Below are 288,358 nucleotides of genomic sequence, written 5' to 3' on the forward strand. Positions count from 1 at the left end.
GGTAAGCAACTGGTCTAAGCTGCTCAAGACCAAGGAGCCAGCACAGCAGGAACTGAGGAGGCACATAAGGTAAATCCAGTACTCTTGTCTAATCTTCTATAGTACCAAATAGGTTCCTTCAGGGCCTGGATGATGCCGTATTCACGTTTTAATCACCTGCTAAGGCCAAGAGAGTATATATAGCAGGTATTTAGTAATTATTTATTAAATAAATGAATATAAGACAGAACAAACAAATAAATGAACCAACAAGAATGGACCATCTAAATTAAAATAGCCACCTTTATTCTTAACATTATTCCTTCTTTGGCTGCCACAGAAGCAAACTAGTTGATATAAGACAAATCAAGCTGGTGATTTAATCAATTCCAATCTAAGTCATACCAGTATTAGTAAACAACATCATCAAGCACTCATCATGAAAGTTAAAGCAACAACTCAGAGAAAGTTTCTAAGTGACCCTAATGTGAAACAATCAGATTGCATATAAAGGGATATAAACAAATATTCATAGTATATATAAACATACATAGATGTGGTTACAGCATTTATACAGTATTCTCTCCAATACCTAGTCACCTTATGCAATATGTACAATAATGGCAGGTACAATATTTAGACAATTACGAAATCAAGGCAATAACCTAAAAAATAGTTAATGATTTTACTAACTTAAGCATGGATAATCTGACTGTTAAGACTGATTGATAAATTTGAATGCAGCCCAATTTATATCAGATCAAATTGATTCTGTTAAGGTATTAATTTGGTGTTTCGTGGAGGACGGTTTTAAATAAATCTATTTATCTAGTGTTTGAATGCTCATCAGTGTGTGATTGAAAAGAAAACAAATGTTTTTGAGAAATATATTAGTTTCTTAAAACAACAAATTTTAACTGGATCAAGTTCTTTTTTTAGTATTTTTCTTCTTTTTCATTTTGCATCTGTTGACATGTAATAGTTTTTAGAAAATCTCTTCATTAGAGTTATTTGAACAGTATCATAAGTGAATTTTAAATATAAAATTAAGTTTCAAACGTCCTTCTTCACTTAAGAAAAATGTTGTGGAAACCAGGCCATCTGCTGAGATACTACAGTTACATTTGGCCCTCAGAAAGTGTTTGCTCGCTTTAGCACTCTGTTGGATTATAAGCCCACAAAACGAGTTCACCTTGATCTTTCACTTTAAATATAAAGTATCTCAGGGACAAAATTTGACATAAATATAAACCCGTGACGTTTCTCTTCGAAGAAGGCTGAAATAAAACAGGACTTTGAGTGCAATTACAATGAAAACATCAGAAGTGCCCGAAACACAAGTTTTGAAGCTATATCAGCCGTGAAGGATGGCAAACAGTGCCTCTGCTGAACAGAATCAAAATCACTGCTCAGCAATCAACAGCAGCATCCCGCTGACACAGGGCAACCTCCCCACACTGACCTTATCTGGAAAGATTCGAGTGACAGTTACTTTCTTCCTTTTTCTACTCTCCACAACTTTCAATGCTTCTTTCTTGTTGAAACTTCAGAAGTGGACTCAAAGGAAAGAGAAAGGGAAAAAACTCTCAAGAATGAAAGTGCTTTTAAAACATTTGACCTTAGCCAACCTGTTGGAGACTCTGATTGTCATGCCACTGGACGGAATGTGGAACATTACTGTGCAATGGTATGCTGGAGAACTCCTCTGCAAAGTCCTCAGCTATCTGAAGCTTTTCTCCATGTACGCCCCCGCCTTCGTGATGGTGGTGATCAGCCTGGACCGCTCCCTGGCCATCACAAGGCCCCTAGCTGTGAAAAGCAACAACAAGCTCGGACAGCTCCTGATTGGCTTGGCCTGGCTCCTCAGTAGCATCTTTGCTGGACCACAGGTAAACCAGTATCATAAACTTTTTAGGACATGGAGATCACAGATTTCCTATATAAATTTGAATGAAGGTCTTGTCAAAGGCAGTGCTGTATTATCTCTAAGAGCTTGGGTTCTAGAAGTCAGAGTGTGGAATTTAATCCTGGCTCTGCTCTGTTACCTTGGGCAAATGTCTTGACCCCTCTGGGTTTCAGTTCCTTCATTTATAAAGTGGAGGTAATGCCTATTTTATGCACCTTTTGTGATGATTAAATGAATAGTGTGTTAAAGTGTCTAGCATAATCTCCAGTACCTAGTGAATGCTCCCTGAAAATGTAGCTATTCTCAAATTTGACCTCATCCCCATTCTATTCTTCCATCTACTTTTCCTTTCACTCAGGTTGACATGGTAAATTGAGAGAATCTTTAGGAACAATGAAATTTGCATAGGTAGAAAGTACGTATAACTTGTTTTATTTGGGGCTTCTTGAGTCTTCTGTCATTGCAGCTTAGAGAGAACTATCCTTGATTAGTATGTTGTTCTGCAGTTTGCAGCTATGTGGGATTGAATAAAGAGGAAATGTGGGAAATCTCAGACTTTTGGAAATTTGAACATTTCCCTGAGGTTGACTTGAGCTTTTCTGGAGGTAGGCTAGACTGTAAGAGGCTGTTAGCAAAACTATAAGACTGTTGGTTCAGGCAAGGCCCTCTCCTATAGAAAGCAGATATCTGTCCAGACTGTCTTCATCAGAGGCAACCTGGTTGATTGACCTGCAGAATCTGCCTCTTCAACAGTCAGATCTCTGAAGAAAAGGACACATTCTTGAAAATGGCAAAGATCCTTTAATAACAGATGAACAAGTTGTCTCTATGCTTGTAAATGTACTCTATGGTGAACCCAGGGTACAAGGATGTGTCAAGAAGTAAAGTCAGAGTTTACTGTGATTCTCCAAAAACTTGTCACTACAAATGGAAATTTATCTAGACATTCTAAACTGGCCAGGTGGCATAAAAACAAAAAACAAACAAACAAAAACTGTCACACAGGACTCACTAAATAGTGCAAGACATTAAAACCCTCTGGCAATTGTTTGAGCTGGATGGATCATTTTGATGAGGGGCTGCATAATTACTGAGTATTGTAGGGCATCAGGGATTGTGCTACGGAAAGGCAGAGAGGGAGAGGTGGTCTAACCTAGTTCTTCCCCTTTCCATCTCCTCCTTGCATCCCAGATTTGACTTACCAGTGTTTTGACCTGGCATCCTCCTAAGCTTCCACTCTGTTCCTCCTCTCAGGCCTCTTTTATAACAGGAAGCGTGGCTCTTTCTTGCCAAGTGTTCACATCAGTGTTTCCTAGCTAGTTCCTCTTGTTAAGTGGCCACATCCTAACAGATGTTTTGGTCAAGGTTGAAGGAAAAGGACTGAAGATAGACTGTTAAGGTAGTTTTCCATCTAGCCTATGGGTCAGGTTCACGCCAGTAAGTCTTAGGCCACAGTGAAATTCTGAGGGTTCGTTGTTGTTGTTGTTGTTTCTTTTCTCCTTTTCCATCTGTGTGGTATATTTTTAAACAGAATTTTATTTTTATTTTATTTTTTTTAACATTTTTATTGGAGTATAATTGCTTTACAATGGTGTGTTAGTTTCTGCTTTATAACAAAGTGAATCAGTTATACATATACATATATCCCCATATCTCTTCCCTCTTGCATCTCCCTCCCTCCCACCCTCCCTATCCCACCCCTCTAGGTGGTCACAAAGCACCAAGCTGATCTCCCTGTGCTATGTGGCTGCTTCCCACTAGCTATCTATTTTACATTTGGTAGTGTATATATGTCCATATATACTAGAGAAATGGAAATAAAAACAAAAATAAACAAATGGGACCTAATGAAACTTAAAAGCTTTTGCACAGCAAAGGAAACCATAAAGAAGATGACAAGACAACCCTCAGAATGGGAGAAAATATTTGCAAATAAAGCAACTGACAAAGGATTAATCTCCAAACTTTATGAGCAGCTCATGCAGCTCAATATCAATAAAACAAACAACCCAATCCAAAAAATGGGCAGAAGACCTAAATAGACATTTCTTCAAAGAAGGTATACAGATTGCCAACAAACACATGAAAGAATGCTCACCATCACTAATCATTAGAGAAATGCAAATCAAAACTACAATGAGATATCACCTCACACCGGTCAGAATGGCCATCATCAAAAATCTACAAACAATAAATGCTGGAGAGGGTGTGGAGAAAAGGGAACCCTCTTGCACTGTTGGTGGGAATGTAAATTGATACAGCCACTATGGAGAACAGTATGGAGGTTCCTTAAAAAACTAAAAATAGAACTACCATATGACCCAGCAATCCCACTACTGAGCATATACCCTGAGAAAGCCACAATTCAAAAAGCGTCATGTACCACAATGTTCATTGCAGCTCTATTTACAATAGCCAGGACACATAAGCAGAATTTTATATTTAAAATAAGTTATTTATAAGATGATACCTTAATTACACTCCTGCAATATAGCCATTATTTTATTCTATAGTTCTAGTTATCTGTATTTTATTAATAAAATTGACAAGGTGGCTGCGGCAGAATGCTGGGTGTCACAGGGAACATACATAGCTATTCCCTGAAATTTTCCCTTTTAATTCCAACTGTGGCCCTTTTCCATGTGCCTTCACTTTAGCTGTTTGCCTTAAAATCTACAGTCTTGCTCTCCAGTGTAGTAGTAAATAAAATGCAACATTTGACATTTTTTTATGTTTAAAAAAGATAGTATTTTATTTATAATAAAATCTGAATATTTGTAACCCTTAAAAATTTTTTTTTCTTTCTTTCTAGTGCATTTTCTTGCACTAGAAAGCTAGATATCTAAATTCTCCCACCAATTCCTGACTTAACATTTTTTGTATATCAGTGTGTGTTTTATTGAAGAAGAAATGGGAAAAACCAAAATGCTTTCATTTCCCTGGAAAAAAGCATATTACAATTATTCTCACAGTGACTGCATATACAAGAATTAGTTTAGCAAATATGTCACTTAAAATTAGGTTGCTTAGCAAAGGCTTATGCTCTGAAATTTTCCATTTTACTTCTTTAAAGTAGGAGTGCTGTGTATTGTCCAGTTTTCTTAGAAAAGATAAACACAAGTTAGGCTCCTAACACTGAGCCGGGTACTGATGAAACAAAGAAACAGCCCTCAAAGAAAGTGTCATTCAGTTGTAGAGACAAAACTTACATAAAATGAATATAACTATGTACCAAAAACTTTTTAAACGTACTAGAAGTGTAAGAAGAGAGAGAGAGATGAACAAGAGTTGAAATGGTGAAGGAAGGTTTTAGGGTAAAAGAAGGATGAACAGAGTTTTTAAAGATGAATGATGTTTGGATGGAAAAAGTAAGCCAAGGATCACATATATTTCTCAGCAAAGGTTGAAAAGTGATTAATTTTCATAGGAGACTTGTTTGGCTGAAGTGAAAGACTGAGAGTTGAGAGTAGCAGGAAATTAGATTTGGTGGTTGCTGTCTTTCCTTTGACCTCATGGCATGTTATTTCTTTGTCAGGAAACATTATGATTATGTATTTGTTTGTCTTTGCCATTATGGTATTTGCTCTTACAACAGTGAAGACTGTTATGTTCAACTTAATATTCACAGTACACAATGAGATACCCAACAAAAATAGAAATTTTAAATGTTTGGATACTCCCGTTTCTCTCCAGATCAAGTAGACCTTTCACTTTTACAAAAAAAAAAAAACAAAGAAAGAAAGAAAGAAAAAAAAAAAGTTTGGATAAATGAATCAATCATTGGGGGTGGAATGGATGTATATAACAGAAGACACCAATATCCAGGGGAAATTCTGAAAATAATGCAGAAGCCATATAGCCTTCATGAGTCCTGTGCAAGTAGTAAAATATTTCTTTTGTTTTTTTTTCTTATTTCCAATTTTATTGAGAAATAATTGATATACATCACTGTATAAGTTTAAGGGGTACAGCATGATAGTTTGATTTACGTATATTGTGAAATGATTACCACAATAGGTTCCGCTAACATCCATCATCTCATATTGATACAGTAAAAAGAAAAGAAAAAAAATTTTTTTCTCCTTGGGATGAGAATGCATAGGATTTACTCTCAACAACTTTTCTATACATCATACATCAGTGTTAACTGTAGCCATCATGTTGTACATTATTAAAATGATTTTTAACAAAAATGTTTTCAGAAAATTACATAAACCAAATAGAGTGGAGAGAGGCAAAGAAGCCTTTTCAGGTCATCTGGTGATGAGATGATTAGGCTGGAGGCTAGGATGGTGTTAGAGGAGGTTGGTAGTATTTATGAGGGATGTTTCAACCAAAAAAACAAAGCTTGGCAACAAATTGGATTTAGGGGGGTTAGTAATAGACCAAAGTAAAATAAAGTTCCAATATTTTTAGCCGAGGAGTTTTAAAACCATTGGAATAGACAGGTAGGTTGGGAACAGAAGGGTTTGTTTGTTTGTCTGCCTGTCCATTTGTTTGAAGGGGGAGAGAAGGCAGGCTAGTAAAAGAGCTATTTGGAAAGCATTTGGTAATTTGGGATATTGATGCAGATGGAAGTCTAGACAGAAGTCTAAATAAGTCAATTTGTGATAATGACAAACACAAACCCACAATTTCACTTTCTTTTAAAGGACTCTCCCAGAGACTATGAATAAAATATTGTTGTATTAATTCAATTATTTTCATCTAAGTCTATCACAGCAATAACAGAAAGAAAATGCAAAATACTGATCTGTCCTGATGTAATGAAAAGAAAATCTGAAATTAATTTCGAATTGTTTAGGAATTTCATGTAATAGCCACAGAAAATGGTAGTACTCTTTCATTTTGTAAAACAAATGACCCATTTTTGATTTCAGCAACACTTTAAATTTATAAAGCACTTTGCTGAAGTTTCCTGAAAAACCGCACAGTCATAATCTTATTTGGTATTTACACTGACTCTGTGAGGTACATAAAACTGTGTTATTGTCCCAATTTCACATATAAGAGAACAAAGAGAACCTTTGAAAGCAATGTCCTTCAAACTTTTTTGACAGTAACAGAAAGATATACATACTACTTAAAGACTTTGTCTCTCTCACACACTTATAACTGAGAAAAGTTTTTATAAAATAAATATTCTACTCTGTTCCATTTCATTTTTTTTAATGTTGATTACAACCAACTGATGGGTACAACCCGCAGTTTGAAAAGCACTGGTTTAAAGGGATTCATTGTTTGCCCAATGCCACTTGGCCTGTTGGACTCCTGTCTTTTTACTAAGTCCAGTTTATCTTTTTATTATAGCTCTCTGCTATCTCTCTGAATAAAAGAGGTTTCAACCCTGTGACTAATGTTATGTGTATCTGATGGGGAAGATAAGAGGTAGGGAGGGCTTTTTATTTCCAGACCATGTGATACACAGTGAGTACACATCACGCTTCACCACGCTCCACGGAGAAGCCCATTGACAAAGGCGTATCCTGTCATGGCTAATTTACATTGAAAGGATGACTTTTATCTTCATCTTTTGGTGCATATATCGATATTCTATCACTTGAGTAATTCATACCTAAGTTGAGAAAAGAAATAAACTAACGAGCTAGTTGTCACATTGCCAGGAATCTAAGAATTTATGACTTTTGCTAGAGCTCAGAATGACCAAATTTCAAACTGACCACCTGGCTTTTCCACCTTCCTAGTAACCTCAGAGTTCTGTGACGATTTGGGGATATATTTTCAGAAGTTTTAGCATAGTGTGGCCAAAATGTCATACTTTTTGCTAGTAATGGAATTTTCTCTTAAAACGGAATTCTATGTGAAGCTTCAGTAAATGAAACAGATACAAGTGGACTTGCTCTGGTCAAATAGGGATAAAGGAGCCCCAGTCCTCTGCTTGGTCATAGTCTCTGAAGACCTGAGATCCCATTGCAAGTCTGAAAGGCAATGGGATAGTCAAAATAGCATGGATACTGGATTTAAACAAAGCTGGTTTCAGATCTCAATGCTGTCTCTTACCAGCTATCTGAGTAAATTAGTTAACTAAGTTTAAAAGGATAACTTTAAAGAATTACAGTTCTTTTGTAATTTTCAATTGTAACGAGTAAGATATATAAAATCATCCAGTACAAGACTTTACACTAACACTCAATGTTCATTCCTTCCTCTTTTCCTGTCTTCATTACTTCCTTCATAACAGAGTTTTTGAAGTCAGGAGAAAAAAATAATAGGGAAATATGAGTATGAAAGTTAAATAATTATTTAAGAAACAGCAAAGAAAATTGCTTATATAAAGATTACTTCATATTTCTCAAATTATGACATTTATTCTGACTGATAAGTAAATTTGGCCAATGTACTCCCTAGTCACCAAGCTGTCCTACTCAAATGTAAGTGTAATACAATGTAAGTGTTATGTAAATAGTTGCTGGAGCTTGGCAAATTCAAGTTTTGCTTTTTGGAACTTTCTGAAATTTTTTTTCCAAATATTTTTCCATCTGCAGTTGGTTGAATCTGCAGATATGGAACCCACAGATTTGGAGGGTCTGTTGTATATGAGCAATCCTTTATTCTTTGGTGTGAAGATATGTGGTCTGAATAAATGTGGAGCCTTTCCTGTTACACACAGAATTTACAGGGCTAGAATGCACTTCTGAACTTGACAAGCAGTTTAAATTCAATAAATACTCGTTACACGTGTACAATATGCCCAAAACAGTACTGGAACATAGTAATAGCATGCTAGTAGCAAAAATAACAATAATGATGATGATTTTGATAAATAATAGTTATTCAGTACATAAATATGTGCCAGGAATTGTGCTAAATGCTTCTGTGGGGGGTTTTAAATGTTTATTTATTTATTTATTTATTTATTTAGCTGCGCCAGGTCTTAGTTGAGGCACGAGGGATCTTCTTTGCCGCCTGTGGGATCTTTAGTTGCAGCATGCGGGATGAGGGATCTTTTAGTTGCAGCATGCGGAATCTAGTTCGAATGTGGCCTCTCTGCATTGGGAGTGCAGAGTCTTAACCACTGGACCACCAGGAAAGTCCCTCTTCTGTATTGTGTTTTTGTTTTGTCTTGTTTTTTTCAACCATGCTGCACGGATTGAGGGGTCTTAGCTCCCCGAGCAGGGATTGAACCCAGGCTGCAGCAGTGAAAGCCCAGAATCCTAACCACTAGGCCACCAGGGAACTCCCTTCTGTGTTCATTACTTCATGTAAGGCTCCCAATAACTGTATAAATTAGATACAATTATTATTTTTATTTTATTCATGAATAACCTAAGATCATGAATGCTATGTAACATGCCCAAGATTACCATCTAGTAAGTGGAGGTGTCAGTACATCCAGTTAACTCCATACCCAGAGTTTTTAATGACTACAATATATCACACTATACAATATTGTCTATTTTCTTTCTTCCTGTAGGAGGCTGAAGAAGAAAAAGACAGGAAAATCTTAAAGTGAGAATAGATAGTTAAGAGATATCAGAGGGATGGACTTCCCTGGTGGCGCAGTGGTTAAGAATCTGCCTGTTGATGCAGGGGACAAGGTTCGATCCCTGGTCCAGGAAGATCTTACATGCCGCGGAGCAACTAAGCCCGTGCGCCACAACTACTGAAGCCAGTGCACCTAGAGCGCATGCTCTGCAACAAGAGAAGCCACTGCAATGAGAAGCCCACGCACCACAACAAAGAGAGTAGCCCCCGCTTGCCACAGCTAGAGAAAAGCCTGTGCACAGCAACAAAAACCCAAAGCAGACAAAAATTAATTAATTAATTAATTAATTTTTTAAAAAGACTCTTACAAATTATAAAAAAAAGAAGAGAGAGAGAGATATCAGAGGGATTTCCCTGGCAGTCCAGTAGTTAAGACTCTGTGCTCCCAATGCAGGGGGCACAGGTTCAATCCCTGGTCAGGGAACTAAGATCTCGCATGCCCCATGGCACAGCCAAAAAACACAGACATACACACACACACATATATATATCATATATATATGATATATATTTATAAGTTGTGTGCCTCTAAATTTTTATTTTAATAATGATGATAATTTACATAGTGTTGTGTGCCAGGCACTACTCTAAGTGCAAGTATTCACTTGTTAATTGTCATGACAGCTCCTAGAAGCAGATACTATTAATATATCCCTTTTATAGATGAGAGGAACCTGAAGCACATCATCTAAAGTTAATCACCTTTGGAAAAGATAAGGTCATGTTGTCACTAGAGTGGGTAAGGTGAAGGTTAAAAATAATATGCTATGAGGAATAGCATCTGCAAGGACTGTAAATATGGAAAACAGATTGCTATTGTTGAGGGCAAAGTAAAGCAAACACTGATGAGAACTGGGGCCAGGCATGAGAGTAAAGAAACATAAAGAAATTTTAAAAATATGATCCAAGGACAAAAGAACCACAGGAAGTAAAGTGGATCCTTATATTAATCATGTAAATGAACATGGCCTTGGAGCTGAAAATGAACAGAACCAAGCCTAAAACAAATTAATTTATGGGCAAGTAAGATTCTGAATTTTCATAACACTATACCTCTCCTTTGGAACTTATCACTGTCTATCTTGTATTACAGGTGTCACATACATGCTATATCTCCCCTACCAAAAATTTAATTCCCTGATGGCAGGACATATGTAGTTCATCTTTTACAACAGAGTGTGCCTAGTATAGTTTTTTGACCAATGAGTTGCTTTAAAAACTAGCATTTGTTACATAAATAAAGATGACAACCAAATTCAAATCATAGTACTATAAAGTCAATTTTATTGAAAGTTTCATCGTTATAACTTAAAAACATAAAATATTAAAGTGAAAATGTGACCCAGTGCAGAGCAGAAAATCAAATTCAGGTCATCTGGTTCCAAGGCTGATTGGGGAGGTAGAGAGAAAAATATTTTTAAGAAATACAGGACTCTCGGATTCTATGCGAAGGAACCCTTCCAGGGATTTCAACTCACAACACCTGTTGAGTCAAATTCAAACAACTTTAAATAAGGTCAGTTTGCAAAGAAGTATGGAAAAACTGAAAGGGTCACTTTGTAATGTGGGAAAAGTTGGTCTGGATCATAAAATAGAATTAGCTGAATGTATGTTTTTTCGACTTTATGATAGATAATATGATCATTGGCGCCCTCTAGTGGATTTATTTCAATTCTTTTTTGCCCTTGACGCTGAAAAGATCTGAAACTGAAAATCAACATTTTAATTACAAATAAAAGAAATAGGTTTATATTTTGTATTACACTTACTTACATTTTATTACATTTGTATATATTTTATTATATTTATATTTTACATTTAGTAAAATTTTTCTACTCTACAAGTAAAGAGGAAAAACAGTATTTTTTTTAAGGCATAATCTACTCCTACTCCACCCCTCCCAAAGAGGAAAGAAATTCTGGGCCTATTAAGTTAATTAAATGTAATTTAAATTTACTAATTTGATCAACAACTAAAGAAAATGTATACTCTGCCTCATTTGCTTAAAATAAAAGAAAAAACCTTGTAACATTTTTGCTTGAATTAACTTGCTATCAGTTTTAAAGTGCTTGGGCACTCTTTTCATTTTAATAATTTTTCATGGTAAAATGAAGTTTTTCAATAGAAAATCTTGGAAATGCCGAAGTAAGAAATGTGCTTGACGGATGGGGAAAGGATGAATAAATGTCCACTAGAACTTGTTTTTGAAAACCACTTGCAACGTTTCCTTAATAGTTAACTCAACTTGTTCTTTTTTTAACATAAGTTCACACTTAGAGAAAGGTTGCAAGAATCATACAAAGATTTCTAGGATATCTTTCCCTTGGATTCCCCAAATATTAACATTTTACTACATTTGCTTATTTGCCTTATTCTCTCTCTTGTATACATTTTTTTCTGGATTGTTTAAAAGTAAGTTCAGACATGATGTCCCTTTCAATACTTCATTGTGTTTTTTCTAGCACATAACCACAATACAAATTATCAAAATCAGGAAATTATCACTAATACAGTGCTATTTTTTATCTATATACCTTATCCATATCTCACTCACTGTCTCAATAATATCCCTTTTAGCAAAAGAAAATCCAAGACTATGCAAGGGATTCGGTTCCCATGTCTTTTTAGTCTCCTTTAAACTGGAACCATTCCTTGGTCTTCCTTTGAATTTCATGATGCTGACATTTTTGAAGAGTGCAGGCCAATTATTTTGTAGAATGCCCCTCAATTTGAGTTTGTCTGATGTTTGCTCGTGGGTAGATTCAGGTTATGCACTTGTCGACTGAAGAAAAATGTACAACCTAAAAGTTGAGAAGTTTTATTCAGTAGATTTTCTGAGGACGTAAGCCCGGAAGACAGCCTCTCAGATAACTCTAAGGGACTGTTCCCAAGAAGCAAGGGAGGAGCCAGGATGTATGGGTTTTTTCGCAACAAAAACGAGGTAGTCAGAACATCAAAAGATTATTGTTAATTAAAGAAAAATGATACATCTCAAGTTAATGAACTTAGCGCTTTTCTAAGTATGGGAAGGTACAAGAGTCCAGACTTATTGAAATCATCCCTTTGAAAAGTACCTTAACTATCTAGAGCCAGTATCCTGCCTTTTTCCATCCTGAGTCCCCTCAGTGTGCACAGTCGGGGGTGGCTGCAGTGGCTATGGCTTGATGGCCACAACATCCTTTGTTTACTGATATGGTAGGTGACATTCTTCATCTACACACTTTTAGCAAAGAATACCTAAGAGGTGACACTTTCTTCACAGCACATTCTAGAAGGAAGCAGAAGCTGTCGATTGGTCCCATTATTGGCAATGTTAATTATTTGGTTATTTCTCGACTAGTAAAGTTCTTTTATAATAACGTTATAATGATATGTATCCTGCAGGTAGATACTTTGAGATGATATAAATAAACTACTCTCCTCAAACTTACACCCATATTTTTACCATCCATTGGTGATTCTTGCCTGAATCAATTATTATTATAGTGATTACAAAATGGTACTCACTACTTCCACTATACCTTTTACATTTATTAATTGACTTTCTACAGTAAAGATCTTTTTCCTCTCCCCATTTTTTTGTCATTGTTGATTTGTAATTTATATCAGCATGGAGTCATGGTTTCTTTCTTTATTCGATAGTTTATCATTCTTTTCTATCAGTGTTTGTTTTCATGCTTAAACTATTCCAGATCCGGCCAACTGAAGCTCTTTCTAGCTGGTGCCTGAACATTTTTCACATGCTCCATCATGCTCTGGGCATTTCCTGACTTTTCAGCAAAAGAGCTGTTCCAAGGACATATTGTACTTTGCTTTCCCCAGCCTTGGGATCACCCATTTCTCCAGTTAGGTCTGGTTCCTTTTGGTAGAGAATGATACTTAGAAAACAAGATCTGGGTGCTGTAGTGCTGGGTGTGCTCATTGCTACTTGGATGTCATTATTCCTAGGCTCTCTCCACAGGCAGAGCTGGAATAAATGTATTTATGTGTACACATGCACACACACACAGACAAATTACCCTTACTCTTTTTTTACAATTGTACAGCACCCCATTGTGTGGCCAACTGTAGTTTATTCAGTTACTATTCAATGATTTGTTATTTAGATTATTTTCAATGTTTTTCAATTATAAGCAATGCATCAATGGATAATCTTGTGCATATGTATTTTCATATAATGGAAGTAGGGGTGTATCTTCAGGGTAAATTCCTGAACGTCAGATTGCTGAGTCAAAGGTAAATGCGTATGTAGTTATGCTAGTTATTGCCAAATTCCCCTCCTTAATGGTTGTACCAATTTGCATGCCCATTAGCAATGTATGAGAGTCCCTGTTTCCCTACAGCCTTGCCATGAAAGTGTGCTATTTTTTTTCTAATTTTGCCAATCTTGATAGTAGAAGATGGCATATCATTGTAGCCTTAATTGGTTGGCACTGCTCTCATAAGTGAGATTGAACGTCTTTTCATATGCTTAAGGGCCACTGTTATATCTTTTCTGTGAACTGTCTGTTCATGTTTTATGACCATTTTAATGATATTTTGTGTCTCAAAAATAAAATTTAAATTTGTATTTTGGGGGTATATTCTAAATACCAGACACAGTTTTATGTGCTGAGGATATAACAATAAAATCACTTGCAAAATCACTTGCAAAAAGTTTACTCAGCATAATAGCATCTGAAATTGAAATACAAACAAGGTTTAAATCTTTGGTTGATGATTGTGCTGCAAGGTTGAAATAACTGCAAAAGAAATCCAAAATCCTACAGATCCATTCACATTACCCAAACATATTTTAAGTAAAATCCATTTATAACTTTTTATAGAAATGCCAAAAGAATATCAAGATGCTTAGCAGTTGCTTTGGGCACCAACATGTTAGAAGGTTAGCAGAATACAGAAGAGAAAACTTTCAAGAAAACTTGCAAATACTGTTTGAAAATAAGCAACATCACTTTTTAAAAACTTTTCTCATACAGTTATACATCTTCAGGATGATCCATTTAGCAGATGACTCTGGACAGACAGAAGGTTTCTCTCAATGTGTAACACACTGCAGTTTTCCACAATGGTGGCATCAAGCCTTTTATAACTTCTTCACCTTCACCTGCCTCTTCATCATCCCTCTTCTCATCATGTTGATCTGCAATGCAAAAATTATCTTCACCCTGACAAGCGTCCTTCATCAGGATCCCCACAGTATGTATTCCTTAGATTTGGTGTTAATTGGGGGTAGACAGCTTTTAACAGCAATACTCAAAGTACAGAAGCAGAGTGGCACTTACTATGCGTTAGATACTGTTCTAAGCAGTTTATATATATTAATTAACTCTTTTAATATTCAGAATCAACCCATGAGGCAATACTTTTATTATCCCCAATTTAGAGACGAGGTAATTTAATACTCCCAATATTATAAATTTACAGCATGAAATTAAAAATGAAAGGACAGTTACTCCAATTACCCGATAGAAGCATTGGCAACTTGTTCCTGCTGGTCCATCACAAAGCTCTATCAAACACCTAATGTCTAGAATAGCAAAGTACAACTCGTTAAATGGTAGCCAATAGACTTGTTAAAGTTAAGTATTTCTGTATCACATTCAAATCTCCTGTACCCACAAAATGTATCCACACACTATGCACATTTGTGTGTTGTGTGTGTGTTGAGTATGCGAACGTGAACGTGTAATTGACTATTTTATCTTTAACTTCACATATGCAGTTGTGCCTTTTTGCTTTAAGGATCTGGTGCATTCTCAAATACTAAAATTTATGAATTTTTTAAATTTTATATTGTAGTATAGTTGATTAACAATGCTGTGTTAGTTTCAGATGTACAGCAAAGTGATTCAGTTATACAGATACATGTATCTATTCTTTTTCAAATTCTTTTCCCATTTAGGTTATTACAGAGTATGGAGCACAGTTCCCTGTGCTATATAGCAGGTCCTTGTTGGTTATCTTTTTTTTTTTTTAATTGGGGTATAGTTGCTTTACAATGTTGTGTTAATTTCTGCTGTACAGTGAAGTGAATCAGCAATATGTATACATATATCCTCTCTTTTTTGGATTTCCTTCCCATTTAGGATACCACAGAGCATTGAGTAGAATTCCCTGTGCTACACAGCAGGTTCTCATTAGTTATCTATTTTATACATATTAGTGTATATATGTCAATCCCAGTCTCCCAACTCATTTCACCTTGGTGTCCATACATTTCTTCTGTACAGCTGGGTCTCTATTTCTGCTTTGCAAATAGGTTCATCTGCACCATCTTTCTAGATTCCACATATATGCATTAATATACAATAATTGTTTTTCTTTTTCTGACTTACTTCACTCTGTATGACAGTCTCTAGGTCCATCCACGTCTCTGCAAATGACCCAATTTCATTCCCTTTTATGGCTGAGTAATATTCCATTGTATATATATACTACATCTTCTTTATCCATTCATCTATTGATGGACATTTAGGTTGCTCTCATGTCCTGGCTATTATAAATAGTGCTGCAATAAACATTGGGGTGCTTGTGTCTTTTTAAATTATGGCTTTCTCAGGGTATATGCCCAGTAGTGGGATTGCTGGGTCACATGGTAGTTCTATTTTTAGTTTTTAAGGAACCTCCATACTGTTCTCCATAGTGGGTGTATCAATTGACATTCCCACCAACAATGCAAGAGGTTTCCCTTTTCTCCACACCCTCTCCAGCATTTATTGTTTGTAGATTTTTTGATGATGGCCATTCTGACTGCTGTGAGGTGATACCTCACAGTTTTGTGAGGTGATCACAAAACTACCTCATTGTAGTTTTGATTTGCATTTCTCTAATGAATGGTGATGTTGAGCATCTTTTCATGTGTTTGTTGGCAATCTGTATATCTTCTTTGAGGAAATGTCTATTTAGGTCTTCTGCCCATTTTTGGATTGGGTTGTTTGTTTCATTGATATTGAGCTGCATGAGCTGCTTGTAAATTTTGGAGATTAATCCTTTGTCAGTTGCTTCATTTGTAAATATTTTCTACCATTCTGAGGGTTGTCTTTTCATATTGTTTATGGTTTCCTTTGCTGGGCAAAAGCTTTTAAGATTCATTAGGTCCCATTTGTTTATTTTTGTTTTTATTTCCATTTCTCTAGGAGGTGGATCCAAAAAGATCTTGCTGTGATTTATGTCAAAGAGTGTTCTTCCTATGTTTTCCTCTAAGAGTTTTATAGTGTCCGGTCTTACATTTAGGTCTCTAATCCATTTTGAGTTTATTTTTGTGTATGATGTTAGGGAGTGTTCTAATGTCATTCTTTTACATGTAGCTGTCCAGTTCTCTCAGCACCACTTATTGAAGAGACTGTCTTTTCTCCATTGTATATCCTTGCCTCCTTTGTCATAGATTAGTTGACCATAGGTGCATGGGTTTATCTCTGGGCTTTCTATCCTGTTCCATTGATCTATATTTCTGTTTTTGTGCCAGTACCATACTGTCTTGATTACTGTAGCTTTGTAGTAAAGTCTGAACTCAGGGAGTCTGATTCCTCCACCTCCGCTTTTTTCCCTCAAGACTGCTTTGGCTATTCGGGGTCTTCTCTGTCTCCATACAAATTGTGAAATTTTTTTGTTCTCATTCTGTGAAAAATGCCAGTGGTAGTTTCATAGGGATGGCACTGAATCCGTAGATTGCTTTGGGTGTTATAGTCATTTTCACAATATTGATTCTTCCAATCCAAGAACATGGTATATCTCTCCATCTGTTGGTATCATCTTTAATTTCTTTCATCAGTGTCTTACAGTTTTCTGCATTCAGGTCTTCTGTCTCCTTAGGTAGGTTTATTCCTAGGTATTTTATTATTTTTGTTGCAATGGTAAAGAGAAGTGTTTCCTTAATTTCTCTTTCAGATTTTTCATCATTAAAGTATAGGAATGCAAGATACTTCTGTGCATTAATTTTGTATCCTGCTACTTTACCAAGTTCATTGATTAGCTCTAGTAGTTTTCTGGTAGCATCTTTAGGATTCTCTATGTAAAGTATCATGTCATCTGCAAACAGTTACACCTTTACTTCTTTTCCGATTTGGATTCCTTTTATTTCTTTCTCTTCTCTGATTGCTGTGGCTAAAACTTCCAAAACTATGTTGAATAATAGTGGTGAGAGTGGACCATCTTGTTTTGTTCCTGATCTTAGAGGAAACGGTTTCAGCTTTTCGCCATTGAGAATGATGTTGGCTGTGGGTTTTTCATATATGGCCTTTATTATGTTGAGGTAAGTACCCTCGATGCCTACTTTCTGGAGGGTTTTTATCATAAATGGGTGTTGAGAATTTTGTCGAAAGCTTTTTCTGCATCTACTGAGATGATCATATGGTTTTTCTCTTTCAATTTGTTAATATGGTGTATCACATTGATTGATTTGCATATATTGAAGAATCCTTGCATTCCTGGGATAAACCCCACTTGATCATGTTGTATGATCCTTATAATGTGCTGTTGGATTCTGTTTGCTAGTATTTTGTTAAAGATTTTTGCTCTATGTTCATCAGGGATATTGGCCTATACTTTTCTTTCTTTGTGACATCTTTGTCTGGTTTTCGTATCAGGGTGATGGTGGCCTTGTAAAATGAGTTTGGGAGTGTTCCTCCCTCTGCTATATTTTGGAAGAGTTTGAGAAGGATAGGTGTTAGCTCTTCTCTAAATGTTTATAGAATTCTCCTGTGAAGCCATCTGGTCGTGGGCCTTTGTTTGGTACAAGATTTTTAATCACAGTCTCAATTTCCGGGCTTGTGATTGGTCTGTTTATATTTTCTATTTCTTCCTGTAGCAGTCTTGGAAGGTTGTGCTCTTCTAAGCATTTGTCCATTTCTTCCAGGTTGTCCATTTTATTGGCATAGAGTTGCTTGTAGTAATCTCTCATGATCCTTTGTATTTCTGTAGTGTCAGTTGTTACTTCTCCTTTTTCATTTCTAATTCTATTGATTTGAGTCTTCTCCATTTTTTTCTTGATGAGTCTGGCTAATGGTTTATCAATTTTGTTTATCTTCTCAAAGAACCAGCTTTTAGTTTTATTGATCTTTGCTATCGTTTCCTTCATTTCTTTTTCATTTATTTCTGATCTGATCCTTATGATTTCTTTCCTTCTGCTAACTTTGGGGTTTTTTTGTTCTTCGTTCTCTAATTGCTTTAGGTGTAAGCTTAGGTTGTTTATTTGAGATGTTTCCTGTTTCTTGAGGTAGGATTGTATTGCTATAAACTTTCCTCTTAGAACTGCTTTTGCTGCATCCCAGCGGTATTGGATCATCGTGTTTTCGTTGTCATTTGTCTGTAGGTAATTTTTGATTTTCTCTTTGATTTCTTCAGTGACCTCTTGGTTATTTAGTAATGTATTATTTAGCCTCCACGTGTTTGTAGTTTTTACAGATTTCTTCCTGTAATTGATATCTAGTTTCATAGCATTGTGGTTGGAAAAGATACTTGATACAATTTCAGTTTTCTTAAACTTACCAAGGCTTTGTGACCCAAGATATGATCTATCCTGGAGAATATTCCATGAGCACTTGATAAGAAAGTGTATTCTGTTGTTTTGGATGGAATGTCCTATAAATATCAATTAAGTCCATCTTGTTTAATGTATCATTTAAAGCTTGTGCTTCCTTATTTATTTTCATTTTGGATGATCTGTCCATTGGTGAAAGTGGGGTGTAAATGTCCCCTACTATGATTCTGTTACTGTCGATTTCCCCTTTTACGGCTGTTAGCATTTGGCTTATGTATTGAGGTGCTCCTATGTTGGGTGCATAAATATTTACAATTGTTATATCTTCTTCTTGGATTGATCCCTTGATCATTATGTAGTATCTTTCTTTGTCTTTTGTAATAGTCTTTATTTTCAAGTCTATTTTGTGGATATGAGAATTGCTACTCTAGCTTTCTTTTGATTTCCATTTGCATGGAATACCTTTTTCCATCCCCTCACTTTCAGTCTGTATGTGTCCCTAGGTCTGAAGTGGGTCTCTTGTAGTCAGTATATATATGGCTAATGTTTTTGTATCCATTCAGCCAGCCTATATCTTTTGGTTGGAGCATTTCATCCGTTTACATTTAAGGTAGTTATTGATATGTATGTTCCTATTGCCATTTTCTTAATTGTTTTGTGTTTGCTATTTTAGGTCTTTTCCTCCTCTTGTGTTTCCTGCCTAGAGAAGTTCCTTTAGCATTTGTTGTAAAGCTGGTTTGGTGGTGCTGTATTCGCTTAGCTTTTGCTTCTCTGTAAAGGTTTTAATTTCTCCATCGAATCTGAATGAGATCCTTGCTGGGTAGAGTAATCTTGGTTGTAGGTTTTTCCCTTTCATCACTTTAAATATGTCCTGCCACTCCCTTCTGGCTTGCAGAGTTTCTGCTGAAAGATCAGCTGTTAACCTTATGGGGATTCCCTTGTATGTTATTTTTTTTCCTTGCTGCTTTTCATATTTTTTCTTTGTATTTAATTTTTGATAGTCTGATTAATATGTGTCTTGCATGTTTCTCCTTGGATTTATCCTGTATGGGACTCTCTGCGCTTCCTGGACTTGATTGACTATTTCCTTTCCCATATTAGGGAAGTTTTCAACTATAATCTCTTCCAATATTTTCTCAGTCCTTTTCTCTTTCTCCTCTTCTAATGCGACCCCTATAATTCAAATGTTGGTGCGTTTAATGTTGTCCCAGAGGGCTCTGAGACTGTCCTCAATTCTTTTCATTCTTGTTTCTTTATTCTGCTCTGCAGTAGTTATTTCCACTATTTTATCTTCCAGGTCAATTATCCGTTCTTCTGCCTCAGTTATTCTGCTATTGATTCCTTCTAGATAATTTTTTAAAATTTTATTTATTTATTTATTTATGGCTGTGTTGGGTCTTCGTTTCTGTGTGAGGGCTTTCTCCAATTGCGGCAAGTGGGGGCCACTCTTCGCGGTGCATGGGCCTCTCACTATCGTGACCTCTCTTGCTGCGGAGCACAGGCTCCAGACGTGCAGGCTCAGTAATTGTGGCTCACAGGCCTAGTTGCTCCACGGCATGTGGGATCCTCCCAGACCAGGGCTCGAACCTGGGTCCCCTGCATTGGCAGGCAGATTCTCAACCACTGCACCATCAGAGAAGCCCCTAGAGAATTTTTAATTTCATTTATTATGTTGCTCATCATTGTTTGTTTGCTCTTTAGTTCTTCTAGGTCCTTGTTAAAAATTTCTTGTATTTTTTCCATTCTATTTCCAAGATTTTGGATCATCTTTACTATTATTACTCTGAACTCTTTTTCAGGTAGACTGCCTATTTCCTCTTCATTTCTTTGGTCTGGTGGGTTTTTACCTTTCTACTTCATCTGCTGCATATTTCTGTCTTCTCATTTTGCTTACCTTACTGTGTTTGGGGTATCCTTTTCGTGGGCTGCAGGTTCGTAGGTCCTGTTGTTTTTGGTGTCTGCCCCCAGTGGCTAAGGTTGGTTCAGTGGGTTGTGTAGGCTTCCTGGTGGAGGGGACTAGTGCCTGTGTTCTGGTGGATGAGGCTGGATCTTGTCTTTCTGGTGGGCAGAACCACATCTGGTGGTGTGTTTTGGGGTGTCTGTGACCTTATTATGATTTTAGGCAGCCTCTCTGCTTATGGGTGGAGTTGTGTTCCTTTCCTGCTAGTTGTTTGGCATGGGGTGTCCAGCACTGTAGCTTGCTGGTTGTTGAGTGGAGCTGGGTCTTAGCATTGAGAAGGAGGTCTCTGGCAGAGCTTTCACTATTTGATATTACATGGAGCCAGGAAGTCTCTGGAGGACCCATGTCCTGAACTCGGCTCTCCCACCTCAGAGGCACAGGCCTGATACCTGGCCAGAGCATCAAGACCCTGTCAGCCACACGCCTCATAAGAAATGGGAGAAAAGGAAGGAAGGAAGGAAGGAAAGATAAATAAAATAAAATAAAATTTTTTAAATTTAAAAAAATTATTAAAAATTTAAAAAAAGGCAGAAAGAAAGAAGAGAGCAACCAAACCAGAAAACAAATCCACCAATGATTACAAGCACTAAAAACTATACAAAAAAATAATAATAATAACGGACAGACAGAACTGTAGGACAAATCGTAAAAGCAAAGCTATACAGACAAAATCACAAAGAAGCATACACATACACGCCCACAAAAAGAGAAAAAGGAAAAAAAAATATATCTATATATATTTAAAAAAGGAAGAGAGCAACCAAATCAAATCTATCAATGATGATAAACTAAATACTAAACTAAGATAAACTTAAGACCAGAAACCAATTAGATGCAGAATGCAAACCCCAAGTCTGCAGTTGCTCCCGAAGTCCACCACCTCAATTTTGGGATGATTCGTTGTCTATTCAGGTATTCCAGAGATGCAGGGTACATCAAGTTGATTGTGGAGTTTTAATCTGCTGCTCCTGTGGCTGCTGGGAGAGATTTCCCTTTCTCTTCTTTGTTCGCACAGCTCCTGAGGTTCAGCTTTGGATTTGGCCCCGCCTCTGCACGTAGGTTGCCTGAGGGCGTCTGTTCTTTGCTCAGACAGGAGGGGGTTAGAGAAGCAGCTGATTAGGGGGCTCTGGCTCACTCAGGCCGGGGGGAGGGAGGGGTATATAATGCGGGGCGAGCCTGCTGCGGCAGAGGCCGGCGTGATGGGCTTGACGTTGCACCAGCCTGAGGCACGCCATGCATTCTCCCAGGGAAGTTGTTCCTGGATCATGGGAACCTTGCAGTGGCAGGCTGCATAGGCTCCTGGGAGGGGAGGTGTGGATAGTGACCTGTGCTTGCACACAGGCTTCTTGGTGGCTGCAGCAGCAGCCTTAGTGTTTCATGCCTGTCTCTGGTATCTGTGCTGATAGCCGTGGCTTGTGCCCGTCTCTGGAGCTCGTTTAGGCGGTGCTCTGAATCCCCTCTCCTCACGCAGCTGGAAACAATTGTGTCTTGCCTCTTAGGCAGCTCCAGACTTTTTCCCAGACTCTGTCCCGGCTAGCTGTGGCGCACTAGCCCCCTTCAGGCTGTGTTCACGCAGCCAACCCCAGTCCTACTCCTTGGGATCTGACCTCGGAAGCCGGAGCCTCAGCTCCCAGCCCCCACCTGCCCTGGCGGGTGAGCAGACAAGCCTCTCAGGCTGGTGAGTGTTGGTCAGCACTGATCCTCTGTGTGGGAATCTCTCTGCTTTGCCCTCCGCACCCTGTTGCTGCGCTCTCCTCCGTGGCTCCGAAGCTTTCCCCCCTCCACCCCCTGTCTCCACCAGTGAAGTGGCTTCCTAGTGTGTGGAAACTTTTCCTCCTTCACAGCTCCCTCCCAGAGGTGCAGGTCCTGTCCCTATTCTTTTTTCTCTGTTTTTTCGTTTTTCTTCTGCCCTACCCAGGTACGTGTGGAGTTTCTTGCCTTTTGGGAAGTCTGAGGTCTTCTGCCTGCATTCAGTAGGTGTTCTGCAGGAGTTGATCCACATGTAGATATATTTCTGATGTATTTGTGATCTCCACGTCTTACTCCTCCACCATCTTGAAGGTCTCTGTGCATTAATTTTGTACCCTGCAACTTTACCAAATTAATTGACGAGTTCTCATAGTTTTTTTTTTTTAAGAAAGATACTTTATTTTATTTTTTATTTTTTTGTACTTGTCAGAGTCTTTTCCATGAATTTCTTAAAGATGAAACCCTTTTATAGGAACATATTTGCAATAGCATCAGAGTACACACAGAACTGTCTGTAAATGACAAAAGACTTAAAAATGACCACAGTTAAAAATTTGATGAAAGTTCATAATAATGCAGTTGACAAGAAAATTAGTTATTTCTGAGATATACATTTTAAGGTAATAACTAGGATTATGACTTATAACATTATACCAGAACATATAAGATTTTTAGAAATTTCATGTAATGTCTGAAACATTTATATTAACATATTTCCATACAAATAACCCAATGAAAGTTTAGTATTAGTTGTTTGTTTTGTTTGTTTGTTTTTTTATACTGCAGGTTCTTATTAGGCATCAATTTTATACACATCAGTGTATACATGTCAATCCCAATAGCCCAATTCAGCACAACACCATCCCCACCCCACAGCAGTTTTCCCCCCTTGGTGTCCATATGTCCGTTCTCTACATCTGTGTCTCAACCTCTGCCCTGCAAACTGGCTCATCTGTACCATTTTTCTAGGTTCCACATACATGCGTTAATATTCGATATTTGTTTTTCTCTTTCTGACTTACTTCACTCTGAATGACAGTCTCTAGATCCATCCACATCTCAACAAATGACTCAATTTCGTTCCTTTTTATGGCTGAGTAATATTCCATTGTATATATGTACCACCACTTCTTTATCCATTCGTCTGTTGATGGGCATTTAGGTTGCTTCCATGACCTGGCTATTGTAAATAGTGCTGCAATGAACATTGGGGTGCATGTGTCTTTTTGAATTACGGTTTTCTCTGGGTATATGCCCAGTAGTGGGATTGCTGGGTCATATGGTAATTCTATTTTCAGTTTTTTAAGGAACCTCCATATTGTTCTCCATAGTGGCTGTATCAATTTACATTCCCACCAACAGTGCAAGAGGGTTCCCTTTTCTCCACACCCTCTCCAGCATTTGTTGTTTGTAGATTTTCTGATGATGCCCATTCTAACTGGTGTGAGGTGATACCTCATCGTAGTTTTGATTTGCATTTCTCTAATAATTAGTGATGTTGAGCATCTTTTCATGTGCTTCGTGGCCGTCTGTATGTCTTCTTTGGAGAAATGTCTATTTAGGTCTTCTGCCCATTTTTGGATTGGGGTGTTTGTTTCTTTAATATTGAGCTGAATGAGCTGTTTATATATTTTGGAGATTAATCCTTTGTCCGTTGATTCGTTTGCAAATATTTTCTCCCATTCTGAGGGTTGTCTTTTCATCTTGTTTATGGTTTCCTTTGCTATGCAAAAGCTTTGAAGTTTCATTAGGTCCCATTTGTTTATTTTTGTTTTTATTTCCATTACTCTAGGAGGTGGATCAAAAAAGATCTTGCTGTGATTTATGTCAAAGAGTGTTCTTCCTATGTTTTCCTCTAAGAGTTTTATAGTGTCCAGTCTTACATTTAGGTCTCTAATCCATTTTGAGTTTATTTTTGTGTATGGTGTTAGGGAGTATTCTAATGTCATTCTTTTACATGTAGCTGTCCAGTTTTCCCAGCACCACTTATTGAAGAGACTGTCTTTTCTCCATTGTATATCTTTGCCTCCTTTGTCATAGATTAGTTGACCATAGGTGAGTGGGTTTATCTCTGGGCTTTCTATCTTGTTCCATTGATCTATGTTTCTGCTTTTGTGCCAGTACCATATTGTCTTGATTAATGTAGCTTTGTAGTATAGTCTGAAGTCAGGGAGTCTGATTCCTCCAGCTCCGTTTTTTTCCCTCAAGACTGCTTTGGCTATTCGGGGTCTTTTGTGTCTCCATACAAATTTTAAGATGATGTGTTCTAGTTCCGTAAAAAATGCCATTGGTAGTTTGATAGTGATTGCATTTAATCTGTAGATTGCTTTGGGTAGTATAGTCATTTTCACAATGTTGATTCTTCCAATCCAAGAACATGGTATGTCTCTCCATCTGTTGGTATCATCTTTAATTTCTTTCATCAGTGTCTTATAGTTTTCTGCATACAGGTCTTTTTTCTCCCTAGGTAGGTTTATTCCTAGGTATTTTATTCTTTTTGTTGCAATGGTAAATGGGAGTGTTTCCATAATTTCTCTTTCAGATTTTTCATCATTAGTGTATAGGAATGCAAGAGATTTCTGTGCATTAATTTTGTATCCTGCAACTTTACCATGTTCATTAATTAGCTCTAGCAGTTTTCTGGTGGCAGTTTTAGGATTCTCTATGTATAGTATCATGTCATCCGCAAACAGTGACAGTTTTACTTCTTCTTTTCCAATTTGTATTCCTTTTATTTCTTTTTCTTCTCTGATTGCCGTGGCTAAGACTTCCAGAACTATGTTGAATAATAGTGGTGAGAGTGGACATCCTTGTCTCGTTCCTGATCTTAGAGGAAATGCTTTCAGTTTTTCACCATTGAGAATGATGTTTGCTGTGGGCTTGTCATATATGGCCTTTATTATGTTGAGGTAGGTTCCCTCTATGCCCACTTTCTGGAGAGTTTTTATCATAAATGGGTGTTGAATTTTGTCAAAAGCTTTTTCTGCATCTATTGAGATGATCATATGGTTTTTCTTCTTCAATTTGTTAATATGGTGTATCACATTGATTGATTTGCATATATTGAAGAATCCTTGCATCCCTGGGATAAATCCCACTTGATCGTGGTGTATGATCCTTTTAACGTGTTGTTGGATTCTGTTTGCTAGTATTTTGTTGAGGATTTTTGCATCTATATTCATCAGTGATATCGGTCTGTAATTTTCTTTCTTTGTAGTGTCTTTGTCTGGTTTTGGTATCTCTCATAGTTTTCTGTTAGCATCTTTAGGCTTTTCTATGTATAGTATCATGTCATCTGCAAACAGTGACAGTTTTACTTCCTTTTTTCCAATGTGGATTCCCTTTATTTCTTTTTCTTCTCTGATTGCCATGGCTAGGACTTCCAAAAATATGTTGAAAAAAGTGGCGAGAGTGGACATCTTTGTTTTTTCTTGATCTTAGAGGAAATGTTTTCAGCTTTTCACCATTAAGCATGATGTTAGTTGTAGGTTTGTCATATATGGCCTTTATTATGTTGAGGTATGTTCCCTCTATGCTGACTTTCTGGAGAGATTTTATCATAAAAGGGTGTTGAATTTTGTCAAAAGCTTTTTCTGCATGTATTGAGATGATCATATGGATTTTATTCTTCAATTCTTCAATTTGTTGATATGATGTATCACACAGATTGATTTGCAGGTATTGAAAAATCCTTGCATCCCTGGGATAAATCACACTTGATCATCATGTGTGATCCTTTTAGTGTGTTATTGGATTCTGTTTGCTAGTATTTTGTTAAGGATTTTTGCGTCTATGCTCATCAGTGATATTGGCCTGTAATTTTCCTTTTTTGTGTGGTATCTTTGTCTGGTTTTGGTATCAGGGTGATGCTGGCCTCATAGAATGAGTTTGGGAGTGTTTCTCCCTCTGAAATTTTTTGGAAGAGTTTCAGAAGGATGGGTGTTAGCTCTTCTCTAAATGTTTGATAGAAGTTGCCTGTGAAGCCATCCAGTCCCAGACTTTTGTTTGTTGGGAGTTTTTTAATTACAGTTTCAATTTCAATACTTGTGATTGGTCTATTCATATTTTCTATTTCTTCCTGGTTCAGTCTTGGGAGATTGTACCTTTCTAAGAATTTGTCCATTTCTTCTAGGTGTTTATTTTATTGGCATATAGTTGCTTGTAGTAGTCTCTTAAGATCCTCTGTATTTCTGTGCTGTCAATTGTATAATAGCTTTCTCCTCTTCCATTTCTAATTTTATTGATTTGAGCCCTCTACCTCTTTTTCCTGATGAGTCTAGCTAAAGGTTTTTTGTTTATCTTTTCAAAGAACCAGTTTTTAGTGTCATTGACCTTTTCTACTGTTTTCTTCATCTTTATTTCATTTATTTCTGTTCTGATCTTTATGATTTGTTTCCTTATACTAATTTTGGGTTTTGTTTGTTCTCCTTTCCCTAGTTGTTTAAGGTGTAAGGTTAGGTTGTTTATTTGAGATTTTTCTTATTTCCCGAGGTAAGATTGCATTGCTATAAACTTCCCTCTTAGAACTGCTTTTGCTGCCTCCCATAGGTTTTGGATCATCATGCTTTCATTTTCATTTGTCTCTAGGAATTTTTTAATTTACTCTTTGATTTCTGCAGTGATCCATTGGTTGTTTAATAACATGTTGGTTAACCTCCAAGTGCTTGTGTTTTTTACAGTTTTTTTTTCCTTGTAGTCGATTTCTAATCTCATAGCATTGTGGTCGGAAAAGATACTTGATATGATTTCAATTTTCTTTAATTTACCGAGGCTCATTTTGTGGCCCAGCATGTGATAAATTCTGGAGAATGTTCCATGTGCACTTGAGAAGAATATGTATTCTGCTGCTTTTGGATGGAAAGCCCTATAAATATCAATTAAGTGTATCTGGTCTAATGTGTCACTTAAGGCCTGTGTTTCCTTATTGATTTTCTGTCTGGATGATCTGTCTATTGATGAAAATGGGGTGTTATAGTCCTCCATTATTATTGTGTTACTGTCAGTTTCCCCTTTTATGGCTGTTAGTATTTGCCTTATATATTGAGGTGCTCCTACGTTGGGTGCATATATATTTACAATTGTTATATTTTCTTCTTGGATTGATCCCTTGATCATTACGTAGTGTTCTTCTTTGTCTCTTGTAACAGTCTTTATTTTAAAGTCTATTTTGTCTGATATGAGTATTGCTACTCCAGCTTTCTTTTGATTTCCATTTGCATGGAATACCTTTTTCCATCCCCTCACTTTCAGTCTGTATGCGTCCCTAGATCTGAAGTGGGTCTCCTGTAGACAGCATATATATGGGTCTTGTTTTTGTATCCCTTCAGCCACTCTGTCTTTTTTGTTGGAGCATTTAATCCATTCATGTTTAAGGTAACTTTCGATATGTATGTTCTTATTGCCATTTTGTTAATTGTTTTGGATTTATTTTTGTAGGTCTTTTCTTCCCTTCCTCTTTTGTTCACTTCTCTTGTGATTTGATGACTAACTTTAGTGTTGTATTTGGATTCCTTTTTCTTTTTTGTGTGTGTATCTACTGCAGATTTTCAATTTGCAGTTTCCATGAGCTTTTGATATAGCTGTCTATATATAAACAAGATTGTTTTAAGTTCCTGGTCTTTTAATTTCAAATGCATTTCCAATATCCTGCATTTGTGCTCTCCTCACGATTGCTGGGTTTGATATCATATTTGTGTGCAGATGATTTCCTACCTTTACTGTATGTATGCCTTTACTGGTGAGCTTTTCCATTCATAATTTTCTTTATTCTACTTGTGGCCTTTTCTTTTCTGCCGAGAGAAGTTCCTTTAGCGTTGTTGCAAATCCAGTCTGGTGGTGCTGAAATCTCTTAGCTTTTGCTTGTCTGTGAAGCTTTGATTTCTCTGGTGAATCTGAATGAGAGCCTTGCTGGGTAGAGTATTCTTGGTTGTAGGTTCTTCCCTTTCATCACTTTAAATATATCATGCCACTCTCCTCTGGCCTGCAGAGTTTCTGCTGAAAAACCAGCTGATAACCTTATGTGGATTCCCTTGTATGTTATTTGTTGCTTTTCCCTTGTTGCTTTTAATATTTACTCTTTGTCTTTAATTTTTTGTCAATTTGATTACTATGTGTATCAGCTTATTCCTTCTTGGGCTTATCCTGCAACTCTGTGCTTCCTGGACTTGGGTGACTGTTTCCTTTCCCATGTTAGGGAAGTTTTCAGCTATTACCTCTTCAAATCTTTCTCAAGTCCTTTCTCTCTCTCTCTCTCCTCTCCTAATTTGAATGTTGGTGCATTGAATGTTGTCCCAGAGGTCTCTTAGACTGTCCTCATTTCTTTTCATTCTTTTTTCTTTATTCTGATCTGTGGCAGTGATTTCCACCATTCTGTCCTCCAGCTCACTTATCCATTCTTCTGCCTTAGTTATTCTGTTATTGATTCCTTCTAGAGTATCTTTCTTTTTAGTTACTGTATTGTTCATCTCTGTTTCACTGTTCTTTAGTTCTTTAGGTCTTTGTTAAACGTTTTTTGTATCGTCTTGATCTGTGCCTCTATTCTTTTTCCAAGATCTTGGATCATCTTTACTACCATTACTCTGAATTCTTTTTCAGGTAGATTGCCTATCTTCACTTCACTTAATTGTTATTCTGAGGTTCCATCTTGATCCTTCATCTGGGACATATTCCTCTGCCATCTCATTTTGTCTAACTTTCTGTGATTGCAGTTTCTGTTCCACAGGCTGCAGGGTTGTAGTTCTTCTTGCTTCTGCTGTCTGTCCCCTGGTGGACGAAGCTGTCTAAGAGGCTTGTGCAGGCTTCCTGGTGGGAGGGACTGGTACCTGTCTGCTGGTGGGTGGAGCTGGGTCTTGTCCTTCTGGTGGGCAGGGCTGTGTCACGGGATGTGTTTAGCAGGCAGCAGTGTGCTTGGGAAGACTTTAAGCAGCCTGTCTGTTGATGGGTGGGACTGTGTCCCTGCCCTACTGGTTGTTTGGCCTGAGGCATCCCAGCACTGGAGCCTACAGGTTATTGGGTGGGGCCAGGTCTTGGTGAGAAAATGGCAGCCTCCAAGAGGGCTCATGCCAATGAGTACTCCCCAGAACTACCACCGCCAGTGTCCTTGCTCCCACAGTGAGCCACAGCTACCACGCATCTCCACAAGAGACCCTCCCCTACTAGCAGGTAATTCTGGCTCAGTCTCTTATGAGGTCATTGTTTTTTCCCCTGAGTCCTGGTGTGCACAAGACCCTGTGTGCACCCTCCAACAGTGGAGTTTCTGTTTCCCCCCGGCCTTTGGAATTCCTGTGATCAAACCCCTGTCTTTCAAAGCCAGACCCTCTGGGAGATCCTCTTTCCACTGCCTGACCCCCAGGCTGGGGAGCCATACATGGGGCTCAAAACTTTCACTCCTATGGGAGAACTTCTGTGGTATAATTATTTTCCAATTTGTGGGCTGCCAACCCAGCACGTATGGGATTTGTTTTTATCACGACTGAGCCCCTCCTACCGTCTCATTGAGTCTTCTTCTTTGTCTTTGGATGTAGGGTATCTTTTGGGGTAGCTTCCAGCATGTTTTGTTCAGCAGTTAGTTGTGATTTTGGTGTTTCTGTAAGAAGAGGTGAGCTCACATTCTTCTACTCCACCATCTTGTCCTCGTCCTTCAATGTCCTTAATGCCAACTAGGATTCTGACACCAGTTCCAATGCATGTGTTTCTTCCATGTGCCAAGCTTACATTGCCTCCCACAATGGCGATGGCACCTCCTGCGTGGCCAGTCGGGAAAGAGGGGGAATTTATAAATTTATAAAGTACACATGGTTATGTTGGCATGACAACCAAAAGGCAGGGAATTCAACTCAGCTCAACCTCAGTCTGCTCTCTTAAATTTATATTTTAAGAATTTGAGTAGCCTCTTATTTCAAATCCATATTAGTTGGATGGAAAATTTATTTTAAGAGTACTACTATCTTTAATATTTTCTATTCATTATGTAACATAGTGGAAAACTTGAAATATAAACAAGCTTTTCAAACAAATTGTCATTATTAAAAATATTAGAAATTTGCTTCCATTATATTCATCAGGTTGAATTATGATTCTCTCTTCCTTTTTGTCTACTTTGGTTTTGTAATAAAACTGGTTGTTAAATGCCTTCTCTTTTCTCTACCTAAAAGAACTACAACTGAATCAATCCAAGAATAATATACCACAAGCTCGACTGAGGACCCTAAAGATGACGGTTGCATTTGCCACTTCATTTACTGTCTGCTGGACTCCCTACTATGTCCTTGGAATTTGGTATTGGTTTGATCCTGAAATGGTAAACAGGGTGTCAGATCCAGTAAATCACTTCTTCTTTCTCTTTGCTTTTTTAAATCCATGCTTTGATCCACTTATATATGGATATTTCTCTCTGTAATTGTTAGACTACATAGGAAGTCACATAAACATACACGTAAACTATGTAGGACAAGGTAATGAATTTCCCCTTTTGGGAATGATAAACACAAAGCATATTCCAGCACATTTACATACAAACAAAGCAGAGTTTCAGATTATGGTATTATATTTATTCGTTTGGAAATCACATTGTCAGAAACTCAATTACTAGGAAAATTTTTTTCAGGAAAAATAATTAAATATTTCCTCTTAACCATTAGCTTCTAAATTAATCTCTTCACTTACTGAGCTCCTATAACACATTATATGGGTTTTTAAATCACTTTCTTCTTGTATAATATATAAATATTTAAAATAGCCATGGCCTAAGGCAAACAGATGCCAAAAAGTAACGCTGAGAAACACAGTCCTAACCTCAGCATGCCTTGGAGAGTTTTTCTCCAAAGGGGCTTAGCAGCAATTACAATCTTATGCTAAAACAATAAATACATAGAGCACAGAGATAGTATTTCCCCTGCCCATGTGATCAGTTTTCCCTTCTATGGTTTAAAAAAACAAAATGCAATGAATCAAATTTTTTCCTTGGCTTCAAAAGCATTCTGATGTTTGGAGTATTCAGCAACCAACCCACCGTCCACTGCTCCAACCTGACAAGACTTATAAATAGTTCTCTTTCATCCCATTCTTCACTTGGTACAGGTTGTGAAGTGCCTTCATATAAAAGGGAGTTTCAGAGGGGCTCAGATTTGGACAGGGGGTTAGAACATTCCTCTTGGGCTGTGTAGTCTATGGAGTTTGTGGTAATTAAGTGTAGTAATAATAACACTGTTTTAAAATGCAATCATGAAAAGATATATACTGATTATGTTTTATAAATAACATACCTTCTCTTCTAATATCAGGGATTTTTTTCTATCTTCTGATCTTTCTAAATCCATAATCCACAAATCACTAAAAAAAAAAAATAAGAAATCAAGCAAATGCACAAGCAAAGAGTTATTTGATATGTAAAATTAACTCTGAAAACCTCAGTTTCACTATATATAGGTCAAAGGAGACAGAAGGGTATTAGAAAAGGGAAAAGAAAAACTCTCTGTAAATGTATAACTAATACCTGCTGATGTTCACATTGAGTGGTATGGTTTCCAAAATATGTCAGCACAATACCTCTTTTAATTCAGGCCTATTTCCACCCATTCCATGAAAAAGGGATAGGATGAAAGGGTTCTATAATATCCATTAAATAAGAAAACCGTATAAGGGAATTAAAAGAAATTCAACCACTCTTTAACTTATTTTTTAAAAGAAATAGGTAAAATATTATTATATTCACATGAGGTATGTAGTGCCACACAAAAGATGAAATGTCATTTCCACACATTCCAGACCCTGTGGAACTGTGATAAGTAAACTACTAATTAAACTAATGGTAGGTCTTTCCTTTCCTTATTTTTCTCTTCTCATATTTTGTCTTTTAGTGTTGTAGTGTGTAGTAGTTATTTTTCCACATTCTAGGTTATTTTCCAATTCTGTCTCCATTGGTCCTATTTCTGTCACTATTGAACTCCTTCCTTCTACTCTTTCATTCATATCTTTTTACTAAACTCATACCTTTAATTAGCCAATCAATGCCCCAACTCTACAGTTGAATTGGGCTGAACTCAAATTTGTAATGTGCTAAAATGCTCAAAGTTAACTTTAAAGGTGTGTATACTAATACCAAGAATTTAAAGTTCCACTAGATGACACAGGAATATAGATAAGTCACAACAAAACCATTCTTCTCTACCGTCTCTTTGTCATACGTATTCTTATTCCCAAACTGATAACAATTCTTACATATGGATTTAAAGGCAAAAATATACAAGATACAATCTAAGGGCTTTGTTAGATATGTGTTTATTGAACATATGTCAGTTTGGCTTTTACACATTCAAGAAACTGCTCTACTTAGATACGCTCTCAGGCATTTTTTAATACATTAACTAAAGGGCTATTCAAAATCTTGATGCAGGTGTTTTTAAACTGTGGGCCATTCACAAAACTGTATTACAATGCAACTGCTTTACTTTTATTCCTATTTGTATTATTTTATGCATTTAAAAACATTATCCTGAGAAGGGTTTTTGGCCATCCCACACTGCCAAAGGAGCCAATGTCACAAAAAAGGTTAGGAATTCCCAACTGATTCTGTACATTCATAAAGAAGTTTATTACAATAAAAATGTATCAGAATGTATTCACCTGATACATATATATATATATATATATATATATTCATAATAATGTTAATATTGAAACTGTACTGGATTGTTTCAATTTGATTACTCACCATTTTCAACCTTAAAAACTCTCTTAAGGCTCAACATGTAATGAAAAACTTGGCAGAAATAAGTATATTATATAAATGTTGCGGTCTGTAAATTATAATGTGGATATGGATTTATACCAAAATTAATAGTGCAAAAGGTAAATGTGGCTTTTAAGTTAAAGATACATCACTCAATATAGAGTATTTCATATTTGGTATTACAGTCATTTACTCTATTTTCAGTCATAATAAAAGATGAGGGTTCCTTGTAAAAAAGGATACATTCTGCAGAGTTAATCCAATATATCAGATAATTAAGATTCTATCTTGGATATCTCCTCTTCTATTTGGCATATAAAACTGGTTAAAAAATGGATTTCCTCTTGCTAAATTCAATTTAGTAATACATGACATGAACAAACAACAATGAATTAAAAGATTGTGCAAATTCAATTTCAGCCTACAAAACAGAGATATCATAGCTTAAAACAAACAAACCAAAAATGTTGGAGTACTACAAACATAATCTTCCCAGCAGCATAAATCAGTGTAAATGAGTTAGAAAAAAATTTTAAGTGCCCTGATCTCAGAACTTACTTGGTAGTCACAAAGAGATAATATTTATGAGCAGTTAAAATACATTTGAATTTCATCTATTTTACCTTTAGCCTAGTTTCAAATGTCGAACCAATTCTTGTTGTCTAATTGCTATAAATTGTGTCCATAGGAGACTAAATAGAATAAGATTCAATTTAATTTCTAAGATTAATTGATTTAAATCTTCAATTTAATTCTTTTGGTTATTAAGTTTAAAAATTAGGTATAAAACAATAAGTCTAATTTTTAAAATTATATAATATACAAAGTGCATGAATAGGAAAAATAGAATATGTGCAAAAAGTGTTGATATAGTTATCTCTGAATGATTTTTTAAATTTCTTGTGAATACCTGTATCCCAAATTTCCAGAATGAACATATATTGCTTTTCTAAGAGAAAAAGGTACAATAAATATTATATGTGTGTTTGTATGACTTTTGTGCTGTTTCTGTTAGAGTTCTTTCTGCTGTAAGCAATAGAAATGTCAGACTAGACGTGGCATGTTTCCATTTCACGTTACAGGAAGTCCAGAAGAAAGCATGCAGAGTTGGTTAGTTCAGAGCTTTGAGTCATTTTCTCTGCTTCCTCTAGGCTTTCGTGATCAGAAACTACTTGTCACCAACTAGAAGTCTCAAAGGCATAAAGAAAGGGTGGCTTCTCACCATACATCTCTCTTTCCCAGAACCCTCAGCACTTCCTCTTAGATTGGCTAGAACTGGAGCACATGACCACCTCTAAACTATCACTAGCAAAGGAGAAAGGGATTACCCTAAACACCTTAAGGGTATGTTTTATCTTATGGAGAGCAGCACTCAATTTCCCTGAACATTTAGTCACCTGATAACTTTAAAAAAATATTTAGTTCTTTTTTTCTTCTCTCTTTTTTTTTCTTTTTTTGTGAGAGCAAGAGGGGAATGTTTTGGGGATCAGAAGGCAGAAGTACCTGCTACAATCACCAATTACCTTCTCAAAATAAAATCAGGACTACGTATATCACAAAATTTAAATAGCACACAATTTAAACACAAAGAATAAAGGCTAAATATAGTCTTGGTACATTGTAATTATACAATAAATGTAGCCCTAAGGGAAAAGAACAAACTTTATTGTTTTTCACAATCTAAATCCAAACATTTAAACTCCTGTGGTTGGAATCTTCAACTGATGCATAGAGGGTAACTTCCACCCAATTATTGACTTTCTTTTATAACTAGTCCATTGGATAAGAGATTTGCATAAGTTTTAAAAATTCTAACTATCACTTCAGATCAAGACAATAATTGTCAAATAAATTAATAATTTTAAAATGTGATCAAAACTAAAAAAATAAAAAAAAAATGTGGCAACCTGAAGTGGATTTCCCATGAAGCTAATGAAACTTAATTTCAAAGCTCCTCATTTAGCCCCCTCATGAGCCCTGGAAAAGAAGTCTTCCCGTGGGTACATGTTTTTATAAAATTCATAAAAATAAGATATTATAATTGCAATAATTAAGACTCTTTTCACTTTTACTTCCCCTCTGTCACACTCATCCCTCAGATGAGGTGGTGTTGGAATGGCCATGGATAGCTTTGGGATCCAGCCAAGGGGAACTTGAATTAGGTATATATTTACATTGAATCTAGAGGGATATTTTGTGGTTCTTGGTCACTTTCATGTGTAGTTAAGTCACTGCTAACCATCACAGTAAGCATCTAGGCATAATACTAGATAAAATATTGTTACCCCCATACTGACTTACCTGGCATAGTGACAGGAAAGTGTAGGGCCAGAGGTCATATCATGATATGGAGGTGTCTAGAGTATGGCACCAGAACTATTTGAGTAGTGGAGGAAAAGTAGGGTATAAAACGTACAGAAACTGGTCTACAGAAATTATTTCATTCCTTAGCATGTCCACCCTAAAGTGATTCCCAATAAATCACACCCCTGTATAAGCTACTCTCGCATCCAACCATGCTTTACCTATGGAAAAGGTAATGGGATATCATTTCTTTGATTAAGCTATAAGGTAAAGGTGATAGGATGTTCCTCCCATGACTATTGTTACATTATATATGATTATCTTAGCTGAGCCCGAAATTCTCCTGCTGCCCTTGAAGAAGCAAACAGCCACGCTGTGAACTACTTTTGCAGAGAGTACGTGGCAGGGAATTGTGGGCAGCCTCTAGGACCTGAGGGTAGCCTCTGGTGGACAGCTAATGAGAAGCTGGGACCCTCAGTCATACAGTTGCAAGGAAATGAATTCTGCCAACAACCTGATAGCCTGCAAGTGGATTTGTTCTTAGTCAAGCCTACAGAGAAGAGCACAGCCTGGCCAACATCTTGATTACAGCCTGCTGACACCCGAAACAGAAGACCCAGTCTCATGCCTGGACTCCACACCCACAGAAACTGTGAGATAAATGTGTGTCGTTTCAAATCACTATGCTTGTGGTAATTTATTATGCAACAATGGAAAACTAATATACTTAGCATGTAAAATTGTAAGAAAAAGATCGGGTCCTCATCAAATCCTAGTTAAAATAGAAATTCTCTCCTTTCAGAAATATACTCAACAATGCAGCATATACAATTATAAATGCCTACATTATTTTTTCTTTTTGACTGGAAATGTAAAATTTATCAGAATTCCTGTGTTTGTATGGTACAAAACTGTAGCAGTACTAAAGCCAGTGAGTACATCTGTTTCATGCATCTCAATGTATGCGATTAAATGTTAGGATGTCATTACTTACAAAGAATTTTGAAATTGAAAGAAAAAATTTAAAACTATCAATATATAAAACATTATATTATAAAACATTGTTATACTAAGACATAATTAGGGAGTATGCAGCCAAAATAATTTAGTGGAAAAAGTACTTTAGAGTTATGTCAAGCAGTTAATGCTTAAAATTATTACTTTTTTTTTTTTTTTTTTTTTAGATTTTGTGATGTTTGTAAAAACTTCAGGCCCCAGAAAACATGAATCCTTCTGATAGGAACTAAGCCCCTGCATTATTTCTAAGACCACTTTCCACTTTCCAAACTTATACACTAGTTCTGGTAAAAGGATTCAAATCTTATTTTCTTGCCAAATTCACTATCCCAGTGATCTCTTCAGAAAGCTAGACTTGCTAGAATGGGGTCCTGCCTTATTCTTACCATTCTAATGCCTCCTCTCCATTAGAATGGGACTGAAGTCTGCTCCTAAACCAACTTTAACTAAGGAGAACATGCTATTTTATTTCAGGCATCTCTGCTGCAAACTATACTGGTCTGTGTACCAAAATCTCTAATGCTCCCTACTTTTATAGATTTTTAATTACTATGCTCCACCCACCTGATAGGATGTATCTTGCTGCACTCTCATCCACTGCTTTCTCTATTACTAGTTGATCTCTGGAACTAGTAATTATCTATCACTAAACATGCTGGATGTGTTCTACTTTCTAGGATGCACTTACCATATTCACTGATAGCTGGTTCCTCTACAACAATTGCTTGCCCCAATAGATGTAGTTCCCAGGAATACCTTCACAAGGTCTCCAAGTCCATTGCAGATAACAATCCCATGACAAGCTATTTGACAAAATGCAACCACTATCAGAATAGCACTGTCAAATTCAATAGAAAACAGATCCCAAAGAAATAGAAATGCAGAAGCTGACAAAGATTTATCAGAGGAGCGCTCTCTCAACTTCCCACTATTAAACCTTCCTAAACTATATCCTGTTCTCTGTGTTCTCCTATTACAATGGAAGACTTGTCCCTGCTCCTCTTAAAAGCCAATTCCTCCCCTTGTGTTGTGGATACCATTCTCTCTCACCTTTCAAGGACATCACTTCAGATATCCCCTTGTCCTCCTACACCATCAATCTCCCCCTTTCTACTAAACCATTCCCATTGCTGTATGAAAATGCTTTTTATCTTGCATCTTAAAGAAAAATCCTCCTCAGCTATATATTCAATTTCAGCTTCACCTCCCACAATCCATTTCTCTACTCTCCCTCCCAGAAAACTTCTCGAGTTGTCCACACCTGATAACTCCTCTTCCTGACTTCCCTTTTAATCCTCAACACCTGTCACCTTGTAGTCTGTCCTTACTACTCCAGTGAAACTCCAGTAAAGGTCACCAAAGATCACCCTACTATGAAAGCTAATGGTGATTTCTCTGTTCTTGACTTACTGTAATTTTCATCAACATTCAAACAATTGTTCATTCTCTCTGTAAGGAGCTCAGGTGAAGGAGGACTGGGCCATATCTTGGAGAATACTGGAGTGGCAGGAGTTGAAAGAGAAAGCTTGACTTGGGAGAGACCACAAGACAAAGAGGTGGGTTGGGAAATTGTCAAGCACCAGGGAGCTACATGGAAGCTTAATTGATGTCTGAGGGCCATCCCTCCCTCTTCAAGTGAGTAAATAATATTGCCGTCACAGAGGAGCCCCATTGCTGTTTTTCTTATCACTATCTGGTGAATGGCCTTCCATTTTCAGATATCAGCACAATATCCCTTGGCCATTCATGAAAATAGTCATCATCCTAAAACAAGGCTGAGCCCCCATCTGAATAACTATTCTGGGTAGAAATCCAACTTTCAGCAGTCTAGTATATTTTTAATTCCACTGAAAAGAGGGGGTGGTAATTCCTTAACAGATTAAGAACAAAGCCCAGCATCAATACTTGAGTGGAACTGGACAGTGATGAATTCCTATACCAATTCGCTTCCCACTTGAGACACTCCTCTTAGCTCTGTGAAACCATCCCCTCCCAGTTTTTCTCCTATCTCACTAGGAGTTCTTTCTCAGTTTCATTTTTTTCTCCTTCTATTCTACCTAATATTTATATGGGCTCAGATCTAGGGATTCTTGGTTTACCTGTCTACCCTCTCCCCCTTGGGGATATCACCCAGTCCTGTGTGTGTGTATATATATATATGTGTGTATATATGTATATATATATACACATATACAAACACATGCACATGTACACACACATATTTATATACTATATATTTTTTTTTTTTTTAATTTATTTATGGCTGTGTTGGGTCTTCTGTTTCTGTGCGAGGACTTTCTCTAGTTGCGGCAAGCGGGGGCCACTCTTCATCGCGGTGCGCGGGCCTCTCACTATCGCGGCCTCTCTTGTTGCGGAGCACAGGCTCCAGACGCGCAGGCTCAGTAACTGTGGCTCACGGGCCTAGTTGCTCCGCGGCATGTGGGATCTTCCCAGACCAGGGCTCGAACCTGTGTCCCCTGCATTGGCAGGCAGATTCTCAACCACTGTGCCACCAGGGAAGCCCTATACTATATATTTTTAAATTTATATATTTAGCTCAGACTTCTCTAAGCTACAAGTTCATAGATCCAAATTTATACTTGACTCCTCTACATGCACATCTTAAACTCAATATATCTTTATTATGTTATAATGAACTCTTTATTTCTTCCCTAAATCACTTTCTCATTTATTCTTTCCATCTCAATGCTGGCACCAAAGTATGCCTAACTTGTTCAAGCCAAAATCCAGGATTTATTCTTGATTTATCTCTCCATAGTATCTTATATCTAATCCATCAATAAGTTCAGTCTTCAAAATATTTTCCAAATCTGTCTATTTCTCTATTCCTATTGTCATTGACCTAGTCTAACCCAGCATCATCTCTCTCAACCTGATTAGAGCCACAAACTTCTCACCAAATTCCTCTTGCTCTGCTATAATCCATTCTCCACAAAGCAGCCAGAATGCTCGTTTTAAATATAATTAAAATGTCACTCCTCTGCTTACTCTCTAATGACTCCACATTCCACTTAAAACAAAATCCAAATTTCTTATTTTGGTGTTCTTGAGCAACTCTGAATGATCAATTCTGACTTCAGGCTGAGAGGCTGTGGGACATTGCCAATGTTAACTTTTTTCCTTCTTCAGTAAAAGGATGGAATTAGTATAATATCATCATTGTCCCTAAAGAGTGACACAGCAAGACCCACACTGCGGTTCAAGGAAATATATATGTGTGTGTGTGTGTGTGTGTGTGTGTGTGTGTGTGTGTGTGTGTGTGTCTGTGTATAATATATATTTTATATATTTATAATTTTGTATATATATTTACATGTATATGCTAAGAGAAATGAAATATGTAAAACTCTAAAATTCTTTGTGATATTTCAGAGTGCAGATGTAATACAAGTTTGCTGCCTTAATGTTTCTATTCAGTAATGGAGAGAAATACTACCTTTATCAATTAGGATGCTTTAAGCTAGAAGAATGAGAAACCCAATTAAAAATGGCTTAAACAAAAAGAAACTATTTCACATAACAAGCATTCCAGAGCTTAGCTGACTCAGAGTTCCAGGAAATTTAGGATTTTGGCATATGCACTGTATCAGTTTTTTTGATCTCAGGCTTGTCCATTTTGGCCAGGAAAAACTTGAAACGGCTGCAGGAGTCATCTCCTCACAGAGTAAGTCCGAAGACAAAAAAGGGAATATTTCCATGATGTGTCTATTCTTATCAACAGGGAGAATCTTCTTCAGAAACCCATCCATAGGACTACCTCTCACTTATTATCCTGAATCGCCTAACATGCCAATGCCTAAACCAGTCAACTCTAAGGAGATTGGGATTTTGACTATTTTAGACCAATCATAACTCAGTATCTAGGGTTAGGGAGAAATCTAGCCTCCCGTGAAGCTCATGGCAGCCTTGTCTGAACAAAATTGATATTCTGTTAACAAGAAAGAAGAGAGATCTCTTACCAAGAAAGAAGGAGTATGATGTCTGTCAACCCGTCTTTCAGCAATTTGAATGAATAAAGAGAAGCTGTGATTAGATGTCATCAATGACCATCATTTCTGTTCAGTAGAAGTATTAAAAGTGATGGGAGCATCTCCCATTTTGAAGCAATCACCAGATCTATCCACGAAACTTGGTGGTAGGCAAATCTATTTCTTGCCTATTCCTTTCATCCAGAATTGCCCAACATTTGGCACTAAACAAATCTCACCAGCAGAGGGCTGAGGATTCATGCAGGTAATTTGTTGTTGCCATTGTTACTTAATATTATCTTAATTGATAATAAAGAATCTTTAGAGTATGTTTATTCTAAACTTGTCATTTTACTAATTATTAAATCAGATATCTCTCTTCCTACCTTATTGGAGATGATAACCTGGACTCAGTATATATTCCCTCACCGCTGCTTCCTGTTTCTACCACCCTGCATTAAAGCATCCCTAATCACATTGGTGAGGTTAGTGTCCAGAATAGAAATAGCTGCTGGGAGCTCTATTTCCTGGAATATAAAATCCAGCATCCCACCCAAAGCCCAGTGATAAGAGGATTGTGAGAGATGACTCTTTCAATACCTTCTTCAGTGAGAATAGTGTTGTCTAGTATGTCCCCACAAGAATGTTTATAGACCTACAATGAATTGTAAGTGATGAAGGTCTCTCTAGAATGCCATCACTGGCAAAGAAGATGTTGCAAGTAGCTGAGCCTCTAGGCACTACACCATTGAAGAGGAAATCAGTGACCTAGCGTTGGACAGGATTCAGAAGCTAGCTGACCTGAGTGTAGGTTCAGGCTTTCTTGGATTTCTGCTGGTTGGTTGTAAAGCCAGTTTCTATTTCTCATTCCTGCTGATAGTTGATTATAGGAACAGTTCTCCATTTACCCAGCTTCTTAGTTTTTCTTAGCTGTATCTGAAGTCTTCAACTTCATCTACTCTGGAGTATTATGATTGTGCTTTTATATGAGATAATGGGGCTACCTATATTTGTGTAAAAACCTTAATTACAGGCACTCAGTATACAATAACCTTAACCACATTATCAACAGGATTGTATTCTCCATCACTGCTTCCCTCAGATTTTATGATGCCTTGCACATTTATGTGACAGAATTCCATACTAACTTTTTCTCTATCGCCATACCTACCTCCCTCTGTCCACATATATCCCAGTTATCTTTGCTAGAAAAACCAATCACAAACATTTTCTGTAGCAGAAATTACTAATTCTTTTTCTATTACCTTGTAATGGTAAATATAAGGCATGTCTAAAGGCAGGATCCAGAGTATAAAATGACATCAGAGCCAAGAGGAATGGGACCGCAAATAAACTAAGCAACAGAAACAAAAGACTAACACAAAGATCGGTGCAGTCCAGAACGCAATAAGGAAAGCCGTACTGAAAGGAGGTTTAGAGGTAGCCCGAAGAATGAGTTAGAGGAAGCGAGTTAGAGCAGCGCAAAATTTGGTCCTAGGTCTAGCAGCGCACAGATCACCAGGGAACTTGTCAGAAATGCAAATTCCCAGCCCCTACCCAAGCATACCGAAGCATAAATGCTAGTGGGGGTCCAACAATCTGCTTTAATAGGCAGGCCAGGAGATTCTGGTGTGTGCTGAAGTTTGATGCCTCCAGGCTAGAGGTGCTGGCTGCCAAACTAAAGATGAGAAAACAAGCCGAAGATGAGAAGGGAGATGATCTGAACATTGTTTCAGTCAAGAAAAAAGATGTGAAATTGGATAGCATAGTTTGAGTCTATGGTGAACAGTGACTGTGGCTGAATTCGGATCTTTGGAGTAGGGCTCTGAGCATCCTCTTTCATAAAGGGGTTGAGGTGCCTTTATCACCCAATTAGGGCACATCCAGATGCATTTACAGCATAGTGCCTAGAAAGACACAAAAACATGAAGTCCCACTTAGGGATTTTCAGGTTTGTCATCTGTTTTCTACCAATATTAGAAGAAGGTTAAACTTAGGAGCATGATTTATTATATTTTATCTCTAGTCACTGTTGCACAAGCAGTTAAATCAAACAATAAAGTGTCTTGAAAAATATATTTCAATCGTTAATCTACAGTGACTTGTCTTTTTATTGCTCTATGGGCAATTTTTAAAAAATATTTCAGGAAAATGTGATATGCATATATCCTAATTCATAGACCACTTAAGATGATAATTATTCACATTTTGAAAAGGTTTATTTCCTTCGCAAAGGAATTCCCTCTAGGTTCTTCTAAATAGTCTCTAATAATCAGCTTCAAGCCAGTTCAAGTGTTACCGCAACATCTTTGGACAAAGACGCCTGCTTCAAAACTCAGGAGGTTGGCTGCTTTCCAACCATGTTCATGAAGGCCTGACCTCAGGACGTAGTACTCCCTATTCTTTATGATAGTCACGGAACAGGTATTCCAATTGTTGGGATCTGGGTGTAATATACTAGAGAAATACTCAACAAGGGATGAAGCTAGTTGTGGCTCTGTACCTGTAATGATGTGAATTTATCCGAGACATTTAAACTCTTTACCTCTTTGATTCATCCTCTGTAAAGCAATAGGGTTGTATACTGAGGTGACTGCTAAATATCCTTTCTGTGCTAATAGTCAATAACTTAGGAGAATGAAGTAAAAAATGCATGTAAATAGCCTCTGTAATTATAAAACACAATATAGATGTTATTTATTATCTTTATAATTTATGACGTGAACTATTTAATTTGCAGAAATCCAATTTGTACATAAAATTTCAGGAAGATATTCATTACAATGTACACTTACATGATGATCAAGATGGGGCAATTCTAAATGTATTGTGGTATCCTGGATTGGATCCATACAGAAAAAAGGACATTAGTGAAAAACTGGTGAAATCCAGATAAAGTATGTAGCTAGTTAATAGTATTGTACCAGTATTAATTTCTTAGTTTTGACAAATGGACCACGGTTATGTAAGATGTTATCATTAGAGGAAGCTGAGTGAAGTATATACAGAAATTGTTTTACCTTTGCAAATTTTCTGTAAATCTAAAATTACCCAAAATAAAGATTTTAAAATAAAATTATTGTACTATGCCTTGAGAATGTAACTATGCATTCATACATACATACACACATATAAACACATGCAGCACAGGGACAAGAGAAATGAAGGAAATCACAGAAATCAAGCCACCATATTTTTCAGCACTACACCAAAGCATCAAAAAAGGAGCTCTCTGGTGTTAGAAAAGTTTTCCTGAAACCTGTGAGGAAGGAAAAATGAGCTTGGACTAAGAAAGTAAAAATCTGCTTTGCCATTCATCAGGTATAGATAATAAACACAGATAAAGCCAGCTGTAAAGTTAACAGAAAATAATATTTCTCCCAAGAACATGCTGTAGTGTCACCAAAAAAACCCACTATGAGTAACTGCTGCTTTTTTTACTCACAGAGAACTCTTTTCTCTAAAATCATAGATTGTCCAAAAACTTGCTCTTTGAAATCTTTCATTAAGATTGAAATATCCCATTCTTGGCTAGATGATCTGAGTTATGTGATAGAGACACAGCCTCTACTTCAGAACTTCAGAAAAGGGGTTTGTGGACACATTCCTCACCTACTTTGACTTTGTAGCTTCCAAAAAAACAGGGTCCACGTTACAGTCCAGACCTAAGGTAGACCCCTTTACATACATCCTTCCTTTCTTTTGAGTCCATCAAAATACTACTTCGTTTTAATTTCTCCTAAATTCTACACTTCCCCAAATTCCTGTAATAAACCTACCTTTTCCTTTGTTTGATGAGGCATCCCATGGTGGGCTCCATGGAATGTGGCCTCCCTCCTTGCAATGAGCCAGAAACCTGCATTCTTGGAATACAGTTTTGTTTCTGATGGATGTAGTCTTATTGGACTAGAAAGCCTGCCTCATACTAAAAGTTAAAGAACAGTAATTTCACATAAAACTGAGCTGCCAAAAACTATCAAGTTCAAATACTATACAAAATTATTATCAAAAAAGAGAATAAGGAGTATAACATCATGATTACAGATAATGAAAGCATGCCTCAAACATGTGTCACAAAATAGATCAAAACTGAAAGTTACTATTTTTAAACTAGCTAAATGACATTAAGAAAATGATACAAGGTATGAAAGAACAACATGATTCAGAATTAGAAAAACACAATTAATTCTATGGAGGGAATCCTTTCACACTGTATACGTATATCAGATCATCACATTGCACACTTTAAATATCTTACAATTTTATTTGTCAATTACATCTTGATAAAGCTGGGAAGAAAATAGAAAAACTCAGAAGTTAAGGTGACAGAACTCAGGAGAATTAGTAATAAAGAATTAATTACACACAACAGATTATGATTTTCCGTTAAGAACCTGAACCAATCCTTAGGTCAATGTTTTTCTCATCATTTTCGTTGTCTGACGCTCATTCTCTAGTAATTCTCCAGTAAGGGCTCATGAAAATGAAAGTCTCATCAAATACTGATATCATATCAAGTGTTGATAATAGTTTATACCCTTTGTATGTGACAGTTAGTTTTGCTGGATATAAAATCCTTAGTGCATGCTTTGTCCCTTGAGTACCCAAAATATGTTGTTCCACTTTCTTCTGGCAAAAGTTTCACTGTGAAAAGTCCAGTGATATTCCAATTTTCTTCCCCATTTTGCAAATGTAAGAATACACTAAAATCTGTTAAATCTGGGTATCTGTTACATTGTTTGTTTGAAATAATTCACACTGTACTTCACCAAATCTATCATGACCTCAATTTTAAGAACACCATTATTTTCTGTCCTGATAAAAAAGAAAAAAATACATTGCAATTCCAAGGAAGTTAAAATGTAGAAAAATGTGGGTCTTAGATAATATTCAGTATATTCATTTTCTATTGCTGTATAACAACTTACCGTAAACATAGTGGCTTAAAACAACACAAATTTATTAGCTCACAGTTCTAAGGTCATAATTGTGGGCCCATCACAGCTGGGTTCTCTGCCCAGGGCCTCACAAAGTTGAAATCAAGGTACTAGCAGACCTGTTGTGATCTGGAACTTGGGGTTTTCTTCCGAGATCATGTAGGTGTTGACCAAATTTAGTTCCTTGCAGCTATAGGCCAAGGTCCCCTTCTCCTTATTGGCTGGAAGCTGGAGGCCACTGTAAGCCCCTAGAGGTCATTCCCATTCCTTTCTATGTGCCCCCTTCCCTTTTCGAAGCCAGCAATGGAGATTTTCCCTCCCAACAAATTCCTCCTCACACTCTGAATCTCTTTCTCCACGAAAAGACCAGTCTCTTTTAAAGGTAGAGAGGCAATTTACAAATAACAAACATACACCAGAAGGTGACAAATCTCAAAAAATAAAAATTTTAAAGTGTACACTTGATTTTCCCTCAGTCTAGAATGCTCTTCTGCTAGATATTCACAGGACTCACACACTTAGGTTTTTAGCTCAAATGTCACTTCTTCAAAGAGGCCACCTTTGACTACTATGTCTAAAATTGTCTCTCTCCTCCTCCCCAAGTCTCTTTCTTCACGTTATAAAGTTTTCTTCATCGTATTTACTTTCTTATGTTATTTTTCATTTATTTTCCATTTTTTTGCCTTCCCACAATGAGACTGATGAAATCAGGGATCACTGTATCTCTATCACCCAATCATTGTCTAGTCATTAGGCCCTAATGTTTAACAGGCATTCAATAAATATTTAAGAAAGAAAGAAACAGGGAAAAGAAATTAGGAGAGAAACTGGTGTTATTTGCGGAGCGAACCTTTCAAAGATATTTATATCTATTAATTTTAGAATAAAGAGAGAAGACAGGGGATAAGTCCAGTCCTAGAGCACACCCTTGAAAGAATGGGACACAGACCAAGTTCATTTTCATGATTATGTAGAAAAGGTACACAACTTGACTGAGAAATCTGAATGACGGCATAGGTGAGCAATAAGAAGTTTCCAGGTATTTGGAGATGTGCAAGTTGAAAAGAGAACAGAGGCACGAAGGATAATGCCCTTTTGCCTGGACCCTCTCTCCACACCAGAATGGGAAGAAATTCTAAGTAAAAATATCATACATTACAGGTGATATAAATATAGAGTCAAAGTATTTGTCAGTTTTTAAAATCCTACAGACATTTCTCCAAACATACACTTATTTAGAATGAAAGATAAATCGTAATATTATTGAGTCACACTAATTCTTGTTGTTTTCCAAGAAAAGTGAAAGGGGAGTCAATGGAAAGGGAATTAGATGAGAGGTCCTTACACATATGTTCAGGTACTTAATCTGGCAAGTCACACAAACCGTAAATTTCTGTCCCTCACAAAGTTAAGGGGGCAACCTGGATGCCATATGCCATTCATGGCTCATAAAATCACGATTCTATCAAATTTTTGACAGTGCTTGACACGTAGACGTCCAAAATTATTTGTTAAACGTGTAACGTCTTAAAATGGAATCTCAGACTGGAAATCCGGAGCTACTTATTACTAGCCTTCGGGTTTTTTAAAAGTATAAAATGGAAGGGGTTTCTTCTTCCTGCTATAAAACTCTTAAGGATTTTGCTACGCAATCCCATCACTTCGCTGGCCACTGGAATCCTCTGTGTTTGGTAGGTGACTCGTACCTTCAGTGATTTGGTTCGGTTTACATCTGCCAGACCCCAGTCGCAACAGTCCACTCCCTGCAATCACCTGCAGCAAAGCCCACTCCACGACCACACCCAAACCGGAAGCCAGGACGCCTCTGGGCTTGACGGGAAGGCGCCGCCGGGCTGCGCGCTCCCCCAGGCCCGCCCCCTCCGGTGACGTCACCGCCCGCCCCTTGACCTCGCGGTCCTGCCCCCTTCCCTGCCTCCCAGTATCCAGCGGCGGCTGCGTCTCGGGAGGCGATGGAGGGCTCCCAGCCGGTGGCCGCACGGCAGGGAGAAGAGGCGTCCTGCTCCTCCTGGGGGGCCGGCAGGTGAGAGGACGTGTGTGGGCGCGAAGAAGCAAGGCGTGGCGGGCAGGACCCAGGGGCCGGCTTTCTGCTTCTCCCCCTAAGGCGGGCAGGGAGCACGCGAGAGGCCGCGGGGCTGGCCAGAGCCGGCCCTGGGCGGCTAGGGGAGCGCGCGGTGTGGGTGTGGCGGCATGGACTCCGGCCTCTGCGACTGCCGGCTTCGCTGAGGAAAAAGCCCACTTATCAACCCCTTTCAGCGCTTTCTCAGTTCTGGTTGGGGTCTGCCATCCTCCTTCCCCCCAGTCACCGGACGTGGAGGGGAGGAAGGGGCTCCGGCGGAGAGTTCTGGTCCGAGTCGCTCGGTGTGAGCTTCCCAGACCTGGTGCCGGACACCTTCCCTCCTTTCGATAAAGTGAAAGCTAAGCTCTGCTGTGCGCTGTCCTCCGCTGAGATCCTCCTTTGAAAACTATTACCAGAGGGAACTTGGTAATAATGAATCAGTGGTAGTCAGGACAGTCTGAGGCCTCCGTTGAGTGCACTTTAAAAAGAAAGAAAGAGAGAAAAAGAAATCCAGGAAAAAAACACGAGTTACCCATTCTTATTTCCCAGTTGGTGTTGAGGTTCATGTCTTTTCCATTCCGGCAAAAATAGAGGGGAAATGTACGTGTAGTTCCTGTTTCAATCATTTCGTAATTAATAAAGCGGATAGTTATATTCTGCCCACTACCAGAATACAATATGCCAAAGATAAAAGTGGCGCATATTTGATTTTGAGCTAATGTGAATGTTCACAAACCTGTAGCATTTTCACCAGCTTCACACTGAAGGGATGCTTTTGGTACCATGGTATTACCTGCCATTGCCAGCATTGCCAAATTTACTTGGGAGATATTATGTAATACAAACAAAACCTCTCCTTATTTAAAGCATTTTTGATTGCCATGTAGACCTTATCATAAGAATGATTTTTGAAATATTCCAGTAAGGCAGAACTTTCTGAAAAGTAGGTGCCAGTGGTATCATTAAGTGACAGAGCGGGTTAGAATGTAGCTCTTCTCATGTTTACTTAAGAGCTTTACCCACTAGACTATTGCCCTCCATGCAAGGAAGATAGCTAGTGAAAGTATACCAGGGATAAGAAAGCTGTAATAAAAATTTTTGTTACAGTGCCAGGGTATATTGTGTATTTGTGTGTTTTTATTAGCTAGAAGCTGATATCACTTGATCATCTAATCAATATTTGATAACAGAAATAGTCACATTTTGATATTATATTTTCAAATCCTTTGGCTTGTATAGCAACACCAGGCCTAGAAAATAAGATTCCAAAACTGAATTTTGTGCTATCACGTTGTTTTTAGAATACTGTAATTGATAATTAGAGCTTCCCAAAACCTAGAATGGATCCCACTTTTGCCAAGATGATATTGATCTTAGCTGTCACCGTGGCTCAGGCCCAAATGTCCCAGCTGGTTCCCTCTGCCCAGGAACTATTTCTGTTTCCCAGTGTTTACCTATTATCATTTTTCTTTCTGTGCCATGCTGTGAAAAAATTGGAATGAACTGCAGTAAATGATACATCACTTTGTGTCTTGTTACACTAGTATGTTTAACCTTTTTTTAATTTTTAAAATTCATTTAACAGATTTTTTTTTTTTAGTGCTTTCTTCATGCCTACTGTGAGAGGCAGTAGGCAGTATAATGTGGTTGTCAGGAGCTAGACTGATTAGATTCAGGGCTCAGCCATTTACCTGCTCTGTGACCATGGGCATATTATTTAAGTTAATCTCTGTCAGTCTCAGGTTTTTTCCTCTGTTCAATGGAGATAGTAATAGTGTCTATCTCATAAAGTTGTTGAAAGGGTTAACCGAGTCAGTACATCTAAAGCAGTTAAAGCAGTGTGTGGCACATGTTTGCTCTTGTTATTAAATGCCAGGTACTGTTTTAGGGATTTGGAATACAGTAGTGAATTCCTAATGGATCATGTATTCTATAGGGGAAGGCAGATGATAGTTAATGATAATGAAAAAAATACATAGTTAATGATTTGAAGAAAATACAGCAGGTTAACAAGTTAGGGAGCTACTTCGTTGATTGTGTTACCAAACCAAACTTGGTCTGCTTACCCAATGCACACCAAAGCCAATCTCCTGACACCAGGTAATGGTGAAGAAAAGTACAGTTTATTGCAGGGCCAAACAAAGAGAATGGGCAGCTCATGCTCAAAAGACAGAAACTCCCCATTGGCTTTCAGGGAAGGGTTTTTAAAGACAGTCTGAGGAAGAGGGTCGTGGGGTGTGTGATCCATGCTCAGTTCTGATTGCTTGACGGTGAGGTAACAGGGTAATGTTTTTGGAACCTCAGTCATCAACCTTGTGGTTCCAACTGATCAGCAGTTCAGCACACAGTTAACTTCGTACACCTGGTGGGAGTTTTAGCATCTGCAAGACAACGAAAGGTCCTTGACTTTGTTTTATGGCTAAACTATTATTACTTTGCTGTGCTTGACTGCTTTCCTTTGTTTCTACGTTTTCTCACCTCTCTGATTAAATTTGCTCTTTGGAACTTGGGGAAAGCCTAGGAGGCTAAAACTTTTGTACAAACAAGCGGGGAGGGGAAGTCTGTCCCAGGGAAGGCCCCACAGGGTCCTGCTCAGTTTCAATAGGGTGATCCCAAATGGTCTATGTGATATTTGTGAAGCAATATTTTAATAGAGGCTTAAATGATAAGAGTCAGTTATTCAGAGATCTGAAGGAAGAACATTTGAAGCAAAGGGAATAGCAAGTATAAAAACACTGAAGTGATAGCAAGCCTGGCTTTTTGAGGACCATCAAGTAGGCCAGTGTAGCTGAAGATAGTGAGCAAGAGGGAGAGGTGTGGGCGTTGAGGTTGGACAGGTAACTGGGAGACATACATAAAGGCCCTATTATGTATGTTAAAGTGTTTGAATTTTGTTCTAAGGGTAAAGAAAACTTACTGAAGGATAATTCTAAGTTAGGGAGTAATGTCTGACTACATTCTAAAAGTTTTAGGCTGTTAGATGGAAAATAAAGGGAAGGGCAATAGAAATAGAATAGTTAAGAGGCCTTTGAAGTAGTTCACATGAGATATGATGATGGTTTGGCCTGAGATTGTATTGACTGAAATAGTGAGAAGTGATCAGATTTGAGATCCCTTTTGAAGGTAGAACTAACAGCACTCACAGATAGAGAAACTAAGGGAAAAGTTAAGAAGATCCTTAGATTTTTGGCCTGAGCGTGTGAGTAAATGGTGGCATCATTTGCTTGGTGGTCCCAAGTGAGTTGGGAAACACTGGGGAAGAATAGATTAAGCAAGGGAAATTGAATTCTATTTGAGGCTTGTTATGTTTGTGATACCAGTTAGACATCAGAATAGAGATATTGTTCTGGCAGATGCATAAAATCTGGAGGGCAGAGGAGAGGTCAAACATGTAGAAATAAGCTTAGATATCATTATATGGCAAATTCCGAGTGTGTATATTATAGAAGGTTTATGGGGCATGCAAATAAAATTGCTAAAATACAGATCCATCAGAAAATATGTAGCAATGATAAACAACACCTGAGAATAAAACAACCATGGGCTCTTAATTTTATAATACACACAGGGTAGGCAGTCAGTGAATTTAATCTTGACCTATTTTTAAAATCTAAATAAAGTGGTAAATAATAAAATATATATCTGGTTTGTAAAACCTGTTTTAGTAACTAGTGAATCTGATCCCATGTATAATTGAATTTTACGTTACAGAATATGAATATTGAATAGCCATACTGGCCCTTATAAGTTATGTTTTCTTTTTTCAGTGTGAATACAAATTTGCCCAATATGCCAACAGAATCTGTGGAGATTGATGATGCATTATACAGGTAAGAACCTTATGGAAACTGAAACATTTTCCCCATTCATTGTTCTCCAGTAACGGAGTAGTTTTATTCAAAGACATAATTAGGCCTATGCAGAATTTTGTAATATATATTCTAAGAGTTCCACTCAAGTTAAAAATTTGGGTTTCTTTTTTTGTTTTTTTTTACTGTAGGCTGAAAGCTTGAATAATATTTAAATCTTGGTTGCATTAGGTTTAGGTGATATGACTAAGAATGATTTTGCTATCCACTACAAAATATACCTCTTGTTTCTGGACAGGAGTACATATTTATGTCCTTGATAGTGCAGGAGTCTCATGAAAGACAATTCATTTCACTTTAGTTAGTTATACAGTAGCATCTAGAGACCATGTTAACTTCAGTGTAATCTCATTAACAACATTGCATGTTTGCACCGTATAGACAGTGGAGAAGTATTTTGTAATTGAAGAGCTGTGATTTGAATGGAATTTAGTGGGACTTTTTTTACCATATTTTTTCATGAAATAAAAATACTTTTTTCAAAATTAAAGAAAAATTAAAAACACATAAATTGCTGTCATTTCTAGTAGATACTTTGAGATGTTTGCATGGAAGATAGTATACTCTCAGTTTACAAGTTTTTAGATTTCCTCTATAAGTAATCATGAAAAAATAAATTTTATGTAGGTAGAATTTGGAACAATAGGCTCATCATGTATTTTGGATTTCTTTCTATATTTTTTTATGTGGGATGCAGAGTCAATTTTGAGCAGTTTAGGAGGAGCTGATATATACCACCTGGTATGTTGATTTCAAGTCACATTTTGTGCTATACCTTGGAAGAAGAAATAAAGACTAACTTGATTTTGCTTACGTGAAAACTGTTTTACCATGTGGTCTCCTGACTCTGATTATACTTCAGAAGTCATCTTAAATTTGGACTCTATCTGTAGTTACGATGTTCTTAATGTCCTTCTGATCATATTCTTGGGATAACAAATGGCAGCTCCTTGAGATAGCATTGGCTAATTTTTTTCATTATTTGTTGCAGTCCTTGTGAAACATTTTTATATCCCTCCAATCCTATAATGGCTGATTAATGAACATAATTTTCAGTAAACCAGAGATTAAATTTTCCATTTGCAAAGTTAGGTAAGTAGGCTTACAGTTCACTTGTAGTCAGTTTGCTGGACTGAAAGTTATAGAATATAGCAATTTAGGTATCATATATAGCAGTTCATATATGATCAGGTATTGCTGGATTATAAGATAGTTCTGTTTTTAATTTTTTAAGGAACCTCCATACTGTTTTCCATTGTAGCTGGACCATTTTACATTCCCACCAACAGTGCACAAGAATTCCAGTTTCTCCACATTCTCACCAACACTTATTTTCTCGGGTTTTATTTTTGTTTTATTATAGCCATCCTTACAGGTGTGAGGTGCTATCTCGTTGTGTTTTTGCGTTTCCCTGATGATTTGTGATGTTGAGCACCTTTTCATATTCCTGTTCACCATTTGTGTGTTGTTGTTGGAGAAATGTCTAGTCTAGTCCTTGCCCATTTTTTAATCAGGTTATAGGCAGGGTCGGGGGGGGGTTGCTATTGAGTTGTAGTTTCTTATATATTTTAGACATTAAACCCCTTATCAGATACCTGGTTTGCAAATATTTTCTCCCATTCCATAGTTTGAGTTTTCATTTTGCTGATTGTTTGCTTCGCTATGCAGAAGCTTTTGAGTCTGAGGTAGTCTCACTTGTCTGTTTTTGCTTTTATTGCTGTGCTTTTGGTGTCATATCCAGGAAATCCTTGCCAAAACCAATGCTGAGAAGTTTCCCTCCTATGTTTTCTTCTAGAAGTTTTATAGTTTCAGGTCTTTTGTCTAAGTTTTTAAACCATTTTGAGTTGATTTTGTGGATGGTGTAAGGTAGAGGTCTAAATTCTAATCTTTTCATCTTTTGTTTTGGAAATCCAATTTTCCCAATGCTCTTTGTTAGTCCAAACCTACATTTTCCTCTGAGTACACTGGCCATACTAGACTACTTCTTACCATAGTTTATGCATTTACACCTGTTGTCTTTTCTTTTTTCTTTTTAGTTTATTTTTGGCTGGGTTGGGTCTTCATTGCTGCGCGATGGCTTTCTCTAGTTGCGGTGAGCAGGGGCTACTCTTCATTGCAGTGCACGGGCTTCTTATTGTGGTGGCTTCTCTTGTTGTGGAGCACGGGCTCTAGGCGCGCAGGCTTCAGTAGTTGTGGGGCATGGGCCCAGTTGTTCCGCAGCATGTGGGATCTTCCCAGACCAGGGCTCGAACCCGTGCCCCTACATTGGCAGGCAGATTCCCAACCACTGCACCACCAGGGAAGTCCCCAAGGTCAATACTTTAAATACTATTTATTTATTCCTAAATACTGTCATTGAAATGTGTTTAATATTTACTAGGTATAAAAGTTTTTCCCAGATATGAATAACTGAATCTCAGGTTATAATTATTTGTAAACATTTAGGCTTTCCTACGAAACTGAAACTCTATAAAATCTACAAATCTTGAATTTGTACATATTTGTCTGATATTTGTACATATATTTAGGTAGGAAATATTTTTAGGGCAGTTTCAATACCTACTTTAACAAAGTGGCTTGCTAAATATATTTCACTTTTTTCTTATTACTCAATCTTAAATTACCTCATAGTTACTGATCAACTAAACCTGAAATTATTCTCAGAATCTAAAGATTTCTTTTTTGGGGTGGCGGAGCACTTCTAACAGCATTCTGGGCCCCATCTCTCTTTAATTTTGCATCTTTATGGCCAGTAAATTGTTGGGTGAGTTAGACAGCTAGTTAGACTTGAGCCAGTTCTGTAGATCTGCCCATTTCTTTTCCTCTGAAGATATGCCTGAGCCTGCTAATCCCAAGATTTATCTAAAGAAATGAATGAGTCCCAATTTAGGACTCAAGCCTTGGTTTTCTAACTCTCCTTTTACCAAAGAACTCTCTGTTGGAGGTAATTAAAACTAATTCAGATAGTGATAAAATGATACTTTGCTGTCTCTTTTTTTATGCTCCTTGCATATAGGTTCCTGTGTAGAGATCACTATATGAACAAGGCGTGAATATCAGAGCAGCATCAGGGCATTCTTAGCTTTCTGGATTAATACAGTCATAATAGTATCAAAACTGTGTGTATTCTCGTGTAATACTAGAGGAAACTTCTCTGGCTTTTGAGATAACAGTTTTTCTGGATTTGCTTCTACTCCTCTTGACTTCTTTCTCAGACTTTTCTTAGTCTGCTCTTGCTTTGCCTGCACCATAAATGCCAGGTTCCAATTTGAGGATTTTTCTCTCAGTTCATACTCTAGTTCACATACATTTCCATGATTTTAGCTTTCTGTCTATATTTGAGTCCCTTTCTTCAGCTTTCTTCTTCCAAGCTCAAGACCTTTGTTTTTAAATGCACACAAGGTGCTGTTTTTTTGTTTGTTTGTTTTGGCTGTGTCGGGTCTTAGTTGAGGCATGCGGGATCTTTTCATGACGGCACGCAGTCTGCTCAGGTTTCTCTCTAGTTGTGATGTGCAGGTTTTCTCTCTCTAGTTGTGGCACACAGGCTCCAGGGCACATGGGCTCTGTAGGTTGCAGCACATGGCCTCTCTCGTCGAGGTGAGCAAGCTCAACAGTTGTGGCACGTGGGCTTAGTTGCCCCATGGCATGTGGGACCTTAGTTCCCCGACCAGGGATTGAACCCGCATCCCCTGCATTGGAAGGCGGATTCTTTACCACTGGACCACCAGGGAAGTCCCACAAGGTGCTTTAAAGGTAAACCAGGCAGATGTTCAGCAAATAACTACTTTTTTTTCTTAATTGACATATAGTTGATTTACAATGTTGTGTTAGAATATCTACTTCTTAGAGAAACACTATGGTACAGTGAAATGAACATGGTCTCTGGATTTAGAGGAGAAAGTTCACATCCAATCCTGACATTTATATGAACCGAAACTAGTTATTTAATCTTTCTGCTTCTCATACTTCTCATGTGTAAATAAGAATAATAACATCTCTTAAGAATAATATCTAAGTCTTAAAGTGTTCACCCAAAAACTTAATATAAAATTTTCAGCATTAAGTAGCACTCAACACCATTGGAATCCTTTTCCTTCCCTCTTCCCATTCCCAAGCTTAATTAAATGGTACCACACCCACTCAGTAACCTAAGCTAGAAACCTTGGTGTCATCTTAGGTTATTCCCTATTTGTCATCTTCCAAATTAAATTTTTTAAATCCTTTCAGTTCTTTTTAAACAACTCTTAATTCCAGTTCTTTCATTTTCTCTCCCTGCATTTGGAATTTCTCAATTGAACTATTATAGTATTCTCTTATGTGTTCTCTTTAGAACTATTCTTGTCTCTAATCCATCTTTCATAAGTTATTCAAAGTTGTATTTTTGGCACTTACCTTGGAGTCCATGGCTTCTTGGCTTAAAATCCTTAAATGATTCCCTATAATCTACATTGATGAGGCCAAACTGTACAATATACATTTAAGCCCTTTTATGGATACAGCATAACAGTGGCTGACAGTTTGAACTTAGGTATTAGATCTGAATTTGAATCATTCTCCATTTATTAGTGTATGATCTTAGGTTACTTAACCTTTAAGTCCAATCATTTCTTTCATTTATTCATTAAATATTTAATGAGAAAATGTGCACAAATTGCAAATAAATTATGAAGACTAGTACTGTACCTCTGAATTCAGTAGCTTCTAATTTACCATGAATTATGGCCATATCTTTCCTTTTAGCCTCCATGTCACTTCTCACCACTTTACACTCTGACATCCTATTCTTTAGCCTTGTTCAGAATTTATGTATATATTGTCAAGGTCTAGGATTTGATCTTGCCCTATTTACAAGCTAAAAGCTAGCCTATTATTGTTTAGTGGATGATAACGTAAGGTGTGAAACATCTGGGTCAGAGAGAGGATTTCATTACTTATAGCAAACAGCATGGGCATCAGCCTGGTATTGGTTCTCCTTGCTCTCACGTCCCATGGGAGTGATGCCATGGGCCCAGATGGATGCTTGGTACATATATCACTGCTGAGGAACACTGAATTTGGGGGACCCACCCAAAGCAGTAATCAAGCCTGCTCTTTGTCTTGGAGAGAGATTCACCTTATACCTCAAAGTTAAATACAACCCTGAGAAAAGGCCAAGTGAAGAGTAGTCAGGACATTGCCCACTAGGCATACCTAGAGAGACATCTAGGAGTTGAAAGACCCATGAAGGAGTATCTCCCAACATAAATACGTATTTTTCCACAGTTTTATTGAGGTATAAATTAATATAAAGTAAACTGTACATATTTAAAGTGTACAATTTGATGTGTTTTGACATGTGTATATACTCATGAAATCATCACCACAACCTAGATAACATCGATCAAAGCTAAACATTTTCTTTGTGCTCCATTGTAATCCCTTCCTCTCTTCTCTCTCCAGCTACCATTTGCCCCAGGCAACCACTCATCTGCTTTTTGTAGTGTAGAATAGTTTTCATTTTCTAGAATTTTATATAAATGGAATAATACAGTATGTACACCTTTGGGAGGTCTGGCTTCTTTCACTTAGCCTAATGATTTTGAGACTCATATATGATGTCGTATCAGTAATCTGTTCCTTTTTATTGCTGAGTTATATTCTATTGCATGGATATACTGCAATTTATTTAACCGCTTAATAATTTTTGATGGGCATTTGGGTTGTTTCCAGGTTTTGGCTATTACAGATAAGGCTGCCATGAGAATTTATATACAAGTTTTACAGTAGACATATGCTTTCATGTATTCTTAGATAAATACCTAGAAATGAATGCTGAGTTGTATGGTAGGTGTATTTCTTAACTTTTTAAGAAATACGGGATTTAAGAAGTTTGCCTAGGAGGAGACCTTCAAGGTGGCGGAGGAGTGAGACGTGGAGATCACCTTCCTCCCCACAAATACATCAAAAATACATCTGCATGTGGAACATCTCCTACAGAACACCTGCTGAACACTGGCAAAAGACCTCAGACTTCCAAACAGCCATGTGGCTGATAGGGTCTTGGTGCTCCGCCGGCGTGTCAGGCCTGAGCCTCTGAGGTGGGAGAGCCAAGTTCAGGACATTGGACCACCAGAGTCGTCCCAGCCCCACGTAATATCAATCAGCGAGAGCTCTCCCAGAGATCTCTGTCTCATGCTAAGACCCAGCTCCACTCAATGATGAGCAAGCTCCAGTGCTGGACACCCCATGCCAAACAACTAGCAAGACAGGAACACAACCCCACACATTTAAAAGAGAGGCTGCCTAAAATCATAAAAAGGTCACAGACACCCCAAAACACACCACTGGACATGGTCCTGCCCACCAGAAAGACAGGAGGCAGCCTCATCCACCAGAACACAGACACCAGTCCCCTCCACCAGGAAGCCTACACAATCCACTGAACCAACCTTAGCCACTGAGGACAGACACCAAAAACAACAGGAACTACAAAAAGGAGTAAAAGCCTGCGAAAAGGAGACCCTAAACACAGTAAGTTAAGCAAAATGAGAAGACAGAGAAATATGCAGCAGATGAAGGAGCAAGGTAAAAACCCACCAGACCAAACAAGAATTCAGAGTAATGATAATAAAGATGATCTAAAATCTTGGAAATAGAACGGAGAAAATACAAGAAACGTTTAACAAGGACCTAGAAGAACTAAAGAGCAAACAAAAAATTATGAACACCACAATAAATGAAATTAAAAATTCTCTAGAAGGAATCAATAGCAGAATAACTGATGAAGAAGAACAAATAAGTGACCTGGAAGATAAAAGAGTGGAAATAACTACCGCAGAGCAGAATAAAGAAAAAAGAATGAAAAGAATTGAAGACAGTCTCAGGGACCTCTGGGACAACATTAAACGTACCAACATGCCAATTATAGGGGTCCCAGAAGAAGAAGAGAAAAAGAAAGGGACTGAGAAAATATTTGAAGAGATTATAGTTGAAACTTCCCTAATATGGGGAAGGAAATAGTCATGTCCAGGAAGCGCACAGAGTCCCATACAGGACGAATCCAAGGAGAAACATGCCAAGACACATATTAATCAAAGTATCAAAAATTAAATACAAAGAAAAAATATTAAAAGCAACAACAGAAAAGCAACAATTAACATACAAGGGAATCCCTATAAGGTTAACAGCTGATCTTTCAGCAGAAACTCTGCAAGCCAGAAGGGAGTGGCAGGACATATTTAAAGTGATGAAAGGAAAAAACCTACAACCAAGATTACTCTACCCAGCCAGGATCTTATTCAGATCCGACGGAGAAATTAAAACCTTTACAGAGAAGCAAAAGCTAAGAGAATTCAGCACCACCAACCAGCTTTACAGCAAATGCTAAAAGAACTTCTCTAGGCAGGAAACACAAGAGGAGGAAAAGACCTACAGTAGCAAACCCAAAACAATTAAGAAAATGGTAATAGGAACATGAATATCAATAATTACCTTAAATGTAAATGGATTAAATGCTCCAATCAAAAGACATAGACTGGCTAAATGGATACAAAAACAAGACCCATATATATGCTGTCTACAAGAGACCCACTTCAGACCTAGCGACACATACAGACTGAAACTGAGGGGATGGAAAAAGATATTCCATGCAGATGGAATCAAAAGAGAGCTGGAGTAGAAATTCTCATATCAGACAAAATAGACTTTAAAATAAAGACTACTACAAGGGACAAAGAAGGACACTACATAATGCTCAAGGGATCAATCCAAGAAGAAGATACAACCGTTGTAAATATTTATGCACCCAACATGGGAGTACCTCAATATATAAGCCAAATGCTAACAACCATAAAAGGGGAAATCGACAGTAACACAATAATACCAGAGTACTTTAACACTCCACTTTCACAATGGACAGATCAACCAAAATGAAACTAAATAAGAAAACACAAGCTTTAAATGATACATTAAACAAGATGGACTTAATTGATATTTATAGGACATTCCATCCAAAAACAACAGAATACACTTTCTTCGCAAGTGCTCACGGAACATTCTCCAGGATAGATCATATCTTGGGTCACAAATCAAGCCTTGGTAAATTTAAGTAAATTGAAATCCTGTCAAGTGTCTTTTCGGACCACAGCGATATGAGACTATATATCAATTACAGGAAAAAAACTGTAAAAAATACAAACACATGAAGGCTAAACATTATGCTCCTTAGTAACCAAGAGATCACTGAAGAAATGAAAGAGGAAATCAAAAAATAACTAGAAACAAATGATGATGAAAACATGATGGCCCAAAACCTATGGGATGCAGCAAAAGCAGTTCTAATAGGGAAGTTTATAGCAATACAATCCTACCTGAAAAAACAAGAAAAATCTCAAATAAACAACCTAACCTTACATCTGAAGCAATAGAGAAAAAAGAACAAAAAACCCCCAAAGTTAGCAGAAGGAAAGAAATCATAAAAATCAGATCAGAAATAAGTGAAAAAGAAATGAAGGAAACAATAGCAAATATCAGTAAAACTAAAAGCTGGTTCTTTGAGAAGATGAAATTGATAAACCATTAGCCAGACTCATCAAGAAAACAAGGGAGAAGACTCAAATGAACAGAATTAGGAATGAAAAAGGAGAAGTAACGACTGATACTGTGGAAATACAAAGGATCATGAAAGATTACTACAAGCAACTCTATGCCAATAAAATGGACAACCTGGAAGAAATGGACAAATTCCTAGAAATGCACAACCTTCCGAGACTGAACCAAGAAGAAATAGAAAATATGAACAGACAGATCACAAGCACTGAAATTGAAACTGTGATTAAAAATCTTCCAACAAACAAAAGCCCAGGACCAGATGGCTTCACAGGCAAATTCTATCAAACATTTAGAGAAGAGCTAACACCTGTCCTTCTCAAACTCTTCCAAAATATAGCAGAGGGAGGAACACTCCCAAACTCACTCTACGTGGCCACCATCACCCTGATACCAAAACCAGAGGAAGATGTCACAAAGAAAGAAAACTACAGGCCAATATCACTGATGAACATAGATGCAAAAATCCTTAACAATATACTAGCAAACAGAATCCAATAGCACATTATAAGGATCATACACCATGATTAAGTGGGGTTTATCCCAGGAATGCAAGGATTCTTCAATATTCACAAATCAATCAATGTGATACACCATATTAACAAATTGAAGAATAAAAACCATATGATCATCTCAATAGATGCAGAAAAAGCTTTCAACAAAATGCAACACCCATTTATGATAAAAACCCTCCAGAAAGTAGGCATAGAGGGAACTTATCTCAACACAATAAAGGCCATATATGACAAACCCACAGCCACCATCGTCCTCAATGGTGAAAAACTGAAACCATTTCCGCTAAGATCAGGAACAAGACAAGGTTGCCCACTCTCACCACTGTTATTCAACAATGTTTTGGAAGTGTTAGCCACAGCAATCAGAGAAGAGAAAGAAATAAAAGGAAACCAAATCGGAAAAGAAGAAGTAAAGCTGTCACTGTTTGCAGGTGACATGATACTATACATAGAGCATCCTAAAGATGCTACCTGAAAACTACTAGAGCTAATCAATGAATTTGGTAAAGTAGTAGGATAAAAATTAATGCACAGAAATCTCTTGTATTCCTATACACTAATGATGAAAAATCTGAAAGAGAAATTAAGCAAGCACTCCCATTTACCATTGCAACAAAGAGAATAAAATACCTAGGAATAAACCTACCTAGGGAGACAAAAGACCTGAATGCAGAAAACTGTAAGACACTGATGAAAGAAATTAAAGATGATACAGACAGATGGAGAGATATACCATGTTCTTGGACTGGAAGATTCAACATTGTGAAAATGACTATACTACCCAAAGCAATCTACAGATTCAATGCAATCCCTATCAAACTACCAATGGCATTTTTCACAGAATGCGAACAAAAAATTTCACAATTTGTCTGGAAACACAAAAGACCTGAATAGCCAAAGCAATCTTGAGAAGGAAAAACGGAGCTGGAGGAATCAGGCTCCCTGAGTTCAGACTACACTACAAAGCTACGGTAATTAGGACAGTATCGTACTGGCACGAAAACAGAAATATAGATCAATGGAACAGGATAGAAAGCCCAGAGAGAAACCCACGCACATATGGTCACCTTATCTTTGATAAAGGAGGCAAGAATATACAGTGGAGAAAAGATAGCCTTTTCAATAAGTGGTGCTTGGGAAACTGGACTACATGTAAAAGAATGAAATTAAAACACTCCCTAACACCATACACAAAAATAAACTCAAAATAGATTAAAGACCTAAATGTAAGGCCAGAGACTGTAAAACTCTTAGAGGAAAACATAGGCAGAACACTCTATGACATAAATCACAGCAAGATCCTTTTTGTCCCACCTTCTAGAGAAATGGAAATAAAAACAAAAATAAACAAATGGGACCTAATGAAACTTAAAAGCTTTTGCACAGGAAAGGAAACCATAAAGAAGTCAAAAAGACAACCCTCAGAATGGGAGAAAATATTTGCAAGTGAAGCAACTGACAAGGAATTAATCTCCAAAATTTACAAGCAGCTCAATATTAAAAAAACAAACAACCCAATCCAGAAATAGGCAGAAGAACTAAATAGACATTTCTTCAAAGAAGATATACAGATTGCCAACAAATGCGTGAAAGTATGCTCAACATCGCTAATCATTAGTGAAATGCAGATCAAAACTACAGTGAAGTATCACCTCACACCAGTCAGAATGGCCATCCTCAAGAAATCTACGAACAATACATGCTGGAGAGGGTGTGGAGAAAAGGGAACCCTCTTGCACTGTTGGTGGGAATGTAAATTGATACAGCCACTATGGAGAACAGTATGGAGGTTCCTTAAAAAACTAAAAATAGAACTGCCTTACAACCCAGTAATCCCACTACTGGGCATATACCCTGAGAAAACCATAATTCAAAAAGAGTCATGTACCACAATGTTCATTGCAGCTCTATTTACAATAGTCAGGACATGGAAGCAACCTACGTGTCCATTGACAGCTGAATGGATAAAGAAGATGTGGCACATATATACAATGGAATATTCCTCAGCCATAAAAAGAAACGAAATGGAGTTATTTGTAGTGAGGTGGATGGACCTAGAGTCTGTCATACAGAGTGAAGTAAGTCAGAAAGAGAAAAACAAATACCGTATGCTAACACATATATATGGAATATATAAAATGGTTATGAAGAATCTAGGGGCAGGACGGGAATAAAGATGCAGACCTACTAGAGAATGGACTTGAGGACATGGGGAGGGGGAAGGGTAAGCTGAGACGAAATGAGAGTGTGGCACTGACATATATACACTACCAAATGTAAAATAGATAGCTAGTGGGAAGAAGCCACATAGCACAGGGAGATCTGCTCGGTGCTTTGTGTCCACCTAGAGAGGTGGGATAGGGAGGGTCGGAGGGAGACTGAAGAGGGAGGGGATATGGGGATATATGTATACATATAGCTGGTTCACTTTGTTATACAGCATCAACTAACACAACAATGTAAAGTAATTATACTACAATAAAGATGTTAAAAAACAAAAGGAAGAAATGCCAAATGTTTTCCAAATGCTTGTACCACTTTACATTCTTACCAGTAGCGTATGAGGGTTGGAATTGCCCCACATGTTCACTGAGCACCTGCTATGGTCAGTGTTTTTAATTTTGGCATTCTAGGGTGTATATAATAGTATTATGTTGTGGTTTAATTTGCATTAATGACTAACGATCTTGAGCATCTTTTCATGAGCCTATTTGCCATCTATCTACTTTGGTGAAATGTCTCTCTAAATCTTTTGCCTCTCTTTTTTTTGTTAGGTTGTTTGTCTTAGTGAGTTCTTTATGGTGTATGTTCTCTATGAGGACATCTATGAGAGTGTCCTTTGTTATCTATATGATTGCAGATATTTTCTCCTAGTTTGTGACTTGTCTTTTTTTTTTATAACAGTGTCTTACAGAGCAACATTTTTAATTCTAGTGAGATACAACTTTTTAGTATATACTGCCTGCTTTTTGTTGTCCTACTTAAAATATGTTTGTGGGCGTTTCCTGGTGGCCTAGTGGTTAGGATTCCAGGCTTCCAGTGCTTTGGCCCGGGTTCAGTCCCTGGTCAGGGAACTGAAATCCTGCACGCTGTGCAGCTCAGCCAAAATAAATAAATAAATTAATTAATTAAATTAAAAAATAAAAGGTGTTTGCAAAACTCAAGGACACTAAGACTTTCTCCAGTGTTATCTTCTTGAAGTTTCATGGAATTAACTCTTAAATTTAGGTGTATGATCCATTTCAAGTTAATTTTTGTATATGGTGTGAAGTGGGGGGTCAAGGTTTATTTTTTTCCATATTGCTCTCCGATGTCTCAGCACCATATGTTGAAGATTTTTCCATTCCCATTGAATTCCCTGCATATCTTTGGCAGAATTCAATAAATTAAATATCTTTGGCTTTATTTCTGGAATCTTCTATTTCAGTGATATGTGTGTCTCTCTCTCTTCATGCCAGTACCACACTGTCTTGATTACTGTGGGTTTATCATAAATTGTGGAATCTGGGAGTAAAATTTCTCCAACTTTGATTTCTTTTGCAAAGTTTGTTGGGCTCTGTTAGGTTCTCTGAATTTCTACAGCTTGTCAATTCTTTAAAAAAAAAAAAATCCTGGAATTTTGTTTGAGATTGTGTTGAGTCTGTAGTTCAGTTCTGAGAACATTGATGTTTTAACTGTTGAACTTTAAGAATTTTTTTTTTTTTTACCGCTAAATACTTCAGTGTGTATTTCCTAAAAACAAGAACATTATCTTATATAAACACAGCATAATGATGAAAATCAGTAAATTAACATCAATACAGGACTATTAGCTAATTTTCCAGGCTTATTCACATTTCATCAGTTGTCCTAAAAATATCTTTTACAGAAATGAAAATCCCAGATCACACATTACATTCACTTGTCAAGCCTGTTTAGTCTCCTTCAATTGGGAGCATGATTTAAGAATCTTTAATATGGTATGTCTGTCAGTTTATTTCTGTACTGTCTTTAGTAGAGTTATATAGTTACCAGTGCAAAGATCTTGCATAATTTTTATCAAATTAATCCCTAAGTATTTGTATTTTTTATACTATTGTAAAGTAAATGGTAATTTTTGAATTTCAATTTCTAGTTATTCATTATTCTTAAATTGGAGCACAATTGATTTTTGCATATTTACTTCTTATCTTGCAATCTTGCTAATCTCACTTATTAGTTCTAGTAAAATTTTCTGCAAATTCCATAGCATTTTCTAGACAGTTGTGTTGTTTGAAAATAAAGAAATTTTACTTCCTTTTTTTCAGTTTGGGTGCCTTTTGTTTCTATGTCTTGCTTTATTACAGTGGCTAGAACCTTCAATACAGTGTTGAATGGAAGAGGTAAAGGCAGGCAACCTCTCTTTCTTCCTGATCTTTGGTGGAAAACATTCATTCCTCCATAAGGAGTATGATGTTAGCTACAGGTTTTTCATAGATACCCTATTAGGTTGAGGAAGTGCCCTTCTATTACTGGTTTGCTTAGAGTTTTGTTGTTTTTTAAAATCAGAAATCGGTATTGTTTGTCAAACACTTTTTCTGCATTCATGGAAGTGATTATATGGTTTTTCTTCTTTAGTCATTTTAATGTTGTGAATTACAATTGTGTATTTTAGAGTATTATAGTACCCTTGCATTCTGTTTCTAGGATAAAGCTCACTTGATCATGATGTATTTTTACATGTATATATAAAAAAATCTGTTAAGAAGTTTTGCAACTATGTACGTGAGGGATACTGGTGTAGAGTATTTTTAACTTGAATGATTTTGTCTGGTTTTGGTATCAGGGTGATGCTGACCTCACAGAATAATCTGAGAGGTATTTCTTCTTCAAATTTCTAGAAAGTTTGTGTAGAATTGGTATTTTTTTCTTAAATTTTTGGTAGAATTCACAACGAAGCTGTCTTTGGAGTTTTCTTTGTGGGAAAGTTTTTAACTACATATTAAACAGCTAATAGATAAAGGGATATTCAGGTAATATATTTTTTCTTGAGTGAACTTTAATAGTTTGTGTCTTTCAAAGAATGTGTTCATTTATCTTAGTGGTTGAAATTAGTGGCATAAAGTTGTTTGTAATATTCCCAGAATATCCTTTTCAGTGTCTGTAAGATCTGAATGATGTTCCCTTGCTCATTCCTGATAATGGTAATTTTTCTGTCTTCTCTTTTTTCCTGATCATTCTGGCTAGAGATTTATCAATTTTATTGTCTTTTCAGAGAACCAGCTTTTAGTTTAATTAATTTTTTTTTCTTTTTTTTTTTTAATTTTATAGCTACTTTATTTATTTATTTATTTATTTATTTTTGGCTGCGTTGGGTCTTCGGTTTGTGCGAGGGCTTTCTCCAGTTGCGGCAAGCGGGGACCACTCTTCATCGCGGTGCGGGGACCGCTCTTCATCGCGGTGCACGGGCCTCTCACTATCGCGGCCCCTCCCGCCACGGGGCACAGGCTCCAGACGCGCAGGCTCAGCAGCTGTGGCTCAGGGGCCCAGCCGCTCCGCGGCATGTGGGATCTCCCCAGACCAGGGCTCGAACCCGTGTCCCCTGCATTAGCAGGCAGACTCTCAACCACTGCGCCACCAGGGAAGCCCAAGTTTAATTAATTTTTTAATACTTCTTCTGTTTTGTATTTCAGTGATTTCTGTTCTTTTGAGGTTTTTTTCCTGCTTATTTTTAGTTTAATTTGCTCTTTTTCTAATTTCTTAAGGTAGAAGTTGAGATCATTGATTTTTGAGACCCTTCTTTTTTAATATATCCATTTCATGCTAAAATTTTTCTTTTGAGCACTGCTTTGTATGTATTTGACAGGTATGTGTTCATTTTCATTCAGTTCGGAAAACTTGTAATTTTCTTTTGATTTCTTTGACCCATGCTTCATTTAGAAGTGTCTTACTTGTTTTCCAAATATTGAGGAATTTTTCCAGAGATCTTTCTATGCTTGATCTCTAATAACTCCACTGTTATCAGTGGGCATAATTTGTGTGACTTAAATTTTTTTTTAAAGTTTTTTAGTGCAGAATATGGTCTATCTTGGTCAATGTTCTGTGTGTATTTGGAAAGAATGTGTATTCTGTTATTTATTGGATTGTCCTATCAATGTCAATTAGGTCAAATGATTAATAGTGTTGTTCAGCTCTTCTGTATCATTACTGATTTTCTGTCATTCTTTATATCAGTTACTGAGAGAGTGGTGTTGTCCATAATTTCCTGTTTGTATATTTCTTATTTCAGTTCTACCAGTTTTTGCTTCACGTAGGTTGAAGCTCTGTTATTAGTGCATAAACATTTAGAATTGTTATGTCCTCTTGATGTATTGACCATTTTATCATTATGAAATGGCCCTCTGTATCCTGGTGATTTTCTTTGCTCTGAAATCTGTTTATCTGATATTAAAAGTCTGCTTTTCTCTTGATTATTGGTAGCATGATATCTTTTTCCACCCTTTGACTTTCATTTGTATATTTAAATTGGGCTCCTTATAGATAGAATATAGTCGGATTTTTCTTTTTATTCAATCTGACAGTCTTTTTTTTTTAAATTAATTAATTAGGCCGCATTGGGTCTTAGTCGTGGCACGCAGGCTCTTCATTGCAGCGTGGGGGCTTCTTTAGTTGTGGCGCACAGGCTTCTCTCTAGTTGTGGCATGCGGGCTCCAGAGCGTGAAGGCTCAGTAGTTGTGGCACAAGGGTTTAGTTGTCCCACAGCTTGTAGGATCTTAGTTCCCTGATGAGGGATCAAACCCACGTCCCCTGCATTGAAAGGCATTTTCTTCACCACTGGACCACCAGGGAAGTCCCTGACAGTTTGTCTTTTAATGGAGTGTTTACACCATTTATATTTAATGTGGAATGTTGATACTGTTTTTGCTGTTTGTTTTCTAATTGCCTATTCTGTTACTGGTGTTCCTTTTTTTCTCTCCTTTTTTTTGTTGAATAATTGAGTATTTTAATTATATTTTATCTCCTTTAATTGGCATGTTACTCTACAGGTGTCCCTCACTATCCGGGGAGGATTGGTTCCAGGAACCTCCATGTACACCAAAATCCATGGATGCTCAAGCCTCTTACGTCAAGTGATATAGTACAATGAATACAGTTGGCCCTCCATATCCTCAGATGTGAATATGGAGGGCTGACTGTATATTTATTGAAAAAAATCAACATATAAGTGGACCCACACAGTTCAAACCTGTGTTGTTCGAGAGTCAACTGTACTTTTTTCTTTTGCCTTTTTTAGTGATTACTTTGTGGTTTATAGTGTACATCTTTAATGTGTCACAGTGTATGTTCAAATCTTATTCTGTCACTTCCTGTATGACATAAGAATGTTACAACAGTGTACTTCTGTTTTTCCTGTTCCAGGATTTGAGTTATTGTTGTCTTAACATTTTACTTCTACTTATGTTATAAACTCACAGTACATTATTGTTTTTGGCTTAAGCAGTCAATTATCGTTAAAAGAGATTTAAAAAATAGAGAAAAGGGGGTTTTGTATTTATCCATAGATTTGTCATTTCTGATATTCTCTATTCCTTTGTGTAAATTAAGATTTCCATCTGGTATCATTTTCCTTCTGCCTGAGGATTTGCTATAACATTTCTTATGGTGAAGGTCTGCCAGCAATGAATTCTTTCACCTTTTGTGTGTCAAATGAAGTCTTTACTTCCTTTTTTTGAAATTGAGTATAGAATTTTAGGTTGACAGTGTCTTCCTTTCAGTGTTCTAAAAATGTTGTGCCGCTGCCATCTGATTTGTACTGCTTTCCTGGGAGAAAGTTGTCATTTGTACCTTTCCTCTGCATGATCTGTTTTCTCTGATTTTTTAAATATTTCCTCATCATCCCCAGTTTTAAACAATTATGATATGCCTTGGTATAGTTTTCTTTATACATCTTGTTCTTTGTTTGCATCATGGTCTGTGAGTTTATTGTGTTCCTGGAAAATTTTTAGCTGTTTAGTTCTTCAGTTATGTTTTTCTCTCCCCCTTTCTCTAGTCTCTTTCAGGGACCTCAGTTTCACATATATTAGACCAAGTGAAGTTGTGCCGCAGCTCATTTAAGCTCTGGGTTTTGGGGTTTGTTTGGGTTTTTTTTCCAGTCTTTTTTGTTTTCATCTCTGTGTTTCATTTTGTAAAGTCTATTGCCATGTCTTCAGGTTCACTTCTGCAGTGTCGAATCTGTTGTTAATTCCATTTAGAGTATTTTTCATCTTAGATTTTATAGTTTTCATCTCTAAAAGTTTTGCTGCTTCTTGAGCATATGAATTATATTTTTAATTATTTTAATGTCTGTTTACACATTCTATCATCTGTCATTTCTAAATGTGTTCTATTGTTGATTTTTCTGTTCACTGTAAGTTGTATTTTCTTGCTCTTTTGCATATCTGTAATTTTTTAGTGTATGTCAGACATTATGAATTTTACTTTTTTGGTTGCTGGATAATCTTGAATTCCTTTAAATATTCTTGAGCTTTTTCAGGGACACAGTTAAATTACTTGAAAACAATTTTATTTTCTCAAGGCTTACTTACTTTTAAGCTTTGTTAGGTGAGATGAGAGGAGACTCAATTCTGAGGCTACTTTTCCCCCAGTATTGATGTAATATTTTTCGGAGTATTCTATCCAGTGCCCTCTGTATTATAAGGTTTTCCATTTGGCTGGAGAGGAACACAAACTGTTTCTGACCCTGTTTAAAAACAGTGATTGTTTCACTTGCACTTGTCACCTGGTTCTTTCCCCAGCTTGAGGTTGTTTCCTCATCTTAACTTAGCTGAAGACTCAAGGAGAACCCTCTACAGATGTCTGGTGTTCTCTCTGTGCATCTTTCTGCTCACAAATTCTAGCCTTGAATTCACAGCTCTGTCTCTTCAATTCAACAAGGAGACCACCAGGCTCTTCTTGGGTTTCCCTTCCTGCTCTGTCTCCTGGAAACTCTCCAGGCAGTGGCTAGGCAATCATAAAACTCACCTCATTTATTTTTCTTCTCTGAGATTACTGTCCTCAGTTACCTATTTTCCAGTGTCTCAAATCTGTTGTTTCATTTATATTGTCCAGTTTTCAGTTGTTTAAGGCAGAAAAGAGGATAAATCTGGTCCCTGTTACTTAACCAAGGCCAGAAGTGGAAGTCTTAGGTACATACTATGTATCTCTTACCTGCCATTCTTTTTCATGCTTTTCTTTTTCCTAGCATAGAATGCTTTTCCTTCTTTGATTAATTTAACTCCTCTTAAGTCTTCAGATTTCAACCTGAACCTCATTTGTGAAGCTTACCGTGACCTCCACTGATAGAGATAATCACTTTCTCTTCTGTATTTCAGGTTCCCGTAGTTTCTGGTACTTCTGTATATAGTACTTAATAATGGATTATTTGATTATTTATCCCCCCCCCCCCACCAATAACATGTCACAGGCATCCTCCTAGGTATTTTATATATTTTATTTTAAATAATTTAATTCTCACAGTACCTCATGAGGTTGTTGCTATCTTGATCCCCACACAGTGCCAGTGCCTGCCTTGAAATAGATATTTTAATAAATTTATGAATGCCTGAAGATAATTGAAGTACATCCAGAAGGTAGTGATTAGAGTGTTGAGGGGGACTCAGAATGATGCCATGTTTGGAATTGTTTAAGGAACTGGAGATGTTTAGCCTGGAGGAACCTGGAGGAACCTGAATACCATCTTCCAATGTTTGGAGGGCTGTCACATCAAAGAGGGATTAGACAAGTTCCCTATGGCCACAAGGAGGTAAAATTAGGACTAGTGGTGAAAACTACAGGGGGATATTGTACCTTCATTAAAGGGAGAATCTTTAATAAATAGGGCTCTTTAAAAGTAGAGTAGTTAGCCTTGGAAATTTCTTTTTTACTGGGTACATTCACTGATATGTTGCATGTCCATTTAATACAGTCAGCTGTAATGTATCAATGCTGGACTTGAAGTTACACTCTCAGTTCTTTAAATCCCATCCGATAGGATTTAAGGGTCAATTGCAGAGTACCCGCCATTGCCTAGCACAAAGTAGGCAGTTACTTAGTACCCTTCCCCTTGGTGGCCAACATTGAAAAGGCAGGTAATTTAATCAACTGTTGAGAATTTGTCTGAGATTATATGATTCTTTGAAAACCTTGGCTCATATATCTTAATTTTATTCTTTTATCTGGATGTTCTTTGTCATCTATAACCACGTTTGTGTCACGGCTATTCATTATTTACCTAAGTAATCTTAAAAATAATTGATGAAGACAAGTGTGAGATGAAAAACATATTTTTCTAATGTAGTTTTTGTGACTGTGAATGTAGAAAAAAGAATTCAAGCCCTCTGCTTAGTAGAGCATAAAAGTGTTGTTCTTGTGTGCCAATTCATTTCTTTCATTAATTTAGCAAATTGGTTTTGTGTGTCTGTTATGTGCCAGGCCCTGTTAGTCAATGGGGATACAGTAGTAAATAAGGCAGGCCCTGTCTTAAGGAATCTACATCTCCTAGGAAAAATAGACAAATAGTGAAAATACACTGTGTTAATTGTTATAATAGATTGAATGTAGGGTGTTATGGATGCACACAAAAGATGATCTAACACTGTTTTAAGAAAGTTTAGGGGTATCAGGGGAAGTATCATGGGGGAAAATAATATATAATTTGAGACCTGAGGACAAGTAGGAGTTATTCAGGCATAAAATAGTGGGGGAGAGGAATATTCCAGAAAAACGTCTAACAGCCAAAGAGAAAATACGTTTGGAGAACTGGAAATCTTTAGTACACCTGGAACATGGAGTTTGATGGTAGAGTGACAAAAATGAGACTGGAGAGCCAAGCAGGGACTAGATTATGAACAGCTTTGTGACTAATATTAGAGTCTAGACTTTATCTTAAGGGAAATAGGAAACCACTGGAGTTTTTAAAGCAGGAAAATGATTTGACCAGATTTGTATTCAGAAAAGTCATTCTGTCTTTCTTAGTTGGAAGTTAATAGGTAATATGTAAAACTGAAAAATCAAGAAATAAAAGTACAAACATGTTATTGAGAAAGAAGGGGGTTAATATTAGAAGAAATAGCTAAAAGAACTGAGGGTGGTTGTTCTTAGGACTTGGGAATCAGGGTAGGGAAGAGTTAGGTCAGGAACTGATTTTTTTTTCTTCCTGTAAGCCTTGTAGAATGATTTAACTTTCTTAATCTATGTGCAGTGTAGTATAGTGGTTAAGAATATGGATGCTAAGACCAGACTGCCTGGATTGAATCTTGCCTCCACTATTTATAAGTTGCTTAATTTCTCTATGATTAAGTTTTCCTCTCTGTAAAAATGGGAATAATAATAGAACTTATAGAATTTTTGTGAGGATTAAATGAGTTAATACAAATAAAACACTAAAACAGTGCATGGCGTGTAATAAACACTGAGTTTTAGCTGTTATTCTTACATGTCAGCACTGTTCAGGTACTGATATATAAGGAGGATAGACAAATTTACAATCATAGTGGGGCATTTTTAAAATGTTGCTTTTAGTAATCAAGAGAACAAGCGAACAAAAAAGTCAGAACAGGTATAGATTTCATCAACATGATTATTAAGATTAATCTAATGCACACATAAGGAATGTTGTATCTAACAACTGTAGAGTACACATTCTTTTCAAGAACACATGGAACATTTGTAAAATTGACCAAAGAAATTCTCAAATATTAAAGAGTGAAAATTATATAGATGGTGATGTCTATTAACAATACATTTAAGCTAAAAGTCAACACAAAAGATAATTGTAAAATTCCTCATAAAATTATAAATTTAAAAATACACTTCAGATGAACCCATAAGTCAAAAAAAGAATCATGATTAAAATTGGAGAATAGTAATTTAAAGTACTATGGATCAAAATTTGGGATGCTGTTTAAGATCAGTTAAAGTTCTACATGTGTATTTTAGAATAGAAAACCTAAAAATTAAGGAGTTTTTATTTCAGGAAACTCAGGGAAGAAAATTAGAAAAGTAGAATTATTAGCGTAGGAAACATTTCAAAAGCCAAGTTCACAGGCAGTGGCCAAAGGCTAGCCCCCATAAGCAGGCTAAAGATCAGACCTGCTATGTTAACTTTTTCCAGCACGTTAAGGATTTGAAACTATGGGGGCTTTGATACACTGCCAGGAGGAGAGTAAATTGGTACATCCACTTTGGAAAACAGTCTGGCGTTATCTAATAGTTAACCCTGCATTTCCTCTCCTAGATATATGTGCTATAGAAACTACTACACTTGTACCATGACACATATATAAGAATACTCATAGTCTCATTATTGGTAACTGTCCAAAACTGTAGAATAGCTAAATTATGGTATATTATCACAGTAGAATAGTACAGTGTAATAGAATACAACATGAAATGAAAATTAATGAACAGCTACATGGATATGAATAACTCATAAAAGTATTCAAATGATCCTGTTTATATAAAGTTCCAAAACAGACAAAACTTAAATATATTGTTTAGGAATGCACAAATAAGGGTTGTAAGACTATATAATACACTGTTCCATACATACCATAGTAGATGTTCAATAAATATTTCATAAATAAATCGATTTTATGTGTGAAGCAGAAATGGTGAATACCAATTTAAAAAGAAAAGTCTAACAGAGAACAGACTTGTGGTTGCCGTGGGGAAGGGATGGATTGGAAGTTTCGGATTAGCAGACGCAAACTTACATATATAGAATGGTTAAACAACAAGGTCCTACTGTATAGGACAGGGAACTATATTCAATATCCTATAATAAGCCATGATAGAAAAGAATATAAAAAAGAATATATATGTATGTATAACTGAATCACTTTGCTGTGTAGCAGAAACTAACAACATGTAAATTAACTATACTTCAATAAAATAAATTTTAAAAGAACAAGAAAAGTCTAGCTTTTATTATATATTGTAGGGAATAAGGATGGAAATAGTAAAGATAGCTTGTGTTTATAAAGTTTCTTCTTACTAAACAAGAGACCCATTTTCAGGCTTTTATATTGAATATCAATAGATGAAATATGGAAATTAAATAAACATCTATATATTAAACAAACATACATTAAACCAGCATCTGTAAATGTGTGTGTGTGTCAATTCCAGAAGAAATACTTGCAACCCAAGGGGCTCTGGAATTATTTATTTATACTGAACTCATGTTTCAAAATAATTCTGGTGAGAAGCCATTGGAATGCCCTTATCTTCAAAAACTAGTATAGCATCAAGTTAATCAATGTTCTTTCAAATAAACTCTTACTATTGACTTTATTACTATATCTAACTTTTTTTAATTGCCAATGTGTATTTTTTGAAATTCCCATCCTGATACTGCCTTGTGACTGTTAGGACGGATGACTTAACAAGGTCCTTTATATAATTTATCAGCTTTTATATTTAAAATAATGTTTGAAAACTACTTAACTTTAAGTCATCTAAACTCCAAGAAGGAAACCAGTTTTTTGCCTAAGAAATCCTTTTCACGGTGAAAGGCTTTAAGTGGAAGTGGCGAACTCAGATGCCTGTGGTGGCCACCGAGGTAGTAAATGAGAGGAGAAGGATGGGAACTGTGGCAAATCTAGATCACATAGTCCTCCCTCTCTGAACAGGGCAACTCCTACTCAACTCTGTAGCCATGAGGGAATGTGGACTGTGGTGCCAAATCTTCTAATTTTTCAAAATATGTCATATATTTGGCATTAATTCAGAACTTTTAAGCACTGTGCAAGTGATCCAAAACAAGTCTGTGGGCAGGATCTAGCTGCCAGGTTATTAGTTTGCAAATGATTTTAAAAGGATATACAATTCTGGTAAAATAATTTTTCATTGTGTTTTACATGTAGTCGACAGAGGTACGTTCTTGGAGACACAGCAATGCAGAAGATGGCCAAGTCCCATGTTTTCTTAAGTGGTATGGGTGGTCTTGGTTTGGAAATTGGTAAGCAGTATTTTTATTCATAATTATATATGATGCCTTTGAGCAACATAATTTAAAGAATTTAATTCCTTTCCCTTGTATTATTTTCTATAAAGGAAATTAGATCCAAAACCTTGATGAGATTCAGTTTTGATTTTGGGTGGGGGGACAGCTGGGGCAAGAGTATTTTATACTGTTACATTCTTCCACAAGGAACCAGTAATGACTCTCCTGCTTTTCTTTTTGTGATGTTGATAGGTATTAATGATCTTTCTCTGTATCCATTAATTCATTATGGTAGAGCACACCTACACACATTCATAACAGCATGTCTGGAAGCATACACTGAAATTTTAAGAATGATTATCTCAGTGTGGCTTGATTATGGAAAATTTTATTTTTTTCTTTTTGTTCATCCATATTTTCTAAGGAACCTATATTTCTTAGGTAGTAAAAAGTTAAAATTATTCAGTCAGAGATTTAACCAAACTCCATGAAGACATATCTAATATACAATTCCTAATATTAAGCTATTCCTTTTTTTTTCTTCCCCCTTTATAGCAAAGAATCTTGTTCTTGCAGGGATTAAGGTGAGTAAATGTCCTTGGTAAGAAGAATTGTTTGTTTGTTATGAACTCTTTTTTTTTTCCCCTCATCTGTAGTGGTAATATTAGTTACCCTTTGGCCTAATTATTGCTTCTTCATTTAGTAGCAAAATTGTCATAATTCTCTATTTTCCTCCTTTTAAAAAACTTTTTATTACAGAAAATTTGAAAATTATCCAAAAAAAGAGAATAGTGTTAGCAAAACCCCATGTATCCATCATGCACCTGCAGTTATTAGCTCATAGACAAATTTGTTTCATGTATCTTCTTCCCATTCCCCACTGCCTCCAACTGCCAAATTATTTTAATATCAATCTCAGACATCCTATTATATCATTCTTAAATATTTTACTATATAGCTCTAAAAGATAAGGGTGCCTTTTGAAAACATAACCACAGTATCACTTCCACACCAGAAAACGTTAACAGTTTTTTTAAGATCATTGTTATCTTTAAACAAAACTTAGCAACTTAAACAACAGCACTTACCTCAGTTTTCTTTGGGGCAGGAATCAGGTGCAACTTAGCAGATTCCTCTGAGGATCTCTCACAAAGCTCCAGTCACCGATATTGGCAGGGCCTGCAGTCATCTTGAGGCTAGGGAAAGGATCTGCTTCCCAAACCTGCCCATGTAGTTATTGATAGGATTCAGTGGCAAGGTTGTGTCGTTCCCACCTCAGTCCCTTGCTGGCTATTAGTCGGAGGTCACCCTCAGTTCCTTGCCATGTAGCCCTCTTCATAGGGCAGCTCACAATATGGCAGCTTGTTTCATCGGAGTAAGCAAGCAAAAGACAAGAAAGGGAATGTGCTAGCAAGATAAATCGCAGTCTTTTGTAACCTAATTTCAGAAGTGACATTCCATCACCTATGCTGTAGTCCTTAAAAGCAAGTTACTAGGAGGAGACGGGATTGCACAATGGCTTGAATATCAGGAAGTGGGAATCATTGGGGTATCTTTGAAGCCTGCCTACCACAATCGTCAAGTATCTAGTTAGAGTCCGTATTTTCCCAATCGTCTAAAAGAATTTTTCTTTAATTTGTTTTGTTCTAATCAGGATCCAAGTAAAGTCCATATACTGAACTTGGTTTCTTTGAATCAATAGATTTCCCTTCTCTGATTTTTTTTCTTCTTTTCAATTTACTTGTTAAAGAAATCAGGTCATTTGTCACGTGTACCTCCATCTCTGTATTTCTTATAAACTGGTCGTTATATCCAGAGAATCAGATTCAGATTTGATTCTTTTGGCACTGCTGCTTCACAAGTGATATTGTGTTCTCCCATTAGGAGGAAATAATATTCTGTTATCTTTTTTTTGTGATTATTACTACCTATTAATGATCATTGCCTAGATCATTATTTTATTGGGGCTGTGATATTCTATTTCTGTCATTTCTATTTCATTTATTAATGGGAATAATATTTTAGAAAGAAAAGTTTCCATTCATCACTTGTTTGGTTTCGCTACATATAGTTAGTGCATGTGTAAAAGGCAAGATAAATACTTGATTTCCCCCCTTTATTTACTACTTTTCAAAATCACTGGTTTTCTATGATCCCTTAACAGTGACAGGTGAAACTTGGGTGGTATGTGTGTATGTGAACATCATGATGGATTTAAACGTATTTGATGTGTTTTGAGCCATTGTGCTTGTTATTTTCATTGATGCTCAGATTGTTTCATCTTTGCTTTGGGGGATCTTCTTGAAGTCCTTGAGTCCTTTTGACACTACCCCAGTAGTCTTTGGTTGTCACTGCCTGTAAAGTCTTACCAGTGGACAGAGCTAGAACATTCATTGTGAATGAACACTGAAATTTCTGAGTTTCAAGTTTAGGATTACAGGGTATTTATTTATTTACTTCTTAGATTTTATATTTCTATCTCTTCTCTTACTATAAGGTTTTGGGTCTTAATGACCTGAACCTGACTACTTATTTGCTTTATCCTATATTATATCCTATTATATCTATGACTTAGTTTTGGAATAACAGTTCCAGCATTATTAATAACAATATGATTATTGAAAACAGTTTAAGATAAGTTTTTTTATCCTTAGTATCCCATCTGGATTTGGCAGACAAATTAACTGCTTTCTTAAGTCACTTTAAATAATTCCTGTGTGTAATTATGCAACAAATTCAAGTAGATAGTTTTGTCCATTTATTCATTTTACTTTGGATTTTTAGGGATTGCTTTTTTAATTTGATTTAGTTTTATTATTATATGAGACATATAATTCAAAGTCAAATTTATAAAGCGAAGTATATTCAGGTAAGTTTAGCATCTCTCTACCCTATTTCCTCCTTCCCTTATTAGATTGCCTTCTTTTTTTAATCTGTTTTTAAATATAAGCAAATACATACCTATAGACATGCAAATCTGTACGTGTGTGTGTACATATTTATCCCCACCTGCCTTTCTTAGGTAAAGTGCCATACTTCTTTGCTTTTTATCACATACCAGCATATCCTGGTATTACTCCATAGTGGTAAATATATTTTTTCACTTATTTTTTTCATAGCTGCATGGATATATGTTGTGTTGATGTATCATATGTAATTATACCCAGTTCCTCATTGGTGGACATTTTGATTATTTCCAGTCTGTTGCTATTACACATAGTGCTGCAGCTAAGAGTCTTGTACATATGTATTTTTGTATTATTTCCAGTGTGTCTTTGTAATAGATTCTTAAAAGTGGAATTGCTGTGTCAAAGGAGAAAAGTACTTGTCATTTTGCTAAAGAATGCCAGTTTTTTTTCTTTTGAGGTTTTGTGCTACTTCATATTCCCACCAGTAATATATGAGAATACCTGATTTACTTCACTCTCACCAATTTGGATTTATGCCATTCTGATGAATGAAAAAAGGTGTTTCATTCTTGAGCAAGGTTGAACATGCTTAAATATTTTAAAGGGCCCTATGTATTTCTTTTTCAGTGTACTCTGCGTTCATATACCTTGCCCCTTTTTCTATAAGATTTGTGGCTTGAAATATAAGTTAAAAATATATTTTCCAGTTAGTCAGTTTTCTTTCTTACTTAGAACATGACCATTTGGAAATGTTAGTTTATGTGAATTTTTAAAATCTTTGTATATATGTTGATCTGTATAATGTGCTACTTTTCTAAACTTAAATTCTCTTACTGTTTTTTAAAGTAGTTTTTCACATAGCATAAAGGCACCCTGGTGATGTAAGTGCATGGTAATATGCCTAATTTATTCATTTTTTAAAGTCAACTAGGTTTCAGTACTATCTGAAAAATAAAGTACATATACACACACCTACAGCAAGCATATAGTATATTTATTTGGAATTACAATATGACCATCATGTTAATTATTTTTTACTTAATTAATTGAGAATTGTTATTGATAAATGTCGTAAGTGGAAAATATTATTAATTCTTATTGTCATCAGTATACAGCTATTAGTAGCTTAAAAATATCGTTACATGAGTGTCTCTGTAACTTGGAATTACAATTTTACTGTGTTAAGTAATCAAAACCCTGCTTTTAACATTTGTCTTATCTCACTTCACAGTTGAATAATGAAGCTATATTCAAGTTAATGTAACAGTAATCTCTGCCAAAAAAATCATATACTAGCATTAAAAAATTATTTTGCATTATAAAAAAAAATAATAAAGTAGTTTTTCCATGAACTTTTCTGGGTTTCCAGTTGTATATAGTCATATCATCTGTGAATGGATCTAACTTTATAACCTTTCCAATTACTAGGACTTTAATTACTTTCTATTGTCTAATTACATAATTCTTCCAAGTCAGTGTAAATAGTATTGGAAATAGTGAGCATCCTTGTCTTACTCCTGACTTTAACAGATATTTTTCTCTTTTTTGAAGGCACTTACAATTCATGATACAGAAGAATGCCAAGCATGGGATCTAGGAACCAACTTCTTTCTCTGTGAAGATGATGTTGTTAGTATGAGAAACAGGTGAAGATAAGATATTTTGATGTATTATCATAGGATTTTTTATTTTTTAATGTTGTAGTTACTTAGAATATTTTCTATATCCAGAACACCAGTTCAGTCATAGTTGTTTAACTCATCACCATAAATTCACTCTACTGTAGATAAGTAAGTGTTGACATTTAATTATTTATATTTGTCAAAAATTTAATACATTCACATTGCTACCTAGAAATGCATTTCTTTAAGATTGTTTAAGTAGGTCTTTATTATTGCTGAATCATTGAGCCTTAAGGAGCATTGACCTATAAGGGTACACTTTGAGATTATGTGACTTAACTATGGAATATGACAGTATGCTACATCTCAAGATTGTATAGTAAAAATAAGTTTTAACTTCTTTTATTCCTCTCCAGTTTAAATTCCCATGAAATTTTGTAACATTCAGGTTCTTCTGATGTCATCAAAGTGTACAAGTTTGAAAGATTGAGTATATTTATTGAACAAAAGAGTAGTAAAAGTCTTTTTTCTTTTCTTTTCTTTTTTTAGGGCTGAAGCTGTACTTCAACATATTGCAGAATTAAATCCATATGTTCATGTCACATCATCTTCTATTCCTTTAAATGAAACTACCGATCTTTCCTTCTTAGATAAATACCAGGTTGGTACTCCATTTTATATTAGATGTTATTGACAGACTCCAAGGCAAATCATTATGTATTAATATAGTATAACTAATTTAACGTAGTCTGTTGAGCAGATCAAAAAATTTCAGGTTAAAAGACTTAGACTAATACATTTCAAGTGCTTCATTTTAGGGAAAGGGCCTAAGAACTACTCACAAAGTAAATATATTGGTTAGCTACTTTCACAGTAATGTACATGAAAAACTACCCAAATTTAGTGGTTTATAGCAACATGTGTTTCTTTCTCATGCATCTGCATGTCAGTTTGAGTTCTGCTGTTCTAGGCTAAACTTGAACTCCACAGTCTGGGTTCTGGTCCGTGTACCTCTCTTCTGGGACCAGGAGGCTACCTGAGACATGGTCTCATAGCAATAGCAGAAATGCAAAGGAGCGAGTGCAACCATTCAAGCACATTTTAAGCCTCTGTTTGTGTTGCTTCCATTAATAGTCTGTTGGCCAAAGCAGGTCACATGGTCAAGCCCAAAGTGAAGGAGCAGGAAAGCACACTATACTCTTCCTAAGGCCATGGGCAGAGAGTAATATGTAACCCAGGAACAAGGAAGTAAATAATGTGGACCAACAATTCAGTGTAAGTCAGGTAACGAATAAAAACAAAATTTCTCAGCACCTTGGAAGTTCTAAAAGTGACTAGATTGACCCTGATTTTCCCTGTGATTAAATTACGATGTTCCCCCATCGTCTAGGGAAAAGCACTCCTGTGTTTCTTTAAGATCTCAATACTTCTGGCACTTGTGTGACTATATGCATATGGGTGTTCCCCCCAACACCAAACAATTCTCCAACTCTCTGGACACCTAGCTTGGTGTCCTACAGTTTAATCCAGTTCTGATACTGTCTGCCCGGAGAAATAGTGTTAGATTCCACAGGTTAAGGGCTCAGTCCCACAAGAACCCACACTCCCCAACCCCTTTCTGACGCCAATTTCAAGTCCAGGTTGTTACTTGTGCTTCTGAGGACTGGCTATAAATCAGAGGTTTCCACATCCCCTTCCCCAGGTTCAGTTAATTTGCCAGAGCAGCGCACAGACTTAGGAAAAGAGTTTACTTACTAGATCACCAGTTTTTTGTAAAAGGCTATAACTCAGGAACAGCCAGATAGAAGAGATGCATAGGTCAAGGTATAGGGTAAGGGTTGTCGAGTTCCCATGCCCTCTCCAGGTATGCCATGTTCACAAACTTGGAAGCTCTCTTAAGCTCCTGGTTCAGGGATTTTTATGGAGGCTTTGTTATGTAAACATGAATGAGTAACACATTGGCCGTTGGTGATTAAGTCAGTCTCCAGCCCCAGAGGTCTGGGAGATAGGGCTGAAAGTTCTGAACCTCACATCTTAAGGTTGGTTCCTCTAACAATCAGCCCCCATCTTTAGGGGCTTTCCAAAAGTCTCCTCATTAACATAAACTCAGGTGTGGATGAAAGGGCTTGTTATGAATAACAAGACGTTCACTTCATCTTTATCACTCTGAAGCTATTTCAGGAAATAGGACAAAACTAAATATTATAACAAAAGATGCATCTATAGCTCTTATATAGGAAATTACAAGTGTGGTAGGAGCTATGTGGCAGGAACCTTGGATGAAGACCAAAATATATATTTCTTACTATAATCACAATATCACACCCACTTAAAAATCAGTGTAGACTTCCATTCTTGACTGGATAGCTTGAAATCCATCCTGCTACAAAGATGCTTCATAGACTGTCTACAATAGAATTGCTTAATAGACTTCCTTTTCAATGATTACATGAGGTCAAAATATGTAAGAGAGGTGCTCAGAGACCAAAAATGAATAGGTAGCTAACAGAAGACCAGTTAACTGTTGGCTGTGGTCATTTTCAGGGACCGGGTTTGCCTGTCTCAGTAACCACATTTCCTGTGAATTAATGGTCACACAAAAATGATAAAAATTTGTTTATATGTGATAGAAAAGTGTAATTGAGACATACCACCTTTTGTAGCTCTCTGGAACCTCAGAAAGCTACACCCTTAATGAAAGGGTATAGGAGAACAGTCTTTGCCCATCAGAACAAGACACTTGTCTGTTTTCTCTTGAGCTCTGAATAAAAAAAAAGATCTTCTCTGGGAGTTCATAACAATAGGCCTGCCCTCACATAAGTCACAGCAAGATCCTTTTTGACCCCACGTCTTTGAGAAATGGAAATAAAAAAAAATAAACAAATGGGACCTAATGGAACTTAAAAGCTTTTGCACTGGAAAGGAAAACATAAGACGAAAAGACAACTCTCAGAATGGGAGAAAATATTTGCAAATGAAGCAACTGACAAAGGATTAATCTCTAAAATATACAAGCAGCTCATGCAGCTCAGTATCAAAAAAACAACCCTATCCCAAAATGGGCAGAAGACCTAAATAGACATTTCTCCAAAGAAGATATACAGATTGCCAACAAACACATGAAAGGATGCTCAACATTACTAATCATTAGAGAAATGCAAATCAAAACTACAATGAGGTATCACATCACAGCAGTCAGAATGGCCATCATCAAAAAAATCTACAGACATTAAATGCTAGAGAGGGTGTGGAGAAAAGGGAACCCTCTTGCACTGTTGGTGGGAATGTACATTGATACAGCCACTATGGAGAACAGTATGGAGGTTCCTTAAAAACTAAAAATAGAACTACCATATGACCCATCAATCCCACTACTGGGCGTATACCCTGAGAAAACCATAGTTCAAAAAGAGTCATGTACCACAATGTTCATTGCAGCTCTATTTACACTAGCCAGGACCTGGAAGCACCCTAAGTGTCCCTCAACAGATGAATGGATATAGAAGATGTGGCACATATATACAATGGAATATTACTCAGCCATAAAAAGAAACGAAATTGAGTTATTTGTAGTGAGGTGGATGGACCTAGAATGTGTCATACTGAGTGAACTCTAATGTGTGACTGTAAGTCTAGTGCATCATTAACCTAAGGACCTCACCATTTGGATGTTACAGTTTTCTCCATCAGCTTGCCTTATTGTTTTTGGTCTGGTTCTTTTCCTCAAACTGTGGAAACATCTTTCTTTCAAGTTGCTTTTGTTGCAGAGTTAAGCAAATGTCTGATAGCAGCTGTGGTAAAAAATCCACAGAATGCCCCAACTGTTCATCTGCTTCTCAGAAAAATGTACTTTGTGTATTTTTTTGTAAAACAAAGCTTTTTCCAGTGTCAGTGGTGGAAATGTCACAGAAATTGAGCATTGGTAGTTCAGAATTTATAGTTTCACCAGAGAGAAAAAAAGAAAGACAAGCCAACAAAGGTATTACCTCTGGAAAAGATTTGGTAAATATTGAAGATTCTACATCTCAACACAAGTTGATGTCCCATTCCCTAATCCCATCTCTATATTCATCCATAGACCGTGGGCCCTTGTCAGCCAATTCATTGCCTTCTTAACTGTTAAAGTAACATTTCTTTCTTACATAAGAGGTGAGAAAAGTTGGTTGATAATTTCTTTTATGCTGTTTCAAACCACTGCCCAAATTAATGATTTCCCAGGATTATGAATAATTCAGAATGTTATTCCAGCTTCTTTTTTAAAAAATGGTTTATATGGAAATGAATTGGTTTTCAAATTGAATTAAATCTGAATTTGGGGGCATTTTCTTCAACTGATTCAGAATGAGATTTATGGTTGTGGTTAAATATAGGGTGGTTATTATTTAAGACAGTTCCTGGTTATGTAGATGGAATATCAAATATACCTTACAAAACTGACTTGCATTAGTTACAATCTGTGACTACCCAGTTGGACTGGTTTTTGGTACATTCGCCTTTATAGAGAAGAGGCACTGTGGAAAACTGTTATTGATACAGCACAACTTTGGAGACAGAGAGCAGTAAGTTTAAGAAAAGTTAGGTTATCAGCCCTTAAATTTGTACCTTTTTCAAATTTTCATCCTAAACTCTTATTTCTGATTTGTATTATGGTATAGTTTTTGCCATATAGGTGTCTCTGAGTGAATTGTTGCTATGTTATTTTCATTCAAAGCATATTTTGTGAATGTCTGATCGGTAATTTTTTGTGTATAACCTATTTGAGATGATTGTTATGTCTTGAAACAAGGGTGATTGAGAAAGCTGTGAAGTTGCCTTGTGATTTTAAAGATTTTAAGTCTTGATTTAACTTCTATGCACATTATCATGTAGACTTGCCTGGATTCAGGAGATTATATTGAATAACTTCTTAAGGCCTCTTTTAGCCTAATGAGTGAATGAATTATACAGGGCTTAGAATTTGAAAAAGACAGTAAACTATCTTGTACACAATAAATATCTTGACACACACACACACACACACACACACACACACACAAAGCATAGTACTAAGCTGGTGATATGCTGGAATGCCAGACAGAAACAAAAGATCTAGAGGAATATACCCTCAACCAGGCCACAGTATATTCTAATATATAAAGCTCCTATGAGGTTGTGTTCATAATATAAAATAGTAAGACAGGAAAAAGCAGTTCAGCATGATCAAGAGTCAGTGGATATAACAAACAATAGAATTAAACCTCCAAGAATTTCAGATAATAGAATTATTGGATAGGGACTATAAAATATAGATGTTCAAACAGACTAAATCTTACAAGAAGGGATTAAATATACAACAGGAAAATAAGACACTATTGAAAACAATCAGGCAGATATAACCAAATAGAACTTTTTTTTTCAAATATAACTTTTAGAAATGAAAAATATAGTCCTAAAAATTAAAACAATGAATAGATTAAACAGTGGATATATACAACTGGAATAAGAATTAATAAATCGAAAGATAGAGCTGAGGAGATTAGTGAAACTACAGGGACTTCCCTGGTGGTGCAGTGGATAAGAATCCGCCTGCCAGTGCAGGGGACAGGGGTTCGAGCCCTGGTCCGGGAAGATCCCACATGCTGCAGAGCAGCTAAGCCCGTGCACCACAATTACCAAGCCTGTGCTCTAGAGCCCATGTGCCACAACTGCTGAGCCCACGTGCTGCAACTACTGAAGCCCCCACGCCTAGAGCCCGTGCTCTGCAAGAAGAGAAGCCACCGCAATGAGAAGCCTGCGCACAGCAACGAAGAGTGACCTCTGCTTGCCACAGCTGGAGAAAGCCCACACGCAGCAACAAAGACCAAACGCAGCCAAAATAAATAAATAAATAAATAGAATTAAATCTAAAAATAAAAACTATAGCACACAGTAATAAGAGAATATACTAAAGAGAAATTAAAAGAAATGAGAGCTTGAATAAAAAGGTCTAATTCATGAGATTGGACTTCTAGAAAAAGGCATATTCAAATAAATTATGGTTGAGAATTTTCTAGCACTGATGAAACACAAATTAGACTCAATACGTACTGGGTCTAATAGGATTTCATTTTACCCTAATTGCAAGCTAATAAGTTAGCCTGGTACAGTTTCATGGATGCTGGCAGAAAACATGAGATTCCTGGATCAGAGACTAAGGACTTTACTACTCAGAGCATGGTAAATGTGTGAGCATGGTATTTGCCTTGTTTCCTCCTGCATTCCTCCAAATCCCACCTATGCAGTGCAGAGGGCTCAGTGGATGCCTGCGCATGTAGTGGGTTCCTTTAGAGGAAAGGAACATTGAGCTTGGGGAGTTTGCTGTTTTATAGCAAGCAGTGAACAAGCTTGCTCTTTGTCCCAGAGGGAGACATTACCTCATTTCTCAAGTTTGCACAAGGCAAATACAATCCTGAGAAACAGCCCACGTAAAGAATGGTCAGAGCCTTGCAGTGAGAGATATATAAACATTAAGAGATCCATGGAGGATTACCGCTCTGTAGGAATCACACCCTATTCTAAGCTAGATAAAACTAAATCCACACCTGGTTATTTGTAGTGAAACTGAGTTATCCATTTCATGGAAACCAGCAGCAAGGAAAGCTCTGGACTGAGTGTGTCAACCTGCTTTTGCCACTTGATAGATGAATGACCCTAAGAAAATATTTGACCTTTATGAGTTTGTTAGCTATGATAAAACCTTCTCTACTTATCTCACAGGGTGATGATAAAAAATTAAAGTAAGCATTGAAAATTATAATTTGCTATCTTAAATAACAGAACTTGGTGGCACTATCATAAATAAAAGTTGTAATGTTTTGAATCTGTTGAATCTCTGAAGTAAAAGTAAAAGAAAGCTCAGCCAACTAATGTATCTCTTTGAAAATGTAATTGTTTTAAGCTAGCATTTAATTAATATTTTGATGACTGAGCATTTCCATGGCAGTAACAGGTAAAATAAAATCTCCAACCATTTGGGTTGTGTAAATGCCACATAGGATATTAAGGTTTGCTTCTAATTGTGATGATAATTGAATTTAGTGTGGGCAGGTTTTGTCCTGTATATACTATGCCATTTTATGTAAGGGACTTGAGTATCTGCAGATTTTGGTATCCACAGGGAGTTCTAGAACCAGTCCCCTGCGGATACCTAGAGATGGCTGTATATGTTACTTTTACTTTTGCTATTTGGTACCTCTGAAGGTATTAACCTTAAAATGGAGTACAATGCGATAGTATTTTTTACAAAGAAAAGTATTTTTAACATAGTGCAAACTGAAATGCTTCTGATTTAGAAGTTGTACATTATCAAAATAATTGTTTATTTTTTAATCTTGTATTCTTCTCAACAGTGTGTAGTATTGACTGAGATCAAACTATCATTGCAGAAGAAGATCAATGACTTTTGCCGTTCTCAGTGCCCTCCAATAAAGGTAATAGTATCACTTAATAATGACATATAGTTTACCAGAGGAAAAGCACTTTCAGTATTAGAATTCATAGCTTTTCAGTGAGTTATATAAGAAACTTTTTATATGAGGACAATCACAATAATACTTTTTAATTTTGGTTTTCGAAGTGTGGTCCAAGGACACTGAGGGTCCCAGAGACCCTTTCATAGGGTCTGCAAAGTCAAACTATTATAATATTACTGAAATGTTATTTGCTTTTTCCCTCTGATTCTCTTACAGGGTGCAGTAGAGTTTACAAAGTCTACTTGATATGTGGTGATATCATTGCTCTGACAGCTAATTGAATGTGTGTGTGTGTTCTTGTGTTTTAAGTGTTTCTTGGTTTTACTTGCGAACACAGTAAATATCAGTAGGTATAACCCACATAAACAAAAGCTAATTGGGTCATCAATAATTTTTAAGAATGTGAAGGGATCGTGAAACCAAAAAGAAAGAGAACTGTTGAATTGTAACAGTAGAGTAGAGGTGGCTAGACCAGTTAGGGGCTAATGCAGTAAGTAGTCCAAGTGAGAGATACTTGTGCCTTGATGGGAATAGAGAGTGTGAGAAGTCATTGAATTTGAGGTATCTTTTGTAAAAACAGACTAATGGGATTGAGAATGGATGAATAAGAGTTGTGAAGGAAAGAATGATAAAGAATGACTCCTAGATTTTTGTCCAGAGTAATTAAGTATTGTTAAGTAGTGATGACATTGAGAAGACTGGAAAGAGGTCTAGATGGGAAAAATCATCCCCTGCAACTGCATACATATTACTGACTCCACCTCCTTCATGGGGTCCTTTGTTCTTTTGGCAAAAGGAAAATGCTATTTGTTCCTTTGAGATAGGCACTAAACTATCATCATACTGTATAAAATAGATGTGCTGAAAATCTTTGGATTGTGGTACTTACATAGCATATTTATACTCTGTAGAACATGTGTGTTCTGTTTCACAAATTAAGTAGATGAATAAGACAGAGTAGTCAGTAAACTTAGAACAGAACACAAAAGTTTTACAAAATGATTACACAAGGTTGTAAACTAAAATCTTTATGTGATTGATGCATATATTCATACTTTAAAGTTGTTTTGCAGAGAAAGAAATTGTCCTTGAGTTTGCAGCTTTTAAACTTAAAAAAAAGGTTATAAATTTCTTCTCAGTTTTATGTCTCATAAAAAATGCTGTAGGTACCTATTTTGATAGTAAATGCAGTGCATGATCAAGTAGGAGGTAGTCTTCTGTTAGCTATTTCACTACCTCATATAATAGGTGGTATAAATTATTTTAATGGGCTACATTCTTATGCCCAAATATGAATAGACTTTAGTTTTTGTTAGAAAAATATCACCTTATACAGGGTCATATGTGTTACAGATTAAGACTTTTTCTTTATTATCAGTATGTCTAAAAATAACTGAGCACAAAAATAATTTCTTTACATTTTCTTAGACTGGAGAATGTATATATGTTATAAAAATCACTTTCAATAAAACATTTATGATTGTGTTTAAGAATCTGATTCTTACCTTTCACAATTTCAACGTGCACTGTTAGTTCCTCAGCCCCTTTCCTGTTGACGCCACTCTCAGTTTTTAGCTGTTTTATTTTCCTTCAACTCTACCACTTTTGGTGAATGGACACTCCATTCTTCTTTTCTAAAATGAAAGGTAAGAATTCACTGCTAGACCGTCAAACCAAGATATCTTTCTTATATTCTGTGCTTGATTTTTAGGGCAAGGCACGAATTTTTGTTATTTAAAAATTATAGAATGTACAATGATGGTGTGCTGATGTTGCTTCTGATTTTGTTAACACCAGATATCCAGTCTGAAATACCAAAATCCTTTATTCCAAAACCAATTTACAAACAAATTATCATATTTGTGGTCACTTTATACCTCAAATAATATGCTTAATTGTAAATAAAATTGTCACCAAAAGGCCTAAGATAGTTGAGGGGTTTTTTTTCTTTATATAAATGTATAAGCTTGAACTTGTTTCTTCATTTCACAGTTCATCAGTGCAGATATACATGGAATTTGGTCACGGTTGTTTTGTGATTTCGGTGATGAATTTGAAGTTTTAGATACAACAGGAGAAGAACCAAAAGAGATTTTCATTTCAAATATAACGCAAGTATGATTATATATGTATATTATTGTATATGTATATGATTGATTTTCTTAAGTTGATGTGAAAACTATTTTTTGAAAGGTGATAGTAGCAAAATATTATAATATGCAGTATTTTTTATTTGTTTAAAATTGAAGTTAGAATATTAAGAGAGAGTATTCTGGATTCCATCTAACATTTTTTAACAATTGATGAACATTTGCTTATGTCATTAATTTTAATTTTGTTCACTGTCATGTTCCTATGGGACATGAATTGTGAGTCAGTGTTTACTGAACTGTTGATTGTGTCAGATCATAGATGTACTAAGTATGTCTTAAGTCACTTGGCCCAACACTCTGACTCCAGGAAGATGGACACTTAAATCATCATAAACAAAAGCTTTTCTAATTTGTTATATTTCTAAAACATTATTTGGAGGATGATAAAAGTTTAAGAATTAATTAACCTTCAAATCAAAAACTCTGAATTTTCTAACCATGTTCTCTTAATATCATGCAAGCTTAATTTTTTATTCCCTGAAAGAATTGGAGAAATTATGATCCATTTTTACTACTCTTTCTGTAGTTTAGCCTAAATCATTAACTTTATTTGCACTCTTAATAATCAATTTACACTAAAGCTCAAAAGAAACCAAACATAAGGAAATGATAATATACTTTGACCGAATAGTACTTGTGCTTCTATCTTTATGCTTTCTTTTTAAACCCAGTGTAATGTTGCCTTTCTCACCCCTTTTTAAGAAAAAATTCATTGAAAAATCATTTTTTGTATCTCTTTGCTTACAGAATGGTTATTGTTCAGCCTTTTACCTTCTCTAGTTATTGTTAGTTTGTCCCTAAGAATATTATAGAGTTAGAATAAACTCCAAGGGATCTTGTATTGCACTGATACTGTCTTTTATTGAATAGTGCAGGAAATACGGAGGTTATCCATAAAAAATTAGAAAAATATCATAAACGTTCCCATTTAACTTATCTGTAAATTATTTCTCCTTCTTAAAGCCCTTATGAATTCTATTCTTGTTGAGATATTATTAGTAAACCCACATTACATTAATTTTATCTACATGTTTGTGATCATAATTGTATTTCTCAAGCCCTTAAACAGCAAGAGAATTTTTAGAATCTACATATTTATGAAAGAGAGAATTATAATTCCGTTAGGTTTTATGTAAATTAAATTATTATCACATTATTCACGCAATGTGATGGATTATATGCAGTTAGGAAATTTCCTGGTGTCTGACCTATCTCATCCACCTTTTAGATGAGATAAACCAATTCCTTCCTGTTTTTATCTTGATAAGCAGGGGTACATAATATTTCTTTGCTTTAAAGTGTTGGATAAGCTTTAAACTACCACTTTCCTGGCTTTAAATTTCCATCCTCCGTTCTTACATTTCTTTGATCTTCAAAGTTAGAGTCATCTTTTGTGTACACAGAGTCTGTCATGAATGACTTTGAAACTTACCATTCAGTCACTTCGAATGTTTTTTATAAATCACAAGAATCTTTGCATCTGTGAAATATTTGAACTCCCTTGTGGAATCTATTTCCCCCAAACATAGAAATTATATTTTAAACATTCATAATAAAATAAGTTTCAAAATCACATAATAAAATGATAAGTTACTATTTTGTGACAATTCTTTAAAGCATTGCTTTTAATATGGAAGGAGAAGAATGGCTTGGAATTTTGGTTATTTTGAGAATTTTATGATAACATGTTCCTTTTTGTGTGAGAGTTGGAATTTGTACAAAAAAGGAATACATGGACTTGTTTTTTAGTATATTACTCTTATTTCTAGGCTAATCCTGGCATTGTCACTTGCCTTGAAAATCGTCCTCACAAACTTGAAACAGGACAATTCCTAACATTTCGAGAAATTAATGGAATGACAGGCTTAAATGGATGTACACAACAAATAACTGGTAAGTTTAATTAATTCATTTATACTTATCCATTATTTAGCATGTTTACAGTTCAGACACTATACTCAGTGTCGAGAACACACCATCAGCTCAGATAGACATGATCCAATTCTTGGCCTCAAGACATTTAATCCAAGTGAGGGGATACTAACATTCAGCAATGATGGTATAAAGAGAGAAAAGGCATTCTGGGATCTCTAACCTTAGCAAGGAAACCTACTCACTTTTGGTACAGCAGCAGTGGGGACAGGGTGTCTTGATTAAAATTGATTGCATCGGCTTACGAAGATGATGAAAAGAATATTCTGTGCAGAGACAAACAGTAAGAAGCAAGATAGAATTCAAGGAACTTAAAGATATAATATAGCAGGGGTGACAGTGGGAGTTGAGATAGCAAGAGTCTTAAGACATTTAAGAGGAGACTTTATGGTAGGTGAGCGAAGATTCTGGCACCTTATTTGTTTACACATTAGGGAGTGCAAGAAGAGGAGTAGGTTTTGGAGAGAGATAATGAGTACAGTCTAGGCTTGTTGGGTGAGGTGACAGTGAAGTATTCAAGTGAAGATATATGTTTTTGTTCAGTGGCTTGGATAAAGGGATGAATGGATGTTACTGCAGGCAGATTTGTGGATTTATTGGCAAGAAGCTGCAGGAATCTGTTTTGTCAGTGGACTGAGATGAAATCATGACCCAAAGGAGAGGTAAGGTGGTAAGGCCAGAGGTGTGAGGAGAGTAAACATTTTAAAAAATCAAAAAATCATCAGGCTTCATTTAGGGCCAATTTGAAGTTGAAAATAATGAATTTATAGCAGCATTAGTCTGCGTAGTTTGTGATTTTCCTCCAGCCACGTTTAAAAGAGTTAAAGACATTGCTAGATGTCTTGTAACTCAGAGACAGCATGTTTACACCTGTTCAGCTGAGAGTGATTCAGTTTTATCTTTAGGGCATCTAAAAGTATAATTATGTGATTAGTGTATAGACTAGTAAATGGATTACTTTTATTTTTCTTTTAATGACTACAAGATGAATCCTTAGGAGAGAAAAAAAAAAATCAGTCCCTGTTACGAGCTCTTTATACCAAAACAACTTTGGATCTATATTTAAGAGTCTTTGGGGACTTCCCTGGTGGCACAATGGTTGAGACTCTGCTCCCAGTGCAGGGGGCCAGGGTTCGATCCCTGGTCAGGGAACTAGATCCCACATGCATGCCGCAACTAAAAGTTTGCATGCCACAACTAGGGAGCCCACGAGCCACAACTAAGGAGCCCACCTGCTGCAACTAAGACCCGGTGCAACCAAATAAATAAATAAATAAATAAACATTTTTTAAAAAAAAATCTTTGGTAACAAAACTCTTGGATTATGTTTCCCAGACTATATCTAAATAAGTAAAATACAGATTCAGATCACTGATATTAAAGAATTTTTATCTGTTTTTGCATAAATTGACTCAACTAACTATTTAGGATTATCCTTTGTTGTGTTGGGGGCCATGCAATGATAGATTGTGGTGCTGGATCCGAATCTTGAGGCTATATGTATATATTAACATGAGAAGCCACTGGATATCAAGGAATGAAAATAAAGAAAACCCACATTTTGTACCAAAAATTCTTTGGGCAGAGAGAGAATATTTGAATAGAGTAGCAGTTTATGAAACTTTTTTTTTCTTAACATTTATTAGTTGGTACTTACTGCTCTAAAGTAATTTTCTGTTATTTGAAAAACATTTTTAAATAGCTAAAACAATATATGCTTATTCTAGATATATATATGTATATATGTTTAGGTAGAGTTAAAAATGAGTACTAGTTCAGACCTCCCCTCTACTCCAGAAGTAACAGCAGCTAAGTTTGATGTTTACTCTGCTGACCTTTTCTGTCTACTTAATATATAAACCTTGTTTATTTAATTTAATTTTGTGAATAAGCAAATCGTTCAAAAACAATAGAAGGGAGACTTCCCTGATGGCACAGTGGTTAAGGATCCACCTGCCAATGCAGGGGACACGGGTTCGATCCCTTATCCGGGAGGATACCACATGCCACGGAGCAACTAAGCCCGTGCACCACAACTGCTGAGCCTGTGCTCTAGATCCCGTGAGCCACAACTACTGAGCCTGCATGCCACAACTAGTGAAGCCTGCACACCTGGAGCCTGTGCTCCACAACAAGACAAGCCACCGCAATGAGAAGCCCATGCACCGCAATGAAGAGTAGACCTGCTCACCGCAACTAGAGAAAGCCCGTGCACAACGAAGACCCAATGCAGCCAAAAATAAATAAATAAATAAATTAAAAAAAAAAATAGAAGGCAAATGTTTATAGTGAAAACTTTATTGCCCACCTATGGCTCCCACTCATTCTTACCTGTCCACTATTCTTAGTTTATCGTGTGCCCTTCCAGATTTCCTTATGCATTTTTACATGCAAGGTAACATATTATGACTAGAGCTACCCTTTGCCTTTTCATTAAACTAAACATCTAGATGGTCTTTTCACATCAGTAATTGTAGAATAGTCTCCTGTATGATTGAAAATGGTATAGTATAATTTTGATTTGCATTTTACATTTTATGAATGAGATTAAGTATCTTTTCTTAAGTTTTAGAGCTATTTCTTTTTCCTTTAATGTGAATCATCTGTCCTTTGCCCACTTTCTCATTGAGTTGTTGATTATTTTTCCCCAGAACTCCTAATATATAGGGCATATTTGCTGAGTTTTTTTTTTTAATATGAGTCGCAAAAATTTTTTTGTAGTTTGGCATTTGACTTTGCTTGTGATGGCTCTATGTGTATATGATGTCAAAGCTTTCAGTTTTTTCTTTTGAGTCATAATTAGAAAAGCCTTCCTTACTGCAAAGTTTTAAAGAAATTTTTCTCCTATGCTCTTATCTAATAATTTTTTTGTCATCTTTTTTGATACTTAAAACTCTTATCCATTTGGAATACTTCCCAGATGGCTTTTTTTCCAAAAGATTTATTGAGTATCTTTTCTTTGCTGGTTTGAGGTACCACCTTAATTGTGTCCCTTGTGGGTCTGTTACTGAATAATCTATTCTGTTTGTCTGCCTGTCTATTCATGAGCCAGTATCATACTATTTTAATTATTATGAACTATATATATAAAAAGTATCAGTATATTAATTATTGAGTCTTTATAAAGTATTTTAATATCTAATAATAAGCACCTCTCATTCCCTTTTATTCCTTCCAAGTTTTCGTGGCCATTTTTGCTTAAGTCCTTACATTTGTATGGGAAAAATAATCTGTCTAGCTCCCCACACTTCCACCCACCACCAAATAAAATGATTTATACTGAGATCTTCTTAATTTTGTAAACTGTGAAAAATTAACATCTTTATGATGATAAACCTTCAAATTTAAATACTTATATCCGTATATAATGGTTTTCTTTTTTCCTCCTTTTAGTGGTATCACCATTTTCTTTTAGCATTGGTGATACTAGAGAACTGGAACCTTATTTACATGGAGGGATAGCTGTTCAAGTTAAGACTCCTAAAACATTCTGCTTTGTAAGTATTTTTTTTTCTGATTAAAAATGTTTCTTTACAGAAGAATGGCAGGGAGAAAAAAGCAATAAAAGTAACTCAAAGGCTGAATAGATTTTGTTTTTTAATTTGTACCCACTTTCAGGAAAATGGAATCAATCTATGGAAATAAACTGATAGCAGCAAAAAAATTTACAGCTACAATACCCATCCATATAGTTAAGGTATATAAGTTACCTCAAAGGAACTACTCCTTTGTGAATCATCAAAGAGTTGATTATACTTCTTATAATTACTTCCTAAGACAAAAGATGTAACTAATATATATTTGAAAGATTTAATAAGCATTGATTCAGTATATGTTCTGTTTTATTATTTAGTTATTTACATTTTTGAAGTAAAAGGAATATTTCTTTTATTTATCATATTTGTTAATCTAGGTTCCTAAATTTTTAATTTTTTGGATTTCAAGAAATAGTGTAATATGTTGGAAATGTTAAATAATTCCCATAAACTGGCATTGAAAGGAAAGGTAAGTATCTGTATAGAGAGAATGTAGAGGCTACTTGTATCAGGGAACCAAGGAGCCTCTTGCTGCTTAAATCCTTAGGCCACTTCTCAGTATAAGCTGTCTAACACATCTCTGTTTTTTCTTGCAAGTTCTCAAGGTTTTAACTTGACTGCCTTTTCTTTTCCAGAACAATTATTAACTAAAGTTCTCTACAAGGTTTGGTTCAAGCCAAAGTTAGAGCTAAACAGATTAAAATGCTACAGCTAGTCATATCTGCTGTAGGAAGATTTGTGCATTACTTCCTCTTGCCATTGTCCCCAGTTTTTAATTATGCCTCAAGTAAATTTCAGATTGGGTTTGTTTTTTGGGGGGGGCAGAGGTGGTGGTGGAGTGTTGGTTGGTTGGTTGGGTTTTTTGGCCTTGGTGTGTTCTTTGCTCCACACAGAAAATTTTAACTGGGTATTTATTCAAGTTATGTCAGGCATAACAAGTCCTGATAACTTGGTATCAAAAAAATATGGTAGCTCTTTGACTAAGATTATAGATTTTTTCGAGTATACAAATGTTTGTACCAGTTCTTCCCAAATTTACTATTTGGAACAGGTTATCTAGTTGCATGTAACATTAAAAAAATAAAGTGTGATAATATGAAAAGGGGTAACCAGTGAATGGTAGCTATTTTATATTTCAGTTAAAACATATTAGCCCAACCTCATTTATTTCAGACCTTTGGGAGGGAGCCATTGCTTTTAGTGCTCTGTATAGTTTGTCAAGTAATCATGTGCTTGCTCCGAAGTAATAGTGGATTATTTTCTGTTGTTTGTTTTGTTTGTTTTTTTCTGTTAGGAACCATTAGAGAAGCAGATAAAACATCCAAAGTGCCTTATTGCGGATTTTAGCAAACCTGAGGTAAATAAATGCTTTGCAGGTTTGAGAAAGGCGGGTGGGGATTGGTAAGAGATTATGAAGATTTCTGTCAGACTGTCGGATTTTTTAAAAATAAAAGTTGTATTCATGTATCTAGAGCTGATGCCCAAGGATTAAAAATAGGAATTTATATAATGGAAATGTTAGAATAATAGGAAAAAGGTTTACTTTTGTAATGATATACCAGGTTTGATAGTGTAAAGGTGGTTTCATTAATTTATGCAAAGGTGATCACGTTAAAAGATTTTCTGAACCATGTAGAGTTTCATATAATACATAGTTCTTCCGTAAAAACCTTGGAAGCATTTATTCTGTTTTTTTTAAATCACTGGATCAGTTTTGTAGCAATGGATATATTTGTGATAAGTAAAGAATTATATTCAATATTAACAGTTTCCAAATTTGTAAATGTTGATAAAGAAAAAGAATTCGGTGCTCTTGTACAGACATTTTGTTTCCTTTGTTCAGTTGGTAATACTTTGTTTCATATGGATAACCTAATAAAAACTAGTCATAGAGCCTGGGATTAAAACTTAGATCTTTGTTTAGATATAGCTTTATGACCTTGAAGTCAAGTCTCAGCTTCCTTATCTATTATATAAAGATAATAATAGTAATAAGCTAATACATTTATTGTAATGATTAAATTAAATAATGTCTTAAAAGCATTAGCACAGTGCCTGACACATATTACACACTCAATAAATATTGACCAATTTTTAATGTTCTAAATAGGCACCTTTAGAGATTCACTCAGCCATGCTTGCCTTGGACCAGTTTCAGGAGAACTATAGTCGCAAGCCAAATATTGGGTAATGTTCTTTGTTTGAAATAACTTTTTTTTTTTTTTACTGTAATACCACTAGATACACCAAACTGTATAAACACTTCTGACCTGGTCTTTTTTCTGGTAGGAGTGGAGAGATCAATTTATAAAAATGGAGTTATACTAAATAAGAATTTTCCCATTTTGAAGTCTTCAAAAGCTATAACTTTTTAAAATAAAAAATCTGAGAATTATTACATTATGAATCCGCTATGGAATTTTTTACCTCCTAGTATTGTTGCAAAAAGTTTTTGCCATGTATATTTAAAACTAAACATTATTTATATACTGTTCTTAGGTGAGCATGATTTTGAAGTAATTTTGAAGTAATGTATCTAGTTATCCAGTTACCTTAAAGTCAGTAAGCACTTTGTAATCCACAGTTTTTCAACATATTTCTTAAATTTCAGTTGAGAACATTGAAATTGGGGTGTTTTATTTTGAATCCTAGATGCCAGCAAGATTCAGAAGAGCTACTGAAACTAGCAACATCTATAAGTGAAACCTTGGAAGAGCAGGTGAATGTTCAAAGTTATGGCCATCAAAAATTATGTAACATATAAATCTTCTATATATTACTGTTCTCTTATCCTGAAAATTCCAGTTTTGCTACTTATTGACTCTGTGACAGTAAGCAAGTTACTTGACATTATTCTACTTCAGTTTTTCAAATCTTTGCCTGTTTTTTAATTAGGTTGTTTTCTTATTAATTGAGAGCATTCTTTATATAATCTGGAAATTAGTCCTTTATCAGACACACATTTTACAGATATTTTCTTCCAGTCTGTGGGTTGTCTTTTCGTTTTACTATCAATACAGTGTCTTTTGAGGAGCACAGGTGTTTAATTTTGATAAAGTTCAGTTTATCAGTTTTTCTTTTTTATGGTTTGTGCCCTTTTTTAACTCAAAATCACAAAGCTTTTCCCCTGTATTTTCTTCTAGTAGGTTTATTGTTTTGTGAGTTAATTTTTCTATACCATACAAAGTACAGATCGTGTACATGACTGTACATTTTGAACTCATTGTGTACAGTTTTGTACTTTTATTAATTTGTTTTTTTCTATCTTGCCAGGCATAGATCAAGGTTAATTTTTTTTTTTTTTTTTTTCCACACACACACACTGTATTTTATTTTTACAAGAGATAAATAGACTGACACCAAGCATTGTACATGGATGACCACAACAAAAGCAACAATGATTGCAATTACCAAACATGAAACACACTTATACTATGTCATAATATTGACATTCAGTCCAGTAATCCTCCACTGTAACAGCTCCTTTACTTTGCAGTGAAAATTGATTTGTATATTCTTTGCCTCTGAGTCCTTGTGGGATTTTTTTTTTTTTAATTCAGACAGAAAGTCACATAAATTATACTCATCCTCATCAGTTCACTCAGTCCCATGTAATTAATTTCTTTTTTTTTTTCATCTTGATCTTTTGTTAGCACTTTTATGAGTTCATCAGTTTTTCATTAGAGTTCTGAAAATGCTTATTCATTCAGTTCAGCAGTACAGAAGGTTAATTTTTTTGTGTATGAATATCCAGTAATTCTAGCCCATTTATTGAAAAGACAGTTTTTTCTTTATTCAGTTTTTTTGGCATCTTTGTCAGAAATTTATTGACCACATATGTGTAGGGCTCTTTCTGAACTCAATGTTATCTTCCATTGGTTGTTTCTATCCTTTTGATAATACCATCCTATTTTGATTACTGTAGCTTTATAGTAAGACTTGAAATCAGGTTTAGTCTCTGGTGCATTTCTCAGAAGGAGCTTAGAATTAACAGTATTCCCTGAGTTCTTACACATTTCAAATTTTTTCTGTAACCTTTATGCTTGAAAGGAGCCTGACTGAAAGTAAAATTCAAGGCTGTTAACTTTCTTCCTTGATATCTTGCTTTGTATCTAATAGTTGAGAAATACGATGTCAGCTTACTTTTCTTACTTTTTATAAATAATCTGGTCTTTTTGCCTTGGGGCCCTGTATATTTTTTTCTTCTGTGTATTTTTTCATCTGTGAAATCTAATAGTTTAACCAGGTTATAACTCAAGATTGATCATTCAGTCAATTTTTCCAGGTATACCATGAGCCCATTTTGATTCATAGATTCATATTTTCTTTTATTTATTTATTTTTCCCCTTTGGGGGAGGTAGAATGGATCATTTTGGTTCTTAGTTATTAAATTTCTGATTCAAGGTGGGGTTTTTTGTGTTTGTTTTCCACATCTCCAAGTGTTTGTTGATATATAATTCACTCAGTCAAATTTACTCTGCCTTGTAATTAGTTTGGGGGAGAAATTTTCAGTACTGAAATGTTTGATTCTAATTTTCTGTCTCCTTTTTACATCTGCTTTGTTTGGTAAACTGATTTTTCTGTATATGCTTTTGGACAGGTAAGGGTTTTGGGTGCTTTTTCAGATTTCTGTTTCTAGAGCCCCTCTTCCTCTTCTCTTCCTGAAAAGGAGTTTCTTTATTAGGTGATTTTTTTTTAATTAAAAATAATTTTTTGGTGGATACGTGTTGATATGTCTTGTGCATCTCTTTGATTTCTGCCAAATCCTACTTAACTTCCTCTCTTACTTCCTTTTTTAGCCTTCTCTGTCAAGGGATATCTCCCCCTTTCTATTTACATCATTCTCCCCAGGGAAGTTCTTTCACCATAGCCACTGCTGAGATCTGCCAGACTTCATACATGTTCAGTATTTTTTGCACTTAGTATGGGCCTTCTGTTTTCTCAGGATGATTTTGACTGTGCTTTGTCACATTAGGCCTTTCATCCTCTTTTCTGTGGTTACATGCTTCCTGCTCTCTGTTCAGGCTTGCAGCAATATGAAGTCCAGAAATAGTTCATTTGGGGTTTGGTGTTTGTTTTTCTATTTACAGGCAATTTGAAGTTCATATTTTCTGTTTCTTAGTAATGCTAAAGCCCCGCCACTGGTTTATTTCTCTTCTTGTGGATATGTATCATCTTTTGGAGACCGTGTGGAGAAATTCAGATATAGGCCTTAGTCATTATCCTAGGGTGATGAAAAACTCCCCAGATTTGGATGTTTGTTTATTAAAAACTATAAAATCTTGAAAGATAGTGTAACCTAATGGTAAGAATAGAGCTGGAGAGTTGGACTTTTTGGGTTCAGATCCTGGTTTCACCACTTACTAGCAGTAAAATCTTGAGTAAATTACTTAATCTTTCAAAGACTCAGTTTTCTAATTTGTATGATAGAAATTATATTTCCTAGGATTATTTTGAAGATTACATGTGGACTTAATATACAACTCAAAATAGATGCTCAATCAAATTACCTGATTCTGTTAGCATTCTTGTCATTGTTTTTAATATTATTAGTACCACCAATATCTCTGCATTCAGAAATGCCACATCTTAAATGAAATTGTAATCTGAGTTGAGTTTAGTGCTAAATAGTTGTAAAATAGTGAGATATAGAAAATTGAAATGGAGTGGGTGGAGTGGTGAGTAGATAGTAACCTCTTTTTGTATCATAGATATCTTTGATAATGTAATAAAAGCCTTCCTTCTTCCCCTAAATGTACAAGTACTGTTATTTTACATAGAATTTCAAGAGATTAATTGAGCCCTACTTGAATCCTAGGTTAAGATTCTAGTTACTGATGTTGAAAGAACAGGCAGAGAAAGAGAAGCCAGAGCTCATGAAGAGATCTTTGTGACAAATAAGAAATTGTGCTAAAATAATAGCTCCAAAATCCAGTTTTTTCCTTAAAAATACTAATAAATTTTATTTTGAGAAACATCATTTCAGTTTAAGTATGATAATGAGAACTTTGTGATGACTGGCTCTTAGATTAGATTTGTATGCAAAAGTGCCATTACTCTCTTAATTTTTTTCCTAAACTGCCTTTTCTTACAATGTATTGCCTCATTTTTTACAGTTTTACTTTTTATTTGCCACTTCAAGCGCAAATGATAGCTCATCATCTTTTATGGGTCATTTTTTTTTTTTATTTATGTAGGTGCAAGGTTTTTTCCATAGTTTTCATTAAAACATGTTTTTTAAAATTCTGGTTGTTTGTCCGACATCACGGTAGATAATCCAGTTAATTCTAAATTGTTCCCTAGTGTAATGTAAAGAGTCAAAAAGCAAAATTGGGCAGGTACTGGTAATGAAATATACTGCTTAAGGTAACTGACATGGAATTGGATCTTTTATTATGAGATTGGGACTTTTTTTTAGGACTTAAAAACTATTAGGGAAATTGAGTAGCTCTTTTAGAAGTGAAGGTATAATTATTTATTGAAATTTTGAGTATACCATGTGAATACTGTTAAGATTATTGTCTTTCGTGGCTTGTGTTTCAGCCTGAAGTAAATTATGACATTGTGCGTTGGCTCTCTTGGACTGCCCAAGGCTTTTTACCCCCACTTGCTGCAGCAGTAGGAGGTGTTGCCAGCCAAGAAGTATTGAAAGCTGTGACAGGAAAGTTTTCTCCTTTGTGCCAGTGGGTTAGTTCTCTATTTTAATATTTTTTTGTACTTAAGGTTGAATTATTCACCCATATAATGAATGGCTGTTATGAATTATAACATAGTATTAATTAATATATTATAAAAGCAACCTTAAAATATTTTTTGAGGCATGAGTCCGATGTGATGTGCCACCAACACTTAATTCTGGAGTGGAAACTGACAAGATCCTTTGGTAAGGCTATTGGCATGTAACCCAAAGTTGCATTCTAGGCTGTATTTCCCTCATGTGTGAGAGTGAAGGAATGCATTTTCTTATCCTTATATTTAGTTTCCACTACTGTTAGTTTAGCAGTCATATGCTTTCAGGACTCTTGAACTGTTCCATGGAGTCTTTTGGTATCATGAATCTTCAGATTCCCTAGTTTCTAGGTATAAACTTCTAAAGGTAGAAAGCATAGGAATGGTAAAAGTTTGAGAACTATATAGGGTAAAAACATCACAAGATGGAAAAACCCTGGTTTCTATTACCAGAAGGAATAATTGGCAAAGTGTATCAAAGGATACTGTTCAGGCCCTTTATTTTTTTTTTAATTTTAAACATTTGAATATAACATTGATCTTGTTTTTTATGTTTTAAAAAGTTTAAATTTAGCTTTAATAATTAAAATTTGTAAATTTATTATAGTTTATAATTATTATATTATAATATATTATATATTATATTGCAATATATAATAATTATATATATTATAATAATTATATAATATATATTATATATATTAATATATTATAATTATATTATAATTTAATTATGCTATTAATTAATGTTATTTTGCTGCTGGATTATTTGGTTTATTTTAACACAGTGTACAAGTTCAATTTGTAAAAGTCTGGTTTAGATATAACTATTAGCAGCATGGGGAATATAAATTATGTTATTAATATAGATTCTGTGTTATAATTAAATAAATAACCATTTATTCATGTTCATGGTCATGTTTACGTTTTTTAGCCATATAAGTTACTTAAAATGAAAATGAGAATGAGACTCAGGGGTTTTTTTCATTAACCTGGACTAATTCTGTTTGATATTATTTTAAATGCTGAAATTGTGGCTTCCTAGACCATTTCCTCTGTAGTGTATGTAATAATTACAACAGTTTCCAAGTTGGAAACTAAATATGGACTAGGTACTTTCCTATCAAAAGTAAACAAATTATTCAAATGTAGCTGAAATTGAATGAAGCTTCCAGAAGTTTTTATGTAGTTATAAAAAAAAATAGATTTGGAGGTGAAATTTCCTTTTGTTTGTTAATATTAGAATATATCATCTGTAAGATGGCTAAATGACATGAATCAAATTATATCTTTTTATAGTTCCTCCAGATTTAACCATTGTTTCAGTGAAAGAATGTAAGGAATGTTTATTGCATAAGAAACAATTATATTTTTTAATCCATTATTTTACTCTGAAGCAGCATGTTTATCATTGTTTTCTTTAATGATCATTAAATAACTACAGAAGATAATTACTTTTTCTAGCAATTTAGTTTTCTACATAGTAAGTTATGTTTTTATCTTCTACTTTAAGTTATATATTGAAGCAGCAGATATTGTCGAATCCCTAGGCAAACCTGAACGTGAAGAATTTCTCCCACGGTAATACTGACCTTTTTGTTGCTTTTTTCTTAGTTGTATGTTTATAAGAAGCAACTAGATTAAAAGAGTTTTTGTGCAAACATGCATTTGTTTTAGATGTCTTTTCTCCTAGCTCACTTCTGCAGTCATTTCTTCTCTACTTAGAGAGTGTGTCATAATAATGCAGTATCTCTTTACCATTTTATAAATAATGAATATAAAGTGTTAAATTTATATCATGAGAATGGTTAGGTTTCAGAACACCATTCTGATTTTAGATGAAAACAATTGCTACCTGCAGCTTTTATTTATATCAGTCATTCTTTACCTTTTGGGTCACATATCTCTTTGAGAATCTATCTAAAAGCTTATGAATTCATTCTCCCCAAAATACACATAACCCAAAGTTCTGCCTTCAATTTAAGTGGGTTAACAACTTCAAAGCCCAACCATAGTCTTCTCTACAAACCTTTATTAAAAATCCCTGCCTTAAAAATTTTTTTCCAGATAAACTAAAGTGACCTTCACTTAAGTCATTTGGACTTAGAATATTAAGTCAAATGGAAAAAAGAATCAACTGATTTCTTTATGAAGTTTCTTCTCTTTCAAATAAGATAATTTATCTGTTAGTTTGGAAGAAACTCATTATATTGGTATAGCAGCAATGAAACTAATCTTAATAATGTTTTTTTATGCCATTCTATTTTCTTGGTTTGTATTGTTTTCTACAGAGGAGATAGATATGATGCCTTACGAGCCTGCATTGGAGACACTTTGTGTCGGAAGCTACAAAATTTGAATATCTTTTTAGTAAGTAGGAATAATAATGAGAATAAATAGTACAGTCAAACTGCTATTGTATATTAAATTAATTTATTAAAGGAAATTTGAGTACAGTTTCTAACATAGTAGACATTCAGGAAGCGTTTAAAACAGGAATTTGTAAACTGTACCTGCAGACCAAATCCATCCTGCTGCCTGTTTTTATAAATAAAGTTTCACAGGAACACGGCCAAGCCCATTTATTCAAATATTGTCTATGGCTTCTTTCATACTATAATAGTGGAGCTGAGTAGTTGTGAAAAAGACCATATTGCTGACAAAGCTGAAAACATTCACTGTCTGACCCTTTATAGAAGACGTTTGCCAACCCATCGTCTAGAGAATTACTACATGTAAAGTTAAAATACGAGTATAATAGTTTTGAACATTAAATGATTTTCTAGAAATACATTAAAAATTGTGGGTTTTGGGGTTTTTTTTGTTTTTTCTTACCAAATGTAGGAATATGTAGGTGGATCTGTCTTTCTTAAATGTCTTAGTGCATTGGCAGGGAAGCTCTCCCCAATAGCATAAGACCACTTCTCCTGCCACTTATTTTTTTTAATTATTGTAATCAGTCCTAAAAGTACTACTGATTTTTATTATTCATTTTTTAAATGATACTTTGAAAATCAGTATTCCTGAGCTTTTACGTGCATGTAGAATTTATTATTAATTTTTACTTAAAAGTCTTAGAATAGTTATATTCATCAAATGAGTTTAGAAAATTGTCTATAAACAAGTAATCTTTTTAATTATAATGCACTGTTTCGTGCTGTTTGTTTCCATCTTATATAAAAAATTAGTTCAAACTTTGGCTTTTGTGTGGAATATTAAAATGTCTTCTTTTTAAAGGAATTATAAATATTATGCTTTTCCTTCTATGATTTATACATTTTTTAAATTGAGACACTTATAATGATATCATGAACCATTAAATATTTTAAAGTAAAATGATTTTTAAGTTACTTTAAAAGTTCAAATTATTTTTAAAAGTATTTATTGTAACTTAGCATTTGAAGAAAATTAAGATGAAATTGCTCTTTAGTAAGTAGATGTTTTAATTTTATTTAATCTGATACATTTTATTTTTCTTCTCCATAGGTAGGATGTGGAGCCATAGGCTGTGAAATGTTAAAAAATTTTGCTTTGCTAGGTGTTGGCACAGGCAAAGAGAAGGGAATGGTAAGATATAAATCCTTGAGAGTTAAAAGTTTATATTTCTTTTGCTGCCCAGTTTTGAATCGTATTTGACTGCATGGATCTGAAGTATTGATTTTTGAGGATAGGGCCACTAGGCTAGAAATTGGAAGATTCTGATTCTACCCTGACCATTTTACAAAATTTATGTGACCTTGTGACAAATAACTTGAGTTCTCTGCTCCTCAGTTTCTTTCTTTAATATTGTGAAACTATTATCTGTACTACCTGCCTCATAATATAATTATGAAGATCAAATGTGAAAGGGCTTTTCAAACAATAAAGTACATTAATACTGTTATTTCTATTAGATACTACTTATTATTAAATAAATATTTAAGGTGGGTGAAGCTAACATTAGAAAGTTGCAGAGTACTCAGATATTGTTTCAATTGGGGAGTATCAAAAGAAGAGTGAGTAGTGTAAACTTTGGTATACAATATAAATTCTTAAGATGATAAATGGCAGTTAACTGGAAAGCCATGTCATATATTTAAATAAAAATGTATTTCATTGATGCTGTTTGCCTTTAAGATGTACACTACAGTGGTGATGTCATAGATTTATCATGGTGACTAATAGTAATTAAATGACTAAAATTTATTTAATAGTTCACATTTTATAGTTTATTAAACTTACTCTCACAGTTAGAGGCAGATGTCCTACAGTTATATTATTTCTGCTCAGCATTTCCTAAATTGTGTTCCACAAATGACTATGAGTTCTGGTAGTTTTTAAAGTATTTCTTAAAAAAAAAAAAAAATCCTTGGTTACACAAGTTTGGATATCACCTACTTTACTCCTTGGAAATTCATAATACATATCAGCATATAAAAGTCAGGAAAAGAACTATAGTAAATAAACCTACTTACTTCAGGTAACAAAACAAGATAAGTTAATGTGGACAGATTTCTAGCCTACTGCAAATGCATAGTCTTGCTATATAAATTATTCTTTTTTAAAGTGTTTACATATGTAGCCAGACTAACTAGAAGGAAGGAAAGAGAAATCCCCAGGTTCCAGGAACCAAGAGGGAAATTAATTCCTGAGCTAAAAGCTGTGGTGACTCACAAGTGTTTCTGTCTTGAATATATGTCCAATACATTAACTAGAAAGAAAGTCATTTGTGAGAAATCATAACTCAGAGCTGCACCACACTGGTGTATGGGGTCCAAAATTATATCATATAAAAACTTCAAGGGCTTCCCTGGTGGTGCAGTGGTTGAGAATCCGCCTACCAATGCAGGGGACACGGGTTTGAGCCCTGGTCTGGGAAGATCCCACATGCCGCGGAGCAACTGGGCCCGTGAGCCACAACTACTGAGCCTGCGTGTCTGGAGCCTGTGCTCGGCAACAAGAGAGGCCGCGATAGTGAGAGGCCCGTGCGCCACGATGAAGAGTGGCCCCTGCTTGCCGCAACTGGAGAAAGCCCTTGCACAGAAACGAAGATCCAACACAGCCAAAAATAAATAAATTAAATTAATTAATTAAAAAAAAAAAATCTTAAAAAAAAAAAAACTTCAAGAAGAGAAATGAATATAACAAATTTAGGGCTGTTGAAACCTCTAGAGCTCTGATTAAAACAAATGTAAAACCGCATCCTGGTGATACTTACACACTGAGAGTACATAGGACTATGCAGAGAAATCAACATTCATTCAAGACAATTCACAATGAAAAATGACAGTCTACTAGAAAAAGGTACCACCTGGAAGAATCAGCCAATGAAAATAAAAGAATTAGCTCTCTAAGAACTATAGGTAATAGGAGTGCTACAGATAATAGAACAAACAAACTGTAAAGTTAAAAATGACCGAAGACATAGAAAGAGGAATGGAAACATGAGGGGAAAAAGGCACTGAATTTTTCACAAAAAGCCAAGGAAGAATTTTTGTATAATCAGTGAACTTAAAATTCAAATATAGCTGAAGTGAGAATTGATGAAAAGAAGATAAATACCCAGTATAGAAAGATTCTTTTTTTTTTAATGAAAGAGGATACATTTGCGTGGTCCAACATAAGTGTAGTAGAATTTCCAGAGAATAAAGATAAGGGAGAAGAAGTAATATATTCCAAGGATAATGACAAGTTTCCAGAGTTGAAGAGACAAGTGTGTTCAGGTTGAAAAGGTAAACTAATCCCAAACAAATTAAAAGCAAAGATAGAAAGAGAGATTACTTAGTAGACTTCTCATCAGCAATAAATGCACACCTGAAGATAGAGAAGCATATCTTCATAGTGCAAGGGATTATCAACCTAGATTTCTATACCCAGCTAAATTATCTGTTAAGAGGAAAAAAAAAAAGGTAATTGACTATTAAAATGATGAAAGATTACTGCTTATTCTCACTGAAAGAACTATGGATTAATACAGGCAATGTGTGAAGCAAGGGTAAGTAGAGGCATTTATCAACATTCTTAGATTTAAATAAACATTGATTTTTAAAACCTTTAATTAAAATATTGACCAGTTTGGGGGTGGGCTGGTTAAGAATAAGTAAAATGTTCATTGATATCATGGAAAATATAAGGGAGAGTTCAAATATCCTCCAGTTGTTCAGGAGGAAGATGGAGATTTTAATTTTAGATCTTAAGTCACATGTACATGTTAAAATTTTGAATATCACCACATAAAAATAGAGATTTAACTTCCAAATCAGTTCGGTGAGGGGTTGACAGGGGCGTTGAGGGAGGATTAGAATCAAGAATACTTGATCAATCCAGTAGAAGAACAAAAAAAAAAAAAAAAGAGTGGATAAAAAGTAGGGTTGGGGGAGGTAGAAGAAAAAGCTCTTTAATCAGGAATCACAGTAAGTATACGCTGATTAAGCTTTTTCTTACAGGACATTTTCTGTGCTTTTTTTTTCCCCATTTCAAAGAGATACCCTCTAACACATAATTACAAAGAACTGTTGAAAACAAAACAAAGTATATATATATACACACATATCTATATATACGTATATATATATATCTATATATAGATATATAGATATTGGAAATGCCAGCTAAAAGAAAGTGAATGTGTTTGTGAATACAAATCAACATGTAACAGCTGGAACACACTCTGAGAAGTACTGCTTCTAGTGAAATCTTTTACAAATACTAGCTTAAGTGGCAAATGCATTATGAGTACTTTTTAGATTATCTTGGATCTGTTTACTTTAATCTCGCATCCTTTAGAATGGGGGTCTGCAAACTTTTTCTTAACCAGATTGTAACTGTTCTAGGCTTGTGGATCTTAAGGCTCTGTCACAGCTGCTGAGCTCTGCCATTGCAGTATGAAAACAGCCATAAAGTGGCGTGACAGTGTTGAGTAAAATTTATTTACAAAAACAGGCAGCCTGCCTGCACTGTAGTTTGTAGACCTCTGCTTTAGCAAGAGCTCCTTTCAAATTGAAACATGCAGGCTTTCTTTCCCAATCAATTGAGATTGAGAATAAATATGTATAGAAAGAAGAGCTAACTCCTCTATGGCTAATCCATTACGTTTCTAAAATGTGATAGTGATGTTAAGCCTTTATTTTGTTACGAATAGTTAAAAAGAAGTTTTGAGTAGGAGTTGCAATTGGTTTCAGCTGTTTTGTTTGACATGTTCCTATGCTAAACATTATCATTAAATATAAGTGTAAAAACAGTAGTATTGGTAACCAGTTTTGGAGTATTTGTATTCTTATAACTTTCACCAGCCAAAATAATTTAGAATAATTTGTGGGAGTTTTAGTCATTCAGAGAAAAGCAAAGTAGATTTAAATTTATCTCTTATGTAATTTCAGCCATTTTTTTCCTTGGTATTAGGTTACAGTAACAGATCCTGACTTGATAGAAAAATCCAACTTGAATAGACAGTTCCTATTTCGTCCTCATCACATACAGGTGTGTTGTTATACTGTTTCAAATTTGAATCATCTGTTATGTTATACAAAAAAGAAGAGAGTTTCCTTTTTATAAATAGAAAATGGTGCTTGAACAAGCATAGTGTCTTCTTTATTTTACTAGAATCTCTCAAATTATCAAATAATGGGAATGACAATAGAGAAAATATATAATTTTTTAATATAAAAATTAGTTTTTGCGTTGATTTTGGGTGTTAAAATCTGAGTTGTGAATGATGAGCAGTATTTTTTTCATTTTATAATCAAGATGTATCTATGTATTTAATTTTAGAAACATCTTAGGATATAAAAACAGGTTCCCTAATTTGAAGTTTTTATAGATGACAAATTTGGCACTGTCTTTTTTGTTAACCTTTATTACAAAACAGGTAAAGTTTGAGAATTTTTTGCTCTTTTGATCTTGTTTGATTATTTAACATCCCTTTTTATTATAAAATAATGCTTATTTTCAGTCTTTTTTATGAAGGTCAAAATATTTAAGTCAGTAAAAGAAACAATTTAGTCAGTCAAGTAAATTTGCTCTTCAGAAATTGTTTTCACTTTGTTGTCCTACAACTCATTGAGAATCTTAGTAAACTAAGAAATGTCATGAACAGAAAAGTAATTAAAGCATACTTTTGTATAGTTATGTAGTGGCATAGTTAACCAAATGACCTCACCTATCCAAATACAAAGAACTAAGTAACAGGGTCTCTCATGAACTAAAATTTATGTGATAAGATTCATTCACTGACCTTTGTGCATTTTACTTATAAAAGAACTGTTAAAGCCTGTTTGTTTTACACTTCTAACAAAGTTTACAGTTTGTATGTATGAATGCTAATAGCACTGAGAAGTAAAAACATGTCCGTCTAACAGTAGATGCATTCGTTCAAGCTGAATGATCTATAGATACTTAGTGTCAGAGCCAGTACTCCCAAATAAACTATGATAGCACCTGAAATGACACCAGTGATTTAAAAATGATCACTAACTCTAAAAGAAAAGAAAGAGTACTCTTTTTATAAAACTGAAACATATAATTTTTTAAATATTTCCATCCAGAAATGGTAAAATTTTTTAAAGATTTTAGTACCAAAATATTGATATTAAGTTACCATACCTCTGAGAGTTCATATTCTGTAGAACTTGGATTTCTAATATTTTACTGAATGTGTTCTCATTTTTTTTCTAGGCACTTACTCGATTCAAACCTCATTACTAGGGAAAAATGTACTTTTAATTAGACTTTTAACTAATATTTTAAGAATTACAAAGCACTTAGCTATAAAATAGAGGTTGTTTATATTTTTATTAATGTATGAATTATTAATTCTAATGTGCATTACTAAATGCAGCATGACCACAATGAATGTAATTTCCACAAATTAAAAATGAAAACTGGTCTCATTATGTTATTCTTCATATAAAAAATGTTTTAAGTTCAATCATGGTCTATTTTTCCTGTTTACCATTTATTTCTTCTGTTTTTATATGTTTTTTGTCTAGAAACCTAAAAGCTATACTGCTGCTGATGCAACCCTGAAAATAAATCCTCAATTAAAGATAGATGCACACTTGAACAAAGTATGTCCAGCCACTGAGGTGATTTACAATGATGAGTTCTATACTAAGCAGGATATAATTATTACAGCATTAGATAATGTGGAAGCCAGGAGATATGTAGACAGGTATGTTCTTGAAATTCAGGTTCATAGAAATTGTCTTTCTTTTGTTTTCACTTCATTTCTCATACCTATTTATGGAAAAGTTACTGAATTTTCTGATTATTCTTTATGTTCCTATTATAGTTCTCCTCAAACCCAAGCCTTTTGATGATTTCCCATTAGAGACAGGATAAAATTAAAAATCTTTAAAATGGCCTAAATGTTTTTCATAGAGTATCTGCCACCTGTCCACCACTCCAGCTTAAAATTTACTATTTCTCCCTGGCTCCCCTTATTCTAGCCACACATTCTTTCTTTCAGTTCTTACAGTGGGGGCATCTAACACTTTTCACCTCAGGGACTTGTACATGCACTCTTTCAACCTCAGGAAATTATGTTTATCTTGTTCTAAAACTCCTGACCTCAAATCTGCTTACTTACTCTTCACTTCCTTTAGTTTTTTCTCTCATCCTTTCAGTTTCAGCCTGAATGTCTTTATTCAAACAGACTTTCTTTAACCCCTGAATTCTAAATTAGATCCTCCTAAGATAATCTTTCACAGCACTCATTTTTCTTTCATATCACTTATTTTTTATTGACATGCACATTTATTTAATATTTGTTTCCTCACTAAATCATTTATTCAGTTATTATTTATTTTCCCATCACTCTATCCTCAGTGCCCAATACATGGTGTCATTCAGTAAATATTTGTTAAATAAGTAGATGAATAAATGACTATGATGTATACACCTTACATAATCTTTCTTATATCTTTGTATGACTCTCTAATGTTAGGGTGCTAGAGCAGATTTATTAGCAGGAAAATTTACCAGTTGAGAGTACGGTGGAAAGTTTGTAAACTTGAGCAGAGAAAGGCAAAAAAGAAACTTTAAGAAATTAAAGTGTGTTGAATATAGGTATCATAAGTATTGAGAAAGAAGGTTTGGGATGAAGAAAATGTTGAAAAGATATAGTGAGGTAGAACTTATAGTCAGAAAATAACCAAAGAAGAAATAGAAAACAAGAAAAGAAAGGGTAACACATTAAGAGTTAACCCAGAGGAAAAAAAGTTGAAGCCCAAAATTTGATAGGAGGTTTTATTTTGTTTTTTTCTTTTTTCTTATTGAAGTATAGTTGATTTACAATGTTGTGGCAATCTCTGCTGTACAGCAGTGACTCAGTTATACACATAGAGACATTCGTTTTTTGTATTCTTTTCCATTATGGTTTATCACAGGGTATTGAATATAGTTCCCTGTGCTACACATTAGGACCTTGTTGTTTATCCATTCTGTGTAGGGGTTTTAGAACAAGATAAACGTAATGTGTCTTGTTCTAAAACTACCAAACTTTGGGAATGGAAGGTAGAGACAAAAATTGCTAGGGTGAGCAACAAAGTTTGTGGGAGGAAGGGGATGGTAGTAATAAATGGGTTGTTTGGTGGTCATGTATCTGTTTCCTAAAGTGTTATATCCAAGAAGTGATCAACATGTGAAATGGTCAGTAGAAATTGGTAAGTTGTCCTCTGCTTACATTGTTACTGCTCACTTTTATGTTTGTTACCTATTTTCTTTTCACATAGCCGTTGCTTAGCAAATCTACGGCCCCTCTTAGATTCTGGAACAATGGGCACTAAGGGACACACTGAAGTTATTGTACCTCATTTAACTGAATCCTATAATAGTCATGTAAGTGAACCAGTTTTTTAAAGTAAATATCTCTTCTTTATATCTCATCATTTTTATATCTCATGGTTTATTTCTCTTCATTAGTCAGCAAATTTGGTTTAGCATTCCTAATCCCTTCTGTTTTTGATCTGCCAATGATGTCTGTGCATATGTGTATAGACATTTTTTTAAATGTAGCTGAACTTATTTTTTTAATCATCAAAATTTTGTTTCTGGTCTTTCTGGAATATTATTCTTGTGTTTACTGTTTGTTTCTCAGAGCTGCTTGATTAGTTTTTAGCAACCTTTGAACTGGTGACCCACCCAAAATCTTACTGAAGACTCAGTTTCTCCATTTGAGAGACCAAGCCATTTATAACCATATATTTTATACAAATGATATAGGTGTAACTTTTTTTTTAACCTCCACAAGTGATTTTGAGATACTGCCAAATTTGAAAATCACTGGTCTAAGAAATGTAGGCTTGGGGATTTAAAAAAAAAGGTCAACCCAAGTTGTAAAATTGAAAGAAGAATACTATTTTACAAGCATAAATATCCCTTTATTTAATGGATATGTTTGGTTTAGAAAATTTTTTAAATTTTAATAAAATTTGTTTTCCCCTTTACTCTCATGCAATCAGAAGTTTACATAATAAAAACACTATAATAGACAAAATTGATAAGTTTGATTTGAAGGAAATTAGGTGGAGAAAATCATGATATGCTGGGATCATACTAGAAGATTTTCAAAGTAGGGGATGTTACAAAATTCTGAAAGTTCCCTTGATTCTCTCATTCTGCCACATCTTTCCCTTCTCCTATACATATATTCTCTAACTTCATACTCAGAAAAACTAGAATTGAATACTCCATCTGGCTTTCCTTTTTGGTTTATAAAATATTCTGTGGTATTTTATAGATCAACACACTAAAATAAAATCTCTAAGTAAAAAGATACAAAGTGAGTTGTTTTAGATTGGGTAAGCCAATAAGACTAAATGTACCAAATGTACCCTTTAAGAGAATATGGATTTCTTCAATGGTACTTTTTCACATGACACAACATGGACATTTGCCATTTATTTAATACACAATTTCTGCAAGAAACTATACCAAGCATCAAGAACATAGGATTCCTGCTTACAAATATTTTTTTCTCCCTGGAGAAAGAAACTCACAGTATGTGGGCACTATATTGGGAATTCTTGAATTACTTTTCAAAATGCGGAATATTTAAAGTGTTAAATGTCACCTTGATACTTGGAGAAAAAAAAAAAGGTAATTATATATGATAGTCTGCTATATGAGTACTACATGATACCAAAGGAGTGCACAGATAATAAGTGGCAATAGAATTCGTGTTTGTTGTTACATTGCTATAAACACGTGGGTTAAGTGTCAAAAGAATAAACTTTTCCTCTTAATGTGTAAGAGAAAGAAGATTAAAAAATGTTGGATTTATTTTATTTTTGAATTTTATTTTTTAATGGTCTTAAAACACTCAAGTAAATTCATTCCATAAAAAATTATCATTGCTTCTCTTAACTGTTGTCATATTTTATAAAATAGCGGGATCCCCCAGAAGAGGAAATACCATTTTGTACCCTAAAATCCTTTCCAGCTGCTATTGAACACACTATACAATGGGCAAGAGATAAGGTAATAAAGATATTTTTTAAGAAATTTTTCTTTGAAGTAGGAAAGATGATATTTCCAACTTTTTTTTTTAATTTTTGAATTTTATTTTATTTATTTTTTTATACAGCAGGTTCTTATTAGTCATCAATTTTATACACATCAGTGTATACATGTCAATCCCAATTGCCCAATTCATCAGATCTTTCCAACTTTTAAACATACTTTTATTTGTAATGTGTTTTCCTCTTTTCCCTTATAGTTTGAAAGTTCCTTTTCCTACAAGCCTTCGTTGTTTAACAAATTTTGGCAAACCTATCCATCTGCAGAAGTAGTCTTAAAGGTAAAAATCAATACACTTTTTTTTTTAATTGAAGTATAGTTGATTTACAATGTTGTGGTAATTTCTTCTGTACAGCAAAATGATTCAGTTGTATGTATATACATTCTTTTTCATATTCTTTTCCATTATGGTTTATCACAGGATTTTGAGTTTAGTTCCTTGTCTTATACAGTAGAACCTTGTCGTTTATCCATTCTGTATATAGTAGTTTGCATCTGCTAACTCCGACACTTTATGTCAGTGTAATCTTATTTTCAAGTTGCCTATAAATAGTTTACCTCCTTAAACAGAGATTATACATTAATATTGTATATAGTAAGTATATGGGGAATCTCGAAGTTAGCAGGTCACAAATAACCCTTCATTTTTAATTTGGTCAAACTATATGGAGTTGCAAATATTTTACCATGTTTGACTCACAGAACAGCAATTCATATGGTTCAACCTAATAAGAATTTGATAAATGATAAGAGAGCTACAAATAATAAAACAGATTGTTAAGCTCTTTGGAAAAAACTGAGGTAAGTTTTAGTGAAAATTTCAGGAGTAGGAATGGTCTCAGATTTATTAGTCTCATGGTGAGGGCAACTTCAAAGCTGTTTTTTCACTTTCCTGTAATCCTACACTAAAAAGGCCAACTTTTTAGTGTAAAATATTATTCATAGCACTTCATATAGTAAGTACATATATAGTACTAACTTACCACTAGCAAGACATGAGGATAACTTGGGAGATAAGAAACTTTAGAGTTAACATTTTACATGCTATCTTTTCCCATTTCCCCTCCAGAAAAGAAAAGAAAGAGGGAAAGTAGAAAGACGAGGACAGGGAGCTTGAGGTGAAAATAATAAAATCATAAGACACATGAGCTGGCACTTCAAACTTTGGCTAACATTTCCTGGGAATATGTGCGTGTGTGTTTGTGTGATTAATTGGACATGTATTTGCTTTGTTTTCTTTTTTCCTCTCATTCTAGAAGATACAAACTGGACACAGTTTAGAAGGCTGTTTTCAAGTTATTAAGTTACTTAGCAAAAGACCTAGAAATTGGTCCCACTGTGTAGAATTAGCAAGATTAAAGTTTGAAAAATATTTTAACCATAAGGTAAGTGTACATTATAAAACATTAAGAAAAAGTCTAAACTTGGCTAATTTAATTACTATGAAATTAATTTCATTGACCTGAAATGTGTGCTCTTTCTTTCAGGAAGCTTTTCAGAAATTAGTAAGTTAACTGAGAACAAGTGAAGGGCACACAACTAATTTCTCCCTGAATATTACTGATTAAAGAATGCATTTAAACTCCACCCATTGGCTTGTCAGTTATACATTTAACTAATCCTTGTCTTTCTGTGTACAAAATGGGTTTTAATAAAATAGGGGTTCCTTCTAGAGAAGAAGGAATACATTTAATCAGTAATCATAAAGAAGTTTGTTGTTCAGAGTAAAGCAAGAGACTGAGAGAATAGAGATTCCATCAGAAATTTTGTTGGAATTTTGCCTTCCCCATATATATCTAATAATCACATTTTGTCTGTTTCCTCATTGTAAAATGGGAGTAATAAATTGGTGCCTGACTCATAGCATAGTGGTGAGGATCAAATGAGTTAATACATCCAAAGTCTTTAGCATAGAACCTGGTCCATCCCATAAATACTTAGTGAAATATTAGCTGTTATTCTTACTCCAGTTACATACAGAAGTTTGAATGTGTCCTGCACTCTGTTTAGTCTCTCCCTCTCTTTAGGCTCTTACCTATTGGAATATAAAATAAGCTCATCTTTTTAAAGTCTTTAAATTATACTTATTCCTGTTTTTCACTTCCTTTTTTGCTCTGCTTCTTGGAAAAGTGGTCTATACTAACTGTTGCCATGTCTTCATCCAGTAAATGTGTCTTCTTTCCCCACGACTATTGAAATTATTCTTACCATGACTATCAATGACCTCATGTTTCAAAATCTACAGAACTCTTTTTTGTCCTTATCTTCTATGGGTTTTTTAACTTTTTTTTATTGTGGAAAAATTCAACCACAGAAATAATAGAGAAAATAGCATATAATTAATATCCATGTATTCCTCATATATTTGTCACCCAGGTTTAACAATTACCAGCTCATAGAAAATCTTATTTCATCTATAATCCCACCTAATATACCCTCCCCCTAGATGGTTTTGAAGCAAATCTCAAGCAGCATATCATTTCAAAATATAAAATACTATGTATTTTTACTGTTTTTTTTTTGCTTGTTTTAAGGATTAGCTCTTTGAAAGGAGCAGAATGATATGTAAAATATGCCACCATTTGTGTAAAAGGGATAAAATAATCTATATTCATGTTTGCCATAGATACAAAAAAAAGAAAAAAATCTATAAGTGTTGATAAAAAATAGCAATAGAGATTATTCCGAGTTGGGGTGGGGGGCAGTGACAGGAGAATGGACAGATTGAGTACAATGGTGACTGGAAGACTTCACTGTATATCTTTTTATGTATGTTGTTTTTTGGGTTTTTTTTTTACTTCATTTAATATTAAGTAGTGATTTTTTTAAATTCAATTTTTTCTTTAGGCTCTTCAGCTTCTTCACTGTTTCCCTCTGGACACACGATTAAAAGATGGCAGTAAGTATATATCAGTGTTGAGAAGAAAGTTTAATGCAATTTATTACTGACTGCTGACACTGAAAATAATATTTTGTATTTTGTTAGGTTTGTTTTGGCAGTCACCAAAAAGGCCCCCCTCTCCATTAAAATTTGATCTAAATGAACCTTTGTAAGTATATATATCCAGTTTTATATACATCCTTCATTGTAAACTTCTTAACTGTATAGGTTTACACTGCAGGGTGAAAACTGCAGTCTCTTTAATGTTAAATTATTGCATCCCTGTTAATCTAAGAGTTAGCATAGCATTTTGGCCAACAAAGCCAGCCACAGTTCTTCTCCCCACACATAGGTGAATCTATTTATTTACATGGTAAATAATCTTATTATTTTTGTCTTCTCTAAAGTACAACCAAAGTGTCATCTCCTTGACTTTATTCATTAAAAAAGTAAAATGAAGACAGATGTTTTCCTATTTAATGAAGTCAGTATATAAGAAACTTTAGTTAAATGGGGGAAAATGATCACTACTAAATAACTCCCTAAATAATCTCAGGTTAATTTTCAAAGGAGTTGATCTTTGAGTAAATACCTGTATATCCTATCTATATTAGATATGCATTTTATACACAAACACACTTATATGTATATATTTTAATTAAACACTTAGCTTGTTAACCTTCCTTTCAACAAGTAATTCTGTGCTTAGTTTTTTCCTCTGGTGCTTATTCTAGTCATCTTATCCTGATCGCTGCTTCTTTTTTTTTTTTAATACATTTATTTATTTATTTATTTTTGGCTGCATTGGGGCTTTGTTGCTGCGCTCGGGCTTTCTCTAGTTGTGGCGAGCGGGGGCTACTCTTCGTTGCGGTGCACGGGCTTCTCATTGCGGTGGCTTCTCTTGTTGCAGAGCATGGGCTCTAGGTGCACGGGCTTCAGTAGTTGTGGCTCTAGAGCACAGGCTCAGTAGTTGTGGCGCACGGGCTTAGTTACTCCGCGGCATGTGGGATCTTCCCGGACCAGGGCTCGAACCCATGTCCCCTGCACTGGCAGGTGGATTCTTAACCACTGCGCCACCAGGGAAGCCCTGATTGCTTCTATAAAACTTACCTTTTTTGTTTTTAAACAAACTCATTTGCTTAGTTTGAACTTATTGTACACTCTTTAAAACCAAGTTTGTAATATTTTCTTATGAATTAAAATGAATTTTCTTTCAATAATTTTTCTACTTCTGGCCACTTCTTTTCCCAAAGTAGTCTTGATCACTACCTGAATATTAGTGCTTATGAGGATAAACATGTGATGTTTTTTCTTTTATAGCTTCTACAATGCCTTGGTCTAGACCAGAATTTCATTGCCTAACTTTAAAAAAAATAATCCTGTAACAAAAATTCTGTAATTACTTATCTTCAGCATTTTAAAGGCTATAGTTTCTGGTAAACATCTTTGAAACTGTGCATTCACACTTTATTTTTTAATTTCAAAAGGCACTTCAGTTTCCTTCTGAATGCTGCAAAATTATATGCTACAGTCTATTGCATTCCATTTACAGAAGAGGTAAGATATTCTTCAAGCCCTAACAAGTGATAGAAAAGGTTAGAATTAGATGACTTAGCTGGTTGCATCATCAAAATGTGTTTTATGTTATAAGAATCGTTCTTCGATATAAACTTCTCATTTTGTTGTAGTATTGCCCATTCTAATAAAGCAGAAGCTAAAATCTCATTGCAGCATCACTAAGTAGAAGAAAGTCACTTTTTTTTCTGAACTTAAGTAGTGAAACAAATATTTGTAAAAGCAGTCTTACTTTATTTTTAAAACATTTATAACCTACTAACTTTAATTATTGTAATTACTCTGAAAACCCAAAGTGACCTATTTCATAACAATTTTTAAATATTTCTTAGTGATTCTGTTTGTTAACATTTGTTTGGCTAATTTTTGTGAAATTAACCTGCTTTTCAGGAGATTTGAAAATGCTACCCTACATTGAAATTTCTTAACTTTTATCATTTATACCTTTTCTCTTAGACATCGTCTTCATTGACTCATATGTAAAGGGATCTAATACAGTTTTATTTGAAAGGCAGGTCTGCATTAGTGAATTTTCCTTCTCAAATGCATAATAGAGCTAAATAAATTGCTATACTTTTAGGTACTAGGCTGAATGGGAAATATGAGCCAGATCCATAACTAGAATTGGCTATTTTGGATCTAGATAAAAATGCCTGTTGTACATTAATCCCTTTTGGAATTAACACGCAGTAAAATATACCATAAATATCTGGTAAAAATAGTGGCATTCAGTTGGGTATTCTTTTTGTGAAAAGAGTGATAATTTTGTGATGAGTTGTAGGTGACCTCAAAAGCACTGTGTCTCAGTTTTTCCTAAGTAGATTCTTAATAATAAACATGTATGTAGCCTTAAATTCATCTAAGTTTATCCTGAACCATTTAAATATTTTCCTGCTTCCAAAGATATGAATTCCATTTACTGTGAGTCAATGTATATTGAGTGTAACTTTCCACAGGGAACTTTGTAAAACAATGAAGAGATAGTTCCTGATCTCAAGGCACTCTGTCTGATACAACCAGTCCTAAAACTACCTTTTTAAAAATTTGTGGATGGACTTCCCTGGCAGTCCAGTGGTTAAGACTCTGTGCTCTCAGTGCAGGGGGCATGGGTTCGATCCCTGGTCGGGAAAGATCCCACCTGCTGCATGGCACGGCCAAAAAAAAAAAAAAAATTTGTGGAAAGAACTAAGATTTCAGGTTTGTTAACTAACAAGTACTTTTTTACACACACAACACCCCCACTTCCCAGCCTTTGTGGATGGTATTTCTATAGAAATAAAAGTAAATGTCACAAACAGATGTGGTCTAAACAGTTATATCATAAATTATTCAAATATTTCGTACGATAAAGGACCTTTTTTAGGTTGTTTTTAGGTTTAGAATTCAGAATCTTAAGAATATGTTGATAAAATTACTGTTTTAAAAACCAGGACTTATCAGCAGATACCCTATTGAATATTCTTTCCGAAGTAAAGATTCAGGAATTCAAACCTTCCAACAAGGTATGTGTACAAGTTCATTCATTTAGCAAATAGTTATTGAACTTCTGCTTGTGTCAAGTCTCATTCTAAACCTGGAGAAGCCCATAGGAGCAAAACAAAATTCTTGTTCTTGTGCAAGTTGGGCCAGAGGCAGACTATAAAAAAAAGTGCCAATAATTATGTAATATTGCATTATGGGCATAAGTACTAATAAGAAAAAATAAAACAGGGAAAACAAAGGGTGATGGAGCTGGTGTCATCTTACATGAGATAAAAGGGGAAAGCTTCTCTGATATGGTAACATTCGAGCAGAAGCCTGAAGGAAGTGAGGGAGTGAGCCATACTGTTATCTGGTGAAAGAGCAGTACAGACGGCAGGAACAAGTTCAGAGGAAGGCCTTGAAAGACTTTGAAGGCCAGAATTTTTCTGGAGGAGAATATGCAAGAGGAGAGTGGTAGATAGCGAGATTGGAGAGGTAGTGAGGGTTATAAGTACTTCATGTATTATTATGAGATAAGAAGCCAGTTGAGGATTTTAAGCAGAGGACACAACCTGACATATTTAAAAGGATGACCCTGGCAATTGTGTTAAGAATGATTAGGACATGAGAGAGGAAGCAGAAATAGCTATTAGGAGGTTATAGGCAAGCAATCCCACTACTGGGCATATACCCTGAGAACACCAGAATTCAAAAAGAGTCATGTACCAAAATGTTCATTGCAGCTCTATTTACAATAGCCAGGACATGGAAGCAACCGAAGTGTCCATCAACAGATGAATGGATAAAGAACATGTGGCACATATATACAATGGAATATTACTCAGCCATAAAAAGAAACGAAATTGAGTTATTTGTAGTGAGGTGGATGGACCTAGAGTCTGTCATACAGAGTGAAGTAAGTCAGAAAGAGAAAAACAAATACCATATGCTAACACATATATATGGAATCTAAGAAAAAAAAAAAAAAGTCATGAAGAACCTAGGGGCAAGACGGGAATAAAGACACAAACTTACTAGAGAATGGACTTGAGGATATGGGGAGGGGAAGGGTAAGCTGTGACAAAGTGAGAGAGTGGCATGGACATATATACACTACCAAATGTAAAATAGATAGCTAGTGGGAAGCAGCCACATAGCACAGGGAGATCAGCTCAGTGCTTTGTGACCACCTAGAGGGGTGGGATAGGGAGGGTGGGAGGGAGGGAGACGCAAGAGGGAAGAGATATGGGAACATATGTATATGTATAACTGATTCACTTTGTTATAAAGCAGAAACTAAAACACCATTTTAAAGCAATTATACTCCAATAAAGATGTAAAAAAAAAAAAAAGATGATGGTAGTTTGAATGAACCATCAAACAGGGGTAGTGGGTAACAGGGAAGTTGTGGTAAGAGGTTGGATTCTGTGCACATTTTGCAGTAGCCCTGAAAGGATTTGTAAGGAATTGGTTTGAGTGTGTAAGAAAAAAAGATTATTTTCTTAGTTGAAAAAAAGAAGCAAGCTTAATCACTCCGAGTGACACGGAGAAGATAGAAGAAGTTTGAGCAGGGAAGAAAAAGATGTGAAATAATTGCCTAGGGGAGTGGGAAAAGTGGGAAATTAGAAGATGTTGTAGAATTTCGAGATAATATTTAAGATCCACTTAATGTTAATTCCAGTTAATGTATTCCACTACATGTGGCTGGAGAAAAGGCATTTAGCTGCTTGGGTGCTACTGTAGAATAGCTGGTAAATCGGATTGTAACAAGGGTTGTGATTTTGTCAGGCAAATATGTTGGAAGGAGAAAGGGAGTATTAATAAAGATGGAACATGAAATTTAGGCAGGGTAAATAAAAAAGTTTGAAAATACTAAATATTTTTCTTTTTCACATGTTCATTATGTGCCTTTTCATATGCACTCTAAAAAGAAATAAACCACAGAACAACCTTCTGTTCCCTTTACCTTTAGCTATACTGGAATATGTGGAGTAATGAGTGCCTCCCTGCAAAATTCAAGTAGGAAGTGGTGTGTGCAGTCTTCCACTCTGCATTTTTATTTTAGGGGCAAGGAAAACTTGTAGGCAGTTCATTTTGTGCAAGTAAATAGGTTTTCTGAATGAAATGTTCATGACTTGTAGTTTATCAAGAACAAAAGTACAGAAAGGAAAAACAAAATTCCTATATAAAGAAGATTCCTAGCCCATGTTTCTAATGGGCAAAACTGCTAGACAGAAGCCAAGGAAATATGCATCAATAACTTTACAGGTCCCTACTGCTCTTCAATATGTTTTCTAGCTTGAATTGCTTCTTTCTGTGTCGAAGTTTTGGCGTCATAAATTACCCTGAGCAATTTTAACATGACTTATGAGCTTTTTCACCACTCCTTGAAGCAGTTCCCACTGAAGCTTCAGCGTCTGGCACTCCTAGTTAAAAGATGTCACAGCCAAAAAATATCAACTACACATTCTGGCAAATAAAAATTACGGCTTCCCTGACTCCTTAATATTTCTCAAATATTTATAATCATATTTAATATGTAAAAATGTGAATTGAATGTGTTTCTTTAATAAGAAATAGTATTTTAATGATGATGTGTAGCTAGTTTCTTGGTTTGAGAATATTAACTTCACTGCCCTTGTGTTTAATAAGTAATTTCTTAAAGATAAATTACTTATATGTGCTGCCCTAAGCATGCAACTATATGAAGGAAGACATGTTCTTTGGGATAGAACTTCTTTTCAGCAGTCAATAAATATTTAAAAGATGCCCATATTATATATTTTGTGGATTTCTTCAATTTCTTTGGAGACAGAAAACAGCTCTGCACTAGTTAGAGGTATGTAATTTGGTTTGAAGTTGATTTGTCAGAATCACAAACTGTTGATTAACATTAACTTTATTTTAGTGTGGAATTTTAAGAGAGAGTTGTGTGAACTTAGATCTTATAAACTATTCAGGAGTATTTTTAACACCCACTATGAGCGGTTTATTTTAGATATATTGAGGTTATCTCAGTGAACAAGATAAAGATCCCTGTTCTCATAGAGTTTACATGTCCGTGTGAGGCAGTAGATAATAAATATGTAAATAACATAATATTACTTAACAATAGAAGGTGTAAAATGCATTGGACCATAATGATTAATAATCTAATTAAACCAATAGAATGTTTTCGCTTTGTGACTTATTTGATAAAAACAGATTTGTTAGTCAAACTTAGGTGTAGGATGTGATATCATTAATGAATATACATACATATATTTAAAGGTTGTTCAAACAGATGAAACTGCAAGGAAACCAGACCATGTTCCTGTTAGCAGTGAAGATGAGAGGAACGCTGTTTTCCAACTGGAAAAGGCTATTTCATCTAGTGAAGCTACCGCAAGTAAGGGGAAATCTTTATAAAAATGTTTTGAACTAAAGGGATTTTTATTTTCACTAAGCTGTACACTCAGAAGGTTGTGGGATTAAATCATAACAACAACAATAATAATGATATTACTTGATTCCATGATCATATGAAAGTCACTGTTCATCTTTAACTGTGACTAAATTCATAACTTTCTCCACCATTTCCCTACCGTAGAAGGCTGAAATGTAAGTCTGCTTTGTTTTTGCTGTTCTGATTGTTTTAGTTCTTGAGATTCTATTGTGTGATTCCTTTTTAACTTATGGCTAGCATAATGAAGAAAACATGGAGTCCTTTGGAGACTAACCCTGAGATCCAGTGAAATCACTTTAGGAAAAAATATCATAGACAGATTTCTTCTTGGCTTCTTAGTCTCCATAATTACACCCAGGGAATATAAACCTGACCTATGTACACCCTTGCTAAATGGTCTTAAATATAGGGAAACTGAACTTTTAATTCCTTAAAAACAGATCTGTATTAGCTCATGTTTTTAGACCCGCTCAGCACCTTTCTACTACATAAATCAGCAGTTTCCAAACTTTTGAGATTTTACACAAAGACCAGTAAAATTCAGGAGAAAAGCCTAGATTAGCCAACTATTTATTTTGCAAGTAAAAGGTTTATATCCTAAGTTAATAATTATAATTCTAGAAAAAACATATTACCATTTCTTACTTTCTCATTTCATCACAGATTAAACTACACCTGTCTACAGAATGATTTGGGGAACCACTAATCTAGAAATCTTTCATAAAGACACTTATTTTTATTTGACCAATATACCCTATTCTTAGTTATCAGAGGTAAAATGTTTCAGAGTAGTATTTATGAAATCAATTTTTGAACAGTACCCAGTGTTGACTTTTTTGTTGTAAGCCACTTAATAGCAGATGTACATGGCTTTCTTATTTTTATGTTTTTTTAGAAAGGTTTTTTTTTTTAAATATTAAAACTTCTAATTCAGTGGTTTTAAAGCCATCATTTTCATATCCTTCAGTAACTTCAGTTCCCTGGATGTTGTTGTTGTTGTATTTTTCAGTCATTTGCAAACCTTAACAAAAAGGAATCTTTAACAGTAGTGAACCCACACTGCCTTGCTTTTTACCTAGTAAAGCCTTTATCACTTAGTAGGAAACTTTGTTTTTCTGGTTGTTGTCATCAGGTGACCTTCAGATGGCAGCGCTTTCATTTGAAAAAGATGATGATCGTAATGGACACATAGATTTCATCACAGCTGCATCAAATCTTCGTGCCAAAATGTATAACATTGAACCAGCTGACCGTTTGAAAACAAAACGCATAGCAGGTAGAATTATACCTGCTATAGCAACATCCACTGCTGCAGTTTCTGGCTTGGTGAGATTATGATTCTTTGAAAATGCTTGTTATTCATTGCTTCTTTTCTGTCTTCCCTATTACACCACCCCAAACCATTCACTCAGAGATCTTAGAGAAGGAGGGATACATATTTATACATACATAAAATTGTAAGATATTGCTGAAAATACAGTAATCTGTATTTTGAACTTTTACAGATAATACAGACATTTTAATGTAAAAAAATAAGCTCTGTCAAGATAGAGTATAACTTTTCTTACAGACAATAATCCTCTTCATCATCTTTGTATCCTCTGTACAATCCAAATGCTCTATTTTTCTTGAATAAAATGAACTACCCTAATCTTTACTCTTTGATTATATTGGATTTTAGTTCTTTGTCTTAAAATAAATGTAATTTCTGTTAGTGATTTGGATTTCTTTAAATTTAGTCTTTCCTTAATGATTTAGAATCTTTAGGATGGCCCTAGTTATTATACCGTACTGTAGTGTTATTCTTAGAAGCCATGTAATTATTGTTCCTATTATTAAATGATTTTAGACTGCTGTATTGCTTGACTTCTGATATCTGCTTTCAAAGTAGGAAGATTACATGGTCAAATTAATTAGAGGCTTATAAGAAATTTATATTACTCCAGTCCAATAGCTGCTTTTATTCTCTACACAGAAATGCTTGAGAAGAATTCAGGAAAATTATATAGATGCAATTAAAGTCATGAATAGTTTTAGGCTATTTATATAATCAGATCACCTTCTTTTATCTAGGTTGCATTGGAGATGATCAAAGTAGCTGGTGACTATCCATTTGAAGCTTACAAAAATTGTTTCTTTAACTTAGCCATTCCAATTATAGTGTTTACAGAGACATCTGAAGTAAGAAAAACTGAAATCAGGTATGCATGAAGGTGTGTTTCTCTTGCCTAATGAGAATGAAATAATTTTTTTACCTTTTAAAAGGGAAAAATAATAGCTTTATTGCTCCTTTTCTCCAATATATATAAACTCTTCCATCACTTCATGATGAGGTCAAAACCCCATCTTCATGTAGCATTTCTTTTTTTTCTTTTTTCTTTTTTATTGTATAATTGACATACAGCATTAAATTAGTTTCAAGTGTACAACACAATGATTCAACACTGGTATATGCTGTGAAATGATTACCATAATAAGCCCAGTCACCATCCATTATCATACATAGTTACAGAATTTTTTTTTCTGATGATGAGAACATTTAAGATTTACTCACTCAGCAACTTTCAAATATGCAGTAGAGTATTATTAACTATAGTCACCATGCTTCACATTATATATCCATGATTTACTCATCTTAAAACCAGAAGTTTGTACCTTTTGACTCCCTTTATCCATTTGCCCACCCTCACCACCTGTTTCTGGCACTATCAGTGTTCTCTATATCTATGAGCTTGGGATTTTTTTGGTTTTGGTCTGGTTGGTTGGTTGGTTGAGTTTTTTGTGGGATTTGTTTGTTTTAGATTCCACATATACATGAGATGATAAGGTATCTGTCTTTCTCTGTCTGACTTATTTCACTTAGCGTAACGTCTTCAAGGTCCATCCATGTTGTCAAAAATGGCAGGATTTCATTCCTTTTATGGCTGAATAATACTTCATTATATATAGAACCACACTTTCTTTATCCATTCATCAGTGGACACTTAGATTGATTCCATGTCTTAGGTATTACAGGTAATGCTGCAGTGAACATGGGAGTACAGATATCTTTTCAAGTTAGTGTTTGCATTTTCTTTGGATAAATACCCAGGAGTGGAATTGCTAGATCATATGATAGTTCTGTTTTTAATATTTTAAAGAACCTACATACTGTTTTCCATAGTGGCTGTATCATTTTTACATTCCCACCAAGAATGTACAAGAGTTCCAATTCCTTCACATCCTTGCCAACACTTGTTGTCTTCTGTTTTTTGATGATAGCCATCCTAACAAGTGTGCGTTGATATCTCATTGTGGTTTCGATTTGTATTTCCCTGATAATTAGTGATAATTAAGCATCTTTTCATGTACCTGTTGGCCATCTGTATGTCTGCTTTGGAAAAATGTCTGTTCAGGTCCTCTGCCTATTTTATTATTGGATTGTTTGGGTTTTTTGCTGCAGAGTTGTATATATTTGTTATATATTTTGGATATTAACCCCTTACCAGATTTATGATTTGCAAATATTTTCTCCCAGTCGGTAGGTTGCCTTCTCAGTTTGTTAGTGGTTTTCTTTGCTGTGCAGAAGATTTTTAGTTTGATGTAGTCCCACTTGTTTATTTTTGCTTTTGTTGCCTTTGCTTTTGGTGTCAAATCTAAAAAATCATTACCAAAACCAGTGTCAAGGAGCTTACCACCTAAGTTTTCTTCTAGGAGTTTTATGGTTTCAGGTCTTACATTCAAGTCTTCAGTCTATTCTGAGGTAATTTTTGTGTGTGGTGTAAGATAGGAGTCCAATTTCATTCTTTTGCATGTAGCATGAAGCATTGCTGACTAAACTAGCCATAGAACTCTCACAACACATAATCTGCCACACTGTTTAGCATTGTACTTTCTATGGTTTCATCTATGTCTGCCTAATTCAGATTAATTAGAAGCCATTCTAGTGTCTGACTAATGGATAATGAGATTAAGAATCTAGTTCCAAAAGCTGTATGACAAAGCAAATCAATTCCCCTGGACTTCCATTTTTCAATTTTTCAATTGGTAACAACCAAAAATTTGAAAACTATTACCTTGGCAAGAGTGTGAGAAAGCACTCTCATACATTACTGATGAGAGTATAAAATAATATAACCCATATTAAGGCAAATATAGCACTATATTTCAAACTTGCAGATACATTTGCACTCATCTCAAATGATATATGTACAGGATATTCATTCTGGCATTGTTTATCATAGCCAAAGATTGGAACAACCTAAGTGTCTCGTAATAGGAGACTGGAACATCCACACAGTGAAACTCATGCAACTGTTTAAAGAGAGAAACGGAACTCTCTTGCTAAGACATACTGATCTATAATAAGACACTGGAAAGATAAACAAGGTACTGATGAAAGTGGTTACCTGTGTGGTGTGATGGGGAAGTAAGATGGAATTATGGAATATTTTGTTATATTTTCCTTTTTTATTCCCACATTAATATCTAGCTAAATCACAAATAGTGGACTTCTGGGGTTTTTTATTATTAGTAAAGGGAAGAAAATTTAAATGTTTTTGTTCTGAATATTTTTCTACAACAGAAATGGAATATCATTTACAATTTGGGACAGATGGATTATACATGGAAAAGAAGAGTTCACCCTCTTGGATTTCATAAATGCAGTCAAAGTGAGACAATTATTCATTAGTTGCTTTGAGTCTGTTAGTTTTATACATAATTTCATTAGAGGTTTTTATAAATATTATTTAGCAGGAGTTTTCTCTCTTTTTACTGGTTGTAAAACGTTGTCATTCAGCATTTTATATTTGGGTGGAGCTTTGATTGTTTCTCTTTTGGGTATTCACTTTTAGGAGAAGTACGGAATTGAGCCAACAATGGTGGTACAGGGAGTCAAAATGCTTTATGTTCCTGTAATGCCTGGTCATGCAAAAAGATTGAAGTTAACGTAAGTATTGAACATTATATGCAAGAGATTCTCAAAAGTTGAAATATAAGTTGGATGCACACTAGAAAATTAAATATAGAGGTTATTGAAGTTCAGATAAAAATATGTGATTTACTCTTATCTAATGACAGTAATAAAGACAGTGAATCTGCCAAGCTCCACAGGCTACCTATCAAGTGAGATTTATAGGATTATAATACCCTTGTGAGTTTATTATCGTTCAGGGTCAGCTTATAAGCTAATAGGCTTAGAAACCTGATTTGGTCAATATACCAAGTAAAAGTAGATCCACCTCTTATATGCAAACACATAAGGACTAGGCTTGTGAGACTGAAGTGGTTTTTTAAAATGCCGAATTGTTATTTTCATTTATTCAACAGATTTTTTTAAAGAATGCCTGCTATGTACCAGGTACTTTTGTAAACATTAGGGATACAACAGTGAGCAAAGCAGAGTCCCTGCCCTGCTCGAGGAGTTTGCATAACAATTAAATATGTATGTCAGATGGTGATAAGTGCTGTGGAAAAATAAAGCAGAATAAGGAGGTGTTAAGTTGCTACAGTATATTGGGCAATCTAGGTATTCCCTCTGCCTGTCATATATTTTTTTTTTTTTTTTGGTTAAAGATTTATTTATTTATTTTATACTTATTTTTGGCTGTGTTGGGTCTCTGTTGCTGCGTGCAGGCTTTCTCTAGTTGTGGCAAGAGGAGGCTACTCTTCATTGCGCTGCACGTGCTTCTCATTACGGTGGCTTCTCTTGCGGAGCACAGGCTCTAGGCATGCGGGCTTCAGTAGTTATGGCTCGTGGGCTCAGTAGTTGTGGCTCATGGGCTCTAGAGCACAGGCTCAGTAGTTGTGGCGCACGGGCTTAGTTGCTCCGAGGCATGTGGGATCTTTCTGGACCAGGGCTCGAACCCGTGTCCCCTGCATTGGCAGGCAGATTCTTAACCACTGCGCCACTAGGGAAGTCCCTGCCTGTCATATTCTGATGTGAAAGGCTGACATTTGAGCAGAGACCTAAAGGAAGAGAGGGAGGAAAACAGCCAGTCTTTACAGTGGTCTGCAAGGCCCTAAATTATCTAGTTCCCACTTACCCTTCCAAGTTCCTTTCATACTTCTCTCTCCTTGCTCACAATATTCCAGTTATACTGGCCTCCTTACTTTTCCTTGAACATTCCAGTCTCCAACATGCGACCTTTGCTCTAGTTTTTCCCTCTGCTTGCAACTCTTTCTGAGATGGCCATCTGACTAACTCTCACCTCTGGTCTTTGCACTTCCTGAAGAGGCCTCTCTGAACCCTATTTAATACTGCATCCTGTCTGGTACCCCAGCCTAGCATGCCTAATCCCTTTTACACTGCTCTACTTTTCCTCTTTCTCATAGCATTTATCACTGTCTAACGGTTACTGTATTATTTATTGTCTCTCCCCTCCCACCAATATAAGCTTCATTCACAAGGGCAGGGATCTATATTTGATATATTCAGTTTTTAAAAGCATTTCTCACATTTTAGGTTTTTTTCTGTGGAGTTTTTGGTTTTGGTTTTTGTTTTTAAATAAGTGGTCTGTATTCCTTATCATTACCAGCAAAGGTAAAAATTGATTAACTGTTAGGTAAAAGAATGTCTTGATTTTAGAGCTTTTAGTAAAGAAAATAATTATATGAAAGCAGATGAATTATTAGATTTAAAAATAAATTTAAACAAGCCCAGATTCTTTGGACAACATTATCACCAAATCACTCTTTCATTTTACAAAATTTACCAAATTATTTTTCCTTGCTTATTTTTCCTTAGAATGCATAAACTTGTGAAACCTTCTACTGAAAAGAAATATGTGGATCTTACTGTGTCATTTGCTCCAGATACTGATGGAGATGAAGATTTACCTGGACCTCCAGTAAGATACTACTTTAGTCATGACACTGATTAACAGAAGTTGTCTTAAATTTAGGACTACTTGATTTTGGAAAGAATGCACTTATTCAGGAGCTTAAAAAGTCAGCTCATAACGCTATGGATTTCTCTTTGATGAAGCCTTAATTTAAGGGAAACATCAGTAAAAAACTACAGTGAAGAATTGTAAAGCATTTTGAAGCATAGTATACACATGTGTAGTGCCTCATATGTGGATGTGCCCACAAGCAACTTCAAACTGGAATGCTGTTTACAATGCTTACCAAAAAATTGTGTATTAACCTCTTTGGATGAAAAGAAGGAAAAAAATATGTATCTAAGACCAGAAGAAATAAAAGATCAAGAAATTGAAAATAACAAATGCAACTATCCAAAAAGTTTAATCCCATTTTATGAAATTCTTTTTGTTTAGTATTTGAGGCCCATTTTTCTATACAAACAGTGTTTGGCTCCCTGCACCTCTCATGATGAGGCTTTGAATTTAACACCAATGGAGGAGGGATGGTAGCAGTGGATGAAGAGTAGTTACTCTTAAAACTTTAAAAGTTACAGTTTACTGACATGTTACCTCTGCTGATTTAACCAGAGTTTGTTATATCACTGTCTCCCCCAAATCAGGATCTTTTCTGATAGCACCAGTGTTGTAAGTCATGAGCACATCAGATGACAGGTGTTAACTGGGACTAAATGTTAACAATAGCATATGGACTCTGACAACCTGCTTAGAGAATCCATGAATGTGAACAGATAAATATGGCTAGTCATTTGATTCTTTAGTATGCCTTCTAGTGTGGCTATTTTATTTATTTGGAACTCTAAACCTGATTGTCATAGTATATAAGACTAAAAGGTTTTGTAAAGGGAGTGTCCTTAGAAGTAGATGAAAAGTAGAAATTAAAAAATTATCACTAGTTGAGTCTTGATTTTTTTTCTTCCAACAGCCTAATGGACAGAAAAAATAATAATAAATTAATATTTTATTTTAAAGGGAAATGTATTATTTAATTCTACATTCCCAGAAAGGGAGTTGACAAAGATAAAAATTTATTTTTTTAGGTCTTTACTGATAGAAACTTTCTGTTTTCTGATATGAGCTATTGCATATGTTCATAGAAATGCTTTCATTAAAATAACATAAAGTGTACTCAACACTGTAAACTCAGTGAAAACAGCAAGTGTTTCTTTTATTTCCAAGGCTGTCATGCATTCTAAAGCAATTGGCATTTTATAACCACAGAAAGTCATTTCCCTCTAGCTGCTTTTCTTCTGCTCTTCTGTTCAAACCATTAATAGGTACTTTGATAAATTAAAAACTAGATTCACATCAGTATTACTCCAGTTTGGTATCTTTTTATATTCTCTACCTAACTTTCCTTTTATTTCACTTACAAATAGTTTAAATTACTTAGCCAACCAGCTGTATTGTTCCATTCTTTTGTAAAAGTATCATCCAATTGGGAAAATATATTTAGGAGTGGAGGGTGAATTTGTATGATTAAAGGGTAGTCTGCGTTGGAGGTGAGGATAAGTGGACGGGATAAGTTTAAAGGAAATTGGCTACCTTTGAAATAAGCAATTAATTTTGGTTCGTCATATCCTACCCTCTCCTATCATGTATATTGCAAATATAATGCTTAAAATTAATATTACTTAAAATTGAATCCAGGAATATCAAAGTTCTATGGTTTGGAACTTTAGAGGCCAGCAGCAGTAAAAGCACTTTCCTATAAGAAGTCTGTTCCCACTTTTTTGTTTTGTGCTCTATGACAATAACTGATATTTTCCAGGTAGCCATTCAGTAATTCTCAACTATGATCTAGTAGCTTGCTTATATTTGACCTAAATCTCCACATCTCTTCAGAAGTAAATTTAGAACAAAACCGTGCTATCAATTCTTATTTATAGAGATCAGCGCTTTAGCAGATATAAATAAAATCAGTAAGGATTAAGTTCATTTTGTGATTAAATCTGAAACCATTTTGTCATTGCTTTTTTTTCTGTAACGGTTATTGCCATTAGTTTCTTCTGTATAGTTCTAGTAGGCTGGAAAAGCCAGCGTGAATTTAATGACAGTTCTTTTTCATTATCTGTTTTATTTCTGTACCATGAGATCAGTGCTGGTGATTGAAATACCAGGTACAAAAATTAATGATTTGATTTTGTATGGTACCACTGAGTGATTTTTTACTTATTAAAAATAAATTAAGAAATTTGACGATATCTTTGTAAATTCTGTTCCGTAGTTGACTCCAGAGATTCCAATTTTATTATTCATTTTGTGAGTAGTGTTGCTTTGGTGTTTCCTAGTTTTCAAGTTTTGCAATCATGGAGATAGAACACTCACTGGATATGGAGAGACATTACTTCAGAGTGCTTTTAGCTCCTGGAAATTCTTTTAAAACAATTGAGAAATTGTAAAACCTAGAAGATCTGGTAAATCCCAGACTGTTGGTTGGGGATTTCCGAAGTCCATTCCTTTTTAGAGTTCACAGCAGTATGTTACACATCTATAAGTTCCTCTAAATTGTCGCAAAGAACTTGGATGTAGATGTGTATCTTTATTTTTATTTTTTATGTATCATGGCACTCCCTGGTGGTGCCAGTGACAAGACATAAAAACGTCAGCAGTGTTTGGAGTCCACTATTTTATAATTAGTAAAATGAAGACAGAAAGAAAATTGTTCTCTTGAGATCTTGAGGGAAATATTCTCTTTACCTAATAATCCTTTCAACTGCAATGAATATTATCAAAAATTCATTGTGATTGTAAATATATAACCATTTAGTATACAATCATTAGGTATGGGCTTAACTATTTTACTTTTAACAAATTCAAAACATAAATCAGGAAGTTGCAATCTTGGGGGTCACAGGAAGTAATCAGTAGGTAATTTGTTCATTTTTGTCTTGCCTTGTCTTAGCTTTGTTTATTTAAGAAATATATATTCATATATATATACATATATGTATGTGTGTGTGTATATATATATATTCAAAAGAGTATATAAAATACAAATACACAGTTTAAGGAATAACTTTAAAGTAACTACTTGCATAACCAGCTCTCAAATCAATAGAACATTGACAGCAGCCCAGAAACTCCCCTTGCGGTCCCTTCCCAATCACAACCAGCTTCCCCACACATACTCTCTAGCAGTTAGCACTTTTCTACCTTTTGTGATAACTGTGTCTTTGTTTTTATTTATAGTGTTACCACCTATGTATGTACCTAAACAATACATACAGTTTACTTTTGTTGTTTTTGAACTTTATGTAAATAGAATCAATACATTCATTTGTGGCTGCTTCTTTCATTCAACATGGGATTCATCCATGTGGTTGCTTGTAACAATACTTCATTCATCGTCATTGATGTATAATTTTACCTTTGTGTTAATATACAACTGTTTATTTATTCATTCTATTGACTGTGGACAATTGGGATGTTTGGGGGGTGGGTAATCACAGTTCCACAATGAACATTATTTTATGTATTGCCTAGTGTAACTAAGGTATATGTGCCTAGGAATGGAATTCCTTGGTCAAAGGATATTCATGTCTTAAATTTTATTAGATAATAACAAAGTTTTTCCTGAGCAATAGAGATGTCGTGTTTTCCCACTTTGCTCATCTCTGGTGTTAACAGATTTTTTTTTTTAATTTTGCCAATCTGTTGGATGTGCAGTTATATCTCGTTGAAGCTTTACTCTGCATTTCCCTAATTACTCTTGAAATTAAGCACCTTTTTATATGTTTGTTGGCCACTCTTTCTTTTTTGTGAAGTGACTTTTCAATTCTTTTGTCCATTTTCTGGTTGTGTTGGCAGGTTTTTTTTCCTCCTTGATTCATAAAAGATCTTTATAAATCCTGTTCTTAGTTGGCTATATAATTGCAAATATTTTTTCCCACTCTGGCTTGCCTTTCCCTCTCTTTATGATGCTCTTTGTTAAAAAGAATTTGTTAATGGTCAGGTACTGCGAAGTGTCAATTTTTTGTTTTAAGGCTAGATTTTTTTGTGAGTTTTAAAAAAACTGTTCTCTAGAGCCACAAATTCATGAAGATACTCCTCTACATTGTCTTCTAAAGCTTTAATTTTGACTTCCCCATTTTAAGTTTTTAATTCAAGAGGAATTAATTTTGTGTACGCTAGGAAGTGTCTCACCATCATTTACTGAAGTCTGTTCTTTTCTGCAGTGCCACCAAAGTCATATGTCATATCCATATATGTATATGTCTCTTGCTGGATTTCTTGTTCCTTCTTTTCTATCCCTGTGATGGTATACTTCTTCATCACAATAGCTGATACATTGTTTTTGATATTTGGCAGAACAAGTCCTCCCAACTTATAGTTCTGTAAAAGTGTCTTGGTTATTTTTAGCCCTTTATATTTTCAGTTCTCAAATTTCTAATTTCAAACATGTAAATCTATCACTTAGCAGTTTCTAATTGTCCTGCTGAAATTTTATATCTTTTATCTACCTGGACATGAAAAGCATGATTATTTTATAGTCTGTGTTTAATAATTCCCAAATCTGAAGCTCTCCTGGGGTCTCTTTTTATATTTTTGTTTCTGCTAATTCTTATTTATCTTGTATCCTTGTATGTGTGGTTATCTTTTTTTTTTTTTCACACACACACACACTGTATTTTATTTTTACAAGAGAAAAATAGACTGACACCAAGCATTGTACATGGATGACCACAACAAAAGCAACAATGATTGCAATTACCAAACATGAAACACACTCATACTATGTCATAATATTGACATTCAGTCCAGTAATCCTCCACTGTAACAGCTCCTTTACTTTGCAGTGAAAATTGATTTGTATATTCTTTGCCTCTGAGTCCTTGTGGGATTTTTTTTTTTTAATTCAAACAGAAAGTCTGTGTGGTTATCTTTAATTGTATGCCAATATTATATTTGAAAGCTTGCTTGTAGAAATATAGTTGACCCTTGAACAACACAAATTTGAACTGCCTGGGTCCACTTATGTGTGGATTTTTTTTTCACTAAATACTACATACTACAGTATTATATGATTTGTGGAAATGGAACTTCGGTTACAGAGGACTGACTGTAAAGTCATAAGCAGATTTTCAACTGTGCAGAGGGTTAGTGTCCTAATTCCCGTGTTGTTCAAAGATCAACTGCGATTTGATGCCCAATAAGATATTTTCATCCTCCACAGAGTTTTTTTATATGCTCTACTAGGCACTTGGGCACTAGTAATTCAGGATCATTTTGACCCAATTTCAGAAACTGAGATTTTCTGAGTCATCCATGTGACTCAGAGCTGAGCTAACTGTACTAGTGCCCTTACTTCGTGTTAATCCTTACTTCAGAAACTCTCCAGGCTTACTAAGTGTGGATTTGGGTTACCAGAGCTAGTGCCCCCACCTCTTGGCTGGCACTACATTCTACCTTTGAATCCCAAGTCCCTTAGCTCTGCTCAGCTTCTCAGTAGCCTCTTAAAAATCTGCAAAATCTCCCAGGGTACAAGTGGTCACAAATGAAGAATTCATTTCCTTTATGAATTTCTATTTTCTCCCAGATATTAACTTGATAATTATTCACTAACTTAGCTTTCTAATATCATCCAATACTTTTTCAAATATATTTGAAATATTTCTAAATATTCTCAAGTGAGAATGTTAAATCCAAATTACTCAGCCCACTTTATTTTCTGTTGATTATGTGTAAAGTGTAATTGATATCTTTGTATTGCTTCTGTATCTAGAAACTTACTAAACTCTAATGATGCTTGTAAGTTATTTGCAAATTCTTTTGGATAGTCTACATAATCTTTAAATAGGGACAGTGATTTGTTTTTTCTGAGATCCAAATTTTGGTTTTATTAATCCTCTCTATGTTTGTTTTCTGTTTCATTAATTTCTGCTTTTATCAATATTACTTATTTTTTCTATTTTGTTTGGAGTTTTTTATTGTTCTTGTTTCTAATTTCTTGCGGTAGATGCTTACCTCATTCATTTTCAGCCTTTATTTTCCATTTTTCATTAGGGGTTGTTCCTCTTCAACTCTTGGGTTTTTTAGGAGAGTGTTCCTTCATTACTGACATAGAGTTTGGATTTGGGGGTTTTTTTTAAATCCAATTTGATATTCTTTGTCTTTTAACTGGAACACTAAAGCCATTTACATTTAATATCATGACTAATAGATTTATGTCTGCCATTTTATTTTATGGGGGTTTGTTTTTTGTCTAGCTTGTTCTATGATTCTTTTTCTCTATTCTCTTGCCTTTTTAAATTTGTATTTACTTTTGTTTTTTAATTCCATTTATGCCAATTATTAACTGTCTCTCAATTCTAGACAACCTTCTGTATTCTGGAACTTTGCAAACTATATTTCTCCTTCACCATCTAGCTTCCTTTAGGTTCCACAAATAGGGGGGCACTAGAAGGAGACTGGAAAGCTGGAGAACGGGAGAAGAGACTTGACCATTGCCATTTGCTTCCTGATCATCATCATCACCTCAGCAATGGCTTTTCTCCCAGTAGTTGTGGTTGGTTCCCAGGGTCTACCTTTTTTCTGGCTCTCTGCAGGGTATCTGTTCTAGGTTTCCAGGTTCTAATAATCCTACTTTCTTCCCTTTAATAGTTGTGTCCCTTGCTGACATTTTGACTTCTCACAAAACCTGTTTAACCAATTCCTTATGTTAAATTCTTTCTTAATATAAATAATACGGTTTCTCTTTTCCTGAACTATACACATTTTTTTCTTTACTACTTTAGTGGCTTTTATTTTTTGATGATTACCCTATATTACAACATGCATATTCAGATTAAGTCAGACCAAAGTTAATCATTATCTTTACATTTGGGAAGATTATAATTTCCAAAGATAGCCACAGCGATATTTGTAGTCTCACATGCTTTTCTAGAAGCTTGCCACCCCCCAACCACCATCAAGCAACAGAATGTTTCCACTTACTTTGAAACAAGAATTTATGACTACCTCAACTAATACAACAGAATGCAGCATATGTTATTGCACAACTTCAAGGTTAGATCATAAAAGATTATATGGCATCTGCATGGCTGGCTCTCAATCTCTTTTGCTTGCTCTTTCCCTCTTGGAAAGCTCACCCTTGTAATCCAGATACCATGTTGTGAGGAAGCCTAAACTAGCCCCCAGGAGAGAAACTGAGACCCCTAACCTACAGTCAGCATCAGGTGTCAGACATATGAGTAAGCAAGTTTTCAAGTGATTCCAGGCCCCAGACTTCATGGAGCAGAGACAAGCCATCCCTGCTGTGCCCAGCTGAATTCCTGCCCCACAGAATCTGTGAACATGGATTGTTCATGCAACTTAGTTTGGGGATTATTTGTTACCCAGACGTAATAACTAGAACAACTGTCTAACTAGCAGCTTGCATACTATGGTCATGTATTTTATTTGTTTTGTATTTTAATTCCATTGTCAAGTACTTCAACGTCTTTTAATTCTATAGACTTTATTATTTTCTTATATAGTCAATGTTTATATTTATACACACACATATATATCACTTTCTTTACTCTTTATTCTCCTTTGTGCCTCAGGCTTACCATCTGGAATCAATTTCTTTCTACTTGAAATATTTCCTCTAGAATTTCATATTGTGACAGTCCACTGGTAGCATACTTGCTCATGATTTCTTTGTCTGAAAATATCTTTATTTTGCTCTCATTCTGCAGAGGTATGTTTGCTGAATGTAAAATTCTAATTTGGCCTTTATTATCTTTCAACATGTTGGAAATATTTTTCTACTCTCTTAAGACTTCCTCTTTGGCTCTTGAGTCAACTGTCAAGCTAAATATTGCATCTCAAAAACAAATATCTGCTTTCATTGTATGTGGTATAATTATGTGTCTGGGTATGGATTTCTTTTGTTAATCCTGTTTAGGATTTGTTCAGCTCTTTGAATCTAGATTTGTGCCTTTTGTTAGTTCATTACTCCTTCACATATTGCCTATATCCCCATTCTCTTTTCTTATATGAGGATTCTCATTACACGTGGCAGACTTACTCTGCCTTCCATATATTTATCACCCTCTCTTCTGTATTTTCCAATTGTTTTTGTCTTGTCAGGATTTATACTGTATAATTTCTTCTGACACATATTCTACTTTACTTCTCTTCATCTGTTTCATACATACTATTAAATCCATCCATTTTGTTTTTAATTTTGGTTGTATTTTTCAGTCCTATAAGTTCTATTTGGTTCTCTTTTTTAAAACTGCTAGAACACTTTTTATAGTTTCCCATCCTCTGCAGATATTGTCTAACATGTATTTAAACTATGAGGGCCATTTTATGGTTTCGTCAATTTCAATTTCTGCAGTTTTTGTGGCTCTTTTCCTGTTGTTTCTCCCAGCTCAATGTGTTGGTGGCCTTCTATTAGACTCTCCACCTTGGTCAGGCCCTGGGCTTTGATTTCTTTCTCCCTGTCCATTCCTTTCACTTTATTGCAGTCAACCACTTTGCCTCACTATCTTCAAGAGTTCATTTTTTTAAGCGTCCTATATTAAGAACTGCATTTCTTTTAGATTGCAAGAATTCATTCTTAACATTTGAGATGGTAACAAATTGGAGCTCTTGAGTCTCTTGTTGCTTATCTATATTTGGACTAACTTAATTGTGAGGCCCTTGAGAATAAGAGATAGATAGGTCGATCTTTTGTAATCTATGCATCAGTTAACAGTTGATATTACAGTAGATTTCAGAGAAGTATTTCACAAACTTTATTGTGTGTAGTAAACTTTATTGTGATGTGTTTTAAAAGAGCAGATTTCTGGACCAACCCCCAGAAATTAATTCACTCAGTCTGAGGGCTGCTTAGGAGTCTGCATATTTTTAGGCATCCTAGATAACTCATTGAATGAGTTTGCTAGGGCTGCCATAACAAATACCACAGACTGAGTGGCTTAAACAACGGAAATATATTTCTTCAGTTGCAGAGGCTAAAAGTCCAAGATTGATGTGTCAGTAGAGTTGATTTCTTCTGAGGCCTTTCTTGTTGGCTTTGTTGATGGTCATCTTCTCCCTCTGTCTCACGTAGTCTTTCTTCTGTGTGTGTTTGTGATCTACTCTCCTCTTCTTATAAAGATACATCTTTATAAGGTGTTGGAGCTAAGAGGACCTTAAGAATCCATTGCTAACCCCTTCATTTTTTCAGATGAAGAAACCAAAGAAGCCAAACATTGAAATAATTAGAACCAGGAGTAGAATATAAGCCATATCTTTTGATTCTTAGTTGATTCCCAGTTTGAATGACCATCAATTTAGAAGCCTGTTTTTCAAGAAAAAAAAGTTTATGAAAAAATGTCCCTGAGATTTTGGTTCAGTAGATCTTGTGTGGGGCTGAAGAATTAGTATTTTTAAGGAATTCTAAGTGATTAGTCTCATACTGTGTTGTATTTGTGAAATGGGTGATTATGTAGCCTTTTACCATCCTTATAAATTAATGTTTTTTACAAAAGGAGGTATGGGTTGACTTTGAGCCAGCGAAGAGACAACTTGAGGGAAAACATGGAAAATGATAAATTTCACTTATTGCCAATAACCAAAAAGTGTGGCATAGAGTATTTCCGTTGGGAAAGGACTTCTCCTAGTACTTTTCATGTCTCTAGTTTTTAGCTGGGTAATTAAAATAACTTAAAATTTCATAAATTGGTCAAATCAGATTTTAACAAAATCTTGTGAGGATTTTTTGGAATTGCTAGAATTTATGAGAACTAGAGAATCTGCTGTGGAGATTGTATAGAGGTAAATGTATTAAACTGAAGCCCTGGGAAATAAAAACTCCATTTAGAAAGGACCATATGTTTTCAACTTATATCAGTGCATGGGAATGCATATATCTATGAGTTACCCTCACAGCCATATACTATGGTTTTCTAGTAAATTGTTTTCATTCTGATAAGATAATGAAATTGTATGCTGCAGTGTTTAATTCTGGTATCCAAGTAAGTGACTTTGTAATCAGGATCAGGAAGATAGAGATAATTTTCTTTAAAAGTAATATCTTCCTTTTGAAAATAATAAATTACCAAGATACATGAAAGTATAATAGTTTTACCATTTTATTTTATGCAATATGTAGATTTTTCTTCAACCTCTCTCTTCTCCCTTCTGTGGTGGATTCTTGGCCTAGAAATTGTGGGTGGGAAAGCTTGATTGAACCAATGTGGAAGAGGGTAGTTCTTTATTTTCAACATGAACAATTTTCCTGCTTGTACTTGAAAGCTTCAGCAGTATGTGTCAGAGTGGATTTTCACCTTTTTTGTAGTTTTTCTTAGAAAGTCCTATTTCCACTCTCATTTACTCTTCCAGTTTACTCTTCCATCATCATTCTGCTTTTGAAAGAAAATATATTACTCTACAGAAGACAGTGTGACTATCTGAAGTCTCTCTTCATGTTTCCTTCTAACTCTGTTCATCTGTCATTCCCTACTCCTATAACAAGGGAATCTAAAATGCAGGGAGGTTGATAATTTGTTCCTGATCACAAAGCAAGCTGAACCAGTTCAGCCACCAGAATAATAGTAATAGCAGAGAACTAAACTAAAGAAACCACTGCCTAAGTCCCAGGCTAATTCCTGAGATATACATGCGTAAGAGAGCCCCAAAGCAACATACCAAAGATTTTGAAACTGAACTGATATTGGAACACTTCCCAGAGAAAGTAAGGCAAAATTAATTCAATCTAATCAGGAGGATTGCCTGCTTAAAAGAAAAATCTCCAGAGGATTTTAATAGGACCCAGAGGCTCATGACATAATATTCAAATTAAAATATCCAAGATACAATTAAAAATTACTTGGTAAACAAAGAGGCAAAAAAACGAGACCACTTCTTAAGGGAAAAGACAACAGATGCCAACACTAAAATAACCAAGATATTGAAATTGTCAAAGATTTTGAAGAGCTATGCTCCATAAGGTGGTGATAAATATTCTTAAAACAAACAGTAAGATAGATGTTCTCTACAAAGGAAGAAAAATTATACCAAGCAGAAATTTTCAAAATAAAACTGAAATTAAAAAGATCACTGGATAGATTCAGTAGAAGTTCTTCAAGTTGAAGATAAATGATACCACAGGAAAAAGAAAGAGCAATAGGTGGGAGTTATCTAGGTAATAATAGACTACTTTTCTCACATTCTTTACTATGTTTATAACAATTGAAAGCAAAAATTATAATGCTTGTTGGGGTTTTCAGTGTTAGGTAGATGTAATATATATGACAACTATAACATGGAGGGGAGAGTAAAGGGACCTATATGGTTGCAAGTCACTACTGGTTACAAACAAGTTACAGTTGCAACCCACCCTCAAGATACAGGGTTTACACAGTGTGTGAATACCAGGAAATGGGAATCGTGGTAACCAATAGAATATGGCAAAGGTGATGGGATGTCAATACCATCGTTATGTTACATTGCATAAGACTCCACCTTGCTAGTAGATTTGCTCAATAGTCCCTCCTTCCTTCTCCCTACCTCCATCTCAATTGGTATCTTTGAAGAAGCTGGCTGCTATGAATCCTAGAGCTGCAAGAAGTGAATTCTCCAAACAACCTGATTTGAAAATGGATCCTTCCAGGTCAAGTCTCAGATGAAAACCCAGTCCTAGCCAACACCTTGATCGCAACTTTGCAAAAGCCCCAGCTAAGCCAGGTCCAGACTCCTAACCCACAGACACAGGAAAGGATGGAGTGAGGGGAGAGAGAATATGAATATACACAAATATTTATCACTGGAGCTGCAGAACCACTAAGAAGGTTTTTTAAAGAGGTTTCAGAAATGAACGTGGATTTGGATTTAAGCTTCACTTACTAGCTTCGTGTGTGACTTCTTTAAATGTATGTGAAAACTAAAGTGTTGCTTTTCTTGATTATAAAATGGAGATAGATAGTATATCTTCCTCATAAGATTCTTGGGAGCAGTAAGGCAAGATGATTCATGTAATCCTGGCTCTTCACATAGAGCCTGGAATGTAGTACATGTACAGTTAATTGTGATGGTCCTTTTGTGTTTCTGAGAGTGACAGTTTTCCTCTGGGAAACAGAATATTGCTTCCTCCTTCCCCAATGCTATGCTTAGGCATTCAGTCATCCATTTATTCCACCAACATCCATCAGTTTCCACTCTGTACCAGGCCCTGGGTCAGAAGACTATTTATTGAAGACTCAGAAAAAATGAACCAATTCCTTGAAAGACAGTACCAAAATACTCTCAAGAAAAAAATAGATAACCTGAATTGTCCTACATCTAAATTCAATTAAAGAAACTGAATTCATAGTTTAAAACCTTCCAGCAAAGAAATCTTCAGGCCTATAGGGTGAATTCTACCAAATATTTAAGGAAGAAATAATACCAATTCTACACACATCTTCCAGACTACAAAGAAAAGAGACTACTTCTCAGCTCATTTTTTGATGCCAGCATTGCATTAATACCAAAACTAGACAAAATTGTTTTGAAAAACAGATAATACATATGATCAAGTGGGTATATGCAAGGCTGGTTCAAAAATGGAAAATCTATCAATTCACCATATTAATCAAATAAAAGGAAAAATCATGATCATCTCAATAGGTACAGAAAAATCATTTGACAAAATTCAACATCCTTTCATGATTCAAAAACAAAAATAAAACTACTTCAGCAAACCAGTAATTGAAGGAAACTTCCTCAGTTTGATAAAGGGCATTTTAAAAATAATAATAATAATAAAAAAACTATAGCCAACATCATACTTATTAGTAAAAGGTGGAATGTTTTTCCTTTAAAACTGGGAGCAAGACAAGGATGTCCACTCTTACCATTTCAATTCATCATTGTTCTAGACAGTCCAGCCAGTAAGTACAATAATACAAGAAAAATAAAAGGTATCCAGATTGGACAACATGAACTGAAACTGTCTCTAGTCACAGGTAACATGATTTCTACATATAAAATTCCAAGGAATCAACAACCCAAAAAAAGGCTTTTAGAAATGAATAAGTGATATTAGCAAAATCTTGGAATATAAGATCAATATACAAAAATTATATTTCTATATAATACCAATGAACAATTGGAGTTGAGAATTTTTCAAACAGTACCATTTAGAGTAGCACCAAAAAATTAAATACTTAGCTATTAATCTAACGAAATATGTGCAGGCTCTGTATGCTGAAAACTACAAAAGCATTGTAAAAGAAAGACAACATAAATAAATGGAGGGATATACTTCTTTCTCGATTGGAAGACTCAGTGTTCTCAAGATGTCACTTCTCCCTGAATTGATTTATAGATTCAACAAAATCCAAATCAAAACCCAGGAGAATTTTTCTGTAGATAACAACAAGCTGATTCTAAAACTTAAACTAAAAGGCAAAGAAACTAGATTGGTCCAAACAATTTTAAGAAGAATAAAGTTAGACTTATACCTCTTGATTTCAAGAATTACTATAAAGCTACAGTAATCAAGATAGTGTGCTGTTGGCACAAGGGTAGGAACATAATCATTGGAAACTGATTCACAAAAAACATGTTGAATCGATTTTTTATGAAGGTGTAGAGGCTATTTAATGAAGAAAGGATGATCTTTATAAACAAATGGTCCTAGAACAATTACATATCTAAATGCAAATGAACCTTGACTCATCCCTCACACCTTAAACAAAAATTCCAAATGGATCATAGACCTAAATTAAAACATAAAACTAGGAATTCCCTGGCGATCCAGTGGTTAGGACTCAGCACTTTCACTGCCAGGGCCTGGGTTCGATCCCTGGTCGGGGAACTAAGATCCCACAAGCTGTGTGGTATGGCCAAAAATAAATAAAACTGTAACACTTCTAAAAGAAAACATAAGAAAAAAGTCTTCATGATCTTGGGTTAGGCAAAGAATTCTCAGCTACAACACCAAAAGTTCAATCCATAGAAGCAAAAATTGATAAATTGTACTTCATCAAAATTTAAGACTCTGCCTTGCAAAAGATGCTGTTAAAAGAATGAAAAAAAATTTGTTAATCACATATCTGACAAAGGACTTGTACTCAGAATATGAACAGAACTGTCAAAATTCCACCATAAGAAAACAACCCAATAAAAATATGGGCAAGATATTTAGGCCTATATTTTACCAAATTAGATATATGAATGGCAAATAGCACATGAAAAGATGCTCAGCATCCTTAATTGTTAGGGAAATGCATATTAAAACTACAGAGATACCACTACAAACTTACTAGAATAACTTTTTTTTTTAAACATCTTTATAGGAGTATAATTGCTTTACAATGTTGTGTTAGTTTCTGCTGTATAACAAAGTGACTCAGCTATATGTATACATATATACCCATATCCCTTCCCTCTGGCGCCTCCCTCCCCCCCCCATCCCACCCTCTAGGTGGTCACAAAGCACCGAGCTGATCTCCCTGTGCTATGCAGGTGCTTCCCACTAGCTATCTATTTTACATTTGGTAGTGTATATATGTCCATGCCACTCTCTCAGTCCGTCCCAGCTTACCCTTCCCCCCTCCCCATGTCCTCAAGTCCATTCTCTACATCTGCGTCTAGAATAACTTTTTTAAAGATAATATGAAGTGCTGGCAAGGATGCAACCAGAGCTTTCAGACATTGATGGTAGAGATGTAAAAAGGTGGGACCACCTGTGAGAAGAGTTTTACAGTTTCTTATAAAAAGTTAGACATATACTTATGACCCAGTAATCTCATTCCTAGATACTTTACCAAAGTGAAATGAAGACTTATTTTCACACAAAAATCTGCATATAAATATTTATATAGCTTAATAATTTCACAAAACTGGAAACAACCCTAATATATTTAAATTGGTGAATGGATAAACAAACTGGTACCTCCCTACAGAAAAATACGGTTCATAAATAAAAAAGAGTGAGCTCTAATACACAACACTTGTGTGAATCTATACATTATAATGAGTGAAAGAAATCAATCTCGGAAGGTTCCATACTGTGATTTCATTTATATGACATTCTGGAAAAATGCTAAACTATAGGAATGGAAACAGATCAGTGGTTGCCAGGGATTGTGTGTGAGAAGAAGGGTTGACTAAAAAGGAAGAACATTAGGGTTTTTTTTGAGATGATGCAACTTTCTGTGCCTTGATTGTGGTGATAGTTGTCAAAACTCATAGAACTATACACCAAAAAGAATTTTATTTATACAAATTAGATAATTTTTTAAAAGAAAGGAAGAAAAATAACCCCTGTACATAAGATACAGTAATCAAGATAGTGTGCTGTTGGCAAACGGGTGGGAACATAATCATTGGAATCATTCAGTTCACAGCTTCTTCTATATGAAAAGCTCCAAGAGGGCCATACTTTGTTCTCAACACTAAGAATTCCTAGCCCAAGTACATGCGGCTACCCTTCCCTCCTTAACTACTCCGAGTTCTCATGTGAGAGAACATGGGCTAACCTCCTCCAGGATTAGAGACCACATGAAGAGAGAGGTTCAGCCAGCCCCAGCTGACCACCAGCACCAGATGTGCGAATGAGCCCAACTTGGACCCTGCAGCTCCAGTCAAGCCACCAGCTGGTTATAGTCCTGTGAATGACACCAGGTGAGACTAGCAGAAGAACTGCCCAACTGAATCCAGTCCAAACTGCTGATGTGCAGAGTCACGAGCAAATAAAGCGGTTGTTGATTTAACCACCATGGTTTAGGGGCAGTTTGTTACACAGCATTAGATAACTGACACAATATCATCCATAGAGGAGGCAAATTATATTGGATCCCTCACCCCTGTTTTTTTTTTTTTTTAATTATTTTAGAGATGTTACAGGAAATCCTTTCATCTCTGGGGGGAAAAAAAAGAAAACCACATTAATAGCACATTCCCAGAGATTTCTATTAGGTGGTATTTTCCTGCATAAAGCCCAGGCAATGTATTATGCTGACATATCTATAATAACATGTTCATCCTTTGTGGTTATATTTTAAGATAGAGAAGGTCAAAGATGAGAAGGAGAGAGCTGACGGGACCAATAATCTGTAGTTGACAAAGTGAGACTAAGGGGGGACATGGTGGCAGTTTTTAAATATTTGATGGGCTTTTTAAAACCATGTGTTGTTTTAAAGCCAAAAGTTGGATTAATATGTATAAGTTAAAGGAAGAATGTTTCAGACTCAGTAGTAGAAATAATTATCTAAAATGAGAGCTGACCAAAAGTGAACAATGCTGTGTCAAAAATCAGTGAGGTGGCTGTCATTAAGAATTTACAAACTGGTCACATCTTAGATATGTTTTCTGTATTGAGTGTGCAGGTGATTCCTATACAGAATGAGACACTATACTAGATAATTTTCTAAAGTTCCTTCAGACTCTGAGTTTACTAAAATTATTTGGCATCACAAGAGTCATACCCATGTTTTAAAACTTGGACCTTTAAAGCTTGCCATCCTTTTAATTAGTGAGACTTTCCAGATATGCCCTGATGCCGGTAACCAAACCAAGTTGTTTTGCCTCATAATCTGTAGATATTTTTTCTCTCCTGCTTACAGCTTGTCAAGTGACCATGTGCACCAGGGATTGTTTCAAAGGATGGAAAGAAACTGTCACATCCAGCCTGCCCTGCTTTGCCAAAAACTGGACTACAAACAGGGCCAGCTTTGTGGTCATGTGAACTGTGTACTTGCACTGGGTCTCATGCTTGGTTTAATGGTCTGCTACCACTGTTTTGAAATTCTTCATAACTTATGAACAAGGGGCCCCACAGCCAATCCTAACTGCGATCTTCATCTGTAGTTCCTCACTACCCACCCACTACTTGTTATCTTGCACTCTGCCTTCTGCCTTTACAGTGGAATAAGATCGCACTCTCAAGTCATCTATTGCCTAATGACCAATCCCCATAGTGTCCCCTTAATCCTCGTCCATTTTCATGTCTCAAGCATCTGACATTGTTGACAGACCATACCTTTAAATTCCCTGTTTGGTTTCCGTGACTCTGTATGGCTTTCTTCTCATCAAATTTGTTTGATAAAGTTGATAAAGTTGAGTAGAATGATGGAATGAAGTTAATAGTCACAATACATGCCTCAGGATTTGTTTCTCTAGAGTGGGCATATACTGTATCCACCAGGAGTTATTGGTACTTCCCTTATTTTCACAGGTTCAGCGACAAAATGATTTCCAAATGGATAAATTTAAAGGCTGAACTATATAATCCTACCTGGTTGGTATTACAAATCATATATAGGTTTTTTTGTTGTTGTTTTGTTTTCCTTTTCTTAATATAGCAATGAAATGAAGAACATACCAAGGGTTTCATCAGTTGAATATATAAATGGCCGTAAATTTCCTCGAGTCTCCTTCACGAAATAATCAATGACGCTGAAAAGATTTGGGAGTGTTACCTGTATACAGAGAATGAGAGAAGGCTCAGTGTCACCTGTGTAAAGATAGAGTAAGAGAAAGCTCAAATGAAATTTAATGGAGATTACTGTGTATTTCCTATCCTCCAGAAAATTGTGTCAATTCCTCACTTTAACAGCTTGCTGAATGGCCAAGGTTTTACCTACCCATGCATTTTCTTTCTCCTTTATAACCGTATCTAATTCCCTATTAAGAAATTACCCCTTTCCTATTGTATACAATTTGGTGGACAATAATTAGTTACTCTGCTCTTTCCCAGTTACTGTATGAGAATGTGATTCAAGTTAGGCCCAAAAAAGCTCCCTTCCTGAAATTTGAACTAGAGTAGAGGATCAAGAAAGCAGATTCCTAATCAGATGATGCTTAGTACAAGTAACTGCTTCCTAGTCCCTGAAGGTTTTCTTGCCTTCCAGTCATTCTGTGGGCTTCCTATGTTCTTAAATTCTTTTTTTTTTTTTTGCTTGTTAACCATAATTGCTTTCTTCTGCTTGAAACTAAAGACCCCCTTTAAAGCCAGAGAACTTAGCATTTTAATATCTCATTGTAACAGGCTAATTTACTTGGCTAGGAGTAACTAAAATGTCTTGCTACCCCCTAAGCCAATATTTTTTGACAAGTAAAACCAGGTTAAACCTGAATATCCCTGGTAAACTTAAAGAGGAAAAAGAATTCACGGAATGACAACCTGGTTGAAGGGTAGGATTGGGGAGTATGAAAGGTGAAAGAATAATCCAGGCTGTTCACTTTGTGTACACTAGGGACTGTTGGGGCTAATGACAGATAAATGAGCCCCAGTTCACCTGTTGCAGAGGCACATTCTTCCTCCCCAGCCATTCTTCCAGTCACTTGGTTATTTGCATTATCCTTCAGCAATCTAATTCTCTGTTTCCTTCATTAGAATTTCTAAAAGCCCAGTCAGGCGTGGACATGAGAACTGAAAATCTCTGGGAGGCATTTATGGCAAAGATGTAAGTGGGGTATATGAAGCAGCAGCTGTCTTGCTCTTGGTAAAGGTCTGCACTCTAAGGGTTATGGCCAGACCAGAAGAAATTCAACGCTACACTCCCTTTCTCTGGTCAGTACAATGGGCCTGGAGAGGGAGAGGAACTAGGAGCTCAGTTTTAGAGAAGATATCATAAACATCTTCAAGACCCATCGAATCCATTTAAGTGATAGCACTTTCCTGACCCAATCTTCCCACCACTGCAGCCTGAGATTACAGATGCTTCCTTTCCCCAGCATCCTGGACCACAGGCCACATTACTTCATTGTCATTGGCTGAAACCAGTGTAAATACCAGTTTTTCCACCTGTATAATAGGTGTTACCTCAGGGTAATGATAAAGATTAAATTAGATGGCGTGTGTGAAGTATTTGGCTCTGTGCCTAACATAGTATCGAATAGTTATGACTACAAGTCAGTTGGGGTAGGAGAGGGGTTGAAGACAAGGAAGAAATCCTCTCTTCACTACTTGTTACTATTAAGAGGGGAATTTCTGAACTTCTGCATGGTGGGTATTAAAGGACCAGGCATTTAAAGATTTTTTTTCCCATTAGAAATAAGCACATTGGGGGCTTCCCTGGTGGCACAGTGGTTAGCAATCCGCCTGCCAATGCAGGGGACACAGGTTCGAGCCCTGGTCCGGGAAGATCCCACATGCCATGGAGCAACTAAACCCTTGCGCCACAACTACCGAGCCTGCGAGCCACAACTACTGAAGCCCGCGCGCCTAGAGCCCATACTCCGCAACAAGAGAAGCCACCGCAATGAGAAGCCTGTGCACCGCAACGAAGAGTAGCCCCCGCTCTCTGCAACTAGAGAAAGCCCGCGCACAACAACGAAGACCCAACGCAGCCAAAAATAAATAAATTTATAAATAAATAAATAAGCACATTGGAATACTTATATACTTCTAATTGGAGTATGTAAAATAGATGCTTAACAAAAATATTTTTCTCTCCCTGAGACAATTATATTGATAAAGATCTTCAGAGAAAGAAAGAAGTGGAAAGAATTGATAGCAGATGATCTTCTACTCTGCCTCCCCCACCTGCTCTTGCATCTTGTTTTTCACCCTGGATGTCTGCTACCTTCAGGACCCCTTAACATGGCTGTTTTTCGCCAGCACTATGTTCCTAGGCAAGGAGTCTGCTTTTCCACCTTACTTTGAATTCTATAAGGCAGGTTTGGGAGGAAGCAGGAGAAAATTAATCAACAAAAAAGAAATAGTTACTTACAGGTTTTTCCAATTCAATCGTGTAGTTTTTTCCTACACTCAGCACTTTGTAGTGCTTGATTCTTGGCAGGCTAAAAAAAAAAAAGTTCATCTTCATTTAAGTGTACTTACTATTGGGTCAAATCAAACTAAAGTGAGTATAAAATATCACCTGTACAGTAAAACTATGTTCCCATTACTCTATTTTTTCTATGTCTCGTTTTGGGGGTTTATACACTAGGGATATAGGAAACCTGGGTCATTGAGTGGATGAATGAGAAAGAATAACCAAGATATAAAATAGACAATATTATAAAATCCTATGTAGGCATATACACATCAAATCTATATTCTCTATATTAAAAGGGAAGTAGAAAGGATTAACTGAAAGCAAATTCCTTTCTTCATCACTATTCCTATGAGAATGCCCTCAGTAGCTGTTCTTCCTGCTAGCCGTATACCACCGTGGATAATCTGCTAACTTCAGGGCTGACTTAGAGATATGGAAAATGGTAGGTGTTAAGTATTATACGGACATGTAGGTGAGGATGTAAGTATAGTAGATGAATCCTAATGTCTTCCTCTTCTGTAGTGACACAGCACTAAATTATTACCACCCTAGATATATGGTATTTTTTGACTAGAACTGCTTAAGAATAAGGAGCACATTCAATTCCCTTTTGTACTCCAGCGTTAGGCACACAGTAAATATTTATAAAACTGAATTTTAAAAAATATTTGGGGGACTTCCCTGGTGGTGCAGTGGTTAAGGATCCACCTGCCAATGCAGGGGACACAGGTTCAAGCCCTGCTCCGGGAAGATCCCACATGCTGTGGAGCAACTGAGCCCGTGCACCACAACTACTGAGCCTGTGCTCTAGAGCCCGTGAGCCACAAGTACTGAAGCCCACACGCCACAACTACTGAAGCCCGCGCTCCTAGAGCCTGCGCTCTGCAACAAGAGAAGCCACCACAACGAGAAGCCTACACACTGCAACGAAGAGTAGCCCCCACTCGCCACAACTAGAGAAAGCCCACGTGCAGCAACAAAGACCCAACACAGCCAAAATAAATAAATAAATTTATTTTTTTAAAAAAATATTAGGAACCCATCTAATAGTGCTGTTTGCTAGAACTAATTTATACTGAGAGCAGAAGCCAGTATGTTTGCCTTGATTCATATGGCAGTAGTGTCAGGACCAAGACTTTTTCTAATGTTGAAAAGTTAATAGCATTTATTACGCCTCCATTGCTTGAAAGACAAACTAATTCAACATCTGTCCAGTTTACAGAAGCTGCCTAAGCAAAATTGTTTATCAGGTTAAGTTTGTCTACAAGGCCTCCCACGTTCTTTTTCATCACTCCTCTCTCCATTTCCAGGTCACATTCCTCTGGGACTGGACTACAGTTCTACTTAAGGGACTCTCATTATCTACTGTAATATCCAAATCTTCTCTTAATTGGATATCACATTGGAAAACAGCTAACAATTTTTTCCAATCACTTTAGAGCTTTATTCTCAAAACATGGGATAAAACCTAACCCTACCCTCTTCCCTCTTAAGGAAAACCAAAAATTATTTTCTAGTGCTGAACCTTCAGGAATCAGTCACAAGCTGGTGAAGGAAAACTTTGGATGGAGGAAATCCTACAACTACCCTCTTTTGGGGTGGCTGACTCTGGCTTTGGCTTTGTCTTTGTCTTTTTCCCTACATGAAAAGACCTTTATAATCATACTTTTGAAAACTCTCACCAATTCCCATTAGAATTTTTTTATTCCTATGACGTAAGTGATTATTATTCCTTGGAAGACTGATAGAAAGCTTGAAAGGCATGGCCTTTATAACAAGAAAGATCTAGGTTCAAATTCTGGTTCTGCTGTATGAACTCTCTGAGCCTCATTTCTTCATCTATAAAATGGAAATGGTGATGCCTGTTTCACAGTGCTGTTGTGAATTAATGTTTGAAAAATCCTTAGTATTGTACAATGTCTGTCACATGTAGACAGTAAATTATAACTATGTTGTACTACTTTTTAAATGCATTTTTTTAGTAGTTTCTGTAATTCTCAGTTTCTTCACTTGTGAAACATGGAAAATACTGTCTGTCTCAGTTTTTATTGTGCCTGAAGGAAATGTTTGTCAAGCACTTAACAGAGGACCCACAAATGTACCCCATAAGTGGGGACAGTGATTGTTGTTGTTAATAATAGCCATCATATCATCATCATCAACATCATCATCATTATCATCCATGGCAAAGCTGTGGGAGGAAAAGCAGCAATAGTTAACAGAGTCTCTTGGAACTTTTGACTAATAGGACTAAGTGCTAAGGCAGAAAATAAGGTAGAAAAAAAATTCCATTGAAGTCACTTAGGTTTTGACTCTCATTTCAGACCTGTGTTTTTCTTTCATATTTTTTTTTCCAAAGGAATAAAGAGAAAGGGGAAAAAACTAGATTGATAAAATTTGCTATATTGAGGTTTCCTGATTACAACCTCAAAAAAGAAGTAACCTGTCTTTAAAAAAATATATGTGGCTTTAAATATGGTTATAAATACTGTTCCTAGCTCCTGACCCAAATTTTTGCAGAGGAATGAATTTTGGGTAAATATTTTCTATTGCTTTCTTGGCTAATGGCTTTCCAAAGTGTTTATACTTCTAGCTTGCCACGTACTCATAACAATTTTAAGAAAACAAAACCAAATTATGAAGTTTGTTGTAAGAACAGCTTTATGTCTAATGAAGTCACACACCACTGGGCTGGGTAAAAGTGGATGATATTTTACATCAAGAGAGGAGTCACCTGATAATTTGCCATTGAAGGACTTTTGCTTCTTCCTGAGAACTAAAATCTTTTCTCCAGTTGATTTGTTAACAGATGGAGATAATTTTACTTTCAAGTACTGCTTTGTAAACCAACTTATCCTTTTTAGCTAGTGTTTTACCAGGCACACTGGTCTAAACTTGCATGGCTGAACATTTCTCCTACAACCTGTAAGAGAGTGAATTGGTTTTGTGGGTAACAGGTGCTTCCTAATGGTCTAGACTTCTGCCAAAGTCTTTACAGACTACTGCGATACAGTCTAACCAGCTAAACTTCTACTACTCTCTACAATTGCTATTCTTTAAAATTGTGACCTGTTAAACAGAATATATTAAATCCAGGCATTCCAAAAGACCTGTTTTGAGGCATTAGAGAACACATATGATAATCCTTAACATCATAGATATATCTGGCTCATAAGGAATATTTGTGCAAAAACAGTTAAAATTTTTCCTAGCCACTTTCATGTATAAACTATTCCCCAAAGCCTAAATAAGCACATACTGACTCCAGTATTAGAATGCTCTAGTTTGACCACTCTACCTCACTCTTTGCTTTCTAAATATAAACTTTTCTTGAGAGTGGAGGGATGATCAGTTTTATGAAATGTCATAAACTTTTATGACCATTAGCTGTACAAGCATGAATTTCTATGTGAATTTAAACTGGAAGTATGTTTACTAAAAATAGACTTATGTAATTTTGATATGAACTCCTTTGCCAGACTCTTTCTAATGAGGTTAAATATAACTTAAATACAATATGAATAAAAACTGTGACATCAGATCTATATCCTAAGTATAGAAACTCATTGCATTTGGTCACAACCCATATTTACAACAGAAAACGCTGTTATTTCTCATAGCTCACTCGTTCGGAAAATGCAAATCAAAAGTTGGTCTAGGGCTTCCCTGGTGGCGCAGTGGTTGAGAATCTGCCTGCTAATGCAGGGGACACGGGTTCGAGCCCTGGTCTGGGAAGATCCCACATGCCACGGAGCAGCTGGGCCCGTGAGCTACAATTGCTGAGCCTGCGCGTCTGGAGCCTGTGCCCCGCGACGGGAGGGGCCGCGATAGAGAAAGGCCCGCGCACCGCGATGAAGAGCGGTCCCCGCACCGCGATGAAGAGTGGCCCCCGCTTGCCGCAACTGGAGAAAGCCCTCGCACGAACCGAAGACCCAACACAGCCAAAAATAAATAAATAAATAAATAAATAAGAAAATCCTTTAAAAAAAAAAAAACTCTCATGATTTTAAAAAAAAAAAAAAAAAAAAAAAGAATAAAGCTGCTATAAACATCCATGTGCAGGTTTTTATAAAAAAAAAAAAAAAAAAGTTGGTCTAATTTAGACCACCTTAAAAGAGATCTTGCTGCTATTGTGCAGGAAATATACAGTCTTTAAAGAGCCACTAGATCTCAGGATTTTGTTCATTTCATGCAGAACAGTAGCACAGGGTTCACATACAAATGGATCAAACACTCAATCCAACCAAGAAAAGAAAAGTATGAAAGAAAAAAGTCACTTTCTTGTGTGATCTAATTTAACTTTCAATCAGTTAGATTAAATTTCTTTTTTTAAAAATCTGTGAGAGCTGCATAGCACAGGGAGATCAGCTTAGTGCTTTGTGAACACCTAGAGGGGTGGGATAGGGAGGGTGGGAGGGAGAAGCAAGAGGGAGGAGATATGGGGATATATGTATATGTATAGCTGATAACACACCATTGTAAAGCAATTATACTCCAATAAAGATCTTAAAAAATATATCTGTGAGATAAATTTTTTTGCTAATTAAGAATTATTTTATTAAAATTTTTTAAGATTTCATTTACAAAACCTTAAGGTGGCTCAGAATAAAATCCAAAAGATATGCAGTACTTTATTAAAAAATATGCAAAACATTATTGAAGGGCATTAAAGAAGAGTTAAATATTGACACACAAGAGGACAAGATCTCCAGGTAACAATATGGGCTAATCCAAAAGCATGTCCTCAGGGTAAACATGAAGTTGTGGGTTGGTGAGTACAATATATCACTTCCATAAAACTTAAAAACATAAAACAATGCTATACAATAACTGTGGGACAAACATATGTAGAAAAAGGAGAAAGTAACCCAAAGTGTGTACCTTCCCAGGACAGTGGTTGGGGGTGGGGAATGCATTTGGCGGGAGGCAGGCAGATACGGAGTGTTTGGTTTGTCACAGCTAGGATTTGAAACACGGCAGTCTCAGCTTCAGATCTGACGCTAACAATTCCTCTAGGCTCCATGCCAAGTTCGCGGACTGCTGGTGGAGAAGGGCCAGAGGCTCAGGGTACCTGCCTCCACCTGCCTCCCACCCCGACCCCTACCGCCGCCCTCGAGCCAGCTCCTAGCTGAGACCGGCCCCATCCTGTCACTGCCCTGATCAGATGCTCCGCAGGTAAGAGGCGGGCTCAGGAGCCACCTCGCCGTGGACCTGGGTTCAGCTGTGTGACTTTGGGCAGGCTGCTGCCCTCCACAGGCTTCATTGTCTCATTTTGTAAAATGGGATGGTATGTGGAATAAATTTGAATTCAGTTTTGTATACTCTTATTTTTTAAAGTGGAAGTAAACAGTTAAAGACATTCTGTATTTTATGTGATATTCAATTTCCTAAACCCAAAAAAGGACAGACTCCTTGACCAGGATATACTAAATAGAAAATTTCACTTTTCTCCCAGGAGTTCTTACAAGCTCACTGAGATTTAATGCCAGTCATAACTTTTATTTATTTTGGATTTGTTTCCAGGTAGCCAATTAAATTATAAATCAAGTAAATTATCATGAGTAATCCATGATATTCTACCATATTAGTTGAAAATCCTTTAATTCCAAATGTTAGCCTATAATAAACAGAAAAAATAATGAAACCACAAGATGATTAAGCTGACATAGATATTCATTGTGGAAAAATACACACACACACACACACACACACACAGATTCTCTTACTTCACACACAGACTCAGGATCTGATTTACCATCTAACATTCTTGCCACATGGCTAGTGTATAAAGACAAGTCTCTGTTTATATGAAGTAATTGGCAAGTGAATGAAGCTTCTTGGGTTGTAGCTCATACTAGCATTGCAGCCACATGCCATAATTTTAATTTTGTCCTTTAAGTGACTATTTTCTTTTTATTTATTTATTTATTTATGGCTGTGTTGGGTCTTCGTTTCTGTGCGAGGGCTTTCTCTAGTTGCGGCAAGCGGGGACCACTCTTCATCGCGGTGCGCGGGCCTCTCACTATCGCGGCCTCTCTTGTTGCGGAGCACAGGCTCCAGACGCGCAGGCTCAGTAATTGTGGCTCACGGGCCCAGTTGCTCCGTGGCATGTGGGATCTTCCCAGACCAGGGCTAGAACCCGTGTCCCCTGCATTGGCAGGCAGATTCTCAACCACTGCGCCACCAGGGAAGCCCAAGTGACTCTTTTCTTTTTACTGCCTTTATTCACTTGCCAGTGTCTTCATATTTAATCTATTCAGAATTATTGATATTTATATATGGATCAGTAGCTAGATTCCTAGATAGATGTGTTATAGCTAAAAAAAAAAAAAAAAAAAAGAATATTATCCACAGAAAGAATGTCAAATTCAAGAATCAAAGTTTTGTTTAAGCTCTTATATGAAAGATAATCATGTACTGAATATTTTCATTTAGGACAAAAATCACTATATTTCAATTATATTATCAGTTGTAAAAATGTAAACTAAGCCAGAGTCCCTATTGAAATGCAAGTTTTTATAGACTCCGAGGGAAGGAGTAGACTTTAAAAGATACAACCACCGTGGCTACACAGAAAAATCAACTTTTGCATGTAAATGTTACTGACTATCAAAGGTAAACCATTTCACTAGAAAGAAATTATTAACCTTAACAAGAGGCTCCTAAGTGATTCTTTTTATAGAAAAGTCAGATTATGTCACTTCTTTATTCATCAGAGGCCAATGGCCTCTCATTATCATTCACAGTATAACCCCTTTGCCTACAATGACCAGTAGGGCTTAGAGCTGTCAGCCCTTCCCCCACCTCTGGAATCTCATCTCCTAACCCTTTCTCCTTGCTCACTCCACTGTAGTCCCAGTGGCCTCTTGTTTTTGAACAACCCAAGTCTTCTCCTGCCTCTAGCCTTATGCACTGGCTGCCTGGAATGCTCTTGTCCTGCATATTGGTATGGTTTGTTCCCTCACTTCCTTCAGGTCTCTGCTTAAATGTCAGTTAACAAAGGAGGATTTCCTTGACCACTCTATATGAAATAAACAACAACAGCAACCAGAAAAAATTTCTCTCTATATCACCTATGAGAGTTCCCATCTCTGTCATCCTGCTTTATTACTTCCATAGACCTTATCATCATATACATGATATTTTTAGTTATGTATTTATAGTATGTGTGACCTTACTAGAATGTAGACGCCTTAAACCAGGGATGTTGTTTTGTTCACTGCTGTATCCTCAGTACCTAGAGTATCACTTGAGCTCATAGCTGCTCAATAAATATTTGTTGAAATGAATGAGTGAATGAATAATAGAACTATATCCAGGACCAAGTAATCTGCTCATTCTTCTTCTTCCCTACTACAAGTGTTAGCTTTGGCTGTCTTTAGCATTGTTTATATAACATTCCCTCCCTATTCTTGTGTTCACATTTTTATCCCCGATGAAACAAATAGCAGATGCTGATCGGAACTTGTGTGACTTTGCTTTCTAAAGTGATATCATGCTTTTAACAATTCCATACATTTTTAAATTAAACATACGCTGTCTCCTGCCGGATGGTGATAGAATAGTTTCTGCTGTCACTACCAGGCCTCAGGATCATATTTCCCAAGGAAGGGTTCGTCTCAAGCATCTCTGTTGCTTCTTTCCGGGATACTGTATAAAAACATCTACGGAGGTGAGATAAAAAACAGAATTTTTTTTTAACTGATGAAGATCATTACTTGAAAAAATGCTACTAAAATAACTCCTACAGCTACAGTTATTAAGTTTTCTTAAAATTTCCAGCTTTATTATTACAGTTAATGTGATATAATTATAATTACTATTATTACAAGCCTGTGCCACTATGAGTATGCTTATACTTAAGGCCCTCCTTCCCTCATTCCTCCAAAGCCTCTTTCTTTTTAAACAGTGAAGACCTGAAAAGTTATCTACTGATCAATATATATTTACCATTACCACTTGAAAATCTAAGACAAGAATTTACAATATATCCCAGTCTCAGTGTATAATAGTCTCTTGGATAAATAATATTTGTTGGTGGTTTCTTTTCAGGGATACTATATATATATATATATATATATATATATAAATACACACACATATATGTATATATATATGCTTCTCTTGTATGATCTCTGTTTTAAATAACATATTTAAGGGTATGTCTGAATTCACTCCTTTTGGTATAATATGGCTTTCTAATGGCATTGGTGGCATTTTTATGTGTAAAATTTTTAAGAAAGCACTTCTCATTTTTTTTGCACTTCTTATTTTATAGTAAATATTATAGTCAATGAAAAGTCTGTTTTTTCAGCAGAAAAATATTTAGCAGTATATACAGTATACCAAGATGTTGAAAGAGAATATCTCTGAGTGGTGGGACAAGGAATGATTTTAATTTTATTTATCTGTAATAAATATGCATTATTTTTTTATTGAGCAAAAAAAAAAAGAAAAAGAAGTAGTCTAGGTGCCTTTTAACCTATCAGTCCATCAGTTGTCCCTGGTTTCAGCTGAGTGATGGCTAGCAGGTTTCAGTGATTATAGTACAGAGAGAATACACATCAGAACCTGATGTCAAAGATGGTACCAGGACAAGTTTCATTGACAAGGAGATGAAGATTCCAGGGTTCACAGTCTTAGTCACATTTTTCAACAATATAAGAGTTAAAAAACAAATGTAGGCTGTTGCTGACTTCAGGATGTTCTGTGCCTCTTCATTTCCAACAACACCTTACCACTTTGCACATGTCTTCCTCAAAGTACGAGCCCAAGACTAATCATTGATTGATCAATTGAATAAAGCATTCAGGTATTTTAAATCTTTGGTATAATTTCCTGATAGAAACTCAGTCAATCATAGAGTTGCATGGTGAAAAAACCTCTTTCCTTCCTTCTACATAGCAGTTTTATTTAGGTTTGTTCTTTGGAAAAAAATCTATTTAGTCTAACTGTGTGGGTGGAGGGAGATTTCCTGTGTGGTAAGAGGCTTGGTTCAAATCTGCATTTTGCATTTCGTGATATGACATAGAAGAGGAAATGTGACATGTACTCATAGATATACTGTATATCCACAAGACAGCTTATTGTCCCTGGTTTAACGAGTCCAGTGACTAACTCTCCTTGATAATTAGAAATTAATTTTAACAATCTAATAAGTAAACTGAAGTTCATGGTGCACTTACGCTGGCATAGGGTTCAATACATCCACATAATCTTCAATTGGTTCCTTCCCTTTTTCCGGAAATGAACTCGATGTCCGCTCTGTCTCAATCCTCCTTTTCTTTTCTCTCTCTAGGACTTCATGCAGTCTAATTACTTGCCCAGGAAGGAGTGACCCATGTAGGGGAACTGACAGCTGAAACCAATTAAAGCAGCAGGCAAACAAGAAAGACAGCAGAGTAACTGGTTTTAGCAAAGATGAGCCTGTGCTGGTCCTAAGGAGCTTCTGTTAGCTGACAGAGGTGGATGGATAGTATCATGAAGAGAGGGTCTTGGTGTTTTATTTTTATTTATTTTTATTTTTTTATTTTTCCTCTGCTTTTTTTTTCTTTAACATCTTTATTGGAGTATAATTGCTTTACAACCGTGTGTTAGTTTCTGCTGTATAACAAAGTGAATCAGTTATACATATACATATGTTCCCATATCTCTTCCCTCTTGCATCTCCCTCCCTCCCACCCTCCCTATCGCACCCCTCTAGGTGGTCACAAAGCACGGAGCTGATCTCCCTGTGCTATGCAGCTGCTTCCCACTAGCTATCTATTTTACATTTGGTAGTGTATATATGTCCATGCCACTCACTTTGTCACAGCTTACCCTTCCCCCTCCCCATATCCTCAAGTCCATTCTCTAGTAGGTCTGTGTCTTTATTCCCGTCTTGCCACTAGGTTCTTCATGACCTATTTTTTTTTTCCTTAGATTCCATATATATGTGTTAGCATACTGTATTTGTTTTTCTCTTTCTGACTTACTTCACTCTGTATGACAGACGATCTTGGTGTTTTAGAACTGCCTCTAAACCAGCTAGAACCTGCACAGGGCGCCTGACTTTCTTCCAAGAAACATTCCTTTTGATCTGGTCCAAAGCTAAGTACACGCACCTGGCACCACAAGCTGATTCAAGTAACATCAAACCTCTCATTTTTTATTCTGAGCTCGCTGGATCTCACTGCCAGGGAAGTCCTCGAGTGCCTGCAAGTTGCCCAGCTATCCCACAGATAACCTGGAATAAGCTCCACCAACCATATGGCAACATGGGGTCGAGATGGAACTATCCGTTAGATGACTGAGAATCAGCAATGAGAGGTCTATATTTTCGTGTGTTTGTGTTTGTATTTTGAATTTTCACTCACACGTTAGGATTATGATACTGCTCTATCAAGTTTTTAAAAAATCTCTTTTAGAAATGTGTTTGGATTGAGTCACCTATATTCTCCTGATCTATATTTATACCCCTAATTTAGACTTCATTATGACCAGCTATGTACTCTTAGAAGTTATAATCTAAATGGTAGAATATTTTTCTTCATGTGACACAACCTAGCCTATATTTTGAGGCAGCTGTGTCTGAATATCATCTTGATCTCCAGAGTGGGGTGCACGCTTTCCAGGGGGTGTATAAGAAAGTCCTTTGGAGTCTGGGAAGAAAACTCTAGAACTTCATTTTCTATTTACACATTATCTATTATTGTTTATATTTTATCACATGTGTGTATATATATGAAATTTGAGACTATCCTTCTGCATAACTAATAATCAGTAAGTCTATTTCCCTTATATACCAATCCTGAAAAAAATAATAGAATGAGGAAAAACTAATGAAGCAGCTGTTCCTTATTAGTTACCTATTATGTCCCAAGCATTATGCTATTGCAAATCCTCACAGCAATGCTACAAGATAGGTATTGTTATCCCTACTTTACAAATGTAAAAAACAGGCTCAGAAAGATTAAATAACTAGTCCAGAGTCACATAGCTAGAAAGTTGTGGAACCAGGACTCAAACTCCAGTTTAATTAATTCAAAAGCAATGTCTCTGCACTTTGAACTATAGCCTGTGCTTCTCAAACTTCTACTAAAGTTGCCCTAACAACAGCATGGTATGAATGTATATACAGAGTGATCTGGGAACATAGTAAAAGACAATATTTATAGAGCACAACATTAGAGGCAAATTGTTATCTTTTGATAATTCACATGAATTTTATTTTAATTCTGTACCATATCTATGTACATTTTAATTTAAAAAATAATGCTTTTTATCCTTACCTCAAGGAAAAAACTAAGAACAAATCTTTTTGGCCAAAACATCAAGTATAATTAGTGTTCTAGGAAGATGCACCCCAAGTTTTTTCCGGTGGTTTTAGTGTATTCCTTGACACCTAATCACATACACTTGGTATATCTGTATCCCAGTGTAAGAAGTGCCAGGCCAAACACACAACAATGCCTTTCCACAACAGAGGGAGGGAATGCGTTTCTCCCTCCCCTTAAGTCAATATGCCTTTCACATCTCTAACGGGCCCACTCTTCTACCTTCCTATGACTTTCCTACATGGTAGTTGACCCTCCAACTTTTACTTGTTTTTGGCTGAGAGAAAGAACCAGCATCCATCATCTTGGTAAAGTGCAGTCCTTATTTCATGTGAATGCAAAGCCTTTACTTAGAAACTAGCTTTGGATAAAGTCTGTATTTAACTGTCCCTAACAAACATAGGAAGTTTTCATGTCCTCTAAGAGTATTAGAAAGCATGGTGCTCCTTAGGGAGCTGGTTATCAAAGCACCTCATGTTTATTAGACAGTTGCTACAGTAGTTTTATTTAAAATAATGGTAGTTATCTTGCTGCAACAGTTAACTATAACTGTTAGTAAGTAGATCTTACGATTTGTCTCAGGTAAGATGCCACAGAGTTGAACAGATAAGCATCCCTTTGTCTTAAGACTCACTAAACAAATGTTGAAAGCTGACTTTTCATTTTGATGGTCTCTTCCTGTTATATTGTCTATGTTATTCACAAAATCCATCTCAGCATTTTATAAATATGTATCAAATGAATAAAAAAGGAATTGGAAAGCTTTTAGAAGATGCTCTGTAAGCTACAAATATCAGAATACACAAAAGACCACTGCGTCTAAGGATGAAACCAAAAAGTAGGTCTCCCTGACCACCTGTTATTGACTAGCTAGAATCATTACCCTGTTGATTTTCTTCAAAACAATTATCACAATTTTAAATTATCTTATTTGTTTTCTTGTTTATTTTCTTTCTCCTTTTCATTCACCCAATAAAAATATAAATTTCATGAGTAAGTATAAGGGTTTATATGTGTCCTTTTCAACTGCTATAACTTCAACCCCCTTCACTCAGCATGGTTCATAGTAAGTGTTCAGGCAGTAAATATTTGTTGAATGAGTGAATCAATAAAAAATAATGTCCTTCCTACCTCTGTTATTGTGAGAATGAAGCCTCTCCATTCTTCCCCACTTTCTGTGTTCTCTGTCTAAAGATGTAGACAAAAACAGATAAAGACAAAAAAAAGACATGAATGACTATGAACATTAATACTTTTATTAACTTCAAATAACTTTAGAATTTCATATGATTGTTTTATAAGTCTCGAAATAGTGTAAGCCATCAAAACCCGGCAAGATTGACAAAATGCATATTCTTCTATTGAAGTACATTGTTTTAAAAAGTCAATTGTATTTTTTAAACCACTTACAGTTAAAAGGAAGAAATAATTCATTTTTCTTTATGCTTAGAATTATTAATGTGTATTTGTTATGAAATATTTCAATAATATTTTCTTTTGTAGGAAGTACATAGCTTTAATCTGTTTGCTTATTAAACAAGTAAAATTTTACATATTTTCTTAGCTCGAAAAAATTTAAATGTTAGCACACTTATTTCTTTAGTATGTCAGTTCATGGTTACTCCCCCCATTGGTATTTAACACTAACTGGCTTTAAGTTTGAGGCAACCAGGTAGGACCAATGTAGTTACTTCCCATTACCTTAGTAGTTAGTAAGTTACCTTAAAAACTTCCAATTCTTAGCTCTAAATATTACTAATACAGCCAACATTTATTAAGCGCTTACAAGTGGCACTGTTCTAAGCGCTTCACATATATTAGCTGATTTAATCATGACATTTTTGCAAAAAGTACTCTTTTTAAAATTTCATTTTATAGATTTATTCATTTAGCAGATACTCATTGAGTGTCTTTAAGTTCTGGGCACTATTCTATGTACTGGTTTACGTCAGAGAATAAAACAAAAATCCTTATTCTCAGAGGGTTTAGGGTCTAGCAAGGGGCAATAAATAATAAACATAATAGTGAGTAAATGTTATAGTGTCAGATGGAAATAAATGAGAAAATGTAGAGCAGGGTTAATAGAGATTGGGAATGCCATTAAGGGTTTGGGGAGGGGAAAAGAGTTGCAATTTTAATAAAGTGGTCCAGGTAGGCCTCAGTAAGAGGGTTACATCTGAGTAAAGACTTACTTCTGGGTGAAGAAACCTAGTCAATAAAGAGGTTAAGTAAGTTGACTACAATTACATACTAACAAATAAAACAGCCAGAGTTCAAATCTAGGCATTTGATTCCAATCCTGTGCTCTAAACCACCACATTGGAATCATCCAGGGAGCTTGCTTAAAATGCAGATTCAGAGGCCCAGGTTTGGGGATGGGGCCTTATATTTCCTACCTACAAGTGATTCCTAGTACACTAAAGCTTTATGACCACTGCTTTCAAGGTTAAATCCAACTACATCTTATTCAGTTGCAAGTAATTCTCTTTATGTTGTAGTTGTTGGTTGACTTTCCTTGGCTCACTTTCAATGCCAATCCAAGAAAAAAATCTTTTCCTATATAGGTGTTGGGTATACAGTGGTGAGTTTAACAAACAGATCTCTGCCTGTGTGGAATTTAGTGTTTTTTGAGATTAATTCCATATTTCACAAATTGTGTGTATCTAATATACAATTCTTATTCAAATTTTCTAATTGTTCTTTAAAGCTTTTGTTTTGTTTTGTTTTCTGATCCAGTATTCAGTCCAGGATCACACATTGCATTCAGTTGTCTTGACCCCGTAGTCTCCATAAATGGGAACAGGTGTCCAGTCTTTCTTTGTCTTTTCTTACGCTGGTATTTTTGATGAGCATAGGCCAATTGCTTTACAGAATGTCTCTCAATTTGTGAAATATGAGTTTGTCTAATTCAGTGATTCCAAACATATATCATGTTGGACATGTCTCAGAATCATCTGGGAACTCAGTGAATGCCAAGTTCTTGGATGCCAATTCAAAAACAACTTTCTAAAAACACCAGGTGGGATGGATCTCTGACTTTGTCAGAGGACAGAAGTATACGGTTTCAATGTGCTTGGATACTGAACAGTGAACGTGCCCTTTTAAATCCCTATTTAGAAAACCATGGCTCTTGGCAAAAGGCAAGAAATATTAACAAAATATAAGACTTGGCACTCCTCTTATAATTCCTTTTTACCTCAGCCACTAGGCTTTGAAGAGGTGAATGCTATTTATAACCACGACTAGTTTCAGACTAATTTCTTCTCTTCACTCACCTTCAATTGCACTTCCTCTTTTGGCAAAACAAGGGTGAATTTTGCACATTTCTTTTCAGTTGAATTCTGGTCAGTAAGGCATGTGAGGTCTATTATGTCTAACTTGTCAACATACTGAAAAGGTAAAGGAAAATCTCATTAAATTATTTCATGGGTAATATATATTAGTTCTAGCAGGAAGGAAAATACATATCTTCCTTTCAACTTATTTGTACTTGGCATGATATTCTGCTTTTCAGGTGGACACGGCACCCCTTCCCAACCCAGAGGGCACTGGGAAATGTATTACGTGGTGGTGGGCTTGACTGGCTCATATTTTGCAAAAGTCAATTGAGAAATTTTCAGGAATTTTGCAAGCCACTTGTTAAACATAGCCATTATTAAAAATTAAATTATATGAACATACAATTAAATAAATTATATTAACAACAAAGGGAATTAAAATTCAAAACATCATTTTCTGGTTATATTACTACATAGCATTCTCTATGCTCTTGTGTTTATTTACATCTTCATTTCTGTGTGGTGAAAATGCTGTATATATACTGTGATGGTGTGCTGCTGTTCCTTTCTTTCCAACTCCATGTACAGTGAGGTAACAGTGATAGGTTGAAATTGGTCATGGTGGGAGTTTTTACATCATGGAAATTGGCAAATCTTATAAATTACAAGTTGATTTATTGTTTTGTTAATTGTCCAAAGGGTCATCAAACTTCTTCTACAAAGGCTAGATAGTAAATGTTTTAGGCTTTGTGGACCACATACAGTCTTTGTTGCAAATTCTTGCTTGTTTGTTTTTAACAACACTTTAAAAATGTAAAAAATATTCTTAGCTCATATACTGTACCAGATCAGGCTACAGGCTAAATTTGGCTCAAGAGCCACAGTTTGCTGGCCTGTGGTCTAGACTTCAGAAAGTGAAGGGGAAAATGTCAATAATGCAGGTGAAATTTTTTTTTTAACATCTTTATTGGAGTATAATTGCTTTACAATGGTGTGTTAGTTTCTGCTGTATAACAAAGTGAATCAGCTATACATATACATATATCCCCATATCTCCTCCCTCTTGTGTCTCTCTCCCACTCTCCCTACCCCACCCCTCTAGGTGGTCACAAAGCACCGAGTTGATCTCCCTGTGCTATGTGGCAATGCAGGTGAAATTTTAAAGTTTGCTGTGTCTGAAGCTTTTTCATCGTAAACAGAACAAAAAATGACAAAATATTCTTTCATAATTCAAAAATCATTTTCTCATTTAACAAAGAAGTTGTTCATGTCATTGACAAATGGGTGACGTTCCAACATACATAATTGTCGCTTTACTTTCCTCTTACTCATTAATGTAAACAAAAACATTGGCCAACATTCATGTCAAATATGATATTTAATGTCAATAAAGTTATTAAGGAAACAGCAGATTGGAAAACAACTCCGTTTGTCAAATCATAGTTGGCTACAGATACAGGTTCAGAAAAATCAGTGAAAGTATTCTATGAGAATCAATTGCCTTTATGGAAGTTACAGTAAAGAGTATTGTGTATTTTATTTTTTTAACTGTGTACTACACATTCTTTATATCAGTAATATTTGTAACATATATATATAATATATATATATACATACATAATTTTTTTCCAGAAAGCCATTGTTCAGCATGTACCACATGCTACTGGTTATGAGGATCCTATTAGGAAATTTCTATCTTATTCCAGTATAATAAAAATATTTCTTCTGAGCAGTTGGTCTATATGAACTGATCTGCATACAACTGACCAGACTTGCTCTGCAGTATTAGAAAGATTAGGACCAACTCTAAGTATAGTAGAGTTTTTAATGGTATAATTTTTTGCTAAATCAGCCTCATTGTTGACTTCTTTTTATCTCCTTTTATTTTCCTCTCTCTGTTATGCCCAATACAACTTATTTTACTATATTCTTATAAGTATGCTTATTCTAGTTTTACGAATAAGGTAAGGCGTAAAAATAGCACATTTTTTTCCAGAGCTATTCTTATATTGATGGGGTTGAGGGTAAGTTTGGGTTGACCTATTTATTTTCAATGAACAAAGAGCAATTTAAAATGGAAGGGGAAGTATCAGGGAAGGAGGACAAAATTTTAAATTACACAAGGATCTTTTTTTGATAACTTGTCTAGATCAAGCTAAAGGAGGAAGCAACAGAGGAAGAAATGGTGGAATTAGAGTGCTGTAAGCTGATCTGTTGATTAGAAGAAAGGAAGTCATATCTTTTTGGTTTTAATTGTAGTATTGAAAGAGCCTTAAAGGTCATCTGCCTAATCTAGCTGCCCTCTGATGCTTGAATCTCCCCCCGGGGTATTCCTGCACGCAGTCATCCAGCCTATGCTGGAACATCTCGAACAACATGGAACTCATACATCCTATACAGCTGTGCCTGTGGCAAGATCTCTCTTGTCTTAAAGCTACAGTTTTTCTCCAGGCAATTTCCATCCATGGTCCTAGTCCCCTTCCCCTGGAATAACACTAAACAAATTCAGTGACTCTTTCACATGACCTCCTGACAGCCTTTCAAATGTTTAAAGGCAGCTTTAAATTCTTCCCTACTTATAGGCTAAGTATCTACAGTTGTTGCTTGCTCCATCCCTGTGCTTTCTCCTAAGACTATCACCGAAAAAAATTCCCCCAAAGTCTGCATCCTCTTTTAACAAAATTGGTAGATGGGCAATTCCACAGCATTTTGTTGTAACAGTCTCTTCATGACGTAGTGGTTAAGAATGCTGGCTCAGGAACAAGATCTGGATTGTACCCCTTTCATTAGCTTTCTGATCTTGTACAATTTTTTAATCTTAAACTTGACTGTTCTCATCTATAAAGTAGGCATTAAAATAGTACCCACTCTGCAGGGATATTGTGAGAATTAAATGAGATAATACGTGTAAAATGCTTAAATGCTTACTATGTGCCAGCTGCTCTCTTAAGTCTTTAGGCTCAATCTTAAGTCCTTTTACTTACTATTGCATTTAATCTTTTTGATAAGTTTATGAGATGGGCTACTGTTTTCATCCTAATTTTTTTTGGAAACTGATTGTGTTGGAGATCTTTTATTGATATTTGCTCCTCTAGATTCACTTTTATCCCTTCACCATCCAACACTGTGCACCAGGAGTGGGAACTATATGGACAACATGAAGGGCATCCTTAACCTCTGACTTCTGTTGGGTTGGACCACTGGTGAACACTGGCAGGAGATCAGAAGAGCGAGGAGAGTGAGGTCAGGTGTTTATTACTCTATGCAATTGCTTCCTCTGTCAAAGATCATACTCTTTTCAAGGCAGGCATCTTCACACAGCTCTCCCACTATTCTCCCTCTCTTTCCTTTACTCCTAGGTATGGTAATGGGGCACTGTTACAAAGCCTCAGGGTTCTGTACTATCCTTTGTGGTTTTCCTACATCCTGTCCACTGCTTTGAATATAATATCTTCATTAAACTGTCTTCAAATTGCCTAATTTGAGAGGTCGTCTGTTTCCTACCAGTACCCTAACTGATACACTGAGACACAGAGAGGTTAGGTAAATAGCCCAAGATCCCAAAATGTCACAGTGAACAGTGGCAGGGCCAGGACAAAAATCCAGGTAGTCTACCTAAGGACCAGGCTCCCAATCACTAAGTTGTAACTCCCTTGCCATGTAGTAGGTGAATAGTAACTATTAACTCTCTCACATATGTGTATTATACAAGGTTTAGGCCAGGGTCTTTTGTATTTTCACTGACATCAGTGGGAAGCTGGAGACACAACAGAGAAGTTAATTATGTTGAAATTTATTTTATGGTATTTGAAAACACCTTTATATAATCTTGTCTACCCAGAGATCTGGTGAAAGATGACCATTTTTTTTCTGGCTTTTTATTTTGCAACTTTATTATATCAAACATAAACAGTACTTATAAGACATTTCTTTCATGCAACAATTTGTAAGACTATTTTAAATTCATAGTCAGGAACATAAAACTCTTTCTGCTTAGATCTGAGTTAAGTATGAAGAAAAAGGGAATGGTCATTAAATTCTGTAGGAGTTGGAGAAGTGTTCACTGAAGTGCTAGAACTTGACGTAGGCCCGAAATAAAGAACAAAGATTTAGAAGTGTAGAAGGGTGAATGAGAGAATGAAACACACAAGAGAAATGATGTGAAACTGAACTGAACAGGCAGGAATGTATGTAAACATGATTTTTTATTCCATGAGGCAGAGCATTCCTTCTAAAGGAGTAGTAGAAGTTATGGTTTAGGGCTGTAGGTAGAGGCTGTACAGGGTGACCTTGAACAAAAGGCTACAGACTTTTATCTTCTAGGCATGGGGTGTTTATCGAATATTGGGGTGACATATTTTGGTAGGAGAATGGGGGAATGAAATGGCCAAACAAGGTGTTGGGATCAGTGCATTCTAGCTGTAAGATGAATTAAGCATAAGAAAGATTGAAGGCAAAGAACCCAGATTAGGTTATTATTTTAGTAGAGTGGGGATAAAGCAAAAAAATATTAATGCTGAATTGAGCGAAAATATCAGAAGGTAATTTTCCAAAAGCATGACAGAATAGAGAGAGAGATAGTAACTGGTAAGAAAGGGTTGCAGAAACCTAACTTACAGTGGGTGAAAAGTGAAGCCCTCTCTCAGAAGATGGTATTGAAGAGAGGAGAGCCTTCCAGGCCTAAAGAAAAGCAAATGGGAAGTCCATCTTCAGGCAAGAGTCCGATGTAATAGAGGAATGGGTAAAAGCATTATGCTCAAGTGGGAAATGGCAGGAGATGAGGCCAGAAATTGTCAGAGGCCTTGAAGAAATGAAGTCAGATAACTGCTTACAGTTGGCAATTTAGGCTGTCATTTACTTTCTTTTTTTGTTGTTTTTTGTTTTTGTTTTTTATTTTATTTTTTTGAATTTTATTTATTTTTTTATACAGCAGTTTCTTATTAGTTATCCATTTTATACATATTAGTGTATACATGTCAGTCCTTATCTCCCAATTCATCACACCACCATCCCCCCCCACTTTCCCCCCTTGGTGTCCATACGTTTGTCCTCTACGTCTGTGTCTCAATTTCTGCCCTGCAAACAGGTTCATCTGTACCATTTTTCCAGATTCCATATATATGCATTAATATACGATATTTGTTTTCTTTTTCTGACTTACTTCACTCTGTATGAAGTCTCTAGATCCATCCACATCTCTACAAATGACCCAATTTCGTTCCTTTTTATGGCTGAGTAATATTCCTCTGTATATATGTACCAAATCTTCTTTACCCATTCGTCTGTTGATGGGCATTTAGGTTGCTTCCATCTCCTGGCTATTGTAAATAGTGCTGCAATAAACATTGGGGTGCATGTGTCTTTTGGAATTATGGTTTTCTCTGGGTATATGCCCAGTAGTGGGATTGCTGGGTCATATGGTAATTCTATTTTTAGTTTTTTAAGGAACCTCCATACTGTTCTCCATAGTGGCTGTATCAGTTTACATTCCGACCAACAGTGCAAGAGGGTTCCCTTTTCTCCACACCCTCTCCAGCATTTGTTGTTTGTAGATTTTCTGAGGATGCCCATTCTAACTGGTGTGAGGTGATACCTCATTGTAGTTTTGATTTCCATTTCTCTAATAATTAGTGATGTTGAGCAGCTTTTCATGTGCTTCTTGGCCATCTGTATGTCTTCTTTGGAGAAATGTCTATATAGGTCTTCTGCACATTTTTGGATTGGGTTGTTTGTTTCTTTAATATTGAGCTGCATGAGCTGTTTATATATTTTGGAGATTAAGCCTTTGTCCGTTGATTCATTTGCAAATATTTCTCCCATTCTGAGGGTTGTCTTTTTGTCTTGTTTGTAGTTTCCTTTGCTGTGCAAAAGCTTTTAAGTTTCATTAGGTCCCATTTGTTTATTTTTGTTTTTATTTTCATTACTCTAAGAGGTGGATCCAAAAGATCTTGCTGTGATTTATGTCAAAGAGTGTTCTTCCTATGTTTTCCTCTAACAGTTTTATAGTGTCTGGTCTTACATTTAGGTCTCTAATCCATTTTGAGTTTATTTATTTATTTTTTTAAAAAATTTTATTTATTTATTTATTTATTTATGTCTGTGTTGGGTCTTCGTTTCTGTGCGAGGGCTTTCTCTAGTTGCGGCAAGTGGGGGCCACTCTTCATCGCGGTGCGCGGGCCTCTTACTATCATGGCCTCTCTTGTTGCGGAGCACAGGCTCCAGACGCGCAGGCTCAGCAATTGTGGCTCACGGGCCCAGCTGCTCCGCGCCATGTGGGATCTTCCCAGACCAGGGCTCGAACCCGTGTCCCCTGCATTGGCAGGCAGATTCTCAACCACTGCGTCACCAGGGAAGCCCTTGAGTTTATTTTTGTGTATGGTGTTATGGAGTGTTCTAATGTCATTCTTTTACATGTAGCTGTCCAGTTCTCCCAGCACCACTTATTGAAGAGACTGTCTTTTCTCCATTGTATATCCTTGCCTCCTTTGTCATAGATTAGTTGACCATAGGAGCATGGGTTTATCTCTGGGCTTTCTATCTTGTTCCATTGATCTATATTTCTGTTTTTGTGCCAGTACCATATTGTCTTGATTACTGTAGCTCTGTAGTAAAGTCTGAAGTCAGGGAGTCTGATTCCTCCAGCTCCAGTTTTTTCCCTCAAGACTGCTTTGGCTATTTGGGGTCATTTGTGTCTCCGTACAAATTGTGAAATTTTTTCTTCTCGTTCTGTGAAAAATGCCATTGGTAGTTTCATAGGGATGGCATTGAATCTGTAGATTGCTTTGTGTGGTATAGTCATTTTCACAATATTGATTCTTCCAATCCAAGAACATGGTATATCTCTCCATCTGTTGGTATCATCTTTAATTTCTTTCATCAGTGTCTTATAGTTTTCTGCATACAGGTCTTTTGCCTCCTTAGGTAGGTCTATTCCTAGGTATTTTATTCTTTTTGTTGCAATGCTGAATGGGATTGTTTCCTTAATTTCTCTTTCTGATCTTTCGTTGTTAGTGTATAGGAATGCAAGAGATTTCTGTGCCTTACTTTTGTATCCTGCAACTTTACCAAATTCATTGATTAGCTCTAGTAGTTTTCTGGTGGCCTCTTTAGGATTCTCTATGTATAGTATCATGTCATCTGCAAACAGTGACAGTTTTATGTCTTCTTTTCCTATTTGGATTCCTTTTATTTATTTTTCTTCTCTGATTTCTGTGGCTAGGACTTCCAAAACTATGTTGAATAATAGTGGTGAGAGTGGACATCCTTGTCTTGTTCCTGATCTCAGAGGAAATGCTTTCAGTTTTTCACCATTGAGAATGATGTTTGCTGTGGGTTTGTCATATATGGACTTTACTATGTTGAGGTAGGTTCCCTGTATGCCCACTTTCTGGAGAGTTTTTACCATAAATGGGTGTTGAATTTTGTCAAAAGCTTTTTCTGTGTCTATTGAGATGATCATATGGTTTTCCTTCTTCAATTTGTTAATATGGTGTATCACATTGATTGATTTGCATATATTGAAGAATCCTTGCATCCCTGGGATAAATCCCACTTCTCATGGTATATGATCCTTTTAATGTGCTGTTGGATTCTGTTTGCTAGTATTCTGTTGAGGATTTTTGAATCTATATTCATTGGTGATATTGGTCTGTAGTTTTCTTTTTTTGTAGTATCTTTGTCTGGTTTTGGTATCAGGGTGATGGTGGCCTCATAGAATGAGTTTGGGAGTGTTCCTTCCTCTGCAATTTTTTGGAAGAGTTTGAGAAGAGCATTGTGGTCAGAAAAGATGCTTGATATGATTTCATTTTCTTAAATTTACTGAGGCTTGACTTGTGATCTAAGATGTGATCTATCCTGCAGAATGTTCTGTGTGCACTTGAGAAGAAAGTGTAATCTGCTCTTTTTGAATGGAATATTCTATAAATATCAATTAAATCTATCTGGTCTATTGTGTCATTTAAAGCTTGTGTTTCCTTATTAATTTTCTGTTTGGATGATCTGCCCATTGGTGTAAGTGAGGTGTTAAAAACCCCCACTATTATTGTGTTACTGTCGATTTCCTTTCTTACAGCTGTTAGCAGTTGTCTTATGTATTGAGGTGCTCCTATATTGGGTGCATATATATTTATAATTGTTATATCTTCTTCTTGGGTTGATCCCTTGATCGTTATGTAGTGTCCTTCCTTGTCTCTTGTAACAATCTTTACTTTAAAGTCTATTTTATCTGATACAAGTATTGCTACTCCAGCTTTCTTTTGATTTCAATTTTCATGGAATATCTTTTTCCAGCCCCTCACTTTCAGTCTGTATGTGTCCCTAGGTCTGAAGTGGGTCTCTTGTAGACAGCATATATATGGGTTTTGTTTATGTATCCATTCAGAGAGCCTGTATCTTTTGGTTGGAGCATTTAATCCATTCACGTTTAAGGTAATTATCGATATGTATGTTCCTATGACCATTTTCTTAATTGTTTTGGGTTTGTTTTTGTAGGTCCTTTTCTTCCCTTGTGTTTTCCACTTAAAGAAGTTCCTTTAGCATTTGTTGTAGAGCTTGTTTGGTGGTGCTGAATTCTCTTAGCTTTTGCTTGTCTGTAAAGCTTTTGATTTCTCCGTCAAATCTGAATGAGATCCTTGCTGGGTAGAGTAATCTTGGTTGTAGTTTATTCCCTTTCATCACTTTAAATATGTCATGCCACTCCCTTCTGGCTCATAGAGTTTATTCTGAGAGATCAGCTGTTAACCTTATGGGAGTTCTGTTGTATGTTATTTGTCATTTTCCCCTTGTTGCTTTTAATAATTTTTCTTTGCCTTTAATTTTTGTTAATTTGATTACTATGTGTCTCAGCTTATTTCTCCTTGGGTTTATCCTATATGGGACTCTGTGCTTCCTGGACTTGGGTGCCTATTTCCTTTCCCATGTTAGGGAATTTTTCAACTGTAATCTCTTCAAATATTTTCTCGGGTCCTTTCTCTCTCTCTTCTCCTTCTGGGACCCCTATAATGCGAATGTTGTTGCATTTAGTGTTGTCTCAGAGGTCTCTTAGGCTGTCTTCATTTCTTTTCATTCTTTTTTCTTTATTCTGTTCTGCAGCAGTGAATTCCACTATGCTGTCTTCCACGTCACTTATCCGTTCTTCTGCCTCAGTTATTCTGCTATTGATTCTTTCTAGTGTATTTTTTGTTTCAGTTATTGTATTGTTCATCTCTGTTTGTTCTTTAATTCTTCTTGGTCTTTTTAAAACATTTCTTGCATCTTCTCGATCTTTGCCTCCATTCTTTTTCCGAGGTCCTGGATCATCTTCACTATCATTATTCTGAATTCTTTTTCTGGAAGGTTGCCTATCTCCACTTCATTTAGTTGTTTTTCTGAGGCTTTATCTTGTTCCTTCATCTGGTACATAGGCCTCTGCCTTTTCATCTTGTCTATCTGTCTGTGAATGTGTTTTTTGTTCCACAGGCTGCAGGATTGTAGTTCTTCCTGCTTCTGCTGTCTGCCCTCTGGTTGAGGCTATCTAAGAGGCTTGTGCAAGTTTCCTGATGGGAGTGACTGGTGGTGGGTAGAGCTGGCTGTTGCTCTGGTGGGCAGAGCTCAGTAAAACTTTAATCCACTTGTCTGCTGATGGGTGGGGCTGGGTCCCCTCCTTGTTGGTTGTTTGACCTGAGGTGACCCAACACTGGAGCCTACCCAGGCTCTTTGGTGGGGCTAATGGCAGACTCTGGGAAGGCTCACACCACGGAGTACTTCCCAGAACTTCTGCTGCCAGTGTCCTTGTCCTCACAGTGAGATACAGCCACCCCCCGCCTCTGCAGGAGACCCTCCAACACTAGCAGGTAGATCTGGTTCAGTCTCCTATGGGGTCACTGCTCCTTCCCCTGGGTCCCGATGCGCACACTACTTTGTGTGTGCCCTCCAAGAGTGGAGTCTCTGTTTCCCCCAGTCCTGTCAAAGTCCTGCAGTCAAATCCTGCTAGTCTTCAAAGTCTGATTCTCTAAGGAATTCCTCCTCCTGTTGCCGGACCCCCAGGTTGGGAAGCCTGACGTGGGGCTCAGAACCTTCACTCCAGTGGGTGGACTTCTGTGGTATAAGTGTTCTCCAGTTTGTGAGTCACCCACCCAACAGTTATGGGATTTGATTTTATTGTGATTGCGCCCCTCCTACCATCTCATTGTGGCTTCTCCTTTGTCTTTGGATGTGGGGTATCTTTGTTGGTGAGTTCCAGTGTCTTCCTGTTGATGATAGTTCAGCAGTTAGTTGTGATTCCGATGCTCTCGCAAGAGGGAGTGAAAGCACGTCCTTCTACTCCGCCATCTTGAACCCTTGACCTCAAAGATGACCATTTTAAGTTTGTTTTCTGTTTGGTTTTTTTAAATGACTTCTGGTTAGTTTACCACTAATGGTGCTGAAATGCCTCCAGGTAGAATACATCACACAGGCTCTTTTTCTGTATCTTTCATTAGATCTGGTCATGTAATAACAATGTTCTAAGCAGTGTGGGCTACTACATCCATGGTCTGAAATGTTTATATTTAAACAAGTTACTGGATCATAAAATCTCATAAGCATAGCATTCCAAGGTAGACATGCATTTGCTACTAAAATGCTACATTTTATTTGTGGAAAAAATGAAATACACCATTTTCATTTTTTTTGTGGTTAAAGTGAAATATCAATCATTTAAAATTAATACAAATAAATAATCTCAGAATTTCTTTATTGTTATTCTCATGCTTGAACTCTTAGAAGTCTTATCTCATGGGGTATGTTTGTATCTTTCTAGAAAAATTAAATTGTGACATATTGTATGTTATGAGATTTCGGGTATCAGTTAACACCTTCTGAGTTTCCCAGGAAATTTTACCATAGGTCTTGTAATTGATAGCCCTCACAGATGTAAATGTTCTTATTTAAATTGGTTGTACTGGAATATCTTTACTTTCGGAAGGCAGAAAGTGAATAATAAACTATATGGCAAGTGTTTATCGGGAAAAAATTAAATCAGCTGAACACGTTTACTTACTGTTGTACTTTTTTTGTTGGTATAAAAGAAAAGTGTAGTTCCTCTCAGCTCTGTCCAGTAATGTTTATAATCCTGCGGGAAAGAAATTGTAAGCATCATTTCATTATGTGTATTCAACTATTTTCCTATTGATATTTCCCTCTGTAACTTTCTTAATTGCTGTGTGATATAATATTCTTCTTTCTCCTGGGATAAATCACCTACTTTTTTATCGCTTAATTTTACATTTAATTCCTGGTTAAATCCTTCACAAATTTTAGTATGAGGTGTGTGGTAGGGATGTAATTTGATTTGTGTTTAAGTAAATTATTTTCCAAAACTTTCCTCATTGATTTAAGATGCTTGACTTTTTGTGCACTTTCAGTGGAAACTTGCACCTGTAAGAGGGGCCATATAAGGGGCCAGGTTGGGACAAGCATTTAATATCTACCTTCCAAGACAGTTGAAAAGATTGAATGAATTAATACACATAAATCACTTAGAATAGTACATGGCTCATAGTTTAGGTTCAATAAATAGAATATATTTATATAGATCAAGGAAATATGTGCAATTGCTAATGATAAAAATAACACAATCAAAGCTGAACTTTGAATTCAAATTTCATTCATGTGCTGAACATTTCATAATTAATACGTTCACATTATTATGAGTTCTATAGAAATATAATTTTTTAAGTTTAAAATATTTAAATAACCTAGTAAGACTCAATCAAGTGAAAGTCTATTTAGATAAGAACTTACATTTTTTGAAGATTGGCTGTATTACAAAAGAATGGCAAGGGGGTGCGGTTAAAACATAAAAAAAAAAAAACAACCTTCAAATCTGAAGACTTACCTTCATACCCAGTTCTTTGCAAAAGTGTGTTTTTAAAAATTCCAGTCAGTTTCATAGACTTGTTGAACATTCCTTCCTTTAGGGTTTAATAAGCTGAATTTTCACAACATGTTGGATTATCTTGATTTATATTGAGGGTTAATGTAAGAAAATCAGGTGAAGAAATTTTTTCTTTTGCTTATAAATGTGAAGACACTCATATGTTATGGTATTTTGTGTCTCTTTGATAATGACATATCACTTATTCTTTTTTTGACCACCAAAATGTTTGTCACCTCTTTAGAATTTATATACTTATTTTCTTAAATAATGGGAACTCTATAACCCATCTTTCTTTTATTTTCCTTGGCTCTCAGGAAGTTCAAGATTAAATTCATTCTGAATTACAGCAACCATCTTTCTCATGTTCTTAATAGAACTATTTTCTCCCTTTGTCTTCATGGCTGATAAGGTGCTATATTAGCTTTTGCTGTATTACAAGCCACCCTAAAACTTAGTGGACTAAAACAGCAAGCATTTTATATTTCTTCTCATTCTGTGGCTGGCGGATGATTCTTTGGATCTGGGTATACTTGGCTGTGACTTAATGGTCTAGGGTACTCTCATTCACTTGCTTGGGGTATTAGCTGGGAATGCAGAATGACTGGGTGTGGTATAAAAAGAAATATATTTAGTCTTTGTCTCCTAGTTCCTGGCATAGAGATCCTAAAACACTTGGAATTTCCTAAGTAATAGGAGTGCTTTTGTTATTCATAGTGAACCCTTTTACATCATACCTGAATTTTTACTAATGAGGTAACTTAGGATGGGACCCCTAGATATCTTTAGGATGGGTCTGGTCACCAAAAGAACAAATGATTAAGAGGGTTGGAACTTTCAGCCCTACCTACCAACCTCCAGGAAGGAGGAGGTGGGCCTGGAGATTATGCTTTGTAAAAACTCTTGAACAACAAGATTTGATAAGTTTCCACATGCCAAAAGGGTGGTGTACCCCATCTCCACAAAGACAGTAACACCCGTGCTTGGGATCCTTCCAGACCTTGCCCTCTTCATCTGGCTGTTCATTTGTATCCCTTACCAGTAAATGTAAGCAAAGTGTTTTCCTGAGTTCTGCGAGCCATTCTAGTAAATTATGAAATCTTGGGAGAGGGTCATGGGAACCCCTGATTTATCACCAGTCAGTCAGAAGGACAGGAGATCTGGGACTTGTGTCTAGTGACTGAAGTAGGGGGTAGTCTCGTGGGACTCAGCTCTTAATTAAGCTGTGGGGTCTGCACTAAATTTGGGTAGGTAGTTAGTATCAGAATTGAACTGAAGTGTTGAACGCCTAGTTGATGTCCAGAGAATCAGAGAAGTGGTTGTTGGTGTTGGAAACCACTCTACTGAGACAATTGGAATCACACTCCGTGCAGTCTCAAGTTCCAGTCAGCTGGCCTAGACTTGTTCACATGCTAGCAGAAGAATGCTCAGGGGTAAGAGAGGGCAAAACCCAATGTGCAAGTACTGTCTAATCTTCTGCTTTTGTCACATTTACCAAAGCATGACCCAGTCCAGATTCAAGGAGCAGAAAAACAGACTCAGCCTCTTTATGGCAGGAGCAGAAAAGCCACATTTCCAAGGGGAGTGTATATAGTGAGACTTGAACAAACTGATAGTAGTCCTGCAGCAGTCTACCTCAGGGGTAGAGTTGGAACTTGGAGCACAGTTTCTCTGTCCAAGCCCTGTGATCTTTCCACTTCATTCTACCTCCCAACAGAGAACTGGCTATAATGTAACGTAATGAACATGCTGATGCCTCCTGAATCAAAAATGGATTACCAAAGAAAAGAACAATTCAAAAGGGCATAGGATTGAAGGATCAGCCAACAGATGGTCCCCAAAGAAGCAATTGTAAAACTGGGCAAAGAGATTCTTCCTTTTGTCTGAAATCCAGATGCCAGTATATACTTGACACATCTCTGAGTCAAGCAGTTCAATAAGGCAAGGGAACAAACCTTAATTTCAGCCCCAGCAGAAGTCTTTTCTTTCCTTATTTTCCCATAGGATACAAAATGTTAATGGCATTGAAATAGCCCTTTGCCTGGTCTCTCCACTACTTTCTTTCTCCCTCCAATCTATCCTGCAGGGTGCTGCTAGAGAGAACTACCGCCTCTGCAGAGGGTAGGACTGAATATCTAAGAGGTAAGTCTGCAAGGCAGGAAGCTCAACTCAACGCCTTCTTGTCCTCTCTCAGCAGCCTGCCAGGACAGAGTGGGTGTTCTGCTCTGTTCCCTGCCATGTGGCAAAGGGCCTCCAAGAGGCAGGCTGTGACGCTCAAACTGCGTCAGTGACTCACGGTAGGTCAAGCCTACCTAAATCTGGGGTAAAGTGTCAGCACAGTTTTGGCCTTAAATCTAAACTACTATCAATAGATTTTATTAATAATGAAAGTAATGAATTGATCTTCATTTGTGTGATTCCTGTGTCTTAATTTTCACTTGCTTTCAAACTTGGGGGAGGAAAAATCCCAACAAATGGGTATAAAAAATGTACAGGGCAGGGGAACTGGGAGTAACAGCTAACGGCGTTTCTTTTCAGAAACTTAAACATTAAACTTAAAACTTAAAACATTAAACTTAAACATTTTCAATGTTCTAGAACTAGATAGTGGTGATGGTTGCACAGCTTTGTGAATATATTAAAAACCACTGAATTGTAATAATAATAATAATTATTATGTGTCTCCTGTGTGAGAGTTCAGTGTTAAGGCACCAAGAATGGAAGTAGGGAAACCAGCCTCTTACTACATAAGTAGCAAATCCTCAGAGTTGTTGAAGGATTGAATGGAATAATGATGTATGTAAAGCACATAGGACCTGGGACATAGCAAGGGTTCCATCAATATTGGCCAGTGGCGGTGGGGAAGCATTACCTCATCACTCACATTATTAACAGGTACTTCGCATATTTTATTATCCATATAATAATACTCTTTCCACAAGGTAATTTGTATGTGTGTGTGAAGGTGATGCCCACTAAAAATCTCTAAAATAGATCTCTTTCAATGGGATTATGTACAAGTAGGAGAAGATATTTTGTAAACTAGAATAATGAAATCCATTGTCATTCCTATATAAAATCACCCTTTCATATTGTCTTAAGTAAAAAGATAGAAAACTGCATTGAGAAATTTGGCTTGAAAAAGTTGCTAACCTATATTATGATTAGGCAGGTGTTCTATAAAATCCATGAAAGTGTATAGTCACTCTGTTGAAAAGTACTTGAACTTTCTGAGAATTGACTTGAGATGAAATAATAAAACAATTCAATTTTTTTTAAATTTATTTATTTATAGCTGTGTTGGGTCTTCGTTTCTGTGCGAGGGCTTTCTCTAGTTGGGGCAAGTGGGGGCCACTCTTCATCGCGGTGCGCGGGCCTCTCATTATCGCGGCCTCTCTTGTTGCGGAGCACAGGCTCCAGACGCGCAGGCTCAGTAACTGTGGCTCACGGGCCTAGTTGCTCCACAGTATGTGGGATCTTCCCAGACCAGGGCTCAAACCCGTGTCCCCTGCATTGGCAGGCAGATTGTCAACCACTGCGCCACCAGGGAAGCCCAAAACAATTCAATTTCATCTTGGAGCTTTTAAAAAATCATCTCTCTCTTTTAAAGGCTTTCACATCCTTCTCTAATGGTAAGTCTCTCAATGCAAGGAGGAAGTCAAGATTACACAGTATTTTGGAACTAGGATGGGAGTGAGGGAGAGTGGGGAGGAGATTGGAATGTAGGCGTATTGGTTCGAGAACTTAGTCACGGGTTGTGTAGTTTTATTGAAGTATGGCGTCTAAGATAAAGTCCAAACCCGAGGTTCTATGATTCTTAGAGGAAAAGAAAACAAGAGAAAAGCCTGCAAAGTCTACCACCCTGTTCATCTTCTTAATTAGCCTCATTAGTATTAACCTGCCACAAGATAGAAAACTAAAATCACTAATAGCAGTCAAGGTTTATTGCATTTGCTCTTTATGTGCATGCAGACATGCATCTGTGCTCCTGTGAAAACTTACAGACGTGTTCAGCCATGAGAGAATAGTATGAATTGCCTAGAGTTAATGAGGGAAAAATGGGAGCATTACTGGTAAACAAACATATATATTCATAGAAAGGATTAAGGAGGGTTTATTAAATGGGGGAAGAAGCAAGAACAAAGGCACTGAGTTGAAGAAAAGGCAGCCTGGAGGAAAAGGAAGATTACAAATGTCAGTAGACCCTGTGGACACGAACCAGAGCCACAAACCCAAGGACAGATCAAACTTATATTTAGTACGCAGAGACCTGCGGGTCACAGGCTTGATTTAGTTTCTGATAAGCGCTCCTGAAAACCGGTATAATCGGAGTCATCTATCAATATCAATCTCAATGACCAACATCTAGGTATATATTTATATCTACAGAGATACATACCTATTTTAAAAATTAATTTTGAAGGGCAGATTTTTGGATTAAATACACTGAACACAAAATTTCTTATTTTTAAGCAATCATTTGCATTCAATTGCTGAAGTAAAAAAATGTACCGACATAGGCCTCTTGAATTTCTCGCTAAGCTTCATAATCGTTAGATGACCTTGTATGTAGAGTTTAAGGTCACTATCTCATTTTCATTCAATTAAACAAATGTTTTTGAAAGTCTACTGAGCTTACTGTTGAGCTCAATGTGATAAAGAATCTAGTGATTAGACATCCCCAACCTTTAGAAACCCACCACCAAATGGAATTAGAACTTTAGTTTGAAAGGCAGCATGATGTCAAGTGCTTTGCAATAAAATCCAAGTTAGGCCCCGTAATGGTGAGGCACCTCGAGCTTAAACTCTGTGAGCAACAATGCACTCATTGAAGTAGATAAAATACTTGAAGTAGATAAAATAATTTCTACCCAGAAGAATTACTGTAAGGATCAGACTGATAGGACATTAAGAGCCTAGCATGTCTTCCATATGGCAACACCTCAAGAAAATATACCCATTTTAATAGAGTCTGTTTGATCATCACAGCAACCCGTTCAGTTATGCAAGAGAGTAATTACGCATTTTACAAAACAGGAAACAGATGAAAAGTTCTGAAGGACTTGCCCAAGTTCTAAAGTAGGACTGATACTTAATATCTCCTGGTTCCCAGGGCTCTTTCTCGTTGATGTAACTAGTAAAACTGGGTTACAGTGCAAATCCAGTTAAGTTCCTCTCCAGCCCCTGTCCCCAATAAAAAGCTCCCATTTTTTTTTCTTGTGAGTGAATAAAGTGCCTTTGCTTAAAGAAGGATGTTATATAGTGGTCTCCAAAGTGGGGCACTTAAACCTCAGAGGCATGCAAGATGATCCCTCTGGGGAAGAAACTTTTAGAATGTCTAATTATATTTCATCTTTCTTAATTCCCTTTCTGCATATAGTGAGTAATTTGTTTGGACTAGTAGTACAGGAGTACATACATATAATTTCTAAATAAATTAATATTCTTAGAGATCTGTGTTCAAAAATGTTTTCTTGAAAAGAGTGTGTTACTTTAAAAATTTGGAGATTACTAGCATAGAGAACTGTTTGAGAGCACAACTGAACCCTAAAATTTTTCTAGATGAATTAGTGGCATTTAGAGGACTAGTCAGAGAAATGTTATTTTGATGCTATTATGATGATCATATTCTGTGTTCAGGATAATTAGAAGACATATTACATACAGTGTTTTTAATTATAGCACATCACAGTTTGAAGACTGTGAGATGTTGCCCAAATGCTCTCTTAGTTCAAATAGTTCCAGAAAACTGAGAATTTTCCCCATTTGTAAGAACTGCGATGCCATTGGTATCTCACTGTAGCACTGAATAGCTTTTATTATCTAGTAAATCTTCCTAATCATCCAGAATTCTAGTACTGTGGGTTAAGTAAATCTTCCCACATTTTTTCCATAAAGATTACGTGCTTTTAATGGGTCTTGACCTGGGATCCATGGACCTCTTGGAATTGCATTTAAAATGGTGTATATTGGAACATTTTCCTGGGGGCAAAGCACCTTAATTCTTAAAAGTGTCCCTGTCACAAAAATAGCTAAGAAACACCTCTCAGCATGTAATCTCCTTATAGAACAGGTTACTCCTCAGTTATATTTTTTCTAGCTTGAATTCCTTCAGCAGAGACCTCACTTAATATTCTGTAGAGGCTCCCAACTTCCTCCTGTCCCTCAGATCGAAAGGTGACATTCTTGATACCCTTGGCTCACCTCCCTTTCAAAGGTTCCCTGGTACTTTGCTACCACTTGCCTAGAAACCTGACTATTTTTCCTTAGCTTTTTCTCATTGCTTCTGTTTTCCAGCACTCTAATTATCACTGTGGCTCTCCTTTGAGCCGGATTACTTGTGGATTCAAAACTGATTTTAGTATGTTAATAAGAATGTGATGAATAATAAAATGGAAGGAGAATGAATCTAATCTCTAGTATGAGCCAGGTGGTTTACATGTTATCCCTTTAATCCTTGAAATCACCTTGTTAGTAGACATTACTGTCATCCTCTTGATCTCTTCTCCCTGACATATAAGTAAAAGATACTTTGCTATGATTTCATCTGAAATTTTTACACCTGTAGTTTTTTCTTTCCATTTCAAGGCATGCGTTCCAAGAAAAATTAGACTAGCATTCGGGTAAGTGAGTCATCACTCCTTACTAAACTAAACCTCATGAAGGTAGGGTTTTTGTATTTTATTCATATTCTCCAGAACTGAGTGTGGTACTTGGTACATAGGAAACACGAAATATACACTGCTTAAATGAATGAATTGATTAAGCACCGCTGTATCCCAGGCTTTATACCTTGAGAGGTGACTCATATTCTCTCCATTTTACAGTTGAGGAAATTTAGCCTCAAGGAGATTGAGTAACTTGTATTAAATTCAGGCTATAAGTGGCAAAACCATCAGGTAAAGGCATGTTTTACTGACACCCTAAAATCCTTTTCTTTTTCTGCTAACCATACCAAGGGATTGCCTTTTTTAAACATTAAAAGGAACCCAGTATCAGAAACAGTTATTATAAACACTTTGGAAAAAATTCAGTGAATAGACAAATTTAAATTACAATCTAGAAATTTCTTTTTCCCACTCCCCTTTCCTGGCAAAGTGTAATAATGTAGCTAACCCATAGTAATAAGATTGAATTCATTTTAAAAGCGTATAGGATCAACTAAAAAATGTTCCAATGTAACTGACAGATATTACTAATACATGTTTAACACCCATAACAGAATACAAATTACCATGTCTTTACTCTCCAATAGTAAATGATCTGATTATATATGCAAGAAATATGAATGTGCTATTACAGATATTTTTACATGCACACATTTTCTATAAGGATTAATAAATCCTCAGAAAAAATATTTTTGTAATTGTTATTAAACATTCCTTAAGGCATTTCTCAAAACACTATTTTTTTCTAGTTTCAATTCATATTAGCATTTCATAAAATTTGACCTAAGTTAATGATTTCTTTTTTCTTTAGTAACAGACACTTCCAAGTTTATTTCTCTCATTCATTTCAAAGTATCCACAATTAGTATTTCAAAAGCACTGATTTTAACTAATTATGTTTTTATTTTTATGTTTAAAAAATAAAGAATGCTTTGTGAATTTTCTTAGAGTGAATGTATTTATGTAGCTTAATGTACATGTACCCATAGAGCACCCTAAGTAGTATCTTTTAAAATCACTATCTTGAACAGTGTCTTAGAACATATAACTAACTATACACAATGTTAAACAGTATCAATTTTATCATTTTCTGATCATTATTTGTAAGCTTCAATCAACTGCAAATGGGAGCAGAAGGTTTAATTTCAATCATAGTATCATTTCATCTTAATAGTACTTGTCATCATAGTCGTAAATTGCAGAGAAAATATATATTAAACATTTTATCTTCTAAGCTAAACTCTTCTGTGACGTTTAAATAAATTCTTTAGAAATTTAGGGATTTTTTTACATTAGTGACTCAACATTAGAAGCTTATATATACACATATATGTGTTTAAGCCATACGTTGTATTTAAATTATGCAAATTGGAATCATACTTCTGACCTCAGGGAAGAGGGTTCAGTCCCAGCAGAGATAAGAAGGCCCTTGTCACATCATATCACCATAAAATAAATTTTATATTAAGACAGAAGTTTCTAGTTTAACATTATCATCTGTGGACTTACCTGGTATTCTGACCGCTTGACTAATAAAAAACCTTCAAAGTACAAGGGTAGAGCAGTAATCTTTGACCTTTCTTGGAAGATCCTGCGAGGGGCTGGTTTTGGGGGCTTCTTAGCCATCATACCCTCTCGTTGGTGTGTGGTTTGTTTCAACTGAATCTAGTCTCAGACAAGATGAGATCTCCCTTGTGTGAGAGGAAAAGGCAACTGTTCAAAGAGGAAGTCCCAACTCGATTTTAAACCACCAACAGGACACACACACACACTTTTTTTTCTTTACTTTTTCTGTGGTAAGAAAGAACAGGCATAGACCAACTTGGAGAGGGTAAGCTCTGAGGAAACAATGTGTGTTTAGAATTACAGTAGCAAAATAAACAGAAGATTAATATCACCAGAGGATGAAAGGAACAGCTGTGGAGATTATGGACATTTGAGGAGACATCAAAGTCACATTTCTTTTCTTCCACCTTTTTTTTGTTTGTTTGTTGGTGTCCATTTTTATCCCCAGAAGACATGACTTGAATTAACTCCACTTCATTAAACATTACTTCATAGGATAATCTTATAATACTATTTCTGTTTTAAGTACAGTTGGCCCTCTGTATCGACAGATTCCACATCTGTGGTTCAGCCAACTATACATAGAAAATTTAGAAAAAAAATTCAAAAAGTTCCAAAAAGCAAAACTTGAATTTTCCACTTGCTGAAAACGATTTTCATAGCATCTACATTGTATTAGGTGTAATAAATAATCTAGAGATGATTTAAAGTATACAGGAGGATTTTGTATGTTATATGCAAATGCTATGTCATTTTATCTAAGAAAGTTGAGCATTCAAGGATTTTGGTATCTGTGGGGTCCCTGGAACTGATCCTCTACTGATAGCAAGGGACAACTGTATTTCAGAATTGAGCTTCGTTTAAATTTTTTAGAAAAATGGAGCTATTGGGACTTCCCTGGTGGTCCAGTGGTTAAGAGCTCCCAATGTAAGGGGCCTGGGTTCGATCCCTGGTCAGGGAACTAGATCCCCACACACCGCAACTGAAAGATCCTGCATGCAGCAATGAAGATCCCGCATGCTGCAACTAAGACCAGGTGCAGCCAGATAAATAAATAAATAAATAAATAAATAAATAAATTTTAAAAAAGAAAAATGGGAAATTTATTCCATGCCCATTTTGATGGTTCACTAAATGTAAACTATACTTACGGGAACATGCGATTTTTAAACTTTTTTGTCAGTATTTTGAGTTGGTAGTTTACCACTGTGTATATGGCAAAATATGTCTGGCAGAGAAAGCTGTAAATTTTCAAACCTTCATTTTGTTCTTTTATGCTTTCTAAGCAGTGGATCACTGAAGCTATGATGCACAGATGGGGTACAGCTATCTAGTGAGATTTATACAGATACACTGGGGCCAAAATGCATTCAATAGTTGCATGCAGGAAATGGTCCTTGAGAGACTGGATTTGGTGCCGCACTGTGCAAAGAATGATGGGGGAAGGGAACATTGGAAGGAATTCTGATTTGTTCTGCAGGGGTCCTGAGAGGTTCCACCATTTGCTATTTCACCCTTAAGATTTCAGAATTACTGTAGGTCTATGACCCAGGCCTGGGCATTCTCCCCTGTTAGACTAGCATATTCTCATCAGTCAAAGCAAGCGACGAATCTCCAGTCTGATCCTCCTTTCTTAATGGAAAGGCCATGTGGTTTTCCCACCAGTTTGGTTCTATTGGATCTGCAGCTGTAGATGTGAGGAGTCAAATTGTCTACAAAGTGAGGTATGATGAATAAAATTCATATTTTATAGCAAGACAAGAAAAATTTAAACATAAAAATTTTCTCCGCCCATTTGGGCCTCTTCCTTCTCCTTTAGTGTGTATTGTGCATCTGGATTAACAAGACCTCCTTAGGAGATAACCTTCCTTCTTAATCTTGTAAGGGGACATGATGACCCACTACTAGCTTTGTGCATGCAGATCTGGCTTGTGTAAACTGTCAATGTCATTTGACCTAAAAATCTTTGTCTCAAGAACTTATATAACTGCGCTTTGATCTCTAATAGGCAGAACAGTCCTCAGAACTTTCTGAAAGACTGTCTCCCAGGTTATTATCCTCAGGTTGGCTCAAATAAAATTTTCCATTTCTTTCTTAGACAGACTATTGATTAATTTTTTTCATCCACATGCAGGTTTAATTGGCAAGATATAAGAGATAACCCACTAGAGGACACCTGAATTCTTCCCTGACCAGCACGCTGCACTAGTATGAGCCCATCGAGCCCCACTGGCTTCTCCGTACTCCTCAGGTGTTCCAGTGAGTTCTCCTGATATCTGGATCTCATTGCTTTTAAGTGATGAGCCTAAAAATTTTATTTGAGCTAGTTTTACTTAAGACTTGGAGTCTTAAGGGACAATGGTGCATTTCCTAGGCAAGGACCTATGGGAATCTGGGCAGGAGGCCCAGGGAAACATGAGTGGTTGGTTTTTTGTTAAATTCGGCTTAAGTTGGAAAAAACAAAAACAAAAACAAGTTGATACACGGTCTGAACGAAACTTTTGCTAGTGAAATGAGAGACTGAATTATTCAGCTCTAAAGAACAAGGGAGGGACTTCCCTAGTGGCGCAGTGGTTAAGAATCCACCTGCCAACGCAGGGGACACGGGTTCAACCCCTGGTCTGGGAAGATTCCACATGCCGTAGAGCAACTAAGCCCGTGTGCCACAACTACTGAGCCTGTGCTCTAGAGCCCATGAGCCACAACTACTGAAGCCCACACGCTACAACTACTGAAGCCCACGTGCCTAGAGCCCGTACCCTGCAACAAGAGAAACCACCGCAATGAGAAGCCCGAGCACCGCAACGAAGAGTAGCCCCTGATTGCTGCAACTAGAGAAAGCCCGTCACAGCAACGAAGACCCAACGCAGCCAAAAATAAATAAACAAATAAATAAATTTATTTTTTTAAAAAAAAGAACAAGGGACATTTGTTCCTTCTGGCCACAAGGTCTTCTCAGGTGACTGGGAACCTAGTGGAAATGTCTGAGGATTAATCATTGTGATATGTAGCGGTCCTATAGAGAACCTCATTGCAATTGCATAGAATTTCAAGTAAATTCTGCTCAGGTAGAACAATACAGACTAATGATTAGTAAACTAGAGAAGAGTGTTCAGGTGCATTATCAAAATAAAAACAGTTTGAAACTGAAATTGGGAGAAGAAGATTCAGAATTACTGTCTTGCCTTTATATTAAGTTGAGACCTGTTCCCTGCTACCCCAAACTTTAAATGATAAAATATAAGTCCAAGTTAATTTTTTGAGACAAAACCTGAATTAATTCCTAGTCTCAGTGTACTAAGAAAGCGATTTGAATGACAAAGGAAAACCTTCTGATTTGATAAACGGCCTAATCCACCTTCTTGGTAGCTGGTAGCTGGCATAAAACGGGGGAAGTGAAAGGAGGGATGAGAACTGAGAAATGAAAAGAATGGGGGCAGGAGTCAGGATGCTGGGAATCATCAGTGGTTGGAATAGGAAAAAAGTAGTCACTGGCTTTATGGCCACAGAGTTTCATGGGAGAAAAGAATGTCTCTGGAAAAATGTAAAGATAGGAATATTTTTGAGAAATAATCATCTAGTTAATTATGTCTTTCTTACCTTTTAAAAAAATAAATCAGATTAGGGAATTCCCTGGCAGTCCAATAGTTAGGACTGCATGCTTTCCCTGATGAGGGCACAGGTTCGATTCCTGGTCGGGGAACTAGGATCCGGTAAGCCACGTGGCATGACCAAAAAATAAAAAAAAAATACAAATAAATAAACCAAATTAACAGAAAACCAGTTCAACAGCCACTGTAAGTTGCTTTGGTTTGTCAGTTTGCAAGTCAAATTAATCCTTAATATACCAATGTTCAAATTATGTCTCCCCCCAGCCCCAAACCTACAAAATGGCAAAAATCCTGCTGAAATATTATTATCCAGTTAGACCTGTCCACAACTTCCAACATCATTGTACCACTGCACCATTACAATAGAAATCCTCTTATAGAGATCTCAAGTTTTAGGTGGTGAATAATGAATTTATAGGTAAGAAAATGTAGTAGAAAAAGTGTTTGGGCAGAGGGAGAGAAGCCAGTTTTGCTGGTAACCAGCTCTAGACCTTGAACAAACCAGTTAACTTCTCTGGGACAACAGCTTCTTCACTTCTTGTCTGAAGAGCTGCAATAGGCTTCTTTCCAAGCAGCCTCTTACTTTCCACTCTTTTTCTCTCTGATTCATTTAAAATGTAGTGTAATCAAGTTATTCCCCAGTTTCAAACATTTTAATGAATTCTCAGTGCTTTCAGATTCATTCTTTTATTTTTTCATCAGCACTAAATATTTATTGAGTACTAACAATGTGCTCAAGCATCACAAGGTCATTTGTAATAGGGCCCTTTTAAATCGAGACTCCTTAAAAATACTCTCTCTTCTAGTAAATTTGGTTACTCCCAGTTGTCTTAATACCTCATGGTCTTTCCCATCACCTCATACCTTTCCAATCACTGTACACCTTGCTTCAGTGCCCTTCCTTCTTCTTGTTAATACAACTCGCTACTTATCCTTGAAGACCCAGGTTGAATATATCCTTGTCTATGAAGATTTCCTGAAGCCTTCCCAATTCCCAAGAGGAATGTTTATCACTCTTACCCTGCATTCCCATAGCATTTTATGCATTTTTTATTACAGTGTTTGCCCCATTGTATTTTAGTTATTGGTATAGCCTCTGCATCAATAGGAAACGGAGGTTTTCAAATACAGGGATTGTGTTGAAGTCAAGGTTGATAAGAAGTAGATTGCAGTAACCATTTATTAAATGAATAACTTCCAGCTGAAAAGTTTTATGATTCTAATTTGGAGAGTTCTTAGCCTCCACTGTGACAGGAGTTTCTTTTTTCTGATATGTGTGAACATTGGTTGACATATGATTCTTTCGTTGCCATATAACAATCATGTTATTATCAAATTCTTGAAAATACACCAATATCCAACTATTATAGCCATCATCAGCATCTGTGTCACACGAATTTGCTACACATCAGGATATATGAAAAATATAACTGAAAACTTTGAGTGAAGTATAATGGATTAACTCATATAAAATCAAAATCTCAGTGCTCTTTTGAGCCATCTATGTTATAATACAATTAAAGTGAATGAATGCACATTTTTTATAATATTTAAGGATCTCTAAAATACTTTACTATCCATTTGATTCAATCAGTAAATATGAATAGGAGCCTCCAATCCCTTTCCAGTACTTCTAAATTTCTGACCTTTGTTTTACTTAATGTTTATTGATAATTTATTGTCATTTGCATCACAATTCATTGCAGTAAATTTTGAAGATATGTGAACTGTATACATTTATGTTTACAATCCATAAGTGAAAACGCAGCTTTAATTTTAATGATTATGTGAAAACTTTGTGCCATAGTGAGTCATTATTACTCAGAAAATGTTTCTGCTAGGTCTTTTGGGACAGAAAAAAAAAGGTAAAGAATCCCTGTTAGTGAAGTGACATTAGTAGCCATCAGAGTGGTTTAACTCGCTGATCTTATTAACTGTAGGTTGGTGCCTTACCTCCATTCCAACCCCTTCTAGTGTGCCATTCTTTACCGCAAAGACTGAAAAGCTAAAATCTACATTTTCCAGACTTCTTTGCAGCTAGAGGGGGCATGCATTCAATGTTGGCAAGGCGGAGGAGAGACAGAATTCATTCTTTCCCAGCCTTTGGTTTTTCTATAGATGATCACGGTCTGTAGGCATCTGATTTTTCTGTGGCAATGTTATAAGAAGTCCCAGTGTCTGATCACTAGTTTCATGGGTGTTGATAGTCAAGGCATGGAACATTGGTTTTGTGATAATGATCGGTGTGAAGTACAGTGTGCTTCTGAAGCCAGAAGCAGTAAGGAGGCTTCTTGCTCAGGAGGCTTATCTGTGGTGGCTTCCTTGACATGGCAATTTTGTAATCATGGTGGCTTTCTGATTATGCCATGTCAATATGGTTCTGCAGACTCTAGCATTAGGACCAACTTCCCAGTTTTCAGTTTGCTTCATGCAGCTGGCTCTTGGTGGGTCAGTTCTGCAGTGTATCTTTGGGAATCATTCCTGAAAGCCCCAAATACATTATTTCTCCATCCCTCCCAACAATTCTGTAAGCAGATAAATGCCTAAATTAGCTATCATGAATTTATGTAACTTACCCAGATCAATACAGTTTTCCAGTGTCTATAGGAAGAGGTGAAAAGTTATCCTAACATTGGAGGTGCTCCATAATCTAGTTCCATTTTGCAAACATAAGCACTTTTTCAATATCGCACAAATTTTCTCTGTGTCAACAGCACATCATTTCTGCCTCACATCTTTGCTTGCAGTTTGTCTTCCTATTTCTTTCATCTTGTAAATCTCTTTCTGTTAGGTATTGCCAGCAAGCTACAGTTTTGGCATTTTATTGTTTACAAATTTCTATAGGCACTTGAATTTACAAATATCTTATATATCATTTCCTATGCATACTTAGTTTAAAATAATTTCTTATTTTTTTCTAATTATAAGTGGCAAACTTATATATGTCTCAGACAAAATAGAGGAACAATGAAAATCACATGTTATTTCACCATCCACACCATTAGCACTGTTTGGATGGGTACCAATCACTTTATGGGCACTTTTTCTCTATTTGTATATATGTATGTAATCAAGTAAATACTGTAATAATACTTGATAAACTGCATTTTTCAAATAGTGTATCCAGAGCACATCTCCATGTCAATAAGTATGAAGGTACATTATTTAAATTTTTGCCTAGTACTATCAAAGTAATTTAAGTCTTTGCAAGGTTAAAATTATAATGCAGAACTATATTAAACTTTTGAAAATGTAAGTATGTGTTAAATTACAAAAGCTCCTTTTTATGAGATAAGAATTACATTGACTAGAAGTAAACTAGAGGCTACAGAATGGAGACCTAAAGAATAGAGATTTGTCATCCCCCCGTGTTCCTGTTAAGAGAAACAATGTATATAAAATAAAGTATAATTGCAACTAAGAATCAAATGGTTGGTGCCAAGGTAACTTAGGAAACTTAAAGCTGGTCAGTTTATTCAGCACTTTAAAATTACCAACTCAATGCAGACCTTTAAGACCCTGTGCATAACATTGGTTTTTTTTGGTTTGTTTGTTTTTGTTTTTTTGTGAACGTTGCTGCCACCTATCTGCTATTGCAAGCATATTTTATTAACTTGGCAATTACAGTCCAGTAGAACCTTTGACTCCGAGAATAATTTTGTCAGAAAGGGCTACTAAAGTGATTGTACTTAACAGATGGAGTAAGAACATGAAGAGTAAGGACATTCTCTTACATCAACAATAGCATTGTAATATCTAAGAAAATTTACAATTCCCTGTCATGCGATAATCAATATTTTAGTTTCCCACTGTTGCTTAAAGCTCTGTATAGCTTCTTTGATCTGAACCAGACTCTGATCAAAACTCACACATTGCATTTGGTTGCTACGTTTTTCTCTCTCTCTGTCTCTCTCATGTTCTTAATTTTTCAAGTCAAGTTAATTGAGGTATAATTTACAGCAAAAGTTACCATTTTTTGAGGAGCACAGTTCTAAGAGTTCTGACAAATACATATAGTCATGTAACCACCAACATAATCAAGACATAAGTTATTTCCACCACTGCGAAAAGTTCCCTCCTGGCTCTTTGCAGTCAGCGTCTTGTTCCGCTATGACATCATCGTCTGGTAACCAGTGATCTCATTTCTGTTCATACAGTTTTATATAGTCATGTACATGGACTCATACAGCAGATGGCCTTTGATGTCTGGCTTCTTTCACTTAGCATGATTTTTTTGTTTTTTAAATATTTATTTATTTATTTATTTGGCTGCGCTGGGTCTCAGTTGTGGCATGCGTGCTCTTGGTTGTGGCATGCGGGATCTAGTTTCCTGACCAGGGATCAAACCTGGGCCCCCTGCATTGGGAGCGCAGTCTTTTTTTTTTTTTTTTTAATTTTTTAAATTTTATTTTTTTATACAGCAGGTTCTTATTAGGTATCTATTTTATACATATTACTGTATATATGTCAATCCCAATCTCCTAATTCATCCCACCCCCACCCCCCCACCATTTTCCCCCCTTAGTGTCCATACATTTGTTCTCCACATCTGTGTCTCTATTTCTGCCCTGCAAACCGGTTCATCTGTACCATTTTTCTAGGTTCCACATATATGCGTTAATATATGATATTTGTTTTTCTCTTTCTTACTTCACTCTGTATGACAGTCTCAGGATCCATCCACGTCTCTACAAATGACCCAATTTCATTCCTTTTTATGGCTGAGTAATATTCCATTGTATATATGTACCACATCTTCTTTATCATTGGGAGCTCACAGTCTTAACCACTGGACCACCAAGGAAGTCCCTCAGTATGTTCTGAGATTCATCTGTGTTGTTGCACGCCTCAGTAGTTTGTTTTTACTGCTGAGGAGTATTCCACAGTATGGATGCATCGCAATTTATTTATTCATTCACCAGTTGATGGGCACGTTGCCAGTTTGGGTCCATTATGAATAAAGAAAATTTTAAGTTGCAATTGCAACTATGTTATAATTTCCAGAACAAATTGATTTTTGGAGTGCCATTTTTAAGGTCTATTCTTTAAGATAATTTTAACAATTACAAATTTGCAATTATCTGCAACATAAAATCATAAGTAACTAAAAGTTTCTACTTCTCCTTCAAGCTAAATTTCTGTATACCTTTTTCTCCATATACACATCTAATACACATAGTTCCATGGATACATAAACACACACACCCCTTACATAGGTAAGTAGTTGTGATGGAAAACTTCAAGATTTTAGTCAGCTGTCATAGCAATTCATAGGGATTGATCTTAATGTTTTTTTTGGAGGGGAGGGGCCTGTAATGACAAATCTGGGTTTTATAAACATTACTCCATCAGCTAGCAACCCTATTTTATGATGCTAAAATTATGGAGGGGCTATTAAATACTAGGACAGATGCAGAGGGAACTGAAAAGTTTGGGAACTGTGGAGTCTGCATAACTTTTTGTTTTCATAAGGGTGCAGCTCCAATTTCTCTCTAGAACAGACCAGTTCATTACCTACACCCCCCTGCATTCTATACTGGTATGTCATTTCATTTCAAGTTTCTCAAAATACCTCTGAGAGTTACTGTTTCCAGTGGAAGCTGGGGGATACAATTTTACACGTGGAACTTTACATCTATGATCATGCTTGCTAAAATTTCTCACTGAGAGTATAGTGATTAAATGCTCAGTTCTGGAGTCAGAATGCTGGGGTTCATCCCCAGCTCTGCTGTTTAACGGTAGTGTGATCTTGGGCAAGTTACTTGAAGACTGTCCCAGTTCTGTTGTCTGTAAAATGTGGATCTTAGTCGTCTTTTCTCATAGGAATGTTCTCAGAATGAAATAAGTTACTTCATGGAGAGCATTTATGACAGAACTTGCCATACAGTATGCACTCAATAAACGATAGTGTATATTATTAACTATTCCAAATGTGAGACCAAATTAAATAATGTAGTCTGGTTGGCAAAACTTCTCCTAGACCAAGTCTAAAAATATCCATAATATTGATAACACCAATAGCATTATTTATTGAATTCTCACTATGTTCTAGGCATTTCAACTAGATCTTAAAAGGAATTAATCCATATCTCAACAACTTTAACATTGTTCCCATTTTACAGACAAGAGAGTTGAGAAACTTATAGTTTAATTAACTTGCCCATTATGGCAGAATTAATGGAGGAGAGTGGAACTCGGGCTTGTCTGATTTCAGAGTTAATTCTCGATCCCTCTTTCCTACAAAAAAAAAAAAAAAAGGAAAAAGAAAAACAGGTCTTAGCAGGTGATAACATTTGTTAAAGCATTACAAGTTTTAAAAAATTTATTTGCTCAGCTCTTGGTTAATGAATTTATTCAACAAGTAATGCATTTTTTTTACCTAGTTATTGACTATATTCCCTACACTGTACATTTCATACCTGTGGCATTTACTTTGCAACTGGAAGTTTGTACCTCTTAATCTTCGTCACCTATTTCTCTCCTCCTCCCACACCCCTCCCCTCTGGCAACCACCTCTTTGTTCTCTGTATCTGTAACTTTTTACGTCTTAAGTTTTCTCATTTGTTTTGTTTCTTAGATTCCACATATAAGTGAAATCATACAGCATTTGTCTTTCTCTTGTCTGACTTATTTCATATAGCATAATACCCTCTAGGTCCATCCCTGTTGTTGGAAAAGGTAAAATTTCATTCTTTTTTATGGTCCAGTAGTATTCCATTATTTATATATGTATATAAATATATATATATATATATGCCATCTTCTTCATTCATTCATCTGTCGATAGGCACTTAGGCAGCTTCCATATCTTGGCTATTGTAAACAATGCTGCTATGAATATTGAGATGCATAAATCTTTTTGAATTAGTGTTTTTCTTTTCCTTGGATTAAATACCCAGGAGTGGAATTGCTGGATCATATGATAGTTCTATTTTTAATTTTTTGAGGAATATCCATTCTGTTTTCCATAGTGGCTGTACCAATTTACAGTCCCACCAACAGTGCACCAGAGTTCCCTTTTCTCCACATCTTTGCCAACACATGATTTTTGTCGTCTTTTTGATAATAGCCATTCTGACATGTGCTTGCAGCTTGTCTGCAAGTGATATCCTGAAGTGATATCTCCTTATGGTTTTGATTTGCACTTCCCTGATGATTAGTGATGTTGAGCATCTTTTAATGTGACTATTAGCCATCTGTATGGCTTCTTTGGAAAAATGTGTATTCAGTTCCTGTGCTCATTTTTCAATTGGGTTGTTTCTTTGATGTTGAGTTGTATGAGTTCTTTGTACATTTTGGATATTTACCCCTTATTGCATATATCACTTGTAAATACCTTCTCCCAATCAGTAGGTGGCCTTTTCATTTAGTTTATAATTTCCTTCGCTGTGCAAAAGTTTTTAGCTTGATGTGGTCCCATTTATTTATTTTTGCTTTTGTCTCCCTTGCCTGAGGAGAAAGTAATCCATTTTCTGATGAAAACTCCCTTGCGAATTTTTATTAAATCATAAAAATAGGTCATAGTTTCTTAGAATCATAAAATGGTCAGGTCTAGTCTTCAGAGCATCTAACTTAACTCTCCTATTATGTAATTCAGGAAACTGCCAGAACGGTGCCAGAGCTTGTCCTACATGACATAGCTGGTCCACTGAGCAGGTTTCCAGACTCCTGATTTAGGGCTCCTTTCAGGATGTCATACTTAAATGATATATACTTACACAGATCATTTTGTTGGCAATGCCTCACAAAAATATTACCCACATTACCCACATTACCCACATATTGGGAAAAAAGAATACATCGTCCATCACCATTTTTACTATACCATTATTGCTTTCAGAGATGATGGATAAACGGGCTGGGGTGTGGGTGACGAGCCTACACAGTAAAACATTACTCTTCAAACGTCTTCTGCAATTTCTGCCTCTTATCCTTCCAAGCGTTACTTTTTACTTTATAAGAGAACCGTCAGGAAGTTTTACACCTTCTCTGCGTGGGAAGGAGAGAGAGAGAGAGGGAAAGAATGAAGCTGTGGGAGGGAGGGAGGGAGAGAGAGAGAGGGAGAGGGAGGGAGGGAAGGAGAGGGAGGGAGGGAGGGAGAGAGAGACTATGAAGCTGCGGGAGTAAGGGACTAGGGGACACGTGAGATGGGGGCAGGGCTACCACGTGATGGGGCGGGGCTCTTGGGAGGAGGAAGGCCGGACTGTGGGAGAGTACCAGTGAGGGGGCGGGCCCCTAACGGCTTTCTTCCTGTGGAGTCGAAGGGCCCATTTTGCGCATGTGCAGCCCTTTTTAAATTGCGTAGGTGGATGCGCGCGAGTGGGCGCGCTCGCTGGGTCGCGGCTGCTTAGTTCCCGCCATCTCCCGCCGTCTTTCGCTTAAGGTGCTACTGGGTTTCCGCCTGGCTGCTCTTCGGGTGACTCCATCCTCGCTGGGCTGCCTGGAGCTGCGGCCCGTGTGGACTTCCGCCCCCAACCCCTGCGCGGGCTGAGCCGGGCCGGAACATGGCCGCGTGGGGGCTGGTAAGTGCAGGCCGCGGACCCCGCGAGGCGGGGAGAGTGAAGCGTTGGGCCGGTGTTGTGGCTTCTGGGGGGTTTCAGTGGGGAAGCCGCGCGAGTTTTTTGAGCTCGGGAGTGATCGGGTGCCGATAGCTAGAGTTAATTTACTTGTCGTGTTTCCTCAAGTCTTTTTGTAATTCCGGGCGTGACGGCGTCTTTCTCTTCAGAGAATCTTGTGATTTCTACTTTTTAGCCTAACTCCAGTTCCTAGTCATCCAAATAATTTTCTGTCCTTAGAAGTATTGAAACGCCTTGAAAGTGTGCCTTTGCTTCAGAGTTGCTAGTGTAGAGAGACGTCTGTTATTGACAGATAGTTTTCTGGGAGGCAGCTACTAGTTAAAAGTGCAAGCTGTGAATCGCTGAAGGGGGCGGGAACTCATTTTTTTGTTGGCCTATTTCTGGACTTCCTTGGTATTCACTGTTGTAGATTTCAGACTTCGCTTATGGTTACTATACCTTATACAACCCATAGCAGCCCCTATCCTAAACTTGTGTTTTCTACTTTATCTCCCCTTTTAAGATCTTCAGCATGGATGAATAAGATCTTCCCAGTTATAATAAAGTTATATATGTATGCTTGTGTGCATAAAAAGATGTATTGTGGAGAAAAACTGTTACCTGCCATTTCAGTAAACAACGAATGTTACCCACCTTCAAGCCACCAGCAACTGCAGCTGCCTGCAGGGTGTGCCTACGGGGAATTCAGAATGGAGAAAAACAGGACACTGGCCCTAGATAGTTAAGAGACTTATATAAGGAATAACTTCAATGAGCCGAGACTCTTGCATCTTCTCATTTATAGAGAAGCACTAAAAATCATTAACTTGAGGTGTCTGATTTTGATGTTTGACTACCTTTTTTTTCCCAGCCCAAACTCCTATATATCCTGGTCCCCCCCTTACCTCTTTGGAGCAGTTCCTCAGAGCTCGCTGAGAGCCTGTCTCCTGGGCTGTAGTCCTAAGTAAGGTCCCCGAATAAAACTTAACTTGCAAATTTTAAGTTGTCCATTTTTTTTCAGTTGACAGTTATATATAATGTAAACAATGCAGGTGCTCATAGTAAAAAGTACTCCTATACCACCCTTTCATACTGTTGACTAAAGAAAAATGCATGATTGCTGGGTCATATGGTAAGAGTATGTTTACTTTTGTAAGAAACCACCAAGCTGTCCTCCAAAGTGGCTGTACTGTTTTGCCTTCCAAAATGAGAGTTCCCGTTGTTCCACATTTGGAGTTGTCATTGTTCCAGAGTTTGGTCACACAGCCAGATGGGTAGTGGTATCTGGTTTTAATTTGCATTACTGCTTGACATACGATGTGGAGCATCTTTTCTTATGCTTATTTGTCATCTGTATATTTTCTTAAGTGAAGTGTCTGTTAAGGTCTTTGAACCATTTATTTTTTAATTGGGTTTTCTTTTTGTTGAGTTTTAAGTGTTCTTTTATATTTTGGATAACAGTCCTTATCAGATGTGCCTTTTGCAACTATTTTCTCCTGGTCTGTGGCTTGTCTTCTCATTCTTTATCTTTCTCTCTCTTTTTTAAAACCATGATCTGTGTTTTATTTGTATCAGTGTTGGTATGTGTTTAAAATATATGATTAATAATAATAATATTAATGATATTATTAATAAACAACTTATTTTCTCACTGTGATCTCTACCTTTCTGTTATGAATTTCTCCTATCTTTAAGATGATGCCCTTCAGAATATGGGAAGCTTAGACTGGTTGAAGCTTGTCTTAGTTCTCACATTGACTGCTTTTCCTGCTTTTCATGCCTCCAGTCAACCTTCTGTAATCATTGCCCTTGTGTCTCCTTATTTCAGAGTTCTCTTTCCTTCTCCCGGGCTATTGCACTTGGCTTTTCAGACTGAGCAGGAGAGAGGTAGACAAAACTGAAGCTGGAAGAGCAGCTGCTGGTCCACTCTGCTGTGTTCTCATTCTTTTGACCACAGTTCACTTTTATTTTATTTTATTTTACAACAAAAGGTCTCACCAGAGCACTAGTGCAGACACACTGACACAAAGAGAAAAATCATTTTCCCGATAAAACACATCCAGCTGTTAGATAGTAGTGATTCTTCAGAGTGATATGGTAAGGTGCAAGTGTCCTTGACACAGCATAAATATGTGTGCCACCTCATGTGCAGGGCTCCTTAGAGACCCAGCTTGGTTCTTCTCCGGTGTCTTCTCTTGGAGTTGTACCTGATTTTATTACCAGTTTTCATTCAGATCCACTGGGGAATGGGACGATTCTGCTTTTGTTCCTTGGCCAGGAATCACTTGATCTTTAAAGTCTAGTGAGAAGACATGGCTAGGAGCAAATTCCCACAGTTCACTTTTAAAATACCTATCATAACCTTAGAATTGTTTTGAGCCTTTTAGTTCTAACATCTGACTTTGCGTCATAACTCATTTAAAAGACAAGGGGAGAAGGGAGTTGAAAGATTATCCTCAGTCATTCCTGTACTTAAGTGGTTTCTAACTGGGTGTGATTTTGCCCTGTAGGAGACGTTTGGTGTTGTCTGGAAAAATTTCTGGTTGTCCTGAGAAAGCATGGATGAGGGGGTGCTAAGGGCATCTAGGTGGAGGCCAGGGATGCTGCAAGCATCCTCCCAATGCACAGGACAGGCCCTCACAACAAAGAGAGTCACTCAGCCCAAAATGTCATTAGTGCTAGGGTTGAGAAACCCTGCTGTATTGTATATTATTTTCTTTGAGAAGAAGAATCTCACAGTGAATGGAAGAAACTAAAATTGAAATTGAGTGAAAAATGAGTTGAAATGACAAGTTTTTGAATGTGTATTTATTTTGAAAATCAAAAAATTTTGTGTTCTAACTTTTTAGAATTAAGAGACCTCTTTTGTCTTACTCACCACTTGTTTTCTAGTGTGCCTAAATAGCATGTGGCCTTGTAGTAGGTGCTCAATTTCATGTTTGCTGAAGGAAAGAACTGTCTTAAGCCTTAAAATTTTTCTATTTAAAAGAGGAACAGAGTACTTTACAGGTGTTATTTAATGTTCAAAAACATTTAGTGTGCAAATATGATGACTCTATCATTTTATTGTATTAAATTAGGAGAAGAGTGACCTTAAATGAGGTCTTAGAAGGGAGTTAACTAACATTCTCAGGGGTTTACCTAAGTGTTTCAGAATGCTGAGTACTGATGAGAGACCTAAGTGCTTGAGTTAATTTTCCATCAAATGACTTGTGATAAAATGCAGACTTGTTAGGTGTCTTTGTTCCTTAGTTTGCTATCTATAAAATAGATTTAATCTTTTGCTCCTTAGGTACCTCCTGAAGATAACAGGCTATGTGAAACACTCTCACCTTCTTTAAAGAAAGACACTTTTATCTCATAAATTTTTGGTCTTATTTATTTGGCACGTCAAAAAGATAACAAAAAATGGTGTTTGTGTGGTATACAATGCACTAGGCAAGGCTCTGGGAAGAATATAAGCTAGCTTAAGACAAAGTTTCTGCTCTCAAGTTTCTTAAAATCTAATAGAGGTCTTCATCTTTCTGAATAATTCAATCCAAAAGTGAAGCAAGGTAGCAGCAGTCCACGTGGGTGGGAAACTACAGTGGTCCAAAGTTGTGTGTAGGAGCCTTAGTAGAGTCAGGAGTGAGGCTCAGCTCAGGATGTCAGAGCATGAGTGGGGTAAAGAGAGTGTTCACATGGGGTGGGGTCATTTATAGCCCATTGGGCCAAGGAAGAGTGCAGCTTACTAAACATTTTGTATTGATAGTAATTTATTTATTTTAAAAAGCATACTGTTCTTCCTATTACCACCAAATTTTCAACTAGAAAATTTAACTTTATAGGTTTTACAATTAAAAGATAGGACCCAAAGTATCTCAGATATGCTCTCCACCTCCAATTTCAGCATGTTTGTGTGTTTTATTTTTCCTGTTGCTTCCATTTATTGGGGCTGCTTCTTTGTTGGGGTTACCTCTTTTCTCTTTCTGGAAACATTCTAACATCTTTTTATCCTCAGTTTTTCTGATATTTCATTCTTAACTTCCTAGGTATTTATCTTATGCTGGCCATTCACTCCTCATCCAGGACAATATCCTCTGAGCTTACTTTAGGCTGCTGCTTTTCTTCTGTTTCATCAATTATCATGTTTCATTTGTTTTCCATCTTCCAGAAATCTGTTATATTTGTTTGTCCACAGATGGCCCTTTTTTCCATTCTCTTTTTTCATTGTCGTTTTATGCCAGTTTAGTCCTTTACTATTACTTCAGAGGGATCTCCTTGCAGGAAAAGGAGGTAAATAGATATTGTTGGTCAACCAACTTGAATTATTGGAAGCCCAGATAGTGTGATTTTGATGACGGAAGAGGTATGGGGGGAGGTGGAGGAGGAGGAAGAAGAGGAGGAAGAGGAGGAAGAAGATGGAATAAATCCAGAGTAAGGAATAGTATAAACAAACATTTGGAAATAATGGACATGAGACAAGTTCTTTTTCACTTGATCCAGAAGATATTCCTCTTTGTAATATTATAATAGGCAGTCAGCAAATACTTGCTGAATGAATAAATAAAGAACTTAAACTTTCACCAAATTGATGATTTACTTTTCTTTCAGGATCATCTCAAAAATGACTATAGAAGAAGATTTTGCCGACCTTCCAGGTGATTTATGTACTTAAATTTTTAAGATGATTTTTATTTGCGTCTTTGGAAAGTGGAATTTTTAAATGAAGAAAGGAAGAACTATTACCTCTGACTAAAATAGTGATTTATATACCCACCGGTTAAGTATAGTCATCTTAGTTATTTTATATTAACAGAGAAATATTAATGCAGACAGTTCAATGACTTAATGGAAGTGAGAAAAGAAATTCGCCTGATAAATGATGGACCAGGAAGAGGCAGTTTCAATTCTGACTAAATGACAGCTATGGGGAAAGCACTCTAGAGTGGATTGAATGGAAATAATAGAAAGATGCAGTTTATTCCATGGGGCTAAAAGAAAAGGTGGGTGTGGTTCTAAAAGGGCAATAGAAGGATCTTCGTGGTGATGGAACTGTTCAGTATTTTGACTATGGTGGTCATATCTGAACCTTCAAATGTAATAAAGTGTATAGAACTAACTATATACACAAACATAAACACGCAAATGACTACATGTAGAACTGGAGGAATCTGAATAAGATTAGTGGATTCTGTCAACATCAGTATCCTGGTTGTGATAGTATACTATATGGCTTTGTGAAATGTTACCATTGCAGGAAACTGGATAAAGTGAACAAGGGGTCTCTTCTATATTATTTCTTACAACTGTATGTGAATCTACAATTATCTCAATACAAATATTAATTAAAAAATTTTTACTGATTCATTAGCTCCTTAAGATTAAAGGTATTGAATCAGAAGTGCATTTGAGATCTTGTAGGGAAGACTGTGTTACTTGGAGCTGATAGGACTTGTGACCATAGAGTCTTTATTAAAGAAGCATTTCAGGATTGATTGAATATCTTCAAAAAAGTTTATGTTCTTGTTTAGATAGAGCAGTAGTCTAAAACAGCTTTAGACGTGGCTATTCAGGCAGGGTATATAATTGTTAATGTAGACAATGACATACTACTTCACATACTTTTCTGAGAACTCTTGGACTGTCAAATACTTGTTTTGTTCTCAGATAGTAAAGGTGATATTTTTCCCATTAAGTAAAAATTAAGATTTTATAATAAAGAGATATGGAATTTTCAAGGTAGATGTTAATAAGTAGCAAATATCTTTTGGAGATGATATGTTAACATTTTCCCTTCTTTCCTTCTTATTAGGGCACCTGACATTAATACGGAGCAAGGCCAGAATATACTGGAAATCTTACTAGACTGTTTTGAAGAAAAAAGTAAGGTTTCATTTATAGATGGACTTTGAGGGTTGGGATGGATGAAAATGTAAATTTGTCCATTAATACCAAATTCAGCAAATTTGTTCTAGCATTTCAATATGTAAAATATTTTCCCAGGAATTTTGAGTACAAGTGCAGTCCTTCATGTACCTTCTGGTATACTGAAGATAATACTGGCAAAAATGAGAATAATTTGTTATTCCCTTTAGTTCACACTAGATTCCTATAGTCTGGAATTCCATAAATAATTATCATACACAAGAGAAAGTATTTCATTAATGGAAATAAATGTGCAGAATTCTTGGGATCACTGGAGAGCTTGAGATAATGTTTGGTGATTTGCACCCCTTTCTAAAGAAAAGATGTATAATGGCAAAAACTTTTCCTAGTGCTGGTTGGCGTCAGAAGGTATTGGAATAAAAGAATAGGCCAACCAAAGAAAAACACAGATAGTGGAAAAGTATCTTTTCTTTACAAGTTCTGAAAGAAGAACTGCCACATATTTCTTCAGGAATCTTGTTTGTCTTTTTCAGTCCTGATGCCTTCTAGGAACATTTGAATATTGAATTGATGTCTGTACTTCAGTTAAACTAATTGCGCTTAAAAGAGTCAAAAGACTTCTTCACATATCATGTGGGGCTTCTTTTAATTGTAACCAAAAAATTTTATACATGTTTTGTTTTAACTTATTTTAGGTCTTGCCAATGATTTTAGCACAAATTCCACAAAATCAGTGCTTTATTCAACACCTAAAATAAAAGACATTTGTGTTCAGTCTCCAAGTGAAGAGGTAAGTCAAAAAGGAGAAATGGTACAAATTTAATAGTTTAGTGAGGGAACAATACACAATATATAGTTAGATACATTTTAGTTGTTTGTAAGTCTTACTCTTAAAAAGGAACCCTATATTCCCATTGAGTTTATATAAAATTTAGAGGTACTTGGTGAAAATTTTGGTCTGACATTTCCTGTGTTTGAAATTGGAGGTCTGGGAATTAGAATTATCAAATTTTAACACAATTATTTTTCACTCTTACTTAAATGATGCCTAAATTAGGTTTTTAGGAAAGTTGGCAACTACTGAAGTTCCTAATCCAGGTTGGCAAGTTTGGTTATTTTCTGAAAACTGAAGGCAATTTGCTAAACAGGGGAATCAATCTTTTATTGATTATGTATCTTAAGAGGATAGGTTGATCTAACTCTACAAAATAGCAGACTTTGGAATAGAGTTTTTGAAGCTAATGATTAAAGACAAATTATTCAAAAGCACAATACTAATTGGAGAGAAGAATTGTATATAGACATACCTTGTTTTATTGTGCTTTGCTTTATTGCCTTTCACAGATAGTGCATTTTTTACAAATTGAAGGTTTGTGGCAACCCTGTGTCAAGCAATTCTGTCAGCGCCATTATTCCGACAGCATTTGCTCACTTCATGTTTCTATGTCATATTTTGGTAATTCTTACAATATTTCAGACATTTTCATTATAATTATATTTGTTATGATGATCTGTGATCAGAGATCTTTGATGTTACCATTGCAAAAAAATTATGACTTCCAGAAGGCTCAGATGATGGTTAACATTAAATATTTTTTAATTAAGGTATGTACTTTTTTTTAGACATAATGCTATTGTACACTTAATATACTACAGTATAGTGTAAACATAACTTTTATATGCACTGGGAAATCAGAAAATTCATGTGACTTGCTTTATTGCAGTACTCGCTTTATTGGGGTGGTCTGGAACTGACCCTGCAATATCTCTGAGGAATACCTGTAGTTATAGAAATAACATTCACTAGAAACTTGTATAAACAAATAAACACATACAGCCTTTTTGTTCCAAGAAATGAAGACATCCATTTCTGTCAGAATTGAGAGACCTTCTTTAATGTGATAAATTATATTGATTTTTGAAAGTTAAATCAACTAAGTTTCCTGGGATAATCCTGACTTGGTCAAAAAGTATTAACCTGTTTTGATTTGGTTTGCCAATATTTAAGATGTTTGCATCTATGTTCATGAACAATATTATCTTTTTTTTTTCTTTTCTCAAAATGTTCTTGTTGAGCTTTGGTATCAAGGTTATGGTAGAGGTTCCACTTTTAGGAAGGATGTAACAGATTGCATTAGGTCAACACTCCTGCTGAAGAGCTGGTTAAAAACAAAATAATAAAATGCAAACAAATCATGTTTTTAGAGACATGTGGAGCTGTGGAAGCAACAAGGACTAGATGAACTAAAATTTCAAAGAGAGTGGAATCCTTAGAATATGAGTTGATGACTGTTGGTCATTTTCTTCCCTGAGAGTATCTGTTAATTTTGGGCAAAAGCTGAGGATTTTAGGTTGGTCCAGACAGTGTGAGTCCACTGAGGGAAAGCAGAGATTTTGTCACTTGTGCAGGGATGGCATGACAAATTGGAATTCTGGAGGCGCCTCAAATGGATAGCCACTTTTCCTTAAAGAACATTTGTAAGTTCTGAGGTAGTGAAGAACTTTAGGCCAGAATGGTGGAGTGAAACATGTAGTCTTGCTATGCTAAGAAGGTAAAGTTCTACCGCAGGAAAGTGGCCCACCACAAATAGGCATTTGACACATTTTGAACAATTTGAGGCCAGAGGCTAAAAAGTTGAGCAAAAATCTCTAAAGGGCTGAATTGAATATCTCACAATCTTTAAGGGCTAAATAGGCTCACTAGGCTCTCAGTAACCCAGGAGAGGGCATTCTGAAGAACAGGGCAGGTTACGAGTGGACTGAGTCTTACTAAAATGTCATATCAGACCCAGCTCAGTCCTTGAGAGTGAGGATCTAATCATTTCAATCCAATCTGTTTAAAAGGAGAAAAGGAGAACCTTCTCTATAGAGAGATATTACTGGGAGCTTCTACTTTTTTTTTTTTTAAATCAAGCCTTTTGTTTTGAGATAATTGTAGATTTATAGCAGCTGTAACAAATAGAGTTCAGGACTGTGTATGATTTACCTAGTTTCCTCTAAAGGTAACATCTCGCAAAACTATAGTACAACATTACAACCAGGATACTGACATTGATACAGACAGGATACAGAAAAATTCCACCACTATAGGATCCCTCTTATCCTTTTATAACAAGTTACTTCTCTCTCACCCTTACTCCCTCAACTCCTAAAACCCCTAACTGTTCTTCATTTTTACAGTTTTGTCATTTCAAGAATGTTGTTTAAATGGAGTCATATAGTATGTAACTTTTTGGAATTGTCTTTTTCACTCAGGATAATTCTCTGGTGATTCACCCAGGTTTTTGTGTGTATCAATAATTTGTTTCTTTTTATTGCTGAGTGGTATTTCATGGTATGGATATACCACAGTTTGCTTAGCCATTTGCTTATCTCTTAGTTTTCTCTTGATTTAGTTGTCTTGGTTTTTAAATTTGTTGATATTCTGTGCACCTCTGACTAATGTATCACCAGTTTCTGTGACAGAGTTATCAGTGTTTTCTCAGTGTATGTAGACACATCAAGTAATTTATCATTTTCAGTTTTTTTCTGGAACTATCCTTCCTAGATCTCTCTTCTCTATTTTTTGTTTCTGTCCACCTTTAGGCCTGTCATGTAAGTGTTGCCAATGTGATTTCCCTTTATCATCCAGGGAAGTCCCTTCTCTTTTGTCCTGTTCTGTAGCTCATATTTCTTGCCCTCTTTTTTTTTTTTTTTTTTTTTGGGTGGGGCTCATCCTTTAGTAGCTTCCTGAGAATTTAAGACCTTAAATGTTTGAAAATACCATGACTTTACCCTCTTGATGGGTAATTATGTGTATAGAATTCTAGGCTGGAAATGATTCTCTTTCAGATTTCTAAAGACATGCTCTATTTTTTTTAAAGCTTCTTGTGTTGTTGAGAATATTGCTCTGATTCCTTGATCCTTTGTGAGCCACTACTTTTTCATGTTTGCAAGCTTTTAGAATCTTGTCATCTGTCTTTATTGATTTGAAATTTCATGATATTCCTCGATGTTAGGTTCTTCTAATTCTTTTAATTAAGATTTCTTCTTAGAGTTTCTGTTTCATACAAGTACCTTTTTTGCTTACTTTGCTCATTACCTTTTACACTAGAGCTTTTTTTCAAATGTCCAGTGGTCCAGTGATCCTTATCGGTCTCACTTTTAAGGATGAAAAACTAAAATGGTGATTGGAAGCTGTATTTGCGGAGTTAGAGTTGTACATTGGTAGATTTCACCATGGTATGATTTGTCTGGGCCACATCATTGTGGATGTCCAGTTGTTAATATCTGCAGGTTTTTTTCTCTTGACTTGATAAGTTTTTCTGACAAAGAAATCTTCTTTCCTGCTTAGGGGTCTGATTCTAACTGTGAGTGTTCTCAGCCAGGTGGGCAAGGGGAAAGGTGCAATTTGAATACTTGCACTTAATATTTCTGTTTTCAATGTGTTACTCTTACCTTCAGTTATGTTTCCTGACTTTGAGCTCACAGTCTCTCTGATTCAAAACTCAAGGGAGTAAACATCTAATCTTCTCTTTGGGTAGGAAGAGGAGGGACTCAGTGACTGACTGCTTCCTATACTTACATTTAAAAAAATTTTTATTACAGAAATTTTTTTTATTGGAGTATAATTTTTAAAATTTTTATTTATTTAATTTTATTATTTTTATTTTTGGCTGCGTTGGGTCTTCATTGCTGCGTGCGGGCTTTCTCTAGTTGTGGCGAGCTGGGGTTACTCTTCATTGCAGTGTGCAGGCTTCTCATTGCAGTGGCTTTTCTTGTTGCAGAGCATGGGCTCTAGGCACGTGGGCTTCAGTAGTTGTGGCTCGCGGGCTCTAGAGCTCAGGCTCAGTAGTTGTGGTGCACGGGCTTAGTTGCTCTGCGGCATGTGGAATTTTCCCGGACCAGGGCTTAAACCCGTGTCCCCTGCATTGGCAGGCGGATTCTTAACCACTGCGCCACCAGGCAAGTTCCTATTGGAGTATAATTGCTTTACAATGTGTGTTAGTTTCTGCTGTACAACAAAGTGAATCAGCTATATGTATACATATATCCCCTGCCTCTTGGACCTCCCTCGCATCCCCCACCATCCCGCCCTTCTAGGTCATCACAGAGCACCAAGCTGTCCTCCCTGTGCTATACTGCAGGTTCCCACTAGCTGTCTATTTTACACGTGGTAGTGTATTTATATCAAACCTAATCTCCCAATTCATCCCACCCTCCCCTTCCACCTCTATGTTACACGTCCATCCTCTACATCTTCGTCTCTATTCCTGCCCTGGAAATAGGTTCATCTGTACTATTTTTTTCTAGATTCCACATCTATGCATTAATATATGAAATTTGTTTTTCTCTTTCTGACTTACTTTACTCTGTATGACAGACTCTAGTTCCATCCACATTTCCACAAATGACCCAATTTCATTCCTTTTTATGGCTAAGTAATATTCCATTGTATGTATATATATGTACCACATCTTCTTTATCCATTCATCTGTCAGTGGACATTTAGGTTGTTTCCATGACCTGGCTATTGTAAATAGTGCTGCAGTGAACATTGGGGTACATGTGTCTTTTTGAATTATGGGTTCTCAGGGTATATGCCCGGTAGTGGGATTGCTGGGTTATATGGTAGTTCTATTTTTAGTTTTTTAAGGAACCTCCATACTGTTCTCCACAGTGGCTGTATCAATTTACATTCCCACCAGCAGTGCAGGAGGGTTCCCTTTTCTCCTCACCCTTTCCAGCATTTATTGTTTGTAGATTTTTTGATGATGGCCATTCTGACTGGTGTGAGATGATACCTCATTATAGTTTTGATGTGCATTTCTCTAATGATTAGTGATGTTGAGCATCTTTTCATACGTTTGTTGGCTATCTGTATATCTTCTGAGAAATGTCTATTTAGGTCTTCTGCTCATTTTTTGATTGGGTTGGGTTTTTTTTGATATTGAGCTGCCTGAGCTATTTGTATATTTTGGAGATTAATCCTTTGTCTGTTGTTTCGTTGCAAATATTTTCTCCCATTCTGAGGGTTGTCTTTTCATCTTGTTTATGGTTTCCTTTGCTGTGTAAAAGCTTTTAAGTTTAATTAGGTCCCATTTGTTTATTTTTGTTTTTATTTTCATTACTCTAGGAGGTGGGTCAAAAAGGACCTTGCTGTGATTTATGTCATAGAGTGTTCTTCCTATGTTTTCCTCTAAGAGTTTTATAGTGTCTGGCCTTATGTTTAGGTCTGTAATCCATTTTGAGTTTATTTTTGTGTATGGTGTTAGGGAGTGTTCTAATTTCATTCTTTTATATGTAGCTGTCCAGTTTTCCCAACACCACTTATTGAAGAGGCTGTCTTTTCTCCATTGTATATTCTTGCCTCCTTTGTCATAAATTAGTTGACCATAAGTGCGTGGGTTTATCTCTGAGTTTTCTATCATGTACCATTGATCTATATTTCTGTTTTTGTGCCAGTACCATACTGTCTTGATGACTCTAGCTATGTAGTACAGTCTGAAGTCAGGGAGCCTGATTCCTCTATCTCCATCTTTCTTTCTCAAGATTGCTTTGGCTATTTGGGGTCTTTTGTGCTTCCATACAAATTAAAAATTTTTTTGTTCTAGTTCTGTGAAAAATGTCATTGGTAATTTGATAGGGATTGCATTGAATCTGTAGATTGCTTTGTGTAGTACAGTCATTTTCACAGTATTGATGCTTCCCATCCAAGAACATGGTATATATCTCCATCTGTTTGTGTCATCTTTGATTTCTTTCATCAGTGTTTTACAGTTTTCTGCGTACAGGTCTTTTGCCTCCTTAGGTAGGTTTATTCCTAGGTATTTTATTCTTTTTGTTGCAATGCTGAATGGGATTGTTTGCTTAATTTCTCTTTCTGATCTTTCGTTGTTAGTGTATAGGAATGCAAGAGATTTCTGTGCCTTACTTTTGTATCCTGCAACTTTACCAAATTCATTGATTAGCTCTAGTAGTTTTCTGGTGGCATCTTTAGGATTCTCTATGTATAGTATCATGTCATCTGCAAACAGTGACAGTTTTACTTCTTCTTTTCCTATTTGGATTCCTTTTATTTATTTTTCTTCTCTGATTTCTGTGGCTAGGACTTCCAAAACTATGTTGAATAATAGTGGTGAGAGTGGACATCCTTGTCTTGTTCCTGATCTTAGAGGAAATGTTTTCATTTCTTCACCATTGAGAATGATGTTTGCTGTGGGTTTGTCGTATATGGCCTTTATTATGTAGAGGTAGGTTCCCTCTAAGCCCACTTTCTGGAGAGTTTTTACCATAAATGGGTGTTGAATTTTGTCAAAAGCTTTTTCTTCATCTATTGAGATGACCATATGGTTTTTATTCTTCAGTTTGTTAATGTGGTGAATCACCTTGATTGATTTGCATATATTGAAGAATCCTTGCATCCCTGGGATAAATCCCACTTGGTCATGGTGTATGATCCTTTTAATGTGTTATTAGATTCTGTTTGCTAGTATTTTGTTGAGGATTTTTGCGTCTATGTTCAGCAGTGATATTGGTCTGTAATTTTCTTTTTTTGTGATATCTTTGTCTGGTTTTGGTATCAGGGTGATGGTGGCCTCACAGAATGAGTTTGGGAGTGTTCATCTGTGTGCAATTTTTTGGAAGAGTTTGAGAATGATAGGTGTTAACTCTTCTGTAAACGCTTGGTAGAATTCACCTGTGAAGCCATCTTGTCCTGGACTTTTGTTTGTTGGAAGATTTTTAATTACAGTTTTGATTTCATTACTTGTGATTGGTCTGTTTATATTTTCTATTTCTTCTTGGTTCAGTCTTGGAAGTTTGCACCTGTCCAAGCATTTGTCCATTTCTTCTGGGTTTTCCATTTTATTGGCATATAGTTGCTTGTAGTAGTGTCTTATGATTCTTTGTATTTCTGTGGTGTCAGTTGTAATTGCTCCTTTTTCATTTCTCATTTTTTTTTTTACAAATTTATTTATTTAATTTATTTATTTTTGTCTGCATTGGGTCTTCGTTGCTGCACGTGGGCTTTCTCTAGTTTTGGTGAGCGGGGGCTACTCTTCGTTGCGCTGCACATGCTTTTCATTGCGATGGCTTCTTTTGTTGCGAAGCACAGGCCCTAGAATGAGTGGCTTCAGTAGTTGTGATTCACGGGCTCAGTAGTTGTGGCTCACGAGCTCTGGAGTGCAGGCTCAGTAGTTGTGGCGCACGGGCTTAGTTGCTCCGCAGCATGTGGGATATTCCTGGACCAGGGCTTGTACCTGTGTCCCCTGCATTGGCAGGCGTGATTCTTAACCACTGTGCCACCAGGGAAGTCCCTCATTTCTAATTTTATTGATTTGAGTTCTCTCCCTTTTTTCTTGATGATCCTGGCTAAAGGTTTATCAATTTTGTTTATCTTCTTAAAGAACCAACTTTTAGTTTTATTGATCTTTGCTATTGTTTTCTTCATTTCTATTTCATTTATTTCTGGTCTGATCTTTATGACTTCTTTCCTTCTACTAATTTTGGGTTTTCTTTGTTCTTCTTTCTCTTGTTGCTTTAGGTGTAAGATTAGATCATTTATTTGAGAGTTTTTTTGTTTCTTGAGATGACATTGAATTGGTATAAACTTCCCTCTTGGAACTGCTTTTGCTGTGTCCCATAGGTTTGGGGCCATTGTGTTTTCATTGTCATTTGTTTCTATGTATTTTTTATTTTCTCTTTGATTACTTCAGTGATCTGTTGGTTATTTAGCAGCACACTGTTTATCTTCCATATGTTTTTTGTTGTTTTTTTTTTTACAGTTTTTTTCCTGTAATTGATTTGTAATCTCATAGCATTGTGGTCGGAAAAGATGCTTGATACGATTTCAATTTTCTTAAATAATCTGAGGCTTGATTTGTGACCCAAGATGTGATCTGTCCTGGAGAATGTTCCATGTGCACTTGAGAAGAAAGTGTATTCTGCTGCTTTTTGGTGGAATGTCCTATAAATATCAGTTAAATCTGTCTGGTTTATTGTGTCATTTAAAGCTGGTATTTCATTACTTATTTTCTGTCTGGACGATCTGTCCTCTGGTGTGAGTGGGGTGTTTTAAGTCCCCCACTATTATTGTGTTACTGTTGTTTTCCCCTTTTATGGCTGTTAGCATTTGCCTTATTTTTTTTTTTTTTTTTTAATTGAGGCTGCACAGTAGGGGGTGAGGTCTCCCCCTTGTGGCCTCCTGACTGTATTTTAAATAAGGTTTCTGTTTTTTTTTAAAATTTATTTATTTATTTATTTATTTATGGCTGTGTTGGGTCTTCGTTTCTGTGTGAGGGCTTCCTCCAGTTGCGGCAAGCGGGGGCCACTCCTCATCGCAGCGCGCGGGCCTCTCACTGTCGTGGCCTCTCTTGTTGCGGAGCACAGGCTCCAGATGCGCAGGCTCAGTAGTTGTGGCTCACGGGCCCAGTTGCTCCGCAGCATGTGGGATCCTCCCAGACCAGGTCCCAAACCTGTGTCCCCTGCATTGGCAGGCAGACTCTCAACCACTGCACCACCAGGGAAGCCCTGCCTTATGTTTTGAGGTGCTCCTATGTTGGGTACATAAATATTTATAATTGTTATATCTTTTTCTTGGATTGATCTCTTGATCATTATGTAGTTTCCTTATCTCTTGTAACAGTCTTCATTTTTTTTTTTAAATTATTATTTATTTATTTATTTTTTTGGCTGTGTTGGGTCTTCGTTTCTGTGCGAGGGCTTCCTCTAGCTGCGGCAAGCAGGGGCCACTCTTCATCGCGGTGCGTGGGCCTCTCACTATCATGGCCTCTGTCGTTGCGGAGCACAGGCTCCAGACACGCAGGCTCAGTAGTTGTGGCTCATGGGCCCAGTTGCTCCGCGGCATGTGGGATCTTCCCAGACCAGGGCTCGAACCCGTGTCCCCTGCATTAGCAGGCAGATTCTCAACCACTGCGCCACCAGGGAAGCCCCAACAGTCTTTATTTTAAAGTCTGTTTTGTCTTATATGAGTATTGCTACTCCAGCTTTCTTTTGACTTCCATCTTCATGGAATGTCTTTTTTCATCCCCTCACTTTCAGTCTGTATGTGTCCCTAGGTCTGAAGTGGGTCTCTTGTAGACAGCATATATATGGGTCTTGTTTTTGTATCCATTCAGCCAGTCTGTGTATTTTGGTTGGAGCATTTAATCCATTTACATTCAAGGTAATTATTGATACCTATGTTCCTATTACCATTTTCTTAATTGTTCTGGTTTGTTTTTGTGAGTCTTTTTCTTTTCCTCCTAGAGAAGTTCGTTTCACATTTGTCATAAAGCTGGTTTGGTGGTGCTGAATTCTCTTAACTTTTGCTTATCTATAAAGCTTTTGATTTGTCCATCAAATTTGAATGAGATCCTTGCTGGGTAGAGTAATCTTGGTTGTAGGTTTTTCCCTTTTATCACTTGAAATATATCCTGCCACTCCCTTCTGGCCTGCAGAGTTTCTGCTGAAAAATAAGCTGATAACTGTATGGGGATTCCTTTGTATGTTATTTGTTGCTTTACCCTTGCTGCTTTTAGTATTTTTTCTTTGAATTTAATTTTTGTTAGTTTGATTAATATGTGTCTTGGTGTGTTTCTCCTAGGGTTTATCCTGTATAGGACTCTCTGTGCTTCCTGGACTTGGGTGGCTATTTCCTTTCCCATGTTAGGGAAGTTTTTAACTATAATCTCTTCAAATATTTTTTCCAACCCTTTCTCTTTGTTTTCTTCTTCTGGGACCCCTATAATTCAGATGTTGGTGCAGTTAATGTTGTCCCAGAGGTCTCTGAGCCTCTTCTCAATTCTCTTCTTTCTTTTTTCTTTATTCTGCTCTTCGGCAGTTATTTCCACCATTCTATCTTTCAGCTCATTTATTTGTTCTTCTGCCTCAGCTATTCCGCTGTTGATTCCTTCTAGAGTATTTTTCATTCTAGTTATTGTGTTGTTCATCACTGTTTGTTTTTTAGTTCTTCTAGGTCTTTGTTATATATTTCTTGTATTTTCTTGATCCATGCCTCCATCCTATTTCTGAGATTTTGGAACATCTTTACCATCATTACTCTGAATTCTTTTTCAGGTTGGTTGCCTATTTCTTCTTCATTTATTTGGTCTTGTAGGTTTTTACCTTGCTTCTTCATCTGTAACATATTTTTTTGTTGTCTCATCTTTTTATTTTTTTGGTGGGTGGGGCTGTGTTCCTGTCTTACTGGTTGTTTGGCCTGAGGCGTCCAGCACTGGAGCGTGCAAGCAGTTGGGTGGAGCTGGGTCTTGGTGCCAAGATGAGGACTTCTGGGAAACCTCACTCTGATTAATAATCCCTGGGGTATGAGGTTCTCTGTTAGTCTAGCAGTTTGGACTTGGTGCTCCCACTACAGGAGCTCATGCCTGACCCCCAGCTTGGGAGCCAAGATCCTGCAAGCTGCACGGTGTGGCAGAAAAACAAACAAACAAAAAAACCCAAAAGGCAAAAGTATAACAAAGAATAAAAAATAAAATAAAATTAGAAAAGTAAAAAATTTATTAGAAAAAAAATATATAAATGAAACAGCAACAACAAGGTAAAACAGAACCAGAACAGGAAAAAAGAAAAAAAAAACAAACCAGAGAAGGCCTTTGCTGTGGGGTGGCAGGACCTAGGTTCAAGACCCATGCGGCTGGAAAAGTCCCTGAGGGGACCTTGAGTGTAGAGGTTTTGGCCTGGGACCCCAGCAGACTAGCTGGGGGCTGAGAGGTTGGGGGAAACTCTGGCCATGTTCCCCTCTGATTCCCCAGTCCCCTGAAGGTCTCTCCCTGTCCCGCCAATCCCCTCACTGTGGGTGGGCCCCTCCTGAGCATTGGAACTCCTCCCCTCCCACAGCCACGCCTCAGGGGCACTGGTCCCGTCTAGCCTCTACTTTTCCTCCCCACATGTCCTACTGGGTCACTTGGGGGTTCCTCCTGTCCCCATAGGTGTCTGAGGTCCCCCACTAGTGCCTGGTAGGTGCTCTAGCTGTGTGGAGACACGAATTCCATGTTCTCCTACTCCGCCGTCTTGACTCTGCTCCCCCCATACATCCTTTAACAACTCTTCTGTTGGCAGGCCCTACCTGGAGCCCCTCTTTTAGAGGTGCATTGTACCTTGAAAAACTGAACTTATGGGTTTCTCCTTAAACATAAATCTGTCTGCTTCTGGGCTTATTTCATTGTTAGCATGTTTCTGGTCTTTCTGGGCTGCTTAGTTGCTACTGATCTGCTTTCCAACCTAAAAAAGTGTATTGATGTCTCTCATCTACTCTCTTCTCTTTCTTTTCATCCTTCTGGGTTTATACATTTAAAAAAATCCTTAGTGGGACTTCCCTGGTGATGCATTGCTTAAGAATCTGCCTGCCAGTGCAGGGGACACGAGTTTGATCCCTGGTCCGGGAAGATCCCACATGCCGTGGAGCAACTAAGCCTGTGTGCCACAGCTACTGAACCTGCACTCTAGATCCCGCAAGCCACAACTACTGAAGCCTGTGCGCCTAGAGCTTGTGCTCCGCAACAAGAGAACCACTTCAATGAGAAGCCTGCACGCTGCAATGAAGAGTAGCCCCCGCTCGCCACAAGTAGAGAAAGCCTGCACACAGCAGCAAAGACCCAATGCAGACAAAAATAAATAAATAAAAAAAATAAATTAAAAAAAAAAAGAATGCATTAAAAAAATCCTTGGTGAGGTTTCAAGAGGGAGTAGAATATAATGAAAACTTGCTTTTGTTACTTCACGTAATTGAGTTCCATAGTGTATCCGCTGAACTAGCAATGTAGTGGCTCCATTATTTACATATTTCCCTATTGGTAGATTTTTAGATTTTTTCCCTCTATTCATTATAACAGTGATGTAGTGAACAACCTTTGTTTATGCCTCCTTGTTTGCATTTGTAAATTGAATTTCTCTAGGATATGTATTTTTGAAACGAAATTGTTAAGTATTGTCAATCTTTTCTGCAGAATGGTCTATTAGTTCACTTTCCCACCTGTAATGTGTGAATGAGTTTTCTCTTTTCTAGAATTAAAAAATTACGACTTGATATATTTCAAATTTTCAAAAGAAAGCATGTTATGTACATAAGGTATTAAAAATAACATAAATGAACATCCATGTGCCCATTTCTCAATGTCAGAAATACCAGTACGTTTGAAGCACCTATGTGCCCCTTTGTGATCTTATTCTTTTGCCTCTCCTCCCTGCACAGAGGTAACCACTGTGTTGAATTTCATGTTCATCATTCCCATCCTTTGCTTTATAGCTTTACCACATGTGGGTGTGTGCTGACATTTGTGTCAGTATTTCTTTCACTAAAGACATAGGTCCTACTACCATTCACATGTTGGGTGCTAAACTAGATAGGACTCATGAGACTCCACTTGTAGTTAGTTGTGCTCATGACTGAGATTTGTTATAGGCATATAGTCAGGATACACAGCCAGATCAGTAAGAGAAAAGTACACATCAGGCAGAGTATGGTGGAATCCATGTCAGGCTCTCCAGAGGGGCCACACAGAGTGCACTCTTTGCATCCAGCAGTAAAATGCTATAAAACATGTACAGTCTTTCTGCCCTGGGAAGCCTTTTGAGATTTAGCCTGTTTTTATTGGGAGCTGGTTATATTGGTACCCTCTGTCCACCAAAATTCTGTATTCCCTGAAGGAAAGAAGGAAGATGTTCACCATAAATCACATTGTTTATACAAACAGTCTAGGCAGGCTGGCATAGCAGGTTCCAGTTGGTAATGGAGGAAACATTCTGAAAGCCAAGACTCTGTGTGCCAGCCAAGGGCTAGTCTTGTAAGCAGGTTTTTTTTTTTTTTTTAAATTTTATTTATTTATTTTTGGCTGTGTTGGGTCTTCGTTTCTGTGCGAGGGCTTTCTCTAGTTGTGGCAAGCGGGGGCCACTCTTCATCGCGGTGCGCGGGCCTCTCACTGTCACGGCCTCTCTTGTTGCGGAGCACAGGCTCCAGACGCTCAAGCTCAGCAGTTGTGGCTCACGGGCCTAGTTGCTCCGTGGCATGTGGGATCTTCCCAGACCAGGGCTTGAACCCATGTCCCCTGCATTAGCAGGCAGATTCTCAACCACTGCGCCACCAGGGAAGCCCTGTAAGCAGGTTTTTAAGTGATCAGGCCTGGTGCATTAACTCTTTCCTGCATAGAGTGAATCTCTAAATACTATATATATTTAGTGTTTTACATGTTTTTGCATCTATTCTGAACTTTACATAAATGAGATTATATACTTGTGTGACTTGCTTTTATTAACATAATCATTCATGTATGCTGTAGTTTATTCCTTTCACTGTTGTATTTGTGATATTGTGATATATGACTATACGGTAATTTACTTATCCAGTCTTCTGGGAGAACAGGCTTTTAAAAGCTGTTCAGAGCAGTATTGTTTCTGTGGTAGGTTATATGAAATTTCAGCTTTGCTAGATAATATGAAATTGGTTTCTAAGGAGTTAAGTATGCAACTTTACCAGCTGGTTTATTGTTTTTAAAGATACTTTTTTTTTTTCAATTTAAAAACAAATGTGTTTAATCAAAATTGGTAATTTAATAGAATAGATCTAATGTTGTATCTCTTTTAGACTCAGTGCCAGAAATCACATCCAAAGTCAGGTACAGTTTCTTCAAGGAAGAAAGAAACCCCTCTGCAGTTAATTGTGGAACCAAGTGAAGCTGTCAACAAATCAGGTTGGTAGCATCCCCATGGGTGATATTTGCCTACATATATTCAAAGAGTTAGAAATGCTGAAGGTAGCACATATGTCGGCTTGAGTGACAAGGTCAGGGTCAGCCTAGGCAGAATTGTGAAATGGATGAAGTTGTTTTTGAGTCCCTCTCAAGTCCACTGTCAGTGTATTTTTTTTTAACAAAACATGAATAAGTTTTTTTTAAAAAATTTTATTGAAGTATAGTTGATTTCCAATGTTGTGTTTAATTTCTGCTGCACAGCAGAGTGACTCAGTTATACATATATATTCTTTTCCATTATGGTTTATCATAGGATATTGAATATAGTTCCCTGTGCTATATAGTAGGACCTCGTTGTTTATCCGTTCCATATATAATAGTTTGCACCTGCTAATCCCAAGCTCCCAATCCTTCCCTCCCTCCCCGCCCCCCGGCAACCACAAGTGTGTTCTTTATATCTGTGAGTTCATTTTTGTTTCATAGATATGTTCATTTGTGTTGTATTTTAGATTCCACGTATAAGTGATATATGGTATTTGTCTTTCTGACTTACTTCACTTAGTCTGATAATCTCTAGGTCTATCCATGTTGCTGCAAGTGGCATTACTTCTTTCTTCTTAATGGCTGAGTAATATTCCATTGCATATATGTGGCACATCTTCTTTATCCATTCATCCGACAGTGGACATTTAGGTTGTTTCCATGTCTTGGCTATTGTAAATAGTGCTGCTATGAACATAGGGGTGCATGTATCTTTTCGAATTATCTTTTTGTCTGGGTATATGACCAGGAGTGGGATTGCTGGATCATTTGGCAACTCTATTTTTAGTTTTTTGAGGAACCTTCATACTGTTTTCTATAGTGGCTTCACCAATTTACATTCCTACCAACAGTGTAAGAGGGTTCCCTTTCTCCACACCCTCTCCAGCATTTATTATTTGTAGACTTTTTAATGATGGCCATTCCGACCGGTGTGAGGTGGTACCTCATTGTTGTTTTGATTTGTGGAATAATAAGTTTTATCTGATTATTATATGGTTTTTTGTTTTAGTGGTAGGAGCGTTGTTAATAGGATGTGGTAAGAGACATTAACTTAAGAATTATTATAGGGACCATAGCTTTAAGAGTTTTCAAATACATTTTTCTTCTTTTCTTTTCTTTCTTCTTTTTTTTAAAAAAATATTTATTATCTCATACAGTTTCTATGGGTCAGGAATTCAGAAGCAGCTTAGTTAGGTGGTGCTGGCTTGTAATCTCTCATGAGGTGGTAGTCAAGATGATGGCCAGGGTTGCAGTCATCTGAAGGCTTGACTGGGGCTAAGGATGTATTTCCAAGTTGACACTCATGTGGGTCTGGTTGCTGGCAGGAAACCTTAATTTCCTCCCATGTGGGCCCCTCCATGGACTCCTTGAGCATTTTTTTTTTTAACTAAGGTATAATTTACATAATATTAGTTTCAGGAATACAGCATAATGATTTGATATTTGAATATATGTGGTCAGTGTTCTTTTTCTCTCTGTTGCATTTTGTTGCATTTCCTTCAGTCATTTTATATGTGCTGCCAGTTTTTAAATTTTTTTGCATTTTTCAAATTAGAAAAGTCCTTCATTTGAGGTGAGTCAAAGATTTAAAAGAAAAAGCTACTAATCATTACTCCCCTCATCCTGCTGAGGTAGCCTTGAATCCTTCCATATCTTCATTGGTGCTCCTGAACGAACACATATATAAACATGTGTGTGTGTGCACATGTTTTCAGAAGAGGCTTTTACAATTTCCTTTTATACCAGCAATGTAAGAAAGTGCCTTTCACCTGATAGAGTATTTACTATTCTATTGAACTTTTTGCCAATTTGATCAGTATTAAATGATCTCAGTGTTACTTTAGTGATTACCACTGAGTTTGAACACCTTTTCATAAGTTTACTGGCTATTTGAAATTCCTTTTTTATCTTTTCATATCCTTTGCACATTTGTTTTTTCTAGTTTATGAGAGATCTTTAAATTGAGTATCTGTAACTGTTTATCTGTAATTTGTGTAATTTATCTGTCATTTATCAGATATTTTTCCAAATGATCCCTAGACTATTACAGATTTTGGTTATAGTATCTTATATGATGGATAACATTTTTTACTTTAATTGTCAAATGTGTGTGTGGTTTTTTTTAAAAATAGCTTTTGAGTGTCCTGTTTTGGTTAAAAGGTCTGTTTTATCCTAATGATATATGTAATATCTTAGATTTTCATCTTAACATCTTTTTTTCTTTTTATTTTAAATTTTTAATCCATCTGGAATGTGCTTCGGTGTATAATGTGGCATAATGTTATAATTTTATTTTCTTCCTTATGGTCAGTTGTGCTAGTTCCTTTTATTAATTATATAATCCATTCTCATATGAATGTGCTACTTTTATCATGTATTAAATCTCATATATCATTCAATATGCTTTTGAATTTTGGTCTATTTGTTTATTCTTAATGTCAACACAATACTGTTTTTTACTAATTGTAGTTTTATAGCATATGCTGATATAAAGGTATCTATTTATATATCTAGTTCTGATACATGCCACTATTCTGCTGTTCTTAGACCTTTTTAATTTCTATGAATTTTGTTTGTTCAGTTTCCAATAAAATTTTGTTGTGATTTTAACTAAAGTTGCATTTAATTTGTATAGTAATTTTGTGAAAATTCATATTTTTGCATCATTTAGGTTTTCTACTTAAGAACAAATATGTCTTACATATTTATGTCCTTCAAAAGTGTGTGAAGGGTACTATCAAGAGCATGAAAGGATAACCCACAAAATGGGGGAAAATAATTGCATATAGTATATCTCATAAGGCAGTGGGCTCCAACCTTTTTGGTACCATGGAGAGGTTTTGTGGAAGACAATTTTACCATGGACTGGGGGCGGGGGGGGGGGCGGGTGGTTTTGGTATGATTCAAGCGCATTACATTCATTGTGCACTTTATTTCTGTTATTATTACATTGTAAGATATAATGAAATAATTATACAACTCACCATAATGCAGCATCAGTGGGAGCCCTGAGCTTGTTTTCACTTGCCAGTCACTAATAGGGTTTTGATATGGGTCTGCAAGCAATTGATTTATTATGGTCTCTGTGCAGTCAGACCTCTCTGCTAATGATAACCTGTATTTGCATCTGCTCCCCAGCGCTAGAGTCACCACCTCTGTTCTACCTCACATTAGATTCTCATAAGGAGCATGCAGGCTAGATCCCTTGCATGTGCAGTTCACAGTAGGGTTTGTGCTCCTATGAGAATCTAATGCCACCGATGATCTGACAGGAGGTGGGGCTCAGGTGGTAATGCGAGCGATGGGGAGCCGCTGTAAATACAGGTGAAGCGTTGCTCACTCACCTACTGCTCACCTCCTGCTGTGTGGCCTGGTTCCTAACAGGCCATGGACCAGTACCGGTCCGTGGCCTGGGAGTTGGGGACCCCTGTAATACGGGATTTAAATCCAGAATACATAAAGACTTCCTGTAACTCAACAACAACAAAAATAAACATCCCAACTGAAAAGGGCAAAGGACTTGAATAGACATTTCTCCAGTTGGCCAGTGAATGTGTTTTACCTGCCTTCACTAATTGAGTTTGCTTTCAGACTTGCATGTCCTTCAAGTGGCATGTAACCTGAACAAGATACTTGCCTGAGTTGTTTTCTGGGAACTTGAAGTCAGCTGCATCTAGTTTGTGCTGAGCTGGTTAAGACTGAATAGGACCACCCTTCAACTGGTTATGCTTAAGGGTCCACTCCAGTAACCTTTTGACCATGCAGAGGCCTGTGCAGAGTGATGATTATTGCAACTTTTTTTCAGTCACCTTTCCCCAAGCTCCCCACACCTCAGATCATCTTGCTTGGCTGCCTTGCAAATAAACCCTCTCTTTGCTGCAAACCTTGTTGTCTCAGCGTTTTGGCTTGCTATGCATCTGGCAAGCTGATAACAACTGCATGAAAAGTTGTTCAACATTGTTAGTCATTAGAGAAATACAAATCAAAACCCCACAGAGATACCACTTTATGCATATTAGGATGGATATTATTATTTTTTAAATAAAATAAAACATGTTGAGGATGTGGAATTTATAGAAACCCTCATGTATTATGCAGCCAGTGGAAAACAGTTTGGTGGTTCCTCAAAAAATTAGGTATTAAGTAGCATTTCTACTCCTAGGTTTATATTCAAAAGAATTGAAAACAGGGACTCAAACAGATACTTATATATACCCCAATGTTCATAGCAGTATGATTCATAATACCCAAAAGGTGGAAACAACCAAAGTGTCCCATGAACAAGTGAATGGACAAACAACATGTGGTACATGTGTAGAGTGGAATATTATTCAACCAAAAAAGGAATGAAGTTCTGATACATGCTACAACATGAAAGAACCTTAGAAACATTATGCTAAATGAATATACTTCTGGACTTTCCTGTCGTCTTTCCCTTAGTGATTTCTAGTCTTGATTTCTTTATGGCATAGCATATATACACTATGTCATTTTAGTTCTTTTAAATTTGTGAAGATTTGTTTTATTTGTTTTATGACCCAAGATATTGTCTGCCTTTATGCATGCTTCATGGGCACTTGAAAAACAAGTATTCCGTTGTTGAGTGCAGTGGACCATAAATGTCAATTATGTTGTATTACTAATTTTTATACATTGTTTGATGCAGTTTGCTAAAATTTTGAGAATTTTTTGCATCTAAGTTAATGAGAGATAGTGATCTGTAGTTTTCTTTTTTATGCTGTATTTGTATGGTTTTGGTATCAAGGTAATGCTCACCAACCTTATAAAATGAGTTGGAAATTATTCCCCCTTCTAATTCTTAGAAGGGATTATGTAAAATTGATTTTAATTCTCTGATTTTTTGGTATAATATTCTCCAGTGATATCATCTGGTCTGTGGCATTTCTTTTTCAAGAGCTTTTAAGTTACAAATTCAATTCTTTAATAGTTATAGGACTATTTAGGTTATTTATTTTATCTTGGCACATTTTTGTTTATGGTTTTTGAAGAATTGGCCCATTTCTTCTAAGTTGTTGAGTTTATCAGCATAAAGTTGTACATAGTATTACTTTGTTATCCTTTTAAAATGGCTGCAGGATCTGTTGTGATATACCATTTTATTCTGGATATTGTTGATTTGTGTCTTGTCTTTTTGCCTTTGTTAATTTTGTTACAGGATTATCATTTTTATTCACTGTTTTAAAAGAACTAGCTTCTTGTTTCAGTAAGTTTTTGTGTTGTTTTCCTGTTTTTAGTTTCATTGATTTCTGCTCTATTTTTTCCATTCTTGTCCTTGGTTTGGGTTTATTTTGCTCTTTTTTTTAGTTTTTGAGGTAGAAACTTTATTTTATACTTTGGTTTATAATCCAGTACTATTTTATTAAATTTGTTACTCAAACTGTTCCAGCTTTGGCCATTAGAAAGCTCTTTCACTGGCTCCTGTGCCCCTTTGATGGACCCCATCTTTGTTGTTATTGCTGTTGTTTTTGAACACTTCCTTACCTTCTGGAACTACAGGATGTTCCAGGCTCAACTTACCCTAGAATCAGCCATTTCTCCAAGGAACCAGTGGTTCCTTTTACTGGAGAATGGTATTAGGAACCAAGATCTGGGTGCTAGGTGTGCTGTTACTCCTGGGGTGTTAATGCTTCAAGACTGTCTCAACTGACAGAGCAAGAAAATATATGTGTGTATGGTAACCGGTATATATACACATATCTATAAATATTTTTCTGTGTAACTGTATCTGTATTAAGTTAAACATGAATTCATATTGATGTTTCCAACTGTAATTTATTACCACATGGATTACTCTTGTTTCTTTGCCTTGCTTATCTGTAAACGTCCACTCTGTGTGTAAGAAACTTGGCACTTACCATTCACCATCCACCTACTTAACTTTTTATTCCTATATAGATGTATAACAGTATCAGAATTGTTGACTTAAACCCGTGGAAAACAATTTTATCTACTGGAGTACAGTGCTTATGTACAATTTCTTTATTGTACTTAATTTACAATATTGTGTTAGTTTCAGGTGTACAGCAAAGTGATTTGGTTATATAAATATGTATATATGTACACATACATATACTTTTTTCTTGATTCTTTTCCATTATAGGTTATTATAAGATATTGAATATAGTCCCTGTGCTATACAATAAATCCTTGTTGTTTATCTATTTTATATATGGTAATGTATATCTGTTAATCCCGTACTCCTAATTTATCCCTCACCCTCCTGCCTCTTCGGTAACCATAAGTTTGTTTTCTGTGTCTGTGAGTCTGTTTCTGTTTTGTTTTATTTTTCAGATTTCACATGTAAGTGATATCATATAATATTTGTCTTTGTCTATCTGACTTACTTCACTTAGTATGACAATGTAATGTACAATTTCTTTAGCTTTTAGTTTTACAGACTCCCTTCATTTCTAACCTTACTTAGGTCAGCATTTTTCCTCACCCCCATAAGTGAGGTTGTTTGTACATATCATATCATATCATATCATATATCATATCATATCACATCATATATTGTATCATATGATATATCATAGAATGTGGTATATGTAATACTGTGTGACTTCCAAGGTTAGGACATAAAAGGCTTCTGCTTGGCTCCCTCCCTTTCTCCTTGTTTCCCTCTTAGGATACTCTACCTTATAACCCAGACATCATGCTGTGAGAAAGCCCAAACTAGCCTACTTGCAGACATACATAGACAGCAATATTCCTTCGGCCTGCAGCCAGCCTCAGATGTTAGACATGCGAGTAAGCAAGTTTTCAAATCATTCCAGGCCCCAGGCTTCATGGAGTAGAGACAAGTCATCCCTGCTGTGCCCTGCCAAATTCCGGCCCCACAGAATTCATGAACATAATATATGGTTGTTTTATGCAGCCAAGGCATGGAGTTACTTATTATGCAGACAGAGTAACTAGAACAACTCCCTAATTCCCAACTGACATACTGTTGTCATATATTTTATTCCTGTTATCCTCTATTGTAATTCTGCTGTGTATTTTGGTATCTTTTATCTCTATAAGACTTTATTTTTGCTTTAATCAGTCAGTGTTTATATTTACACATACATCACTGTTTGTGCTCTTTATTCCTTTTTAAAAAATGATTTTAAAAAATTATGGTAAAATAATATAACATAAAATTTACCATTTTAAACATTTTTAAGTGTACAGTTCTTTGGCATTAAGGACAGTCAGGTTGTCCAACTGTCACCACCATCCATCCACAGAACTTATTCATCTTGCAAAACTGAACCCATTAAACAATCTCCCTCTACCCCCCAGCCTCTGGTAACCACGCTTCTACATTCTGTTTTTGAATTTGACTACTCTTAAATACCTCATATGAGTGGAATTGTGCAGTTTTTGTCCTTTTGCAACTGGCTTATTTCACTTAGCATAATGTCCTCAAGTGTCAGCCAGCTTGTAGCGTGTGTCACGTTTTCCTTCCTTTATAAAGCTGAATAATATTTCACTGTATGTATACAATATTTTGTTTTGTCCATTTATCCATTGATGGACATTTAGGTGGTTTCCACCTTTTGTCTTTTGTGAATAATGTTGCTGTGAGCACAGATGTACAAGTACCTCTTGCAGCCCCTGCTTTCAATCTTTTTGGATATATAGGCAAAAAAGGAATTACTAGATCATATGGTAATTGCATTTTTAATTTCTTGAGGAATGACCAAGCTATCTTCCATAGTGGCTGCATCATTTTACATTCCCACCAGCTGTGCGCAAGGGTTCCAGTTTTTCTATATCCTCACCAACACTTGTTAACTTGTTATTTTCTCCCTCCCTCCCTCCCTCCCTTCCCATCCTAATGGGTGTGAAGTAGTATCTCATTGTGGTTTTGATTTGTTCATCGTTATCGTCATTAGGGAATTTTAAATTAAAACAACAGTTAGATACCACTACACAACTATAATGGCTAAGATCCAAATGCTGGGTCTCTTTTTGTAACTCCTATTTCTTTGAGAGTTTCTGTCTTTTCATTTGTTTCAAGAGAATTTATAATTGAACGTTAAGACATTTTTATGGTGGTTGCTTTAAATAAATTCTTGTTAAATAATTCCAGCATCTGATTCATCTTGTCCATTTGCATCCATTGATCATATTTTCTTCTTCAGATTGTGTTTTTTCTTTTTTTAAAATTTTTATTCTGATGAGTCATTTTGATTGTATCCTCAACATTTTGGTTATTATGTTAAGGGACTCTTCATTGTATTTCAGTCTTTTGTTATAGTTCCCCTGTTTTGCTTTAATGTGAAGGCTCTTGCCTATTTTTGTGGAGTTTATTTCCAATGACATTTAAGTGTTTAGAGTTCTAGCAGTGGTATTTTGGTTTGTTTCATTATCTGATGCTACAGGGGATTCACCACATTATCCGTTGTTGCTTAAGGTTTGAGGTTCCTAGCAAATATACCTTCTTCCAGCTTTCAGAGTTCTGTTATTATTGTTTGTTTAAGTTGTACTTAAAGGGAGAAGCAGGAAAAAGTGAGTCTATGTAATTTAGTTCCAGAACCAAAAGCCCATTTTGGCTTATTTTAAATTTTTAATCTTTTCTTTTTGAGAGTATGAATCAGTATGATTACTACCCAGCCATTCTACTTTTTGTTTGATATTTAAAGGTTAAGGGTTAAAAGAATATATATTTCTCTTTATATAGATATAAAGACATATGTGTATGATATATTCTCTTTGTATAGATATAAAGATGTATGTGTATATAAATATTCTCCCTATATATACATATATTTTATATATCTATATATGTATCTGTTCTATATGTATATGTGTATGTATATGTATAAAAGTGTGCTCATCTAGCTGCCCTAGTTTACCCAACTCTTAACCTAAAGATTGAATCTCATAATTTCTCTAGGATTACCTGTTACTTATTTTAGCTATGTAAAGATTTATTTAAATCTTTAAAAGAATTTTTACTTTATTGTGCTAAGAACATTTTATTTTATTTATTTATTTTTTAAAATTTTATTTATTTTTGGCTGCATTGGGTCTTTGTTGCTGCGCACGGGCTTTCTCTAGTTGCGGCAGGCGGGGACTACTCTTCGTTGCAGTGTTCTCATTGCGGTGGCTTCTCTTGTTGCAGAGCATGGGCTCTAGGCACGCGGGCTTCAGTAGTTGCAGCATGTGGGCTCAGTAGTTGTGGCGCATGGGCCGTAGAGCTCATGGGCTTCAGTAGTTGCAGCACGCGGGCTCAGGAGTTGTGGCACATGGCCTCAGTAGTTGTGGCTTGTGGGCTCTAGTTGTGGTGCATGGGCTTAGTTGCTCTGCGGCATGTGGGATCTTCCTAGACCAGGGCTCGAACCCGTGTCCCCTGCATTGGCAGGTGGACTCGTAACCACTGCACCACCTGGGAAGTCCCAGTAAGAACATTTTTACATGAGATCTTCCCTCTCAACAGATTTTTAAGTGTACAATAGAGTATTGTTATGTATAGGCACAATGTTGTACTCTAGATCTCTAAAACTTATTTATCTTGTATAACTGAAACTTTATACCTGTTAATTAACAACTCCGAATTTCTCCCTTCTCGTAGTCCCTGGCAACCATTATTCAAATCTCTCCTTCTCTGAGTTTGACTATATTCAAATCTTGAATAAATTTACTATATCAATAAAATTGTGAATTTTCTGTTTGAGGATTTTATTCATTTTAGAACTGTGGAGCATGGACCAAATACACCTTTCAGTTTATTAATTTCATAAATTAGAACTCTTAAAGTACTTGTATATTTTAATCCTGGATCTTTGATTATAAACTTAATGACCTGTGAGTCTTCTGGAAACTTTCTAATTAAATTGTTGCTGAATTTTAAAAAGCACATTTCGTTCTAGTATTATTATTTAAAGAGTTTTTAATATCTTCATGTAATTTTCTTCTAGTTCAGGCCCATGAGGTTCATCAGAAAATTTTGGCAACTGATGTTCATTCTAACAATACATCTGACTCGAGAAAAATGTCAAGTAAAAAACTAAAAGATCATCACAATGAAGCTGATGAGGAATTTTACTTATCTATTGGCTTACCTTCTGATCTTCTGGATGCAAAAGCATCTTCATTGCAAAAGACTATTCCATCTGTTGCCCAAAAGAGAGAAACCTATACTTCTGAAAATTCAGTAAATACGCTGCCTTCAAGTACAGAGATTTCTCATAAAACCAAAAAAAGGTGAATTTTTGTTTATTTAAAAGATATTAATCTTACTATAGCTATTTTATCTTTTATGTTAAAAAGTGGGTAATTTAGTCTTTTAGGTATTTTATAGTAAGTATTGAGGAATATTACCATGTTTTGAGAAAAACATAACATGCATTCAGTATATATTCAGTTTATATTTAATATGGAAGGCCTTAAAGTGTTCTTCAGAGAAGTTTGGGGGTAAACTTTTCTATGGTCTATGGAAAAGCATGTTTTTTTCTTTTTTCTTTTCTTTAAGATTTATATTTTAAACTACTGTAGACATACAGAAGATAACACAGTAGGCACTCACATATTCAGATTTGACATATGTGAATATTTTGTTATATTCAGATCTTTCTCTTTTTAAACAAATGTTTTTTAATTGAAGTATAGTTGAATTACAATGTTGTGTTAATTACTGCTGTACAGCATAGTGTCTCAGTTATACATATATACATTCTTTTTCATATTCTTTTCCTTTATGGTTTATCACAGGATGTGTTTTTTTTCCTTATAATAAGTTTTCTATAACTTCCTAAGAGAAACAATTTGTATTTTCTCTATGTTATTTCTAATTATAAGGGTAGGTATATATCAGGTCATCTGAGGGTAGCAAAGAGTAAGTTTTGTTGAGGATGAGTTGTGGTAAACCCACATCCATTTCTTGAGGCTTTCCCTTTGGCCTTTAAGAAGCAAAACAGATTGTTCAAGGTCCTTTGCTATTGGGAACCTCTGCCATGAGTGTAATATCTTTCTAGGGTCTTGTGTGGTTCTTGGAGCTGAGGAGTTAAGTACCTTCTAAGATTTTGCTATTCAGTGTGCTCTGCAGCTCAGGATCGAGAGCAGTGGCATTATCTGGAAGCCTGTTAGAAATATAGAATCTCAAACCCTATGCTAGACCTACTGAATCAGAATCTACATTTTAATAAGATTCTCCAGATGATTCAAATTCATATTAAATGTTTGAGAACTAGTGTTCTAAGCTACACATTTCCTTGTTATATGATTTAGCCATTCTTTTTCTCTCATTTTTTTCTATCAACAAATATAAAATTTAATTTTTCTGAGCAATTTGCCTTGTGTATTTTGTGTAAGAGAAACACATCAGCATTTATAAATTTTAAATAAAGGCCCACTGGAAAATTTTGTAAGCAGTTGTATTGTCACTGTAAGGGAGTTCAGGAATACTCATAACTCAACAAATGGTGGGAACATTCATCATGTCTTCCTTTTAACCTTTTAGGTTAAACTTTGAAGATAAAGATGATTTGAAGAAAGTAGAAGTAACGAATAAAGTATCAGAAATAGAGGATAAAGTATCAGAAGGACCACAAGAGAGGAAACAGTTAGGAACATCTCAAAAAAGAATACAAGATTCAGAATGTGAAGATCACCCACAAGCTAGGAAGAGTTTTTCAACATTGTTTTTAGAAACTGTAAAAAGAAAAAGTGAATCCAGGTGAGTTATTAAGAAATGGTCCACATTTTTCTTTCACATTCTTTGAATAGTATCTAAGGATTCTTAATGATATTTAACTAGAAGTTAATCTTAATTGACACAATTTTTAATTGAAATTATGTCTAGCCCATAAGGAGAGAGTAGTTTCTTACCAGTAAATTAATCCCAAAGCCATCATTTAAGGGATATTGAATTAGATGTGAAAGAAAAGTTTATTCAGCTTTCATTGCTTCTGTTCATCAGCACTTTCTAGTATGTATGAGATCAAAGAATAAAGACCATATTTAGAAATAAAATTATGTCAGGGTGCCTGTATTTCAATATTAAGTGTTTTAAATATTTGTTCTATTTCTTTTGATTGTGTTAGTAAAAGGATAGTCCTAAAATAAGTTTTAATCTGTTCTTGCCTACTTAAAAACCTTCAGTGGTTCTACAATATCCATACAGTGATTCTGAACTGGCTGCACATTAGAGTTAACTAGAATTAATAGCAGATAGGGTTGAGAACCACTGGTCTATAGAATAAACTTGAGATTTGTCAGCTGGTATTTAAGGCCTTCACTGTCACTAGTGAACTGTTTCTACTAACTTGTCATACATATTTGCAGTTGTCCTGGCTTTGGCACACCTTTTCCCCTTGTCGTATGCCAATTTATATTTTCTTCTAAGGTCCATGGTAGGCTTCTGATTTTTTCCAAGTCCCACTCCAGTGTTTTTTAAAATAGTTTCTTGCCTTGTATTGTAGTTTAGCTATTTTATATATCTTTCTTAGTAGGTTAAGACATAAGCCCTTCTTTCCAGGAGTTTAGTTTCTTTTGTATTTTCTGTGAGATCTATCAGAATGCTAGTGAATATATTAGGAAGGTTTTATAAAAAACATATTGAATGAATGAAATTCCTCTTTGGTTCAGTCTGTGTTCCATAGTTGACTCCTCCCTCCCCCCACCCCTCCAGTCTTCCTCCCTCTCCCCTCGCCTTTCTGTGTGTGTGTGTATATATATATACAGTATATATATACATATATATATGTGGCATCTTTTATCCCTTGTATGGCTGTTGTCCCCATAATCTGATAGAAATATGTTACACTTAGGGGCTAATTATATCTATGTCCAAAAAAGTAATTAAGTATTTTTTAATGTGCTGGTTTTTTTTTTTTTGATAAACTAGTGAGTAAAGTGTATGTTTAATTGATGTAGCCAGATGTAACTACTCACTATTACTTGTGCTTTCCTTCTCCTTTTCTTTGCTTATGCTCTTCCTTATGATTGTCTTTCTTGTATTTCCTCATGACCAAATCATATCCATTCTTCAAGATCCAACTCAAATGCCACAGAGTCTTGATTTTTTCCACCTAGCCAGAAGTCATCTTTCTCTAGTCTCAAAGTGTTGTCTTAGTCCATTTGGGCTGCTAAACAGACCATCACAGTCTGGGTGGCTTACAAACAACAGAAACTTACATTTCACAGTGCTGGAGGCTGGGAAGTCCAATATCATGGCTCAGGTAGATTCACTGTCTGGTGAGACTTGCTTCCTGGTTCATGTATGTCTATCTTATTGCTATAACCTCAAATGGTAGAAGGTAACTTTCTGGGGTCTCTTTTATAAAGATACTAATTCATTCATGAGCCATTCCACCCTAATGACCTAATCACTTCCTAAAGTCCCCACCCTCAAATACCATCACATTGGGGATTAGGTTTCAATTTATGAATTTTTGAAGGATATAAACATTTGATCTATAGTAAGTATCAAAGCTGTTTCCTAAGGATATCTTTGGTTTGAATAACCTTGAAGTTATGGAAGTCTCTTGAATAGAGGAGTAGATTTAGAGAGTTCTTGTTGGCTGGTTTGGGAAGGCTTTATTTTTAAATACTTAGCATTACTTCTTTAATATATAGAATTAATAGATATTACAGATAACATACAATAAAGCAAATTAAACATATTTATATCAGATTGGCTTTTTCTTTAAGTGCTGAAAAATAATATTTCTGTTTAAACATGGTCTTCTATTTATATATTATGTGGTCTATTTATATTGACTTTGCTTTTTTATTAGATTTTCTAGAGTTTTCTAATTATATATACTTGTAAGACTCTACCTATTAGAAGACAGTATATTTCTTAGCATATATGTGTATATATTTTTTACATTATAAGATTTATCAGGGGTTTGAGATTAGAGAAGTAGAGAAGGCATTTTCATTTTATAATCTTTTTTTATATCTTAAAAATGAGAAAAAAACTAGACATGATAATCCAGTTCTTCCATTCTTCCTTTTCTTCTACTGTGTATAAAAATAGTTAAGCATCCTTACTCAAGTGAAAAAGGCAGAAACAGGAGTGTATATGCTGGCTTTGGAATTTGGATGTTTACCCTAGGTGTTTATTTTTGCATATTCACTCCAATATGTGGTTTGCTCAAGGCTGTTGTCATAAAAAGGAGGGAAATGCAAAATGACTCCATCAGATTACCATCTTTTGAATAATTCCATCCTTCTTTAGAAAACTTTTCCAACTAATTGGAAGAGATGCTGTGTAATCCCAGTGTGCTTACCTTTCTAGATACACTTCATTTATTTCTATACTCTGATTACAGTATTAAAACACATATGAAAATGTGTGAATTATCCAACTTGGAGTGAATTTTTACATAATATAATTTAGTCTGTAATTTTGTAGCATTTTCTTAGACTATTAGGCTAGAAGGTATCTCAGAAATAATCTTGTTTTGGATGTTAAGAGATTCAGGCCCCAAGAGACATCTATATAAACAAAATTTAATATAACATTATATATAATAATGGCATGCATTTTTGTACTGTAAGTCAATGTATCTGGGCTGTATTTATACATCTCTGGGTTTTATCTGTTTAATGTATGTAATGAATGGGGGAACATCAAATTAGTTGATGCAGTAGAGATTCCTTCCAGCTCTAAATTTCTATGATCCCATTAGTGTAATAAATGAGTATGCTCAGATATTATAGAAATGTAAAAGGAGGGAAGGGTTTTTAAAAAAAATATTTATTTACTTATTTATATTTGGCTGAGTTGGGTCTTAGTTGCGGCACACGGGATCGTTCGTTGTGGCGCGTGGGCTCTTCATTGTGGTGCATGGGCTTCCTCTAGTTGTGGCGTGCGGGCTCAGTAGTTGCAGCACATGGGCTCAGTAGTTGTGGCGTGCAGGCTTAGTTGCCCCATGGCATGTGAGATCTTAGTTTCCCAACCAGGGACCGAACCCACATCCCCTGCGTTGAAAGGCGGATTCTTAACCACTGGACCACCGGGGAAGTCCCAGGAAGGATTTTAATGGAGAAGGAAAAATTGAGGAGACATGTGAACTGCTATTTAAAGCAAAGGTAAAAGCTTTACTTTTTGAGCTGTTATTTATTGTAACATTCTGCTTTAGTTCTGTTGTTAGGCATATAGCAACTGCTCCACCTCATTTATCTCCTGCAAATAATATGAAGTTATTAGAAGATGAATTTATAATTGATGAATCAGATAAAAGTTTCGCCAATCAACCATGGATTACTATACCAAGAAAGACTGGGCCTCTGAAACAATGCACAGTATCTCCTAATGAGAGCACTGTACTCCTTCAAAGGAAGAAGTCCAGAGAAAAACATGACAGTGTATCATCTACAAGTTTGAAAAGTGACAAACATCCTGGCAAAGCTCACCCAGAAGAGAAATCTCAGTCCTCTGAACAAAAAATACTGGGTGGGAGCTGTGCTTTGACAGATGAAATGGAAAATAATTGTAAATCTTCAAAATATGAAATGTATTCTGAGAATGCAAAAAAGTCATCTGGAAACAAAAGGACTATAAAACAAAAACGGGGAACAAAATTTAAGGCCAGTGTAGTTGAAGAAGAAGTTGACATGGAACAATCTAAAGGTAAAAATATAAATATATCACATATTGCCCAAGACAGGTTACAAAGAAATTCAGACCGAAATATGGATGAGGGTGAAGAGATAAGTGTTCACACTTCCAAAAAACAGTTGCTACCTCTGGGTAAGTGTTTATATTTAATTTATATGTATAAATACTTATAATGTGAGTATTTATATGTAATGTAAAGTGGTAGAATATTATTCTACCACTTTGTGTTTTTGTGATACTCCTATTTAGCTTTGGGAAGTAGGCAAAGTAAACTTAAATCTATACAGGGCCTCAAAAGCCTACAAACTCTTTTCTAGAATCTCTTTATTTTACATATAATTCAACTCCAGGTCACTTGACTTTTGTGTAGCTTCTAAAATGGCAGCATATATAAAGGGAAAAGTAAAAGGTAAAGGCTTAGTAAACCAGGTAGTTACCAGAACACAAATAAGACAGCATCATATATTCTTGAGGCTTATTAAAATATAAATTGGGAAAAAATTAAGCTAGTGGGGCTAGTTCTTGTAGATAAAAATTAATACTCTTCTATTCCATTATTTACTCATTATTTATTTATTATACAAACTGGGACATTTGAGAATGGGAGAGGAGGTCAGGACAGTAAGCATAAACTGGGACTGTCCCGTCAAACCTGAAATATGGCCATTCTCCTTATGTCATCACTGTATAGTGATTAAGATTTTTAATGGTGACACTATCATGAAGAAAAGATCAATTTGTGCTTTTTGTATCACTTTTTTTTATTGAAGTATAGTCGTGTTTCAGGTGTACAGCAAAGTGAATCAGTTATACATGCACACACACACACACATATATATTCTTTTTCATGTTCTTTTCCCTTATAGGTTATTACAAAATATTACAAAATATTGAGTATAGTTCCCTGTGCTACATAATAGGTACTTGTTGGTTATCTATTTCATATATAGTAGTGTGTATATGTTAATTCCAAACTCCTAATTTATCCACCCTTCCCCCCACCTTTCCCCTTTGATAACCATAAGTTTGTTTTGTATGTCTGTGAGTCTGTTTTGAAAATAAGTTCATTTGTATCTTTTTTTTTTTTTGTAGATCCACGTATAAGGGATGTTATATGATATTTGTCTTTGTCTGGCTTACTTTGCTTAGTATGATAATCTCTAGGTCCATCCATGTTGCTGCAAATGGCATTATTTCATTCTTTTTTTATGGCTGAGTAATATTCCATAGTGTATGTGTGTATGTATATGTGTGTGTGTGTGTGTGTGTGTGTATTGTGTATATATATATATATATATATATATATATATATATAATACACACACACACATATTTATACATCACACCTTCTTTATCCATTCATCTGTGGATGGACATTTAGGTTGCTTCCATGTCTTGGCTATAGTAAATAGTGCTGCAGTGAACATTGAGGTGCATGTATCTTTTCCAATTACAGTTTTCTCTGGATATATGCCCAAGAGTGGGATTGCAGATCATATGGTAACACTATCTTTAGTTTTTTTTTTTTTTTAACATCTTTATTGGAGTATTATTGCTGTCTTTAGTTTTTTAAGGAACTTCCATACTGTACTCCACAGTGGCTGCACCAATTTACATTCCCACCAACAGGGTAGGAGGGTTCCTTTTCCTCCACACCCTCTCCAGCATTTGCTATTTGTAGACTTTTTGATGATGGCCATTCACACTGGTGTGAGGTGATACCTCATTGTAGTTTTGATTTGCATTTCTCTGATAATTAACAGTGTTGAACATCTTTTCATGTGCCTCTTGGCCATCTGTATGTCTTCCTTGGAGAAACGTCTGTTTAGATCTTCTGCCCATTTTTTGATTGAAGTTGTTTGTTTTTTTGATACTGAGCTTCATGAAGTGTTTGTATATTTTGGAGATTAATCTCTTGTTGGTTGTTTCGTTTCCAACCAAATATTTCCAATGGGGAAATATTTTCTCCCATTCTGTGGGTTGTCTTTTTGTTTTGTTTATGGTTTCCTTTACTGTGCAAAAGCTTTTAAGTTTAATTAGGTCCTATTTGTTTATTTTTGTTTTTATTTTCATTACTCTAGGAGGTGGATCCAAAAAGATATTGCTGTGATTTATGTCAGAGTGCCTGCCTATGTTTTCCTCTAGGAGTTTCATAGTATCCAGTCTTACATTTAGGCCTGTAATCTCTTTTGAGTTTAGTTTTGTGTATAGTGTTAAAAGAATGAAATTAGAACATTCTCTATCTGTGGCTGACGAGTTTTCCCAGCACCACTTATTGAAGAGATTGTCTTTTCTCTATTGTATATTCTTGCCTTCTTTGTAAAATTAATTGACCATAGGTGCGTGGGTTTATTTCTGGGATTTTTGTCTTGTTCCATTTATCTGTATGTCTGTTTTTGTTCCAGTACCATACTGTTTTGATTACTGTAGCTTTGTAGTATAGTCTGAAGTCAAGGAGCCTGATTCCTCCAGCTCTGTTTTTCTTTCTCAAGATTGCTTTGGCTATTCGGGGTCTTCTGTGTTTCCATACAAATTGTAAAATTTTTTGTTCTGGTTCTGTGAAAAATGCCATTGGTAATTTGATAGGGATTGCATTGACTCTGTAGATTGCCTTGGGTAGGATAGTCATTTTGACAATACTGATTCTTCCAATCCAAGAACATGGTATATCTTTCCATCTGTTTGTGTCATCTTCGATTTCTTTCGTCAGCATCTTATAGTTTTTGGAGTACAGGTCTTCTGTCTCCTTAGGTGGTTTATTGCTAGGTATTTTATTCTTTTTGATGCAATGGTAAATGGGATTGTTTCCTTAATTTCTCTTTCTGATCTTTTGTTGTTAATGTATAGAAATGCAACAGGTTTGTGTTTTAATTTTGTATCCTGCAACTTTACTGAATTCATTGATGAGCTCTAGTAGTTTTCTGGTAGCATCTTTAGGATTTTCTATATATAGTATCATGTCATCTGCAGACAGTGACAGTTTTCTTTCTTTCTTTCCAATTTGGATTCCTTTTATTTCTTTTTGTTTCCTGATTGCTGTGGCTATGACTTCCAAAACTATGTTGAATAAAAGTGGTGAGAATTGGCATCCTTGTCTTGTTCCTGATTTTAGAGGAAGTGCTTTCAGCTTTTCACTGTTGAGTATGGTGTTGGCTGTGGGTTTGTCATATATGGCCTTTGTTATGTTGAGGAATGTTCCCTCTATGCCCACTTTCTTCAGAGTTTTTATCATAAATGGTGTTGAAGTATATCACTTTTTAAGTAATAGAGAGAAAAGGTATTTCTTACAAAAAGAATTTTCTCCGGAATAGTTAATGGAATAGAAAACACTTACCAAATGTAATTGCACTTTATGTGTGCATAATATAATTTAATCCTTCTTGACAATCCTATATGGTAGGAGATAACACTCAAAAGAAGTTAAATATTGGTCCTGGATCTGTCCCAACATAGAGCCCATATTTTCTCAGCTGTGTCAAGAAGTTTTGAAATAAGTGAAAACGTTTTTGATGTTCAAATGGAAAAACTATTATTTAATGGGGAAATTTTCTTGACCAAAAATGGTTTTGCGCCTGAAGGTTCTAAATATACTATACTCTATTGTGGATATAAAGGGAAGAGAGAGTATATTAAAGCACAATATTTAAGCTAGTTTTTAATATAAAAAGTTTCACTTTAATATAGTTACCACTCAGTTATTTTAGCTTTCTTTTTGTATAGTCTATAACATAGACTTTATATCACCTGAAATAATAGTTGTCAGACTTCAATTTTGCCTGTATGTGCCTTTGCATATTTGAAAAATTCTGCTTAGAATAGAAGGAAAAGTGACCTATTTTGTGCTCCTCTTATAAATGTCAGATGTGTACCACATCTTTTTTATTGGAATTATTCTTTATTTTTTTGCTTATTTCAGTTTCTTGTTAGCAGTTGCTCATTTTAAGGAAATACAACATGGAGAATCTGACTAAACTGAAGGTGATAGTTAACATTACAAGAAAGCATTTTTCTTACTAGTTCTTTAAGTAGAATATGAATTCACAAAATTTGAAGGTACAAAATTTTGATTTATCTGTAATTTCTTAGGAAAAAACATTACATCAAGAAAGTGTACTTGCAAGATACTCTCTGAAATTATAAATGTTAAAGACTTATTGAGTACCTGCTATATGTTGTACACTAATTTCCATGTATATTAAAATTTTCTTATCTAGGTTCATTAGTGAATATAGCATTCTGTATTACTTTTCTTTTGCTCTCATAACAACTTACTACATACTTAGTGGCTTAAAACAACACACATTTATTATCTTACCATTCTGTGAGTCAGGAGTCTGAAATGGATTTTACTGGGGCAAAATCCAGGTGTTGACAAGGTTTTTTGTTCCTTTTTGGTGGTTCTAGGAGAGGATCTGTTTCCTTGCTTTTTCTGCCTTCTTGAAATCGCCTGTGTTCCTTAAATCATGGTTCTCCTTTTATATCCTCAAAACCCGCAATGCCAGCCTTTTTATTGTTTCAAATTTCTCTTGCCTCTCTTCCATCATCCCATCTCTCTCCCTCTTACCACAGCTTTTAGGGACACATGTCATTAGATTGGGCCAACCTGGATAATCCAGGATAATCTCACTATTTTAAGGTTTATAACCTTAATCATATCTCTAAAGTCTCTTGCCATGTAAGATAATATTTTCACAGATTTTGTGATTAGGGTGGGTGCATCTTTAGGAGGCTGTTATTCTGCCAACCACATCAGTTTTCAAAGACTAAAAATATTGAGATAATTTAATTCCAAAGATATTTTACTCAGAAGATAATTTGCCTTTAGTTCACAAGCACTTGACATACTCTCGTAATGCCTAAACTGATGACCTGGATTGAGCAAATTAACTCTTCTACTTTTGTTGTCTCACAGGCTTCTCAAGCTGAACATGCTGGGAACTAAATTCCTTCAAACTTCTTCCTCCTCTCGTTTTCAGTATCTTCATAAATGGAGCCATAATAAATCTATTAGCTCAAGAAAGAAATCTGATTCATCTTTAGCTCCTGTTTTCTTTACCTAGCAAACCATATAAAGTCAGTAAGTCTTTTGACTTCTTCCTAAGTAGCTTTCAAATCTGTTATTTCTCTCCATTGCTCCTGCTACTCCCCTTAGCGAAGCTAGAGTAATTTATTTTATTTATTTTTCCAGTTCCATGAACAGACCACTTTCACAACTGTGGGCCTTTAAATATGCTCTTCCTTTTTTTAAAAAAAATTAATTAATTAATTTTTGGCTGCACCGGGTCTTCGTTGCTGTGCACGCGCTTTCTCTAGTTGTGGCGAGCGGGAGCTACTCTTCGTTGCAGTGCATGGGCTTCTCACTGCTGTGGCTTCTTGTTGCGGAGCACGGGCTCTAGGTGCATAGGCTTCAGTAGTTGTGGCTCGCAGTGTCTAGAGTGCAGGCTCAGTAGTTGTGGCGCACGGGCTTAGTTGCTCTGTGGCATGTGGGATCTTCCCGGACCAGGGCTCGAACCCGTTTCCCCTGCATTGGCAGGCGGATTCTTAACCACTGCACCACCAAAGAAGCCCTCTTCCTTTTACTTAGACAATTTTTCCTAAATATACTCTGGGTTCCTTACCAAGCTTTGTACTCAGTTTAAATATCACTTTCCTTGATAATTATCCCTCAACCCAGTATGTTCCTATATTTGCTCTAATAGCACTCTTCATTTTCAGACATATAATTACTTGCTGAATTTGTCTTGTACTCTAGAGTCTGGACTGAAAGCTCCATGAGAACAGGGACTATATCTATCCTATTCCTAAAAAGCCCCCATATCTTAGCCTTAGCATTTCTGTGGGTTACTGGAATATATTATCAATAGTGACAGAAGTATTACTCTGTTTTGAATGAATACTTTTGCAGTGTTTATTTAAAAATGCCCACCTTCAGAATACTATTCCTGTACATGTAAATATGCAAAATTTTCTACAGTAGTCACCTCTTTTCTAGTTGTTTCCCTGCTTATGACATATGTCTCCTCAGTTCTAAGTCACCTCTCTTCACATTACCAGCTGTTTCATATATCAGCTTTATTTTCTGTATATGTTCCTTTTTATTAGTTTTCTAAATTTGTTGTCATTCAGTTTTTAACCTTTCCTGATCTGGAACTGGATTCTGAAATGATGTTCTTAATTGGTTTGTTTTTTACTTTGTATGATTTTTTTTTTTTCCTGTATCACTGTCTGAATAAATCTTTGATGATAGCATTTTCCCCCTCACATTCTTTTGCTTTAAATCATTATTCACATTAGTGTTTGTTTGAGTCAATTCATGAACATGGACCATAATCTCTGACATCATAAGCACCTCTCATTTGTTAGAGCAGTTCCTGAGGATATTTTTGAGAAGCGTAAGGGAAGAACAAGAAGGGAAGAAATAGAAGAAAAGAAGTTGGAGAAGAGAGATGAGATTGGAGAGGGTCTGGAAAATGATGCTCATCAGTGAGGATTCTTGCTGTTTGTACAAATAATTCCTTAAACTACTAATCACTGTCAACCATGTTGAAAGTTCTCATTCTTGCTTTAGTGTTTTGTAAATTGACTCTATTATTTTCTATATGTACTCCCTAAAAGATCTTATTTACTGACAAGGTTTACTTTGTGGTAACTTTTCTAATGTTTTCCATTCTCATCACTTCAAAAGTATTGGTTGATACTATTAAGCATAATATTGGTAAAATAGATTATTTTCTTTTTTTAATTAAAATTTTTGTGCCTGGTTCAGTATAATTAAGGTGAATATACCTTATAAGCATGAATCAGTTCTCTCTTATCAGCATTTTATCCCAAATTTAAAGTATTGCCAAATCCTGTAACTTATTCTTAAAGTAGAATCAGAGAGTGATACTGCTGTAAGGGTTCATGACAGAATTTGGCTCATTTTATCCTTTATCCCTCTACTCCCCAATCAGATTTAACTGGGAGAATGACTAAAGCACCTAGAACAGTGCTTTTCATATTTGCATGTGTATTTGAATTCACTGAGGGTCTTGTTAAAATACTGATTAATAAACTGATTTAGTAGGTCTGGGGTGGGACCCAAGATTCTGTATTTCTAAACAGTCTATTCCAGGTGATGCTGGTGTAGCTGGTTTGTGAACCACATTTTGAGTATCAAAATTTAGATAATATCTAAAATAGCTCATGCTGGGTAGCAGTTTTGCCAGTATCACTGCCTAGTGAATTATAGGCTTCAACCTGAATTCATTATTTTGATGCCTATTTATTGAGAGCCTGTGTACCAAACATAATGTTATATGTTATAGGTAATAAAGATGACTAAGGTGTAGTTTTCATTCTAGCCTAATTAAGCACTAGCTAACTTCTGATACTATAATATTCTGGTTCTGCATGTTCTTTGTTTGATTTCCTTCTGTGTCTTTTTATTGATTACTTTTTCTCAGTTCATCTATAAATTTTGATGACTGTCTCTATATTTCCCAAGTTTAATAGTTTTCCTTCTGTTCTTCCATTACATTCATACCTTGAGAACATTTTTTCTTTGCATTAGATATCAACTCTGTCTGAATTAGTTCCCCAAATTTACCTTCTTAGTGATAGCTCTAGTCTTGTATGTCCAGATTTCAACCCCTATTATGCTGTCCTTTCTTCTTTTTATTCTGTATAATTTAATACTTAATTATGTGGTTATATATAGTGCCTGCTCTGTTGGCCTTATATACTATTTTCTGTTTGTTTTTTCTTCCAGTTTTATTGAGATATCATTGACATACAACACTATATAAGTTTAAAGTATACAGTATAATGATTTCACTTACATACATCATGAAATGATTACCACAACAAGTTTAGTGAACATCTATCATCTCATACAGATACAGAATTAAGGAAGTAGAAAAAAATTATTTTCCTTGTGATGAGAACTCTTTGGATTTACTCTCTTAACAACTGTCATACATAATGTACAGCAGTATTAATTATATTTATCATGTTGTACATTACATTCCTAGTAATTATTTCTGTTATAATTGGAAGTTTGTACCTTTTGACTACCTTCATACAATTCTCCTTCCACCCCCGCAACCTCTGATAACCACAGATCTGATCTATTTTTCTATGAGGTTATTTGTTTTTGAAGTATAATTGACTACAACACTGTGTTCTTGTCACACAACATAGTGATTTAGTATTTCTGTACATTTCAAGCTGATTGCCATGACACATCTAGTTAAGATCTGTCACCATACAAAGATGTTACGTAGTTATTGATTATATTCCAACACCATATGTTTCATACCCATGACTCATTTATTTGCAGCTGGAACTTTGTACCTCTTAATTTCCCTCCCCTATTTCTTTTCTTCCATATTCCCTCCACATGTTTGTGTTTTTATACTTGTTTTCTAGTCTCATAGCACTGTGGTCAGAAATGTTGCTTAATATGATTGCAGTCTTCTTACGTTTACTGAGACTTGTTTTGTGGCCTACTGTGTGATCCAGCCTGCAGAATGTTCCATGGGCACGCAAAATTTGGATGGAATGTTCTGTATATATCTTTTAATTCCATCTGATTTAATATGTCATTTAAGGCCAGTGTTTTCTTGTTGATTTTCTGTCTGGATGATCTGTCCATTGATGTAAATGGGGTTTACAGTTCCCTACTATTATTTTTACTGTCAGTTTCTCCCTTTATATCTGTTAGTATTTGCTTTATATATTTAAGTGCTCCAATGTTGGATGCATATATATTTACAATTGTTATATCTTCTCCTTGGATTGATCCCTTAATTATTATATAATGTCCTTCTTTGTTTCTTGTTAGAGTTTTTGTTTTAAAGTCTGTTTTGTCTGAAATAAGTATTGCTACCCCAGCTTCCTTTTGATTTGCATGGAATACCATTCCCTCACTTTCAGTCTGTGTGTGTCTTTAGATCTGAAGTGAGTCTCTTGTAGGTAGCATCTATATGGGTCTTATTTTTCAGTCACTCTTATTTCTTTTGATTGGAGCATTTAGTCTATTTACATTTAAAGTAATTATTAATAGGTATTTATTTATTGCCATTCTGTTAATAGTTTTGTAGTTATTTTTTGTTCCTTCTTTTGCTCTCTTTCCTTGTGATTTGATGTCTACCTTTAGTGTTATGTTTGGATTCTTTTTTCCTTTTTGTGTATATGTCTGTTATGGCTTTTTGGCTTGTGGTTAGCATGGAGTTTATATATAGCAATCTATATGTATTACATGATTATTTTAAGTTGCTGATCTCTTAAGTTTGAACGCATTTTGACAACCCTGCATTTTACCCCCTATTTACCATGCTTAAAATTTTTTGACATCGTATATACATCATGTTTTATTTATCCCTTAACTACTCATTGTGGATATAGACGACTTACTACTTTGTCCTTTAACCTTTCTACTAAGTTTATACATGGTTGATCTACTACCTTTGCTGTATATTTGCCTTTACCAATGAGATTTTTCCTTTCATGATTTTTATATTCCTAGTTGTGGCCTTTTCTACTTAAAGTCCCTTTAACACTTTTTATAAACCTGGTTTCATGGTGCTGAACTCTTTTAGATTTTGCTTGTCTATAAAACTTTTGATCTCTCTATCAAATCTGAATGATAGCCTTGCTGGATAGTCTTGTTTGTAGGTTTTTTCCCTTTTGTCACTTTAAATATATTGTGCTACTCCCTTCTGGCCTGCAGAATTTCTGCTGAAAAGTCAGCCAGTAGCCTTATGGAAGTGCCCTTGTATGTAACTAGTTGCTTTTCCCTTGCTGCTCTTAATATTCTCTTTTTAATTGTTTTTTTTTTGCCATTTTAACTTATTTAAAAAAAAAAATTATTGACGTATAGTTGATTTACAATGTTGTGTTACTTTCTGCTGTACAGCACAGTGACTCAGTTATACATATATACATTCTTTTCATATTCTTTTCTATTATGGTTTATCACAGGATATTGAATATAGTTCCCTGTGCTATACAGTAGGTCCTTGTTTATCCATCCTATATATAATAGGTTGCATCTGCTAATCCCAAGCTCCCAGTCCTTCCCTCCCCACTCCCCCTCCCCCTCCCCCTCCCCCTTGGCAACCACAAGTCCGTTCGCTATGTCTGTGAGTCTATTTCTGTTTCATAGATAGTTCATTTGTGTTGTATTTTAGATTCACATAGAAGTGATATCATGTGGTATTTGTCTTTCTCTTTCTGACTTCACTTAGTATGATAATCTCTAGGTCCATCCATGTTGCTGCAGATGGCATTATTTCATTCTTTTTTATGACTAATATTCTATTCCATATATATATAAAACATCTTTATCCATTCATCCTTCAGTGAACATTTAGGTTGTTTCCATGCCTTGGCTATTGTAAATAGTGCTGCTGTGAACATAGGGGTTCATGTATCTTTTCTAATTAAACTATAATTGTTTGGGTATATGCCCAGGAGTGGGATTGCTGGGTCATATGCCATTTTAATTTCATTGTGTGTTACTGTGGTCCTCTTTGGGTTGATCTTGTTTGGGATTCTCTGTGCTTCCTGAACCTGACCGTTTGTTTCTTTTACCTCGTTAGGGAACTTTTCAGTTATTATGTCTTCAAATATGTTCTCCGCCCTTTTCTCTCTCTTTTTCTGGGACCTTTATAATGTGAATGGTAGTACGCTTGATGCTTTTGTCCCACATATTTCTTAAACTGTTCTCATTTCTTTTTATTTTTTCTTTTTTCTCTTCAGCTTGAATGATTTCCACTACTCTGTCTTACAGTTCACTGATCCATACCTCTGTAGCATCTATCTGCTGTTGATTCTTTCCAGTGTATTTTTAGTTTTAGTTATTGTATTTCTTCAGCTCTGTTTGGTTCTTCTTTATAATTTCTAAATCTTTGTTAGAAACTTCTAATTTCTCACTGTGTTCATCCATTCTCCCTAGTTTTTTGAACATCTTTATTAAGATCATTATCTTGAACTTTTTATTGGGTAAATGGGTTAACTCCATTTCATTTAGTTCTTCTAGGGCTTTATCTTGTTCCTTTGTTTGGAACATATTCCTCTGTCACCTCATTTTGCCTAATTCTCTTTTTATTTCTATGTGTTTAGTAGGTTGGTTACAGTTCCAATCTTGGGGAAGTGGCCTTCCTTATGAGATGTCCAGTGGGTGCCCAGCAGTGACCTGCCCTCTGGTCATCAAAGCTATATGCTCTCGGGGTGCCCTGTGTGGGCTGAGTTGGCCCTTCAGTTGTGGCAGGTTGATTACTGTGGGTGCACTGGTAGGCAGGCTTGCCCCCATCTGGTTGGTTTTCTGGCCCTGCATAATGTGGAGGCTGCTGGCTGCTGGTGGGCGGAGCCAGGTCCTGGTGTGGCTGGATGTGGTGCTGGCGGTCTTGGAGCTAGTGTTGGCCTGCTGGTGTGCAGGGCTGTGGCCTGGGGAGGTGGTTCCTGGGGTTGATGTTGTCTGCTGGTGGGCAGGACCTGTTCCTGACATGGGTGGCTATGAGGCCCAGGGTGTCCTGGAGCTGGTGTAAATTCACTGGTGAGCAGATCTGGGTCCTGGGATTTTTGGCTGTAGGGCCCTGGGATTCCTGGAGCTGGTGTCAGCCTGATGGTGGGTAGGACTGAGTCCTGGTGATTGGCTGTGGGGTCCCAGGGGTCCAGGGGATAGTGCTGGCTCACTGGTGAGTAGGGCTGGGTCCCCACTAGGCTAGCTTCTTGGCCTCGGGCGTCCCAGGACCGGTGCCAACCAGCTGGTGGGAGGATCTGGGTTCTGGCACTAATAAGCTAGAGAGAGGATTCCAAAATTGTGCTTGCCAACAGCAGTGTCCTTGTGATAGAACAAGCTCCCCAAAATGACTGCAACCAGTGTCTGTGTCCCCAGGGTGAGCTCCAGTTGCCTCCTGCCTCTCTGGGAGGGTCTCCAAGATCAGCGGGTGGTTCTGACACAGGCTTCTTTCAAATTACTGCTTCTGCCCTGGGCCTTGGAGTATTTGAGATTTTGCCATTTTAATTACAGTGCCTTTGCCTGTTAAGAGTGGAGTATGTATTTCCTGAGGCCCTCAGGTTCTTGTGAAAGTAAGCCTCACTGGCCTTCAAAGCCAAACTTTGGGGGGCTTGTCTTCCTGGTACAGGAACCCTAGTCAGGGGAGCCCAGTGTGGGGCTCAGGCCTGTGGCTGCCTGGAAAAAAACCATGCAATTGTAATTATCCTCCTGTTTGTAGGTTGCCCACCCTGCATCTTGACTCTCCCTTATCTCTGCCTGTCTTATTGTGGTTCCTTCTTTATATCTTTTGTTGTGGAAGGTCTTTTCTGCTAGCCTTCACATTGTTCTCATCAATAGTTGCTCTGTAAATAGTTGTAATTTTAGTGTGCCTGTGGGAGGAGGTGAGCTCAGGGTCTTCCTACTCCACCATCTTGGCCACTGCCCCTGGTCTTATATACTTTTATGCAGTTCATTTATTCTATGAGTTTCCTACTTGATATGATTTTAACTCCTTCTTTGGATCTCATAGAAATCTTTGTGTCAGAAACTTAAAAATGCTGGTTTCTTGATTTACTCATTGGTCAAGAAAATTTTTCACTACATCTACTAACATCTAATGTTTAAATCTCCTTCTGAAAAAAAGAAAATTTCCATTTTTAAACTCATTTTGGTGGTTGTACATCTTTTAGATGCAATATTTGTATTAAAATAGCTTCTATTTCTCTGATTTCCCTTTCTTCCTGGTTGTCAGTCTCAAAAACAAAACTAGAATTTACCTGTCCCTTTTCTTAGATCTTTTCTTATCTACCTGCTTTTGTACTAAAATGAAGTTACTACTGGCGCCAAACCTCTTCATTAGCTTTTTGTTGCTTGCCATATTCATTGTTTTAAAAATTCTTTTTCCTCTTTAAATTCTGTTTAAAGAAGCAATCTTTTTTCCTTCATATAGGAAAGATCTCTTTATTGAAAACTTCCTTAAAATATTCTCTTCCATAAATTAGATTGACAAAAATCATGAATTATTTTAAAAAAGAAAAGCAGTAGTTAACCTTTTTTTACATGGGACTTTAGTAGTGGAAGGAGTCATATATTTCATTTTTCCTTTTCAGAGTATACTTTTTTTTTTTGATTCAGGAGTATATGTTAGTTATCAAGCAATGTGAAAAGTTTGCATTTAACTGACAGAAAGTTGTAGATTTTATTGAGAACATGTGACTTTTAAAAAATAGAGATGAAAAGAAGCCCACAGAATAAATTCAAGAAGTTCCTATAATTGAGAGGGTTTTTTTTATAATCTGCTCTGGTTTTCTGAATATTCTTTGGTGCGGTAGATTTTGAATTGTTTTTTTTTTTTTTTTTTTTTTTAAATATTTTATTTATTTATTTATGGCTGTGTTGGGCCTTCGTTTCTGTGCGAGGGCTTTCTCCAGTTGCGGCAAGTGGAGACCACTCTTCATCGCGGTGCGCGGGCCTCTCACTTTCGCGGCCTCTCTTGTTGCGGAGCACAGGCTCCAGACGCGCAGGCTCAGTAATTGTGGCTCACGGGCCTAGTCGCTCCGCGGCATGTGGGATCCTCCCAGACCAGGGCTCGAACCCGTGTCCCCTGCATTGGCAGGCAGATTCCCAACCACTGCGCCACCAGGGAAGCCCCTGAATTGTTTTTATTCTTTATTTTAGGAAGCAAGAAAGGTAGCACCAATGTTCCTCATGCAGAGAATCAGAAGAAAGATAAGAAATGCAAAAAGAAGCGTTTTTCAGATGGGTCCAAGAAGAACAAAATTGTACCTGAAGAATTGACTTCAACTGTCACAAGAAGTCGAAGAATTTCCAGACATCCATCTAATTGGTGGGTGGTAAAATCAGAGCAGAGTAAGTATTTTTATTTAAATTATGTTCATTCTATAAGAGCCTCTGTGTTTGATTTATACTCCCATTCTCTTGAGAAAAATCTCATGAGGAAAAATTTAAATTGGATCATCAATAGAAATATTAAATCAATTAATTATAAAGATATTTATGAGGCTTTACCATATACAGTATTCTAGATACAGGGATACAGCTGTGGAAGAATAAAACCAAAAATGAAAAATTGCTGCTCTTATAGGACTTACATTCTACTGGAGGAAGATCAACAATATAGATATATAATTCATTCAGTGATGGGTAATTGAGAAAAACAAGGCACATAAAGATTAGAGTTGGGAAGTAAATGGCAGAACTGGGAGTAGATAGGAGAATGGAGCAGAATATTGTTTTTGTAAAATGTAGCAGTAAGAGTTGATGAGGATCTTTCAGAGCACATATATGAATAAAGTGAAGGAGGGAGCCATGTAAATAATTTGGTGTGGAGCATTCCAGACCAAGGGAACAGTATTAGTATAATAAAAGTACTGATGGACCATGCTGGAAAAGCTTGAGGAATGTCAAAAAATCAGTATGGCTGAAGAAGAGAGTAAGCCAGGGCAGATGAAGTCAGAGAAGCAGGCTGTGATAATGAGTTTAGACAAAGTGTATTGGGAAGCTACTGGACAATTTTAAGCAATAAAGTGACCTGATTGACTTATCTTTTAAAAGGATTATTTTTACTGCAATGTAGGGAGGGAACTAGGACTGGGCAAAAGTGGAAGCATGGAGGGTAGTTAGGAGGTGGTTGGAGGGAAGAGAATGGAAATGGTTGGATTCAGGATATTTTTGAAGGTAACTCACAGAAAGTACTGATGAATTGGAGTGAGAGCTGGCATCAAGGATGATTCAGATTTTTCTGCCTGGACAAGCAGAAGAATGGATCTACTGTTTGCTGAGGTGAGGAAAGGTTTACTGAGATGAGAGAGGCAGATTTGGGAAGGATATCAAGATTTTAGGTTGTAATATGTTAATTAGATATCGAAGTAGATATACTGAGGAGATAGCTTGATAAAATGAGTCTAAAGTTGGGGGGAAAGATCTGGGAGGACATGTAATTAGGGAGTTATCAATATAGAGGTGATCGTTAAAACTTCAGGACTACTTGAAATCATCTAGTAATAGACTATACTTGGAGAAGAAAGAAAGCTAATAATTGAGTCCTGGGAGACTCCAATGTTAGGAGTAGGGAAGAGAAAGGAAGATCCATCAAAAGGACTGAAAAGGAGCAGTTAGTGAGATTAAAGGAAAATGAGGAGAACTTAGGGTTATGGAAGTGAAGTAATGAAAACATTTTAAGTATTGGGTGATGAACTATTTTAAATACTGCTCATGGCCTGAATTAGATGAGAGCTAAGACTTGACAGTATGGTTTGGGCAACTGGAGTTTGTTGGTCACCTTGATAAAAATTGTTTCTGTAGAATGATGAGACCAAAAGCCTGATTTGGAGGTGGGCTTCAAGGGAGTGTAGGAAGTGAGGTAGGAAAGACAGTAAGATAAAGGGACACAGCAGATATGGGGTCAAGGGAAGGTGTCTCTCTTTTAATATGCAAGATACTACATCAGCTTATCTGCTCATTAAAACGACCTTGTAGAAAGGTAGAGGATAAATATAGGATCACAGTCCTTGTGTAGGCAAGGAGTAGGGTGTGGTCCAGTCCATCGTAAAAGGGTTAGCTCTAGACAGGAGCAAGGACAGTATATCATATAAAAGAGGAAAGGCAGGGTATATGGTGACACTTAGAAGTAGGTTGGTAGAGTTGATGGTGCGAAGGTAAATGTTGGGCAGTGGAGACTTTGAATAATATCCTCCGAACTGAGAAGGAACTTTGAGACTGAAAAACCAGGCAACTCCATAAAGTGCAATTATGAAGTTTATTTTGGGTGTAAAGGCAGGATCAGGTGGTTGATGATCCAGAGGCATTCGCAGCTGCACTCCGCACAGCCAAAAGGGGTACAGGGGGATTTAAAGGGGCCAAAGCTAAAAATAGATTCTGACTACTAGCAAGAAGCACATCTGCACAGATAGGAACCAGGGCTTTTCCTCCCTTCCTCGGGTCTCATGACCATTAACCATCTGAGTCAGTAAAGGCATTCTTCCAGTTTTCATATCAGATTAAGGCAAGGATAAAAGTTGATAGGGAATATATCTGGCTTGGGCACATTCCTTTTGAGGAGGCTAAAGCTCAGTCACACTGAGGGGAAGGGGGTGGGACTAAGAAGGAGCTGACAAAATGGAGTCAGTGTAGTTCAGCCACACAGTGAAGATGTACTCTTCTGAACATTTTTGTTTTCTCAGTGGAATAGTAAGCAGGGTCATCAGGTAAAAGTGAAGTGGGAAAGGTGATAATGGAAGTCTGAAGTTACCTTGTAGTGATAGGATACAAAGCAAAATCAGCAGAGAAAAAGTTACATGGACAAAGTCTGAAGGAAATCGTGTGCAAGCTTCCAAGAGTCTTCTCCCAGTGCATTCATACAGGAGGCACTTAGTTCCTCTAGCGATGAGTTTTAACAAGTGTGTAAAATGTTTATCAGGGAAGCTCATTAGAGATTTAGTTCCCAAGATTTTTATTGGCCATGGTCACCTAGGTACCCCCTGCCTAGCATGTCCTAAAATTCCAGGCTCCCTGAAGAAAAAGCAAGTATTCGTCATAAACCATATTTTTTGTACAAGCAGTTTAGGCACACTAAACCACATTTACCAGTTATGAAATGATGGGAACCCTCCTGAAATTCAAGTGCCTACACGCTACCCAAGGGCTAAGGGCTAACTTTGCAAGCAGGCCTTTCAAAGGATAGCATTCTTAGGCCTGCTATGCCAGCTCTTTTCTGTATAGTATGAAACATTTATTGTTTTGGTAGAATTTTTTAAAGGAGATGATCATGGAAAGATTGGTATATGGTAAGGTAACGTTTACATATGCAGGTACTGTCGACTGGGGCATTTAGATCAGTAAGTGAGAGACTAGTACATATGTGGCACTGTATCTGTGAGGTCTTGTTGCTACGAATTATTGAATTGTAATCCAGTAAGAAATGTTTATTCTGGTGCAGCTCTTTTTGGATTTTTGAGTTAGATCTGAGTTCAAATTATGATTCGTCCTCTTTGAGGAGATTACTTTTTTCAGTTTCTCACTCTGTAAAATGTGATTACCAATACTTCCACCTCATTAAGTTGTTATAAGTATTAAATGGCATATACTTAGTATTAAAATGTTAACTACTACTGTTACTCCTATGGAGAACTCATCTTTTTGCCCCACGTTGCTGGAAACTACTGTGGTCAGTGAACGTGTAAATATATGGATTAATAAAAATCTTACAGAGCTTGGATAAGCATGCTGGAACTCCAAAATTTACCAAAAAAGACCTGAAATGTATCAGTCCTGAGACGTGTTGGGTTGCTAATCAAGTAGGGAGTCACAAAAGTGGAGGAATGCTTACAGATCACCAAATTCCTTCATCTGATGGAAGAAGAAACTAAGTATGAAGCATAGAAAAGCAACATAAGTTCCCCCTAAGGTTATAGACCTTTGTGCTAGAATTGGAAAATAATGGAACCCAGATTTCTTGACTCTTGATCTACTACCTGTAGTGTACATGTGACCCTCCTGCTTTTTCATATATGTCGAGAAACATTTATTGAGTTTCCACTGTGAGGCAGGAATGGTGTTAGGCTGGGCCAGGTCTAGATGAGGCAAACGAGCAACCTAGAATGGGAAATTTAAGGAGACAATTGGTCTTAGGGTTGTGTGAGTGACTTGGAGTAAACACCTTTTTAAATTTTACACCCTAGTTAGAATTTTTATTTTTTCCTTATGAGAACTTTTAAGATATACTCTCTGATAATCATTTTGCAATATATACATATATTAATTATTGTATTCTGTACGTTAAACTTGTACAGTGTTATATGTCAATTTTTTCCCAGTAAGACTGGGAAAAAATTTTTTTCTACCCTAGGCTACTCTTGCTTCACCATAATCCTGCCCTTGCTGTTAGGCATGAGGAATATAAAGATAGGTAAAACATCAATCTTGGTCTTAAGGATTGCCAGTTTGCTGGAAGAGAGTGATAAGTAAACAATCAGATGTATGATAAACATTGTCAAAGGACTGAGAGAAAGCTACCTAATTTAACCTTGGGAATTAGTGAAGGCTTCCTGAAGATTGGATTAGGAGTCAGCTAAGTGATTGGGTGTGGTGAGGAAAAAAGATGGAATGTTTCAAGCAGAAATAGCATGTGTAGAGATCTGGAGCTGAGAGCTTGATCTTTTAAGTTGTTTCATTAGAATTATCTGGAGGAGTTGTTAAAACACAAATTATAGGACCCTACTCTGAAAGTTTTGAGTTAGTAGGTCTGAGGTAAGGCCTGAGAACTTGCATTTCAAACAAATTCCCAAGTGATGGTGATCTGCTGGTCTAGGGACTATTTAAGATCAGTGTTTTGGAGAAATGCAGATAGTTCAGTACCGCTGCCTTTTTTTTGATTTGTCTGTTTGGAGGAGAGTGTTGAGAGTTATGATTAATGAAATAAGCACTCTAGATGTAGTAATAAATTAGAATTGAAAATATTTAGACTTGATCCTTAAACTATAGGTAATCACGAAAATATTTTAACCAGGATTGTAATGATTCAGTTTGTGTTTTCCAAGGATGATTCTTGAAGCAGTGTGAAGGATGGATTGAAGAATGGCAAGGCTAGAGAAAGGAGATCAGTTAAGAGGCTGTTTCAGTGATCCAGATAAGAAATGATAAAAGTCCCTGCTAATGACAGGCAGCAGAGCTTAAAAGAAGAGGATTTGAGAGACATTTAAAAAAAGTAAAATGAGAGGATTTAGGGATTGCTTGTGGATAGGGACAGGAGTCTTGGATGACTCAGATTTCTGATTTAGGCATCTGGGTAGTTAGTTATACTTTTCATTAAGATAGGAAATAAAACCAGAGTGGCAGATCTGGGGGAGAGTGGTAGGTGAATATTATAGATATCAGCATGTAGATAGTAATTAAAGTTATGGGTTGATAGGTCCCTCAGAGAAGGTACATAGAGTGAGAAGATGAAGCTGGGACCCTGGGGAAATACCAGGATCTTAAGGATGACTAGAAGAGTAGTGGGCAGAGCCAGAGAGGATGGTTTTGGAAACTCGTGATACATTTAAAAGGTTTGGTACATGTATCTATAAACTGAAGAGCTGCATAGTTTATGAATTTAACTTGAAAACAAATATAGCCTGTGAGGGACTTCCCTGGCAGTCCAGTGGTTGAGACTTTGCCTTGCAGCGTAGGGGGTGCAGGTTTGATCCCTGGTCGGGGAGCTAAGATCCCACATGCCTCGGGGCCAAAAAAACCAAAACATAAAACAGAAGCAATATTGTAACAAATTCAATAAAGACTTTAAAAATGGTCCACATCAAAAAAAATCTTAAAAAAAAGAAAACAAATATAGCCTATGAGATTGGGGTGTGTGTGTTTACATGTAAAATATAAATCATGTTGGTATTTTAGTGAGCCAAATAATCAAACATTATACTAACTTTAGGTTATCATTTAATCCTTTAGGTCCTTTTTCTAGCAATTCTTCAGTAAGAAATGAATTGTCATTGTATCATAACAGTAGACAAAAACCTGCTGAAAAAACAAACCAATCATCTCAGAATACTGGGAAAAAAACTATTCCATTTAAAAGGCAGAAGAGAGCTAATGAAGGCAGCTCAAGAGCACAGAAGGTTTTAAATGCTAAAGATTCCGGTTGTTCCCAGAATGAGCCATTGGAAAGCGGTGAGGCAGACCCAGCTGAGAAGAAAAACCTTAATCCTTCTGGGTAATAATGTCTCTTATGTGTACAATGTAGTTATTTTGGTTTGGCAGTTAATAATTTGTCTATGTTATTTAATCATGTATATAGAGGCAATGTTAGCATAAACGAGTCTGCAGTCTGACAGACCTGCTAGTAAATCCACGCTCTGCCATTAGCTGGGTGACACCTCAGGCAAAATAGTACTCTGAATGTTTCCTCATATTAAAATGGGGAATAATATATAGCACATGGGGTGTGAGTGATAAATTTAATAAGGTAAACATTATTGTCGCCTAACAATCCCTTCCTTTTTTAAAATTGTGATAAAAACATATAACATAAAATTTATCATCTTAATCATTTTTAAGTGTATCGTTTGAGTTGCTTTCTTTTAAATGAGGTTAATATAATTACAATAATCAGGAATACATCTTAATTCTTTTCCCCATGAGATGATAATAGTTAACATATTTTAGTGCTTACTATGTATCAAGTATTCACTAGATGCTTTCAATGAATTCTCATCAGTCCTGACAACCTACTGAGGTAAGTATTGTTCTTATGCATTTTTGCCTTTTGATAGAGCATTCACTCATTCATTCATTAAAAAAATACTTAATACATATTTGTGAGAAACTGCAGGTGGTGGGGATGTATTGAAATAAATGATAGAGTGCTCTAAAATACATTAGTGTATGTCATTATAGTGCATACTATCTAAACAGTTCATTGAGTAGTGAATTTCCCCCCACTGATTTGTAATGCCCTCTCTGTCTTATATCAGACTTCCATATTTATATTAGCTTGTTCCTTAATATCATTTGGTTTTCATTAAGAATCTTAAGAGGTCGATAGGACAGGTGTTAGCTCTATTTTTACATATGAAGAAGGTACACTTAGGTTAAATAAATAGTGTGTCATTGGATATGTAGGTCTTTTATTAGTCCAACTGTTTTTACTTGAATGTATTAATAATAATAAATCACTGTTTTATTAAACAAAGCAGATAAGCCTTAGCTATGGGTTGAGAGAAATACTAAGGTATAAAAATTGAGTTTTTATGTTGAGTTTCTGAATTTGAGCTAGTACCCCTAAAACAAATCTTATCTTATGCACAGTGAGAAGGAGTTAGTCTAATGAGAAATATTCCAAGTTGATAGTTGCTACAGTATCTGCTTAAGAAAGCCTGTTGGGTATCTGGATTCATAGAAAGGAAGATCTTTGAGACATTTGTTTAGTTAACCTGTATAGTCATTAAGCTACTTACTATAGATAAAAGATCAAATATGTAATTATTTTGGTATTCTACTTGCCATAAGGTGGGAAGATAAATCTTTGTGGTTACTCAGTGGCTCTCATGGAAACCTCAAAGATAATTTAGATTTAAAAAGCATGTTAACAGTATTATTGTTCTGTATTTAGGAAAGGCAAAAAAAAGAGACATTATTACATTAAAATATGAATATGTCTAATTTGTCTAAGGAGTCTTCCTGATTAGAAATATTACGTGGAAAAAAATATTACGTGAACTTCTCCTTTATACAAGTAACAGATATTAAAATTTTAACTTGTCTAAAGTGATATTTTTTGCTTCTTATAACCTAGTAACCATGGTCATTAATTAAACTACAAGCTAACACCCTTATTCCCCTCTTAAAGTGTTTAGAAAAAAAAAAATCTTAAAGAGCTAGTGCATTTAAAGTATAAGAAGCAATTACTCTCTAGAAATCTTTGAATTTCTCTCATTTTAAATTTGTATAAGCACTTAATTTTTATATTATTTCTATAAGCCATTTGGAACAGAAGTTTACTACATTAGATTTTTTAACAGCTTTATTGAGGTATAACTCATATACAGTTCACTCATGACATGTATAGAATTCTTTGGTTTTTATCGTATTCACAGATAGTGCAAACCGTCAAAATAGTCAGTCTTAGAACATTTTCATCATTAGGGTCCTTTAGCTATCATCTCCCTGTTCCCCTCCACAGCAACTCTAAGGAACCACTAACCTACTTTCTGTCTACAGATTTCTCTATCCTGGACTTTCATATGAGTGAAATCATATAGTACGAGGTTTTTTGCATTGACTTCTTTCAGTTTGTGTATTTTCAAGTTTTATCCATGTTGTACCATGTATCAGTAAATCATCCCTTTTTATGATTGAGTGCTATTTCATTCTGTTACATTATGTTTTGTTTATCATTCATCCATTGCCGGACATTTGGGTTGTTTCTACCTTTTGGCTATTATGAATAATGCTGGTATAAACATTTGTGTACAAATGGAATTGCTGAGTCATATGGTAACTTTACATTAATCCTTTGAGGAGCTGCAAGACTGTTTTCCAAAGCATCTGCACCATTTTATATTCCTACCAGCAGTGTTTAAGGCTTCCAATGTCTCCACATCCTTGCCAACATTTGTTTTTATCTGATTTTTTGGTTCTAGCCATCCTGGTTGGTATGAAATGGCATCTCATTGTGGTTTTTATTTTCATTTCTTTAAAGACTAATGATGTTGAGCATCTTTTCATGTGCTTATTGGCCATTTGCCAATCTTTAGAGAAAGATTTACTCAGATCCTTTGCCTGATTTTTTTGGGATTGTCTTTTTCTTTAATTGAATTGTATGAGGTTTTAATATATTCTAGATACAAGTCTCATCAAATAAATGATATTTGATAATCTTCTCTCTCATTCTTTGGATTGTCTCACTTTCTTGATGGTGTCCTTTGAAGCACAAAAGTTTTTAATTTTGATAAAGTCCCATTGATCTGTTTTGTCCATTGTTGCTTGTACTTTTGGTGTCATATCTGAGAATCCTTTGCCCAATCCAAGTTCATGAAGATTTACTCCTATGTTTTTTTCCTAGGAGTTTTGTAGTTTTAGCTCTTAAATTTAATTCTTTGATCCATTTTGAGTTAATTTTTGTGTATGCTGTGAAAAGTCCAACTTCATTCTTTTGCATGTGACTATCCAGTTTTCCCATAACTGTTTGTTGAATGGTCTTAGCACCATTTTTGAAAATCAGCTGACCATAGATGTATAAGCTTATTTCTGGATTCTCAGTTTTATTCTGTTGTCTATATATCAGTTGTTGTTCTAGAACCACACTGTCTTGATTACCATTGCTTAGAGGTAAGTTTTGAAGTCAGGAAGTGTGATTTTTCTTTTTCAGGAATATTTTGGCTATTCTAAGTCCCTTGCAATTCCATATAAGTTTTAGAATCAGTATGTCAATTTCTGCAAAGCTGTCAGTTAGAATTCTGAAGTGGATTGCATTGAATCTATTGGTTTGAGGAATATTTCCATCTTAACAGTGTCTATTGATCCATGAACAGGGGTGTTTGTCCTATTATTTAGATCTTTAATTTCTCTCAACAGTATTTTCAGAATATGTTTTACACTTCTTTTGTTAAGTTCATTCCTAAGTATCCCTTTTGATGCTGTTGTGAAGGGAATTGCTTTTTAAATTTTTTCGATTGATCATTGCAAATGTATAGACATACAATTGATCTTTGTATTTTGATCTTTATCCTGCAATCTTGTTGAACTCATGTATTTGTAGGACTTTCTAAGTACAAGATCATGTCATTTGTGAATAGTGATAGTTTTATTTCTCCCTTTCCAATCTGGATGCTTTTTCTTTCTTTTTCTTGCACTATTGCCCTGGCTGAAATCTTTAGTACTATGCTAAGTAGAAGTGACAATAGCAGACTTCCTTGTCTTGTTCTTAATTTTAGGGGGAAAGCATCGAGTCTTTTCACCATTCAGTATGTTATTAGCTGTGGGTTTTTCATAGATGTCCTTTTATCAAGTTGAGAAAGTTCCTTTTTATTCCTAGTTTGTTGAGTGTTTTTGTAGTGAAAAGATGCGTTTTGTCAAATGCTTTTTTTTTGTCTGTTTTGCATCTATTGAGGTGATCATGTGATACATTTTTTTTGTTGTTGATAAAATGTTGCTAGTTTTTTTGAGGGTTTTTTGTTTTGTTTTGGGTTTTTTTTTTTTGGCTGTAGTTTTCTCGTGATGTCTTTGTCTAGTTTTGTTATCAGAGTAACACTGACTTCATAAAATGAGTTGGGAAGTGCTTTTTTCTTTTTTGGAAGAGTTTGTGAGGCATTCGTATTAAGTCTTTGAATGACGGTAGAATTCAGTGGTGAAACCATCTGGGCCTGGGCTTTTCTTTCTGGGTAGTTTTTTGATTACTGATTTATTCTCGTTATAAGTCTTTTGAAATTGTTTACTTTTCTCTTGAATCAGTTTTGGTAATTTGTGTGTTCTAGGAATTTGTCCATTCCATCTAGGTAATCTAATTTGTTGGCATACAGTTGTTTATAATATTCTCTAATAATCCTTTTTTTTTTCTTTTGACTCTGATGGTAGGACCTAGAGGGAGACTAGAAACTCCAGAACTATCAAAGAATACTAAGAAGTTTGGATGCTCTTTAGTTATGTTGCAAACATAACATTTTTTTTTCACGAATGATAAGAATAGGCTGGTAGACTGAGTCAAGAAACAAATTAAAACATAGGACTTGTAAGATGTGAGAGTGGGGAGAGAATTATGCAGTCTAGAAATAATGTATCTTGTTTGCATATATTTGGGGTAAGCTAGTTAGCTGGCAGCTACCATAGAGATGAGCCTAGGTCCTTCTGAGCACTCTGCTGTTCCTTAGTAGGCTGAGTAGAGGTATCATATAAAACAATTTCAGTTGTTTGTGGATTTTCAACAAAAACTGTGATAGATTTAACTGTGTAGTATACATCATAAGCTGCCTGTAGGTGATGTCTCCCAGTGCCCTCCTGTCATCATGTCTATCTTAGTTAGGCCAGGTCTGTACCATTTCTTTTATTGGAATTTTTCAAATTAGAGCTCTTGGTAGGTTCTAAAGTCAAATTTCCTTCCTGGACTAGTTGTAAGTTTTATTAGGACCTGAACAAGGTTATCTGATATTTGTTATAGCCAATGTTATATTGTCCACCCCCCTTATGTAATGTTTCTAGAAGAAATATTTTTTGAAGAAATGTAAACAATTACAAACTTTTCATTTTCATAGAGGTACAGGAAGCTCAAAGAATCAAGATAATATGGCTGTACAGAATGTTCATCAAAAGTCTGAGATCAGTGGATATACATGCAAGACACCAGCAGAGTCAAACTTGGATTCTAGAGAGCCTGGGAGTTCAGTTTTGGAAGGAAGGTATGCATGTGTTCTAAGGATAATAGGATTTACTCACTGTATTTGTTGCCAATTGCCGTGTAACAAATTACTCTCAAAGCTTAATTTTAATTTTGTTGGTGCCTTGCAAACATTATTTCACAGTTTCTGTGGGTAGAAATCTGGGAGAGAATTAGCTAGCTAGTTCTGGCTCAGGGAATCTCATGAGGTATAGCAGTCAAGATATCTGTCTGGTTTGCAGTCCTTTGAAGGCTTGACTAGAACTTGGAGGATCCACTTATAAGGTAGCTGGAGGCCACAGTTTCTTGTCATGTTGCTCTCCCCATAGGGGTATTCAGTATGGTAGCTAGCTGGCTTCCCACAAAGCAGGTGATCCAAGAGAAAGTGTGACTATGATGGAGGCCATAGTGTCTTTTGATGACATAGTCTTTGAAGTATTCCACTTTATTCTGTTCACTAGAAACAAGTCACTAAGTCCATACCACACTCAGAATAGGGGAGTTAGAATTAGCCTGTACCTTTTGAAAGGGGCATCATCTAAGAATTTGTGGATATAAGTTTAAAGAGAGCATACTCAGTGAGCAAACCAAATTAACCTAGTCTCATAATATCTGAAGTCATACACCCTTTTTCAAAATGAAGGAATGGTAAATTATAGCAGATTCTCAGACTTTGAAGGGATGGCTAGGATTTCTTTACTCTTTGGGAATGTGTGACCACTAGGCCTGTCTTGGGCTCATAATAGGAGGAAGAGGATCTAGGACTGGGATAAACTGAATCATCTCTGAACAATTTCTGAACTGTATTTTAAATTGCTTGTTTTTGCCTGTAGTTTAAAAAAAATTAAGATAAGCTGATTTATTTCTAATTTTATTTCTTATGATTTGATTTTTATCAAAGAGTGTTATTTGAGTTGACTTAAATTTGTAACTCTGATTCATGAGTTAGTTTAAAAGGTTATAAAATTCAGGATTATCATGTTTGACAAGTCAAATGTGGGATTAAATTGTAGATTTTTTTTTTTAATTGTAGATTTTTTGTTTTATGCAGCAAATAAGTATACTATTAATATTTTGTAAGAAAAAAACTTTTGGCAGTTTTAGGATAAAAATGACCATTAAGGTAGATATATTAGATATAAATGCACAAATTTTGTGGTTTATCTTTTTTTCTTAAGTGGACCTTCTAGGCTCAAGAATTATTTAACGTCTGAAATGAGTAACTCAGATGTGGATCATAATGAAGTTCAGGAAAGTTCGAGTAAGTTATGATTTATTTTCTACTGTCTTGATTTTTATAGTGTTATGCATGTGGAGTAAGGTGTGCTATGTTTTATTTAAATTATCACCAGTGACATTTTTGTGGCAAATATGTATTGAGTACCTACTCTTAAGAGCCTTACTTTATGGTTAGAGATTTCTAAGACCTTATACCTGGGTGAGAGAGGGAGGGAGGGAGAAGAGAGAGAGGGAGAAAGAATGAGAGAGATGAATGACCGCCCTTTCTTTGAAGTAGGGCATAATAATATAATTGGCACTTAAGACACATACTGCAGTATTTTAAAGCTGATAAGGGTATAAATGAAGCAAGATTAGACATATATTGATGATTACTGAAGCTAAGTGTTGAAGTTTTTAAAATGCCTCTTAATAGAGAGTTTTATAATTTTTTATGTCCCTGAAGAATGTGCTTGAAATATAATCTCTTATACTGTTTTTTTCTTTCCTAATTCACTAATTCTTTTTCCATTTAAATAGTTTCTTCCCCTTGTGTTTCGATTTACTTTATTATTTTTCTCCTGTAAGTGGAATGCTTTTTATATTTATTTTTCTGCTTTTTATTTGGTAAAGAAAAAGCTGAATTTTCTGGAGTATAGTTTTAGTTTAAAATTAAAGGTTTTTTTTTTCAATAGAGTGTTCTTATTGTTGTACACTCTGAATTATATTGGTGATTTTTCTTTGACCCAGGTGTTATTTAAAAGAGTACATTAGTCAAGAGTTTGGTCTCCAGAGTCAGGAACCTGGGATTGAATCTAGCTTTACCACTTATTAGCTATGTTATCTTGAGTAAGAAATTTCAGTGTTCTTAGCTTCAACTTCCTTATTGGTAAACTGGCGATATCAATTCTAATTGCATAGATTGATACAAAGATGAATACACATTCTTTGCTTAGTTTTAATACCCGGTATATGTTAGTTATGCACTGTTGGCTGTTATCCTAAGAAGTTGTGTTTTGTTTTGTTCTTTTGTTAATAATTTATAGTTTCATTTCATTGTTCTTGATAACTTTGTCCTGTATTATTAATTCTTTGAATTTTCTTTGTGTTCTAGAGCATGCTTAGAACACATAAAATTCATGGAAGAATTTTATAATTCTTCCATGGATGCTTGAAAAAGAGAATATTACTTTTTGTGTACAGATATGGATTAAAAATATATATACCCTCATTTTGTTAATGTAAGTGGGTATATGTTTTTAATATACTTTGAATATTTATGAAATTCTTAAATATGGAATATTATGGAATACTTACTGTGCATTCTTCTAAGGGAAAAAGATATCAAAACTTGTGGTTTGTTGGATGTTGAGAGTAGAAAAATAAAGCAGGGATTTTTAGAGTGGGAAATGGGAGTTACATTTTTAGGTAGATGGGCAGAAAAGGTCTTACTGAAGAAGTGATGATTTGAGCAAAGATATGAGAGAGGTGAGAAATCAAATCATGCAGCTGTATGGGGAAATAGTGCCTCATGCAGAGGGAAGATAAGGGCAAAGGTTTTGATCAAGAAACACCAAGGAGGCTGGGAAGGCTGGAGTTGAGGAAGAGAGGGAGAGGGTAGTAGGAGATGATGTCACAGAGCTAACAAGAATGAAAGATCATATAGGATGTTAAAGGCTACTATAAGGATTTCGGGCTTTACTGAGAGAGATGGGAAGCCATTGGAGGATTTTGAACAGAGGAGAGACATGACTAACCTATAAACAGAATCATTGCGGCTGCTGTAGAATACACATTAGGGGTGGACTGGTAAGTTTGAAGGGGGCAGGTGTAAGGTTGGAAGCAGGGAGACCAGTTGGCGAGACATTAGTAATCCCTTTGTGAGGTGGTAGCTTGGACTAGGGGGTTAGCAGCGGAAGGTGGAGAGCAGTAGTAGGATTTTGTGTTTTTTTGTTGGTAGAGTCAACATGATTTCCTGATGGATGGGATGTAGGGTGTAAAAGAAAGTGAGGTGTCAAGGATAATGGACTTTAAAGTTTTTGGCCTGAGCACCTGGAAGAATGGCGTTGTCATTTCTTGATTTGGAGACTACTAGAGAAGGGCAGATTTGGGGGAAAAGAACAGAATCTTAAATTTGGACATTCTGTGTTTCATATTATTCTTATCCTTTGTATCCTTATCATTTGTGAGGTCTGTTAAGGACTGCCAGAGTTGAAGTAAAGTGTTTGCTTTGCAGTGGTCTGTCTCTCCTATTTCCTGCAGTCTTTACTATGTACATTTCAGCGCTCTTACTGAGCATGTAAGTTTGCATATGGAATGTACCTGTTTTGGTCAAATTTACCTTCTTGATCATGTTACAACGCTTTTACTTTGTAGTCTTTTTTTGTCTAATATTAACATTGTGACTCCCTGCTTTCTTTTGGTTTGTTGTTGTTTCTTATATTTCTTTTCTTCCTTTTACTTAACCTTTTTTTACCAAACTAAAGCAGAGTGGCTTCAAACAGCATGATTGAATTTTTATTTTTGATTTGCTCTGTTAGTATTTTTTTCCTTTAATAAATGTTTAACAGATATGCTTTGTTACTTCTTTGTAAAGTTGGTAGATAGTCTCACATATGCTAGCAAGGACTCAGTAACTTTCTTTTTTATCACAATGAACAACTAGTCAAATAGTAAAAGTCTTTTGAGTCACAATCTTTTTTTCCTTTAAACTATTTGGCTGTTGCTCTTTTATCTCATGGTAGCTAATGCTTATGAGTAGATATTGTAAGCCAGCCTTACTTCTTTTTTCCTTTGTAAATAACCTGTTTCTTCCATTTTCATGCTTATTAGGCTTTGTTAGTCTTTGAAATTCTGGAGTTGTCTCTGTGTTTTGCTTTGTTTTGTTTTATACTTTTCTGGGAAATAATTTTAAATTTATTCAAATACCATATCCCCTTCATCCAGTTTCCATGATTGTCAACATTTTACAATATTTGTTTCATTTCCCTCCCTGCCATCTCTACATAAATGTTTATACATGTTTGTTAGTCTTTTTTTTGGACTGTTTGAGTGGAAGTCGCATACATATTATTATGTGTGAGTATGTGCAGACATGATGCAAGACAAGAACATAATCACTCTTCATCCATCCACATCAGGAAATCAGCATTAATATAACACTAGTATTCCTTCACTGACTCCATGCAGATTTCACCAGCAGTTCCATCAGTGTTCCTTTTTCTCTCTGGTTCAGGATCCAATCTAGGATCATGGATTGTGTTTGGGTCTCATGTCCCTTCAGTTTCCTTCAGTAAGGAATAGTTCTTTAGTCTTCTTCTAACTTTCCTGACCTTGACACTTTTTTAAAGAGTACAAGCTTTTCATTCTTTAGAATGACCTTCAACCTGGGTGTCTCTAATATTTCCTCATGATCAGATGCGAGCCATGCATATTTGACAGAAATACTACAGAGATGATGCTGTGTTCTTTGTGCATCACATTAGGAGGCACACAGTGCTGACTCATCTTCTACTAGTGATTTTATTTATTTATTTATTTAATTTTAAAATAAATTTATTTTATTTATTTATTTTTGGCTGTGTTGGGTCTTTGTTGCTGCGTGCTAGCGTTCTCTAGTTGCAGCGAGTGGAAGCTACTCTTCATTGCGGTGCGCAGGCTTCTCATTGCGGTGGCTTCTCTTGTTTCAGAGCATGGGCTCTAGGTGTGCGGGCTTCAGTAGCTGTGGCACACGGCCTTAGTTGCCCCGCGGCATGTGGGATCTTCCCAGACCAGGGCTCGAACCAGTGTCCCCTGCATTGGCAGTTGGATTCTTAACCACTGTGTCACCAGGGAAGCCACTCTACTAGTGATTTTAATCTTCATCACCTGTTCAAGTTATTGTCTGCCAGGTTTCTCCACTCAGGGTTTTTCTCTTTGGTAATTGATAAGTATTTTGTGGAACGATATCCTATTTTAATAACTTGTTCCTTTTCAAACCTCTGCACCAATATTAGCATCTTTTGAATATTCCCACCTGAATCCACTAATGGTGGTACCAAATTACTATTTTCTATTTCCCTAATTTCTTCTCTATTAATTAGTTGGCATTCTATAAGAAATAGTTTTACTTACTCCTTCCCCATTTATTTATTCATTATTCATTTATCTATATTATTATGGACTACTACTGGGTTCCTATTTTATTCACTGGGTTATAATCTTTATCATTTATTCTGATACTCAAATTGTGCCAGATTTGGCCAGGAGGAGATATCCTTTCAACTGGTTCCTGAGACCTTTTGTCATGTTTCTGTCATTTTTTGAATACTGTCTTATTTTTTGGCAGAAGATGTCCTAGGCTCCTTCCCCTGCCCCTACTCTGGAATCAGTTATTTCTCCAAAGGAACCTAGTGGAGGGATGACATTTAGAAACTTAGATCCGGGTGCTTGGTGTACTCATTGTTACTGGGATATCACTGCTTTTAGGTTCTCTCAGTGGGCTGAGATAGGAAATAGATAAACACACACATACATATATATGTGCACTGTACATACACAAGCATCTGTATCTTCTTTCTGTATTTATTCAGGCATCCCTTGCTTTATTGCTCTTTGCTTTAATGTGTGTCACAGATTTTGCATTTTTTACAAATTGAAGTTTTGTGGCAGGCAGCCCTGATCAAACAAGTCACTTGGCACCATTTTCCAATGGCATTTGCTCACTTAGTATCTCTGTGTCACATTTTGGTAATTCATACAATATTTCATTATTATTATATTATGGTAATCTGTGATCAGTGATCTTTGTTACTCTTGTAAAAAAAAATTACGACTTGCAGAAGGCGCAGATGATATGTAACATTTTTTAGCAATAAAGTATTTAAGATACATTGATTTTTAGGCATAATGCTTTTGCACACTTAACAGACTATAGTGTAAACATAACTTTTATATGTATTGGGAAACAAAAATATTCATGTGACTCACTTTATTGCCAAACTTGTTTTATTGCAGTGGTCTGGAACCAAACTCTCAATATCTCTGAGTTGTGTCTGTATTTAGAAACCATGGGTTCACATCGGTACCTCCAACTCCAGTCCAACATGTTCGACTTTCCCTTTTTCATTTTAATAAACCCTTTCTCAAGGATAGTGAGAAGCCTGGCTCCCATTATCCTCAGTATATTTACTCATTTGCTTTGTTCCTTCTCTCGGCTCCAACAGTTCCCTCCAGAGCCCACTGCTATAGGAAAATTTCCAAGAACGACTAGCCCTCTACTTGTTACAGTGGGAAGTACAAGGGAAATTGTATTTTTTTTTTTTTTGGAATAGCTTTATTGGGATGTACTTCACATACCATAAAATTAACCCATTTATAGTATATAATTCAGTAGTTTATAATTATCACCACAGTAAACTTTAGAATACTTTCATGATCCCAAAAAAGAAACCTTCTACTCTTTAGCTGAGAATGTAATGAAAACTTAGACCTGCTTTTCAGGAAATGTATATTACACACAAAATTGTATCAAAAATCTAAGGTGGTTCATGGATATTAAGTGTTCTAGTTTCATATTGCTGCATAACTTACCATCCCAAACTTAGTGGCTTAATACAACAGTCGATTTATCTCTTATGGTTCTGTGGGTTGACTTAGCTTATTAGCTGGGCAGTTCTCATTTTGGCTTTCTCATGCATTTGTAGTTAGATGCAAGCCGCTGGGGCTGGAGTCTTTTGAAATATCAGCTGGACTGGAAATCCACGGTGACTTATTTACTCATATATTTGGTACCCTGCCAGGGTGGCTGAAATAATTGGGGGCTGGCCAGGCATCTCTTTTCCTCCACATGGCCTTTCCACTTGGTTATCTTGGGTTTCCTCACAGCATGGCAGTCTTGGGGTAATCAGTCTTCATAATGATGGCTTTCTTTCCTCAGACTGAAGTTCCAAGAGATCCAGGTGGCACCTGCATGTCTTCTGAGGAATTAGCTTTCAAAGTCCCAGAATGTCATTTCTGCGCATTCCATTAGTCAAGCAACTCACTAAGGCCAGTGGTGATTCAAGGAGAAGGCAATTAAACTTTGCCTCTTGATAAAGAACAGCGTTTGTGCATAGGAAGGGAAAGAATTGATGGTTGCTATGTTTAGATGCTATTTATCACACTAAAGCTGAGAACTCTTGACCTAATTGTCACACTGCTAAGTAAATTCAGTACAGTTGCACTATTTACAACTTTAAGAATCATAGATTACATTATCAACACAGTAATTATTCATTATCACACCTTGCATTTTTATCCACCAGTGGCTTATTTCACTTAAAGTTCACAAGAAATAGAAAACCTGTTTGTTTTTTGTTACTTGTAACTGTTATCGTCATCAGTTATACTCACTGGAGCAAAATCTAGAGACATACTGTTTTTCACTAGCCTTCATTTCTCAGCAGTGAAAAGCAAAGGGAGGAATAAAATGTATTGTCAGGTTGACATGAATGGATAAAGAAGATGTGGCACATGTATACAATGGAATATTACTCAGCCATAAAAAGAAACGAAATTGAGTTATTTGTGGTGAGGTGGATGGACCTAGAGTCTGTCCTACAGAGTGAAGTAAGTCAGAAAGAGAGAAACAAATACCGTATGCTAACACATATACATTGAATCTAAAAAAAAAATGGTTCTGATAAACCTAGGGGCAGGACAGGAATAAAGACACAGACGTAGAGAATGGACTTGAGGACATAGGGAGGGAGAAGGGTAAGCTGGGACGAAGTGAGAGAGTAACATTGACATATATATACTACGAAATGTAAAATAGATAGCTAGTGGGAAGCAGCTGCATAGCACAGCGAGATCAGCTCAGTGCTTTTTGACCACCTAGATGGGTGGGATAAGGAGGGTGGGAGGCAGACACAAGAGGGAGGGGATATGGGGATATATGTATGCATATAGCTGACTCACTTTGTTATATAGCAGAAACTAACACAACATTGTAAAGCAATTATACTCCAATAAAGATGTTATAAAAAAAAAAAAGGAGTATGTATCCAAGTAAAGAACTATTATTTTCTAAGAAAAAAAAATGTATTGTCAGGTTGAATTTTATTTTAAAATATTTATACTGAAGTTGACTGAGTAACACACTTTAACTCAACATGAAATTAGCGGCCATTGCTCATGATATTGCTTCTGCAATTTGCAGATGATTCAAGAGTAAAAAGGTCTAACTCAACACCAGAGAACAAGGTGCATCACAAATTAGGTAAGATTACTTTTCTCTTAATACTTTCATATTATAAAACCTTTATTTCTAAATATAACTTAATTTTTTCTCAGGCAGGGGGAAAATATTATTTGGATTAATTGTTAGAGAAAGTAAAACTTGTATTTAGTTTTCATGAATTTCATGGTAAATCATCACAGGCCACTGAGTTTCTTTATTGTCCATTTATGAAGCCTGTAATCCTCTCACTCATTGCTCTATAGTAGGGAGCTGATAAGCTAAGAAGCTAGGGTGGAGAATTCTATAAAATGTAACTGCTAGGTAGATGGCATCCCTGACAACTTCTCCCGTTTTTTCCAGTTCACACCTAAACAAAGCAGTAACTAGGATAAGTAAGCTGGGAGCTAAGGAACCCACGGAGAGGCTCACATGAGGATTAAAACTATGGTTTTCAAAAAGATGTTTGCCGGTCAAGATTCATGGGACCTCTCACCTTTGTGGAACTGGAGTGACTTTTTATTTCTCTCCCTATACTTGAGGCTTCTACACTTGTACCTGAAGAGAACCTGTAGGAATGAAGCTTTTTCTAATTGCTTCAACCAAAACCTCACATCTTGTCAGTTAGTACTTTGTAGACCCATGTGAAGAGAGACTGCTATACTTCTCGGTGCTTAATGCTTGTCTTGGAGTGGAATATGCCTAGAGTCAGAGTAGGCAAAGAGAAATAAAAGTGTCCCTGAGCAGGGGCTCCAGCAACCCAAGAGAGCAAAATCAAGAATTATGCCTAGCAACAGTAGGCAGCTTCTGGTGTGCTAGAACCGTTGTAGTAGATGGATAACAATTTTAACAATGAAGGAAATATGAGTACTGTCAGAGATCTAGTTATATCATAGAAGGCTTTCTGGTTGCTAAAGCATAATTTTTCAGTTTAAAAAGTCAGTACATGAACTGAAAGTAAAGATATTTTCTGTTGAGAGCTGAATTAGTAGCTGGTATTGACATTGAAGAAATTCATCAGAACAGAAATATAAAAAAAGATGGAAACGATGAAGAAAAAAATACACAGTGGAAATAACATGGAGACAGCAGATAAAACATGCAAATAACAGGATTTCCAGAAAAACGAAACAGATGGGAGAATGAAAACAGTTAAAGAAAGTACTAGTTAAAACTTCCCTGGAGTAAAGATAGGCTTGATCTGCAATTTGAGAAAGTTTACCAACTGCCAGAGAGAATTAATGAAAAAGATACATCTCTAAACATAAGTGAATAAAATTCCTGAATTTCAAGGATAGAGGAAAGCTTCCAGACAGAAAAGTTACATATAAAGGAGAAAAAAAAAAACAAAACCTGACTACCACAACTCATGTATGTAACTCTGGAAGAATAAAATAATATATATAGCCTACTTTCAGAAATGTATTACAGAGGCGGGCGTGGTCAAGATGGCATACTAGGAGCATGTGGAATTCATGTCTCCTCACAACTAGGGCACCTACCAGGCACCGGTGGGGGACCACGGACACCTAAGGGGACAGGATGAACCCCCAGCGACTGGTTGTTTCGATTATAGTTTTATTTTTCCTGATATATTTTTTATCTTTCTAATTTTATTTTATTTTTTATTCTTTGATATTGTACTGCTCCTTTTTTCTTTCTTTCTTTTTTTTTTATATGCACCAGGAAGCTTGTGGGATCTTGGTCATCAGGCCAGAGGTCATGCCCGAGCTCCTGTGGTGGGAGCTGCAAGTCAAAATCGCTGGACTAACAGAGGACCTCAGCCCCCACGGAATATCAGTCGGAGTGAGGCATCCCAGAGGTCCTCATCTCAGCACCAAGACCTGGCTCTATCCAACTGCCTGCAAACTCCAGTGCTGGACGTCTCAGGCCAAACAACCAGTAAGACAGGAATACAGCCCCACCCATCAAAAAAAAAAAATGACAAAAAAGTATGTTACAGATGTCGGAGCAAGGTAAAAACCCACCAAACCAAACAAATGAAGAGGAAATAGGCAGTCTACCTGAAAAAGAATTCAGAGTAATGATAGAAAAGATGATCTAAAATCTTGGAAACAGAATGGAGAAAGTGCAAGAAACATTTAACAAGGATCTAGAAGAACTAAAGAGCAAACAAACAGTGACGAACAACACAATTACTGAAATTAAAAATACTGTAGAAGGAATCAGTAGCAGAATAACTGAGACAGAAAAACAGACAAGTGAGCTAGAAGATAAAATGGTGGAAATAACTGTCAGGGAGCATAATAAAGAAAAAAGAATGAAAAGAATTGAGGACAGTCTCAGAGACCTCTGGGACAACATTAAACACACCAACATTCAAATTATAGGGGTCCCAGAAGAAGAAGAGAAAAAGAAAGGGTCTGAGAAAATATTTGAAGAGACTATAGTTGTAAACTTCCCTAACATGAGAAAGGAAATAGTCAATCAAGTCCAGGAAGCACAGAGAGTACCATACAGGATAAACCCAAGGAGAAACACGCCAAGACACATATTAAACTATCAAAAATTAAATACAAAGAAAAAGTATTAAAAGCAGCAAGGGAAAAGCAGCAAATAACATACAAGGGAATCCCCATAAAGTTAATAGCTGATCTTTCAGCAGAAACTCTGCAAGCCAGAAGGGAGTGGCAGGACATATTTAAAGTGATAAAAGGGAAAAACCTACAACCAAGATTACTCTACCCAGCAAGGATCTAATTCAGATTCGATGGAGAAATTAAAACCTTTACAGCTAAGCAAAAGTTATGAGAATTCAGCACCACCAAACCAGCTTTACAACAAATGCTAAAGGAACTTCTCTAGGCAGGAAACACAAGAGAAGGAAAAGACCTACAAAAACAAACCCACAACAATTAAGAAAATGGTCATAGGAACATACATATCGATAATTACCTTAAATGTAAATGGATTAAATGCTCCCACCAAAAGACACAGACTGGCTGAATGGATACAAAAACAATACCCATATATATGCTGTCTACAAGAGACCCACTTCAGACCTATGGACATACAGACAAAGTGAGGGGATGGAAAAAGATATTCCATGCAAATGGAAATCAAAAGAAAGCTGGAGTAGCAATTCTCATATCAAAATAGACTTCAAAATAAAGACTATTACAGGAGACAAAGAAGGACACTACAGAATGATCAAGGCATCAATCCAAGAAGAAGATAAAACAGTTGTAACTATATATGCACCCAACATAGGAGCTCCTCAATACATAAGGCAAATGCTAGCAGCCATAAAAGGGGAAATTGACAGTAACACAATCATAGTAGGGGACTTTAACACCCCACTTTCACCAATGGACAGATTATCCAAAATGAAAATAAATAAGGAAACAGAAGCTTTAAATGACACAATAAACAAGATTGACTTAATTGATATTTATAGGACATTCCATCCAAAAACAACAGAATACACTTTCTTCTCAAGTGCTCATGGAACATTCTCCAGGATAGACCATATGTTGGATCACAAATCAAGCCTTGGTAAATTTAAGAAAATTGAAATTGTATCAAGTATCTTTTCTCATCACAAGGCTGTGAGACTAGATATCATTTACAGGAAAAAAAACTGTAAAATATACAAACACATGGAGGCTAAACAATACGCTAAATAACCAAGAGGTCACTGAAGAAATCAAAGAGGAAATCAAAAAATACCTAGAAACAAATGACAATGGAAACACGACGACCCAAAACCTGTGGGATGCAGTAAAAGCAGTTCTACGAGGGAAGTTTATAGCAATACAATACTACCTCAAGAAACAAGAAACATCTCAAATAAACAACCTAACCTTACACCTAAAGCAATTAGAGAAAGAAGGACAAAAAAACCCAAAGTTAGCAGAAGGAAAGAATTCATAAATATCAGATCAGAAATAAGTGAAAAAGAAATGAAGGAAACGATAGCAAAGATCAGTAAAACTAAAAGCTGGTTCTTTGAGAAGATAAACAAAATTGATAAACCATTAGCCAGACTTACGAAGAAAAAAGGGAGAAGACTCAAATCAACAGAATTAGGAATGAAAACAGAGAAGTAACATCTGACACTGCAGAAATACAAAGGATCATGAGAGATTACTACAAGCAACTCTATGCCAATAAAATGGACAACCTGGAAGAAATGGACACATTCTTAGAAAAGTACAACCTTCCGAAACTGAACCAGGAAGAAATAGAAAATATAAACAGACCAATCACAAGCACTGAAATTGAAACTGTGATTAACAATCTTCCAATAAACAGCCCAGGACCAGATGGATTCACAGGCAAATTATATCAATCATTTAGATAAGAGCTAACACCCATCCTTCTCAGACTCTTCCAAAATATAGCAGAGGGAGGAATACTCCCAAACTCATTCTACAAAGCTACCATCACCCTGATGCCAAAACCAAAGATGTCACAAAAAAAGAAAACTACAGGCCAATATCTCTGATGAACATAGATGCAAAAATCCTCAACAAAATACTAGCAAACAGAATCCAACAGCATATTAAAAGGATCATACACTGTGATCAAGTGGGGTTTACCCCAGGAATGCAAGGATTCTTCAGTATACGCAAATCAATCAATGTGATACACCATATTAACAAACTGAATGATAAAAGCATGTGATCATCTCAATAGATGAAGAAAAAACTTTTGACAAAATTAAACACCCATTTATGCAAAAACTCTCCAGAAAGTAGGCAGAGAGGGAACCTACCTCAACATAATAAAAGCTATATATGACAAATCCACAGCCAACATCGTTCTCAATGGTGAAAAACTGAAAACGTGTCCTCTAAGATCAGGAACAAGACAAGGTTGCCCACTCTCACCACTGTTATTCAACGTAGTTTTGTAAGCTTTAGCCACAGCCATCAGAGAAGAAAAAGAAATAAAAGGAATCCAAAGCGGAAAAGAAGTAGTAAAACTGTCACTGTTTGCAGATGATATGATACTATACACAGAGAATCCTAAAGATGCTACCAGAAAACTACTAGAGCTAATCAATGAATTTGGTAGAGTAGCAAGATACAAAATTAATGCACAGAAATCTCCTGTTTTCCTAAACACTGATGATGAAAAATCTGAAAGAGAAGTTAAGGAAACACTCCAATTTACCGTTGCAACAAAAAGAATAAAATACCTAGGAATAAACCTACCTAAGGATACAAAAGACCTGTATGCAGAAAAATATAAGACACTAATGAAAGAAATTAAAGATGATACAAACAGATGGAGAGATATATCACGTTCTTGGGTCGGAAGAATCAACATTGTGAAAATGACTATACTACGCAAAGCAGTCTACAGATTCAGTGCAATCCCTGTGAAACTACCAATGGCATTTTTCACAGAACCAGAACAAAATATTTCACAATTTGTATGGAAACACAAAAGACCCCGAATAGCCAAAGCAATCTTGAGAAAGAAAAACAGAGCTGGAGGAATCAGGCTCCCGGACTTCAGACTGCACTACAAAGGTACAGTAATCAAGGCAGTATGGTACTGGCACAAAAACAGAAATATAGATCAATGGAACAGGATAGAAGGCCCAGAGGTAAAGCCATGCACATATGGTCACCTTATCTTTGATAAAGGAGGCAAGAATATACAGTGGAGAAAAGACAGCCTCTTCAATAAGTGGTGCTGGGAAAACTGGACAGCTACGTGTAAAAGAATGATATTAGAACACTTCCTAACACCAAACACAAAAATAAACTCAAAATGGATTACAGGCCTAAATGTAAGGCCAGACACTGTAAAACTCTTAGAGGAAAACATAGGCAGAACATTCCATGACAAAAATCACAGCAAGATCCTTTTTGACCCACCTCCTAGAGTAAAGGGAATGAAAACAAAAATAAACAATTGGACCTAATGAAAGTTAAAAGCTTTTGCACAGCAAAGGAAACCATAAACCAGACGAAAAGACAATCCTAAGAATGGGAGAAAATATTTGCAAACGAAGCAACTGACAAAGGATTAATCTCCAAAATATACAAGCAGCTCATGCAGCTCAATATCAACAAAAAACCCAGTCCAAAAATGGGCAGAAGACCTAAATGGATATTTCTCCAAATAAGATATACAGATTGCCAACAAACACGTGGAAAGATGCCCAACATCACTAATCATTAGAGAAATGCAAATCAAAACTACAATGAGATATCACCTCACACCAGTCAGAATGGCCATCATCACAAAATCTACAAACATAAAATGCTGGAGAGGGTGTGGAGAAAAGGGAACCCTCTTGCACTGTTGGTGGGAGTGTAAATTGATACAGCCACTATCGTGAACAGAATGGAGGTTCCTTAAAAAACTAAAAATAGAACTACCATATGACCCAGCAATCCCACTACTGGTCACATACCTGAGAAAACCACAATTCAAAAAGAGTCATGTACCACAGTGTTCATTGCTGCACTATTTACAATAGCCAGGATATGGAAGCAACCTAAGTGTCCATCAAGAGATGAATGGATAAAGAAAATGTGGCATATATATATATATATATATATATATATATATATACATACACATACATACACATATACACACAATGGAATATTACTCAGCCATAAAAAGAAATGAAATTGAGTTATTTGTAGTGAGGTGGATGGACTTAGAGTCTGTCATACAGAATGAAGTAAGTCAGAAAGAGAAAAACAAATACCGTATGCTAACACACATATATTGAATCTAAAAAAAAATGATTTTGATGAACCTAGAGGCAGGACAGGAATATTGACGCAGACGTAGAGAATGGACTTGAGGACACGGGGAGGGAGAAGGGTAAGCTGGGACGAAGTGAGAGAGTAACATTAACATATATACACTACGAAATGTAAAATAGATAGCTAGTGGGAAGCAGCTGCATAGCACAGCGAGATCAGCTCAGTGCTTTGTGACCACCTTGATGGGTGGGATAGGGAGGGTGGGAGGGAGGCGCAAGAGGGAGGGGATATGGGGATATATGTATACATATATAATTCACCTTGTTATACAGTAGGTACTAACACAACATTGTAAAGCAGTTATACTCCAATAAAGATGGTAAAAAAAAAAGAAATGTATTAAAATCCTTTGTTTTAACTAGCCAGGATATCTTTCTGATAACTGAATTTATTTTGCAGATAATGCAAGATTAAGTTTAGCATCCTCTGTGAAATATCCATGTAAGGTAATCTAACCAAGTATCATATAAGTCAGAACTGAGTTCAAAGAGAGGAAACAGTGCTGAGGAATGATTCTCAATATATGTGGTTAAATTTAAACAATGTATATTTGTTTTCTGTTGCTGTGTACCAGATTACTACAAATTTAGTTGTTTAGACAACACACATTATTATCCCTTGGTTTCCGTGGGTCAGGAGCTCAGGCACAAATTAGCTGGGTCCTCTGTTCAAGGGTTTCACAGGCTGCAGTTGAAAGTTTCAGCCTGGGCCATGGTCTTACCGGAGGCTCTAGGTCCTGTTAACCACCACAAGCTCATGTAGTTATTAGCAGAATTCAGTTCCTTGGAATTGTAGGACTGAGGTACATGTTTTCTTGGTGGCTGTGAGCCATGGGCCACTACTCTTGACTTCTAGGGGTCACCTGCAGTTCCTTGTCGCATGACCCTTTTCGTAGACCCTTAACAGTTTGGCAGCTTGCTTCTCCAAAGTGAGCAAGGAAGAATTTTTCTCTCCTTCTGCTAGATAGTGTCTTATATGTATAATCATGATGTAATCACAGAAGTGACTTCCCATTGCTTTTGCCATATTCTGTTGAGTGTGTCATAGGTTCCACATGTATCCTAGGGAAGGGGATTATATAAAGGTGTGTCTCATTGCTCACACCTTAGGATGTGTCTACTACTTAGTGCTAATATGATTGGGGATTTATAAGTACTAAGTAAGGATTTTTGCAATGATAGCTTGAAATCCACACTATCTTAACAAAACTTGGTGTGGTGGGGAGGAGAGTAGGAGTGGAAGAGGGGTAATAAAAGTAGTCTAAAAGTTTCATTTTACTAAATGAGAAAAAGGAGAAGATAACATCTTGGTAGGGGATATAGTTTTTAATATAATGATGGAGAAATGAGTATGACTGTTGAGTGTCAGGAATGGGAAGGTAACCAATATTAGAGTGAAAAAGCACAGTAAACTTTGAAATGACCAAGGTTTGGGGTGTGGGGGAAGAAATGGTATTCTGACTAAACCAGTGAGAATGAGAGAAAAAAAGAATCACTGATGTAAAATAACCTGTAAATATAAAGTAAAATGGAAGAAATAAATAGATGTATATTACTTGTTATACTAAATAAGTGTGAATGGATTGAATTCCTCTAGTAAGATAGAGACTATCAGATTTGGGTAAACAATACAAACTTACCTATGTGTTTATAAGAAACACTTTAAAATAGAAGATTATCAAAGAATTAAGTAGGCTAATATAAACAGAAAGAAAATAGTAGTGTATTTTTAATATTAGGTGAATTGAAATTTAAGGTTAAAAGTGTGAACAAGATGAAGGACTTGTAATAATAAAATTAGCACTTTATGAAGAAGATAGAAAAATCATAAACTATTATGTACCAAACAACCTAGCAACTAAAATGTATAAAGGAAAAAAACTAAGAAAAAGCAAGGAGATTTTAATTTTAACAGTAGAGTTAGACTGGGAGATTTTGTTAAACCACTTTCAGAATTGGACAACTCCAGCAAACCAGAAGTAAGGAAGAACATACGAAGTTGATTATGTAGCCAACAAACTTAGTATATAGAACTTTGCATTGTTCAGATAAAATGAGTAGATATGTGTGTATACACACAAACACATGTATACATAACCACCCCTGATTTATAAATTTCCTGTTGTGGAGCATTTAGGTGGTTTTCAATTTGCTTTTTGCTTTTTCTTGTCTGTTTCTATTATGAACAGTACTGCCATGAATGTTCTTAACACCTATATCTTTGCCCATTTTTGTGAATATTTTGCAAATTCATTTTCTAAAAATGAAATTTCTACGTCAAAGAGTATTACAATTATAGGTATTGTCAAATTGTCATCAATCAGTTTACATTTCCACCTACAATATATGAGAATTCCAGCGTACCTTTAACATCATTAACCATGAATGTTACCATGTTTTTAAATCTTTTCCAATCTAGTAGCTTGGCATTTCTTTAATAGCACAAATATGTCTTAAAATTTGTTTTTCTAGTGTTTTGTCTAGAAGCATTTGTGTTCTAGAAAGTAATATCAATCTTTTCACTGCAGAGTATCATCCCAACTAAACATATATGTGCATTTTTTGTCTGATGTCTTTTTACAGTATTGCCCTCCAACACACCAAATGTTCGCAGGACCGTGAGAACACGATCAAAACCTTTGGAATACTGGCGAGGGGAGCGAATAGATTATCAAGGAAGGCCATCTGGTAAAATTTATGCTTTAGTGTCTCAAAATAATAATAATGATAATTGCTACAATTTATTTAGGTACATTACGTGCCAAGTACTGTCTTATGTATTTACATACATTACCTTATTTAATCATCATCCTCCAAAAATGTGACAAGAATAGATTCAAGTCCAGATTTCTCTGATTATTATAGAGATGCTGATTTGTTTTCTTTTTGGTAGCAATTTGAGGTGAGCATGTGGCTTGATAGAGTGTTATTATTTTTATACTACCTAGCAAGGTTTTTAATTGCATAAAATGAAGCATTAGATCAGAACATGAGAAAATTATAACTGTCAAAGATTAAGTATTCCCCATTATTATTCTCATTCCATTTTCTTATATTTTTCTACAAAAATTGTAGAGGGTGGGAAAGAAAGTATAGTGAGTGTTATCTTAAAGTTATTTCCTTTCTTTTGATGTATATTTCTGAGCCAAAGGACTAAACTGATGTGGATTACTATAAACAGTTCATTGCTGATCTTTGTGGTCTTTGTTTTTTACACTTCCACTGATGACTTGATTTCAAGCAACAGAGATCATTCAGTCGTGTTTCATCAGTGCTTCTAGATTTAGGACAGTTAGAGACATAAGTGAAATTGGTTGCTATTTGTGTTGTTTGAATTTTTAACTGTAGAGTGTGGTAAAACTAATATTCTTTGGTACTTTGAAAGGAAATGTGCTGTATTAATTTAATGAGTTTTGTTTCAAGATTTTCACTTTGCCAGGTATGATAATTTACCTTTTTTTTTTTTTTTGGTTAAATTTTAGGAGGATTTGTGATTGGTGGAATACTGTCCCCAGACAAAGTATCATCTAAAAGGAAAGCAAAAGGAAACTTGGGAAGAGTCAATACAATAGTTAATAGGAAAAGGATCTGTCTTGATGATGATGAAAGAAGTATGAACTTATTCCTTATTTTAAATAACAGTGCTTTGAGAAGTAGCTCTTTGCAAATTTTGAAATATATCTCTAAAAGCTTCAGATATACTACTACTTCAGGGTGAATTATCTTTTTAACGTCCCCTTTTTTTTTCAGATTTTGAAAGTAAACTAATTTTATTCTTTTAAAAAAATCATTAATAGCAGCGTGTAAAACATTTCCACCTGAGTAAATTGCCCTGTCAAATGAAGCTTATCTTTTCCATGCTCGAATTATGGTTAAAATAAACATTTTAAAGAATTCTTTTTAAAGGGTATTATATACTTCAGCTCTCTTAGAGAATATGCAAAACACCATTTAACTTCTTGATGATGCAAGAGTTCAAAAGTTGTCAGAAAATAAGAAGTTTAGGATGTTTGCCTCTGTGGTAAATCATTGTGATTTTTGAATTTTTGTTTATCAAAGTGGTCATTGATAAACAGGAAAAAAGATATGCCTCTGGCAGTTTTCCTTTACAACTTGTCCATAGCTCTATTTCATACTAGATTTTTTTTTAATGGAAAAGAATTTTAACTAAGTAGTTAGTATTTCAGTGGTATTTCTTTTACAGAGAATAAATTCATGGTAAATCTGAATACACCTCTGGGAGATCCTTTGCAGCCAACGAGGGTAAAGGACCCAGAAACACGAGAGATTATTCTTATGGGTAAGATCAGGGTTGTTATTGAGAATACTTAATTTAACAACTAGTAAGGACAAACTGTTTGTTTGAAGTCTGGCTTGTCTGCTTTCCCTTTCTCTCCCCAGATCTTTCAGAGCCAAAGTCTAGTAGAGAGTCTAATTCAAATAAGCAGCCTGTATGAGGACTACACTAGGGGAATTGATGGCAGACAACCTCCAGGGTACATACAGTACCATGCATTTGTCCTCTGTGATACAAGTGCTACCATCAGGAGTGTTGCCTCCACCAATAGGGTCCAGGCCTTCTTTGACCAGGAGGACACAAGCAGACAGGGGCTGTTCATGGGGAACTGTAGCAAGTTAACTGGCAGACTCCCGGATACACTCTTACTGTGAGACCAGATGGGGATTGTGGCAGGATTTAGACAGCCTTTGGTGCTGTGAGATGCCAATATTGGTATCTGGGGCATAAAACCTTTCTGGAGATGACTAGCAAGGGCATCAGTCAGCCAAACAAATGCCATGCTGAACCTTAAGGCTGGTACAGGGTCCTAGAAGCCTCCTCCTGTACTTAACAGGCATTAAACATTTAGTGTCTAGGACAACATGGGAGGTCCCAAGGGATGGGCTATAGAGTGGTGGGGTTAAGTAGGGGACACTCAGCTATTTACCAACCAGGGAGTATATACATACAGGAAATATTTAAATGTTTTAACAACTGTTATGACTGTACCAGTGAGTACTTGGGACTATTTATCCCAAGTGAGAGGACAGATATCTCAAACCAGAGAGGCAGTATTTACACTTAAAATTTTGACTGTGGCATAGGTTCCATTTGATATCTTAAGTAGCAGAGTTATTTCTATATTCCAGATTGTTTATTTGGCAACAGAGGTAGAAGCACAGAGAATTTTGTTTAGTGAAGTGTCTTAACTAAAAACATTGCTATACTGTATCAGGTTAAAAAAGTTGTGAGTGTTGTCAAGAATTCATCACTTTTTGTTTCTTGAGCCTATGTATTTTCTATATCCTGTAGTCTGTGGGAGTATAGTCAGAAGCTGATGATAGAAAAATGTATTAATTATAGGTCTGGAAAAGATTGTAAGTAAAAGGGAAATTAAAAAGTGATATAGTAATTTGTGAGCTACAGTTAGAACTCCGGTTACTTAGAGGCTTTACCTGATAAATAAATAAAAATCTTGTTATTTAATAATCAGTCAAGCAAGCACAAAGGAATTTATTGACATGATGATGATACATTTGTATTGTGGCTATGTTAAACTTTTTAAAGATAGGAATCCTTTCTTGTCTCTTAGCTGATTTTGTTTTCTGTCTGAGCTATTATGGGAAAAATAGTAATACTACCATTGTTATTATTAATAGCCAAAACTTACCTAATGCTTACTTTGTGCCAGTGTTTTAAATACTTTACACACTTTAAGTCATTTGATATTCACAACTCTAACATAGTTGAAGTATTATTATCCCATTTTATAGAAAAGAAAATGTAGGCACAAATAGAGAGGATAAGCAACTTGGCTATGGTCACACAGCTTGTAAGACAGAGATAGGATCTGACCTGTGGCATTCTAGCTCCAGAGTCAGTGATATTAATCACATCTATCTTTCTGAGGCAGGTTTATGTCTATATATGTGTGTATATGCTGTATCAGAGAAATGTCATTGCTATTACTTGGTACTTATATTAATTTTTTCCCCTTAGATCTTGTAAGGCCACGAGATACATACCAATTTTGTGTTGAACATGGTGAGTTGAAAGTATATAAAACATTGGATACGCCATTTTTTTCTACTGGAAAATTGATATTAGGACCACATCAAGAAAAGGGAAAGCAGCATGTAGGCCTAGACACATTGGTGAGTGTATTTTTCCATATATTTATGTTTTGCTCTTGGCACAACTCTGATTTGTTGGACTTGATGAAGCGTTAAAAATGCTATTTCCTCAGAAATGATATATGATTACTATAGTGCACAGATAATTTTTTAGTTGTTTTCATCTGTTTAAAGTCAGTCAACCAATGGCTGTATAAAAGTACTTGTTCTGTGCATAGCAGTGTAGCCTTGAGATTCAGAAGTTTAGGGAATGGTCTTTACTTAAAAGAATCCTTGAAATTAGGTTTGCAAACAAATCATTAGAATTTTAGAGCTGGAGGGGATTATTGAGATTAAGTGTAACAGCAGATTGAGGACTGGGAGCTAGTTTCTTCAATAAGTATTAAAGAATATATTACTGTATATAGCAGTATTATTGGCTGAAGTTATAATGAGACTCAAGGTGAGTCTCTCTTCTCTGAGTCTGTCTCTCTGTCTCTTTCTCATTGGAGACACACGCCCCTATAACATTGTATTTATATCAGATAATTTTTGCATTTTGAATTTGAAAATGAAAGATTTTGAAAATCACCAGATTTTAAAAATATTTAATATTTTACCAGCATTTAAAAAATGTTACATCTGAGGTACATCTTTCAGTAAGTAACATTTCAGGAACCTATGAAATCATGGTTCAAAACAGTTCTTTTTACTGATAAAATGAAAGTAAGCCCAAAAAGGAGAAACAGAAAGAGCATCAGGACCCTTCAGTTTATATTAACTAAGAAGGGCAAATCAAGGCAGGGAAAGGAAAAGATACACATAAGAGTAAAAGAATAATTTATTGCTACTATACTGAATCCAGATCTAAAGTATTTAAAAATATTCTTTAATCCAATCTTAAAATGTCATAGATCTCCAGGTGGTATTAAAAGAGTAAATATAACATATTAAACTAACTAAAGTAATAGATAATCCCTGTGTAATCATTAAGGAACAATTATAAGCATTATGAAATATCATCATTGAACTAACTGTAGTTACCCATTAAGCTATAATGCCTTTATTCCTTTAAAAAAGGAATATTGAATAGTAAATGTTTGGAAGTGTTTAACCTGTCTAACATTCAAAGGAATCCATACTAAAAATAAAGGATACTTTATAATTACTGAGTTAGTAGAAATTAATGGAAAACTGTTTGTAGACTTTCACCTATGAATGTCATTTCAGAATTTTTTCCTAGGAAAATAAAAGCTAGGGAAGCTGAACATATGTAGCTCTTTATTTTAACATAGACAGTAATTGCAAAAATTGGAAACCACTGAAATGTGTGCTGCAGGAAAAAAATGGTTATATTTATATTTTGACTTAGTAATAAGATAAACCATTATATATAATAATCAGTTATATAACACTTACATGTTCCAGGTGCTATACTAAACATTTTTATATTAATTTAAGTATATTATTTTGCAGAAGAGCCATGTAGGAACACCTTTAGGATAAACATTTAAGGAAACTGCAAGGTAGAAAATTCTTTTTATTTTTTTCTGAGTAGAAATTAAAAATGAAAATGACAGAACCTTGAAGGAACTATAGAAAATAACATGTCAGTAGGTGATTGTAGTTTATTTTTGTTTCTTCTAAATATTGCCTTTAACTTTTTATAATGAAAACTAGACTTAAAGGTTTTTTTAATAACAAGGGGAGTATTTTTACATTTTTAAAAAATGAAGCACACTTTTAAATATATGCATTTGAGAAACAAAAGGACAAGATAGAGAACCAGCATAAGCCATTAACTCTTTCTTTCAAACTCAGGTCTAGATAATGAGTAAGAGAGAACGTAGCAGTGGTAGATTTGTTAAATTCAAACCACAGAAGAATGAACAAATTAACTATGGGAGTTTGTTGTGGAGCTCTCCTAGGAAACAAAAGGTTATTAAGAAATGGGAAATATTGGGACTTCCCAGGTTATCCATTGGTTAAGAATCTGCATTCCAATGCAGCAGATGCAGGTTCAATCCCTGGTTGGGGAACTAAGATCCCACATGCCGCGGGGCAACTAAGCCCATGCGCCACAGCTAGAGAGAAGCCTGCGCATTGCACCGAAGAGCCTGCGCACTGCAGTGAAGGATCCCACATGCTGCAACTAAGACCCGATGCAGCCAAATAAATAAATAAATAAATAAATGTTTTTTTTTAAAAAAGAAATGGAAAATATTAAAGTTAAGTGATGTGGAAGACCAGTCAAAAACCAGAAGAGAGAAAAAACCCAAATAGATCACAAGGTAGAAATATATGAAAAACTAGACAATAATTGTTCCAGAGGTAAAAAATCAAAAAAGTAATAGCAACACACTTAAAGGAACCAGAGTTCCTTAGAGAAATGTCTGATTCCAGGCCTGGGACTGAGCTTGGAATATTTATCATACCTGATAGCAGACTATCAAAGACCATTAGGATTGGGTCATAAGGTCTCAGGATCCAACTTGAAGATGCTCTCTCTGCACAAAGATGTGAAAACTTGAGTATCAGTAAGAATGACTTCATTGGATTGATACACATCAATTATATCTAAATCCATGAATTTGTAAGGCTACTACAAAAAGAAAAACTTAATTCATCACTGTCGGAGAATTCTAGGAAGCCAACTCAATTTGACAAATATGGTAAGTAAAGGAAAATAATTAAATATTTATTCTGCTGTTCTCATATAAACTGTACTACTAGGTAATCAAATAATAGATGAGGGGAAGTTTATCCTTTTTAGAAATAGTCCAATTAATAAATGAAGAATGAATGTTAGAATGGACTATTACCATTTTACAACACCCAATAAACTATTGGTTCTAGCATCACTGTCTACTAACATCTAAAAAGAACACAACCAGACATTATGTGCCTCCTGATGGAAGAATACAACACTGTCTATGAAGTAGTCTTGCCTTCCCCACCTTCTTTAAAAAAAAAACAAAACAAAACCCACACACAACACCACCTGAAGTTAAGTCCTTAGATCTAACCACCAATTTACAGGAAATAAAGAATAGCAGACTTTTCAGATGACAACCTGGTGTTGTAATAAGCAAAATCCAGCTGTGTAAAGATTTTTAAAACAAATTTTGCTGCTTGATTTCTTTAATAAGGTGCAAGGAATAAAAACGACAACCACGTGGAATGTATAGAGATCAGGGTCCTCAACCATGGCACTATTGACATTTTGGACTCAATAATTCTTTGTTGTAGGGAGGCTATCCTGTGCATTGTAAGAGGTTTAGAAACAACCCTGGCCTCTATGCACTAGATTCCAGTAGTACCCCTCTAGTTGTGAGAATTAAAAATGTTCCCAGACATTGCCAATTGTCCCCTGAGGGACAAAATCACCCCCAAATTGATAACCACTCAATAGATTGAGTGCTTTAAAAAATAGATCAAGCACTGACCATATGTGACTCTTATTTGGATCCCAATTCAAACAAACCCTTAAAAATAAGACATTGAAGAGACAACTGGAAATTTGAATATTGACTGGGTGTTTAACACTAAATTTATTCATTTATTTTTATGTGTGACAACAGTGTTGTCATGTTTTAAAAAAGGACTTTGGTCTTTCAGTACACATTGAAATATTTACAGATGGTTTATGATGCTGGGCATTTATTTCAAAATACTATGGAATGGGGGAATCAGACTTTGAAAAGAGCAGGGTATCAGGGTTCAGTATTTATTTGTGGGAGTTCATCATTCTATTTTTGTGTATTTCAAAAGCATTCTTAGTAAAATGTTTGCAGAAATGGGGAGAGGTGTGCGTAGAGAGCCAAACTGAATAGATAAGGAAAAAACATCTAGAAATACATGCTTGACTTTCTGGGTAGTGTGTGTGTTCCTTTTTTTAGGCAAATTTTTTTGGATGTAATAAATATATTTATTTTATTAAATTATAAAAATACCTTTAGAACCACTTTAAGAACTTTTTTTCCATTGAGAGAGTATATTGTAGTGGCTAAGAACATGGATTCTGGAATCAAAGTACCTGAGTTCAAATTCCACCTCTTCCATTTACATTGTGACCTTGGAAAGTTACACTTCTCTGTGCCTCATTTTCTTCATCTGTGAAAAGCTATTAAAATAGTACTGTCTCATTGGTAGATGCATACATTAAATGAGTAAAAATGAAGTGCTTAGAACAGTGGCTGGCATGGGGTAAGTGCTGGATAAGTGCTAGCTGCTCTCGTTTTTCTGGTATTTTAGGCTCATTTTACAAAAGTGGTAAGAGAAAAAGGAGGAGGAGGCATAATTCTCTGAGGCAAAATATTCTTGATGACTGAATCTCAGAATTTGAATCTCAAAGTTTGAAGGCCCTACATTTTGTATTTAGTTGTCAAAAAAACAGGTCATTGCCAGGTGCTATCTATATATAAAATGTAAAATTTGCTGTGTTTGAATATGGAAGCCTCTATGACTGAGCACTATATTTATCCTCTTTTACTTTCTTAATGTTGATGCTTGTTTAAATGTCCTTTTTTTTTTTTGCTTTTTGTTCTCTCTGATTCATCAGTCAGATTAAGTTACATATACCAAGCATGTAACCTTTAAAGAGGTGTACATAAAACCTAGCTATTTTTCTAGTATAGCTAAGTGATATTCTTTACAATGGTTCTGAATTTTCATAAACTGGTAAATAATAAGGAAGAACAAAAGAAATTTTTTCCTGTACTAGTTTTCTATTACTGCTTTAACAAATTACCACAAATTTAAACAACTCTCATTTATTATTTCACAGTTATGTAGGTTAGAAATCAGGTGGGCTTGGCTGAGTACTCTGTTTAGAGTATCATTAGGCTGGAATCTAGGTGAGAGATCTGTATTCCTCTCTGAAGGCTTTTAGAATGAATCTGTTTCAAATTCATTCAGGTTGTTGGCAGAATTCAGTTTCACGTGGTTGTAGGGCTGAGGTTCCTGTTTCCTCACTGGCTGTTGGCTGGGGTGTCTAGAAATAGTCTACACTCCTTGACTTACGGCTCTCTTATCTTCAGTGCCAGCAACAGTGAACGCCCTTTTCATGCTTCAAATTTCTCTGACTTCTCCTCTGCTTCATCTCTCGTCTGCTTCCAGTAGGAAAATTGTCCACTTTCAAGTAAGGTTTATGTAATTAGATTGGGCCCATTTAGGTAATCCAGGATAATCTCACCATCTCGAGGTCTCCTTTGCCATGTGATGTAACAAATTCTGGAGATTAGAGCATGGATATCTTTGGAGGGCCGTTATTCTGCCTACCACATTTACTTCAAGTTTCTTTGGAGTGTAGTTGTTGTGGTGTTACAATTTGAAATGAGATTTTAATTTTTAATTTTACAGATTTTTTATGTTGACTTTGGTGACCTTTTATGTACCTTACACGAAACACCTTATGTAATAACAACTGGGGATTCATTCTATGTTCCTTCAGGTAAGAATAATTAAAAACCTTTTCTTTCGCATAGTTAAATACTTATATAGTTGCTCATGAGCACCATGAAAATGGAAGCCACAGTGGTCAAAATGAAGCATGATGTGACTGATGCCAAAGAAGTTTGGTGCATATTTTCTTTGAATTTTTTTTAATTAGATAAGTATATCAGTGTTTTGGTGCATGAAAATTGAATGAGTTGCTAATTGCTGAATATAAAAATAGAAGATACGTTGTATCCAGAGTAGAAAGAAAATTATTCCCCTATGTTATCTCAAAGACATTATGTAGTCAAACAATTTTTAGTTGGTTATTTTAAACATACAGAATAGTGTGCCTCATCAGCTATTAGAGCACAAGTCTTTGGAGATAGGAATTTTAATTTGTTCATTTGTTCATTCATTTATTCATTCAACAGATGTGATTGAGAGTCTACCAAGCATTGCTCTAAGAGTGTGGGATACATAAAACAATCCCTGCCCTCATGGAGCTTACATTCTAATGGAAGGAGACAATAATAATAGCTGTATTTATATAGTCCTTTGTATATGCCAACACTGTTGTGAACACAAACAAATGAATATAACAAAACAGAATCAGACTCATAGATACAGAGAACAAACTAGTGGTTACCAGTGGGGAGAGGGGTAGAGGGAAGGGGCAAGATAGGGGAAGAGGAACAGAGGTACAAACTACAAGGTATAAAATAAGTAAGATACAAGGATGTAATGTATAGCACAGGGAATACAGAAAATACTTTATAATAACTTTAAATGGAGTATCATCTATAAAAATAATTGAATCACTGTTGTATACCTGAAACTAATATAACATTGTAAATCACCTATACTTCAATTAAAAAAACCAAAAAAAAAAATCCCAAAACATGATTGGGTTCAGAGGGAGATTTTTTTTCCTATCTGCACCCTTGTCTAATTTGTTTTTGCATTCATTATCAAAATGATGTGAAATTTACATTGTTTTAAGTTTTATCTGGATCACAGGTGGTCCTTGGATTTTTCAGTTCATGGAATTAAATAAGAGTTATTTGACATTAGATGATTTTTTTTAAAATTTGATACTATATATTGTAATAGGTCTTAGTGATGACTAAACATTTAATCAAAAGGAAATGATTCCTATGGAAATAATTTTTAATTTTCTTATCACTTTATTTCTAGGTAATTATTACAACATCAAAAATCTCCTGAATGAGGAAAGTGTTCTTCTTTTTACACAGATAAAAAGTTGAAAGATGAAGCAAAGTTTAAATATGTGTGTATATATATATTTACATACATACATATAAAACATATTGTGTAGTTGAGGTGTTGTAATTATTTGTAATGTTTTAAAATATTCAGGGTTGTGTACTTGTTTCAATAAACATTTCAAACTTCCATATGTATCTTCTAATTTTTCCACGAATATACACGTAGCCTGTAGTGATACCCATATTCATAGTATTTTAATAACATGAAAGGAATACCAAAATCACTGCTCCCAGTGATATACAGGCATACCTTGGAGAGGTTGTGGGTTTGATTCCAGACCACCACAATAAAGTGAATATTGCAATAAAGTAAGTCAAGAATTTTTTGATTTCCCAGTGTGTATAAAAGTTACGTTTACACTGTACTGTCATCTGTTAGGTGTACAGTAGCTTTATGTCTAAAAATTAATGCATATAGCTTCATTTAAGAAATACTTTATTGCTAAAAAATGCTAACCATCATTGATACCTTCAGTGAGTCATAATCTTTTTGCTGGTGGAGGGTCTTGCCTTGAGGTTGATGGCTGCTGACTCATCAGAGTGGAGGTTGCTGAAGGTTGGGGTGGCTATGGCAATTTAAAAAAATAAGACAATAGCTTTTTTCTGGTTATTGCGGTATGAGGCACCATGAGCAGCAAAGTCTCCCGCAACACCCTGTACAAGGCAGTGCGGAAAGTCCTGCATGGGAACCAGTGCAAGCGCCGGAAGGTTTTGGAGATGGTGGAGCTAAAGATCAGCCTGAAGAACTGTGACCTCAGAAGGACAAACCCTTCTCAGCACCGTCAGGCTTAAGTCCACTCTCTGTCCCAAGTTTTCCATATGTGTTTTGGGGGACCAGCAGCATTGTGATGAGGCCAAGGCTGTGGATAATCTCCCACATGGGCATTGAGGTGTTGAAGAAACTCAACAAGAATAAGAAACTTGTCAAGAAGATGGCCAAGAAGTATGATGCCTTTTTGGCTCCAGAGTCTGTGATCAAGCAGATCCCATGAATCCTGGGCCCAGGCCTGAATAATGCTGGCAAGTTCCCTTCCTTGCTGACCCACAATGAGAACATGGTGACCAAAGTTGATGAGGTGAAGTCCATGATCAAGTTCCAGATGAAGGAGGTGCTGTATCTGACAGAGGCTGTTGCCCACGTGAAGATGACAGATGATGAGCTGGTGTACAACATCCACTTAGCTGTTAACTTCCTGGTGTCATTGCTCAAGAAAAATTGGCAGAACATACAGGCTTTGTACATTAAAAGCACCATGGGCAAGCCCCAGCACCTATACTAAGGCACAGCTTAATAAACCATACTGCCACTGTTAAAAAAAAAAAAAAAAAAAAGGACAACAATGATCAATTGCTGCATCTATTGACTTCCTTTCACAAATGATTTCTCTGTAGCATGCAATGCTGTTTGATAGCATTTTAAGTACAGTAGAACTTCTTTCAAAATTGGAGTCAGCCCTCTCAAACCCTGCTGCTGCTTTATCAACTATAAAATTCTAAATCCTTTGTCATCGTTTTAACAGTCTTGTCATTTCTACAGTCTTTCCAACATCTTCACCAGGTATAAATTCCATTTCAAGAAACAGCTTTCTTTGTTCATCCTTAAGAAGCAACTCCTGATCTGTTAAAGTTTTATTAGGGTATTGTAGCAATTGTCACATCTTCAGACTCCACTTCTGATTCTAGTTCTCTTATTATTTCCACCACATCTTAAGTTCCTTCCTCCACTGTAGTCTTGAACCACTCAAAGTCATCCAAGGGTTGTAATCAACTTCTTCCAGACTCCTGTGTTCATGTCAATATTGACTGCTTCCCACAAATCATGAATGTTCTTAATGGCATCTAGAATGTTGAATCCTTTCCAGAAGGTTTTTGAATTACTTTCCTCAGATCCATCAGAGGAGTCACTATCTATGGCAGCTATAGCCTCCTGAACTATATTTATTAACTAATAGACTTGAAAGTCAAAATTACTCCTTGATCCATGGGCTTCAGAATGGATGTTGTGTTAGGAGGCATGAAAACAACATTAATCTCATTGTGCATGTCCAGTAGAGCTCTTGGGTGACCAGGTGTGTTGTCAGTGAGCTGTGATATTTTGAAAGGAATCATTTTTTTTCTGAGCAGTAGTTCTCAACAGTGGGCTTAAAATACTCAGAAAACCATGTTGTAAACAGATGTGCTGTCATCCAGGCTTTGTTGTTCCATTTATATATAGAGTACAAGCAGAGTAAATTTAGCATAATTCTTAAGGGCCCTAGGATTTTGGGAATGGTAAATGAGCATTGGCTTCAACTTAAAGTCACCAGCTGTCTTTCCTTCCTAAAGAGAGTCAGCCTGTCCTCTGAAACTAAAGCTCGACATTGACTTCTCCTCTCTAGCTATGAGTCTTAGATGGCATTTTTCCCAATATAAGCCTCTTTTGTCTACACTGAAAATCTGTTGGCTTAGTGTAGCCACCTTCATGAATTATCTTAGCTAGATCTTCTGGATAACTTGCTGCAGCTTCTACATCAGTACTTGCTTCACCTTGCACTTTTATGTTATGGAAGCAGTTTCTTTCCTTAAACTTCATGAATCAACCTCTGCTGCCTTCAGACTTCTGCAGCTTCCTTACCTCTCAGCCTTCATAGAATTGAAGAGTGTTAGAGCCTTGCTCTGGTCTAGGCTTTGTCTTAAGAGGATGCTGTGGCTGGTTTGATCTTCCGTCCAGAACACTAAAACTTTTCCCATGTCAATAAGGCTCTTTCACTTTCTTATCATTCATATGTTCACTAGAGTAGCACTTTTAATTTCCTTCAAGAATTTTTCCTTATCTTGGCTATTGTGAGTTATGCTGTAATGAACATAGGAGTGCAGATATCTCTTCTAGGTACTGATTTCATTTCCTTTGGATATATATGCAAAAGAGGGATTACTGAATTGTATGGTAGTTCTATTTTTAATTTTTTGAGGAACTTCCATACTGTTTTCCATAAAGGCTGTACCACTTTATATTTCTACCAACAGTGTAAAAAGAGTTTCCATTTCTTCACATCTTCACTAGCACTTGTTATCTTTTACCCTTTTGATACTAGCCTAACAGATTTGAGGTGATAAG

At 36.0% G+C, this 288,358-nt stretch overlaps 4 protein-coding genes and 3 pseudogenes across 11 annotated transcripts; 5 read left to right on the forward strand and 2 right to left on the reverse strand.

Annotated features, from left to right (window-relative positions):
- The first annotated feature begins 1,346 nt into the window (after nt 1-1,346).
- GNRHR (gonadotropin releasing hormone receptor) lies at nt 1,347-30,979 on the forward strand. 2 transcript variants are annotated; one of them, XM_007193547.2, is made up of 3 exons: nt 1,347-1,868; nt 14,371-14,590; nt 30,735-30,979. In XM_007193547.2, exons 1-3 carry the CDS (start codon nt 1,347-1,349, stop codon nt 30,977-30,979), a joined length of 987 nt encoding a protein of 328 aa, XP_007193609.1. The 2 variants fall into 2 exon arrangements, with proteins under 2 accessions (XP_007193609.1, XP_028017512.1); XM_028161711.2 differs by having other exon boundaries at nt 14,499-14,590; nt 30,735-30,762.
- Nucleotides 30,980-47,471: 16,492 nt separating this feature from the next.
- On the forward strand, nt 47,472-132,547 carry UBA6 (ubiquitin like modifier activating enzyme 6). Of its 2 annotated transcripts, XM_007193546.2 has the most exons (33): nt 47,472-47,598; nt 51,402-51,464; nt 74,467-74,561; nt 75,102-75,130; nt 79,007-79,101; nt 79,627-79,738; nt 86,445-86,525; nt 88,560-88,682; nt 90,490-90,613; nt 94,046-94,149; nt 95,483-95,545; nt 96,299-96,375; nt 96,841-96,907; nt 100,733-100,876; nt 102,432-102,499; nt 103,210-103,288; nt 104,405-104,485; nt 108,299-108,376; nt 109,885-110,066; nt 111,628-111,733; nt 113,285-113,374; nt 113,613-113,693; nt 114,670-114,798; nt 116,261-116,312; nt 116,400-116,463; nt 117,782-117,851; nt 119,300-119,371; nt 122,601-122,718; nt 123,908-124,101; nt 124,849-124,976; nt 127,340-127,427; nt 127,611-127,705; nt 129,503-132,547. In XM_007193546.2, the coding sequence occupies exons 1-33, from the start codon at nt 47,528-47,530 to the stop codon at nt 129,636-129,638; spliced, it is 3,159 nt and encodes a 1,052-aa protein (XP_007193608.2). In that variant the 5' UTR covers nt 47,472-47,527; the 3' UTR covers nt 129,639-132,547. The 2 variants fall into 2 exon arrangements, with proteins under 2 accessions (XP_007193608.2, XP_057402852.1); XM_057546869.1 differs by lacking the exons at nt 74,467-74,561; nt 75,102-75,130 and having other exon boundaries at nt 47,537-47,598; nt 129,503-132,546.
- Nucleotides 132,548-139,713: 7,166 nt separating this feature from the next.
- Nucleotides 139,714-184,109, reverse strand: STAP1 (signal transducing adaptor family member 1). The gene is made up of 9 exons (XM_007193545.2): nt 183,990-184,109; nt 174,937-175,008; nt 163,917-164,030; nt 161,773-161,829; nt 158,512-158,684; nt 156,862-156,990; nt 149,279-149,348; nt 146,926-147,022; nt 139,714-139,775 (listed from the first exon to the last, which is right to left on the reverse strand). Exons 1-9 carry the CDS (start codon nt 184,107-184,109, stop codon nt 139,714-139,716), a joined length of 894 nt encoding a protein of 297 aa, XP_007193607.2.
- An 11,858-nt stretch (nt 184,110-195,967) lies between these two features.
- Nucleotides 195,968-285,388, forward strand: CENPC (centromere protein C). 6 transcript variants are annotated; one of them, XM_057546726.1, is made up of 20 exons: nt 195,968-196,179; nt 200,806-200,852; nt 202,007-202,077; nt 202,776-202,870; nt 216,662-216,767; nt 226,739-227,024; nt 228,280-228,495; nt 231,911-232,521; nt 246,050-246,241; nt 251,834-252,095; nt 257,131-257,274; nt 258,431-258,513; nt 265,651-265,710; nt 267,355-267,570; nt 275,009-275,113; nt 275,908-276,036; nt 276,630-276,725; nt 278,424-278,578; nt 283,898-283,988; nt 285,170-285,388. In XM_057546726.1, exons 1-20 carry the CDS (start codon nt 196,162-196,164, stop codon nt 285,238-285,240), a joined length of 3,054 nt encoding a protein of 1,017 aa, XP_057402709.1. In that variant the 5' UTR covers nt 195,968-196,161; the 3' UTR covers nt 285,241-285,388. The 6 variants fall into 6 exon arrangements, 5 of the variants coding, with proteins under 5 accessions (XP_057402709.1, XP_057402711.1, XP_057402710.1 ...); XM_057546728.1 differs by having other exon boundaries at nt 231,911-232,401; XM_057546727.1 differs by lacking the exon at nt 276,630-276,725.
- Nucleotides 198,371-198,526, reverse strand: LOC103005896 (60S ribosomal protein L39-like; annotated as a pseudogene).
- Nucleotides 285,389-285,509: 121 nt separating the features above from the next.
- LOC130708238 (60S ribosomal protein L10a-like) lies at nt 285,510-288,027 on the forward strand (annotated as a pseudogene).
- A 155-nt stretch (nt 288,028-288,182) lies between these two features.
- Nucleotides 288,183-288,358, forward strand: part of LOC103005334 (N-acylneuraminate-9-phosphatase-like) — a 3,914-nt pseudogene continuing 3,738 nt past the window's right edge.

This window comes from Balaenoptera acutorostrata, chromosome 5 (assembly GCF_949987535.1).
Source record: "Balaenoptera acutorostrata chromosome 5, mBalAcu1.1, whole genome shotgun sequence".
Lineage (NCBI taxonomy): Eukaryota > Metazoa > Chordata > Mammalia > Artiodactyla > Balaenopteridae > Balaenoptera > Balaenoptera acutorostrata.

What these genes read in the sequence shown, in the direction of transcription:
- GNRHR (XM_007193547.2), top strand. Translation starts at nt 1,347, where the DNA reads ATGGCAAACAGTGCCTCTGCTGAACAGAATCAAAATCACTGCTCAGCA. An exon ending in GCATCTTTGCTGGACCACAG is followed by an intron (nt 1,869 to 14,370) that starts GTAAACCAGTAT and finishes TTTCTCATACAG; the next exon opens with TTATACATCTTCAGGATGAT. An exon ending in CCTTCATCAGGATCCCCACA is followed by an intron (nt 14,591 to 30,734) that starts GTATGTATTCCT and finishes TCTACCTAAAAG; the next exon opens with AACTACAACTGAATCAATCC.
- UBA6 (XM_007193546.2), top strand. Translation starts at nt 47,528, where the DNA reads ATGGAGGGCTCCCAGCCGGTGGCCGCACGGCAGGGAGAAGAGGCGTCC. An exon ending in GTTGTTAGTATGAGAAACAG is followed by an intron (nt 79,102 to 79,626) that starts GTGAAGATAAGA and finishes TTCTTTTTTTAG; the next exon opens with GGCTGAAGCTGTACTTCAAC. An exon ending in TTTGATCTAAATGAACCTTT is followed by an intron (nt 116,464 to 117,781) that starts GTAAGTATATAT and finishes TAATTTCAAAAG; the next exon opens with GCACTTCAGTTTCCTTCTGA.
- CENPC (XM_057546726.1), top strand. An exon ending in AGATTTTGCCGACCTTCCAG is followed by an intron (nt 200,853 to 202,006) that starts GTGATTTATGTA and finishes CCTTCTTATTAG; the next exon opens with GGCACCTGACATTAATACGG. An exon ending in ATGTAGGCCTAGACACATTG is followed by an intron (nt 278,579 to 283,897) that starts GTGAGTGTATTT and finishes TTAATTTTACAG; the next exon opens with ATTTTTTATGTTGACTTTGG.
- STAP1 (XM_007193545.2), bottom strand. Translation starts at nt 184,109, where the DNA reads ATGATGGCTAAGAAGCCCCCAAAACCAGCCCCTCGCAGGATCTTCCAA. An exon ending in CCAACAAAAAAAGTACAACA is followed by an intron (nt 164,031 to 174,936) that starts GTAAGTAAACGT and finishes TTACCTTTTCAG; the next exon opens with TATGTTGACAAGTTAGACAT. An exon ending in CGATTGAATTGGAAAAACCT is followed by an intron (nt 147,023 to 149,278) that starts GTAAGTAACTAT and finishes CTCTGTATACAG; the next exon opens with GTAACACTCCCAAATCTTTT.